This window comes from Accipiter gentilis, chromosome 10 (genome assembly GCF_929443795.1).
Source record: "Accipiter gentilis chromosome 10, bAccGen1.1, whole genome shotgun sequence".
Classification (NCBI taxonomy): Eukaryota; Metazoa; Chordata; class Aves; order Accipitriformes; family Accipitridae; genus Astur; species Astur gentilis.
Window position 1 is genome coordinate 33,078,850 of NC_064889.1, and position 265,773 is coordinate 33,344,622.

The following is a 265,773-nucleotide window of genomic DNA, read 5'->3' on the forward strand; positions in this document are numbered from 1 at the left end:
GGCAGAATGCAGCGCCGGCTTCTGTTACTGTGCTACTGAAAGCATTTCCCCAGCTTGTTTCACCAAATAATTTCTCATTAAATGGAGACTTTCTCATTTGCTAAATATTTATTTAGCACCTAGCTACTACTCTGGTTTGCACTCTGGAGAGAGAAGCCTTCACTAAGAGCCAAGTTGCAAATTCTCCCCTCTAACTCACTGGTCTCCTTATTCACAACTCCAGACTTATAGAATGGGCCTCTGCATTTTTATTGCTTAGCTCTTTGTCTTTGTTTATATTGATCAAATAGCCTAATGGGTGAAGTATTGCCCTTGCAGTGGTCTTAGGGCTAGGGACAATTTCATTCAGGATGTGTTAGACATGGTGCATCAACCCTCCATACTGGCTGAGTACTTGAATATTACTGTCTCTGTCCGATAGCTGCACATCAGTCTCACCCCTTTTCAGGCAAGATTGGTAAAGTAGTTTCCAACTACTGATCCATTTTGTCTTCCTTGATTTTTAGAAAGTGAGTCTTTGCTATTACTTCTCATCTACAGAGAAGGAAAATGTCACGTGGCAAAGTTAAATAATTTCCCTAAAGCTACATGCTGAGCTTGAGGTAAAAAATTGACAGCAATTCTCTCTACAACAGCACTGGTTTAGGCAGCATCTTATCCATCTTCCTGCAATGATTATCCCAGCACAACTGTTTGTATCCCCACGGAAGCATGTGTGCTGAATGTAATCATTTGATCAAAAAAAAACCCCCAAACAGAAAACCCAAAGGTTTGAAGGAGTAGCTTCGTCAAGGCAACTTGATGGTGACTCAGGTGTTGCTGTCATCGATCTAGATGTGCGCTGCATATATGGTCTGGCTGATTGGCAAGAAGTTGTTGTCATGTCTTGATGCCTGATTCCATAGAGATCAGTGCTACTGTGTGATCTGGTACTCCCCTGGGCTGGTATTAATGAACACGGAGCCATGGCCTGAGACTAAGCTCTGAGCAAACCCCCCATTTCCCAACTCCCAGACTCTGCTTTCTCTTATATGTGTGTGTGTATAAGGAATAGAGCAGAATGAACCCCCTTTCACAGCTGCTCAATAGTCATACATGGCTTCAGAGGAATACTTAGCTAAACAATCATCTAAACACTCTTGTTATCCACACTGGACTTCTAATTACTGGATTTCTAATTAATTAGCACAAAGTGGGCATTTATCTGAAACCGGATGACCACTTCTTCTCTCCCTGCAGGCCTCCTGCCCTTGAAATGACAGGTCCGAGCTGCCTGATCAGTCCTGGCTCATTCCAGTCTCACGCTGTTAATTTGAGGTTTTAGTTTTCAGCTTCTGCCCATCCCGGTTGCTCACAGCAAGCCAAAGGCCAGGGCAGCAGCCTTCTGTGGGTTTGTTTTTTTGCTGCTAAAGGTTAGAGGATCCCAGAGACAAAAGCACAACCAAAAATAACAACAAGGGGCCGAGCAGGTCTTGCCCTGTGACAGGGAAGCCGAGAGGCTGGCGGGCTCCACCACTGTCTGCGACTGATGAGCTGAGGTCAGGGATGCGGATGTGCACCCGGTGAAATGGGCAGATCCCGTCATCAGAGATAAGAAGCTGCTGGTAGCTCTCTGTTGGACAGAAACAGCCAGGAGCCCCCAGGGAGGCAAACCCTGCTGCAGGGTATAAGGTGTTAGTTACTGTGCTTCTCTTTTGCAAGAACAGGCATTAGCACAAGGAGGCAGCAGCTGTAACCTGAATTCCTCCTGAGTCTGAACAGGGGGAGGGAAAGTTTTGGCTCAGATCTGTAGCTCGTGCATAACTGCGCATAGGGCTCAAGATGAGGCAGAGCACGAGGATTGATGCAGGGGGGATGATGACCAAGAACAGATGTCTGCCCAACCCAAAATGAGCGCTCTGCCACCCTTTTCAGTGAGAACGATGGTGTTGAACTTGGAAATGGAAATTACACATCCAGGATGAAGCAAAACTAAAAATCCTGAGAGGTTCAAGTCAGGGAGACAAGATAAACTCCAGTCAGTGCCTGGAAAGAGCTGTCACATGAAATTGCAAATCCAAGTGTGAGGATTTATGACAGAGCTAATAAAAAAAATAAATTTTTAAAAAAACAGAAAGTGTTTTATAATGAGAGATGGCAATCCTGCTGCCTGATTCTGAGCAGGGGCAGCAGGGAGGAAAGCAGAAATACTTGAATTTTCAGCTGCGGTACATTGATTCTGCCCAAAGCCCAGTAAAGCGTTTGATAGAGCAACTCCCAGGAAATTCTTAGGTTGCAGAAGATGTGGAGAAGCACAAAATCTGTAAAATAAATAAGTAAATCACAAGTGAGACTGAACTCTTGTGTTGAGACCGGGGCTGTTAGCAGTGGTAACATGGAATGGGAAACCCTGCTGATGCAGATCTGCAGGCCCCAGGAAAAGTTCTGCTCACTTTGGCAGTCAGGTTGCTGGAGCAGTCAGATGTTTCTTTCCTCTCTGCTTCCTCCCTGCAAATAAGCCATATGTGCCCTGTGCCACCGCTGGGCACGGAGATGTCTGCTGGGGTTGGAGGCAGTGGCTGAGGGCACTGGAAGAGGTGGGAACCTTTTAAAGTGATAAAGAAAGACTAAAATGATGCTCACTTATGAAAATAATAATTGGTAAACCACTTAGCCCCTTGGGCTGTTAAATGCCAAAAGCAGAGACAGACGTTTCAGCAACAGCAATCAGCATTTGTTATCAGCTGGGAGTTCATTAGTCGGAAAGACGGGAGAGGAGCAAGATGTGGGTTTGGTGTGAGCTCCTTGTTTAACATGGCTCAAAAAAAGGCAAATGTGATTCTCAGAGGGACCAGGTGAGCTGTTTCCCTGGCAGGAGTTACTGTTATTGCGTAAGGTGGGGGTGAGGCTTCCTCTGAAAACCTGTGTGGATTTTTGGTCTTTCATGTCCAGGTCTACATAGAAAGTTGAGCTGCAGAAAGACAAAGCGGGTCAGGGAAGAGTTGGGGTGCAGGGAGGTGACTGGGGTGGTGCTGGGGATGGGCAGACCCAGTACCACATCCAGTTTTGCAGGTCAAGCTCACAGAACAAGATGTTTTCTGAGTTGGTGCTTGTTTTCAGACTCGATGCGGGTTTCAGGAGAAGGGTTAAACAAGCCAGAAGTTAGCCATTTTTCTGGTTGCCTTAAAATATTTGGAGAGAGTTCATCTGGATAAAAATCAGCCCCAAATGTTATTTTTGATTGACTCAGTTCCTGGAGGGTTTTGTGGCAGTACAGGATCCAGATACATCAGTGCGATGCTTTCTAAATGTCCCTGTTTGCCACTGGGCCTCTTTCTCTCCTCCCTCCCTGATTTTTCCTGCTGCGTGAGAGGGGCTGTTGGTCTAGAAGGCGATGGAGATATTTCTACTGCCTCCTGCCCTGGGTTATTCCTTTACGCAAAGGCCCCTTCCCACATCTTGAGCCACCGTAGCCCTGTGGTTCAGTGCAGTCAGATCCTCTTCCCGCTGGCACTGCACACAGTAGTCTTGCTCGAGCCTGCTTTTTTTTCCTTTATGCCTTATTTTCGAGTCTGGGGTGACAGTCAGTGCCTTTGTAAAGCAAACTGAAATGCACTGTGCTAAGTTTTGTGTGTACGTGTGTATGAATCTGGGCTGTTGAGGTTGCAGCTGGGGTTGTCAGCAGACCTAGAAAACCAGACCTATCTCTAGGTCCAGGTTTCTTTCCCATCAGAAAAACATAGTTAATTAAAGCCACCTCCTGAAAGGAATTTCTTAGCCACACTAGGGGGATAACAAAGCGAAAGCCGTGTCCTTAATCCTGCCCTTTCATCTCCTGGAAATTCCTTCCTCTCCTGTCTCTTTCTCTGTGTCCTGATTGTTAAAAGAAATGAGAAATAATTTCCACTTGGAAAAAGCCCAAGACAACAAAACTCCAGCCCAGCTGATGGTGGCAGAAGCCAAGGAGACGGGAGCTGAAAGGAGGGAGCTGTTAATGAAGCATCAGCAGCAAGCCAGAGGCAGGAGCTGGAGCCTGTCCAGATGGCACTGCTAATTCCCTGCGTTCACTTTACATGCGTGTCCTCTCAGGGAAGAGCCCAGCCGAGCGGCCGCCCTCCACAGCGCTGGTCAGTCACAGCCTCATCCGCAGCCCCGAGAGGGGATTTGGCTGGGTTACTCCAGGCGTCTAAATTGGCTCATCCAAATTCCCTCCATGGATAGGGAGTGACATCTTCCCTGCTGACCGTCAAGGGGGAATGGAGTCGCAGACTTTAGGTTTTGGCATTGCATTCCTGCAGTGATGCATCGCTGCTCCAGTTGCTGCTTTCCCTCCAGCCAGCCCTGCGACCGTGGCAGGGAAGGGCTGAGAGGAAGGAGCAAAGTGGGCAGAGAGGCAGGGAGCAACAGGAACGGGGAGCAGGGCTGGCAGTGCGGGGACAGGGGTGCGTTGCCGCGGCCCCGATGGCAGATCGTGCTGTGGCCGGGAGAGCAGCGCCCTGTCTGCAGCCCAAGCACCCACAGCTTCCTTTCATCCCCAGTCAACCCGGATATTCATGTTTCCTGGCCTGACAGATAAGGCGGCCTCGCCATTAATCAGGAGGCCTGGAGAATGGGATCAGCGTGAGGCAGGCGTGCTGCGGAGTTAATCTCCTTTACTCCCCGATGATGGATGGAGCTCATTGCAGGCATTAATCAAGTCTGTGTGCGTGCACCGGGCAAAATGGATTAGACGCTATACTGTTGGCAGAGGTGCTCTCCCAGTCCCTGGGCAATCCTGGAGGATGCCTGATGTAGTACTGGTGCCAGCCGGGGCTGCAGTGCAGTGGCATGGCATGGGTGACAGAGGGATTACAGCTGCTAGATCCTTGGGAGCGCTTCCCTGTGTCCCCGCTTCTGCTCTGCAGGTGCTGGCTGTGCCTTTCTCTGGGGACCAGGCTGGGAGGTGGATCCTGGCCATGGCTGGACTGAGCTCAGTCGTGAAATCACTTTCCCAAATAACCTGCAGAAGTTGCTGGGATGGTTCCAGGTCCATCTGAACATCTCCAGTTCTGCAGTCCCAAGGTCTGCTTGTTACCCAGAGGAGAACTGGCTGCCTGTGTGGTGAAAGCTTAGATGGGAATAGAGCTGGAGCACCAGGCAGCAGAAACCACCTGTGAGCCCCTAGACCCTCCGGGAAAGGGCTGTCCTGGATGAGCGGGAATAGGACCCGCTGTCAGATCCCAGCCCTGGTTGTGGCTTTGCAGAAGCCCATGTAAAAGGCTCTTTTCTTTTGGTGTGAGATCAGTGCAGGGCAGCTCCAAACTGTGCTGTGGGCTACTTTGGACATCGTAGACTTGAGGAGCAGTGTCTCAGAGTCAAAGCAAGACTGTCGCAGATACCATAATAAAAATGCTCTTCGTCTGCTTCGGACTGGCATTGGAGGTACTGGCCAGTGAAAACCCCAAGTCCTTGTGCTCCAAATGGAGAAGCTAAGGCCTGAGGAGGCAGAGGGAAATGCCCAATTCATGGACTGTGCTGTAGTGCAAGTGTCACACCAGAGGGAGCAGGGTATGGATTTCCATCTTAGCCATCTTGTAGCACCTGCTTCTCCCTTAGAAATGAGCAGCTCGGGGTATTCCCGGCAGGGAGCCCTGAGCCCTGATCTCTATTGAAGCGATGCCGGTGGCCCGCATGCTCCCTGCTGCACAGCAGCTGGAGGTTGCAATATTCACTGACAGCCAACGAGTTGTGGTTTTCCGATGATTAATGACACCTCCCTCCTCACGGGAGCCATTCAGCCTCCACACTCTTGGATGATAACAGAGTCAGGATGAAAACTGGGAGTTTCCAGAGAATAACACCCAGCACAGGGACTGCAGTGCTGGGGTTGCAGGTTGGTCTATTCCCCCCAGGTTGATCCTGGAAGGAGACCCAGTTTCTGCAGGTAAATGTGCATGACCTTCATTTCCAGGATGGGTGCAAGAGGATGAGCAGAACCCAAGAGGTTTGTTAACAGACATTTTCTCCACCCCCCCGCCTTAAGTGCAAAGCCCAACTGACATCAAAGCAACAGAAAGTCTAATCCTGTTTTGAATCAGTGGAAGCACACGCAGCGAATGTTAAACAGGGAATCCGGCGGCAAAAAAGGGAGGATTATCTTTAATTTCCTGAGTGAGGGACTAAGCAAGGGAGACGGAGAGGAAAAAAAAGGCACAGGACCAGAAAGAAGTGACTGTCAGCACAGGGAGGCTTGTGGAGGAGGAGGAAAGCGGGTGGACGGGGAGGATAGTGTGAGCAGCAGCACACGTGTGCCTGGAGAGGTGAGTCCGGCAGGAGCCGAACGCTAGCATGAGGGAAGGCTGCTCCTACTGGGAGCCCATGCCGGCACCTGCCCAAGTTCCCACACGGTTACAGGGGAAGGGATTGTGCATAGGGTTTGCAGTACCAGGGCAGTGGCAGGTGTTGGCTGTAACTCCCAGCTCCCGTTTGAGCCGAGTTGCTTTTTGAGGGAGCTCGGAGCTGGACTCCAGTGAAATGATGTAACTGAGGGCTGGTTACTTGAGGTTGCACGTGGGGGGCGGATTTCTTTGCTGTAAAAGACTGTAGCTGAGCAGAGATTCCTAAATCACCCCCAAAGCCCTGTTACCTGCTGGAGGCCTTACTCTAGTTGTGGTTTATGTTGCTGTCTGCCAGCATCAGGTACCACCAGCTCTGCTAAGGGCAGTCACTGCTGCTTTTCATACTATGACTGATGTTCGGCTTCGTGGGGCACGTGGGCATGGAGCTGTGTCGAGGTTCTGGCCTGGGGCTGGGCTGCGTCCTGGCGTTGAAGCCCTCCTGGTGGTGGTGGCCAGCCAGAGGCTGCAGGCAGTGGCTGTGCTGCACGTGTGTGGGGGCAGGAGGTGTCTGAGGCCAAACCAGCCCAAACATTTCTCTGCCAGAGCCTGGTCCCTGGGAGCACAGCATCCTCCTCCTCCTCGTGGGCAGTGCGTCTCCCTCTTGATCAAACACCCTAATTTTTCTCCTTGGACTTCTTCCAGTAGAAGGTATTGCCAGGAAACTTTAGAAAAGGTGATGGAGTGAACACATACATAAACACCTTGTGTGTCTGGATCCCCTGTCCTTCTCCAGCTTTGCCCTTGACACTGCAGCCAGCGAGGTAGAGTGCTGAGCCAGGTGGGAAATGCCTGTCCTGGACTTAACATGGAGGGGATAGATGCCTGCACAGGAAAGGGTCCCTGAGGATGGGGTGTGACTGCTGACCATGGGGAATGAGACTGAGACTTTCTGGGCTGCTTAAGGACAGGACCAAAGCCCAGCAGTGGGGCACACATTGCCTTTTGGTGCTAAGTAACCCAGGTGCTGTGGGAATGAATGTCAGGAGCTTTGAATGTGGGCGATAGCCTGCTTTCTGCTGTGACCTGATTCGGTGCAGGTGAGGCTCTTCCTCACCCTGGTTCATCCTCAGCCTGCACCTTCCTCCCTGCAGGACAGATACTGTGGTGCCAACATGGGGTGCCACAGCCTGTGCCGGGGTGGGGTTGCCTTTGTGGGTGTGCGGGTACCAGTCTCCAGCCCCACTCTGACCCCGAACTAGGACTGTCTGGGCCTCGGTGTCTGCACAGCCACCCAGGGAAAGGAACCCTGTCTGCCTATGGGAATCCTTCCCTGCCTGCACGGCTGCCTGCACGGCTGCCTTCACTCCCATGTTAGTCTGAACTTCCCCTGCCTGGGTGCAAGAGGCAGCCTTGGGGTTGCAGCAGCAAGTCTTTGTGTTGAGCTGGGCGTGTTTCCTGTGGTTTTAAACAGCAGCGAAAGGAGGAGCCTGAGCCACAGCTGAGAGAGGAGAAAAATACCTCTATCCAGCTGGTTCATAACATACTTAACATGTTTTGGATATCTGGTATGGGCCTTTGCAGACCTCCTACCCGCTTGGTGGGGATGAGACAGCCGTGACTTTCCAAGTTTGGCTTTCATGGGTGAGGCTTGGGAGTAGGAGTCTTGCACTCTCAAATCTTGAAGCCGTGTCTGTCACGGCCTCACCTGGAGCTAGTGCTGGCGGTGGAGCTGCTGTGGATGTTGCTGTGTTCATTGCTTCTGCCAGTGGGGATGCTTCCCTCCCTGGCAGCAAGTGCATCACTTCGAGGTTTTTACCCCGTCCTCAAAATAGTCTCAGAGTAGAGAGGAGGGGTTTGCACAGCTGCTGGGGCTGCGAAACGAGCTGGGATGAGCTGTGGCCATCAATCAGCCATCCAAGACATGGACTGGGGAGAGCTGGCAAAGCGTTGTGGAGTGACATTTTGAGCCAAAACTACGGCACACCTAGGAGCAACTAATCTGTTCCTCCCCCTCAGCCCCTAACCCAAAAAAGCCGCTTTGAAATGTTGCATTGAATTAAAAAACCCAAACTAACTCCTTCCCAATACTTTGCAAGGAGACGGTTGCGGTAGCAGGGGCCTCTAGGTGGCAACATCGCCCTGAAGAGCTGAAAGCAGGAGCAGGGGCCCCGCCAAACCCGAGCAGCCTGGCCTGGGTGGGAGCCCCCAGACCCCGCACCCAAAGTGAGGAACACGAATTGGTGCTTCCTTTCTATAGGGGCTGAGGACAGGGCCAGCCACCCAAGGGTGCCTGCACCCCGAAAACGCCCTAGTCTGCAAACATCTTGCCCTGGTGCAGAGAGGTAGCAAAATGTTAAAGGGGTCTCTGCAGTGGAAACTCAATTAATGCTCTCAACACCTGTTCTGTGGACACAGGGGAATAAATGTCATGGTGGTTCTGTCGGCTCTGCGAGGCGGACACGGCTGGAGCTGCTGGCAGGTCTTTGTGCTGGGATCACCCACCAGCCTTTCATCCTCTGAGAGTCTATGGAAAGCTGTGAGGTACGTGATAGGAAACGGGGGCCGCTGCCTGCTCATGTTCATCCCCGCTCTGCTACGTGCCTGCCGTACAGCGAAGGCATTGGGCTTCATTGTGGAGTTGGAAGCGCCAATACATACTTTAATGTTCGAAGGCTGTGCTAGAAATGGGGGATTTCTAGTAAATCGGGGTGAACCTTCTAGCGCTACCCTCCATTCAAAAGTCTTGCATGACACCAGAGACTAAAGCTTAAATTACCCAGCTTTAACCACACGAGTGTAACTGAAGCGGTATAACCTTTGGGTGGAAATATTGGTGCGGCATGTCCTTACTGCAGCGTAATGGTGTGCTGCTGGAGGTTGTGGGGGTGGAAATGTCCTACCCCTGCCTGAAACAGTACCCACATTTTGTTCAAAGCAGGGCCTGGGCTCCTCTTTTGCAAAGTGGGTTTAGCCTGTGCCCAGAGAGCTGCAAAGCTTAATTAAGATCCTTAAGAGGACAAAAGGTACTACATAAATTCAGGGGATTATTATAAATGTCACTGCGCTTTACAAGCTCTGGCAAAACTCACAGGAGGAATAACAAGACCTTTCACTTCACAGCCCTTCCTAGCAGGGCTACTTACAGCTTCATGCTTCAACATAGCAGCTGTAAAATGTTGACATTTATAATTAGATGTGCATAATAATCTCTTTATTCCTGAACCGAAAAGATAGGGTGTGTCTTGAAATGTCGGTTCCTCCTCTTCGCTGAGGATCCCCCTTATTGGGATTGCTCACGAAAGCGTTATTTGGTGATATGTCTCGGAGCCTGGTTTGAAGAGGTACTGATCTTTGCAGCTCCCCCAGGGAGCTGTGGGCTGGGCACTTGGTGAATAAAATCAAAGCCTCCGTGTGTTTTTAATCTGATTAGTTGATGATAATCCAGTAGTATCATGCAGCAAAAGCTGTCCAGCTTTATTAGGCAATCTCTTGTTTTAAGAGAACTGTACACAGGGGAGCATTCAGCTTTGGTGTTTCTGTTGAGGACTGGTACAATGGGGTGATTTTTGGTGGTTTTAGTGCTTTGTGAGATTAAGATTAATTTGGGGATTGGACAGCTGGGGAGTGGTGGATTTTGGTCCTGTGGGTGCCATCAGCAGCTTTGGGCAGCCCCCCCTCTGCCAGGGTGGTTGGTGGTGGAGGGGGCAAAGGGCTGACCAGGTCGGACCGGGGCTGAAGGTGGGGGATCGCCCCGCGGTCCCGGACCACGGGGTCGGTCCCGGGTCGAGGATGGGGGATCACACCACGCACACCACCACCCCCTCCCGCGGGGCTGGTCCCGGACCACCGGGTCAGTCCCGGGTCGAGAACTGGGTACTTCCCAGCGGGGCCGGTCCCGCACCACCGGCTCGGTCCCGTACCTTGCCGGTCCCGGACCGTGTGGGCTCTCAAAGCGAGCCTTTTGCCCGGGAGCCCCAGGGGCATTCCCCGGTCCGGTGCGGGGCGGGAGCGGTGCCGGTGCGGCGCGCTGCCGCGGCCCTGCCCCTGCCTAAATCTGCCGGCGCATCACGGTGAGTGACAGCAGCCCCGGCCCTGCCCAGCCCGCACAACCCGCCGGGCTTTTCCAATCAGGCCGGGCCGGGGAGGGATTTCCTGCCGGGACGGGGCCAGCCCGAGCGGGACTTTGCCGAGCGCCGCGCCGCCCTGCGAGCCGGGCAGCCGGGACCGCGCCGCTCGGTCCGGTCCCGGTCCCGCTCCGCACGGCTCGGCAAGTTGCGGCTCGGCAAGTTGCTGCTCGGCTTGGCTCTGTACTTCTCGTCGTGGCTTGGTCCGGAGCGGTACCGCACGGCGCGGTCCGGTTCGGTCCGGTGCGGCTCGGTTCGCCCCGGCTGGGAGCGCCGGTCAGGTGAGTGGGGCCGCCGGCTGCGGGGCTCGGGCCGCTCGTAGAAGCAGCGGAGCAACCCGTCTCGGTGGGGGTAAAAATTCTCCCGAGCCCTCCCCGAAGGAGGGAGCGGCCCAGTCCGGGTCCCGGGGGTCTCGGGACGGGGGCGGTGGGGGGGACGCGGAGGCGCGACGGGTGCGCCTATCGCTGCCTGCCCGGCCGGCCTCGCTGCGGCGGCGGGCAGCGCGGGGCTTCCCGGGGGCCTCCCGGGGGAGGTGAGCTTCCCCCGCCCGCCCCTTCGGGACCCAGTCTTGGTGCCTACTGCTCTTTCGCATCTTTCCTTCTCCACTTACGTAATTGGTTTGTTGTTGTTTTGTTTTGTTTTGTTTTGTTTTCTCCTCCTCTCCCTCCTTTTTCCCGGCGCCGCCGTTGGCTGCGGGAATGTTTGGGATACTTTGGTTCTCCAGGTGGATTCCTGGGCTGGAGGCTCGGCTCGGCTCCGGTGGGAGGGATGTTTGCTGTTGCTTTTCCAGCTTTGTGAGTTTCTCAACTTTTACCTTCACTGCTGCTCCTCTCTCTCGAGGCTGTGAAGAGGTGGAGGTCTGTATTTGGAGCTCTCAGTATCTCCGAGTTATTTGCTGAGCCTCGTGTGCTCCGGGAGAAGTAGAAGCAGTATGGGGCTGTTTTCTAAGTGAGGCCGTGCAGACTTTTTTAATACATGAGTAAATAGTTTCAGCGCCCTCACGCTCACTTTTTGTGCTTTTGAAGAGCAGCACAAAGTGGGATGCAGTGCATAGGGTTAAATGAAATAGTTTTGAAAACGGTGTAATGCAGGAGGTTTCGGGAGGAGATTTGTTTGTGGCAAGAGGTTAGTCTGAGTCAAGTGGCTGAAACTTTGTTGTTACGTAGATAAGCTGGTGTGGGTGCTCAGTGGATGGATGTGGGGAGGTGACAGCTGACCTCGGTGGGCACTGGCCTCAGTGCCTGGTACCAAGCCCTCAAGCAGCCCCCGTACTGAGGGGCTCATCAGCTAAATGAACTGTGGGCCCCAGGGGAACAACGATGGGGGCAGAACCCCTCAGCCTGGTGTGGGAATCTCAGCATCCCCTTGTCCCAGAAGCTAAGCTGGCACTGGAGCATCGCCTCTCCTGCTTCCCTGAATACCACTGCACCCTGGGGAGCCCATGGGGGGGTCTGTGCTTGTGGGCAGCTGCAGCTTCTAGCTTTACCGTGGGTGGGCTGAGCAACGCTGTGCCATGGGACGCCCCTTCTGTTTTTGCCCCAACCCAGGCAGGACCTCTCTTCCCCCTGTTGCCTTCTCTCCCCTGTGGCTTCCATCCTTAAAATGGTGACCTCAATTGCTTGGAGGAAGCGACACCCGCTATTATATAAACGGCTGAGGGTGAGCGCTCTGGGAAGGGAGACGGCATGCCTGAGCCATGGCGGGGGAACTGGAGCCAGTTCCGATGCAGCCCGGATCGGCACAGGGGGAGTTGCAGGGTGATCTGGTGACGGCCTTGCAGCTGGCACGGCGCGTGCTCCCTGCCCTCCTGCGCACACGCTCCTCCCCGGGCGTTGGAGCAGCCTGCCAGTTGCATGGCCCTGAACCAGGAGGGATTTTCTTGCCACCCAGTTTGGGCAGCCCAGGCGCAGCAGGGGAGAGCGTCGGCTGGGAGGTGTGAACTGCTGCCACGGAACCCCATGCCCTCTCTGGGGTATCCCAGCTGGCCAGGATGTGGGCTTGATTCTGTTCTCCTGAGCATGGTTGTGCTGCTGAATTACACCCAGTTCCTTACTTGGGCCAGAGAGAGCTTGTGTAGTGGTTAAAGACTGTCTTGGGTCCCAGGGCACTGAGCTTCATGGGTGATTTGGAGGGCGAGGGTGTACACCTGCATGCGAGGGGAATAGTGCTGGGCAGGCTGACTCACTCCTATGGGCTGCAGAGCACTTTGGCTAAACCTCTCCAGCTCCATCCCTTGGGTGCTGCCACCAGGAAAGGAGAGGGGGAGATGCTGTAGTGCCCCGAGCCCCGCGTGCTGCCTTTAGGGAGGGGAGAGTGTGTGCGGCCCCAGGGGGACGGGGAAGGAGCTGTACTTTTGTCCTGCTCCTTGGCTACCCCCCAACAGCACCCTCGGGAGGTTTCTTCCACAGGTTCTTCCTTCTCCGTTTAACACGAGGACGAGCCAAGTCCCGCCAGGACTAAATATAGTCAAAGTATTCGTTCTTCAGTGCGGATACAAAAGCTGTTGCGACGGAGCCGGGAGGTAAATGGCCTTCGAGGGCTGACTCTGCTTTTCCCCTCTGCAGGTCCTGGGCTGCCACGCCAGGGCTCGGCCGTGCACAGGGCTCCCCAGCGTGGCTGCAGCGCTGTCGCCAAGAGGAATGCTGAAACGAAGGGGCTAATGAGCACCAGAGAGGGAGGATCTATAACTTCCAGATGGCGACGAGCCCATAATCCCTTTGGGAAGAATTAGGGACTCATCAGCACAGCAGAGGCTGGCGAGGGGAGCAAAGCACGACACGTCTGGCTCCGGGAGCGCTGCGAGAGGCTGAGGGCATCCTGATGCCGACTGCACTGGCCATCCTGCCCCGAGCCACCTGGCTTGGTCTTGCGGAGCTCTGGTGCTGCCAGGAGCCTGTCCCTAGGTGCTGAACTATTTCTCGTTTTAATTGATCGCATGTTCTCCAACCAAACCCCACCCGGGTCCTGCTCCTCCCGATGCAGAAATGGACTTCTGCCCTTAACAGAAAGACTTTCTCCTTCTGGTTTTTATGTCCCATGGGATTGTAAAGCATCTTTCTTGCTGGATTTCATCATCTGTCAAAGTGTGTTTTGAGGAATTAGGGGCTTATTCTCATGGCTCTATAAACCTCCAGGATCCAAGGGTCTCTGCCGTCTGTGCTGCCACTGCTCCCACCTGTCTGCGATGGGGCGAGAGCAGGAGCTAATCCAGGCCGTGAAGAACGGGGACGTACCCAGTGTGCAGAAACTGGTGGCCAAGATCAAGGCATCCAAGAGCAGTGAGTACACTGGTGCAGAGCTGTGGGCTCCCTCTCCCCAGCCGGGCACTGCTGCCTGTCCCAGTGTGTGAGTCCTGGCAGCGGGCTCGGTGCCATCCAAGCCAGGGTGCAAGTGCTGGCTCTGAACCCCGGTGCATGAGTTATGCTGTGGCCGGAGGCAGGAGCGCAAGCGCAGCCCATGCGGATGAATGACCTGGCTGTAAGCGATCCTCCCTGCAGGGCTGGGGTTCCCCTTGGGCTCAGGGCCAGGAGCCCTGAAGCTTGGGCCACTGAGCAGGGGTGGGTGAAGGAAAACAGCGGCGGTGGAGGGAAGCGAAGCCACTTGAGGGGGGGACGCTGCTACAAAGGGTCTTTAGCGATTGCCACTCGCTCCTGGCTGTATTTATCTTGTGAAAAATTATCATCCCAGCCAGTCAACTGGAACCAATCGTCAAGCCTTGAATTTCAGTCTGGTAATGTTTAACCCTTCAGCAGGGCTGTTTTCTTGCACACGCTCTCAGAAAGGTCAGTGGCAAGCATGGCTCAGAGCGAACGTCGCGGTCTTGGGGGTCCCCAAGGGCACTGGGGTCCTGCAGGCACCGCATAGCATCTGGAGGAGATGGGAAGGGTAGCAAGGTGGTGGAGCAGATCATGGCCAGTGGCACGGTGCCCTTGTAGAGAGCTGAGCTCCTGGCTGCTTTTCATGACCTAATGAGAGAAGGAGACTGGGAAAAGTAAATAAAAGGGCTCTCAGTGTGGTCATGGTAGGGGGAAGGTGCACAGCACCTGCCTGGGCTGTGAGAGCTGCTCTGGGTTGGGGGGTGTGGGACCCCCTGCCAGGGCTGCATGTCATGGGGGGTCTCATGGGGTCTCCTAAGGTTTCTTAGGAGCAGCTCAGGGAGGGGAAGCTGGTGCTGAGAAACGTGAGTTAGGCTAGGGATTATAAATGCTAGAAGGGCATTAACTCCCCTGGGTCAGCTACTGGAAAGCTTTGACTGGGGCCAAAACTTTGCAAGTCTGGACTGCTGGGCATGCAGGAAGGCTGGAGGCCACCTCCATCCCGGAACAGGGGGTGCTTGGTGCCTGCTCTCTGGGTGAAGGGACTGGGTGCCATTGCCCATGCTTGCAGCTCAGGGACTGCGCCTGTATGGGGTCCCTGAGCTGGAATGAGAGAGGTTTGCCTGTGCAGGCGGGTTGAAGGACGCCTCCAAGGCAATAAATAACATCAGAATGTGAGCGTCCTGCTGGCTGATGCAGCCCCATTCCCCTGAGCTGGTCTCCCATGGCCAGGCAGTGTGGGCAGGCTGGGGTGCCCTTGGCTCTCTTCCTCCTGTGCACCTGGAGGGGTGAAGTTATACTTGTTTCCTCCAGTCCCTTCCAGTAACTCTCCTAGTGAAACCCCGTCTGTGTTTTCTCTCTGGCATCTTCCCCTCCCTCTAGCCGTGGGGCACCCACGTGAATGTGTGTGTTTAACTCCCCCGCTGCAGCGGCGTCAGCAGCTCCCTCTGCTTATTTTCATTTTATTCCTTTATAAGGAGGAGGGTGCAAAAAGCCCAGACCCCTGCAAGGCCACTGCTGCAAGCCCTCGATGGGGCTCCTGTGCTGGACCCACTGTGGAGGCTTGCCTGGTCCCAGGGGCTCATCCCTGGCATGGAGGGGATCGCTGCTCCTCGTCCCTTATGGTTCCCCATCTCTCCTCTCACCGATGCCATGTGAGCCAAGCATTTGCTGCTCATTAAAGCGCCTTTTCCATATGACAAGCTGAGATGCTGATTATATATATATTTTTTTCAAAATCCCTCTAAGAGCCCTTCTGCTGTCTCAGTGGATTGGGAGCTTGGTCGCTGTGATCAGCCCTCTGGGTCTTCCTGTGCCTAAAAAAGTCACTGCACGTAAGCAAAAATCAAAGTGCCGGTCCCAGCAGCGGGAACTTCAGGGACACGTTTAATATTCACCATGTGCAGCCCTCCTCCCCGCGCAAGCGCTGCTGTACAAGTGGGTCACAGCACCTATTATTATAAGGCGGTGGGGCGGGCAAGGAGAAAGTTTTGGGGGCAGGAGGGGAAGGGCAGGTGAGGGCAGACATCCTGCCTGCGGGAAGGGGATGTTGGGTCGATGCTGTGGTCACTTCTGCAGCCAGGGAGGGGGTCTCCTCCAGGAGAGCCAGGCTGCTCCTGCTGAGCCAGCCGTGCTTTGCTGAGGTTCCCTGGCGCAGCAATAGAAACGTCCCGCTTTTTAATTTCCTTCTCTCTCTCCCTCTCTCCTCCCCTCTGCGTCGGAGCGCTGCAGAGTTTAATTGAAATTGTTAAACGACCCGTCACGGCTTTGGCCTTTCTCCCCAGCGATCAATCATGTCCCCGGCTTGGCCGTGCTCACCAACAATGCGCCAGTTGGCCGGGCCGGGGTGGCCGCCGCGGCACCGATGGGCTGGGGCTCCCAGGGGAGGCGAGAGGCAGAGCCCCCCCGCCGGCTGGGGCTCTCGTCTCTGGGAAGGGGTGACGGCTCCTGGAGCTGGACGGTGCCTGGCAGGGTTTGGGTGTCCCCATCCCGGCTGTGCAGGGCTAAGGGGCAGGGGCTGGGAGGATGCTGGGGTGATGCTGGTGGGCGGGGGGGTGCGATTCCCCAGTGATGGCCGTGGGCTGGAGGGAACTATGGAAGGCAATGGGAGCTGGACTTACTGTTTGCCTTCCTTGAGGGAGTGGTGAAGGTTTGTGTTTAAACGTGTGCGAAGTGCAAAGAAAGGGCAGCAGCTGAGCAAACTGGTGTTAAACTCTCAAGGACAAGGGAGTAAAGCCCTGCCGGGGTTCAGCTGCTGCCTCAGGGAGGTTCGGCCGGCTTTGGCCAGCCACTTGCCCCGTTTCACTAGTGACTTACCTCATTTCACCAGCTATGTTGGGGTTTTCCAGACCTTGGATATATCAAGGACAGGGGTGGGCGCCTGGGACTCAGCTGTGTCTGGGCTGTGACCTACCTAGTAAGTTGTTAAATGGCAGCAAAGCTCGCAGTGGGCCTTGGCTTTATCCCCGTGCCTGGGTTGGTGCCCCTCATTGCTGCATGCCGGCAGCACAAAGCGCAGCAAGTTTTTCCCAAGAGCAGTGCTGGCCCTCGGATGCTGCTGTCACCCATCCAGCTGGGCAGGAGTGGGACAATGCTGCTCCACATGCTGTGAGACTGCAGCAGGCAGATGTGGGATAACTTGCTCCCTCCTCCCCCCTTAAATTTCCTACTAATCCCTAGTAGCTATTTCAGCTTAAGCCTCGAAGCGTGAGGTTTAATATCTCTCCTGTGATTTGTTAGCCTTTGCCACCAGCACTCTGTGTCCCCATCCTCTGCAGAAACACCCACCCTCCCTTCGTGTCCTGATGGGCTTTTTCCTTCTCTCAGCGGCAGCGGGTCCACAGCTGTTTGGGGAAGAAGTTGATCGTTTTTGCAGTTTGGGGGTTATTTTGCAATGATGTTGGATGTGCCTTTGTGGCAGTCGGCAAGCCTGGCATGCCGTCCCCCCTCACCGAGGAGGACCATCCTCTTCTTCACTGCTGCTCCTGAGGGAAGTTTGTCTCAAGCTCTGGCTGCTCTGTGTGGTCTGGCTGCGGAAAAGAGCCAGCACCAGCCTCGGGCAGGATCCTTATCATTTCAGGCTCTGTTACACCCGACGGCTTTCCCTGCTGGCGGTGGCACAGGGATGTCTGGGCACCCTGCCTGCTCCGGTCCTGCCCCAGGCCGTGCAGGCGGCTGGACCCAGCTCTGCCACCAAGCCCAAGTATGGCCCTGGCCACATCCCTTGAAGCCCAAGCTTCGAGGACAAGTTCCCAAGCGTCCTCGGCTGTGTCCTCCCCTCCTCTCCCTGCGCGCTGTAGGTCTGACGGGCTGGACCGGCTTCGCAGCCGCACGCCTGCTTGGAAAGGCCACGGGCACGCCTGCGGAGAGACGCCGAGAAACTCTGCCGAAACGGGCAAAACTCCCTCTTCCGCCGAGACTGAGCCAGGAGCAGGGCGAGGCGCTGTGCCCAGGGGAGCCCGGCTGGCGGCGGCCCCGTGCCGGGGACCCCACCGCCCCGCAGCCTGCCAAAACCTGCTTTTGAACCAGCCTGCAGTGGGTGGGTGGGAGGGGGAGAAAAGAGGCTTCAAAGGCTCCAGCGAGTGTGGCGGCTGTGGGGATGGATGGCGGCAGGGCTGCAGCTGCGCAGCACGGGGGGGTCCATCCTTCCTTCCTCCTCCCGCAGGATGGGGGTATTCTCCGGTAGCCTGGTGTTCGCTTGGTGGGTTTTCCCATCCGCATCCTGGTTGTCCCAGCTCATGGAGGGGTTTAGCCCCTTTTTTTTCACCTCTGTCCCCAGGAAGGAAAAGCCCCCATGCAGGCAGCAGCGGTGAAAGGAGTGAATGGGTAGTTGCTTTTCAAAGCTGGCCTCTAACGGGTGTTGTGTTTGGAAAGGGGCCCGGCTGCTGCCGGTGTGCCCAGAGCTGGAGAAAGCGTCACCGTGTCGAGCGTGGGAGATAAGGCACGAGCAAACAGTGTCACATAGGGAGATGGAGGAGGCTGTGCTAAGCATCGCACAGCTTCCTCAGGGCGCCCAGCCCTGCACCCCTCTGTGCCCAATCTCCCCATGTCCCAGGTCTGTATTTCTGTCCCCAGCCTTTGAAAACCCGTTGGCAGGGCAGCCTGTGGCTCCTTGCTGTCAGCCTAGGCCACCTGTAGCTGCCTTTTCCCTGCCTGGGTAAAAGAGTAGGGGAGAAAAAAGGGCTAATTCTGGGGAAGGGGATGAGCGTGGGGTTTGTTGGGGCTACTCCAGCCCATGCTACCTTCCCTTGGGGATGTCCCAGGGACTTGCCAGTCTTTCAGTGGGATGCAGAGGTCCCTCAGGGCCGTGGACAGAGCCAGGCTGGTGGCTGTCCCCAGTGTTGCAGGCAGGAGGCTGAGGTTTGGGGCAGAAGGGAGATTTCCATCCTTCGGGCACTTCCCAGTGACTTGGCCCAGACCGGGGTCTCGGCTCCCCCTTCCTGAGGGCTGCGGAGGCTGTTTTGGCTGCCTGACTCAGAAACACGGGACGTTTTGGATGATGGCAGCTTGAAGGCAGACAGGGAGGGCAGCCCCGAGCCGTGGGACGGCATGTGCCTGGCTGCCGGCGGCACACGGCCGCCGTAATGGGGACAGTGCTCCCCAGGGCTGCATCCAGGCAGGGAAGGAGGGAACACAGCAAGGACACTGCTGGCACAGGCATCCCGTCCTTCGTATGGGGTCGGGGACGTGCTGGGGGCATGGGGCTGGTTGCAGGCAGGAGGGAGCTGGTGGATAAAGACTTTCCAGGTGGCAGTAACCTATGCAAAAAGGCAGTCAGCCCCGCAGGTTTGAGGATGCTGTGTGCACGCTGCTGGCGCTCGCCAGCTTTCTACCATATGGGAGAGGAGTTGCTTTTAGGTGAAAACATCATCACACTCTTCCTCCTCCTCACTCCCCTACAGGGCTGCTGGGTCCAAAGATCTTGGCTGCGACCTAGAAAGGCGTTGCAACATTGTCCCCGTTTAGGACAAGTAGGTCCCTGTGGACCATGACGGCATCACCAGCATCACTCCTGCCACCTCTCTGTCAGGATCCCAGTGCTGCAAGAAGGTTTCCCTGGGAAGGCGGGAGTGAATTATCGGATCCCAGCAGCGATCAACAGCATCTCCCATGGAAGATGGTTTCCAGCCGGCCAGGAATGCGCGGTAGTGTGCTCCCAGCCGGCTGGAAACCATCTTCCATGCAGCATTGTCCCGGCAAGAGTTAAAAGAGGGGCTGGATGCCGTGCGTGTGTGTGTGCATGCACGCGCCCTGCTTTGTTTTTAAAAGCGCCTCGGCTGGCCTGGCCCCCCGCCAGACCCAGGGCCCGCCGCTGGCAAAAACTCCGGCAAAGGAGTATGAAAGGGGCAGAAACTAAATAACAATAAACCACCTTTTTCTGGCTGCTCTAGCAGGCGAGGGGGTGGGGAGGAGCTGTAACTGCTCCGGCTCCCTCAAATCCCATCCTGGCTTCCCCAAAAAATCATGCCTGGGATGGAGAGGGAGGGATCTGCTTGAACCTTGGGGCTGCAACATCTCCTGGGCCTTGCTGAGGTGTCCTGGTGAGTCACAGACCTGTCTGGAGATGCCCGAGCTGCTTGGAAATGGCTCTGCCGGGATGATCTTTACCCTCCCGGGGAAGGGCTGGACACCCTCACCCATCCCTCGCTCCTGCGGGATGCCTGGGGCTGCGGCAGCCTGTGCCTGGGGTAGGCGCGCAGGCACCCTGAGCCATTTGCAACCCCGGGGAGAAAGGCCGGAGCTGCAACCGAGCAACAGCTTCGATGGCAAGATAAGGGAGCAGGGAAAACCTGCGCGCGCTGCAGGTACGCGGCTCCCGCAGCATCCCAGGCCTGGTGCAACACGTCCGGCTGCGCTTCCGCCAAGCCCTGCCAGCGCCGGCGCCGCTCCCCCACCGGGCCCCAGCCAAGGCTGCGCAGAGAGCACGTGGCCCCCGGCGCTGCCGCTGTGCCCGGACCCCCACCTCGACCTCCCCTGGGTGCCATCCTGGGAGCCAGAGCCTGTATCGGCCGACCCCGGTGGGCGGCTGTACCGTGAGGGGTGAAAACTCCCCGGGTTTCGTAATACCGCCGGCGGCGGCCACGGGCACGGCTGGTTGCGTAAGGCGCCCTGTCTGCTCACGAAGGGAGTCGGCAAGCACGGCGCGGGCGTCGGGTGCCCGGCACGGGGGTGCCCCCGGCAGCGGGGCTGACTTGGGCTCTCCCACCCGCTTTGCAGGTGCCTTTTGCCCCCCCTTGGGGTGTTGGTCTCAGGGTCTGGCTGGCTCCCTGCCCTCGCTCCCCACCTTGAGCAGCCCATCTTGGAGCATCGTCTTGTTTCTTTGCTGGGACGGGCATGGCTAAGCCTGAAGGGGGTTTTCTAGCTGGAGCTGAATTGGATGCAAACAGCAAAAGGGAGACCGTGGATTGGGAGCCCCGTGGACCTTCCCCTCCTGTGGGTGTCCTCTCTCCCCGGGCAGGACACCCAACTCACAGCCTGCATGGGCCCTTGGGGACCTCCCCAGATGCGTCCCCGCCACGGCGAGGCCATGTGAGCAGCACTTGCCTCGTCAGCCTCCAAAAAGGGCCAGAGTCCTCCCTGGTGGCTAATCATTGCCAATGCGGGGGATGCAGGTACATGGTGGGCCCAGCTGCCAGCGTGGGGGCTGTCACAGCCATGGCAGCGGGGATTGCTCTGGTTGGTCGGTCTGAAGCAGCTCAGGTTTGGTTTTGTTGGGCTGATGCAGGTGGGAAGGGCTGCATGAACCCTCTTGCCTTCCCTGAATAAGCACCTGCTAATCCTGCTGGGTTTAAAAGAAGGGAAACGCTCCTCCTTGCAGGGGAAGAGGCTCCTGCACAGATAGAGGAGCTGCCTCTGACCCTGCTCTGTGTCTCCAAACCCTGAGGGCTGCTCAAACTTCAGGGGAGCCCTCAGCTTTCTCCTCAGTGGTGCTGTGGCACAGACAGCTCCCTGTCTCGGAGCATCTGTCCCACTGGTTATATTTAGCAGCATGTGCTGGGCTGCACATAGATGTCCTGGAGCTGCTTCTCCATTCCCTCCACCCCAAACCTGGTGTGGACATGGTGGGGTCCAGCTCTGAGCCCCCAAAGTCATGGCTCTCCTCTGTCCTGCTGCAGCCTGCTCCGAACACCTGCGGCTTTGCAGGGCTAAATTCACACTGGGTGTCGATGTCACCCGTCAGTATTGTCCTGGATAAACGTCTCCTCCCAGGAGCAGTGCAGGTGGGTGCCTCTGCTCATCCAGGGACAACTTGGGCACTCAGATGGGGATCGGCACGTGGCCATCAGTCCCCTGAGCCCCCACACGTGGCCGGCCACGTGCTTGCAAAGCCAGCGCCTCGTCGGCCGGGAAGGGACGTGCAGCTTCCAGGGCTGGTTTGCTCTCCCAGTGCTTTCCCAGCAGGGTTGGCATGGCTCAGAAAGCCGTTTGCTGGTGGGGCCTGGGGGTGAGGCAACCTGCCGTGATTCCCTGACCGGGGTGGGGGGCACAGGGTGCCACAGGAGGGGTGGCACGGTGCAAGAAGGGGTGCCATTTCCTATGAAAAGGAGCCAAGGGAGGTGGGGGGACACTTTTTTCTCCTGTCCACCCCCGTCTTTCTCCCTGTCACACTCCCCCCCCCCCGCAATGCTGCGAGGCAGCAGGCGGGGGTTTCTGTGCTCAGCTCCCATGTCCTGCCTCCTCCGCCAACTCGGGCTTGCCGGGGCCATTCCCGACACGCACCCGCCGTGCTGGAAAGGCGTAAACAGATCGGGTTGCCGGCAGGGGTCCAGGGAGCGGGCAGGCCTTGGCTTGCATCCCACCACTGCTGGGTCGTGCTGGGGTGTGGGGAGCGCCGAGGCAGGGGGACGGGATGGAGGGGGCCGACCTGGCGGTGGGGTCCCTGCGGGAAGCTGGGCACGACCTTGGTTTCATGAGGGGATGGGAATGCTCCCCCTGCCTCGGTTTACCTCTGGTGCTAAGGTAGGCCTGCTCTTTAGGGGTTTGGAGGTTTTGATGTGCTGCCCCGCAACCCCCTTCCCTGTCGCCGTGTGGGAAGCTGCTGACCAGAGCTCACCCTGGACTGGGGGTCCTTAGATCCAACCCCCACCTTATCCATCACAGTTGTATTCTGATGCCTTTGACCTTGCTGTAAATCAGCCCTTGTCCCTCCTGTAGTGCGTGGGGGGACGGGGCTGCTCCATGTCGCCCTTGTCCCCAGCTGGTCCCCGAGCAGCTGCCGGCCGGCTCCAGTGCCTGGGCTGGGCGATGGGAGGAACTTGCCACCCTCCCTGCCGGCCCTGGAGCAGCTGGGATGAGGGGAGGGGGGCAGGAACGCAGCACCCGGAATAACTCAGCAGCCGCCGAGGCCCCCATCGGGATGGCGAGACGGGCGTGGGGTCCTGGTGCAGGTTCCTGCTTCCACCACAAGGATGGGGAGATGCCTCTCCTGGGACATACAGCGTCACCGGCTGCTAAGTGCATTTATTGGCAATTGCTGCTTCCACCTGGGGACACGCAGGGTGGTGCAGGGTGTCGTAGCGACAGAGCTGTCGTGTCCCTCTCCTGTACCCTGCAGATGGGGTCCCGGGGGAATCCTTCACTGCTGCAGCTGGACAAAAACATTCCGTTCCAGCCAAGGCACAAGAAGAGCGCCACCGGCCAGGTGCTCAGCAGGATTTTGGCGATGGCTTCTCCCACTTTGTGGCATTGCCCGGCAAGCCAGAAACCTGGGCGGGCAGCCAGAGGGTCTGACCCGGCTGGCGAAGAGCCCTCACACTGGGCACAGGCAAAGCTACACTGCCCTCCCTGGCCTTGGCAGGGAAGGGAGAGAGCAGCGGTGGGTTCATCTCTCTCAAGCTGCTTGTCCCAGGCTGGAGGGAGCTTGGCTGGTGCCCACTGGGGACAGACCCGTCCCTGTCCCCTTCCTGCTGGCAGCAGCATGGAGCAGCCAGGCAGTTCCTGCTTGCTTTTGTAGGCAACCTTGCGCAGCAGATGGGAGCAGCAAGGAGAGACGGGTGCCCTCCGTACCCTTGCCACCACCGGAGAGAGGATTTGGAGAGGGATCCTTCCCATTCCTCATGGCTTGGGAGCACCGAGCAGCCACTGCTGGGCGAGATCCTCTTTCTCTTTCCCAATGCAGATGCCATGAATGGCTGCAGCACCATGGCATCTGCGGGAGAAGTTGCCCGTCCAGCATCCCTTGGGACCAGCAGGAGCTGGAGGCCACATTTTGGCTTTGTCCAGGAGGGAAGGAAATGGTTTGCTCAAGCTGCTCAGATCTGGGCTGCAATTCAGGTGGAGCCGGATAGCCTGTGCATCGTTTGCTGGAAGGCGGCTGTAGGAAGCAAAGAGCCTCTCATTTCGGTTTGGCAATAGAGGGTAGAGGCAGCAGCCCCCCAGGAGTGGAAATCCTTGGTTCACAAAGAGGAAAACCTGGTCCCCAGGCAGCATCTGCCCTGTCTCTGCAGAGATTGGGCTGTGTGCATCCCGGGGGATCCCGCTGGCACGTCCCTGAGCGGGGCTGGCGGCAGCACCGGCTCCTGGGGTCAGAGTTGAGGAAAGGCATCCGCAAGGTATTTTTAACTGTGTGTGACTCCAAACCCCGGCTGCGCAGCTGCCAGCAGCGGTCTGAGGTTAGTCCTTGGCTGCTGACAGTTGATTGCCCCTGGGGGGATGCGGGGGGTGGGGGGACTTTGGGGGAAATTCGGTTCCCGGTCACTGGGGTCTCGGGAAGGAGTGACAGCACTTGAACCATTGACCTTCTCAGTGACCTCGGACGAGCGGCTTCACCTCCCGATGCCTCCCCTCCCATCCTGTGTGTGCCTTGCCTAGATTAGAGCATCCAGGGTGGGGACAGCTGCTCTGTCCACCCCAGGAGCGCCTGCTCCGGGTGCACGGCAGTTTGCCGGGGGGCCAAAGGGGGAGAATGTTACAGGATTTCCAGCGGCCGCCTCGGCTGCATCATCGTGTGCTTCAAGTACCGGCTCCACTGGCCGGAGCGTCTCCCAGATGCCGGCTGCCACGTGTGGGTACCAGGCTGGCAGTGATGGGGACAGAGTGCTGTAGGGCCATGGCAGCCCTGTACCCCAGCCTCCGCCTTGGCCTGCCACCCCCAGGAGCTGCATGATTTGCTGCAGCCATCCAAGCTACAGCAGAAGGCTGGATCCTTGTTTCACTTCCTTGAGCTCGCGGGGTTTTGCTGGCCGCTCTTGGCTGCTCTAATTTTTATCTGGGGCTCATTGTTAGAACCATAAAATAAATAGCTACGTGCTCCTCTTGAGCGTCAAAACCCTCCAGGTGTAGGTGGGTTGCTGCGTCCCTGCCCGCCCTCCCTAATTAACTGTTGCTCAGCAAATCCAGACTTACTGACCTGCCAATAATCTTCCTGTGCAAGGCAAGCCCTTTGGCTGCTGGCTCCTGCTGCTTGCCTCTCATGTCCCCCCTAGCCTCTCATGTCCCCTGTGAGCCCATATCACGTTCACAGCCCTGGGCACGCGATGGAAAATGGTACCCTGGCAAGCAGCATCCTTTCATGCAGGGCTGCCAAGGTTGTTTTCCTCACTGGCAGCTCCCTCCGTGCCCGCGCTCACGCTGCTCTCATCGTCCCCCTGCATCCTGCTTCCCCTCTTTCTTCCTCCCATTGACCGTCTGCTGGTTGGATTATTTTTCCCCAGATGCTGCAGTCTGCAATTTTCCTGGGTTTGGGTTGAATCTGCCTGGGTTTGTTCTCCTAATCCTTCTAAGTCCTTTTTGCGTTATTTCTGCCCTCGTTGATCTGTCAAGCATCCTCCACAGATTATATTAATGCACTATTTGCATTAATCATGTTAATGAGAATGCTGAGGGTGTCTGTAGGTGCAGCCCCTTTGCCTGGGTACCTGGGGGGCACCAGGGCCCTGCAGCCCCTTTCCCAGCTCCCAGGGGAACCAGTTGGAACCAGTATGGAACCAGTTGAATGGGAGCCAAGGTGTGCTGCGAATGCTGGACCAGATGTTCTGCTGGTCCCCATGTCCTGCAGCCCATGGGTGGCTCTTGGCCCTGTGGTGCGCCTGGTGATGCACGGCGGGCGCAGGCAGAGCTTGGGCTTGGCCGCCAGCCCCCGCCGCTATCGCCCCATCTCTTCCCGCTCGGGAGGCGTCCTGTCCTTTCGGAAGGATGGGGGAAATGGAAAAGGCTCCACCTCTTCCCTGGGCAAATACAGCTCCTCTGAGTTCATATCCTGGAGAGCGGAATAGCCAGGTCCCAGCAGGGACGGTGACTTCACCTCCCGGTAACACGTTTCTCCGGCCAGCTGGGAAAGGAGCCCTTGTATCTCTGAAGGAGCCGCCCGGCTTCCCCCACCCAAAGCCTTTCCCAGCTGTTCCTTCCCATCCTGGCCAGGGCTGGGGGATGTGATTCCGATTGCATGGGGCAAATGTTACTGCTACGAGTGTTACTGCTCCCCCTTGCTGGGGGGGCCGGGCTGAGATGCATCGCTTTGGGGTAGGCAGCTGCTGCGAACCCCCATATTATTGCGAGGAAGGGGAGCAAGTGCTGTCCATCCCACCATGCAGCTGAGATCCTTCTGGGGGCCTGAAACTCAAACCAGGAGCACATGTTTGGCTTTTGCAAGGAGTGAATCTAGCCCCAAAAGACTCCTGTGATGCCATTTCCCCGCCTTGGTGTTTGCCCCCTCCATCCTCACTGTGGCCGACAAACCTTGGGGGTGAGAGGCAAGAGCTGCACCTTCTTCACAGCTGCATGGATGGGGACAGGGTTTCCGACTCCGCTTTTCCTTTCATTGTTCTGGGAGCCTTCGCTTTGAATAAGCTGCCTGTTTTTTCCTGCTTTGCTTGGGGGGGGGAAGCAGTGGGGGGAAATTGGGGGTCTGGCTGGTGGTCCCAGGGCAGCTGGGCTGGGGTGAGTGATTGATGTCTGTGCTGCGTGAGGATGCTGCCCCTGCTCCCTCCTGCTGCCAACCTCTTTAAAAAACTTAATTGTTGGGTTTTCCCTGGGAAAAAGGCTCCCAGCCTCTCCCAAAGAAGGAAAAAGGCTCCCAGTTGACTCCATGGTCCTGCTGCCGTGTCCCCAAACCCTCCCCTTCACCTGTCGTGGGTCCCCAGCCCCAGCCCAGGGAGGAAGGCAGATGCCTTGGACCTCTCAAACTCCTCTGCCTTTGCTATCACCTGCCTTCACCATCATCCACCATCATATCTGAACACGTTGCAGGAAGGGAGAGCTTAGCGAAGGAGAAAGCACAGATGAGGAGGGAGGCAGAGCTGCCAGAGGAGACTTAGACATGCCATTGGCAGAGACAACTTGGTGGCAGGGACAACTTGGGCTCTGTGTGGCTCTAAGCCCTAAGATTTGGGGTTCAAGCCAGGTGTAAATGGTGGAGGCTGTTGAGGTTAGAGACAAGCAGTCTGTGTTTTGGCATGGGGATGCTCACAGTGCAGGGATGCTGTGTCAGCCCTTGGGATGCTGTGAGGAGCCACCAGGAGTTCAGCTCCTGCCAGGTTGCTGCTGGGGTTATTCCAGCTGGACCTGGGCTGCCGAAACCAGGAGTGGGGCTTGGGTGCTCCAGCCATCGCACAGCCTGTGCAGTAGCAAAGCAGACAGGCCCCTGGCCAGGTCTGGTGTGTTTCGCACCTGGGTTTGGTATGTTTCTCAAGGGACAAAGACACCAATTATTCTCAATGAGTTGCCAGACGCTGGCGTAGGAAAAGATAAGGGGCTCCCTGCTGTCGCGCTCACCCATCGCTGCCAGTTTGCCCTCTGTTGATGGGAATCTGCCTCCCTGATTGCAGCTTCCCCATCCCTGCCAGTTAACCCCGTGGCTTTGACCCAATCAGACCCACCCCACAGTGCCTGGCTCGGTGGAGGACCTGTTTGTCGGCGTTGGTGGGGAGCCCATTCCCCCATCCGCAGGGATGCTGCGAAGCTTCAAACCCTGTTACAGGTGGCCATTTGTGGGCAGGAAAGCACCCATGGCATTTGGACACCCGTGGCATTTGGATGCAGGGATGGGTGCTTGGCCAGGTATCCCAGTTGGCAGCACCCTGGGAATCAAAGTCACCCACCATAACCATGGGGGAAATAGGGGGGCCCCTGCTTGCCCGGGTAGCTGGGCACAGTGCTGGACTCAGCATCTGTGGTGCAGGCTGGTGGCTATGGCAGGCAGCCGGGGTCAGGAGCCAACCTCCATCCCAAGCTTGCTGGGCAACTTCAGTTGAGTTTCTTAATGTCTCTGTGGCCAAGCTCCTTCCCTATCAAAGTGGGCGAATCTCTTCTGAACCTATTGGGAAACTGTACCTGAAGCAGCCAGTTTGCTGGGAGGCTTCACTGGGAGGAGCCAGGCGTGGGTGGCCACAGCGGACGTGCCTGTGGACAGAGGAGCGACAGGGAAGGGTGATTCCTGCAGAAGAGGGATGGACGTCACCTCTTTGGGTCTCGATTTTGGGTGAGACATCGAGTCTCTCGTGAGCCCCAGCATGAACCCACCGTATACCGAGGCAGGGCCACTCCAGGCTGCCTGTGCAGGTCGAGGCCAGGCAGGGCAGGTCGGGTGAAACTGCCGCCTCCAGCCCCAGGAGGCTGCCACCACCATCGGAGACGGCTGGGGCTCTACAGGATCACAGCTGATTAGCTCCTCCAGCTGGTTTATTGGCTTAGTGGTGACAGTTCCCAGGTGGATTTTATTTTCCCAAGAGGGTATGCACATGTATTTGGTGTATCCAGAGCACACGGTCCTTCTTCCACCACCCAGGGCAGCAGGATGCTGTTCCTGCAGTGCCCAGACAGAGTATCCCTGGGTGCAGGGTACTCATGGCTGGTGGTGCAGGGATGCTCATGGCTGGATGTTCAGGGATGCTTGTGGTGCAGGGACACTCAGGCTGGATATTAAGGGATGCTCGTGATACAGGGATGCTCAGACCCACAGTGCGGGGAGGCTCATGGCACAGGAATACTTGCAGCCAGTGGTGTGGGAATGTGATTTCCCAGGGCAAGGGGAAGGGATGGGGGTCTGTGACACAAGACCAGCAGAAAGGTGTATTTTTTCAAGAAGTCTCTGGTGAGGAGTTGGGTCTCCAGTTATAGATCTGTTCTGCACGGAGACAAAGGCTTGCAGTGGAGGACCTCTGCTGTGGCTGTGCTGGGTGGACAAAACTGGGGGGTTCACAACAAAAGCACTGCTTTCTGGAGCCTGACTCTCCATGTGAGAGCCAGGGCAGGAGTCTCCAAGGGGCGCTTTGTGGGGGGACACAGGATATTCAGGCATTACCTTCCCCAGCCAAACTCCGGCAAGCGTGTGTTTCTCCTTCCTGGTGAGCGGTTCAGCGCTTCGGAGGGATCGTGTCCATCTCTGAGACCTCGGGGAGAAGCCCAAGGGTGTCCCTGTGGGGACGAGGTCTCTGGTGAAGGGCACATGGTGATGCAGGGTGCCTGGCGTGTTGGCTTAGGGGATGCCGGCTGGGCTGGGCGAGGGCACGCCTGGCTCCACGCAGCCGGCACAGCCGGCGCCAGGCGAGCGCCCCGGGGGGTTAAATACGGGTTTGGGCCAGGCCGGCTGCCAATGGTGCGGGTGAGGCACCCGCCCTGGCCGGTTGCTTCCCGGGTGCCCCCTGCACCCCACAGGGAGCTCAGCCTGGCTTGGCATCCCCACCATGGGGGTGCAGCCCAGCCCCACGGGGAAACTGAGGCACCGGGTGCAGCATGACAGAGGGGGCTGCTTGGCCGGGGGGAGCTGGATGGAAATGCACCGAGCGGGGCTGTCCCATCCTGGTCCCCTCTGCCAGCAAGGATCTGAAAGGCCGAGGGCCGGCAATTTCCCTCGAGGGTCCCTGAGGGTCTCGGCCCCGTCTGGCGAGCGGGCGGCCGCACCGCCTTTGCCGCGTCCGGCGGAGCATTTGTAAGCAATTTGCCGGAGTGCTCCAGAGGTGCTTCCCGCCTGCCGCTTGGCAGCCAGACGCCGCACAGAAGCTCGCTGGCTCCCTCGAGGCCTCGCTCAGCCCTGGCCCCGCGCTGCTGAGCCTCGTCCTGCCCGGGCAGGCACCGGCAAACGTGCCGGAGAAGGGGGGCAGAGCGGGGTGGGGGCCCGGCAGGACCCCTTGGAGGGGTCATGCTGGGGAGCGGGGCTGAGCAGGGGGAACCCACGGGTGGAGTTAGCCCTCAGGGTGCACCAAGCCGGGTTTTCCCCTGGAAATATCTCCTTCAAGGCTTTTTTTGCATTTTGGCGCTGGATCCGTGTTTTTCTGGGTTGATCTTCCTGGGATGTGAGTGTGCTCTCAGCGGGGAGTGGGGGGGCTGCGGATCAGGCCCGTGAGCGTTCCCGCCCTGGTGCAAACCCAAAAGAGGTGACGATGTGGCTGGGAAGGGTCCAGCCACCCCATCCCAATGCAGTGCCTGGATCAGCCCCAGCTCTGCAGCCCTTTCCCTGCCTGGCTCTGCGGTCTTCCAGCTGGAGCCGCACCTCCGAACCAGCCGGTCTGGGAGGGCTGTGGGATTGGGAACAGCTTGGCCCGGCCTCTGCTGAGCCCCAAAACGTCTGGGCGGGAAAGGCCAGGGACCCTGGAACTGCCAGGGCACCGACAGGGAGAGAAGAGGCTGAAGAAATGGGGAGAAAAATTGGGGAAATGGTCAAAAGGAGCACATGGATGGAACAAGGAAGAGGGATGCAGGGAAGTGTCCCCTCGCTCGCCTTCCTGTCACCGAGTCCCCAGGAGCATGACGGGGGCTGGTGGCACCCCCTTGGCAGCCCTCGTGCTGCCCCGCTGCTTTACCCCATCCTGGTGCTGGCTGCCCGCTGGGGCAGGGCTGCCTTTGGGGTTGCTTTGCCAGCCCTGCGTGCTGTACAGTGCAGAGGTGTGCAGCAGGACGGTGCTAGCGAAGGGGTCCCGGCTGCCTGGCTGTGCTGTTTTCCCCTCCATCCCTCCGCTCTTGTTTGCTTGTGCCTTCGTGCCCATGGTGCCAGGGTGCTTGGCCCCTTTCCTACCTGTGCTTTACCTTCCAGCCTGGCTGCAAACCCTCCAGCTCTCTAAGCAGTGATTTACCCAGCTACAAACCGGGGACTAACTCTTTGCCTTCCTGCCCGAGGTGGATATAAGAGTTACTGAATTCACGTTTGGGAAGAGCTCCAAAGGGAATGCTGCTCCTGACTCCGCTTTTTGGGACCTGCTGCTTTCCCAGCCACCCACGCCATGTCCGCGTGGTCCTGCCCTGCATCCTGACCTTGCTGGGCTGCTGGAGCAGGGAACTAATTTGAGGAATGTTGCTCAGGGAGAGGAGCAGAGACACAGGCATCTTGCCGTGCAGATGCTGACAGCTGCCTCCTGGGGCCAGGGAGCGGGCAGGGACACCCGCTGTGTCCTGGGACACCCACTGCATCCCATCCCTGCTTACTGGACTGCACTGGCCAGCCCGGTCCCCTTGTAGGAGGGGGTCAGGGATGGGATTTTGGGATGAGCTTTCCCTCTTCAAATAGTGACCATTGCTCAACTCCAGGACCAGCCCCGGGGGCTGTGGGATGTTTCTGCCTCTTTTGGATGTGTTTGTGCTCAGTGAGCATCTCTAGCCAGCCCTAATCTTCCTGGTATTGCTTGCCCACTCTGCTCTGCTGCCTGGCTCGCACGGTTCAGGCTCTGCCATTCCTGCCATGGGTAAGGACCCTTCCTCTTCCTCCTCCCCACCCTTTCTCAGCAGCAAACCCTGTGGCAATTTTCAGCTGCAGCTGATGGGAGCAAACCTGCATTGGCCTTCAGTTTCCACCACACAGAGCATGCTTTAAAAATACCTATTTATAAATCCCAACTAAAAGGCAGGGGGCTGGGGGATCGCTCAAGGAGCAGGAGGTGATGGCTTCACGGGCATTGCCTACAGCTTAGTGGAACCCGTTGTTTATTTCTAATTTTATCTTGATTGCATCCTTTGGAAATCCCCCAGGAGCAAACTCTTCCCAGCCCTTCCTGCCCCCTGCTTGCAGGATCCGTCTCAAGACTTTTGGAGGGGCAGGATGAGGCCTTTGCCCACCACTGACGACCCCATTCCTGGCTCTGCCGTACACCCCAATCGTGATCCTGACTCCATGAAAGAGGCACCAGGGGCTTGGTGGTTATGGTCGCTCCGCAACTCCAATCAGAAGTGGCCAGTTTACAAGTGAAATGTTCTTTTTTTCCTGGCTGGTGGGGCTGAGGGAAGCAGCTTGTCCTTGACAGAGACCCCAGATCCTGGGCTCTTGGGCAATACAGGGCTGGGAGGGAAAAGTGGAAGCTCTGCGAAGTGATGGCTTTGGGAGCCCATTCCTTTGGGAAGGGCTTTCAGGTTGGCGGAGCTGCTTGCTGCCATTCTGAAGATGAACAGCCCCTAGAAGAGGTAATTAGGGTGATCCTGTCCTGATCCCCTCAGCTGTGGTGACAAGTCAGGAGTCCTTCACCAGCAGCCACTCCAAGCCCATTTTGCGTTAATTAGGCTGTTTACAAAACATTGTAAATTGCAGTAATGAACGCACCATTCCTTGGTTTCCTTTAATTATCCATTTGCATGATGAACAAGCCAGCCCCCTCTTCAGCTCTCCTTTCAGGCGGAGGGGCCAAGCAGCAGAGTGTGGCTTTGTATGGGATCTGCCATGCGAGGTGGGCAGAGACCTTGGGAGAGGAGAAAAAGAGAAGGGAATGGAGGAGGAGAGGGACCTGCAGCCCCTGAGATCTGCCCAGCTGTGAGGGAGGGGGCTCCTTCCCCAGGACCCCACCGTGTTTTAGTGGGGTTTGAGCAGCTGTTTCACCCCAGGCTCAGAGCCCGGCTCTCAGCCTTTGATTTTTCATAGGAAACGGCCCAGAAACCTTTCAAAGCATTTAATCCTCCCCAGCTCGGCGATGGGGCTGCCTGGAAAGGCAGAGGAGGAGCGGCGGCATTTCTTGCCCCCTGCATACCTTCCCCTTTCTTTCCCTTTTGACTTGGCGGATGAATTCCAGAGATGTTAATCCGCTCTCAACCCCTCGGTGGAGAATAAAACGTCCTCTCTGTGTGGGAGGAAGGAATTCATTCAAATTAATTGCGGGAAAGAGTGGGGAGCTGGGGGTGCGCGTGAGGCTGTGCTGAGGGTGGGGTGAGCATCCTCCACCGCTCAGTGGTCCCCGAAGGGGAGGGAGGGACAGATGGGGGGACGGGGATATCCGAGGTGGCACAATCCTCGCATTCACGGCCAGAGGCTTTAGCCTCTGCCCCAGCCGTAAAAATGCCAACCATGTGGTCTGTGGGCCGGGCCTTGGCGGCAGCGGCAGGCACAGGGAGCTGAGTGGGGGGCAAAATGGCCCTGCTCAGCAGTTTTGGGGTGTTGCTGCCTATAAAGGGGAGGAAAGTGCCATCTTACTGAGCCAGGGCGACAGGAGCTGCGCGGGGTCTGACCCGTCCCGGGGGCACGCAGAGATGGGGCAGGAGGGATGGGGGGAGGAAAGGGTCTGAGCTTGAGCTGGGTCAGCCTGTTGAGGGTTCGTGGAGGTGAACATGGAGTGAGAGGAGAGGAGAGGCCACCGGGATGGGCCAGGCGCTGTTCTGCGCGCTGGGAGGTCGGTGTGGCTGCAGGATGGGGTTCACAGGGGGTCCCGGGGGCCATGCGGGGCGATGTGGGCTCTGCCTCCTGCCCTGACCTTCGCCTCTTCTCTCTGCAGAGCTCCTGGGATCTGCCAAGCGCCTGAACGTGAACTACCAGGATGCAGACGGGTGAGTGCTCCCCTGGCAGGGTGCTGGGTGCTGCTGCCGCCAGTGTAGGTGGGCTTGCTTTCCCCAATATCCAGTCGGTTCTGCAGCTCTGCGTATCATAAAGCTTTCGAGGGTAGCTGCCGAGCCCTGCGGCATCCCAAACCAGGGCAAGCCCTGCGGAGGCAGACCCAATGCCTGCCCGGATCTGAGCTCAATCCATCCTGCAAAATCCCTTGTAAAGTTCTTCTACGTCCCCTTCTGTAGGGCTGGTGGTGAAAAGGGATTGCAGCATGTCCAGCCGGTGCCTGTGTCCCGAGTGCTGGTTGAAGCACAGAGGAGCACCCATCCGGCCCCGGTGCCTGCACGTGCTTGTGCCTGTGTCTAATATCCCAAGAGCAAAATCCCTTCATTTGGGGGGGGTTTAAAGAAAGAAAAGATGAGGTTGCCATGTGACCACAGCATATTTGTGTAGCTCATCACTTCCAAAATCCAAGCACTTAATAAGCTGAGTACTGAGAGTTAAAGAAACCACAAAGGCCCATAAAATAAATAAGCATGTTATTCTTATTGAATTAACTCTGACCTGTGAGTTATTAGCATTGTTTTATGTACTGTTGTTGTACCTAATTTCTACATGTTTTCTTTTTGAGGACTCTGTAGGAGGAGGTGTCTGTGATGAGTCCTAACAGGCCAGTGGGGGGTTGAAAATGTGCAGGATGGCTCTGCCTTAAAATAATACTGTGCAGATGGAGCTTAATAGAAAAAAAATGTAATAATAGAAGCCATGATCTGATTCTGATAAGGCACAGGGCTTGTGTTTGGGCAACTCCAGGAGGGCTGCTGATGGGAATGAGGGTAAAGGGTCCCTTCCCCATCAGAGGGCCACATGCAGCATGCAGGTTGTTAACAGTGCGGGTGGTGAGTTGGGTTTTACTGGGGTGCAGGAAGGAGATGGTGGGGATGCGAGACCCGTGCATGGGGATGGCAGAGTGCACCCTCCTGGGAGAGCCATGCCGCTGGCAGTGTCCTCGGCATCGCCTTGCTCGCAGCTTGGAGATGATGAGGTGGGCAACTGTGGGTTTGTGCAGCCGCCTCCAGGGCAGAGCTGGCCCTGCAGGATCCCCACAGGGTTGGCTCGGCGGGGATTTTGTGCCCCCCCACATTCTTGCTTCGAGGCAGAGGTTTTGACGTGGGCTCAGGGACATGGTGGCTACACTGAAGGAGGGAGCAGCCCTCTCTGCTGGGGTTAGTGTCCCTCCTGCAACGCCCAGAGACTCTGCACAGGGACTCTGCTCTGGGACTGCGGATCAGGAGGAGAGGCTTGCTGGCCGAGCTGCGTCCCTAGCACAGGGTTGGGATGCCGCCGAGCCCATTGGAGCCCTGGGCTGATGCCGTCTGGAGTCCCCCATGCCCCTTGGAGCGGCACATGGGCTAATCCCCGGCGGCACGGGGACCCCTCGCTCAGCCATGGTCCTTCACGTGACAGCACGGGGGGAGCGCTGGGCAGACAGGCCCCTTTCACAGCCCTGAGACACAGGGCTCTTTCATTACCAGCGGCCTCCCACGCTGTGCCGTGGGCTCCCGGCATCCCTGCTGGCATGGGGAGGGGGTGGCTGGTGGAGGGGCCAGGAGTAGCCGCTGGGCTGGTGTGTTTGCTGGATGCTGTGAGCAGTGCTGCTTCGGGCTGCCTGGCTGCACCGCGGAGAGGGGCGATGCATCGCTGTCCATCCTGCCTGCTTGCCCCCCTGCACAGGGCAGGCGGATGAGGGACCCCTCTCACTGGGGTTTTGGGGTGCACAGCGTCCCTGCATCCCTCGCTGAGCCCTGGGGCATGGACAGCATGGAGGGATTTAACTCTGCTTTGCTGTGGGGAAACTGAAGCATTGGGAGTGGGGAATCAGAAGGGACGTAGCCATGAGCAGCTGGTGACTGTCCCGGCCGTCACCCTGTGTCCTTGTGCAGGTGGGGGCTTTAGGGACAGCATGGCAGGGATCGGGGCTGGACTGAGCTCTGCCTTGTGTTGCAGGTTCTCAGCACTGCACCACGCAGCCCTGGGCGGCAGCCTGGACCTCATCTCGCTGCTGCTGGAGGCACAGGCCACCGTTGACATCAAGGACAGCAATGGTAAGGGTGACCCCCCCGGGAACGGCCCCGTGCCTCCGGCAGCCGCCTCAGCCCTCTGAGCGAGGTTGGAGGCCTCATCCAGCCCTGCTGAGCATCGTTCCCCCGCAGGGATGCGACCCCTGCACTACGCGGCCTGGCAGGGGCGCGTGGAGCCAGTGCGGGTGCTGCTGCGTGCCTCTGCCTCTGTCAACATGGCCTCACTGGACGGGCAGATCCCACTGCACCTCTCGGCGCAGTACGGCCACTACGAGGTGGTAAGTGAGAGCCCAGCACCACCCACACACCTGCTCCAGGTCTCTGGAGGTGCACGGGTGGGGGCAAACCCCATCGTGCCGGGTGGGAGGGAGGCAGGGGCAAGGGATGATGCTGAGCCCCTGTACCACGTTGCTCTCCCACAGTCAGAGATGCTGCTCCAGCACCAGTCCAACCCCTGCCTCATCAACAAGGCGAAGAAAACCCCCCTGGACCTGGCCTGCGAGTTTGGGCGGCTGAAGGTGAGTGCTGTGGGGCTCTACCCTGCACTGGGCACTTCTCCGGGGGCAGCTCTGGAGCTGGCTGGCTCCTCTGGGAGCAAAGCACTGGGTCCAGCTGTGACTGCTCTCCCTCTGCCACAAGCCTTGGAGCCTGGCAGGCAGCACCTGCCTTCTCCCATGGCTGGGCAAGGCCGGATCCTGAACCTGGGAGCTGCAGGTTTTGCTCCTGACCTTGTGGCAGGGCAGCGTCAGGCTGGGAGAGAAGCCAGGAGTCCTCGCTCCCGGTTTCCCGCAGCCTCCCTCTGCCCACCCCAGCTTTGCTCCTGTTTAAGCACAGATAGGCTGAGCTGGCTAATCCCCACAAGCCCTGAGCGCCCAGCCCCGCTCAGCTGCTCAGCGTCCCCGGCACGGCTCGTGGGGATGGGGCCGCCCTGTGCTCTGGGAGACCCTAGCCCAGCCAGCACCACACCACCGGGCTGGGCTGGAGCATGGCCAGGCAGACTGTCCCGTGCCCCACTGAGGAGAGGACCAAGGGGATATTTCCATTTTTGGAGTATCTATAATGTCTGCAGCTATAAACAGGGCAGTAAAAATAACTCCTCTGTGCCTCTGGGCTGCCCTGAGATGCTGAGAGTCGCTCTGGGCTTGGAAAGACTGGAGCTTTTTAGGGCTTGGTCTGAAAAGCCTGATTATGGGAAGACTATTTCTGGCTGTTGTGACCTTTTACGGCCCCTTGCGACAGCGTCGCCCTGCCAAGCACCGGCCAGCTCCCGTTGAGCCCTGGGGCTGCGAATGGAGAGAAGTTGCGGGATGGAGAGCAGAGTATCGGCCCCAAGGGCAAGCCCCTTGCTGGGAGGATGGAGGTGGGGGTACCTGCACCCCGCTGCTTACCCCTGTGCCCTATGCAGGTGGCCCAGCTGCTGCTGAACAGCCATCTGTGCGTTGCCCTGCTGGAGGGACAGTCCAAAGATGCCACCGACCCCAACTATACCACCCCGCTGCACCTGGCAGCTAAGAACGGACACAAGGAGATCATCAGGTAACCCCCTGCCAGCCCAGGGCACTGCCCTATCCCAGAAAAACCCATCATGGCTTCAGTCCTGCTTCGTCCCAAACCCACCTCCCTAGTGGGGGCTTCAGTCCCTTGTCCCCAAACCCTTAGCAATGCAAGGGCTTGTCCCCTTCCCATCGCAAAGCAGCCCATCGCCTGGCCCTGATGTCCGTGTCCTGCTGTTCATGCCTCTCCCTCCTTCCTACCAGGCAGCTGCTGAAGGCCGGGATTGAGATCAACAAGCAGACAAAGACAGGCACAGCCCTGCACGAGGCCGCGCTCTATGGCAAAACAGAGGTGGTGCGGTTGCTGCTGGAGGTGAGCGCGGTGGGAACAGGGCTGCACGGGGGAACAAGCGCCCGGGGGTCAGCCATCACCCCCTTCCCCTCGGTCCTCCGTCTCCCACGGGTCCAGTGGCAGGTGTGGGGTCTGGTCATGACCATGTCCCCTCCTGGGCAGGGTGGTGTCGATGTGAACATCAGGAACACCTACAACCAGACGGCGCTGGACATCGTGAACCAGTTCACCACCTCGCACGCCAGCAAGGACATCAAGCAGCTGCTGAGAGGTGAGGTGGGGCCAGTGCATGGCCAGGCGTTGCCTGGCACTGAGAGGGGCTTCTCCCACTGGGACCTGCCTGGGGCTTCTAGTGCTCCTCCTGAACAGCCTAAACCAGTCTGGCTTTGAGCATCAGCATCCCAGTCCCGTGTCCCTGCCCTCTGTGTGGGCAATGTCCAGGGATCAAGTCCTTACTGCAGTATTAATGTTTTCTTCTCCTTTCTCCTCGCTCTTGTTTTTCTCCCTCTGCCTTCCCTGAACCACTCTCTTTCCTTCCTGTACTCTGGCACCTTCTTTCTTCCCTCTGTCCCTTGTCTTCAGAGGCATCAGGAATCCTGAAGGTCCGAGCTTTGAAGGATTTTTGGAACCTCCATGACCCAACTGCTCTCAATGTCCGGGCAGGAGATGTTATCACGGTGAGGCTGCTCCCTACTCCCTGTTCCCCTGCCCTGCCATGGCCCCAAGTACCAACCTCATCCCTCTCATCCCCGCGGCAGGTCCTGGAGCAGCATCCGGACGGGCGATGGAAGGGGCACATCCACGATGCTCAGAAAGGCACTGATCGCGTCGGGTACTTCCCCCCCTCCATCGCTGAAGTCATCAGCAAGCGAACAGGTCAGTGGCCATCCTGGGCATGCTGGGGACGGTCCCCTGTGTGAAACCATCCCGGCCTTCCCAGCACCTCCTGTAGGACAGGTCCCCGCTAGCTAGCTAGGGGGAAGAGAAGGACTGGGGTGGGAACAGGGGGTCATGCCATCAGTGGGGTGGTAATCTGGGGGTTGAGGCTCAGATATCTCCCCACCCCGCGCTGCCTCCTGCACGAGCTCTGACCACGCGTGTTTTGTCTTTGAATGCAGGCATGGTTGTCCCCCGTGTGGCACCCACACACCAGCGCCAGGGTCCCCCCGGGGCCCTCCCAGCCCCCCCCGGCGGGCTGCAGCACCTCCCCGACGAGTGTCCTCACCAGGCAGCCCCGAGCATCCCAGCGCCCTATGGCCACCTCACCCTAACCCGGACGGCCCCGGGCCCTGACAGCTCAGGTCAGGGGTGCAGCTGGGGAGGGAGAGGGGCTGGGGACCTCCCCCTGTTCCCAGTCCTGCCTGTGCAGGGGGACACAGGGGGAGACTCTCCTTCCACCTCCCGGTGGGGAAACAGCCAGACGAGAGGGAGCAGGCGCAGGGAAAGGGAGTTTAGGGGAGCCCGTAGAGCAGCCCCTTCCCTCCGTGTGTCCTCGGCCAGGCTGCATCCTCATATCCCCTTCGTGCATCCCTTGCCAGCCCAGGTCACTCTTTCTGTCATGCATGCTGGGAGGTGGGAGGGACCAACACATTGTCTGTGGCCGGAGGGATCTTATGGGAGGCTGTTTTTTACCGGCATCACTGTGTTGGCACACGGGTCCCTGCCAGGGACCTCTGTGCCCTGTGTCAGCCCTGATCCTGGGGCGCTGCTGATGGCCTCCCCGCCTGCCCCAAGCAGCAGGAGACAGGAACAGCGTGGGCAGCGAGGGCAGCATCGGCAGCATCCGCAGTGCCGGCAGCGGCCAGAGCACCGAGGGCACCAACGGCCAGAGCACCAGCATCCTCATCGAGAACGCCAGGGTAGGCATCAGTCCCTGCTCACCCCATGCTGCTCCTCCAGGCTTGCCCCGGGTTGGCTTGGGCTGGAGATGGAGCCCCAGTACCATCCCTGTTGCCCCCTGCACCTCCTAGCAAAGGAGGGGCTGCAGGAACTGAGCATCCTCCACCAAACACTTATATGCTGCCAGGAGTCAGCAGGGAAATGCTCCTGGGGGGTCCCCAGTTGCCCCCCATAGCACAGGTGGCCCTTTCGACTGGAGCTGTAGGCTCTGGTTGGTACCACACAGCATCTCCACCATGTCCTGTGCTATGTGAGAGGACAAAAAATGCCCTGGGCCAAATCCTGCCCAGATCTCTCGCAAAGGGCCAGCCCTTCACTGGGTGAAGCTGTGCCCAGCAGCCCAGCGTGGGGACTGGGGGTCCCTCCTCCACTCACTCCTTCCCTCCCCCAGCCGCTGCCCTCCACCGGCGACGACCTCCAGCAACACCTTTTGGGATCAGAGCCACGCAATGGGCAGTTGACCTCCACGGCAGGTGAGGGATGTCACAACTCCATGGGGCCTTGGGGACAGCCCTCTCCCCAGCCATGGAGGCTGTTTGCTGCTCAAGCACCCCCGTGACGGTTCTCCTCTCTCGTTTCTGCCAGGGCCACAGAGCCACCAGACCCCAGGCAGCTGCCCCTCTGGAGACAGGGTCTTCTCCCATCAGTTCTTGCGGCCTGAGCAGCTCCTTGAGGGCAAGGTAACTGGGCCAACCGGGGACCTGGTGTGCTGGGTGAGAGGGCCACATTTGGGTCTTTCAGCCCAGCTCTTGCTGCACTGGGGACGCAGGGGACTGGGTCTTGAGGACACTGGGGACAGGTGGGTCTTGCCCAAAGAGATCCTGTCATCTTGCCTGGAGCAGCCAGGTCCTTCTAGCCCCTGCAGCCCCCATCACAGGCTGCTCTTTGCCCTGTCCTCTCCCCAGGATGCAGAAGCCATTTACAACTGGCTGAGTGAGTTCCAGCTGGAGTCGTACACTGCCAACTTTCTCAACGCTGGCTATGACGTCCCCACCATCAGCCGCATGACCCCAGAGGTAAGGCAGGTCCTTCACCACCCCAGCCAGCACCCCCGGAGCTGTCGGCAGTGTGTACCCACTGCCCTGTGCTCCCCATGCCACTGCTGACCACAGCCCCACTCTGCTCGCATTAGGATCTGACAGCCATTGGTGTGACCAAGCCGGGCCACAGGAAAAAGATCTCCACTGAGATCGGGCAGCTCAGCATCGCCGAGTGGTTGCCCAACTACATCCCGGTGAGTCCCTGGCACCATGGCTATGGCCCGGCACCCTCTTTTCCCCAGGTCTTTTCTCAGAGCTGTCTTACCCCAGGACAGGACAGGAGCGTGATCTGTAAGTAAATACTTGCTGCAATGGCCTGCATTAATGCAGTCGGAGGAACCCCAAAAAGCAGTCTCCTGGCCAGGGGCAGGGAGGGGATGGACGAAGGTGCTGCCAATGCCTTGATGCTCACGGCAGTGTCTCCGTGCTCTTTGCAGGCTGACCTGATGGACTGGCTCAGTGCCATTGGGTTGCCCCAGTACCACAAAAAGCTGGTGAACAACGGCTACGACTCCATCACCATCGTGACAGACCTGACGTGGGAGGATCTGCAAGAGATCGGGATCAACAAGCTGGGTGAGTCCCTGCCACTGTGCTGGGGTGGCCCAGGGCAGCCAGGTTTCCCACCCAGGTCCCCACACCCCATTCTCCCTCAGGCTGGAAGGTGCAGGCATGTCCTGAGCACCCAGAAAGGGCAGTTCATATCTGTCCCTGAGGACTCTCCTTGGCAGGCTGGAGCTGGGCTGAGCCAGGTGGACAACAGCTGTAGTTTGCCTCCTCCCATAGGCAGGGTTTGGATAACCCAGGGGCCTTTGCCCTGGTTAGTGATGCGACCATGACTCTTCCTGGCCAGGAAACAAAGGGCCAGAGCCAACCTAATGCCCCTTTTCTGTTTCCACCTTCCTGCAGGCCACCAGAAGAAGATCATGTTGGCTGTCAAGAAGCTCAGAGACCTCCGCAAAAGCCTCAACCAAGCAGAAGCAACTCTGGCAAGACGCAAAGTCCCTGGTGCCCTGGACATTGTCACCATCGAGTCACTGGAGAATGGGGAGTGCCAGTCCCCACACACGCCCAAAATGACAACCTTCCAGGACAGCGAGCTCAGCTACGAGCTCCAGACGGCCATGTCCAACAGCTGCCACGAGACGCTTGGCATCAAGAGCAGCCAGGGGATGTCACGGAGCCAGGAGAGCATCGGGGTGCGGTCCCGGGGTTCGGGGCACTCACAGGACAACGTGCTGTCCCGGCACCTCTCCAGCCCCTCGCAGGAGAGCCTGGGCAGCGGGGAGAGCAGCAGCAGCAGCGGGCAGTCCTGCGCACCACCCCGCAGCAAGGAGAGCCCGGCCAGCCTGCCGGGACGGCCCAGTCCCGAGCCCTACGGGAAGCTCGTCTCCCCCGAGGGGTTGAACGGCTATGCCAACAGCGGCGGGGGCAGCCCTCTCAAGGAGAGAAACCTGCCTGAAGGCACGGATCAGTATGCCCGGCCGGTGGCTCAGAAAGGTGCTGGGACACCAGCGGTCACCCCCTGTACTCCTCCCCAAACCCCCAGCAAGGCAACAGCCCCGTACGTCTTCATGTACCCACACATTTCCTTGAAATCACCGACGGTCCCTCCCCTCCTGGGAGCAGAGCAGCCCAAGACCCTGGCGCACCCGTACCCCTCCGTCTCCTCCGGACAGAAGAGCAGCCTGCAAACATCCGCCCAAAAAGCCTTCTCCTACCTGCACAGCCAGTGTGGCCCCACGGAGCCGCCTGCCATGCCTCCCACGGCTGGGGCGGCCCCGGGCACCTGGCAGGCCGGGGAGCAGCACAACGGTGGCGAAGGCTTCAAGTACAAGAAGCGTTCGCACAGCCTGAACCGCTACGCGCTGTCAGATGGGGAGCACGAGGAGGAGGAGGTGGCTCACACCAGCACCCTGGGCTCCTACGCCACCCTGACGCGGCGGCCGGGCCGCAGCCAGATGCCGCGGGCCTGTCTGCAGACGGATGCCAAGGTGACCCGCAGCCAGTCCTTCGCCATCCGGGCCAAGCGCAAGGGCCCTCCGCCGCCCCCTCCCAAGCGCCTCAGCTCCGTCTCCAGTGCCCTCGCTGCCGAGGCAGACGGCGAGCAGCCCCCCGACCCCGAGCGGCAGCCCGCAGCCCCCCAGGACATGGCCGATGCGGGTGCCAGCCCCGGTGAGGCTGGCCACGGCAGGACAGTGAAGAGCCTGGCGGCTGCGCTGGAGGGGATGCCGGGGGCGAGTCCGCCCAAGCCCCTCCTGGCCCCGAAACCGCTGCACGTGGCTGAGGACTGTCTTCCTGGGGCAGATGTGAATGATGAGTCCTACAAAGGCAGTGACAGCAGCAGCGCCACGCTTTCTGATACTGGCAGGGACCCCTTTGAGAGCAGCAAGCCACGGAGACGGACATTCAGTGAGCCCAGCGCTCCCATGACAGAGGTGGCTGCACAGGGTGGGCGGGAGGACGCCTGCTCGGACACAGAGGAGGAGGCCAAGCCGGGGGTCTCCTCTTCATCCTCCCAGAACAGCTCCAGCGAGTGCATCCCCTTTGCAGAAGAAGGCAACTTAACCATCAAACAGCGGCCAAAGCCCACCGGGCACCCCAAGGCTGACATGGCCACGCTGGACACGGAGCCTGGTTCCCAGCAAGCAGAGCCCTCCTGCTCTGCTGGGAAGGAGCCAGCGGTGCCCGCCGCCGTCAAGGAGCCGCCCGTGCTGGAGTTCAACCTCACCGAGTCGGATACGGTGAAGCGCCGGCCCCGCTGCAGGGAGCGGGAGCCGCTGCAGGCAGTGCTGAAGGCATTCAGCATGGCGGGGCAGGCTGAGGGGGGAGCCAGTCCTGCGCCCCAGTATGCCCAGGCCCAAGCAGTGAGCATCGCGGGCCCTGCCGTGCCGGCACCGGCGCCACGGGCTGGGCTAGCCGGGGATGCCTTTGACGATGACAGCGTGGAGTTCAGGATTGCCGAGATAGAGAAAAGCATCTTGTCACTGGAGAAGGGGATCAAGAAGGCACCGAGCCCCACCAAAGCCCCCAGCCCCGCGGAGCTGCTCGGCACAGCCGTGGTGAGGACGCCCGCTCCAGGTACGTGGGCTTGTGGGGGTGTCTCCGAGGTGGTGGTGGGGCCCGAGGCTCCCTCCTGGGTTGTTACGGGAGGTGAGGAGGACGTGTGCCACAAGTCCCCTTCCCTTGCAGATGTCGCCACCAAGCACACCTCCGTGGCGTCCACCAAGCTAGTCTTCTCCGGGCCCAAGACCATCTACCAGCAGGTCCTGCAGCCCTCCCGTCACACTGTTGCTCCCTGGGCGGCCGCCGAGGCGGTGCCAGATGTGATCGGGTCCCCGGCCGGTCCCGGCTCGCTGACGCTGGAGGCGGGCGGCAAGGTGTCGGCGAAGCCTTTGGCAGCTGCCCCGGGGTCCGCCCTGGCCCAGCAGCGGCTGGAGCAGACCAACTCCACCCTGGCCGCTGCGCTGCAGGCGGCCGAGAAGAAGATCACTGTGGAGGAGGCAGAGAGGTGAGGTGGCGCTGGGGGCGAAGGAAATGCTGGGGCTGAGCACCTCGAGGCGGAACTGGGAAGCCCTCGGCGAGGGCTGGTGAAGGGCTGTGCCCGGGCACGTGCCGGCGCCGTACCAGGTCACACGCGCTCGAGTCCGGCTGCGTGCTGAGCTCTGGCTGCCACTGGGAGGGTCGGGTCCAGCCTGGGCAACCCTACCCCGTCAGCACCTCAAGCCTTCGGGTGATGTTTCGATTCTCTCCCTTTTCTCCCCAGCCACCCCGGGGCCGTGCACTCAGCTAAGAACATCCTGGAAGACATCAGCAACATGTTCGACGACCTGGCTGACCAGCTGGATGCAATGCTGGACTGAGGCCTGCTCCCTCCTTCCCCTCCCAGCCTCCAGTCGCTCCACCAGTGCCCCTCGTGACGGGGGGAGAGCAGAATTGGCACCAAGCGGTGCCTCCAGGTCTCTCCAGCCACCTCCCTCCCCGCACTTTGCGCTGCGGCTGGGAACGCAGCTGCCCCTCCTTGCTCACCCCTGGCTCCGTATCAGTTGTGCCAGTGCGGCCGCGGGCTGGTTTCCGAGGGGGTCAGGCGTTTCCCACCAGACTGGCAGCAGGAGGAGAGCCCAGAGGGGCTGCACATGCGGTCCTGGAGGCCACGGAGAAGCCCTCGCTCCCTTGCACAGAGCTGAGGAGCCTCCACAAGGGACCTTTCTCTTTCCCCGCTGCATTGCTGAGTCCTGCCTCTTATTATTTATCCCCTGCCAACAATGTGTCAAAGGAGAGACCTCCCCGGGCAGCCGCCACCGAGCTGGCTATTTACTGAGCAGATCCCAGCCCTGGCAAGGCCTGACAGCAGCTAAAAGAAGACAGGGCTTGTTGCAATTTGGCAGCTTGTGGAGCGAGAAGGAAACTTTCTGCTTTATTTGTTGCTTTTCCAAACGCGTCAGCGTCAGGCAGCGTGTAATCCAAGCGGATCGAAATCCCTCCGGTGGGACCCACAAACCCCTCGAGATGGGGCTGGCACAGCTTGCGAAGCAGTGGATGCTCCGCCATGGCCCTGCCGGACGTGGAGGTCTACCTGCCCCTTCCCCAGAGTAAGGAGGATGGTGATGGCAGCGCCGAAGGCCTGTGCGTTTGTGCCAGTCTGGCTGGATCGTGCTGCTAAATGGAGGCTGCCCTCTGCCGACACCGTGCCTATGCAAACTGCCACCCCGGTGCTTCCAGGGTGAAGTAGCAGCGTGGTTAGTGCTTTTTTTTTTTTTTTTTTTTTTTCCTCCCCTATCCCTTTTTGGGGGAGAAAATGGTCCCTTTTCCCACTCCCCCTCCCTGTGGGGAGCTACTGGCACAAACTCCGCTTTGAGCGTTGTTAAATAGTAGCAGCGTTTGGGCCTCCGGGAGATGCTTCCTTGCAGCACTGAAACCCAGCGGGAGAGGTGACCCCGCGCGCACTGGGTGAATTCGGCTCGGCAACAGCTACTGTGCATACAGGCTGGATGTGGTCACAGCCCCGTGGCTGCAGCAGGGGAACAGCAGCGATAGCTCATTGCATCCAAGCGGTAGGAACGGCTGCATAGCTTGAAGACAGATTTCTCTAGCAGGATCTGTTTAGTAGTGCATGTCTAAATATGTCCAAGAGCCCTGAACTTGGCTTGCGCTCGGCATGCCAAGCAAATGAAAGCATCAGAGCACCAGAAGGGAACCTAAGATTGTACTAAAGTGCCATTTGCTACAAAAATTCCAAACAAAGGGACACCCCCCCCCCACGTATCCCCCTTTTAAAAAAATCACCAACGCAAAACCAAGTTGGAAAAGGAGAAGGTGGCTGACGAGGCAGTTGCTGCCCAATCTTTTGGGGAGTTTGTGACTGAACTGGACTGTTTGCAGCCCCTCATCCCCTTGCACGGAAAGGGGAGCAGCACCTGCGAGCAGAACCTACCTGGACATTCCCAAGGGTCTATGCTCGTGAGTGGCAGTTGTGCCATGGACCAGGCAGGCCGGAGGTGCCAGCCTGGTTTCTAGGCTGAGAAGCAAAGACAAAAAAGCTCTGAAAAAAAATAAAAAAAATCCCCGTATCGTTGGCTGGGACTTAAGGTCAGTTTGAGGCAGTTAAGACACTTCTCTCCTGGCTAGTTGGTTGCTCTGATTTATATATCACATTGTGTGTACTTAAATGACCATGTCTGACAGGCAAGTGCTACGTCATGGACCCGATTGTTTTTAAATAGCTACAACCAGTGGCACTTTATCAAAAGGTTTGCAGAAACCTTTTAAAACTGATTTTTACTCTCACGAGTCAACCTGGGACAAGCCCGGTTATTTTTTTTCCAATGTCGATAAACTGTAAATGTTTTTTTTAAAAGGTCAATGTATATATTTTAAATGTGATTTATTATATATATTTACTAACCAGAACTGCAAGTCTTGTACTCTAGGGTCAGGGATAAGAGGACACTGGGGTGGAGCTGTCGCTGTCTGAGCCACCTGAGGGCAGCACCACGCTGCTCTCATTGTCAATAAGGGAATTAAACATTTGATTTTGGAGAAGAATGCCTATTTTTTAAGCTCTAGATCTCTATTTTGAAGCTACTGTATGGTGTGTAAGTTATGTACACTGCAACTGGGACTAACTGACCCCAGCTGCACCTGCTCCGTGCAGCAAGACAGTGAGGGGAAAAAATAGCCCGTGTAATCACCAGACTGACAACAGATTTTAAACCATCTGCTCTGTTTGTGTTAATCATGTGTTTTGTTTTCCACTAACATCCATTAAGACTAAATTCTATTAAACAGTGGGGCATATTTTACCCTTTTGATAGTTTTGCCTAGTTGTGTCCTTCATGTCAAATCGCACAAGCTTGTCTCCTACTCTGAAGTTCATCCAGGATCAGCTTTATCCTGCCCCTTTAGTGCTTAAGATCTGGGTTTCCTCAGATAATCTCCCCTGGTAAGAGTCCTGCTGTCACTTCCAGCAAGGTTAATGTTCAGTTTGAGTCTTGCCACCATGGCAGCGACGTGTGGTGAGAGTGCTGGGGACCAATACTACCTTCCAGCACCCCACTGCCCAGATTTGGGCACATCTGAAGCCTCAGCTACCCCTGCCTGCCAGGCAAAGCACTCCTCCATCCTCCTTGGTGTGACGAGAGCGCGGCCACAGCGACACCGGCTCCTGCTTTGCTCAGAACCAGAAGCCCAGGCCTCCTTGTCTCGCCACGCTGCTTTTCTCCACTGCTCCCAGCGCCTGTTCCAGTTCGCCCCTGACCTCTCATGCTGAGGGCTTCAAACCGTGTCACCGGCCACAACCGAAGCAGTGCCTGGGAAGAACCATGTGTGCTGTGCTTGGGATCCAGGAGACCATGAGGTAAGCAGACTGTTACTCTGTAGGCAGAGGCATTCAGAGCTGGACAGATTTGCCCAAAGATGAGCAGAAAGTGGGGAAAAAGCGCCAGGATCACGGCCCAGGAGCATCAAGCTCTTGAGCTGTGTCTCTAGAACAGCTGAGCCAGGTAACTCAGACCCTATGACATGAGCAGCCACACACGTTTGTACCTCCTCGCTTTGCAGGATGCACATTCCCTCCCACTCTCTCTGTGTGTGTTATCCAAGACAATTATTTATTGCCGTTCATACACTGGATGCATGTGGGTCTGGGTTTGGGGTTTTTTTTATACAATTTACAAGTTTTAATACAAATCAAGTATTTTTACATACATCCCAAAAAATTTAATATAAAATATACACCATTTAAAAACATCTTGATGTAGGAAATTTCTTTCTGAAGCCGTGCACCCTGACCCTCAGATACCTCAATGGCCGAGGGAAGGATGGCATTGGCGAGACCATCCAAAAGGCTCCATTCATACGCCTCGGCTCCCTCCAAGTCTAGCAGGGGAAGGAGGGTGCAGGAAAATAAACATTTGTGATCACCCAGAGAAGGAAACCTTGGAAGTGCCTTCTCTAGAGGAAGGTGTGGCCAGCAGGAAGCCCCAGTATCTGCTGCCGTTTATCACCTAAAACAGTTAGTGGCATGGCAAGAGCTAAGGTCTGGTGGGGGGAAGGTTGCTGTGCAGGAATAGCAGTGAGCAGCTTGTTGCTGCCCCTGACTCCAGCTCAGCTTGGCCACAGAGGAGGCTGTATCCCACCTGCTAGCCAACCCTGGCATCAGAAAGCAAAGCTGATTTCTCAGGTGCCAGGGGTAACAGATCTGGAGCTGGTATTTGGTGAATTAAGTGAGACTGAGAAAGATGCAGCTTGTTCTCCCTGAACCAGGCAGCTCTGCAGGCCTGAGAGGAGTGAAGGCATAGTTCAGCCTAGCTGGCAAAGGTGAGCAGACCCACTCTGCAAGCAGAAGTGGCCTGGTACTGCCACGCTGCAGGAGAGCAGCCTTGCATTTCCCGGGTGAGCCGCTGGCTCCCTATCCCATGCAACCCTGCCAGCAGCATGGGATCTAAAGATCCGCTCTCCAGCTGTAGGAATGGGGTCCAGGCCTCTGAACACATCCAGCTGCCCCCTTCCAGCATCCTCTGTCTATCCCCAAAGCTCAGAGGCTGGCTGTACCCTGACTTTGCCCTCCTGCCGGAACCACAGCAGGGAGAAGGGTATTGCTTAGAGACACGCAGTAGCGTGCATGCTCTCTGGTCATGCTGAAATGTAAGGAAGACAAGGCGGAACCGCAGGGCAGAGCTTGGGGGTTCCCAGCCAGCTCCCTGCCTGCCAGGGAAGGACCAGCAGCCATTTGTTACTCTCAGGTACCAAAGGGGAAGTAACAGCTGTATATTGTAGTGTTAGTATTGGGAGCAAAACCAGTGCCAGGACTTACCAGCTTTAGTCAGTTTTTAGAACTAGGAAGGGAGTCAACATCTCCGTAAGCTGCACATATTCCAGTAGCCAAGCCTGTGTGCTCCTTGACTGCCAGCCCACAACAGCACCAGTGCTCCCAGTACAGCTGGGGTCTGTTCAGAGCCCAAGAGCATGTGTGCCACATTGGGGCAAATCATGGTTTGCAGCAGCCCTCAGGGGAAGGTTTCCCCCTGCCAAATGAAGAGACCTCCAGAAAAACAGGGAACAGGTGTGAGGGCAGCAGCATGGAGGGGAGAGACTTCCAAACACTATTACAGAAAGACATGATATAGGGGGTTTCCCTGTGCCTTGGAGAGCCAGTACTGGATGCAGCACAATCCCAGGAGTGGGAAAGGAGCTGTCCACCAGCTCCGTGTTAGTCACAACAGCAAGGTGCAGATATCCTGCCTGATGTCCCCTTCCCTCCACGGCAGGATAGGCAGGTCTCAGGTTTTATCTCTAGCTATGGCGCTCTCAAGCAGGCATTTTACTGAAGCAGAACGGCAATTCGTATCACAAAAATGAGGACAGTTATAAACCTCTCTGGGGACTGTTAAAGCAGGTAAGAGCTGCTTCAACAGGGCTGAAGAAAGCTGAGCCATGCTGACTCCCTGCAGGCAGGTAGAGCTGCCCTCCTGACTCCCTCTGCACCAGATCACTAGGGTCAAATGCAGACAGCTATTCTTAAAGTCCTGTCTTACCTCTCTTCTCTTAAAACACTCAACAGCCGGCATGTGGCTAGAGCAACAACGCTAGAGGGCAGGCCTGGCACAGCCTGGCCATTGCAGGGGCTTTCCCAGCACCCTGCCAGAGACCCTTCCCAGTGTCCCCTTGGGGATGTGAGCTCTAGTCCTCATCTAGCACCCAGCACTTGGGAGCTGCAAGAGAGATGGCTCCTTTGCCCCAGGACACAGGGACAGGGAGGTGGGTGAGGGCACGCACAGGCATGCACACACACATCATCCAGGACAGCACGCAGAGATGGAAAAACAAAACGGGTTTCAATAGCGATCTCTTGCTTCAGCAGCCCTATGTCTCCCCTGCTGGCCCCAGATTCTCCTGCCAGGTCCAGGAAACCCATCTGCTCACACAGAGGCAAGGAGTCACTTCATTTCAGCATCACCATGATACTAACAAAACCCTCTAGTAATAAATAAATAAAGGAAGAGCAGCCTGAACAGCCACCAGAGCTTGTAGGCTCCCTTGGGAGTACCCTAGCAGGCTGGCGAGGGGCTGCATACCTGCTAGGGAATCCTGATAGCAGTGGCCCCCTGGAAGGTGCTGATGTAGTTTTGCAAGGAGGCTGTCTGGTTTGCATGTGTGAGGGAAAACTCCCTGAGCCTTTGGTGCAGCCACTCTCCCAGGGCAGGATGTGGCTGTGTGGCCCTGGCTCCAGGGGACTCGATCTGGGAGTGTTTAAAATGGTGAATTCATCCCCAGCTTTGTTTCAAACTGTAACTTCTGCCTCTTTTGGTAACGGACCCGGACCCTAGAGAAAGCAGAAGAAAGAAGAGAGTCAGCATGTGGAGGGGTGAAAGGCAAGCAAGGCTGCCCCACTGCGATTCCTGAGCTGCAGCTGCACAGCCCCAAGAAACAGGGAAGCTCAAGGCCTGGGCCCTGTGGTACCGAGAGAAGAATGGAATCCAGAGAGCAACCCATGGTCTCAGTCCTACCCCTTCCAGCCAAATCTCATCTCCAGGGCCACAAGACACAGCAGAGAAAGGTCCAGAAATCCTTCCCAGAAACAGAGACAGCAGCTCTGTCCCCATCAGGGTTCCCCGTAATCCCCACTGCTTTTCCTCACCAACCCATTTCCTGAATCAATGCTCATTAGCGTTAACTCCCAGCTCCGGCTGCTCCCTGTGCTAGGAAGAACAGCCAGTCACTTTGCCTGCTACTAATTCTTGGCTTCAGCTACTTCCTGTGAAAATGAGTCCCGCAGTCCAGACACTGTGTGAAGACGTATTTCCTCTGCTGTGATTCAATGCTTCTCTGTCCTCATGGGACGAGATGGAGAGAACAGCCCTCTCCAATTCCATACTGGTATTTCATAGACCTTGGCTGTCTCCCTCTCATTGGTTTGAGATAAGGAAATTCTGGTCTCCCTTCCTGCTCCCAATCACTGCCACAGCCCTTCCCTGACCCTCTTTCCTCCCCTGCACTTCCTCCCTGAGAGGTGGAACATGAGCTTGCACACAATAGCCAGGTGATTTACACAATGCAATCATCTTTTCCTTTTTATTCCCCACCCTGTTCCCTGTGCATCATTTTTCTGCAGCTCAAGGCCAGGCTGGAGTGAGGCTCCAGTCCTTTCTCCTCATCTTCCCTACTACCCCCATACCTGATTTCATGCAGCTTGACAATCTCATTGATGATAACCACAAGGACCAAGGAAAGAAAACCCAGGAGCCATGAGACCGGGGAGATGGAAACGTGGTTAAAGTTCAATGAAGAATTGAGGTTTTCCCAGAGTTTCAGGTCCAGCACAGTCTGCGCCACTTGCCCCAGCAATCTAAGATTATAAACAGACACAGCAAATCTCAGCAGACCTAACAAGCTTTCCAGGATCTGCAGATCAGGGTTTAGGCCCAGATGTAACACTCCTGAGTTTACAACAGAGATCCTTCACCAATTAAGCAGTGGAGAACAACTGCCATGTACTATCATTTTCCTCCTCAGCACCAGCAAACTGGTGCTGGAGCAGGTCTAGAGCCCTCCTTCCTCCAGCATTCTAGGGTGCTTCATCAGGGCCTGGGGATACTCACACAACAGCCACAGTGAGCGTCCACCACCGGTTGGAGAGGGGGCTCTTCTTCCACAATGGCTTGGTGCGATGGACATGGGTGATGGATATGAACACTATGGAGAGATGGAAGAGGGGGTTATTTAGCACCACACACAGATACAATTTACAATATACACCAACAACTGTTACTCCAAAGGAATATGGGGTTTACATCACTGAAACCAACCTTTCATTCAAGGTCTTTGCAGACCAGACTCCCCACAGCAATTCCAAGTCCCCAGATTTGCAGGGAGGGGGGAGTGCAGTAGTAGTAGTGCACAGGATTACTCACTGTGAGGATGCCAAGGTTGGTTCACAGCCTGGCATGCTAAAACAGATCAGGCAAAGGACCAGAACTAGAGACCCGTGGCGGGGTCTTGTCTCTGGGTCACTGCAGGCCTGCACCAGTGGAAAGCTCCAGCCCAGAGAAAGATACTTAGCCAGAGACCCAGAGCTGTCTGTACAGGATGGAGCATTTGCTCAGCGTTTGCTTGGGCTCTTCAAAACAGCACTTCCCACCTGCCAGGCAGAGCATGCCTCAGTGGTCTGAAGGATGTAAAACAGTAATGCACACTACCTCCCTCTAAAGTAGGGCTGCCTCTCAAATCAGGAAGCATTTCTGTTGGCCTGGACACCCTGCACATCTCAACATGTAATACTCTATCTAACACCAAGGTGCAGCACCACATGACATGGTAGAAAGGGAGCAGAGACCCTTTAAGGTTGTCAGAGAGCAGCTGGACCTGCTTTGCTAGGCAATCATGTGCAGGTAATGAGGGTCAGCCAGGAGGTGGTACCCCACCCCTCCAGAGGGTTTACAAAGCCTTCCAGCTCCAGACTAGTCACAGCTGCACCAGTGCTGTTTGGGATAAGGAAACGGGGTGCTTCACAAAATAGCAGCAGTCATGTAAGGACTTCTGAGGCAGGGAATATTTTTGGGGAGCTGCAGGATGCTGCTAGCTAGCTGATTTGCAAGAAGGCAAAGAAGGATGCTGACCTTCTGGTGAGACTGGAAGGGAATCAGCACTTCACCAGCCTGGTAGGAAGCAGAATCAGCTCTGAAGGTGCTGTATTTAATCTGTTAGGGCAATGCTTAGTAAGACAAGGGGCTTTATGCCTGTGCTGAGAGGCCACTGAAGTGTTTGCTTCTACCAGGGAGTTTGTGCTTTGGCATAAGGGGAAAAGAAAAGAGGCAAAGGATGCAAGTTTTCCCTCAAAGTAGGGAATGGAGATCTGGGAACAGGGACTTACCTGTGTGTAAAACTATCAGGCCAGCTGTGAGCTTCTGGGCTACAAGAAGAGCATTGGAAAATGTCCCAAACCAGTCAGGAGCACCATCAGCATTGCTGGTAAATGAGAGGACACAGGAAAGAAGTCAACAGTGGAGACTTACTGACCTGTTCCCACCAGGGCCATGTCCTCCAATAGCTGAGAGAACTAAGTGTAAGCTTGGAGTCAGGCTGTCCTAGTACAAGGAGGCAACAGTGAGTAAAGATGCAATTGTCAAGGCTATAGGGAGAGCACCCAGCCCTCTGTATAGGCATTATAGCTGGATCATGCAAGAGTCTGAAGCTTGTTAGAGGAAAATCAGTTCTACCTGGGAAGAGCAAGAGCAACAGGTCCTGCGGAGTGAGGGGGGGGTGGTGGTGTGCCAGGCTCAGTTCCTCACCTGTGCAGCATGATGGAGGAGCAGGCTGTGAGGTTGAGGCTGGTAGTGTTCACTTCTTTGCAGGACTCGTGCAGTGTGAACCCAAAGCAGATGAGGCAGGAGCAGATGGTCAGGCTGAATTTCAGCAGGAAGCAGAACAGGAAGTAGTGCTGAGTCTGTGAATAAGGGAGACGCAGAGGATGACATGGGCATGTCACTGGTACAACCTCCCCCACGTGAACCATCAGGGAATTGGTGGCTGCAGAAGACAAGCTGTAGTACAGATGAGATGCTGCACTGTGGCTCTGCCCTGTGGGCATGCTGACACTAAGGGATTCCCTTCCTGTCCATGCCAGGCTTTTGGATAACATGGCTCATGCCATAGATCAATTTACCAAGCAAGCAGGGAAGGCACAGGGCCTCAGCTATGCATCAACACTGGGATAAAGTAGAAGAGAAAACCGTGTGAACAATTTTGATCTGATGGGCCACCTACCTTCTTGGGAATGGAAGTCAAGTTTTTTCCTGTTGCCATGGTCATGATGGAGCTGTGGGGAGGCTTGCCCAGGAGCGAGATGCTGGAGAAAGGTAAGTTAGTCTCTCAGTAACAAGTTCAGGTACCAGAACTATTGCTTTTTTGTCTGTGTTTAACATTTGAACCCAAAAAACCTCCTCGGACTGCTTGAAGCATTGGCACTTATCTGGCCACTGCCTTAAGTATATGCTGTAAAAGGTGTCATTCATGGCAGGTGCAGACAGGGAGAGAGGTGAACTCCAAATGTGTGAAGGGGAAAAACCCACCCATGGTACCTTGGCCTCTGCCTGACACCCTAGCCGCTCCATCACACTCCAGCTAGTGCAACAGTATCAGGATTAGAAGATGACTTTCAGCTGGAGGTTCAAGCCACAAGATAATAGCAGCTCTCAGACAGCAGGAAGGGCTAACACAGCAGTACACAAACACTCCTATCTGTGTTTCCAAGCACCTTGTCAAAGCAGGTGCTTGGAATAATCCTTGCAGCCTTCTTAGCATGCTGTGGGTGATGTCAGGCATTGGAACAGACTGCCCAGGGAAGTGGTTGAGTCACCATCCTTGGAGGTATTCAAAAAGCACATAGACAAGGCACTTCAGGACATGGTTTAGTGGGCATGGTTAACGGTTGGACTCAATGATCTTAAAGGTATTTTCCAACCTAAATGATTCTATGATTCTATGTCAGCTTGCTTTTAACATGGGCACAGTGAGGCTGGGGGACTGGTCTGTGCATCCTGTGGGTGGGAGGCAGGAGATTCTACCCTGTCTGATAGACTCACCTGAGCAGTGGGTAGCAGAAACAGGAGAGCCACACGATGTCTGTGGTACTGAGGATGGGGGGCAGCTGCACCAGGCAGGAGAGGAACTGGACAGGAACAATCCAGAGTGAAGAGCATGAGCAGTGCTAGTCTTGTTACCAAGATGCTACTGTCCTCCCCCAAAACACTGGGATGAGCTGGTAACTAGGCTGCCAGTGCACAGCCCCTCCACATGTTCCAGGCTGCTAGGGCAGGTGCTGTAGGGGATGCTTTTCTCCAGGGAAAAAGAGTTTGAAAAGAAACCCCTGTAGGAGGGTCATGGAGAAGGGGCAATGCAGGCTGAGGTCACATAATCTCTATCTGTAACTTCCCCAAACATGCTGTGTGAACCTGACTGAAGGCCACCTTCCTCTCTTGTAAGGCTGCCCAACTGCAGCCACCCATATCCATGCTAGCACTCCTGTCCTCTGAGCTAAATGCTGTCCCCAGCCAGGCCAGGACTCACCTGAATGACAACCAAGGTCAGCTGGCACTGCAGCAGGAAGAGGAAACACTTGCGGATCCCATATGTTGCATGCCTGGCCTGGAAGGAAGCACAAGCCCTCAGAGCCCTTGCTGTGATGGGAGCAGTTATCAGCCAAGAGCAATTATTGGCAGGCAGGGGCAGAACATGTGGCCTGCAGGGGAAGTGGGAGGGGAGAGGATCTGGACACACTGTAAGCAAAAGGCGAAGGTCTCTTGCCTAGATGTAGAAGTTGTGAAGCAAAGGCTGAATTTAGCCAAGGGTTAAGTTTGTTTAAGCCTCCTGGCTTTTCTGCGGTAACACTTTTCCCTAGCACTGCATTGTTGTCTGGCTAGGGATCTCTGCAAGTTTATACTTTATCCAGTTGAACAATATTCATGTTTTGTTGCCGCAAGGCACCATTCCCAACTCATCCCCTGCACCTTGGACCGGTAGGGCCAGGCAGGAAGAGTATCTCTGTTGTGCTTCCTGAACAAAGGACAGGAGACACGAGCAAAGCTAATGCTGGCAGCTTACTGTGGGCAACTCAACAAGAATGCTCACAGGAGCTCCTGGCTTTGCTCTTTGTAAGCTGCAGGCAGAGGGGTGAGTACTAGAGAGGGCATATGCCTGGCTTACCTGCTCTATAAGTCTGATGATGCTGGTACTCTCTTCTTGGCGGAAGGACATGGAGCAAGGTAGGCTGTTCAGTTGACCTGAGAGCTGCAGCGGGGTGAGCTCATCGGAGACATGAGTCATGGTGGTGCTGGTGGCATAGCCAAAAGTTTCCCACGAGCAGCGAGATGGGTAGAGAGGGTCCAGTGCTATACTGCAAGGACAACACAGGAGCATTAGTGAAAGTCCTCATCCCAGAGGAGAAACTATGTTTCACTCCAGTCCAGCTTGTAAAGTTGTGCTGTGCCATGCTACCTCTATATACCTTGCTGGTAGAGAAGTCCTGAGCTGTGGCACAAATTTAGGATCAATCTCCCTAGACTTTCAGTTATTCCCAGAGATATAATGAACATACTTAGGTTTGTGGCTCAAGGTCAACAAATTGACTGACCCAGAGGGGCATTTCCACTCTTTCACCCAATGAGAAGCATCTGTAATGCCAGCTAGTGCACAGCAGTTCAGCATGCAAGAGTAACATCTTCCTTTCAAAGATGGAAACATCTCTGTGTGTCAAGGGATCTAGCTAGTTGTCCCAATACCACCCAAATCTCCCTTATGGTGACAAACGCAGGTAATAATGGACAGAGTAATTGTGAGCATCCCCCTGCACAATCCACAGGTCTGGTGTGACCCATGGCTGGGCACTTGCTAAGCTCAAAGCAAAGGCAGCTGGAGGAGTCTGGATTCTGCCCCACCTGATATCACTTTGCAGGAAGAGGCAGCTGTTCCGCAGGTTAGCAGAGCTTCCCAGACAGCAAGTCACCTCCCCGTACTCCTGCATGATCTTGATCATCTCACACATGGCTGCAAAGGGACAGGAGGAGAAACACAGTGTGTTATCTCATTATGCACACAAAGATGCAGTGTTTCACACCCTTTCCAGTCTGGATAACAAGCTGATATTCATCAGTCATGTAGAGTGAGATCCAAAGTCAAAATACACAATTAGATAGCTAATCAAATGCAGTCTGAGTGCCCTGTATACCTGGCTCCTGCAGGAACTGAACTGCAATTCACAGAACTGTGACCCAGAGATTCGCATCTCTAGCACATCTCTTTCAGACCAGAGCTGTAAGTATAGCCTGGGTATATAATACAGATGGCTTCAGCATCAAATGGTCTTGTTAGAAAACAGCAGAAATGAAATTAACCTAAATAATTCAAACCTAAAATAAATACACAATTTTAAACTCTGCTCAGCAGCACATCGCTACTGTTTCAAGTCTAAAGGAACAGAGGGAATATAACAAACCACTCAGAAAGTAGTGCCACACTTAGCCATACTCAGAGCCAGCCCCTGTTCCTGCACTCCCACCACTACCTCTAGCTTTCATCAATTTTTTTTTTATCAACAGCCTCCTGAGGCCTCTAAATCAAAGTTGCTGTTTGATCTGATTTTCTTTCTGTAGCTCTGTGCACAGTGCTCTGTGTGTATATGAAATTTCTAGAATTTTCCAGGAAAAAAAACCAAACCCACCCTCTGCAGATTCCTGTAAACTTATCTAAATGACTGGTGCACCCAGATCTGCAGCACAGCAAGGGGTTAGATGAAGTGGGGAACTGTCACTCCTGTCAAAAAGAGAGAGGAAATCTACTGGACACTGACTGCTTAGGCAAACTGGGCTGTAACTGGTTTTCACTGGCACTCTGTAAACTGTGCCCAGAGGTACCTAAAATGCCAAGTCATAATGATGCTTAGCACTTTTACTGTAGGGAGGGCAGGTATTAGCCAGCTGAGAACTCAGCCCCTTTCTTAGATAAAATAGTATCTCTCAGAGATAAAGAAATTTTGTCCTTTCTGGTCTCTGCAGTCAAAAACTCTGCAAAGCAGCAGAAGGTGTTAACAGCAACTGCCAGAGGAAAATTCTTCTGGGAAGTGATTTCTGAGTTACATAAAGCAGCGAGGGTTGCGAGCAGAGATCAAAGTCTCCTAGCACACTGACAATGCTTATTTATTAAAAGGCAGTAGCATTTTGGATGTTTGCTTTTGTGTCTCTTATGAATGCAAATTGAAAGGAGTGGCTCTTAGCCCAATTCTGTAGCTAGGGAACAGCTGCATTAAAATGAAGTTAACACCTGGCTTTCCAGAGGCAGCAATAGAGGATTATTAATATCAAAATGCCCTTCTAGATTTCTGGACTGTATCCCCTTCCCTTCACCCATGTCCACATCCAGATGAGCCAGAGCAAATGGATAGGGAAGGTATTCATGGACAGCAGTAGGACAGACCCAGGCTCTGTGCTACTTACTCTCTGGGGTGCAGTCTGTGAAGAGGGGCACCAGCAAAGGCACATTGTCTATATTCTGCAGGTGAGGTCTCACCTGGTGGATCCCCCGTGGGAGTTTGGCCTGAAAAAGAGAAAGAAGAGACTAAGCAGGGGAGTGTGTATGTGAGGGAGAGGCATTTCAGAGGGAACTGCTGAAATGAGAATTATGATTCTCAGAATTATGCAACTTTAAGAGCAGATACAAACTGATGTCGCTGCAGACAAAAGCTAGCTTTCCCAAGCCACTGTAAAAAGCCTTCTCCTGAAGTTCTACACTGACATGCTAAGCTGTCTGTGCTTGCCCTCGGGGTTTGTAAGATCAGCATGATAAACCTGTGCTCAAGGATTTCTAAGGACTTTTTACCTGTGTGGAGAATCTAGTCAGAGACTGTGCTGTCTCCCAGCAACTAGATCTATTTCAATTGCAGCCACATTAACACACGGCAAGGGAAGGACTTTTGCTTTTTAAAACCAGGCCTAATAGATTTTTTTAATTATTTTTTTTTAAATCTGCATCTATCTCTGATATTCCTGTAACCTCTGCTAAGCACGTCTGTTCTTTAAGAGGCAGGAAGAGCTTGGCCTGCGCTCTGAATACTGGGCAGCACCAGCCATGGCTCACAGCTGGAGGAAAGACAAAGTTTCTTCTGTCTGCATGGAACGTGGGGATGTTCCCACTCCCTGCCCAGCACATGGGAAGGGGACCCAGATGGACTGAGATGCAACTCCCAAAGCTACACCATATATGGTCATCTCCATTCCTAAACTCTAAAGAAAAGACCTGTTCAGCAAAAGTGATTAACTGAGAGAATCCCAAACTTCCCAGGCTTTAGATACCAAGCTGGATGAGGTGGGAGAAATCAGGAGTCCCAATGCAAACCAGTCAATTTGCTTCGAAGAGGAATTCCTTCTGGGAGTAATGAGGTGATACAGCTGACCATGACAACAGCACAAGGTATATAGGGAAAGGGGGCCTCACCCTGTTACAGTCTTCCAGGAAGCTGGGGATATCACTGTCTGTTGGCTGAAAGCTGATGAGATCCGAGTGCCCTTCCTCTTCCATTAGCAGAAGCCCCTCCACGTCATCTCGAGAAACTGGAGCAGAGAGAAGTAGCATAAACAATAAGCACAAACCTGCCTCTTGCCACCCCTGTGCCACCCACATGTTATATTCACATGGCACTGCAGAAGCCAGGAAACGTGAGGCCTAATTTTCTAGGTTAGCAACACTTAGATCCCACTCAGTCATCTAAAATGCAGTATTTTTAGATGACTAATCTGCTTGGAGCTAGATATGTGAGCCTAGTCTCAGCTCTTTCGAGACACAAGAGTTTATCTGTTCTGCTCTTTCTTCTTCTAGGGGAAGAAGAGAGTAAAGAAATCCCACCTGAAATCCAGGGAACCTGTGGCATTCAAAGTGGCTTAGGTGCAGTTCTCTCACCTTGATGTAGGTCATCATGCAGAGAGCCAGCATGGCTAGGGCTAGAGGGAGGGATCTCTGAGCCAGGCACATCACCATTAGGGGTTAAAGATATGTGGCAATTCCAGCCAGTCTCAAGACCCATTTTTTCAGCAAACACCTGTAGGTGAGCAGAAAAAAGATTTCAGTGTAGCTGTTCAGGCCAGAGCATTGCAGACCAATGCCATATTGGAGTGTAGGTACCTTCTGGACCCATTAGCTAGTTGAATCAGATTAACCTTAGATTGCACTGGAGCTAAACTCTCCAGTCAGACAACCAGGGGACATGCAAGTTCAGGGAATTTAGCAAAGACAGCTTACCTTGCTTTTGAGCTCATCTTCCAGGGAGAAGTAGACAAAACGAATGCAGGCATTGACCAATCCATCAATGAGGCGGACAATGTCAAGACGGGCCTGATACTGAGATGAGACCATTCCCATGAAGATCTGTCCGCTCAGAGCCTGGATACAGTCTTCCTTCTCCATCACTTCCCCAATCCCTTCTTCAGTCATGCAAACAACACGCAATCACATTGAGACACAAGGGGCCATGTGCATCAGACAAAGTACACATGGTGGGAGAGGCCACCAAGATGACCCCCAAGCACACAGTACCCAGATATACAGAAACATGCAGATACACACACATGTATACAGGAGGAAAGATGAAGAGACATCCATTTGTCCCAGCATACCCAATCACAGAAGCAGTTTCAGGATATCCCCACACATGTGACCAAGAATACAAGCATGAAACAGTGAGCATGGAAAGGAAAAAGACAAAACATAAGACAGGGATCAGTCACAAGGAACTGGGGCAGAAAGGTAAAGGATGTATGCGGCATAATATTCACATGTGCATTTTAAACACATCATACTGTGCTTAAACAACATGGCAAGTCTAGCTGAGGCAGTGGTATCATAGTACAAGGGGCTGATGCAAAGGAACTGAATCATGTTCCCTCCAGTGATATTGCAGATGCTCCCAAAGAGCCTGCAAAGGCTCTTTGACAGGGTTCCTTCACCATCACCAGATCAGCCTGTGGTGAATGGGAGCTGGATGAAGCATGAGGAACAGAATAATAAAACACTTCACACAGTTGCAAAGCTTGCCACAGGTAGGACTGAAAAGTGTTTCGAAAACACTCAGTCACAACTGCACCCCAACTGTTGGAAACCTCATTATTCACATTTTACAGAATGGAAGACCAAGGTGGAAAGAGGTTAAGACTGGTTTTCCAAAAGAGCCTCCTGGAGTTATGTAATGGTATGTGCCTACTTCTCACTTTCCACTGCTATTCTGAAGGAGATGTACAATTCATCTAGTTGGAATCAGTTCCTTCAGCACAGCAACAAAATCCATCAAGGGAGAACAGTTGCATACCATCATACATTTAATTCCTTTGAAAAACCCAACATATGTGATTTCCATAAAATTAGACAAATAGCAAACCAAGTATCGAAATACCCAGAAGTCTTGATTCTTAGTTGCCTGCTTTAAGCAACAGACTGCATACAAGTAGAAGAATTTCTCTGCAAGCTTCAAATAACTTAACTAGAAACATACCTACCAGCTGCTACATCATTACTTCCTCTGGAAATGCATCTACTTCAGAAACTCTTAGTTCTCAATTTCCATCTGCTACTCTGAATAACAATGTTCTTACAGCGCTAGACTGATCAGAAAGCAAGCACCTGGCCCAGCAGCAGACCTTATAGACAGCACAGAAGACACATACCATCTGAGCTCCAGCTATTCCTCCTGCTGCTCTGTTTGATGGGGGTTGTCCCAGGGAGATCACAGCATGTGAAGATAGCACTCTGCCCAGGGACCTGCACCAGTTCTATGCACTTGCCATTGAGCTGGGAGGACAAGGCACAATGCATTGGCTTGTATGCAAAGGCAGAACAGTATCCTGAGAGGCAGGCTCGCTGGTAGAAATCTAACACCTTCTTCCTATGTGGAAGAGACAAAACCCAGACAAAGTTAGCAGAAATGCGATGCATTTCTGACAATGTACACCGTAGTTCAATGTAGAAATCACCAGTTGGGTATTTGGAAAAATTTATTCCATGAGGATTGGTCAGAGACTCTGAAAAAGCCTTTCCTTACTGTTTCTGCATTCTCGAAGCTGCAGGCACTACAGGGCAACAAAAACATATATTCCAACAGGGGAAGTGGTGAACGTTTCTGTTTGCTCATCAGACAGATTGATGAGTATGAACACAGTACTCTTTGAATACACTTATTAATATAATATGCTCTATATGGCTGCCAGATGACTCCAAGGAAGTTCACTGCATGACAGCAGAAGCTTAACCCATCAGACAGAATTTATCTGTAGGGAGAAAAACACCAAGGAAGGAACTGACAACTCTGACAATAGTATCTATGGCAGAGAGAGTTACAGTAACAGATTTTTCTCCTATCCCGTTTCAGAGTTTGGGTCCCAGGAGCTGTATGTGAAGTCTCCGTATTCAGTCACTGGAATAGTGTAAAGTTCCTTCTCTATGTTGAACTCATAAAGGTAACAAATTAGACTACACATGGGATTTTTCATTGGCTTCTAAGATTATAAATATCCTAAAAAGGACCAGTGGGAGTTTTCTTACACCTGAGGATAACCAGACTTAGAAGAACAATGTGCTGCTAGTCAATGAAACTAAACATTACTGGTCTGTGATGCATTGTGGTGGACTCGTTTGAAGCTGTCAACAGCAGGCAGAATTGATCACTTTGCATTTCATGTAAGACAAGCCATTTGTCTTGAACAACAAAAAAACCTCTCTGCCACCAGCATATGCCCTGAGTATAATTCACGGTCACATAGCACAGAGTCCACTTATAAGAGGCTAGTATGTTAACAGGTACAGTAAGAAATGGCTTAGTCTTACAGTCCAACAGATTGCTTGTTGCTATCTGATCTCTTACATTGCTATAATTATAACAATTAATTATAAGCAGAGACACCTCATGTTCATAACCTACTTGAAGCTTCTATTAAATAGCTTAACAAGCATCAGTAAAGGGTATTTTAACCAAGAGTGACCAGGTTCCCTCTGCAATTTATCTACAGGTCCTGAATGCACCAAATGACAAAGCTGCCCACCTGTCAGAGCCAGAGAGGGGGTAGATATCGGTACCATCCCAAAAGTCTGTGCAGGCCTCAAGGATGATGTCAGCTGTCCCATGAGAAAACATCTGCTCAGTGCCTGAAGTGTAGGAGAACAATGAGTCAGCATCACACAAACAGGCTCCCAGGAAAGGGATATCATACCAACCGCTCCCTTATTTATTAAAAGTGAGTGTTCCTGCAAACTGCCTTGACGCACTCCAGATATCCCCTTTCCTCTATTGAAAGTCTTCAGTCTCCGTCAAGAAATTATTCAAGACTGGATGATATATATTCAGCTGCTATTTGTCTAACTGTGAGTAGAAACAAGGCTGTGATAAAATGTGAGCCACGTAGTCAGCTCCTAGTCTCCCCTTACACTGTGTGACAATCCTACGAAAGGTGGGATAATATCTTGCTCCTGTATCCAACAGAGCAGAAGAAAAGATATTCCTGTGTTCCTCTTCTCAAGAGAGCACAAGCGACAGTGATGAGCCTGCAGGGATCAAAGTCTGCCTACACTGGAAAGTGCATTCAATTTTAGGCCAGGCATGCATCTAAAGGGTAAGAGCTATTCTTGAATACCTTCCATTCAAGCAGAAGATAATTTAACAGTGTGACCCATTAGATAACAGCCTGTCTCACAAAGGATCCTGAAAATGTGTTAAATCAGGATGGGTCAAAAGTTCAGGATAACAGACTCTAAAAAAGTAACTCATGTTGTGATCAGGGAAGGATTGAAAATCAATGGACACCAGAACTTGTCCTGTTTTTTTTCTTCCACTACTTTATTCTTTAATACAGACTTAAAATATTTTATTCCCTTTTGTAGACAGAGGTGTTAAAAACTGTTTCTCAAAGGTGTGTGATATCAGTTGTCTGATGCAGCTCCCAGGCACAGGACACAAGTTAAAAGATGCAAGGCTGCCTCCCCCTCCACACTTCCTGCTCCCTTTCATTTGCACTGATACATTAACATTGCATGCACGTAGACTTCTCTGTCTAGGTTCCCTCCTCCAGCTGCTCTGTGACTTTGCCCCCAACAGCTTCAAAGCTGATCTAATGAAAAAAACATCACTGCCAAGAAAAATGAGCCCAAAGGCTTCTTGCCGGCATTGTTGCTGACTGCAAATGCTCATACTAGCTGGTGAAATCAAGAGCCAAGAATATCCACTTGCACAAACCAGGCAGGGACCTTCAGGAACACCGGAGGATTTTCCAAAACATAGCAGCTCTCTGCTTTCTGCTATAAATAGTCATCACACGCCAAGTTTATCAGCATAACAAACCTCCAAGACGAATAGGAGCTCTGTGTGAAAGGAGCCTGTCTCAGGGACACAAAGGAGTACTTGTGCAGAGCTCTGGTTAATTTTATTGTATAAACACCCAATCCTTCCCACCTTGCTCCTACAGTCAGATAGTCCTTGCTAGGAAAAAGGGAACAAGAAATGTTTATTGATTCATGCAAAACCTATGCCCTGGACACAGAGCAAGAGCTTGCAGATGACCACACGCACAGACATACCTATGTTCATGCCTGACAGCAATAGCAATCCATTTCCCATTCAGTATCGTCAGCATTCCACACAACAGTCCTTCTAAGGGGTAAATGACAGTGACAGCACACACTATAAAGTGGAAGGAGTTCATTCAGCTGTCATTGCCAGTAAAGTAAGTTCAGCCTCTTCCCTTCCTAAATCATGAACTTGAAGGCCAGGATTTCTCTGGCACAAGGCAGAAAACTAATGAATAGGACAGGGAGTATGACTAGCCATTCATGACTGCTGGGACTTGTTAGGAAGAACCAAGCTGCTACAGCTGAGCCAGCGAGACAGAGCAAAAGGAATCGAAGAGTGTAGCTATAACAAAGGAAGACAGAGACAGTATCAAGCCATTTTATTCCACTGAAGATGCCAGTAAGCCCTTCGTTTCCATGTGGTTACTATGGATTTGGGATGAACACTGCCAGATAGCGAGACACATATTTCAATGGAATAGCAAGGGAATATACAGATAAACTACGTCCTATTTCTGCTACAGCTGTAGAATTACGTACCTCCCTTTGACTTCAGCATGTCATGGGAGTGGGTGGATTCAAAGATTTATTCACAAATAATGTATCAAGAGAGGTTAGTTATGATCATCTGATCTGACTCTGCTACATAACCAAGCCAATTTATCCCCATTAACCCCATATTACCTGCATAATCCATTATTTCTGGTTATACACATTTTAGAAAGTTTCAAGGGACAAGACTATCACGTGAGAGGTGTTCCAATGGTTAACTAACCCCACTGGCAAAATTCCTCTTAGAATTTACTCTAGACAGCATAATCCAGGTCACACACATATTCGTCTGAGCTCCAGCCTCTAAACTAAACCGTTTAAAAATGAGGATAAGGAGTTGAAATGAGGCAACATTAAAGGTTTTTCCCTACACTAAGAATCTCAGCATCAGAAAAATTCTTGCTCACAAAGGCAAGATAGCAGCAATCAGGACAAATGAAAAAGCTCCTCCCCAGATTAAGATACAAATCTAAGAAGAATTGGGCAAGAGAAGACCATTTACCTTGTAAATCTCTGGCCAGCATAATAATCATATTTCAGATTCAATATTGAACATATGTCAACTCCAGAGAGCCAAGTTCAGTCAATTTATTATGAAGAGACTAAGAGCTCTGTCAGGCAAGCTGTTAAATCTTGCTGAGGTGCTTTAAGACCTCATGATGCCCAGCTGTACGTCCTTTCCATCCTAGCCCACTCCTATTAGAATAAGAAGGAGTAGGAGTGGGAAATTCAGCATGGCTTCAGGTGTTGTATTCATGGTCACCATGAGTTTGCAGGGGATTTCTGTGATTTCTTATTAGTATGCAATATAGAAATAGCGTATGCAATATAGTACACTAGAAAACTCATGAAGATAATGATTTATAATTTGGGTTATCAGAAGGATTAACATCACTAGCTAAAACCCCGAGTAATAATCAACCCTGTGCACTATCAGTTTCAGTACCATAATGAAGTCTATTGAAAACCCACTAGAACTCCCACCTTGCTTTGCACTGCCATTTGGTCCCAGCAAACAGGTTTACTATGTGCTATCTAAGACAATTTTAAAAAATTGTCTATGATCCTGGAGTGAGCCAGAGCTGGGAAGAATTCCTCCCCTCAGTATGCCATAGCACTCATCACTAAGGTTTGTTGAGCTTCTCTGTACTGGTCATACGCAGAGCAAGGCTATCACCCCATAGGGACTCCAGATTGTCCCAGTCTCACATTTTCTAGGCTCTGCAGAAAAGGTCTTCCCATACCAAGTGGACGGCCAAAGAAAGGGGCGTACTTACTGGTAGTGGTATCCTTCACGAAAAGGTTAATCATGTGGCTCAGGGGTGGTCTCCTCTTGGTGATTGATGAAAGCTTCCCCAGGATTGTTTCTTTAACCATCTCATCACTTGGCAAGCGGTACAAGGCCAAATAGTTTTCCTGCTTGAAAAGATCTTTAGCACCTGGTGTGAAACCTGAAACATGAACACAAGGAGGAGAAAAATTAGACTCTAACCAAAGCAAAAGAAAGGTCCTCTCTCCTGTTTCTGTGCCTGCACTCATTCTGACATCTCCCCAGCAATAAGTAGGTGAACTGTGCATCTACACCAAGATGGCTCAAGATCTATAATGAAAAACATTCAGAAAGACTAGATGTTATTAGTAATTACAGCTTTCACGCTTCTGGTTCACTGAAGACAGCAACTGTGACACTGAAGATCAGGCACAGAAGTGAATTCAAGAGCTTCCAGATTTTAATCCTAGTGTTACCTCTAACCTCTTATCTCCCCTAGGCCTTGGTTTTCCCATCTATAAAATGAACTGAGGTACCTCACATAATTTATACCCAAACTCCTGGTAAAGCATTACCATAAAGACAGGGCAGTTATCTGTCCATTAGCAGGTATTCTTTGTCTCCTGATGAGACTGGCAGACTCAAACCAGAAGAATACCAAGCCAAGACAGGGCTGGCTGGAAATATCCTTGATGACATTTGTTCCTTTGATAGTGTCTACAATGTCAGAACTTGCCAAAAGTAATCTCTTTAATAGACTGTTTTGGCAACCAAACAATAACAGTCAGCTCTGTAATGTCACTTTCTCAGCAACCAGGACTGGGGAAATATTTTTCTTGTGCTCTCTAAGGATTAAGTGTCTATTGACAGCCCTGATTTCTCTGTGTCTGCTCATCCAATTTCTTCTTACCTATTAGCCTGGCAAGTTCACAGAGGCCCCAGGGCACATGGACAGGCAGCACAGCATTGTGAGTTTCCTGGAGGGCAATGTTGCAGAGGTGGTCAGAGAAGCGGCACAGACGCTCTGTCACACTTGCATTGCAGAGATTGAGCAGCACATTCAGGCCCAGAGGCTTGAGAGAATTCAAGTGCATATGCCAGTTGGAGTCATCAAACTGGATGCAGGAGGGGTTCTGCTGGTCTTGGGACAGGCTAAGCATCTCAAGGTGGTAGTCACACACAAAGTCTTCAGCCTCACAAGCCAACACCTCACTGTCACCAACAACCTGGTTCAACAGACAGGAAAATTCTAGTTGGTTAGAATGAATATAGCTTGAGCCTAGAATCCCGCAGGGAATTCCCAATTAAATTCCCCAAAGGGAAGACTCAATGAGTTTAAGTCTGTATTATAGCTCCACAAAAGACTACTTGTGTGCCCCTTCACTATGCCTTACCTGAGTATGTTCCTCCTCTCCACCCTCTGTGTCCTTGCTAAAACTCACATTGGACCCAGAGGGATGCTTGCTTCTGCTGTTTGGCTTTCGGTGGGCATGGGCATCGGGAGCCTTTGGAGGGTCACTAGACCAGTTGCTTCTCTCTTGCTCATTGGTCATGTGGATTGTGTCTGCCAGGGGGCCAGAGAGCAAAGCATCTCTTTCATGGGGCTGCAAGAGACCAACAAAATGAACAGTGGTGATTCAGTGGTTGAACACGAGCCACTACTGACTCACCTGCTGCTTTAGGATTCCTGTAGAAGAGGATTTCATCCTCGCTGCTTCTTCATCTTTTAAGCAAAGAATTATGGCACAGGACTTCTCTACAGGCAAAGGGCCCCCCTCTATAATACCATGTTGTGCATGTGAGTCAAACTATGATTAGAGCCAACATACTACATTATGGATTACATATCACTCACCTCATCTTCCATCTCAGGGTGGCAGAAGGACCGTGTAGAGAGCTCGTCAGTTAGATCTTCATGGCTATCATGAGGTGGTTCCACCTTCCCACTGAAGAACAGAACAGTCTCTGGGCTGGGGTTTGGCCAGGAAAGAATCCCCTGCTTGTCTACACAGCAGAGCACCTAGAACATCCCACAACACCCCCAAGAAAGCAAAATCTCAGTGAAAACATGTCTCAGTGTTCATGCGTAGTTGTAAATATCACAAGTTTAATAAACACATGGGAGGATAGACAAGTCTCTCCTTTGCTAACCTTCTGTCTTAAGAAACTGCATCTGATAACCCTCCAAGAAATTGGAGAATTCCTTGCTCTAGCAGGATTGCTGGGTTGTTTAACACCATTTTTATCTCAGGATATTGCAAAACTAGGCATGAAGACCATGGGAAGGAAGCAACTACTCAACCTGTTTCACCAGCTAGTACCTTATCAGGACCCAAACCAGCTGGCTCTTGAACAGGAGTCAAGAGGGTTATGGGACCAGAACCAGAACTGGAAAATACAGACATCCTGTTAGATGCCACAGAGTACATCTAACCATTGTTTTAGTTTGTAAATGTCCTGCTTGGACAAGACAAAAGAGTTATAAACTCTTCTACAAAGACAGGTGCCTGAAGGGTTTCTAATTCCAGCACAGTGAACTGATTGGCAACAGTCTATGCTCAGGGAAGGACCACATAATGCAAATGAAGCATCCACACAGGGCTCCTCCTTCTGACAACACAGCAGTACTCACAGTGACAGATCCCAGACTGTGCAGCAAGCTGGAAGTGAAGCTCAGAGTTGGGGATTTGCCTTTTAAAACACAGAGGAAGTGGCTCCAGATACAGCGTATCATTTCCTGCCGAGGGAAGCAGAGGACATCAGCCCATTAAAGACTCATTCAGTGAAAGATGAGGGGACAGAATGAAAAAAGGGGAGTATGACATTACCTGCTTTCAGGTTCAACACAGTGATACACTTTAAGATAAACAGCGGTCTCCGTGGGAACCTGTTAACTGATACAGTGCTGATTTTCTCAGTGGAAAGGCATTTCTTCCCCCTTCCAGAGGATGCTAACAGACAGTCTGATTGTTGAAATGAGAATTCATTGAAACTACCTTTGACTACCCAAAAACACAGGAAGGGTTTCTGAAGTTATTTCATTTGGGGTGAATCAGTTGTTACCTCTTAGTATTTTTTTCCTAAAGTAACTCTCATCCCCTTAGATTATAGAGTTTGAGACCTTAAACTTATGATCACTGTGCTGCGAATCAGGTAAATGGTGAGGTGATTTGCCCAAGGTTACTTACTGAGGCAGTGCCAATGTTGGAAATAAAGCCAAGGTGCCCTAACTACTCCATCATTACAAATGAATTGTAATCAACATGGTAATGAACTGAAAGAAGGGGATATTTTGCACAATTAAAATGTAAAGTTGGCATCCTTCACCTTGCACATGAAAACGTTTCAGAGTGAGTCTGGATGGCAGCAATCAATCCAAGCACCAGACCTGTATGTTTTTGTCTGTGCACTCCTAAAGCCAGCAAAACCAGGTTTGCATTACAGTGTTATTTTACTGCTTTTTAGCTGTCATTCCAGAATGCTGTCACTGCAGAGCTTCCCCCAAAGCTCCTTAAATCAAGTTTCTTAGATCCTAAGGGTTAGTACAGCCATAAACTCAAATGCAAAACAATCATGAGCTATCACCAGGAAGAAAAAAGCTCCTATTTAAACCAGTTTCTCATAAGCAAAAATGTTACATAGGTACAAAAGGAAAGAAGTAGATCTTTTCAGTGAGGACGGTCAGGTCAAATCACTCCCACACCTGAAAAACATTTCAGCTAAATGATGAACTGGCACAGAAAGGCAACAAAATATTCAGCAAAGGAAGCATGTGTGTGTGTCCATCCATGTGCATTCCTCTGTGTGGCTGGGAGCATGGAAATACGAATTGATTCTTATAATATCTAGGGATTTTTAATCACTCCTAGAGTTCATCTGCCTCCTTATGGAAAGGGGAATCTTAATGCCAGATTAGACAGAAAAGTGTCTTTCCTCTACCCACCCATTTAATCTGGATGATGCAATTTATAGAGTGGCCAGATGCAGTTCGCCCCCAGAAAAAGGTCTTCTGAATGTTTATTTGCCCCAGCTTTGGAAGCACTAGTAATGTGCTTAAGCTTGTTAAGGAGCCTATGAAACAGGATCAGACTTTTTAAAAGCCTGAACTTCCCATGGTCCCCTCTTTACATTTGGTCTTGGTGCTGACTGCTATCCCCTCTGTTCTGTAGTTTTGGCTTGAAGAAGGAGGTTTTTCTCGTACAAGCAAAATACTTCCCTTCTTTCTGACACACACCATAAAAATTTTATTTTACTCCTGGAACAAGGGAACTTGAAAGAGGTACTTTCTTCAGGACAGAAAAAGTTGATTTCAAACCATTTGCAATATTCAGAGAAGCACAACCTTACTCAGTATCAAGGTCACCTCAATCTCTGGTCAGCAGAGCAGGATTTACATGGAAAGGTGTGGGGGAAAGACGTGCAACCTGCATGCATAGCAAATTAAAGCAGCAAATGGGTGACAATGGACAACTGACACAAGTAAAAAGGGTCTAGGAACAAGCAGGAGATCAGAGAGGAAGGGAAAGAGTATCATGAAGTTCTACAGTGAAGATGGAAGAAAACAATGTATAATAATAGTACCTGAGAAGATACCATCTCTGTGTAGCTGCTGAGAGTGTCCTCTGAAAACTTAGCAAGCTGCAGCAAGAGAAGAGACCAGTTACTATAATCGTGTTCAGAAATGTGCCATGAGGAACATCCTTCCCTAAATACTGTGCCTTCAGAGAGAAGAAAGCGGGACTCCTGCTCTGTGGGAATCACTATACCAAGGCAGACCAATAATTCATCAAAGCAGTTAACTCTTTAATGGACTATGTCTTTATTTGCTTGTGAAGCACAGTCAAAGTGCTTGGTGCTGTACATCACAGAAGAACACACAGTCATTACCTAAATGTCTAGAGAAAATAATAGCGATTAGACCCAGAGGAGGCTCTTTCTGGATGGTTATTTTTAGACAGAAAGAACCAGGATTGACTGATCTGTTTTTAAGCTATATGGGTCAGTTAAAAGAAGGGAGCTAGAAGAGTGGTTGTAAAAGCAGGTGCCTGGAACACAATGGACGCAGAGGAATGAGGTGATATGAATGGGATGTGGATAGGAAATGAAAAGAAATTATAGCAGAGCACTACCATGGGGCTCTTGGAATTACACCGAGAAATTTACTAACTCAAAATTTGTGCATCCAGCACAAAGGAATTCCACAGTAGATGTGATTTTGAAAAACAGTTTAAGTATATTCATAAGCGTAAGTGAATACAGCAATTCCATTTGTATGCAAGTAAAATGACATCCCAAATAATAATGCATATATCTGGCACTTTAAAAAGGATCAGTTTAACAAAGCTGAAAAAAGTGAAGACAAATTTGTCAGAAGTAATTTAAAGTGAGAACTATAAAGGATAATGAGGAACTGTTTAACAATATTTTATTAAAATTTTAAACAGCAACAATCCCATAGTAAAAATTAAAAAGCCCAGTTTTGAGTGGAAGTGAAAATAGAAGTAAAAATTAACATAAAAATAATAAAAAGTATACCAGTAGGTAATTAAAATCAGTCCACTGCTTGTTTAAGACAGTGAAATTGCAAATGATATTGCAGGCAAGGCAGATGTGTTAAATAAATATTGCTATTCCTTATTCAGTGATATAATCATACCATATGATAACTATGAAATATTTTCCATTCTAACACTAGCTTCTGAAAGTAAATATGTTTAAATTAGCAAGTCTGGACAACTTTCTGACTGTTACTGCTGATTTTGCACAAAGCTTGAAGCATGGACTAAGTCCCAATGCAATGGAAGAAAGCTAATGTGGTGCCAATGCCTAAAAAGGGTAAGGAGAACAAACCAAGTTACCATAGGACCCCAGGCAGACTTTGATTTCAGGCAGAATAAGAGAGCAGCTAATATGAGACTCAATTAAAAGTAAAGAAATGGAATAATACAACCAGTGCCAAACACAAGTATATGAGTAATCAATCTCATCAAACTATTGTGACACCTTTTTTGAAAAAATTACAAATTTGACTGATAAAAGTAATGCTTTTGACTTAGACCACTTGGTACTTTGACTTGATACAAAAAGGTTTACTGGTTTTCTAACAAATACTAGAGTAATACCAGAGAAATAGGGCCCATATTAAATCTATTAGAAATAGACTATCTCCAAATGTAACAGAAACTGAGAAATTATTTACAATAGGATGTGTTACTAGCTTAAGCAAGGACAAATCTGGGTGTTTTGTTAATAGCCTGAAAGAAAACTAAAAAACACATTACTGATAGAGACTGTAAACTATACAAAGTTTGAAGCAGGGTCCAATAATGAAGATAACAGACCACTGTTACAGAACAATATGGATTGCTTGGTAAATAAGCAAAAACATGCATACCAACAGGCACAAAAGTAAGGTTGCATACCTAGGAGCAAAAATGAAGGTTGGACTTACAGGATGAGGACTCTGTCTTAGAAAGCAGTAACTCTGTAGATTATCAGCTGAACAAAGCCTGGCTATTTAGAGCAGTAGCTAAAAGATCTAAAATGATCCTTTGTTGCACTAACAAGGGAACATAGAGTAGAAAGTCCAAATTATTCTGAAATTTAGCACAAACACAAATGTTACTGGAATATTTTGTGGGTTTTAGAGATTCATAATTCTATAGTGATCCTGAAGCACTGGAGAAAGCTAAGAGGAAAGCCAAGAGAAAGATTACTGGGTTGGAAAATATACTTACAGTGACTCAAGGTGCTTAAACTGTTTAATTAACCAGAGAGACGATAAAAGGGAATGTGAGTAGCTACAACAGACCAGAAATTTCATTGGTGTGCTCTTAAATCTAGGAGACAGAAGATGTAAATGTTCCAAGGGCTGGAAATCAGATACTACAAAAAATCCCACTGACATAGAATGCCCATTTTTAACAGTGAAGGTAAATAATTACTGAAATGACCTTTCAAAGGCAGTAAAAATGTTTTCAAACCAACATCAAATTCCTTTCTAAAAGGAAAGCTGATGTAGTCTAACTGTACTAATGCAGCTTGATGCAGGGGTTTGGCGGGGGGGGCGGGGCACTGGTTTGTGTCCTGCAGTATGTCTGACTAACCAGTCACAAGGCTCACCTATGGCCTTGAAAAACTGGGAATCAAACAGCTTGAACACGATTGGAGGGGGCAGAAGGTGGAGAAGAGTGTCACACAGGCCAAGTGATTGGAGAGGAAAAGGGTCTTACCTGCTACACTTTTAACAGGGTAGAGGGAAGGAAGGAGTGAAATAGAGAGGCCAAGAGAAGATTGCCCTAGTCAAGGGGGAGAATGACCAAGGCACATCACAACGCTTGTTCTGCAGCAGCAAGTATGGAGGACCATGTCTGAGATGTCACAGAAAGAGCTGGCTGGACAGAGTGAGTTGCCTGGACAAGAAAAAGGAGAAGATGGGAAAGAACACAAGGAAGGTGCAAGTATGAGTGACAGGGCAAATGGGTATGTTGAGAATGATGAAGCAGGGAAGCCAAGAAGCTCTGGCTTTTCCCAGCCAAATAGCAAGGTGTAAAGGGAAAGAGGAAGGTTCCAAAGACAGAAACCAAGCAGTGCTGAGAATGGGTGGGAAAAGTAAAGTGAAAAAAACACTCAAAAGAGATCATAAAGGTGCAAACGCCACTGAGGGAGGTAGCATGTGTCCTCCCTCCCAGGACACAAGCAGCTTAGTTATGTACAACCTATAGGGAAAAGAACAGAGAACACAGACCCAGGGCCACAGAGGCCAAGGAAGGAGAGAGAAACTCTGTCCAAGTACAGGCATAACAGAAGTCAGCATAGAAGACAAACATAGCACAGTGCATCTCACCAACACTGCCACCAGGACAGAACAAAAGACACCCATCAGCGCATCTAGTTCAGGATCACACACCCATCAAACTACCAAACTCCACTCCCCAAACCAGCACAACCACCAGAAATTCCTCTTACTCCCTGACCTATTGCCAAGGCCGTGCCTGCAAGCAAAGCCCCAGAGCCTCAGGAAAGGGCTGTTCAGCCCACACATTAAAACAGGGGATTACAGAGGATCTCATGTACCCCATTCCTTCTCAGTGGCTAAACATTCCCTAGTTATAGCCACCACAGGGCATTTATCTCCACGTTGACCACTCTGACAGATTACATTTAGCTGATAGAAAGCACATGCCTTGAAGAGTTTTATGGAATCACTGGAGCTTCCTATCACCACAGGATATCTGTAGACAGGCTGAAAAAATTAAAACTGTTCAAAAAGAAGCCACACTGTGCCCCTGGGAGAGGGCGTAGCTGGGACAATCAAAGATCCAAAGCTTTTACAATTATGTGGACACATCTGCTGAATTCATTGTGCTCACTTCACAGAGCCCTTCTCATCTCCTGCCCTTTTCTCTGCAGTGGAGAGATACCTACCAGTGAGGTGGATGAGGCCTTGCTCATCTGGGCCAAGACTCTGGCTTCTCCAAAGGCTGTAGCAAGAATCCACAGGACAGGAAAGAGCAATGGAAGGATGGGTAGGACACCATTCACCTGAAAAAAAATTGCAATCACCAGCAAGCACAGAGACAACAAGAAGTCAGACCTCTCACATGACATCTTGTCCACCACAGTGAAAGGATGGGTAAAAGGCAATGGCAGGAAGGAAGGAGACTGCTTGCACTGGAAGCAGTGCAACACAAGGAGAAGCACAGGAGGGGAGACACATACCCCCTTAGGGGTTTGTAATGAAGGAGAACGTGAATAAATCACACCAACTCGCAGCTGGTTTTCCTGCTGAATTTGGCACAAACTCTTACAAGTTTAAAGGCAAAGGATACCATGTATCTCTCTCTATATATATACACACACATGGCAAGTGAGAGAGAGCAAACAATGTAAAGGGCAGTCTGGGAGGAATGGCAAGGGTAGAGCTGTTGTCTTGCTCCACTGAGAGCTCCTGGATCCAGCGTGCACAAGGGCCTGCATAGGATGCTGTAATAGGATGAAGCAAGCTGCTGAGGGAGGGAATCGGTCTCAGTGGTGCTCTGGGGAGGAGGTGTAGCAGAGCTCAAAGCTCTCCTTTACCTGTAGCTGAAGAAGAGTGTACTGCCAAGAAGTAATTCCAGGAGCTTTGAAAATGAAGCGCACAGCATTGGTGATCAGGAAGCCAGCCTGCAATTCAAAGAGAGTTGACACTGTCAGCTAACTACTAGTACTTGTAGGGAAAGAGTTTTCACTGCCTTGTAATATTCTCAGCCCTGGGAAAGTCTGGAAGATATACTTGGTCTGCTGCTGCAGTTCCTCCCTCCACTCTCATGGCTAGATGGCTCAGCATCTTTGCTTCTCTGAACTACCCAAGGTAGACACAGAGTCAGCTGCATGAGTTAGGGCCTGGCCACAATTTCCTGTTGATGGCTGCAAATTCTTCACGTTTATTGACAAAACATGGCTATATTCAACAACAAAGGCTTGAAATGAGACCTACCAGTACAATAGGGACAGCATATTTCAGCATCACTGACTGTACAGTGAATCTCTCGTTATCCAGGGCTGTCACAGGACGTGACAAAGCCATTTCCAGACACCACCTAAAAAATGGAAAACAGCTTGAGATTTCAGCAACCAAGACCCTAACCCTGCACTTTCTTCAGATATAAACCTCCTGGTAGACCTGACTGGAACAGTGTTCACCCTATGCTATGAGGGGTGACCTTCAAAAGAGAAGCCAAGTTCTATAATAGCAGCATTGCACTTGCCCTGGTAAATTTGCAGTGCTGTTGAGCAAATGCCCCAGGTCTCCTCACCAACTTAACAGGAAGGCTCCATTGCCCCAATGTGTACTGAAATTGCAACAAGGACATTCAGATATCTCTATCTCCAATTGACCAAAGGGTGTTATATGACTGGTTACATCAAATGCATGAAATCTGTGACCTCCCTGCATTGCTCAAATTTAGTTGAAAAGCAATGAGCTCAATAGTAATACTTAGCATTTATGTGGTTTTATATATTAGCCTAACTTACCAGTTAAGGAGGACAATAGAAGACAGACAGCAAGAGACTTATAGCATTCCCAGGTAATAGAGAAGACACAGCACAGCATATTTGAAAATTCCTGTCCTGGACTGGTAAGTCTTATTTTTTGCTGACACAAGGCAGCAACAAGGACATAGACAAGCTGTGCAGGCATTGTGGACTGTATTGAACCCACCTGACATTATCAATTATTGGGGTCTTCAAGACACGGAAGAGACGATACAGCTGAGGGTTCTGAGGTCCCTTCTTCACTTCTCCCCGTGGCGAGGGTGGAGGTGAGAAAGGTGGAAACAGATCTCCTGGCTCCAGAACTATGTGCTCATCATCCTAGAAAAGAAGTCAGAGAGCCCCAAGGCTGCACAGTTGGGGCCTCGGTGGAATCCTGCTGCAAGGGACTGGAGGTTTAATCCAGCACGACCCCTCCCACTACAAGTGACACAATACATGTTTGTCACAGTTCCCTCTCTCATGTCTCAAAAATTCATGAGCTAAACTACTGCTTCAAACTTGATGCAAAAATAAGTGTTTGTGTTCAAGCACATCTGGTTATTTCATGAAAATTGGCATTTGGAGTGAAAGTTACAATAAAAACCAACAAAGGTAAATTTCAAGCTTTAAACTTTTTCCAATCTTCTTCAAGCAGCAAAATCTTTGCCTAGATCTTGTAATTGATTTGTTAATTTACTTCTACCCCAGATATTTTATATTATCTTCTTTTATTGTAAATCACTAGTAAGGAGAAGGTCAAAGCAGACAAACTATTTCTCCACATAAAAACCAGGATAAAGTAGGGGTTTGTATGTCATATCATCCTACTGGACAGATTCACTCCACTTATATTTAGCAGCACGTTACAATTTCCCCTTGACCTGGAAGAGATGGAAATATGGTGCTTTGGGATCACATTAGTGTCTTCTGTCCATTGGGTTTGGGAGTTCATAGAGAAGATGCAGTCTGTCTGACAAAGTACTGCCCTTGACTGAACTGGAATTTCAAGCTATTTTCAAGGTCAGAAGAAATCAAACACTCCAATAATCTGTACACTGGGAATTAGAGTATTAGCAAGAAAATCCTGGGAAATATATTGTTACAGGCTAGAGAAATAAGACAAGCAAGTTACCTTAATCCCTCTCAGAGAAGCAAATGACTCCTGGCCTGGCCTCAAAGCAATGACATCTCCTTCTACTAACAGGCTCACAGGCAGGTTGACAAGATGACCATCCCTGTAGGCCCAATGAAGGGACCAGGATGGGGCATAAGGCATATGAAGGTCAGGGTACATGGAGTCTGGCCATTTCACCTCTTTGCCAAGTGTATCTGAAAGCACAAAGCATGAAAGAATTAAGTGATAACAATTCTGGAGGGGCCAATCATACATTGATTTACCTCCTGTAGTGGCTATTGCCAGTGCTAAACTCAGTCCATTCCCATGATCTTTTATCATCTCTCTCTTTCTGCTTGATGGCTTTTCCCCTCTCTCTCCACCCACTATTAACAACTAAACATAATAACTTTATAACCTTAAACACATATTTGCACAATGGAAAAACTAAAGGCTCTCCTTAAAACTGCCACACTGAAATGAACTGCCTCCTCAGGTTCAAAAGCCCCCATTGAGACGATGCTCACACACAGCAATTTATTTCCTTCTGTTCTGTGTTGTGGTACAACCCCACGTATTCTTCTCTCATCATCTGCTGCAAGGCAGATATTTTTGTAAGATACTGAGGATTCAAATTACTCCAAAGCACAGACATAACAGACGCCTACCTGATAACACACAGATTGGAAGCACATGGCCACATGACAGCTCAAAATAACTATTTTACAGGACAGGCATGAGTAGGACACAGTTCTCACAGCCTGTTTCTGTGTAACATAGGGGAAGGCTAGTAAGTTCAATTAGTAACGTATGTGATCAGGCTTGGAGAAAAATCCAATGGGAGGAAAACACAAATGGAAATGAGAAATAGATGAATGAGACCTCACCATTTATCTTATCAATGATTGTCTGAAGTCTCCTCTCCACCTCTCTGCACTTCAGCCTCTCTTGACGCCCGATCATGAAGAGATCCAAGAGGAGAAGGAGGAAGAGTGCCAGTGCATTAACTATCTCAGCACCTTGGCTTTGCACAGCAAAACAGAAGAAGGCAGAAAGCAGATGAGGTTTGAGTAAATGAGCAGAATACACTGCCAGCCACCCACAGAGATAAATTTATACATGCTCAGATGTTTATTCCTACACCCTACAGATTTATGGCTAAAAAAGAAAAGCAGGGGAGCTATGATCACACTTGTTTAGAATAATGCCACCAGAGAAGTCTTCAAGGACCCAGTCAAGGCATGCTATGGCGCATGTGACAGCACAGTAACTTCTATAAGCCACTAACTTCTCCAGTTTCAAAATCCTTCCTAACTATGATAATGCCTTAGGATTTTTCAAGATCTAGAAATGCTGTAGGAAAAAAAATCTCAGTTTCTCCATAGGACACTCGACAGGTCTATTAGAAGTAGAATTACATTGGCTGAATTTTTGTGAAAGGAAATGATAGGGACAGAATTACCAGTGTGACTATGCTAATGTCTAGATGTCTAGAAACACTGTTATGTCAGCCACACAAAGCATCAAAGACGATATAAAACTACCACCTTGCTTCAGTTAACCAGCATAGGATATTTTACTTACCTCCCCTGTGGCTGGCTCCCATAGCAGCACAGCAGCAACAGCACTGCCAGAAGCATCAGAGATGCACCAGGCCAGTGGAAACAGGAGCAACGGTTACCATGGTACAGAAAACTGCTCCTCCACACCTCCTACAAAAGGAGAGCAGCAGACAGTCAGCATTCATGAAATACAGAGCCAGACGTTTGAAAAAGCAGAGTGAGAAAGGGTGAAGGCAGCAGTTGACACTCAGGGTGAACACAACTTTGTAAAACCCCTGAACAGGACAGAGCATCCAGATCAGTTACGCGAATGCTACAGCACTAGCAGTTGCTCAGCTAGCAAGTCTGGGTGAACGCTCTCTGCTTTACTCTTGCCTGGAAGAATGAAAAGGCTTCTGTGCCAGGCTGCTCCATTGTCACTAACCAAGCGAGGAACACTTTTAAGTACTGTGCATAAACACTAGCACTTTGTATTCGACACACAGGCCAGACAAACATGGTGGACAAGGGCAGACGAGCTTCAGAGCTCTTTCTCTCCACCTGATATGGACCCCATAGGCACACTGCCATTAGTGGTTCTTGAAGCCCTTAGATCCTTCACAGGTGAAGCCAAGCTCCTGCAGAGCTCCAGCATCCAGCAAAGAAGTGCTGAGAGAAGCATACCCTTACGCAGTTTCCTTGCTTTGTTCCCAAGGACTTTAGCAGTTCTGCACCCAGACACTTTGCAGCAGCAGTCTGGGACAGAATTCAGCCAACTTTTGTTTAATCTTCAGCTTTACTTTGAGAAGGGGAGACCGTGTGCCCAACCTTGTGCTGTTTGGTGCCTCACCTTCCATGAAGTCACTTTTTTCCGTTCCTTCTGATGCCCCTCCAGCAGTGCTGACAACTGGTCTCTCAGGATTGTGAGGGCTTTCTTTGTGGTAAGGCCCAAACTTGAGGTCATCTCATCCTGAGGTGCCAGGAAAAAAACCTGTTTAGTGCTTTCCTATTTTCTTTTTAGGCTTTTTCTGGGTGGCTGACTGAGCACCCTACCGTGAATGCCCTGCACTCATCATCACGTGTCTGATTCTCCATTTTCCTGAAATCATCTTCCCTTCTGTGAACTTTAGACTGCTGGCTGGAATTAGAGCACCTAGATGATATCAGGTAAACAAACCAGTCCTGACTGTGCCAGATAAATACTTTATCAAAGCACAATACCAAGTCATTTCTGCGAAACAAGATTCTAATCAGCAAAGGCTGAGGACAGTACAAAGGGAGGCTGCTCAGCTCGGAGGTTTACACAGGCTTGAACTGGTATCAGCTTGTAGAGACAACAGAACACAGACAATTATGGCAGAATTTTAATGATACAGGATGGATTTTGCTAACAGTAATAACAACCAAGTAGTAGAATATCTGCAATTCTAAACTAGTGGTCCAATTTCCACAACTGCTTGTGGAATAACACAACCGTTACGAATTTTTCGTTATGAATCCTGCCTCTGTGACTACTTTGATGCAGAAGCCCCTAGATTTAAGTGTTAGGCCATGGATCAGTTCAGGAGGAGACATGACTCCAGCATCAACTCCTCCTTTTACAAGGGAAAGCACTAGAGACTTAAGTGCTGAACTGTACGGACATACAAGGGAGGCATTTGGACTTGAAGAAAGGACACAGAGTCAAGAGCAATGCTTCCTCACTGGGCAGCAAATAGGTAGCAGCCTGGAAGGATACAACCCAAGAGTGTGCCATCTGGAAAACACTGCTGTGAGATGCTGATAACAAGAAAGTGGAGTCAATGCTTGCATTTCTGGGGCAAGAACACAAGCACTTTCCTTTCTTTCAAATCACAGAGACTGCTGCGAGGTACTGTGGGTACCAGATCACTGAAAGTGAATCAACAAGGAAAAGCTGGCAGGTGTCCCATGAAAGGGCTACAGCAGGTATCAGGGAACTGCTTAACAGAAGTTCTCATTTGCATTTCATGTTTTAATACAAACACCTTGAGGGTGTAAAGCACATAGGATATCCTGCACGTTAGAAATGTTCAGGTGTATCATACTGTTTACAGAGTACAGAACTGCTGAACACAAAGAAGGCAGGAAGCTTCCCCCTCTGGTCCCCACCAGTGCAACACACAGCCCAGCAAATACAGCTCGGGCAGGAGCTGCAGCTCTTCCTGCTATTGCAATCACCAGCTCTTCCCAGCCCTGCCAAATCCACCCTGGTCTCAAACTGCAGCAGCTCTGCTCTTCAGGAGCTGCATGCATGCACCCAGCTCTGCAAGTGCAGCTCAGCTCTGATCGGCACTTTTCTTCCTGTTCCTTAACCGAGTGGTTTTGTGATGAACATTTACCGGAAACTAATCTCAGACTTCAGACTCATTTGCATTGATGGTCCAATCCAAAACTGTAATGTAAAGCATCAAGGAATAGCAGATAGATGCCTTTAAACTACCATCTACCGCACACACACTCCCCACCTATCAGGGACAATTTGAAATAGCAAATTCTGGCCAGGCAGTCCAGCAATGCTGCTTTAGCTGCACTTTTACAGAACTAAAAATAATCCTGCTGTAGTTTTCATTCTCTGTGTCAGTTTTAGGAATAGAGGAAGCAGTTCTGTGTTGTTCTTGGAAGCAGCCCAGGTAACATCAGCACAGGACTAAACATAGGAGTCTCTCAGAGACTCCCAGAGGAGAAGATGGCAGGCAGCGTAGCTGGCAACAGACCTGCTGCTGCACCACAGGAGTGCTGCAAACAGGAGTGCCTGAAAGCAACGTGGAGCAAGTGACAATAAGGTTTCTCTCTCTCCGTTGACTGCTGGCTGAAGCATAGCAAAGCACCCACTCATCCTCTCCAACACAGAGAAAGCAGACAGATAAATAAAAGACACAGAATGAAAGGCAGCAATAATAAGAGGGACTTTAACTGAAAAGCAAAGTCTGCTGAGATGCCGAGCTGGTTCCAATGGATACTTCAAGAGCTACATAAGAAATGAGAGGAAAGCTGCACTTAATGCCAACATCTAGTACAGTCATACACTGCCTGGAAAGAGAAACCGCCACATCACAGCAGGCAGTGAACAGAAAAAGGCAACAAATGCAGAGGTAATCAAAAAGGTTCCTGAAATACTTGCACACCTGCTCCAGTCTTTACACAGGAGTTACCATTTTGCCGTAGTATCAGTCAAGGTAAGGGCAGCCACAAAGGAAGGTGGCTGCAGCAGGTGAGAAAGGACAAGTGCAGAGTGTGGCAGGGCTGGGGAAGAAGAATGTCAGGATGGGCAGGGATTGTTAAACACCCATCCTGACACTTAAAACATGGAGTATTCGGCAAAGCAGGCAGAGCCAGCCTAGTAAACACTGTAACAATATGAGTGAGAGGCTGCCTGTGGTGACTCAGATAACCTACTGCCAGTGATCATCAAGAGAAAGTGCTTGGAACCAAAGGAATCAAAGGCACAGGCAAGAAGAGCCACCCTGAGCTCCTGGCAAGGGGCAGCTCTAGGTTTCTGCAACAAGAGCTGCCCTGCTAAGTCATCAACTGCTAATGAGGCATTTTTCAAATGCCCTAAAGTAAACCTTTGTATATGGCAAACCTAGGTGCTCTTAAGCTCTCCCAGAGGGATCTTCCCAGCCTTTCATCAGCTGCAAGTGCTCTTCCTGCCACAAAACAGGAGGTGAGCACCCCAGGGTTAAGAAGCCGTTCAGAGGAGGTGTCAGCTCATTAGTAAAAAACTCAGCATTCACATCTTTGCTTTGGACAGCTGCACTCAAAGAGTAATCTGCTCATTTTCAGGTCAAAACAGAAACAGTTGAGACACCTTCCCACCCAGCTGCCTTAGCATAGGGTTTCCTCTGAAGAACAAAAAAACCTCCCCAAAACAGACAGTAAATTCCAGGTTACAGTGAAAGCAAACCCCTGATGGGTATCAGGAGGTATTTTAAAAGGCTATACTTTCCTTTTGCCCCTGTCTAAAGTGAAAAAGTCCTGCGAGAAAATGAGCAGTTGCTTCCTCCTTTGCCCGAAGAGGCTGGAGAGCACACGAGCCTCTAAGTACATTTACAGCTCCCCTGGTGCTGACCCCTGCCCTGGCTATCACAGCTTTAGTCTGAGAGGCGTGACTGAAGCCAGGTAAACACAGGATGATTGCAACCCTCTGCCTTGCAGATGATACTGCAGCTCTGGAGTTCTAACCTACAGGATGGTTGTTAAGGAAAAACACATGGTGCAGGAGATTTTTTTTGTGCATGTGATTTTATTTTCTAGAGGGGATAAATGTGCTGAAGTGTGGACTGGACAGGAAGATGAAAAGATGAGTGAATTTCTCCAAATTCAGTAAATATCCTATGTGTTAAATTACTGCTTAGCTTGCCTGCAAACATTAGGGAAAGGGCACCTGAGCTAGATCTAGCGAATGGCCAGGTTTAGGAACTGGTTTGGCTCTTCAGGAAGGAGACAAGCAGCTCAGAGCTAGGAGATGGGGAGCCACAGAATCTGTAGACTTTTTTTTGCCATCTCCTCTCAGTTGGCCCTCCATAGTTTGACAGGGGGAAATTAGTTGGCAACACCCATGATCCAGGAGCTTGCTGAAATCTGTAACCTTGCCTGGCTCACAGCAAAAAGGTTTCCTTTGCCTTTCTCATGAGCTGCAGGAGCTTCTTCAGACTGATAGATAGGAAAAGAATGGTTATCTTCTGATTTTTCCTCCCACAATGTGAAGTTGTTCCCGAGCATCACCACCTACTTACGTCTGCTTCCCGCAGCCCACCTTCATCCTCACACAAAAATCACCACTGGTTCCTGATCTCTCCTCCAAAATTCCCATCTTGTTCTTTTACACACAGAACCATTCAAGAATATCTTAAAATTTTATCACTTATTCTCACACTCTGCTATCTGAGGGACAGAGGTCTTGCTCCTTCCTTCAAGGGGAACAAACAAGCAGAGGTCAGAATGTGAGAAATGGACACAAAATATTAGTGTAATTAAGTCCTCTTATATTTTCATACAGCCATTACACATCCACAGCAGCATATTTATTTGTTGTGCCAGTAAATGTTGATATAATATGTGGTGTTGTATCATATGTGCCAAACGTTTTTTAAAATAATACTGGAGCACAAATATATTCTTTGCTTTACAGATCAAAGTGGGTTGAATCATCCTCCATCCTCTGTGGATTCAGTCCTTTGCAGAATAAGGGCTTCTCACCAAGACTGCTGAACACTTGAATGTAACTGCCTTTACAAAGATTGTTTAAACAAATAAGGGAATAGAAAATAGAAGATTTGCTAGAAGCTTCAATTTTCAGAGACTGCAGATCCAGCCCTCTGATTCAGAGTGGTATGGAAAACCCCTCCGAAGCAGCTGTCAGACTGTTTCCCTCTTTCCAGGCTGCACACACTAGGCCCCCTTTTTAACACTGCTACTCAATTGTTTTTCAGATTTAAACATTTGGAGGCGGGAAACTGGACAGCAGAATGTTCTTCCTTTTTCTGAGAGCTATTTTGCATTCCTTAGCAGAAAAAGAAGGTAGCTTTTAATTTAACAATGACGTTTTGCAGGCTATTAATCTACTTCAGGGATTACACCTCCTGAAATGTAAGCATTATTCACAGTTTCAAAAACACATGAGAAGGAGTACCTCCACCAAATGTACTTGCATTTAGTATTGTAAGTCAGATTCTTGCTTAGGATAAGGCACGACATGACACATAGTGGGGTTTTTGGGGTATCATCAGAGAGGATGGCAGACACCATACAAACAACTGTGTGCAATTTCTTGGGGCAACATTTCTTACAGCAGGGTAGTGCTAGAGAGGGATTTATTCTTGTTCTAAGGCATATCGATAATATGTCAGGATACTACAGCTCTGTCCAACTGCAGTTGCTGAGCTAGTGCTCAGGCTGTCTGAAATGGCATATCCATGCTACAAAATGATACAGATGTAGCCAGCAAAGACAAATGTATAGGCCACTCTGGGCAAAAGTTTCCCCTTGCTACTTACATCCTTGGTCCCGATTATAGTCTTTCTTAGTGCTCACCTGGTTCCTTTTCAAAAGACGTCTGATCCCTGACTCCTAGCAAGAGTGCTTCTCTAGTGACCCAGGCTACATGAAGCCTCCACCCTGACACATTCCTATTCCACAGGATGATCTTTTGATTAAGACTCTGGACAAACTGTCAGGACAGCTGGATTCTGTTCTTTCTTCTGCCACAGATTTCTGCATTACAGTGTGAAAATCTGATGTTCCTCTGCACCTTAGTTTCTCATTTCTATAATGGGACTACCAACTCCCTACCAACCATAGTCACTGTGAAGACTGTAATATTCACCAACCCACCTGAACACTACTGGACAGCACGGAAAGAGAAATACATGTTGATACCTGCATGATGCAGCCAGCTCCGTCAAGCAGATTATGGCTCTGTGGGGACCACTGCCTTTAAAACTAGACGTGCCGGGAAAGGTATCAAAAGGCACAATGAACACAGCTATTAAACTTGGTTTAAATGCCGCCTGACATGAGCTTGGCAGCCACAGCTTAACTGTTGGTGATCTCAGATCAAATGAAACAAGCAAAGTCTTCAGCACAGCACTGCCCATATTAATGGACGGAGCAATAGTCAACAACTGTCTCCTTCCTCCATCTGCAGCAACAGTATGAAAGGCAGACCAGATCTCCCCCTGCCCCTGGACAAAAGAGCCCCCACAGTTTGGTAACTGGGTGCTGGCAGCGGCTACAGTGCGGACACTGGCTTTGAGGCTCCCCGCAGCTCATTGCTAACAGGGCCTGCAGACTTACGCTGCAAAGAGACACAGCTGCAGGAGCACAGATCTCTGAGAGATCTGGCCAAAGCAACACGACTCAGCCATGTGAATCACCACTGCGTTTTGGTGTGAGCAGGGTCCGTTTTAATCCAGACAATGACATTCACATTTTATGCCCTCCATAAAGCATAGAGTAAGGTGCCAACAGGCACGATCAACCTTTCTACATGGGTAATGCAAAGCCCAGCATTTTGCTTCTCCCTCAGCTAGCAGCAGCTCAACGGCAGAGAAAGAGGTGACTGCTCCCCAGGTAACAGCCCAGTTTTGAATTGTACATTCCTCAGTCTGTCTGGTCCTGTTTGCAGCAGCAAATCCCCAACCATAGTTACCTGCCCCACCAGGCTGCTGGCAGGATGAGACAGTGTTTATGCACTGCTCTGAAGCTCACCCGTACTACACAATTATCAAGGTTTAATTACTGTAATTTATCCAGTTACATTATTCCTCCAAGTTCAGAGAGCAGTTAGGGGTCTGTATTTATTCTGGCTTCAACACACAGCATACTGCTTTATGCCAATGCAGAGCTTACTCCAGAGGATGCTAATCCCCTCCCAAAGGCCAGCAACGCTCAGAAATCCACAGAACTTCAGTACATCTTTCATCCCCCCATTAGCTTCCTTCCCATCCCCACTTCTTTAGCTGAAGACTTTGGGGACTAAAACTATGATACAGCCTAGGAGGTGCACTGCGAGACATGTTTCAAAGGGTTCAACAGCTACAGATCAAAGCCCATAGAAGAAACAAACAAATTTAAATCATGAGGCAAAGAAGCAGCAAAGCAGGAGTCAGCAGCTAAAATAATGTTTGGCCCTCCTGTTGGTTCTAGGGTTAAATGTACAGTTTAAACCAGAGCTTCTTTCCCCATCACCTCCAACACCAAGCCATTCCCTAGCTAAAATCATCATTCACTGCTTCATGTCCAGTCATAAGCTCTTTCCCCAAAACCTCAAAGCTCTTCATGCACCATCACATCAGGCAGGATGCAGGTTGGGGAGGGAGACAGGGAAAGCCATTTTGAATTTAAATGTTAGGGGAAAGAAACTTACTCTGCGGCATTTGCCTTGGTGGGGGATCCAGAGATCGGCCTGCTTGAAGATCATCTGGGCTAAATCCCTGCACCAATTCCCCAGCAACTTGCACTGCTGCTGCCCTCCAAAAATGAGAGAGCAAAGAGGGAGAGAGAGAAAGACTGTGCAGAGCCCAGCGCTGCAGAGAATGAGACAGAAGCAGCAGAGTGAAGCACCAGTCTGCTGATTAATTCAGCCTGTTTCCAGTCACGCTGCAGATCCAGCAAGGAGGCGGTGGATGGGGGTGGGGGAAAGAAAGGGGGGGGGGGGAAAAGGCAGAGAGAGAAGAAAGTTTGCCCAGGATAGCACCAGATGTCTGTAAGAATGGTTCATTCATCAGATGGAGCCGACACAGCCAGAATCCCTGGGTTCCCTGCCTGTAGAGATGCATATGCATGCACAGTAATGGTTGATGCTGACAGACAGGGGTCTGTGGAAAAGCAGATGGCAAATTAGACAGGACAAAGTGCTATAAAATATACTACAGGGGAAGGAACACCTGAACAGGCAAGGAAAAAGACTAGATTGAGACAGAGATAACCAGGAATACTAACTCCCCTACATAAATCTAGGGTAGTCTTCCAGACAACTCCAAAGCTTTGGATTCAAGCTCAATTTAAAAATATAAGCATTTGCTATTTAAACAAGTTGAGATGGTTACAGGTCCAGTCTGAAGTGTTTCCTCCCTTTTCTCTTGTTGATAGAGAAAGCAGCAAAAGCCCCTCTCAGCATCCAATATTCATACATCCTGAGCCACAGAATCTAAACCAAAAGGTGCATGTAAATTCTTCATAGCCATGCACCATGCCTGGGGCTCCCCATTTACTGGCACCTGGGCAGTGGCACAGAGAAGGCAAAGGATTAGCATAGACCAAGAAGGGCTGGGTAGAACAACAGGTAATGGGATAAAAAGGCCTTTGGAGGTGAAGGAATGAGCCTTCTCTCTCATTCTCATCTTTTACAGGAATGCTTCCTTCTCATTGTTGGAGGGAAGCACCTTTATAAGCGGGTTTTTATATAGGTTCTACTTCAGTGCTGTCCTAATTCTGACTGGGGCTTCCCAGTTCTGCAGAGCAATCACTAAACCAACCACTTTCATTCCATATAGAAAGGGGTAAAGAACTGGCCCAGCCAAGAACCATACAAAAACTGCAGCATAGATGAGAGATGCCTGTGGAAAAAGGATCAGTTTGTGAAAAAGCCCTTGGAAGAAGAGCTGAGGTTTTAGAGAACAGCAGGGAATAAAAACAGAGATACAGTTATTGGCAAGATGAAAAGAGGCAAAGGACTTGGGCTACTTTTCAGTCCAAACATAAGACTGCAGCTCTTGTTAGGCATCCTGGAACAAGATAGCTCAGGACCAACAGTCCTGTAGCTGGAGCAATGTGGAGTACAGCATAGGCTCCCTGAATACATTTCCGGGCTCTGGCCAGGAGGCACGGTGCTGTATCCAGGCTGCAGCAATTACACTGGGATAATACAGCTCAGTTGTTATTGGTAACTGTGGAATGGATGATGTCAATAATTTTTAATAGTTGTGTTGCTGCAAATACAGCCTACATCTAAAGTTAACTCAAACTCATGAGGCTCACACTGTCCTGTGGCAATCAGTGCTGCTGTCTGTCTTGGTATATGCTGAGTGGGTCTGGGAGCAGAGATTATGACACCTTTCGCAAGTATTAAATTCACTTCAGAAATACACAGAAAATTAAAAAGTCAGGAGAAAGGGGAAAGAACAAAATATCAGCACATTTAATTTAAGCACTGCTCCTAAAATACTCTCTGCCTTTCTCTGCAGTGTCTGGCTTCTGGAAAAAATTGGAAGGCATCCTACATTACACCTGACAAACTCTGATCCTCAGCCATTTCTGACAACGGAACTGTATTAGCTGACTGGAGCCAGAGGACAAGTCTCTCATCTTCTGAGTGACAGATGTCTGTGCTGCAGTGATGCTCTGAGCACGTCCTCTGTTCCAGGAGTGCTAACTCTTCATCACACACATATATTAGAGCAAAGAGATTGCTTTCAGCTAGATTTGGGACTGATGTTTTCACTTGGGTTCATTTTATTTTTAGCATTTTAAAATAAACCTAGCATATCAAATTTACTACTGAGGTTACATAGCAGGTTAATTTGTTCTCTTATCAGCATATACGTGTCCAAGTGCTCCACTTTGGAAAAGAAGATGGATTCCACCTTAAAGGGCATGAAACAAGGATCTGCAGTATTGAAAAAAAAATAGGAGAAAACTCCTTAACACCAAATAATATACTATTAACAAGAATAAAACCATGGTCTTTGCTCAGAATCCAAACAAAGTAAGTTGCAAAATGCAGCTGTATATATTTTTTTTATTATTATTCCTATTGAAAAGAGCATGATGATCTGTTGCCTTCAATTTTAACCCCCATTCAGAAAGGAGGGAGAAAAAACTTCAATGTCAGGAGAGGAGACTAGGACTTCAGAACACCATGATTCCCCCTGTAATCTCCTTGTGCAGGACACTTTTCTAATAGGCCTTTTAAAGGTCTATTACAATACTGTCCACGCTGCTGCCTGTCCAGCGATTTGATACGCTCTTCCTGTGTTGTACAATGAAGAATATCATATGAGAAAGAGAGAGATGAACCAAAGATAGCAACCTACAGTGAAAGTGTCCCCGCTGTGCTCTGCCATGGCTGGAGAAATGCCAGTGTCGGTGCTCTCAGATGCTACACAGAATACACCCCTGTACAGAATGGTAATTGCATAATCTCTTAAAATGATCAATACCGGCCCATGATGTCATTAACAAGAGAATAAATAGATAATTATCCTCTTTGGAATGTTACCTCCATAGTAATACAGCAATTTGATATAAAACAACATAGTTCAAACACATCCTCCCAGCATACCAGCACCAAGAAGTTCAGGCATGAGTAAGCCCAGGCCTTCCTGGTCCAGCACACTACAGAACAGAAAACCCAACAAATAAGAAATCTAGTAGGCAAGTGCAAGAGTTGATGTGAAAAACTGAGTACTTTTTAAGTCACTTACACTGCTGTAGTAATCTTTTAGAGCAGATCCGAGTCTAGGTACTTTGCACTAAGAACAAAACCTCTTCTAGATGCTAGAAGCACTGTAAACAAAACAGGAAGAAAGGGAGGCATGCAGAATAACAGAGACAGCAAACATGATCTGGCAGATGAAGCTTACAGTGAGGTAAAGAGAGAGAGACACCAAAAAGTAAAGCCAAGAATGTTCTCTGACCAGAGCCAGCTGAGAGCTTGGTGTGTATAATGTTCTCCACTGGTCTCAAACTACCTGTCCCATTTCTGATTGGGATCCAGAGTAAGGACCAGTTCACTTTTTTGAGTGAGAAATAAATTTAATACTCAGCTGGCTCCTAAAACATAGGTGACCAGCAGACTACTCACTAAAGTGATCAAAATAATTTTACTTTTGGGAAGTAGTAACATGTGCCAAGTTTACAGTCTCCTGTCAGCCACAGCAGATATGTCTTTTTAGCTTCTACAGCGGATATTCATGAAGATCTCTCTTTCTTCTTTTTCCTTTGAAGCTCAAAGCATGGCGAGATAGTAAGAGACAGATTGCCCCTCCATACAATATCTAGACTTATCTGGCACTTTCTAAACCAGATCTAGAAATACTATCCTGCAGCACTCCCTAGACAGACATGCAATTGCCCAAGAAATACATACACTTATAATCAGAAAAACTGGACTCAGATGATTTCATTACCTTAGTTTATTTAAAAAATCTTCTCAGTGAATTCAGCCTCTCAAATAAAGCCAAGCTAAGCGTCCAGGGGACGGAAGCCCTACCTTAAAACCTCAAGAAGGAAACAGCATATCTGACAGCATATACTTCACTTATGTTGTTCCACCGTGATGCCTCAGTCCCAGCCTGCAAAGGACTTACCTACTCATACAAGCACGTACATCCCTAGGAATGTGAAGGTGACAGAACTCTCAACTTTGATACTAACCATGGATTATACCATCACATAATAACACCAAATAGTGAGTCTTGACCCAAAATAATGAAACACAATTAAAAGGATTCAACATTTAAACTGGGCATGACACTTATCAGGAAACCCACCTGACACTTCTCCTTGAGGTCCATGGCTATGCGGTTCTGTAAGCATGTCCAGCAAAAGGGGATTGCTCCTCAGGGGAGAATGTCTCCTAGGTAGAGATGAGCTTGGCTACACTTATCACATCACAATCTGTGGAAACAGAAGGGGAAGCAGTCAATCTCCCCATATCACTCCCTTTAGGACAAGAAAGTGATGAAATTCACAAAACTCAAGTTACAGGATTGGTCTTTAGAAGAAGGACAACTGGGGAGCTGAAAGTGCTTCTACTAGTACATCAACCCTCCCCTTACTCAGAACTGATCTCATTAGCTTAAGTCCCCCAAAATCTGGCAGCAATAGATTAATTAAGTCCCCTGCAGCTCAGAGTAAGAGTATTATTGCAGCCCTGACACACTTTTGGGCAAGCCTCCAGAAAAAGCTGACAAAGCGCTGAATTCCACCAGGTGTTGGAGCATGCTGTCACCCATGGCTATTTGTCTTGCTATTCTTATCTACCAGGAGCTTTGTCCAGCTAATCTCTAATGGAGCCTGCCGTAATGATTCTTCCATTTGCTGAACAACACCTCCTATCTTTGACAAGGCTATGCTGCTGGGCTGAGCATGTATCTGACCACCATTAAGTAGGCCAGAAGTCATAAAAACAATTCCAGATTATCAGGGAACTAGGCCTTTTTTTTTTCCTTTTTAGCAAAACTGGGACTGTAACAGAATTGAGGTAGGAAGCAGCTCTGGAACTCACATCCTTGTAGCCTATCTTCCCCTTGATCTCCCATGGCATAAACTTGTTCTTCTTCTACATATGCAAAATGTCTTTTCTGGTCAAAACAAAGGATTTGTGTACATAGCTCCAGAGGATTCTCTTACATATAAACACAATGAGGTATTATAAGATCATGCTATGATTGGTCTTGGGAAAGTCTTTTTGTTGATTAGTAACTCTTGGTTCTATTTTTTAATATCACACACAAACTCAGGGCTTGGACATATACTTCTCATAAATCCAAACAAACAAGGAAGCAACTAGATCTCCAAATCAATCCAAACACCCACACATTTCCTAGATACAACAAGACTGGCTTTTGCCAGCTGGGATTTACTACCCTGCTCTATACCATACTGCCTTCTTCAGAGAAAGATTCTAAAGGTCCTATCCTTGTGGCAGTCACCCATGGCACTACTCTCCATGATGCTACATCATTTCAAGGAAAATGAGGCATCCAAAGCTTACTGAGAAAGCCACTACTGCCCCATGCTGAAGAGTTAGATGTCAGTATTTCCTCTTATGCAGGCAAGTCCTGCACCTGCATTCTGGGAAGCAGCAAGCATTCAGTATTCAGACTGCTGGTTATCAAAGAACTGCTTGCAGTTCAGCAACCAGCACCTGCAAGTACCATTTTTTTGGCTGCCAGCTGGCTGGCATGAGCCACAAGTCTGGACTCTGCCCTGCTTTTCTGTTCTGTGACCCTTGTCAATGTGCACACACCAAGGGAATGAAGCTATTTTCAGTCACTTCGTATCCCTGCCAGGCCAATTAGCAATTGCAAAGAGGATCAGACAGTTACTGGAGCAAAGCTGACAAACAGGGCTGGGAGTGGGAAGGGGGAAAACATACTTTTGTATGCTTGCACACAGCAGCTTAGAGCCTCAATATCTTGCCTTTAACTTGAGAGTGACTTCAATATAAGGGAAGGCAAGAGAAGATGATTTTAAGGAGAAAATGGTCACTAACAATAAAAGGGCTAGGAAATAAATCCATGATTCTTTTTTTTCTTGACTCCCCTCCGACAGAAGATTTATTAGTAGATCTACTGAAGGATTTATGCACCGTGCTCTCACTCATTCAAACAAAAGTTAAGCGCCTGAATTTCTCTCTGGATCTGGACTTCAAAAGCATAATTATCCGTGACACAACTGGCTAACTGGGAAGCCAAAGTCACAAAAGCAGAACAAGAAAAAACATCCTGGACTGTTTGTGCTAATCCCATGGAGCCCATATCATTAGCAGTGGTGGGTGGCTCTGGCTGGAGGGCAGGGGGCCATGCAGGGAGGCAGCTGGGCAGGAGGCAGGATTTGCTGCACTGCCCTGAGTGACATTTTGTTTTAGGCAGCAAACTGAAATGTGATCCTGAATGCAAAACATGCCATTCCTTAAAGTTCAAGGCACACCATCCACATGCTTAGGAACACCACCCTGAAGTCCTTCCATGCTAGGAAGCAGGATACACAACAAGGGTGTTAAAAAGATGAAAGACTGGTTGGAAAGAGTGAATATTCCCTACCCAGAGAAATTCAAAAGCTGTTATAATGAACAATATAACAAGAGCTTGTAAAAGTAATCAGTGGGGCATGCAGCGCTGCTTCATCATAGTACATGTTCAGGGCTTCTCCAAAATTTCAACAAACTGACCTGAAATCCAGAAGCAGTTCAGTTTCTCTCACATCCCCAATTTAAGATGCCAACGATGGTTAGATAGTAGACATTTCACAGAGAGAAAGCAAGAAGCCAAGTCTTTCCTGTGCCAATCTGGATATACAAAACAAGCAGAATGTTTCATTTTTCAAAGTTTAAAAAGGGTTTTCATTTAGAACCAAGAATTCCAAACACAGCTAATCCTAGATAGGTTAGGACAGGATAACTGAAGCCAAAAGCAAAGACAGGCTACAATGATAAACCATCCTTCCCCAATTTCTGCACCACGACTGGCACTGGAGCCATGTAAAATGTGATTTGTGTGCTTTCTTTCAAAGGCATAGTTTATCAAAATAAAAAGTCTGCAAGAATATTGCAAGAATTATGTCATACCAACTAAAAACCTCTTATGCATTACGTCTTGCAAACACTCAGAAAACGGCTTCACACAATGAAGCTGAAGCAGTTCATTAATTCTATAGGCAACATGCAGATCTGCAGAGCTGTGCATCCATCCATGCCATCCCCCCACAAGGTCCTTGTGTGTTCCCCTCCCAGACTCTTCTGTTTCAGGGATTCCTGTAATTCCCACCACCAGACGTGTCTCTCCATCACCCCTATCCCACAGCAGGGACTCGCCACACTCTGGACCCATCCTAGGAGTTTTGTGCACTACTATTTCTTCCACACTAGAGTATCTGCCTTCCTCTGTCCTCCTTGTTCTTATCTCTCTTCTCTCTGCCCAGGCAATTAGTCACTCATGCTGTCAACATGTTAAATTCTGCCAGACAGCAGGACAGAAATGAGGTGGGACTGCTTTGCTGGAACATGTTAGTAGGTGTCAAAGTATTCGGCTACAGACAATCAGAGATGCCCGAAGCTGTGGTTGCTCTGCTCAGACACCAGAGGCTCAAAGTGCAGCCAGTTTACCCCTTTCACTTTCCCAGCACACTCTATCCTCCTCAGCATTCTGATGCCTAGAGCAGTCCATGAAACTTGGAAATGGCTGGATGTGGCATTCAAGTGTCATCATGCTGCATCCAGCCTGAGAAATACTTCCAAATCATTAGGTATAGTAAAACCCAACATAGGGTCCACCAAATAACTCAATCCCATGCATATATCACTAACAGCAAGCTAACTTTCTGGAAATCCTATATGCTGAACTCAGTCAATAGTCAGCCCATAGCTATGTGGACCAGTCTGCAATACACATTAGAATATCTTTATTTTATATTTATAAGAATGAATGAGTTCAGTGCTTGGGTTGCCATATGTATCTGATACCCAGTCCTTTTCAAATCTGAAAAATACATTCCCATCACACCAAACTTATTTCTGTTTTGAAGTGCCCTGAGCAAAGAGTAAGTCTTGTAGCTTGATCTGAGCATCAACAAGTGTCTGAAACATCCTTCTGAACAGCAGAAGCAGAGCTTTACAAGGGTCTATTCAAACTTTGGTTTACTTGATTATCTTTGGAATAAAAGTCATGCAGCCAGCATACAGGTAATAAACACTGTGCTTTCAGATCCTCCTTTGAAATCCAAGGATTTCAAATCATGACAACTTAACCAAACCTCACAACACCATTATGAGATATCAGTGTTGAAATTTAATAAGAAACTATACAGCATGATACATTATGTAGAGAACTTATAAAACAACTAGCAAACAGAAAGATCAGGTAACTATACAACCTATAGACTTGGAAAGAAAAATGTGTTTCAGAAGCTGCAAGTCTTTAGGGAGAAAAATAAATCAACCTAATGATACTGGTCTCCCTAAAGTGTTCAATCACTGATGCTTTCATGTTATTTACTGAAAATTCCCAACATAGATTAGTCTATAAAAATTGATGGGGAGTCTGAACATTTCTTGCTGCCAAAAGTGAATTCCTCAAGAACAGAAGCCTGATCTGTCACCAAGAATAGAAACACGGGGGAACAGATAACAACCAAAAAAAGCAGCTGCCCTGGAGAAAATGGCTTAGATTAGAGCTGATTGTTTTGATATCAGCAGAACCATACGGTCTTCCTACTCGTGAGTAGCTGATGCCTGCCTGATAATTTGCAACATGGGCACATTTACTGATATATGGGCTTCCAAAGGTGCATCAAGTGATACTGTCAATTGCTTTGAGACCCACTGAGAGCACAGAATAATTACAGCAAGGGAGCTGGCAGCCACACTTCTTAGCTTCAGTATCCACTTGTGAAAAAAACTTGTCAAAATTTGGGCCAGCTAAACATTCTCTACCTCAATAACCCCAGATTTTAGATAGGGATATGCATATCTGCTTCAGAGAGAGACCAGGAAGTAAATATATTAGTATCTGTAAAGTAAGTGAGATCTTCCGAATTAGTGTTGTATATGTGCTAAGTATTATCAACTCAGTAGTGGTCAAATATCTCATTTGTGCATGGCTGTGAAGAATCCAGAGTTGATTTCACACAGGCTCCTCTTCCCTTGCTAAATGACAGGAATTAGGGAGAGATCTATTCTACCTTGAATCAGGAATAGGATTAAATTTAATTTAAAGTTTGTCTTCCACGTGACAAGTGTGCCTTTTGGAGGTGAAATTACTTTTTGTTTAAACCTTACTTGCAGAGAGTTTTCCAATAAAAAATATGTCTGACTCCTTCCTTCTTTCTTCAGCATAGTACTTGCACATTAGACTTCTTTCAAAGGACAGTGGTGTCTTAAAATGAAAGCTAGGCAACAAGGAGGGAGAAAGGGAGTAGGAAATAGCTGTGGCACACTTGTAAGAGTCAGACCATCAGTTTACTTGCAAGATTAAGATTGGTAAAACAAGATGCTACACAATCGAAAGAACGCATTTATTTTCATCTTAATTTTGTTCTGGTGAGTTGAGAAGTAATTGATGGATATGATCAAAAGAATGATCAAACTAGTTTAGTCTACTGTTTCCACAGGGGCTGATACTGTTTCAAATTAAGTTATAGTAAATCTGAAAGATCTTTGTTGTGTTAATTTTTCTTTACTTGGTTAAAAACAAAAACCAAATGTTTGGGAATTAAAGGACTGCTTTATCTTCTCTGCTTCAGGTACTCTAAGCCTGCCACAGAAAGACAAAGCATATGTACAGTCTAGATCAAAGTTAAAAATGCAGCAAAAGGCACAATTCTGAAAGTTGTAAGGGCCCCTCCAGCTTCTGCAGAGCAATGAGACATCATCTTTGTGGCACAATGCCTTGAGTGACAACTAAAACATTTTACACAAAATTTATGGAAGAATTCACTGCAAAAGTGACAGCTGTCATTCATCATCATGATATTGGTTATTATGGCAACCAGGATTGTATAACCACCTCTATTTTAAAAAAACACCCTGAAATGCTAGAAAACCACAAAAAGGCAGCAGCTCAAAATAAATCAAAAAGCCTATGCTGTATTTATAGGACCTTCTAACAAATCAATTTTTGCTGACGTACACTGACTCACAGATAAAAGTGCAGCTTTTTCTCTTAATTCCAGTTTATAAATAAGGGTGTTCTATGCATAGTTTATAGTAAAGCCAGGCAAAAAAACCTCTTACATTAGTGTTTGCCATTTGGAGATATTTAAGGGTGTCTTCTGGGAGTTCCCCAAAGCAGGCCCAGCACCTGAAGGCCATTAACAGGATCAAGCTCATACATTCATTCAAAACAAACCACAGCCCTTATGTAGAAAAGACACTGATCAGTTCAGTAGATTGTATATTTTGCTATTCTTACAAACAGCTCCATGAAAGTTTTATGATGAACATTTGTATGATGAACTGTGTCTAGAAATAGGGCAGTGAGCTGGCTCACTCTACTGTGAAAGGAAAACAGAGGAGCTCTCTGCAGCTGCTTAAGAACTTCTCTCCACTATTCACTCAAGAGTTTTCCAGACAGAGATCCAAAGTGCCCTACTTAGTGTACAAATGGTCCCATACATCACAGATGTTAACCCAACCAACCAAAAGCAAATCCTGCTCCCTGGAGGCCTGGGCACAGGACAATACTGCCCAAGCCCTGGCAGGACTTTTTTTGGCCAACCCTACAGAAGGATTTGTCTTGCGGCCAATCCCCCATGGCCCCGGCCCTGCTCCTGGCCAGTCCCACCCAGCCACAGGTGTATATAAACCCTCACACCCAGCCCTTTTTTGGGGTTGTTTTTCCTGTTTGGAGTATGGAGTGCTTGCTGTGGCTTCTAGCAGTCAGTTTGGGTAGGACTCGGAACAGAAGCAAGGGTGGCCTCAAAGATAGAGATTTATAACAGTTAGAGCTCTAATATGAAGATTAGAGAAAGAAGGTTTGTTTTCTTGGTTCTACTTACAGTAGCAATATTGATTTGTTTTGTGACCCAGGCTAAAAGCACTAATAGCTTAATCTTCTTGTCAGATAAAAAATATTGGCAATGTGTTTATTTAAAAGGTCATGGTTAAGAAGAATATTATGTAAAGTGTTTTGATATGCTTGAATAAAAGACAACAAAGAAATATAAAGTACTCTTCTAAAGAACAAAAGATATCTTGCATAAAACCAGCATAGTGTAGCTATTTATATGCATGCCTGTATTAAGCAGGCTTCTTAGAAAGTAAATTGAGCTTGCTTGCTAGGTTATTCAAATTTTGCTATATTTGAGCAAGCCCTGTAGTTTAATGCAGTACAGCAGCTGTTAAGTAACAGTTTGTTTATATAGAAACTTGCATTTCTATGGAACCTAAAGTGTTTCAGAGATTGTGCATTACTATACCATTGTATCTCATCGTGTATGAGCTGTCTGTTCAACTAGGAACTTTATTCTACAATTGCTGGGGGAAATAACATGGTTTTAGACAAGCATGCCATAGCAGCTTCCTTTTCTCAGAAAATGTGAAAATAGGTACTACTTGGTAGCTGCCTCAGGAAGACAGATGGGTGCTTATGCTCACCTGTTGCTATCTTGGTAACTTTTAAGACTGGTAAGTCTAACTCAAAATCTTCTGTGGCACAAGGTGTCCTGTGAAAACTCAGCGACTCTTAAATGTGTAGCTGTAAGACTATGTGCTCCTGTCTGGGTTTTCCCTTCTTCTTTAGCTATCTTTTGAGTAGATAGTATCATCTAAGACAAAATTCTTGTGCTTTACATAATGGGATTTTCAACTGGGATTTTTAGGCCTTTTCTATAATCAGTAATGGCCTGTGTTATCCTGACAGGAGAAAGCTCCCGAACAATGGACAAACAGTGGTAACATAATCCAAGAACTACGTGGATCACAGCTTTTGGAAATAAAACAAGTGGACGTCTGAGGCGAAATGAAGTATGCTGTGAACTTCTGCTGATCAAAAGACCGCGATGAGGTTGGAGCAGGAGTGAAGCACAAGGGAACAACTGGCTGAGTCGAGGCTGCTATCCAAGCTCATAAGGGATCTAGGCAAACTTGTGAAGGCCTTTTAGTCAGAATTTGGGACTATCCCTAAAAACCTTACTCAACGTACAAACCTGGAGCCGCACCAAGCGCACCCACGGCTGTGGGAGCACCCTGCTTTGGTCTGCGCTGCCGGGGGGGCTCGGTCTGGGGACACCCTAACCCCCCCGCCTCGCTTGGGGCTGAGGGAACCGCGGAGGCCGGTGCCCGGCGGGGGATGCTCCGCGGCGCTGCGAGGCGGAGTCTGTCCCTCAGCTGCGGGAGAAGCCCCGCTGGGTGCGCTGAGCCGCTAACACGTGTGGGAGCGCCTTTTGGGGGTGTCTTTTTATCTCCTCTCCCTCATAAACCGCTAGGTAACACTCCGGCGAGGTGCCACGGGAGGCTGTGTGAGGGGAGTGGTGCTGCGCGGGAGCCCCGGCCCGAGGGATGGAGGGCAGCGCGGCGGGACCGCCGCCGGCTCTGCCTCGGGCCTCCCCCGCCATGGCGGGCCGCCTCCAGCCGAGGTGGGGACCCCCGCCGAGGGAGCGGCAGGCCCTTCCCGGCCCCGCTTCCCGACGGGACGGAGCCCGGCCGCGCCCCGCCGCCGCTCGGCCCGTACTCACCAGCCGCGCCGGGCAGTCTCGGCGGGGGAGCCGCTCGCCCGCCGGGCCTCCCCCCGCGCCGCCGGGGCCGCCATCAGGGTCACTGGCAAGCGGGACGCCACGGCGCTGGGGACCCGCGGTGGCGCTTCGGGGCGGCCTCAAGAAGCCGGTGTCTGGTTGGTGAGATCCCGCGCGGCCGCCCGTACGCCGCGCGCTGATTGGCTTGGCCGGGGTGGCGCGCGAAGCCGAGCATCCGCCCTGGCGGCAGGTCGGGGCTAGCCCTGAGGGGAGCCGGAGCGGGCTGCGCGCCCTGACGAGCGGCTGCTCTGCCCCGACGGCAGCGCTGAGGGGGACGGCCAGCAGAACGGCGATCCCCCTGGCCCCGCGGCTGCCGGGATGCCGTCCGAGAGACGGTGCTGAGGGGCAGTGAAGCGACTCGGGGGCGAAGGGAACGTGCGAGGGAACGGAGGGAGCCCAGGAGAGCCCTGTGGCCTAAGGCTCCAGCGCCTTGGCAAAGGCAGGCCGCGGTGGGTGCCCCAGTCAAGGGGGGATGAGGGAGAAGGGATGTCCCTTTGCCAGGGCTGTGCCTCTGCAAGGGGAGGGTGACACCTGCAGATCTCCCTCTGAAAAACCGCTTTTGCCGTAGAGTAACCAACTGCCTGGAAGTCTCAGAGGAGCTGTGAGGTGGATGCACACGCTGGGTGCCAGATGCACATGGTGGGAACGAGCGCACAAACGTACCAAGGTGGTAACATAACGAGAAATCTAAGCCACTGCAGAATCTGAAAAGGAAATCAGAGGTGGGAGGCAGAGATGGCTGCTTTTGTGCCTCTGTGTACAGAGATTTGGGGTTTGTCTTCTGAATTCATAGTGGATTGGCTAAATTGAAAAGATGCGTGTCCCTTAGTTTGAATTCCTTTCCTGTTCCTGTAATTCATTGCAGAGCTTGTATTATCCCAGGTTGTGATGCAACAGTTCCCATGTGAGACTTTTCTTTACAAAACTGATGTTCATTAGTGTGCTAAACTACAGATGCCAAAGCTTGGTGCAGTTGTTTGCAATTTTATGGCAATAAATTGTACAAAGAACTTAAGCTCTGCACTGTTTTCCCTGCAGATGCAGTTTTGGATGAGAATGTAGTAGTTTGGGAGTGTACTTGATAAAGTCTACTTTCACAGTGTCTAAATACATAGAGAGTGCAGGAGTTCTACAAATGTGCTTTCAGCTGTGTCCTGGTTTCAGCTGGCATAGAGTTAATTTTCTTCCTAGTAGCTGTTACAGTGCTGTGTTTTGGATTTAGTGTGAGAACAGTGTTGATAACACACTGATGTTTTAGTTGTTTCTAAGTAGCACTTATCCTAAGTTAGGGATTTTCCAGCTTCCCATCCTCTGCCAGCAAGCAGGTGCACAAGAAGCTGGGAGGAAGCATGGCTAGGACAGCGGACCCGAACTAGCCATAGAATGTCATGCCCAGTGTATCAAGGGGGGGGGGTGGGGGGGTGGGGAGTTGGCCGGGAGGGGCCAATCACTGCTCGGGCATTGCTCAGCAGGTGGTGAGCAATTGCATTGTGCATCACATGTCTTTTCTTGTGTTGTATTTGGTTTTTTATTTTATTTTTTTAATACTTTTCATTACTATTATTATTACACTTTATTATTGTTGTTGTTAGTATTACATTTTGGTTTACTTTAGTTATTAAATCATTCTTATCTCAGCCCCTGAGTTTTACTTTTTTTTCCCTGATTCTCTTCCCCATCCCACTGGTAGGGGGAAGGAGTGATTGAGAGGCTGCATGATGCCTAGTTGCTGGCTGGGGTTAAACCATGACAAGCTCTTTTAAATGCAATCTAAATTTTAGTGAGGTGAGTGAAGGCCACAAAACTCCTGGTTTTCCTCTGCTGCTTGTTACCCAGAACAATTGCTTGTAATCAGTTTAAAAAACCTCCCACAACTGTAATACACTTGTGTGACAGTGTAAGTGTTTTTGGTGTCTTAGAAGGAAATAAAATGGCAGGTCTGGGGAATTTTATGGTGTAACTTAGAGACAGAACAGGAAGGGGAAGAGGATAAATGTGTTACTGGAATTGTAATAACATAAGATCATGAGTTGTGCTTAGTGCTGCACGAGCATCTTGTTAGTTCCTCTTTAGATTGTTCTACCCCCAAAAAAATCTATTTAATTAGTAGAAGGCTTTAAATAAAAGGTCAGAGTAAAGATACATCTTGAACAGAGATCTGGAGTCTGGATTATTTTGCCTTTGACACTGATTCCCTGTGGGTCTTGAACAAGCCACTAACAAAACCTGTTTTCACTCACAAGTATGCTGTATATAGAATTTCTGTCAATGAGACGTGCAGTTATAGGGGCTGATAGACTGGATCTTTAACCTATTTGTGCCTTTATTTCCTCCTTGGTAAATCTGATCTAGTTGTTCACCTCGGAGTGATTCAGGGACCTAGTGCTTGTAGAGTGTGTTGAGATTAAGTGAAAAACATTATTAAAATGCAGTATTACAAGGATGGTTGGAAGAGTAGAAACACCCTTGAATTGGACAGTGTTGCTATAGATTCAGAAATAGGACAGGTATCCAAAAAGCACTTTTCCCATATATTCTGGTACTAGATGACAAAGGGAAAACTCAAAAGGCAAATGCTGTGAAGTATTCAAGAGGCACTAAACTGGTATGATTTTTGGATCTGAGAACTTTGGTGTAAAGACCTGTTCTACAAGAAAGTGCTCTGTCTTACGTTAAGTCATCATCCTCTCTATTTTTTAATATTACGGAATTGTGAACGAATGGTCTAAAGGTAAACAAGATAATGTTACTTCTGGATGTTTATAGTAACGTAATATTCTGGTATAGAAAGCTCAGATCAGTTAATTTTGCCTGCAAACTAAGATCACTTCGCATACTTGCTTCAAAATAGCTATTAAAGCTATTCCTTGGGTGCTTTTTTCCCCACATCCTTGTACTACTTGGAATTGTTGAACTGTAAAGGCCTCCTATATAATTTTGGTAGGAAGTGAGTTTATAGAAATGAAACAGCTACTGCAAACCTATGTGTATAGCCTAAAAAAGCTTAATTTCATGCTCACCATGTCTTCAGCGCAGGGATATACTGTCTCCTCTTGGGACCACAACATATGGGCAGAGACATGGCTCAGTTTGCAGTAAGCTTCCGCCTCTGAATGGCTTGCAGTGCCTGACAGATCCAGGGGAACTATTTGACCTCCCTGCATGTGCCTTTCAGTCAGTCCTCATCAGTGTGCTGCTGCGGGTAGAGCAGACATGAAAATTTGAGTAGGACCACTTTAAAGCAGGTATTGTATGCAAAAAAATCTTTCTTTGCCTTTTTTTTTTTAGTTAAGCTCTCTGGCCAGATGTTGAAGTTGCATTTTAATCAGTATTTGATGAATAGCATTTCTGAACAGTAGTGCAAAATAATTAAAAAAATTAATTGGTGAGAAAATTTTGTATTGTTTAGAAAAGGCAATTGCTGTATGTCTGATTCTCCCACCCTTTTGTACATTTCATGACAGATTCTAGGAATTGACCATATTTCTAATATGTATGTAGTGATAAGAGGAATTAAAAGGGGAAGATTGATACAAAAGCTGTCTGAGTTAAAAATTAAAAGCAATAGTTGAGTTGACCAACACCTCCCAAAGCTGAAGGGAAGATAGTATTTCATTTTAGCTGAATGGTATTACTTCCCAGCTCCTGTGTATTGTTTAATAAATAAGGGAGATGCACATAGTTCAATGTCTAATTATAAAAAATGAGACGATATATTCCTCAAAAGAGAGAGATTCTGCCTTTTAGTAATAAACAGCATCTGCTTTGTTTTTCTCCAAACTGAAAGGTAATTGAACTGACAATTCCAAGCTGTCTTGAAAATGACAGATGACTGAATTGGGAGTAGGAAGAAAGCAGAAGCCCTTTTGTACTGAAGAAAGGGAGATGGCACACTATAGTTGGATCTGGTTCCCTTTTACAGATTTCCTTCAGAGCTTAAGCTGCTCTGGGTGACCCCAGCCAACTCATTTTATTGTTTAATTTCTTAATGTCAGCAATGCCTATTACAGGTCCCAGGTAGAGCAATATTTCCTACATAGTCATTTTTATAACAATCTTGTCCTTTCTTCTCTGTGACCATAGAAACACATGTGGTACAGAAGAGAATCTGCTTTTATTACATTCTTCCTAGCTCTCTTAGCTTTACTGTAAGACTCACGGGTGGTTTTGTTTTGGACCCTTTTTCTGCTAGTTTTGAGGCTAAGCTAACTTCTTGTCTCCTGGTCTATAAAAGTCTTAATCACCATGTGTTTGTCTCACATGGTGATTAAGCTGCTTCACAAGTGCTCTTGAGATCTGTAATGAGTAGAATTGTGAAGCTGTTTTGGCAGATCAGCTGTTCTGTCTGGGTCACAAGCACCAACACTTACTTACTGCACTTGGACAGATTCACGGAAACAGACAGTTGTGATAACATTTCAATATGTGTGTGAGAAAGCCAGAGCAGAGCATTAGGAGGGTTTCTGAACAGGGAGAGCTGGATGATGGTTACAGGAAGGCTCAGAAGTCAAGAACTATGAATACTGTTCCTACTGCCGTTGAACATTGTGGTGTTAGTTTATTGTATGGCTTTGGGCAAGCCGTCTATGCCTCTGTTCCCCTGTTTGCAGAATATGGATATTTATATTATGTATATGTGTATACATCTATTATCCCTTTGATATTGTTGCCTTTATCACTAACAAAGCTGCAAACTAAAATGAAACTAGGTAGTCAATATACAGCAGTTACCCAATCCATTCACTATCCTGCTCTCTAAAGAACAGACACAGAAAACACGCTTGGACAGGTTTTTTTCCTTAGCTTTGCTGTCTGATTCTCTAATGAGTACTGTCGCACAATGTTCCAGATACAGGCATGTGGGGAAATCCTGTATCTAGACTGGAAACCTAGATCTTGACTTAAGGTTTCAGAGAAACTCTAATAATACCAGTTAAGTCTTGTAGACTCCATCAGTGGCCAAGCTTGTTTGGTGACCATTTTAATAATTATGAATGAAGGGGATTTGTTGCCTTTTCTATCTGTAAGTAGTATCTGCAGGTCTGTTGCATGTGGCCTGACTAAGACTAGCACCTAGATGCTAGGTTTTGTCAAGGTATTTAGTATCTTCCTAGAGCAGGTCATTGCTCTTTTGTTCCATCAGGCATGTTTGGTGAAGAAATTTCCACTCCGACAGACTCAAATACCTAGTAAATAGAACAGTTTTGGATTTTATGCCTTATGTCCCTGGCTTGATTACTACACCGAGGCCAACATGGGTTTATGTGAGAAGAAAGAGACAATAAAGTAATGTTCACGCAACAAATATCAACAGCCCCATTCCCAGCATTCCCTCCTTGCTGTGCCTACATTCTTGGCATTCCCCTATTTGCCGCACCCGCTTTATTCCTGTGCATCTCAGACAGAGGTATATAGCAAGTCAGCTCCCCTACAGCTGTCAGAACAGTCTTATGGCATTAAATTTTCAGCTTCCAAGAAAATTGATCAGGGCTATCTTGAGTTATCTACATCTATTCTACATTCCCCATAGCAGACTGTCTGAATTGTTTTCTATGGGAGGAAGCTTTCTGTCTTGCTTGGTACATCAGGCTGCTTATATACAACTCAGATAACACATATAATGTTATGCTATGTGAACTGCAGCAATATAATCTAGAGTCACAATGTGAAATTTTGAGCACCTTCAGATATGTTGAGCCAGCCAGTGGTTTGCTTAAAAAAAAACAAAAACAAAAAAACAACAAACAACAAAAAAACCCTAGATCACAACAGTTCTTTGAAATGAGGAAGTGTGTCAGAGGAAGAAAGGTGCCTATTAGCAATGTATTTTATTACAATTATTGTGCCAGATGCCATTAAAAAAAAAATTGCAACATATACAAAATTCTTAAATTGGCAGTTGTGTATTGTAGTTCATGATGATCACAGATTCTCATGCCTGAGGAGAATGGGTTTAGGAACAAATATGAAAACTACAGAAAGGATGCAGTGAGACGTTTTGGAGCGCTCTAGCAGGAAAGCTTCCTCAGCCTGTGGTTCAGCAGACACAGAGGCTGAAGCACGTGGAATGTAGCGTTAAGCCACATCGTTGTAAAGAAATTGCTTACATTTCAGAAGTTTGTCAAGAAGGTGATCTGCCTGTGAAACACCAGTACTGATGAAACAAGGGCTTACTCAAGGCCAGAGGTTCCTTCTGTTAGAGCTGGGATGTGACATCAGATTCCAGCAACCACCAAGCAGTTCCTACTTATGCTCAAGGGAATTACACCCACCCTGTTTTATCTTTGATACTGAGAGTATCTAAAGTACTCAGATGTTAGATTTTTTCCTCTTGATTGATTAAAGCCTTAAAGAATTTGGTCTCAAAACTTTGCATCATGTTAACATCTACAAATTAACAATCACTTTTGTTCTCCACTCAGGCTTGGATTTTTCTTGTTGCAGCCTCTGCTCCACCTGAGATGTCATCGCTTTCTGGGCTCTTTCTGTGTCTTGCATTATCACCAGAAAGATTTTACTGTAGTTAAATTTGCTCACAATGCACGCAGAACATACGAGACCACACTAGCTCATTCTTTCATTACTGTGTCAGTTCACAAGCTTTTAACTCATGTTTGCCAATAGAGAGAACAGATATGAATCAAAGCTAGAGCAAATATTTTCTGACTATGAACCCTCTCGAAGTTCAATAGCTCTCCCAATAGTTCCTAGTTGCTCTTTTGTTTGAGGCAGAGGCCCCTGGGCTCCAATTTAAGCTCTGACGCTTAGTTTTCAAAACCACCTTTGAAGCTGTGTGTGTTGATGCTCTCAGCAAGTGGGAGTGAGAGGTCACTTCTTTATTCCTTTGAATGAAAAGAAACAGTCGAGAATATCTTGCTGGTTAGCATTTAGTTTCTTGCATCAGCCCTACAAGGAAGTACATTTACTGCATACAGTAGCACTAAGATGGTGACCAAAAAATTAGGAACATGTACATAGTATCTCTTAATACATGCCAGAGTTGCTTGACTGGAGAAGCAGTATGTTATAACAACATACGCCAAGTTCATGCATTTGCTGTGAAAGTGACTCTTTAGATGATATACAGTGGGAATTCTGAGTCCTAATAATGTAAAAGTTTCCACAATAATTAGATTCCATTGCAAGGACACAGATGTTAATGGAGAATAGTTTAAAGACAGTGTCAAGATAAGGCATGTATTATCACTATGGTTTGTCTTCAGTAACGTTTACACTAATGTAACTGCTGTTACTAATGTTAAACTTTGTCATCGGTAACTGTTGTCTTTAGTCAGTAACACAGAATCAATATGAATATTTCAAGCAGCAATTTTAAACCTTGAGAGGCTGCTCACACAGCACTAACACTTTTTAACAGATATGCTTCTGATCTATTCATAGCAAAACCCATGAATTTATTTCCCCAGACTGCTCTGAGAAGTTTAAAAAGGTATCCAAAAGAAATGTCAGACATCAAGATTTTTCTTCCCTTAGTACTTCTTAAAATACTTAGAGCTAATCTTAGATTATATTTTATCACCACAAACTGTCATAGAAAATTCAAGCTATTCCTAGACTACAAAAAACATTTGAAATTGATCCTCTAGCAAAACAATGTCTCTGCCTTTTTCACCCTTGCTTACAGCTATGCCAGGATTTCAGTTTTTGCTGTAGTGAAGCTGCGCTGTATTTGCACGGTAAGTTATGTATTTTTCTAAAGCATTAACTTGTTTGCAAGCTGGGGGAACATTCTACATTAATTGATTTGCAAGTAACTATATCTCAGCAACTTCTTTATCAGGAATATCTTTCTATAACGCTTTGATCTCTGCTATTTCTAAAATTTGTTGCTTGTTTGATTTTCTAGGACTGCCCTTTTAAAGTCAGGCAGCTGCAGCCTCTTAATGTAGCTATCATTCAACTAGCAGCTGTTAGCCATATCTGGCTTTTCAAGTCCAGCTAAAAGTAGCTGCTATAACTTTTCTGAGAAGATGTTATTTAACTTATAGAAGGCTTACTAAGAACTTCTAAATCTTCAATTTGAGGTCATACATGAAACCAGAGATTCTGTAAGCCTGTTCTGGCAACAAGTACTGGGGACTTGAGGGATCTTGGAATCTAGCTCTGATTTCATCAATCTTTGTGTCATCCTAGATGAATCACTTCTGCGTCCTCAGAAAGAACATCTGCAACATTTGTAACATCCTCAACTCCTATAGCTCTTTTTCTCCACCCTTTCCAATTTTTGAATGAAGTATTGGGAGAATTCATACCTTCCCCCAACACCCAAATCTGGGAATATTTTAAAAGCCCTGACGTACAATGCTATTAGGAGGAGAAAATGATCTTGCTAAGGGTTTAAGCCACAAATTTCATCCAAAAATAACCTCTTGGGAATCTTTATCAAGCTGCTTAAACATTTAGAATGAGAATGTCAGCAGGCAATGTTTGCTGAACGTGGTTTGTAAGCCAAATTGTATGAGGTGGCAGTATATATTCTGATGTTATTCTAATCTTGGTATGGATGAAACCATGACACCCCCCTGCAGAGTACAGCTGGGGAGATCAACCAGTGTGGTGGTTTACTTAAAAAAAGAAAGTGGGCTTAATTGGAGGCTAAAAATATGCATCTCATAAAACAAAATATCGGTTATCTATGCCTAAATTAGATGTGGTCTTGAACCCCGACCTTGGTCCAGAATAATCCTACACTTACATAAGCCCAGATGTGAACTCTGCATCCTATGTCTTGATACTGTGGTACATGCTGTGCTCAGACCCCACATTCCCAATCTCAGCATCTTTTTGGGGGTGGGAGAGTGGGGAGCAACCTATCAAAAAAAAAAGTAACCCCTATAGTTGGCTCATCCTTTCTGGGGAGTGGAGTATGTTGTAGAAATCCTCTAGTTCAGAAACTATCTTTCCTCTCCAGAGCCAGTGGAAAACTTTTTTATTCGGTAGCTTTATCGAGGAATTGTTTACCTAAGCAACTGTTTTACTGTATGTTGTAATTAAGTCTTTTCAAGCTAAAAGAATGTTAGGAGGGTCATGTAGTTACACCCTGGAATTAGTCGCCTGTGCAATCTGAATTCTGCCCTCTGTGCATACTTTAATTGCAATGTGTGATCACACCGTTGTGTTTTTTCTCCTGCAGCATGGGTTCTTTAATCAGTGCTCGGAAGGGATGTAAGTTGTCAAGTAATGGCTCCACCAGCTGTATTCTTTGCTCTTGGAGGTTGGTGATCGGTTCCACACCCCTCAGTGCCCGCTGAAGCGCTGCATGGATGCTGGTGTGGAGTTTTCAGCTTTAATGCTGGCGTGGAGTTTTCCCTGGTAGCTACAGGTAGCTGCTGAATTCATTTCTCCTTGCTAGCCCCATGATGTGGTAGGCTGCCCTGTCTTACAGACAAGCGGAGCCACGGATAAATTAGGCAAATACTTTGCACAAACCCTGAGTGGTTTCACCTCCGGATACCTGTACTCATGGCCTCCTCCCCCGGGGGATTAATAGTCTCAATGTTGCACGGCCCGGTACTGCTGCGACGCTCGGCAGGGCTCGGTACCTCCGCTGCTGCCTCTCCCCTCTCCTCCCCGCTCGCTTCTACGCAAACCCCGCGGCGAGGCCGGCCTCGGGGCGGACCGGCCTCGGGGCAGCCGCCCGGCGACTGCGGACCCGGTAGCGCCGGCCCGAGCGTCCCGCCTTCCCCGCGGCTGCCGCTGCGCATGCGCAGGGAGTGCCCGCCCTCCGCCCGGGGAAGCGAGCGCGCAGGCGCTTCTCCCGCGGTGGGCGGGGCGCGGTGGCGAAGGGCGGCTGACAGGGCCGCTCTCGCGAGAGTTGCTGCGGGAACGGCGGCGGCCGCGGAGCAGGCGGCGGCGCGGCGGGCGGGGGGGGGGGCCGCGGGACGGGGCCGTAGCGGCAGCCGAGGCGGCGCTGGAGGGGCGGCCGGGCCGCGTGAGGCCGGGCAGGCGGCGAGGACCCTCGGGCGGGGCGGCGCCCCCCAGCGCTGCGCGGTGAGTCAAGGGGAGGTGTGTATGGAGGGCGGGCGGCGGGCCGCCGATCTCCCCCGTCCCCTCACCAGCCCGCGCCCCGGTGCGGCGCGGGGAAGGCCCTTCCCGGCGGGGCCCCCGGCTCCCCTGGCCACCGGGACGCGCCGAAGCCCTGGCGGCGGGCGTCCCCCGGTGCCGCGGCCTGGGCCCCAGGGGTGTTGCGCGTCTCCCCGCCGTCCTCCGCGGGAGTCTCTCCTCAGCGCTGTCCCGGGGCTGCGGGCCTGCGTCCCGGCGGGCCCCGGCCTTCCTGGGGCGCTGGGCGCTTCTCGGGGGTGCGGGCTGTGCGGAGCGGGGCTGGCCGCGGGGCGGGTGGGGGTTGGAATAAGGTGCTGGGCTGTAGAGGCGTTATCTGCCAGGCGAGGTTCCCTAGCTCTCCGTGCAGCTGCCCGCACTCGGCTCCCCCGGACCGGTTTTGGTCTTGGGTCACGTTCCCCTTTGCCGTACGTCTGTGGAGTGTTGGCCTGGTGGTAGTTCTTGGGGCTGATTTTTAATATTCCCCGAGGAGTTCTGTAACTTCAGGCCGCTTCTAAAGGTTAAAAGGTTGCGAATACCCTGTAGGCAGGTTAACGTCCATACTTTTTTTTCTCCAAAGACCTTTTGGGTCGCGCTTCAAACGTGAATTTCTGTGATAGCGAAAGACATTTTTCTCTTAGCCTCTTCTTTCTCTTCTGAGCTTCCTGCTTGACATTCAGTGTTGGTTTTGTGGCGTAAGGTTTAACTTGCTAATGTAGTTTCAAATAATCTGTAGAAGACAAGGATGCAGTCTTGTTAACTCCCACAACATCTGACTCAGGCATCTCTTTTATAACCTAAAGAGAAAAGTATTCTGTAGCACAGTTAATAACTGGGAGAGCAATTCATAGATAAATATAGTGTTCGGGGAAGTTCATTCCTTGTTTTAAAAATTACTAAATGCCTGTGGTCAAGGGCCAACATTTGAAGGGTCACAGATTGTTAATCTTCTTCAAACACACTGATGGTGTTTGTAATCCATTTCTGTGCAAACTTTGGATATTGAGAATTTGTGCCAAAAAAAGATCTTTCAATTATTACCATCTCTTACGATAATTAAGTCATGTACTGTTTTAAGTATTTCATAATGCCAGGTAAGCTTGTAAAATTTAAAGCTGCTTTGTACAGTTTAAAATAAGAAAAAAAAAAGTGGCAATAAATAAATTTTGGCAGAGGTGAAGTTTTCTATTACCTGATAAAATGATTTTACTTGATAAATATTATCTGTGCTTTGTGCTATAACTTAGTTTTGTAAGTGATATCTTGAGTTGTTCTCTGACAAGACGTGCTTAAGGAAGTTGAAATGTATTAAGCTAGTAGGTAATGAGTATCATTTATGACCCTGAATGTTCTGGTTTTTATATGTTGATAATTTAATTTATACTTTACCTCATTCGTTTATTATGTTATACTTCCTTATTTGGCTAATTTGAATTAGTGCTCTGCCCTCATGATTTTTTTCTTTCTATTCTTTTGTCTAGAGCCTGACAATTAACATTTCAGCATGTCTCCCAGATGATGTATGCACACATTTTTCTTTCCACCACCCTCAGTAATGTTTTGTCCTATAACAGCTGATGAAGCTTAGGATACGATTCTTTGCAAAATCTTCCACTGAATGTATCTTCTTTCTTCCCTCGCTTTGGCTTTTCTAAAGTGTCTGTTCTTCTATTCCTGCCCATATCACTTTGCAGAAGAACAGTAAAAGAGTGGAAAGTGAACAATGAGAAAGCTCTCACTTGCTAGAAAAAAATGCTGTTTGTAAGAGCAGTATAAAAACCCTACCTTTGCCTGTGTGTTTTTTGAAATATGTATTGAAAAGAATGTGAGAATTGTTTCCTGTTGGCTATGACAGGGAGGTTTGTATTTATAATTATTTACTTATATTCCATTCTGAGCTGCAGCATTGTATTGCTAATAAGAATTTACTGTTAGCTGCATCTGCTGCCTTTTCTTCCTCTCGCCCCTCCCAGATTTAAGAGCAAGAGAAGTATCTTGCCCCAAATCACAGTAAGGTGAAAAACATATTGATATTCTGAGAAATCTTAGTCATTTCTCTGGTAAGATCATCTGATAATTCTTGTAATGTGTATTCATTGTGTCCATGTTTTGACTGTTATTCATTTGTACCTATCTTATTCCATTTGAAGTCTGTGGAGCTGGGGTGCGTTATAGTATTTGCAGCATGTCCTGTTTTGGTGGTGTCTGCCTAAAGCAAATACCTACAGATGTGCTCTCAGTGGGCAGAGACCTAGCACAAGCTACTTCCCCAGTAACCTTATTTTCTCCCTTGTGCAGTTGGTTTGTCTGTATTTTAGTAATTATGTGGCTGACTGTCTATAAGAACTTATTTAATAAGATTAGTGAACAGCAAATGCTTTCTAAGTGACTTTAAGGGAATTGATGTTCCAAGTTTACCTTTTCTGACATTTGCTGTGTAAGTATCTGGGTTTAATGCTTTTCAAAGCTTTTCCCTAACTTAAGTGTAACTTCCATGCCTAAACTTCAGCTATACTTTTGCCTAGGGTCATGATGGTTAAACTTTTGTTCTACGCTGCAGCTGTTGTTAGTATCATTAGCTAGAAACATTGCTCCTTTATATGCTGACAGTATATACGATGGTGGTAGTAATACGAATGCATGTTTAAAGAAAATTGCGTGATGAATCTCTTTCATCTTGAACTGTGCTGGAAAATTTCCCAATGTTGTACTATTGCTAAGCTCAGGGAAATGCCAGTATAGTTCTTGGAAATGCTGCATGAGTTTCTCTAAGAAAGTTGTGTATTAACTCCTTTAGTTAAAAAAACCCCATTCTTAGATGCTAATGTAGTACTAGGTAGTAATACTCGTGTATGCTGAAGAAAGGAACATTTATCAATTGGCAGTAATTTCTTTCTTTAAATGTGTCTTTAGCTGCTAACATATTCTTTAAGTTGTGCAACTTGCGGTTAGGTTCTTAGGTTTGGAACTTAGGGTTTTCAAGCAGTGTTGCCTTAGTCGATGGTGTTTGCATGCCCATATAGTGAATGATATGCATCTTCAAACGTAGCATTGTGCTACCAAAATGTTGCTGCCAGTAATATTTATCCTTTAAGAAGGAATAGAAACCGATGATATTTACCATGAAAGGTACAGGACATGTAGACAGTATGCTTGAACAAATATTTGCATTTTCCATTGCTTCATATGCAATCATTCGTGTTGCTCCTTAATATTGCTATAATAGCAGAAAATTATAAATACCATCCGTTTAAAAAAAAAAAAAACACAACCAAAGAGACCAGGTTAGAAAGACGAGGAGATGGTGAACCAAACACAATAGAGGCAGGCAAAGGGAAAATGTTCCCAGCAAAGGGAAGTTACTGTTGCTGTTTGTATGAGTATACTAGTATGGTGTGGAAGACTGATATCAGAAAGACAGATGCTTTTTCATCAGCATTGAAACTAAAATTACGTATTTTAGAATCATCAAAATGTAGCTAAGATGATACACTTTTGGTTTTAATTATGTGTGTTGGTCAAAGCTCGGATCCAGTATATTTATTTCCAATAGCTGCAGTAGCACAGGCAGGTTTTTCAGTTGCGATCTTCATGGCTGTTGACAGCTTTGTCAGTCTTACTGACGTTTCGGTAGTGCTGTGTAGGAGTACCAAAGAAAACTGCGAGCCCTGTCCACGTGGGGACTTCACTAAGCTGGTCTTTTTTGATCAAGATAAATCCTCTAAATACCTCTTCTCATTCTACCAGTTTCCCTGTGATAGAAATCTCAGTTTGGGTGTTTGCCTGGAGCTTCGTTATTCTTTATGGGGAGCTGAAGGTTGGGCAAACATGGGACTCATGGAATATAAGCACGTTAATTGCTGGAACTGCATTTATGTAACGTAGGTTTTCTCCGAAATGGGAAAATACTATTGCCATCTGCTGCCTTTGCATATAGCTGGGCTCTTTCTGGGCCATAACCACAGAGACTGAATTAGCAGGTGCGTGGGTTCACTGGTGTTTGTCAGATCTCTTCTGTCTTGAATTGTCATTGACAAGTACCAGCTCTCTGCTGGTTCTTCAGAAGGGTATTCGTGATGGTTTTTAATTTACCTTACTTGACTTTTTTTCTGATCCCTTACCTTCTCTGCTGTCAAATGTGGTTGGAGTTAGATTAAATCCTTCCTATTCTAACCTGAGATCAAGATCTAACGCTTTTCAACGGTTTCAGTGTGTCTCTACGTGCCTTGCCAGGTCTGATGTGACTTCTTCTCTGGGCCCATAAGAGATACACAAACTTGCTGATTTTCATGCTGTGCTTAAGAAGATTTTTTTAATGTGTTCTGCTGCTCAAGATGCTGGAATTTCAGGATGGTTGCTTTTATGTTAGAGTGAGCCCAAACTTTGGCTCTATGCAGTATTATTTTAGGACGCTTTTTGGTGGGCATTTCAATTCCCAAGGAAGTCCTCTTACAGAGGATGCACAGAAGTATTCTCTGCTTTGTCTGACTTACTATATTTAAATTGACAGGAGCTATATGCCTGGAAAAAAACCCCAAATTACTGGTGGAAGCGGCGTCTTTCCCAGTGCAGCCTGTGGGGGAGAGGAGTGCGTCGCCCTTTTCACGGCCGCCTGTCCCCACCGTGGGCTGGCGCTGACGGGCTTTAGTTTCGTGTCCCCTCAGCCGAGAGCTCCGGCCCTGGCGGTGCTGATCAGGGCGGGCAGCGCCCTGCCGCTCGGCCCGGCCCCGCTCCGCTCCTCTCCGCCGGCGCCCGTCGGTAGGGCTAACCTCGCCGTGTCCTCCCGCCCCTGACGTCTCGCCGTAATTAAAAACGCGAGGAGCGGGTGGCTTCCCGTGAGAGGCGGTCCCGCTGCCAGGCGGGAGAGGGGAGGACCTGCCCTCCCGGGGCTAGGCAGCCTGCGCGGGGCGGTGAAGCGGAGCCGGCGGCGGCGGGGCCCTGCCTGCCCGGCTCCGCCGCGGGCGGCCGGGCGCTGCTGCCGCCGCCGCCCCGGGGCGAGGACCGGCGGCTGCCGCGGGGCGGGCAGCTCCTCCCGGCGGGCAGCTCCTCCCGGCGGGCCGGTGCCGGCCGCGGTGCCGCCTCCCGCCCCCGGGGGCCGGCGGGGCGGCCATTGGCCGCGGGACGTGTCACTCGGGCGAGCCGGGCCTGGGCGAGCGGCGGCGGGAGGAAGCGGCGGCCGCGCCGCGCCGGGCGGAGGGAGCGGCTCTGGGCGCGGCCCCGGCCATCGATCCGTGCCACTTCCCCTAATGGCCCGTCTCTTCCTCCTCCTCCCCCTCCCCTAGGGCGGATCGTCCCCCGGCCTCCCTGTATGTGAGAGACGGGGCCGGCGTCTCGGACGGAGCCGGGCCGCGGGAGGGCTGAGCCGGCAGCCGCCGCGGGAGGAGCGGAGGCTTCGGGGAGCGCTTCCTTCCCACCGCCCGCACCGCCGTGCGCGGCAGCCCCAGCATGGAAGCCATCGCCAAGTACGACTTCAAAGCCACCGCGGATGACGAGCTGAGCTTCAAACGGGGCGATATCCTTAAGGTAAGCGGCGGGTAAGGGCCCGGGAGTGTTCCCCCTCTGGCCCTGGGCTTTTCAGCTTCTCTCCGGAGCCTCTTCCTGTCCGTCAGACCTGACCCTCTCTCGCGTCCCCAGAGAACGCCATCTCCTTTTAACAGGGTACCCCAAGATTTCCTCAATCCCAGTCTGACCTCTTTAAGAGCAGGAGAGGCTGTTTCGTTTCTGTGTTAAGCATGCATCCCCCAGTCTCTCATTTCTTTCTTCTGAGACTGGAATATTTGAAAACTTAAGTCGCAAATGTGGTGGCAAATAAGCAGAAGTATGAGATAATCTCTGCGCTGAATTCCCCTCTAGGAGAGGAAACCCCTTAAAGTAATCAAGATCAATTTGATATTCCTTTCCTTTGCCTCCTGCCAAGGATTCCAGTATCAAAGAACAGTGATTAGATTATTTCTCATAGATAACCTGTTAGCATCAGGCTGTCAAATATTGGTGCTGAGTTTTATCTTCAGTCCTGATGAACTCGGGTGATAAGCTTGTGGCTGAATATTTAATGGATCTGTGCAGATGTAAGCAGATGGTGGAGTGCATTAGAGGAATCTGGTCTATGGTTCTTTCAATATATCAAAGGCTGTTTAGACTTCATCTTGGCTATGTTAAAGGAATTTGAGAAATATTTGAATTTCTAAAACTTTATTTAAAAAAACCAAATAACTGGGCACACAGAACAAGCCCAAAATTTTATTTTGGGAGAAGTAAAATATAAAAAGCCATAGTGATTTGGCCTCAGTGAAGCACATCTCTGAGCATTGTTGCTTCCAAGTAAAAAGAGCTGTATTGTGGAAAGTTTTAATGGAGTTTCATTCAGAGTCAGTATTTCTCCATGATCGTACAAGATGGGTTTTACTTTCCTAGCGTGATGTGTTTACTATTAAAGCATTTTAAGCTGCTGCTTTCTAAAATATTTTGAGTAGAAACTGTTTTGAGAGGTACCTATCCTGCAGATGTAAGGCTGTAACTTTGTGTATGCTGACAAATCAAGTCCTGCAGACCTCAGTGGGATTACTCATCTGCTTAAAATTTTTGCCAGGGAAGGGCTTGATTTCAACTACTGTGCTAAGATAAGTTGGAAGAAACAACTTCTACATGTAAACTTAATATGCATCTTTCATAGCTGATATTTCAATAACATAACTGTGGCTTTGTTAAAACTGCCTTAATATTGTGTGGCCATCAACAGATAAACGTTGCAAAAATGTATCCTGCTTTGAGATTAAGTTTTAAAATAAGTGCATCTGTATATATTCTACACATCCCTGGCCTACAGTTGGCCTGTTAGACCTGTATACTTCAATTCCAGTGTTTATGTAAATTGCCAGAATATTTCCTTTTGCTGTTTTAAACATTTGAGACTGTCAGAATTGTAGAAGTTTTCTGTGATAACCTTGTTTATTTTTCTTAACCTGAGCTTCTGTTTTGGGTTACTACTAGCTACCCTCAGCTTTTATGGTGTATTTGAAGTAGAGTACAGCTGAAGTCAGCTTGTAGAAAATGACGAACAGGAAGGAAAAATTAAGTATAGTGAAATATAGTTAGTTTTAAAGTGTATTCTTAATTTCATCTAGTTTGGTATAGAAGTTCGCTGAAGTCATGAAAAAAAGTCTTGTAAAATTTGCATTCATGTAAAAATACGTTCTCTAAGAATTAAAGGAAAAATAACTTTTTAGACTTTTGGAAGTTTAGTCTGTGCTAAAACTCTTACAACTGTGCACAGTGGCTGATAGTAAGATCTTCTTGAGTTGTAGCCACTTGGTGTCATCCCATAGATACAAATTTTGTTACAATAATAGAAACGTGGTGGTATGTATGCTGTTACACTACGTTAATCATTGTATTTTTCCTAGAATACAGAGAGGGATTTTCCTACTCTTCATAAAACCTAGGCTGAACACTTCCTCAAAGTGTTGATGAACAGTTCTACAAACTGTATTTCCTTTCAGCTCATATTCTGAAAATGCTTACAAATGTTACGTATTTACTTCATAGATGAGTAAACTAAGTCATAGAAATAGTAAATTGCTCAAGATTATCACTAAAGTTAGTGAGAACTCCAAGGGTTTCGGGAATCCTTCTTCAGCACATAGTTGAGATGAGCTCTGTGTAGCATGGTAAGGTTCGCTGTCTAAAGCTGGCAAATTTCAGACAAATAAGCCAAAACCAATTAGAATTGTTACAATTCACTTTACTCAAACTGACAAACTTCTGTAGTGCTTTGTCACTTTGAAAGTCAGGTTCACTTCAAATGTGTTTCAGGTTGTGGAAATTAATTTCCATCAGACATGCCTGATCTGTTTTGTTAGTACTTCGCTCATGACTGAGGAATCTCAGGGTATCCCATTCATGTGCCTCGTGTGATCTGTCTTATTAATCAGGTCAATCCTGCTGCCCTTGAACGAATCGGAAAGAGAAATAAACTTGTAACATGTTGAATGCACCTGCATGCTTCGCTCTTTAGATAATCCTTGCTGAGGCGCACATGTAATCTGACATGTAGTGAAGACTTCTTTAAATCTAGCTATTAGACACCTGTCTTGATGCACCTCCAGAGGGTTGAGTTAGTTTGATGGCATACAAGATGATGGCAAAGCATTGCTTCGTAGCAAGATGTTGTGCCTTGACCACACTAAGGAAAGAACAAAATCTCTTAACGCTTTAATTCCCACTCCTTGGAAGTTCACGTTTCTCTTTGTGGGGAGAGAAGGCAAAGATGCACACTGTCTGACTCCCTCTGATTTCAGCAGATAACTTGCCTATGATGTCATGGTGCCATTACTGCTGCATACCCACATATTTGGGACTTGATTGAATAGCATTTGAACTGTAGCCATTAAGCTGGTTGTTAGTAATCTTGTGGCTGGTTTCCAAAAGTGAGTGAAGATAGTTGACCTTTGGCTTGCAATTGTAAAACAGCTGAGTGAAGAGGAAGAGTGCTTGGCCTCTTCTTTTGTGGGCGCTATATGGTAAAAGCTGCTTCTATGATTTTTGTAACCCTGGCAGTAGACCGGATCCCCTTACCCTTTTGTCTAGTGGTTCTATAACAGTGTGTGGTATTGCCATTCAAGAGATGCAAACGAACAGCTTTCTTTAAACTTCTTAAATATGCTAAATGCTACTTACCGAGCATTTTCCAAAGAAAGGAAAGGTTGCTGCCTCCTTCTGTGTCTTCTGACTACAGTACAGTGCTGTAGCTCTCAAGATAGCCATTCTTTTCATGTACAGGTGGTTGCTTCACAAAAGCTCATTGGTGACTGGCATTCTATCGGGGCGGGGTTGGTGAAGAAAGCCTGTCCTGTTATTTAAAAAAGTAAAAAAAGGAAACTGAGGGAATCCTATTTATTTACTGTTTTTCACTTTGAATAGTTGATGGTTGCTATGATGCTTTTTCAGTCTTTTCCCCTTTCACTTGCTGTATTTATTGAACTTGGGACTAGTTAACTTCAGTCTCTGTCTATATTTGTTATTCAGGTTTTATGTCCCCAAAAACTATTGTATTTCTAGCAGCTTCTGGTTTTGTTGGCCTTTGTGCTAACTGGCAAGTATCCAGACCTAAAGTGTGCTGATACTTGCTGGTGGTTTGGCAGGAGTGCCGGGGGAGCAGGGGGCAGGGAGAGAAGAAAAATCATAATTCTTTCACTCATCTCCTCATAATTTCTTTTCTTTATTCCTCCTACACCTAATCTGAAGTGTGCAGTTAATACCATTGTGCTCTGATAATCATTTCTGCATGGTTAATACAGAAGCACTAAACATATTCATAAATATCTTGAATATTAGATTTGTGGGGTTTTTTTAAAAAACTATAGACCACTGCTCCATTTCCTCTTTCTCCTTCTTCTGTTGTAGTGTTGGGGCATAGCTAGGAAGTGATATTCTGAAGAACTGATTAAGTTCCTGTTCCCAGTAGTTATCAGCATAATTAATTCAGGGGCACTTACAGATTGGTTTTATGAGTAAAATTACTCAGGTGGGGTTCTAAGTAGAGGGCTATCTTCTTTAATTTTGGGGTTTTCACTTTTGTTTGCCACACAAACCAGCTTCCCTATAAGCTAAAAGGAGGAATTCCTTGATAGGATTTTGATCACTTGACAATTTTGTTCAGGAAAGTCAAGATTTTTTTTCTTTTCCTACTCTGATCATACACTTGACAGTCACTGCAGGTTCTGTTCACATGATTCTTTGCCACCAAACTTATTTTCTGTCAGTCTTTAAGAGGATTGAGCGCTTGCAAACAGTTGATGCTGAGATGGCATTTTCAGTTCCTGCATGAAAACCATTTTTCTGTGCCTGGATCCAGTGAAACAGTTTTGAATAGAGGGAGGAGTATGATAAACAAGGGGAGCATGGTCTCCCTGTTCTTCTTCCACATCCCTTGTCTTTGACCTCACCTGCATTGGCTGTTATGTCATGGTGTCTGTGCTAGAGAACAGAAATTCATTGCTTGCTGAAGAGTAGTGCAAAGACTTTTTCTCTGTTTTGGGTGAAACTGTCTTCGCTCTCATCCTTCCTTCTCCCTTCCTTATATACCCCCTTCATCTTTCCCCATTTTTTTATGAGGGGGTAGACTTAGTGTGGTCTTGATGATTTTAATATGTAAGAAACAGTTTTCTGAATTAATGATTCAGGCAAATTGCAAGCACTGTGTGCTTTATAGTGAAATAGGTCAAATATTAGAACAGGTTGCCCAGAGAAGTTGTGGAATCCCCATGCTTGGAGGTACCCAGACAAGTCCCTGAGCACTCTGATCTAATTAGACTTGTTCTGAGCAGGAGGGTGGATTGGGTGACTTCCAGAGGCCCTTCCAACCTATGTTATTCTGTGACTTAGCTGTGAGTGGCAACTCTGTTATATGCGATGGTTGATTTGTAAAGGTACGCTTAGGTCATGTTTCTTGGCTGGCAGCCTTGAATGAAGATATTTGTCATCAATATGTGATCAATATAGCAGTCTAAGAAGACAAAACAGAAAATTACAGAGACTCATAAAGACAAGTATGATTATCTTAAATGTAGTTGATTTGGCATCCTGGCAATTGGAGATATGTGTTATAAAGAGATGCCACTATAAGAGGTTGCATTCTTCCAGTCTACCCAGCTATTCAATGCCTATGTTTTTAGTACAAACTTCTCAAATATTGTTCCTCTTATGTATGATAGTAATCTGAGGGTGGGATGTGTTTTATTAGCCAACTTCCCTAGGCATCGGGGGGAAGGGTTGTGGGAAGGAGCTACCTAACCTCCACAAGGCGCATGCGCCCAAAAGAGAGCACACTCATGTTCTGTATTTGTAAAAGAGCTTGGGCCTGCTTAGAGCAAGATTGCCTTGCTGAAGGTGTGTCCGTGCAGAGGACATAAATACGGAGTAGTCCAGACTGAAGGTATAAAGCGGTCTTTGCAAGCAAGGGGTAAACACATTCCTCCTTTAAAATGACATCTTTGTTTTTGTTTAGTAGCTATTTGTGATGATTATTTAAACTTGCCACTGAAAGTGGAGAAAAATTAGCTCTTGTGAGCTTTGTGCTACCTGAAGCCCACTGGAGTTTTGAATGTCAAACAAGACACTGATTAAAGCTAGTGGTCAGCTCAGCTAATTTTATTATATTGACTTAACACATATTGCATTCTGTTATAACCAGGGGAAATGATGTTAATTTGAAGTTCAGCTGCCTTTTGCCAATTTAATGGAAGTGCTATTGTTATAGCTTCTCTGTGAGGTCCAGCTTTTGATATGACTGGTGTGACAGACTTCTGGAAAGCGTTAGCATAGACGCATCAGCAAATCAAATTTTAGCTTGCTATATTATTTATCTGCTTTGTTCAACATGCATGTCAAACTGCAACCAATGTGATTCTCTTTCAGTTTTATTTACTGGCAACACAAAGTCATCTCTCCTCTTTGGTTCAGTGATATTTCTCTCATGATAACTATATGATGAGGGAATGTCTGAGAATTTCAGATCAATAAAATCTGTTATTCTGAGGGACATCCCAGGTGTTAATGGACTAACTTTGATTTAGGTTTTTTTAATGAAAATGGTAAAAGCTTAGTCACAGCTGGGGGAAGAAAAGAGTGATTATGACTTCTAGTGGCATGTATAAAGGATTGAGAGTGTCATACTTTTCCAGTTTCTGTGAAGAGCCCTGCTAATTGGGGCTACTACTGTTTGTAGTGAAATTCAGACTTTTCTGATTTCTCACTACAATCAATAAGGATCCAACTAAGTGAGGGGAGATAAGGAATCCAATTTGTCTGTGTACAGCTCAGCCTAACATAAGCAGTGAGCTGTATGGCCCCTTGATAAAATCCCTTGTGCTTTACAGTTGCCAGTGGCTATATACCAGAAATCAATAACTAAAGCTTAAACCTCAGGAAAAAAATGTGCTGGGCAAAACTAATTCTATTTCCTTGAAAATGAAAGAAAATTAAGCATTGGTGCCCTAATAACACTGGAGCCAAAAGTCTTATAATCTCACATTGAGCAAAAAGAGAATGTAATTTACCAAACCTGATTAATTTTACAAGAGAAATCTAAACCAGAAGAACTGCTAAAGATAACATTAGGGTATTTTCATGATTGCTGTGAGACTGAACTCTTGTATTAATTTAAGGTTATTAAACCAATGATACCAGATTTCCATACTTGTTGGTTACCTCTGAATTAAAACCTTTGCCAAACTGTTAATAATTTTATTTATGTTGGTCTTGAAAGGTTTGAAAAATCAAAGCTAGTTCTAGAACCATAACAATAAACAACTTTAAAAAAATCCAAAGACACCCCCCCCACTCCACCCCCCCCCAAAAAAAGGCACATTTAAAGCCATTCATGTAATGAGCATTAGCAAAGAATTTGGCAACATAGATGAACTAGTTGAGATGTTTTTGAGTTTTTCCTGTGTAACTGTGTAGCGTCATGTTTCTTCTGGTCTGTAGTGTTGAACTGCAGAATGTCCTTTCTAGGTTTGACAGCAGTGTGTTGTTAAAGCAATAGGGAGAACTGAGAGTAGTCTGTCGCACCCCTCTGCACAGAGGTTTAGGGGTATGTCTGCATTGTGTAGTCATGAGATGGGACTGTATCTTCTGTAGCTATATCCAAGCTAACTTTCAGGAAGCTGGAGTAATGATAACCACGTTATAGGATTCAACATGATTTACAAAACTTATGCAGGACTCTGGATGAATACTTAGCCTGTGCTTAGTTCTTTGTGTTACAGGGTGTGTGATGCCTTAAAGTCTGAGCTAGCTACTCTGGAGGTCTTAATTAGCAAGTTGTGTAGCAAAGGATAAGCCTATTTCCTTTCTTCCCCCTCCACTTCTTTCAGTGCTGGGGGGATAGGGGCTAGCCAGAGAGATGAAGCAGTGAATATAATGTTTAGGTAGAAAAGTGACCAAGGAAATGCATTTGTTCTTCCTCTGATGCCTAACTGTGAGGACATAGAAATGGAGCTTTTGTGTAATCATCCATTTCACTGGGGCACTAGTGAAAAGAGGCACTAGGTCTCAGTGTTTTGTCATTTTTCTACTTGCTTTAACATTTTGTTAGGAAAGCTGCCTTTGATCTCTGTAATTTCCAGTTTTCTCTGAAAATTCTGTTAAATTCAAAATGCAAATGCGTAGATGACTTGTATGTATTCTGCGTTTCTACGCAGATTAGTGAATTGATACTGCAGTAGTCTGATACTCAAGTTCTTATCTGCAGCTTTATCCCACAGCAGTTCTTGCTCTTTCATTTTCTTCACTGACCCTGCAGTGGCAGTTAATATTATCTTCCAAGTTGGGCAAACATCAGTGACTAGAAGATACACAAGGAAGTAAAAATGTGTTTTTTAGATGCTTTGGGAGAGAAAATAGGATAGGAGAATACTTCCTATTATTTTTTTAGGGGCTTTTTTTTCATTATCTACAGCTTGGGGAATGCTGTATAAAGTTGTTCCTTTCCCTCAAATAGCCATATCTTTTTAGATGGAACAGCAGCATCTTTGATCTCAATCTGTCAAGCTTCAAGCTGCACTTCATCACGTTCTAGGCTTATGCCCTGTTGCTGAGTATTTAAAGCACTGCTCATGAGTGGCACATGCCTTCAACTTTGAAGTCATCTTGTAACACCTCATAAGAGTAGGTGTTCAAATGGAATAGAAAAACGGTTGTGAAGCAGACTGTCTGCGGTGGAGCCTGAACTTGTTCCCATGTCTTATACGCATGATTGGTGCCACCATCTGACAACTCAAGTGAGAATTGGTTTAACAAACTTAAGAATGTGTTTTTTTCATGGTGACATGCGCTAAACACATGGGGTTGTACAGCTGAGCTCTAATACAGCAAAAAGTGAACTGACAATCTCCAAAACTGCTCCTGATAATTATTTTTAGGATATTTATTATATTCCTGAAACCCAGATGCTACTCTACAATACTTCCTGGGTTGTGTTCATAATTTTCCTCAGCCTGTATTTCCCTCTTTACTAAAAGAATAATGTTTTTCTATAGATACTAAATAAAAGCCCATTTTAAAAATGTCTTAAGTGTCTTGAAGAGTCTAAGGAATGATTGCTTACTTGAGTTTCCATACCTGATCTTGGACCCTTTTGTCTCTGGTTATTTGAGGTTGTGAAAACAAATAGACAGTCCTGTTACTGAAGATTCATCAAATCGGTCAGTTTTTTGATCCCATGGGGTCAGGTCAGGATGGTGACTGGAATAATGCAGAAGTTAGGACAGCTATTTTTGTCTAGGAAATAGATTGTCAGCCTCTGTAGAGTAATTAATTTATAATTGTGATGTTCAAACTTTACTGACCTTTATAAATAAAATATAGAAAGAGAATATGTAACAGAATAGCTTTATTCTGTTTGTACCTGCTGAATTTAGCTTCTTTGCATGCGTTTGTGTCAGCACGCATGCTTTGTTGTGAACTGCATGTTGGCTTTACTGCAGCTGGACCTCATGCAGGGAGCAGAAAGCATTTTTTTTTTCAGTTCAGCTGAACTGTAATTATACTGTTAGTCTCTAAAACCTCTTATTTAAATAATTTGTCTCTGGAGTTCATGCTTTCTGCATTGAGCCAACCTACTTCTTGCTCTAACTTGTACTAAAACTCTACAGGTTTACATGTGGAGGAAAAAAAAAAAAAAAGTGCTGCTGTTATGCAAAATTGTTTCCCTTGGGAGGAAAGGGGGGAATTCTTCATGAGTTATGTATGAGCCAGCAGGTTCCACTGATCATGGCAGCTCTGCTAGCGGAGAAGACTTGTGGTCTAGGCTAGTCAGTCCTCTGGTTTGTGAGAAATTGGCACAAAATTTTAAACTCTTGCAACTTTTGCTGAGCTTGAGTAGGTTTTTCTATTATAAATCCTTATGTGCAGTCAAATTTTTGAGTATTCTTTTGTTACCTACACTTCTTTAGCATAAATATGAAAATTATATTTTAACCATTTGATCTGGCTTTTACTTTCTGCTGTTAACAGTAGATTATGGTCTGCTTGGAAAGAGCTATGCTTAGATTCCAGGTTTAAGTGCATTTATTTCAGAATACTAGGAAGAATTTTAAGCTGCAGAAAGTGTGCCTCTTGCTAGTTCCTCTAGAAAATCTGCTGCTTTTACTTAAGAGGTATATCCCTGAGCTCCTGTGTGGTTCAGGTCTTGTGCTCTGATCTTTACTACTACCGGGGGAATAACTAATTGGGGGGGGAAACTCCCAAATTCTTCGGGATAGAGGGGGAGGGAAGGCAAGGCAAACAAGTGCTCAAAGTGTGTCCTACAGTTGCAGAGGAAGGGAAGAAGCAAATGCAAGGAGGAAAATGAGGAAGTGGCAGCTGTAATGGAGACAAATACAATGAAAACTTAGAGGTGAAATTTGGCATTTAAAATGTTGTGGTTCCCAACCTTGCCTTCAGACAGCACTTGAATATTGGCGAGATGAACATCAGCTTGACAAATGTGTCTTGTTGAGGCAGTATCAGGAATACCTGTTGTGCATATATTCCACAGCTGAATTTTATGTTTCTGTAATGTTTTGCATGTCCTTGAAGAATACTTTGTCAAGATGTATCCTTAGCCCTGGAAGTGATAAAGCATGGGCTGGCAATTCAGGCTTTCTTCTGACCTCTGGAATGGAGGAAGCAGAAGTTGCTTCTGCTTCCTCCTTGCCTTCACTTCTGTCCTTATTTCTTAAAATATATTTTGCACCAATGCTTCTGCCCTACCTCTAATGAAGCTATAGTTTGTCAAAAACTAGCGTGTGGATTGTCTGCTTTGACTGCTTGTACCAGGGTGCTTAAACTTTCTTCCAGCATCAAGCTGTCTTGACACTTCCTTACTCCTTAGCAGGAAGTGATACATTCCTCAGTTTTTTCTTGAAAATTGCCTTTTAGGTTAAGAGTGTAACTTGCTCTCTGCCAGGATGGATAGATGAAGACTGTTGTGACTTTACCTAGGAGGACCCAGTTTGAAACTAGCAACTCTGTTTACAAGATCACAAAAAATAGAGATAACCAAAGTGATTATGGTTGACACAGTTTTCCTGGCTTCCACCCCTTCCTTCACAGCTTGTTACGTCTTGAACTCTTGCAAGCTGTTACTTTCACTCAGTTTATTTAGGTAATGTGAAAAGGAAGAACATAGGTAAAAAGAGGCTTCCAATGTTTCTATAAACTTTCTTGAGCTTTCTTTTCCTTCAAAAGCTTGTGTCTCATTCCACCTGTCTCTGTTTGGATTACAAACATGTGCATGATGCTGCAGTAAGATTAGAGAAGCTGTTCATGCTATTTACATTATGAGTAATATGTTCCTGTGAAACTTATTTGTTGAGAAGAAATAATTAACTTTCAAAAAAGCTGAAGGTATTAAACATAAGGTAATATGTTGGTAAAAGAGCTGTTCTACAGTCTGGTCAGCTACTGAAATCTACCCATGGGTGACTTACGTGAGTTGCAGATTAGCATTCTGTGGAAATGTTTGAGCTACCTCACAAGAGTATAGTTCTAGACCCTTTGGGGCTTCCTAGTTTAAAGTCCTCACAAACCAAATACAGTTATACCATTTTCTTAGTTTGCCTTGAATCAAACTGGATTTAGCTGGTTTTGTTCAGGATTGCAGTCCAAAATGAGAAGTCTGGCCATACCTAATCCAACTCTTGTAAAACCACCTGTTTTCCCTCAGTCATGATCCCCAACCCCCCTAATTTACTAATTGGGGTGTGGGGGGGAGGGGGCATCATCCAAATGAGTGGAGCTAGCTTTTGTGTCCTAATGCAGGGAACAAGTAACACTGCTGGGCTGTGCTTGGGTTTGGCAAGGTTTTTCAGCACTAACATAGACAGATTTGAGCTGACCTTTTACATGGCCTTTGTACCTTGTTGCCAACTACCTGTATTAGTCAGCTTTCTCATACTTACTCTTTGTTGCCACAAATAATATTAGCTTTATTATACCTTTATAATGGATTATGCTTTAGACTTTCTCCTATGGAAGTAAATTCTACCCTTTCTAATGTTAAAATACTGCCCCGTATCATTCTGGGAGTGGTTCCCGTCTGAAGTGAATTATATGCAATTTTCATGATTAAAAGTAATGGAAAACTCTTTACATGTATAATGCTCGTCTGCTCTTCTCTGAATATCCGTACTATTTGCCATTGGAGACTGGTCTAAATGGACCCCTTGAGTGCTGGCTGTATTGGGTGAGACATTTAGCACTGGACATAATCTTCCTCCTTGTATAAGGTCTTGGATTCCTATAGCCAAGCTTTAGTGACTTTCTCAGCTGGAGGCTGTATCTGGACTACTGTGTTTTAGCAGCCACTGATGGCCACACCTTGGATGTATCTTTCTAAACCCATTTTGAGTCCATCTGTACATTATACCATTAAAATTTAAAAAATGCATACATGTACTGTGTGGAAAAAAGTTATTTGCTTTGTTGGTTTGAAACATGCTACCTGGAAATTTTATTGACTTTTTTTTTCCTCTTCTGTCCCCCTCCCCTTGCAAGAGGTAGTAGGAAAACCTCTCACCATACTTCTCATGGGGAGAATAGATTTGCAAATGTCCTCTTGTCTTTGTTGCTTTTTTTTCTCCAAAGGAAGTCGGGGGAGTCTTATCTCCTATAGTGCAAAAACCATTCCATACTTAAGTTTATCCTTCCTTTCTCAACTTTTTTAGTTCAGTTTAGTATTTTTTGAGATGGGCTGAGTATAGGTACTCAAGAGTATTCAGGGGCTGACACAACACATTTACAGTGTCAAAATATTTGTCAACTTTTCAGTTCTTTCTTAACAGAGTATTAGGTAATTTTTCTAATTTATTTTAAGATTACTACCCCCATGATTCCAGGACATTTGCTGAGGAGTAATAGTTTGTTTAAAACCTATACCTTCATTTAGTTACAGTTCTTGAGGTTTTTGGTTGTGTTTTTCCTCATCAGTGTTGTTTTGCATATTATATTTAATCTGACATTACCTGTGCCACTTACCAATTTTAAGGTTTGAGTACACTTAACTGTCTTGGCGACCTTTGCCACTTCACCCCTCTGTCACCTTCTCAGATCACTTGTGAAGCTGTTGAACAGTGCAGCCCTTCCTGGGATCCCTGTGGTACAGCCTCCCTCCAATGTGGACACTGACCCTTTGGTTTCGCTGTTAACCTTATATTCAGCCCCTGAGGCTGGGGGGCAGGGGCGGTTCCTGCGTTGTTAATGAGTACGTTTGTAGAGATGAGTAGCTGAAAACATGAGGTTTTTTTAAAATGAAGCAACCCACATAAAACCTAGAAAAGCCTGAGTCTTGGCCTTGCAACTATTCTAGTTTGTCTCAATTAGTGATTCATCTGTCTTCTATATGGAGTTATATTTTTGTTCTCTCTTGCTATTGATTAAATGGAGGTCTGAGGTGAAGACTGCTTTTTGCTTTTATAGCTTTGCCAGAAGAGCCCAGCTTCCGAACAGCTGCTTGAGAAAGTCAACTTAATTGGATAGCTGTATTTCCAGGGAGGTTTTATGGCTGCATACTAGCAATATTGCTGCAAACCAGCTGGGACCAACTGGCATCTGTCATGGTGCGAGATATGTATTTAATATCTTGAGATAAGTCCTGATCCTGGTTTTCTGAGTACATTAGTGAGATGGCTTCCATATATTGAGGTCTTCCCAGAACTCCACTTTTGGGAAAGTTTTTTAATGCATCCACACTAACGCATGGTCTAAAAATCCCATTTTGTTGTGTAGGAACGATTGACCCCTTGTCAGGACCCCGGGGGGAGTCTTTTGTGGTCCAGGCATTGATCTCCTGATTGGAATCTCCCAGTAAGGGAGAGTTTTAGTGCCTTAGCTTTTACTGAGACTTACAATGGAGATATTGTGCTACTATAATGTACTTGGGAGCTTAAATTAGTCTGTGGTCAAATAATATACCCTAGGGTGTCAGTGACCTGCATTATGATATCCCTTCCAGGTTATTGCAATGGAGCCATAACGAGTTCTATTCTTGTTTTAATTTGTTCTTGACCTGGAACAGTTCTTCTAATTTGAGACACTAATTAGAGATGGTTTTAGTTATCTCTGATCTTTTCTGTAAAGAATTTGGTGCCTCAGCTGTCTTGACTTTAGGATTCTGGAGCAAGTTACTGCTTTTGGCATTTAGTATCTGCATTTCTGCATTATTCATGTGAGGAGACTCTGATTTTCTTTTTTGCCCATAAGCCAAGAAAGCAGCAATAGACTTTTGTAGAGATTGCTGGTGTTTCTAATAGTATGTTACATTAATTTAAAAAAAATTAAATGTATCAATACTTATTTGTCAGTTTTGTATTTCTCTGTTCCTCTGAGATATTATACATAGTGCAACTTTTTAAATTAAAAAATTTATTCCTGAATTAGTATACTCTTTTTCTTCCTAACCCTGAGTAACTTTGGACGAGTGGGGTTTTTTCCTAATCCATGTGATAGTGACCTGCAATGGCTATTGTAGGCTCAGCATCTTAAATATACAAAGTTCTCCTATTCTAACTTGGTGTGAGCAAATTCCATGTAAATGTTTTATTTTCCTTTTATTGAGAGAATTGGACATAAACTAATGCAATTTTATTAGCTCTGAAGTGAAAGAGGAACTTTATAACATAAGGGGAATTTTTTTAAAACATTGCTTTGAACTGCAGATGTTGCCTCCCCCCCTTTTTTTTTTAATGCTCTTCATTTTCCCCTCTCCCCTCCCCAGCAGTGCATAATTCAGAAGTTTACTTTCAGTAAGCCTCCACAACTGTGGTTTTGGACTTTTTCTGAGGTAGAATGCAAATTAAACTTGCTTTGGAGTTCTTGGGCCTTGCACTTTCCCAGTTTTAAGTCAGAATAGGAATGCTGTTTTGACACTGGAAGGAGTATATGTTACAGACCATCAGGCAGCTCTCTGGCATGCGTGTAGTCCTTACTGTATGGTGGTTGTCTTTCCTCCTTTGAAAAAGAGGACATTATTGGTATCTTTCCAGTTTTTGCCGTTCATAATGACTTCTGGCATTCCGTATGGGCTTCTTTTGGGGGTTAGATGTAGGCCATTTAGTTCTGATAGCTTTCCTTGTTTTAAGGGAATGATCCTTATTCTTCAACATCTAATTCCTTGTTTATGGTTCAGATGTCCTTGTCTCCAACTCCTCAGTCTTATCATTAGTTATCAAAGCATGTTTTTTTTCAGTCTACTGAGGAGTGCGTATTTTTACAGGCTCTGTTAGGGTGTGTGTTTTTCTTCTCTTTTTGAAAGGGTAATTTTTCCTGTTTTGCCAGAAATTGTTGTGCTTTTTATGGTTAAATTGAGGCCATTATAATTCTGAATTTTGTTATTCGAATTTTGTGAGTACATAATTGTGGGTGTTTCATTCTGTATACTATTCTTTCTCGAGAAATCGAACCATAATCTAATGATGAGTTTGGAGAAGAAAGAAAAGTGGATTAGTGTTGGAGTAAATCAACACTTTTTAACTAAGGCCTTGTTGTGACCCAAAAATAGGCTAAACTTAAATGTCACTGAAAGATTTCTGATACATAATAATTCATTATTCCATAGTAGACTGAAAACAATCATACATTTCTTCTTAAAGTTATCACGAATTAAAGATCAACATGAGACATTAGTACACCAACTCTATTCTGTGTTTTTGTAGAATTTGGTGAGTTTGCCCTATTGAGGTTTACATGTGCTAAAGGCATGAATGGCTATGAAAGCACTGAAGAAGCTTTGTGCAGAAAAGGCTGGCATTTTTGGCAGTTGTGTAAAAAGCTGGGGTGATTGTGGGTAAGTGTATCTCACAAGTCTTCCTAATAAAATGACTGAGGATATGATGTCAAGAATATTGACATATAAGTTGTATCCCTCATGATCAAAAAGCTAAGGAGACCTGGGAAAGAAATGAAAGGTTCTATCTGAAACAAGTTGGTTTGGGCACTATGTAGATTTAGAAAGAAAACTGAGCATAACCAGTTTGTGTGATCTGTTTTTACTGGCTTTTAAAATTGTTAGAAACGTTTCTCAAAACAACCTGTGAAGCAGAGTTGTGATTAAATGTATTTTCACAAAGGTTATTTAGTTGCAAAATCCACTGAAATCCTTTTTTTCTCTTTTTTTTCCCCTGGGTATTTTTTTCATCTAATGTCTTTGCCTTGTTGACTGTTGTTTTGAAACTTAAGTTTGCTTCCTGCATGCTGGGAAGTTTGAATTTGGAGTGTACCTGATGCCTTTGGTTTACAAGGGTCTTTCAGTATATCTGTTATTTGAAATCTTTTTCTTGTAGAAGAACAAGAAATTACCAAAGTTGCTGGGTGAAAGCTCCGTTGTATCTCATAACAACATCCAGTGGTGGCTTGAGCAATCTGTACGCATGGACTGTTTGAACTGTCTTTGAACTTCAGGTTATTAAGGCAACACCAGCATAATCCTGGTTGTTTTTTTTAAACCGATCAGGTTGGTTGTTTTTTGTTTGGTATGTTTTTGTTTTTTAAGGTGTGGCTGATGATCTGCTGGGAGGTGCACTTGTCCATTGAAACATGGATGCAAGAAAATGGTGATGTGCCATCTCAGGCTTTTAAAAGGAAGTCCCCTAAAAAATCATTTTCCATTGAAGGGCCTCTTTATTATCCTTTCTTTCTTCCTCATTCAGTGTTACATGGGCAGGAAAATCATTGGTGCTAATGTAACGTTGTACAGTAAAGCTGCATCTCATTTCTTGTTTGTCTCTGTTTTTTGAGATTGGAGACATTCTGTGAAATGTTTTTAAGTGTATATAATGTTCTAGAGCCAATGGTGCAAACTGCCTTGAGTTTGCTTAGTTTGATACGTCTACTTATGCTCTCGTAAAGGTTTGCAAGATCTCTTGGTGTGCTTTGCATTATGCAAATGTGACAGGAATGAGTCAGACGATATTCTGTGTTCTGATTAGAAACCATTTGCAAGTGTCTTCCTCCTGTGTGCGTGTCCCACTAGAGAGGAAGTCTGAGCAGTTTTGCAGTTACTGGAAAACAAAGAGTTCCCGTCTCTCTTAAATATTCTCACTCTCTGAAGATCAGCCAGACCAAGTACCCAAGAATCTATACATTTTCTCTCCAATTTGAGATGTTGCTAGACAAAAGTCAGTAAAAACAGATTAAATAAACTATATCAATCAAAAATATGCTAATTAAAACCATCACTCTGTAGCTGACAAATCTCTTCTCTGATGAATATAGTTGCAGTTCCTTAGTGGTAAATTAGTATTTTGGGTGCCTTAAATGGTGGGGTTTTATACTGTGGAAAACTGAGCTCTTGCATCATGCGAAGCCAAAATGTTAATTGCATGCACTGAAATTGCCTTGATTTGTACAGGGAAAGATAAGCTTCATTAATTTCTCTTTATTTTAGTCAATGCTGATTTATAACTGAATTTATAATCTAGTTATGAAGGTGTCTTGTTTAAAGCAAGGGTTTGTTTACATGCAATTGGATTAAGATTCTGATAGGGAGCAAAAAAATCTTTCCTGCCAGGAGGCTCAAGTTACACAAAGGTTGGTTTTGCTGTTCTTTTCATGTGAATGGGATTGTCTGACCAGCCCTGTGGAACTGATGTGATCAGATCTCCTCTTCTAGCTTTTCTCAGTGAACCATCCCAAAATGAAATGGGTGATGTGCTTTTTGCAGATCTGCATGTCTTCCCCACAAAGGAGAGTTAAATTTAACATGTTAAATGCACAGATAAGAGGTGAGGCAGCAAGTTATGCATACGTACAAACAGGGTTGAGGCAGTAGAACGAGCTTTGTGTGGATACCAAATTATTAATTGTGGCTATGTCTATATAATACGTCACAAAATCACGAGGGCTGTGAGAGCATCAACAGGCTTTTTGTGGGCTGAATTAAGACATGTTGTAAAATTATTGGCTAAGAGCAGATGCATGCAAACTGCTAATGTGCTCTAAGAGTTGTGAGAGTAATTAGTCTGAACTGACAGGTGAACCTGCTTGGTAGGAGATTGGATCTTGTAGTGCCTTTTTTTTGCCTTTCTCATGTCTTTGCATAACTAGCTTACAATACTGCTAAACTTCACATCAAACCTCAAAGGTCTCATGTTGCAGGCTTTGATTTAGAGAGTCTGAGGCTTTTGCTGACCTACAGGGTAGGGCTTTTTTTCTGGAAAAAGTTAGGAGCTGTTAGCTGCTTGAAAAATAATTTTCCATTTATCTAATAGCCAATGGTCTGTTTTTAATTCCTTGGATGATTTCTTGCTTACCTCTGTTTCCCTTAACAGTGTTATTTAATCTCAAGGCATCTTCCTGATCCTATTTAGTGCTAAAATATAGCATGCTTTTCTTTCTTTTCTCTAAGTTTCCCTATTGCTGATTCTTGGCCAGGTTCTGCTGAGGTAGCTGGATAGTGGCCTCCATAATCACTCTCAGCTATATTGTATATCTGAGGCTATTTCATGCTTCCCCTCTGCCCCCTGCCAATATTCATATCCTGCAGAATAGAAGAGTTAAGGGGTCATTCCATGCTGCATCTCTTTAATATGCTGTCTTAAACCAAGATTAAAACTGTCCCTTCCTGTGACTGCTTTGTGTCACACTGGTTGCAGAATGCAAATTGCTATCTTAACAGTGTTTATCCACCTTGTAGTAAAAATCAATAAGCAGTCTTTAGACACGTGGAGTTTTGAGATCTTTGTTTTTCAAATGATTGGCTCTTTACTCTCTTTCCAGTTAAAGCATCTGGGAACAGTATTGGCTAGAGTCTCAGTAAATTAGTCTCTTAGTCTTTAATATTCTGCAACATATTAAAATTACATTTATATATTACTTATTGCTTATGTAGTCTGGATTTGGAGATGCCTCATTCTCCCTTCCAAGATGTTATATTAGAATTGGTTAAATAGGTACGAATCTAGCAAAATATTGACTTACAGCTATGGTGAACCTTGAAAAGCTGCCTATTCTAGGAAATTGGCCTCCTGTTATCTCTGATTTCATGCTTTTTCCATCTGTCTCAAAATGAAGAGATTAGGGCTGATCCTAGCTATGTGTGTGAGGCAGATTATGGTAATCTTATTATTCTGATCTCATTACACTTAGTCTCTAGATTTGAAAATGTCCTGGGTTTAACCCTTTCTTCAACAGCTACAAAAAATTTAGTGAAAAGGTAGTTGAGGCATGTTCTGCAAACTTCAGATTAAATGGTTATATCATCCTGATATATCAAGCTCTCAAAGACTTTCCTACTTAGAGTAGTACACTTAGTTGTTGTTTCGGGGTTTATTTTGTCTAAACAGACTGTCTAAAATGATGAGTAAATCAACTCATTTGAGTTGCAAAGGATTAAATTCCCCCTATATATATATGATAAAAAAATTAGTAATGGTTATTAAGAATTCCATTTTCAGTTTAATACTTCAGGGAATCTAAAATAGGAGCACCTCTGGAGATCCTTAGTTCATGATAGGTCAGAATTATTTTTTTCTAGTTTTCTGAAAAGAAATGGGATTTTCCAGAGTTTTGTCCCAGCATTTGACACACAAAAATATAAAAATGGAGTGTCTCCTGATCTCATTACAAGTACACAGAATTTAATGCAAGATGCTGGAAAATATGTAGCTGTGTATTTTAAATGAAGAAGGGACTACTGAATTGGAGCATGGAATTCCCTAGCTTTTCAGTATCTACAGCACAACTTTGCTATTGTTACTGGGAGGTCAAATTTAATTGATTGCAAAGGGTTAACTTTCTAGTCTGTGGAGAAAGGGACTCTTTTCTGCACTAGGCTAATACCTTTGCCTGAGAACACTAATGCAAACATTGTCAGGTGAACTTTGAGGATTACAAGAGGTCTTTGTGTTCAACTTGTGGAGGAAGCTCTGTCCTTTCTGCACATTTTCAGGCACCAATTATGAAACAACTGTTATTGCTTCTTCAGGCCTGTAAATGAAAACAAAGCAAAATGACATCTGCTGATTGTGGGAGTTAAAAAGCAAATCTGATTCTCTGTCTTATTTGTATTATATTGTAACTCCTGTTTGAACAGATTCATAGGATACTTGAGATTTTATTGTATTACACTGATGGACTTCTAGATTAGATACTGCAGGGAACTCTTTTTAAAGCATTTAAATATTGCTCTGACTGTTCTACTGGTCATCTTTGAACATCAAGCGTATTTGCCAGTTCCCATCCCAAAATTGCATTTAGAGGACAGGGAGGAATATTGGAAATGAAGGGGAAAAGATGTGTTAGTATGTCAAAGCTGGGATAGAAGGAAGCAAGTTCCTTCTACTTCTGTTATTTGTTCTGTCATTTTTATAGGTCATCTAAATTGGACCTTTTTGTAGAATGATATATGTTGTTACACCTGGTTTTGCTTAGAAAGAAGCATGCAATGCAAGAATATCACTTAAATTGCTGCCCCAACTGCCTAGAGTACATTGAGTGTATCACTCTCAATTAAGCTTCATTGTTTTGTAGTACAGGGACCACTTGAGCATTTCCTCTAGTTGCCAATTCCTGTGCTCTGTTGACATGAAATTCACTTAAGAAGTGACCAAGCTCCATTGGGACTGAGCAAGTTGGCAAAAATGGAGCTCTTGCAAATAATGTGGGGTTTTTTTATTTCACTCTGGTCAGTCTTCACTAACTTCTCAAACACTTGGGCCAGCGCAGGGTGGGGATGAGGAGTGCAGAAGTCGGAATCAATGGCTGGAGGGAAGAAAGTATTGGGAGAACCTTAACTTAGCTCTGTCACAAACTTCACTTGTGGAATCGCTGCCTTGGGGACATGTCTTTGCTTTATGAACAGGATATTCTGTTCTGTGTGTCACTCTTGTGGTAATGCAGACATTTGTAGAGTTGCACTGTGAACTGTTCAGGGAAGAAAGCCAGCAGTGGAGAGGGGTTCGTTTTTTTTGTTTTGTGTTGGGTTTTTAGTTGTTGTTTTTGGTTTGGTTTTGTGTTGTTTTTTTGTTTTTGTTTTTAGCTAAGATTGTCTTTGATTTTGTTTAAAGTAGTTGTGCTGGCTGCACTAGGGAGAGACCAGCTTTGGCATTGGAGTTGGATCAGCATACCCTGAGCTAGCATTTCTGCTGAAGACTTTTGCGGCTGTCAAACTGCAGTCTTCATTCCTGCCCTCGGGCTATACATTTGGCTGAGTCTCATGATGGCAGAGCAACGTTCTCTTGGCGATTATAGAGCAGCCCTTTCTTTTTGTAACTTGAGTTATTTTTTGTGCTGTTCTCAAGAACTCCTTAAAAATTTGCCTTACCAAAAATGCTGCTTCTATTGTGTATTCACACTGGGTGGTGATGGTTGTTTTGCTTTGAGTGCTGAGTTGCTGGCAATGTTTTAATATATTTTTAGATAACAGTGAAGTATTTGTTTTTCAAGTGAGAGGTAGGAAATTGCAAAGAATAAAGAATTGCATGAGCTGGCTTAGTGATAGCATGCCTGTTTCATTTAGGGTAGTGGAGGAGGAATGGGGGAGTAGCTGGTGATGTAAGGGCTGTTGCTGTGACACTCCCCAGTAATAATTTCTGTGAGGAGCTGTAAAGGGTTGAAGGAAAAAAAAAAAGTTGAGTATTCGTTGACTTTGATGCTTGATATGAGTCATAGCTTCTCTCTTGTAAGAGGAGAGTAATTCAAATGAGCACAGTGAACCCTTACTGTAGCAAATGCAAAACTTCTCTTTTTCCTCCCCTGAATTTCATTCTTGACAAAGCAGGGGATAGATTGCAGTCAGTCAGAGTAAAGGGTTGTCTCTATAAAAAAGAACCATGAGACTCCAGCATAAAATTCTAGCAGAGTTGTGGAAGCTCTGCATTGATGAGGCAAGTCTTTTATTTGTGGTACCTGTTGGTTTAAAGCAACTGGAGTGAACCTTTCAGATGTAAGGCTTACATAGCCTTGAGGTTGGAGGCTGATTTTTCATAACATAGTAGAAAAGTGGAGGGGCTTCCTGTAGTATTTTAAGTTCAATTTTCTGGTCTAGTTATCACTAGTTGGTGTTTTCCATTTTGGTGGTGTGTGAAGTCTGCTTAATAAAGATCTGTGTCTTCTGTGCCACAAGCATTTATATCTTTTTGTTCTCTATCAGTATGCCTGGTAAATTTTATGGCCAAAGCTAAATTATGCTTTCCTAAAGGTGCAGATGCAACTGCTGTTGCTGGTCCTGACAACAATAGGAAATACTGCTTCTTTGCATGGACTGACAGTTGTATGTGGAGGGATTCTTAGATCCTGTCCAGAGCACTGATGTTGCTTTGCAGCGATGGCTCATAAAATCCTGTGTGGAACTTTAAATAGTAATTTTCATTTTTCATCTGAAATTGAGATTTCAACACCATTTACTTAACTTTTTTCAGTAGGAGAGGGATTGAAATGCATGGGGGGGGAGTTACAGATGCATTTTCAAGTTGGGGAAAATGCAGTTCAAATAGGTGGTGGTAATACTATTCTTAGATCACTAAGGCTGTAAACCCTTTTTGGTGCTAACAGGAAATGGCAGACTTCAGCTTCATTGGCCAAAGGGATCAGCCTTTGCAGCTGGGGTCTGAACTGAATAGTGATGACATTTGGGGCAGCTGTCTCAAGGTAGTGGAATGTGGACTTTTCCTTCTTATGTACTTTCAAATGCAAATTGCAGAGTATGCTTTAGGGACTGGCAGGAAAGTACATGTGTGTCTTAGGTATGCAAGAAATTAGCAAATATTTATTGTTCATAGTAAATACTGATTGTTCAATTGCTGCAGAAAGGATATTGCAGTTAACACTCACTTGACATCCTATGTTGGATGAGTTTTGTGCACTGCACTGGTACTAACATGTAATTTTTAAACATCTTGTCATAAAGCCCTGCTCTTTTTCATGTGTGCGTGTTTGCAATGCATAGTTGGATGGAAGAGATTACTTTTGCTATGCATGTCAGTGATGTAACCTGTAAAGAATTAAACTTGTCAGAAGGACCAACAGCTGTCATTGTTGAAGGTATGGAGCAGAAAAAGAGACTTGCTCGGCCCACCAGTATTTGTCGTAGGTGTCCCTGAACCTGATAGCAGTTTCATGCATCAAGTCTGGTGGTTTTTTCTGTCTATGCTGCAGAAATCTTCAGATGTCTCTTGCCAGGATCAGTGTGAGGCTTGGCTTAACATGGCTGGCTGACCTGAAGTTAACTTTTCTTTCCATCTTATCCATTAAAGGTCCCAGCTTCAATTTGTATACAGCCTGAAAAAAAGCTGTCTTAACACTTGCCCAAATAAGCCTGTTGTCAGAAGACACAAATACCTCTGTAAGCCTCAGCTGAGCCCCTCACTCCTGCTTCCCCATTTCCCTTCCTCCCACTCCCAGTCAGTTGAGTCTTGGGTTTTTGCTGCCCCTTTGCCGGACTACCCATGTGCTGCTACTAGAACTCTTGTCCATCTCTTCCCATAGTCTGTTCTGTTTAACTCTGCCTACATAAAACTTTAAGCCAGTGGAACTATTAATTCTTGCATATGTAAGTTTTGGGGTTGTTTATTGCAACAATTGTAGAGCAGGTCTTTTTTTTTTTTTTTTTTTTTTTTTTTTGTCTTTTGAAACTGGAACGAAGGGTGTTTCCTTCATGGCAGTGCCTGCTCAAGCAGTCCTGCCCTATTCCTTTCCTTCCCGTCTCCTCAGTCACTTGCTTCAGTTCCAGAGTTGTACCCTGTACTTGCTGGTATAGCTATCTGTGTAGCCAACCAGTCAACTGAGACAGGTGAAAAATACACCACCTCCCTAAACTGTTTTGCAGATCAGTTCCCCAATCTGTTGAACTACATAAGTGTCTGTTACCACTGCACGGAGTGCATGTGGGAGGGTGCAGCCACATGGCAGTGACTGCATAAACCAACTCAAACAGTACTGCTGCCAAACATCTAGCCACTACAAACTGATAGTGTAGCCTCTGAGTTTGTAGCGGGATAGGAATTCATGCTCAGAAGTATGAATTAACTAGTAAGATTATTCATTCTGAGGTCAAGATGCGTACAATATCAGTATTAATTAACAATTTTGTTGCTGAGTGTTTTGAGAGATGCCTGCAAACATCCTCAGTCCTGGATGGAGGCTTAAGTCATCTGGATTTTGGCTTATAGCTCTGTGTTTAGTTGAATAAATATTCCACCTTTCAAGGCGTAACTTAACAACTGTGTTTTTTGAGGACCATCAATAAGAGACTTGAAATGTACAAAAGTTCAGTAATATCAGAATAACTGAAGTGTTGCATAGCTTTTCAAATACATATTTTTTTTAATATGGTGTATCAGGTGTAGTTAACCTAGGGAACTTTGTTCTATAGGTAATTAGTTGTCAAACTCTATTCCTGATATCTTCATGGCAAAGAGCTGAGTAAGACTGTTTCACATTCTGTAAAATTTACAAAGCTATGAAATATTAAGCAATCAGTATTAAATGCAAGAATCGATGCTAGTAGAATCCTAAAGCCTTTAAATTTTAAAACCAGATGAAGCAAAGTTAAGGTCTTTATTGCTCTGTTAACTTGTCTGCACTGTAAAATGAATGAATAATAAATACTGTAATAAAACAGTTCAAACAAAACCATGCATTTAAAGAAAAAAAGAATTTGAAGGTTATCTATCTTGTAAATATATGCCAATTGCACTGAAAGCCTTCCCCCCCCCCATCAAGTTGCTCATAGTCAGCAGGAATCTGTCTCTTGTCTTGATCTTTGGAAGCATGTTGGACCTTTTGCTCGTGGTGTTGTGATAGCTTTTTTTTTTTTTTTACTGGAAAAAAACAGATAAAGCAACTGCAGATCAAGTTAATTTACTTCCTTTAAAAGCAAAAAATGAAAGTCTGTGTTTTGAATGCTTTTGAAATTTTTCTTTAAGGCCTTTATGGGTTGTGTCTTTCTTAGTGTGCTTTAAAATGTAACAGATAATGTTTGTAATTGTATTTCCCACTGAAATGTAGTTGGGTTTTGGTAGTGGTTTCGGACAACCTCAGCATTTTTTTCCTTCTGGCTTGTTTTGCGTCAGGCAGTTAACATTGGTATCTGTTTTGCTTCTCACCAAATAGTCTGGTTGCCAGTGCAAGGCATGTACATATTTTTTTAAACTTTTTCCAGGTTTTCAAAGTACATTGAGACCGCAGTTTTCATAATGTCTTTAGACATGTTGTGAGTCACTTAAACTTGGCAGTGCATTGTGGGTTATCAAGCCTAGTAGTCCACTGACATTGGCAGCCTGTTTTATAAGCAAATGGAGAGACACCATTTAGGTGAAGCCTATGATAGGAAAGACTGTGAAGATATTTAGAAAACAACAATCAAGCTTGGGTAGCAGTTGTTCACTGTTGCACTTGAAGGCTTTGAGTGTCTTTCCACAATACTATCTTGGGTATGATAATATTGCATTGATGACCTGGGTGATGAAACAGAGCATGCTTACAATGTTTGTGGTGGTGATTAGTTGAGTTGGGCTTATGCATGCTGAAGATACTATTTAAAACTATCTTAATGGTTTGAAGAAATGTATTGTAAAAACAGGAAGGTATTCAACAAGGATTAATGTGCTGTCATACATGAAGGCAGAAATAATCAACTGCACCAATACAGGATGGGGAATAACTAGCTAGGTATCAGTTCCTCTGAAAATACCCCAAACACAGTGGAAAACTGGTTGAAATCACGGTGGTGTCACGCTCTTAAGACAAGTAAAACTCATGGTAAGATGTATAGACAGGGCTGTAATATCTATACAACATGCAAAGAAATTCTTCCACTCAGTGCATGTACAGCCTTGGCTGTGGAGCACTGTAGTTTGAAGTCCATGAGACTATTATAAAACTGCCTTCTAGTCACATACCCTAAATTTCTGATCAAAGATTAAGTCCAGGTTATTCCACTAGTAATCATCTTTCCTCCTGCCCAGCTTTTCCAGCACTGGGGTAGAGTTGCATTACGTGGTGTGATATTTTTGCAGGATGCCAAGTAAACTAAGCAATATTCAGCTTCAGTGGCTACAGTCACCTTCTTTGAAGGTTTGTGTTGTGCAGCTGTTGGTAAGCAGTTTGTCTTCCTTAATGCACCCTTTTAGACTTTAACTGTGCTGTTACTTAGTGCATTGTAGCAACTCTGTTGTGTACAAGCATTAGAATGGTTGTAATAGAGAACGTCTTACATGGAGCAGTTGTTTGATATCACTCCACAAATAACTGTTCCTATTTGGTTAAAAGTGATAGGTAAATTGTTTGAGTTTGTGTGCTAGGAAAAGCAGTAATTAAGAATGAAAGTAAAGGAGTGGAGTGTTGGACTTGGTGGTTTCTTGGGCAATGAAGTATAGCAGAGATAATGGTACACATCTTCCATTTGGAATAGAAAGCATGACTGTCTTCATTTTGGCATTTCTTACTTTTCTTTCTTGATAGAGGAGTTTTGGGGATTTTATATCTGTAGATGTTTGGGGTACCAAGCATGAGATTATTAAGGGTTGGTTGTTACTGTTGCAATATCCTGTACTTCAGTGAAATGCAAGCCTTTCTTGTCCTCTGCTGAAAATTTTAGTCATGTTGACTGCTGGGGTGTCTTTAAAGGCAATCTGTGGGACAACTAGCAAGGAGTTCTGCCTTCTGATCCTAGAGGGATCACAGAGGAGTTGTCCCTGTCTCCGAGAAACAGGTGTATCTCCTTCCTCAGAGATGGGTTGACCCTGGCTGAACACCAGGTGCCCACTAATGCTGTTCTATCACTCCCCCATCCTCAGCTGGACAGGGGAGAGAAAAATATAACAAAAAGCTTGTGGGTCGAGATAAGGACAGGAGAGATCACTCACTAATGACTGTCACGGGCAAAACAGACTCAATTTGGGAAAATTAACTCAATTTATTACAAATCAACCAGAGCAAGGTAATGAGAAATAAAACGAAATCTCAGAACACCTTCCCACCACCCCTCACTTCTTCCCGGGCACAACTTCACTCCCGGATTTCACCACCAAGCCCCCCCAGCAGCACAGGGGGACAGGGATGGGGTTTACGGTCATCACACGTTATTTTCTGCCGCTTCACCTCCTCAGGGCGAGGGCTGATCACACTCTTCCCCTGCTGCAGCGTGGGGTCCCACCCACGGGAGACAGTCCTCCACGAACTCTTCCAATGTGGGCCATTTCCACGGGCTGCAGTTCTTCACAAACTGCTCCAGCATGGGTCCATTCCACGGTGTGCAGTCCTTCAGGAGCACACTGCTCCAGCGTGGGTCCCCCATGGGGTCACAAGTCCTGCCAGAAAACCTGCTCCGTGGGCTCCTCTCTCCACAGATCCGCAGGTCCTGCCAGGAGCCTGCTCCAGTGCAGGGTTCCCACGGGGTCACAGCCTCCTTTGGGAACCCACCTGCTCTGGTGTTGGGTCCTCCACAGGCTGCAGGTGGAGATCTGCTCCACCGTGGACCTCCCTGGACTGCAGGGGGACAGCCTGCCTCACCATGGTCTTCCTCACGGGCTGCAGGGGAATCTTCGCTCCGGCGCCTGGAGCATCTCCTCCCCCTCCTTCTTCACTGACCTTGGTGTCCGCAGGCTTGTTTCTCTTACATGTTCTCACTCTGGCGGCTGTTTCTCCCTGTCCCAACTTTTTTTTTTTCTTAAAAATGTTATCACAGAGGCATTACCACTATCACTGATTGGCTCGGCCTTGGCCGGTGGCGGGTCCGTCTTGGAGCTGGCTGGTGTGGGCTTGCTCTCTCTCGAACACAGGGGAAGTTTCCAGCAGCTTCTTACAGAAGCCACCCCTGTAACACCCCCCACCTCCCCCACCCCCCCCAACCCCCCCCGCTACCAAAACCTTGCCACACAAAACCAATACAGCGAGAAATACATTCTCTGGCAGTGCATTTTAGTAAGAGAGGTTAGGACAAAATAGGACACATGCAGAAAGAAATAGGAACTATATGGTATTCAGGTAAAATTGTTATGCAAAGCAGATTAAGAATGGATTTCACAAGCTATGAATCTAGGCTGATTTATGGACTGTCATGCATGTGTATTTCCTCAGGGTATTTTTCACTTTTACTGTATGTGACCAGCTTAATTTGTATTGTAAAGTTGTAAAAGGGCAACAACCACAGCTGGAATGACAAGCACATGTTATGATTGCTTGTTCTTCATTACCTTTTTCAGTTTTTCTGTTTGATACACACCATCAAGTAATGGTTTACAACAGAGCCGACATGATGAGAGAAGTTGCATGAGTGAGAAATGTATGATTTTTATATGCTTGCAAACTGCCACAATACCACTGCTGATGTTTCTGCAGTGTTTCCCTGTTAAGCTTGAAAGCAACTCTGAAACACTCTTATTGGAGTGCTTAATAGCTTTTTTTTTATTATTATTATTATTTTCTGGTAGAGCGACTTTCAACCTTCATCCCTCAGAGCTTGTGCCAAGAGCTCTTACAAAAGCCTTAAGACCTGAAAAGTTGTAGTTGGTTGTACTTGGGTAAACAGTCTAGAGCATATGATAACAGATGTGTTTTATGCTTGGTATCCATGCTGCTAAACTTGAAGGGATAGCTAGAACAGCCCCTCTTTTAAGAGGGCCTGGAATTTATAGCATTTGCGTTAGCAGCAGATACAGGAATAGAAACCAGGAGATGTTACTCTGACCACTAGGTAAAAGTAGTTCTTTCAGAATTTTTCTTCTCAAAATTGAGGGTTTATTTAGATGCTTATGGCAGTGTATGCTCTGTTCTTTATGTACAGATGTGCATATATGCATTTGGGTTATTTTGGGGTGTGGTTTTGGATTTTGAACCTTTCCCAAATAGAGCAGGTTTTTACTGGGAATTCAAGGTTGTTTTCTTTCCTTGGTAAAAAAGAGGGGGAGGATGGCATAGAGTTTTCTAGGGTTCAGAGCTTGACCTGTTCCTCAGTTTTTGTACTTCACTGATGGTTTTCTTTTGGGACTCTGCTTAACCCTAAATTAAACAGTGCTAATCTGTTTACTTTTTAAATAAAAACTCAATGAGGAAAGGCACTCATTTGCAAGCAAATGGCCATCTCCACTAGTACCCGAGTAAACTAATCCACACTGCACAACAGAAAACCTGCAAAATGCTGTGCTCTTCAATGCTTCCAAATTCAATGTGGATTGGGTTTGAGATTAAGGAAGGATGTTTTGTCTTCTGTTTCCGTGATAACATCCTGAGCACTACAGCTAGTTATAAAAGGCTGCTGGTCCTGGTCTTCAGTCACTGTAAACTAACCCTTGGTCTGTTCGGGGAAAAACAACACTCCCCTTCCTCTTTTTAAGAAACTGTTCTTGTGAATCCCATAGCATTCTGCTCTCTATGTGTGCAAGCCAAGCTGTGGAGCTTAGGCTGTGATAACAATCGTTTTCCTTTTTTGCACTCCATTTTGATCAAGCACTGAAATGAGACAGTGCATTGACTGCAACATCCAAATGTGGAACATTCATCCTTATGTTATGAAGTTTGTCAGAATTAAGTGTTCACTTAAGCACCATAAAAGTTGCTGAACATAAAACGAATCTCACTTCTGAGAGTCCCTGCTGCTTCTGAAACACTTGGGGGTCTTTTAGATGAGGGAAGCCTAATTAGAACACTAGCTGTAGCTGCTTGTAGCTCTATAAAGCTATTTTTGTTTGGGTTGTAAAATCACCAATACTAATTTTTACTGCAGACTACCATTCTCTCTATGATGGAGATTTTGCATTAACCTTCTTGAAAATACACAATTTGTAGTATCTATAGCTTAACCTTTATACAAGTGGTAATAGTGGGAGGACTAATTGGAAGAGAATTCTGTTATTGCTGAGGCTGACATTTCTCTATCTATCCTTCACAAGCAACGTAGGCAGAATTGGTGAATTTGTAATCATTGTACCTTTGTGTTTTTGCTAGTGGAAACTCCTTACACAGAAAGAAACTTCACTGAAGGCGAGACTTGTGGCAAAGTTCCTTGAGCTTTATTGACTCTTTCCAGGATCTCCATTAGACATTTTGGAGGTCACTACAATATAATTTATAATACTGGGGTTTTTTCTCCTATCTCTTTGTGCCACATAAATGTAAAAAAGGTGAGCCATAAGGAAGAGAGTTGTCTAGATTGTTCTTTTTTTTACTTCTCTCTCTCTTTCTCCTATTATCTTAAATAAGCCTTCATAATTGAAGGCTTTGCCAGAGGGGAAGAAGTAGTACAAGACTTGCAAGGCCTGAGAGGCAAGGTAAGTTAGTCTCTGCTGAGTTCTGTCCTTGTGGCTAGACTTGATTGTGCCTCAGCTAACTTAAAGTTGCCTCAAGTATTCTTGTTACACACAAAAAAAATCAAAGTGGTTTTGAAGTGAAAGCTTGAATGCTCATTCATTCCTAGCTATATTCCTCTCTTTGAACTTTGCTTTGTTACGACATTCTTGCCAGCCAGTGCTACTATGGATTTCTTGACCACTATCTCTTGCTCTCCATCTGGAGTTCTGCATGGTGAAATATTGCATGAAATTGTAATTGTAACTTGCCTTTATCTCATGTAGGTAAAAGTAATAACCTTTCCTGTAATATTACCCAGCTACATCTCCCCATCAGCCCATTCTGAAGGTTAGGTGAATACTGGATTTACCTATAAATGTATACATGAAACAAGCCTCCAGTGATGAGTAGATTTGTGCAATAGACTTGGAGGACAATATTACTTACAGTTTGGAAAGAGAAGCTTAGATCCTAGAGTGGCTGTGTACTGTGACTTTCATTTTCATTTTTGGTTTGCTGTCTTTCAGCTATGTCTTGTATTTTACTTTGGACTAGATTGCCAGGTTCCTTCAAGATGAATAGAAATAACTTAGTTTCTTTAAAAATAAAATATGTCTAAAGACAGCATTACGTTAACCCAGACACTAGCCTTTTGATTTGAACGGGTTCAAAATTTGCTGTCCTTGATTCCTGCTTTCAACTGTTTGGCCTGCTGAAAAGTGCTGTCAACGTGAAAAGTCAGTGTGTGTGCTGTGTTGAAGTAACAGTTGTCACTTCAGATAAGGCTTCGGACAAAAGTGCTGCTTGAGAAGTGGGGAAGAAGGGCCCTTGTACTTCCTGGTTGTTGTGGTGGGCAGACCTTCTGAAATATTTTTTTTGAGTTTGTATGTTGTGCTTTTTTTTGTGCCTTTAAAAAGATAAGGGTGGAAGAAGTGTTTCTATAGTGATGATGAGAATTGGGATGAGGGTGAGAATGAAAACCTGTATTCATAACACATTATTGCATTATATTACAATCTACGTGCATTATTTAGGTATTTATAATGTAATACTTGGTAGTTGAGTGCAGTTTAAGAAACAATCTTTCTCTGGCTGTTTCCAGTAACACTTGCTCAGTGGTTGTTACGCGTTTTCACAGCTTTTTATATCTGCCTAGAGACCAAGTATTCACAATCTGAAAGCACCATGTTTAGACATGCTTTAGGTTTTGATCTGAAAAATGTGGATATTTTGCATTTCCTACATGTGATTATGATAAATTGAATTTAAGGAAAAGCCTAAAACATTTTAGCAGTTGTGTGCTCTTGAGCTAGTCAACTTAATTGTCTAATGTATCTTTTTGCATTGAATGTTTGAAGTTAAAATTAACTGTACTGTGTGTCATGATGAGTAAACCAAGAAAAGAAAAATTCTGATTTGGCTTGACCTGAATTACAATGCCATTTTGACGTGCAGATTACCCTAGATTTCCTTAAGATGCCATTTCCTCTGTGCAGCTGCCTTGTTGACGGTGTTAGGCAGCCAGAGTGAGGATACATTTGTTCAGGGGTTTTTGTGCAACCTGAGGATGAGGCAGGGAGCTGCAGGTTACCAGGCCATGTCTTGGGTTGTCTTCTGCAAAACCCTGAAGAGATTAATTTGAATATCCTGTGGTGCCATTTGCATTAAGTTTGGGGGGAACAAAAATGCTGTATAATGGACTGTGTTGATCTTGCTCTGTTGAATCCAGGTGTAGCTTCCCTTGAAGCAGTGGGTGCTTGCTGGTTTTGTAGCTAGGTCGTAATTCTTTTCTTGCAGCAGAAAAGGAGCCATTTTTCTCTGAAATGAAAAGCTGTGTTAAAGCACCTCTATGGAGAGTGAGTGAGAGCTGTTCTCCCAATTGCCATTCCACCCGGGGACAAGTAATTTCTGGGCTTAAAAATTCAGTTGTAGAATTGCTGCCTTTGAATCATTTGTTCACTCCTTTGATTTTAATTCCTGCCCTCGTTTGAGTGTCATGAGCGCTTTCCTTGGATTCCGGAGACTTTGAGAGTGTTTTTAATGTACTGCATTGTTTTCTTTGTGGCAGTGTCAGTGCAACTTTTGTTGAGGAGAAAAAACAAATTGGCAGCTAACAGGTTGTACTTGAGCAGTTGTGTTACCTTCTGTTTCAGTTAGCCCAGCAAGAACCCCAGAACCTTACAGTTCAGGGAAGAGAGAAGGCTCAGCAAAACCTCAGAGCCCTCTCTGAACAAGGTTTTTGGGTTTTGTCTCTCCAAAACCCAAGCATTCTGATGAATTTGGCTAAATTCGCTAGCACATAAGTACGTTTGAGGCCTTATGTGTAGTTTCACATTTGCATATGGGAGTCAGCTTGAGAGGTGACATGCCAGATCTGCTTGTTATGATCCAGTTTAGTGCCTGCGTGTTCCTAAAAGTTGTTTGGATTTGAGAAGATCGAGACTGTTGTGTAACAGTTCACAAGGGTGGAAAAGCTGTGCTTAGAAATATTCACTAGCTATGGAATTGAAAATGGCTGGGGATGCTTGCTGTGTGTGAACTGTTCTAGCTATAACTTAGGAACTGCCTTGTGTGGCTCTTCAGCAGTGCTTCTCCATTTCCATGGGAACAGATGAGTTTTTGTTGATAAGAGATCTATTATCAAACTAGGAAACTGACGGGCAGCAGTTGAGCCTCTATTACTGTAAAACAGGACTGACTACAGACTGAGGACATCACATGGCAGTATGTGTTCAAACGTAGTGGCTAAAAATATCTTTCCTTCTTCCTCCTCCCAGGCACAGATGCCCCAGTGTGGAAGGAAGAGTCACTCTGGCATAGACTTGATTAGATCTATAGCAGACAAGGGGATTGGATGCAAAGGAATGCTTTATGTTTTGACCTATACGAAGAGCAGCAGTTTTTAACAGTTGTGGAGATAAGCATTTGTGCCTTTTAGATTTTTTTGCAGACTCTGAAGGCTGTCTCAGTTTTGAGCAGTGAATCTTGAAGTTTCATTTTGTTGCTTAATTTATCTGTATTTATTTGTACTTGGGAAATTTTCAAAGCAAAATCCAGTGATACCTGCAGTACTTAGACTAAATTTTTTAGCTTTGATAAGTCTGGGAAAATCTTACCATAGTTCAGTTAAGAATCTTTATTTTTCTTAGAGATTTAGCACTGGTTTTTAAGTATCCAGATGATAAATTTTAATCTTAATTATTATCTGGAAATCACTTGGAGGCCAGTTAGAGGTATAGGACAGATGGTTTTACTGGATTCCTTTTCTTAAAATGTTTTGCAGCAAAATGGTTAAGTAATTAAAGCCAGTTCTTTCATTTCAGTTAGTTTACAATTTAAAAGAAGAGAGCAATGTCAGATGTAAACATCTAAGCTGCATAGACCAGTGCAGAGAGTTCTTACGTGTGTCCTCAACTTACTTTTTAGTTGTATTTCACTAATGGATGTTAGTGGCGTAAGTTTTTTTGAAAGCTGAAATTTTACATGGCTATTCTGCTGTTGTCATAATAATAGCTACACAACTTCATAGCAGCCACCAGAATTCCAGTCTTGTCCATATGACTGCAAAGTTGTCTGGAATTTAAGGTACTTCAGTACAAGTCAGTTTTGCTTGACGAAGCACTGAGAGCAGCTCCAGTGGTGTCTGTCTGAGATGCTGTCAGAAAAATGATTTTGTAGATACCTGTGTTGTGGAGGTGACTCCTCCTGAAATGATACGTGAACATGGAGCTTTGTAAAGAAAACAGTATGTTCTATTGCCTCTGGAAGACTGCACACTGAGACACCTGGAGAGGGGAAAACAGTGTTTACAGGGTGACTGTGTATGTATAAGCTCTCTGGTATATAATATAGGACATGGAGAGTTTGGCTGCCTGCCAAGGTGTGAATGGAGCTGTGACAACTAGTTAATATGATCCTAGAAAGGACAACCAGCTATGAAGATATGTCATTCTGGCTGTGAAGCAGGAATAAGTCCTTGGAGCAAATAAAGCCGCTGTGGAGCTTTGGAGGATTCATTATTACAGCAGAAGTCCCCGGAACAGGTTGTAGATGCATATGTGTAGGCAGTTAACCTTACTATGCTTTTTATCCAGCTTTTTTTTTTTTTTTTATTCTGGTCACAAAGCTTAATGCATGCCTCAGCAATGCTCCCTCACTGGTATTTGGCTTCAGGCCAAGCATTAATGAGTACCCCAAGCCCTATGTGATTTGGCTTCTCCAAATCTATTAGCATATCTTCAGAGCAAGATAAAACTCATTAAAATAATTTACATTTGGGCATTAGAATTTCTGGGAATTTTTAATACCTACTGCCAAAAGCATAAATATGTGGTGATGTCCTTCATATGAAGGTACAATTTACCTAATTTTTTTTATTGTTGGAGAAAGAACAGACTGCCATATCACTTACCTGCTCTCTGATGTTAATGAAATGAGTTTGTAGTACACAATCTTATCAAAGGTTTGATCAGTGCTATCTTTGATAAAGGAATGTACACTATTGCATAAGATTTGGCTTATTAGAAATCACATCAAAATGTGTCATGTTTGTGTTCTATTGTATTGTAATGATGGTGGCTGAGGTATATAACAACCAAACTTCCTGGTCATTCAAGCTATATGCCAAAATCTTTGCATGACTGAGTTGTAGATCTGGGCTTCAACCCCTGCACTCTGTCTCCCTAGTCTTATACAATTCACTTTTTTACATGGCTGTTTTTAATCTCCATCTTCCCTGCTCAGTATCCTAGAGCTGCCTGCTGGTGTCATCTACCTGTATTTCCTATTCTGGAGTTGAATCAGGTTCTGCACAGAATGCTGTCTTGCAGTCAGTACAGTGGTTGTGAGAGAAGTGCACCGTTTTCTTGCTCAAAGGCAATTCAGTAGACATCAGCTGATCTGCATCAACCCTTCATGTGCAAGATTTTACCTCAGAGCCTGTAACAGAGCCACCCTTGAACTGCTCATGACCCGTGGTCAGATTATCCTTGCTAAATGACTGAACTGTAAAGCATGCTAAAACAATGCTTGTAAATAAAGAAATGGAAGCCCACAGTAGTAACTGCACAAAAGATAGCTTGAATATTTTTATCCATGTAAAAGTACTTAGGATCTTTTAAGTATTAAAGTCTGTTCAGCTGAAAATATCCTGAAATGGGATGTAAAGGTGCATATCTTTGCTCACCTGAAGTTCTGTAGATGTGGCCCTGCTGCTGTGCTAGTACCCCAGTGGAAGTGCTGGCTTCTGGGGGATGTACATCCTACCATCAGCCTCTTTGGTTGGGAGTTAAGGAACAGCTAGTTAACTATTACCCACTATAATTCCCTGAGGAGATTCAGATTCTGTTCTTTTTTTGCTTTATGGGATTTCATTTCAGTAGGTGTTGAATTTTTTCTTTTTATATGTAACAGTCAGCAATGAGACGCATTAGGGTGTTGACATGTCATGTATTTTTGAAAGGCAGCAAGCATTGACCTTCAGGGTTCAATTTTCTGAAGCATCTCCACTAGCTGTAAGAATTTTAAGGCCTGCACTTGCAAATTCTTGTCTGCTTTTCCTTTTTTTTTTAATTTCTTTTCATCACCCTTCCAAAAAAAGAAACATAGTGAGATATATATATATATAAAAAAAAAAAGTCAGAAATGGCAATAATTGCTTATGAAGACTTTTGGTTTTTTGGTGGATATCTTCACCATAACTCCATGCATATGTAGTATGTGATCTCTGGTCTGCGTTCATGTTGTCTTTCTCTTTGCATTTCCTCATCTTCCTGCATTCAGGCAGTGCTAATCATGTGATACTTTTGTGACTTGAGGCTTTATGTGTATCTTTTTTTTTTTTAAACTCACATCCAGATTTTGTTGGCCATTGACATAAAGTTTAAAAAGAACCTCAGAAAGCTGAGAAGGAATGAAAGTGCTCAGGGAAAAGTGTTGTGGTGGTGCTTGATTTTAAAGGGTGGGCAGGTTCTGTGTGATGTTTACTTCCAACACCAAATAAAATATTTTTGAGGAGAGGTAGTTTCAAACTCACTGTACCAGTTGACAGAAATTGAATGAAAAATAAAGCCCCATAATTTTTAGAGCAAGTATGCTTTGAAGTGTGAATTTGTGCTTTTTAAAGCTACCTATTCACGTGGCTCCTCTTGTGACTCCTGATCTTTCATTCATTTTAGAATAAAGTTACAATAAGAAAAGTATCACTTCAAAAAAAAAAAAAAAAGAAGAAACCTTGTTCATCTACATTTGCTGTTTGTATATGCTTAACTTGCTTTATTAACATAAAAAATATTCAACAGGCAAGTCACTGTTTCTGCCATCCAATTTAAGCTGGCTTTAACTTGTATCAGTAAAACCAGCTGAAGCTGCCAGTTGTATCCACAGCTGGGCCAGTGCTAATGTTGTCACAAGGGAGTATTTTTTTGTAAAATTCTCTAATATAGATGTTGTCTAGAATCTTTAATGTATCCAGTGTGCAACCAGTGCAAATGCAGAAAAGCTGGATGAAATCGTGTTTATGCTGAAAGCATCAGGTTTGTCAGCTGAATTCAGGAAAAAGTGATCATTAGAAGTGATAAAGAATCAGAATTTCTTGGCTTGCAGATTTTGGACAGAATTTTTTGGTGATGACAGCCAACTTAATCTTTGGCACAAATCTCAGTCTAGTTATGTTGTTCAAAGTACCTGTGGACTTACAGTGACTTTCTTACTAAAGCATGGGGTTTTGGCACTAAAATCCTTTGGCTATTTTAAATTACTCATCTAGCTTTTTGTTCACCACAGTTCTGAATGCTCATGAGATGCAGTGGAGCAGGATGACTAGCAACATTTTTTATAGGTTCATCTTACAAAAGCAGTCTTTGAAACAAGAATGAGAAGAATAAGCTAGTACCTTCACCAGTTTTGCTCTATCTTGAAGTGTGGTAGGCTTATTTTTTTGTTTGCTTCCTTCAGGTTTTGAACGAAGAATGCGATCAGAATTGGTACAAGGCAGAACTCAATGGAAAAGATGGCTTCATTCCCAAGAACTACATAGAAATGAAACCACATCCGTAAGTAGAGCTTTGGTGATAGGCTCTCTTGATCTTAGTTTTGCGCATCCTCTCAGACAGGAAGAAGGTTTTCTGCTGAATACGCTGCAAAGTGTACCTTACCAGGTCTACCAAAATGTATCGTTAGATAAAGGACAGCTACTGAGTTGTATTTCTGGCTGTAGTGTTTACTGTAATTCATTTCACAGCTAGCTATATAGCAGGGTATTTTTGGAAGCTTTTCTAGTGGTTGCTCTGGTGTTTTGCTGTAGGGTCAGACTGACTGATCTTGGGGGTCAGGCATGAATCAGCAGAAAACTCTGTAGTAGAGAGTTGTCACCACCACTGCCCCAGGAAAAAGCCTGACTCTTGTTCTTGTGATGATTTAACACAGCAGATAAGAGTAAAAATTGTGGCATTCACAGGCCACCAGAAAAATGTTTAAGGATATTTGAAGCTGAACTCTTAGTATGTTTATGTCACATCCTGAGTATAGAATCACAGAATTGTTTCGGTTGGACAGGACCTCTAACAGTCATCTGGTCCAACGCCTTCCTCGCAAAACAGGCCAACCTCAAAGAGTGTATACTGTTATGCAAGTATAGTTGCATTGATTTGCAGCTCCAGAGAACTGTATTTGAGCAACTACTTTCAACATTTCCTCTTAGATATAAAGAATCTAGCATATGAAAATAGTAGCATTTCGTGACTGGCTATTTTCTTTGTGTTGGTTCATGTATTTCTGCTGTCTTCTGCTAAACTCTGGCAACATTTGAGACCCTTCAACATATGAACAAGAAAACAGCAAGCTCTGGGTAACAGATTCAAAGTGGAGAAAAGGTTTAGGAAGGAGCAGCAAAATCTGTAATCAGGGTTTTTACAAGGAGCTGTATTGTTTCAGTTGCCCAGAAAAAATGATGATAGATTTGTTAATTGTTGAGTGTAATTATATGATGAAGGTACTGCAGTTAAATCCAATCAAGAATTATTTTTCTAAGGGCTCTTCTGAAATAGCAGAAGAAAGCTTCTGGGGAACTGTGCCCCAAGAAGGAGAGGAGGTATACTGCTTCAGTGCAGCCAACTGGGAAGCGAAGCAAGGATGCACAAGAACATACTGAAATTGTTTAAAGCCTTGTCTGCTGCAGTAACAGGTCCAGTTTACCCTCATCGTGCTAGTCCACTGGGAATCACAAATGTACATTGCAATTTCTATCTCTCATTGATTTGAATCATCATACATCTTCTCATAACAGTTTTGCAGGCATTTGAGTTATACTGTGGTAATGTCTTCTGTGATGATGATGATGATCAGTTTGTTCTGTAATCATCCCTGGTGTTTTGTTTTAGAGGGTTAGAGCTGTCAGGTTTTCACTTTTTTTATAATAAAAGGGAATGAACAATATCTGAGCCTGCAAGTGGGTGAATTTGGTAGTAGTTTTTAAGCATAGTTAATCTGAACTTTTCTGAAGATGTTTAAACTGCTGATGGCAGCTGAATGGAGTTAGCTTCATGTGTCAGCAATGCTGGGAGTCTTAACTAGAGCATTAACAACCCTGGGAAATTATGCAAAAGTTTTTATAGCATAATGTTTGCTTAGCTGTAATGCAGAGCTCTCTTAAGTAGTCATACAGGTCATACAAAAAGCAAATTGCAGGCAGCTGACCAGGAGTGAGAAAGAGAATGGTTTTTTTTTGCCAGACTAATATCAAATCATGTTGTAGGAAGGTGCACCAGAGTTTTGCAAGAGAATTTGGAAAGCAAGCAACTGAAAACTGCTTTAAATCCTGTCCCAGGATCTGAGGCTTAAATCCTCCAGCCCCACAGCTAGTCTTAAAAGCAGCATTTCTTCTTGCTTGTATTTTGCAAATCTCACAGTTTGCTTTGTAACTACTCGCAAATGAAGCTGTGAGGAAAATGTGGTGCCTCTCCGTCACCAGCTGAGTCACCTGGGTTCTGAAGGGTTAATCTGAATTGCCACATCAATTAACAAAGCAAAGATGTAAGTAGACATAGGCATGATACTCAGAGAAGAGCTGCAGGAAACTCTGGGCAGGGAGGCTTCCTGTGAAGGCACAGCAGTGCAATTCAGTGGCAGGATTACCCTTCTGTCTTTAAGGGGGCAGGGGAAAATTTGCTGTTTATGAAATGGCCTGGATCAGACTCATGGTGTGTGCATCTCAAGTGTTTGTGTTTGTAATCAGCTTTTCTTTAAGATATTGCTGAAGTCTTACTTCGCAATATTGTAACATGTGGAGGAAATTGGCCAAGCTAAATGCTTGTGCTAAGTAAAGCCAAAAGAATTGCCAAACTGCCGATTGAAATGAGTCTGAAAGCAATGTGAACTTTGTGTTGTACAGATCAGTGCATCTCCCTCTAGCTGTGCAGCATCAGCAGTAATGCCTGGATTTGGTTTTGCAGTGCTGACTGGATGAGTTTCACCTACATTACGAAGCTAGTTGGAGACAAGTGTTATCAAGCCTAGCCCTTCAGCAGGGAAGCTATGGGAATGTTGTGGTCAGTTCCTTTGGCCTAATTCTCCATGTGTGCTTTTTGACATGCAGTGATTTTTGTTAATTTTTTCAGTCATCCTGTAGCGAAGATTCATATGTGCACAATACTTCTGATGCTTTACAAGTGTGTTCTTAAGTAGACAGTAGTCCTTCAAAATTGTTTCTTTCATCTATGGAGTTTTCTTTTCATCTTTTTTATATTTAGAATTCAAGCTCCTTTTACCCTGAATGGCTAAAGTGGTTAGAAACAGCTGGCAGAAAACTTTTAAGAATTTGATATTGTTACTTGGGAAGTGTTACTTCCTTTAATCGAATTGTACACTTCTACTTTTTAGTGATTCAGTAAAATTTAGGGGAAAAATGGGGTATACCTCTGAGGCTTCAGGAAGGATTATAGATGTTCTTTTGAGCTCTTTCAGGCTTTCCTTCCATTTTACAGACATGGGTGAGGTGGTTTGGTTTGGTGTTTTTTTAAGATGAGGCTTTCATTTTCAAGTCACATGCGAGTAACTGAGAATTATTTGAGAACTAAACAGGATTAAAACACCTTGTAAACAAGAACTATGGCAAGGTATCTAAAATCATAATATAAAGTTTGCTTTATGTAACATTTGGCAGAGGCAAAATTCAGGACTTCCTTATCTTTCTGACAAGTGTGCCAAAAGCCCAGGAAACAAAACACCACCTTTGAATTTTGAAGGCGTTTCACATCATGATTTCTCTTGGTCGATTTTTGAAAGTAGCAGAGTGCAGCAAGAGACAGGTAGATGGTCCCTCTGCTGTCACTGCCACCACCTCGGGTACCAAGAAGCAGCACAGATACTATACCACCAGGAAAGTACTAAATGCCATGAAGTTCTTTATCACTGGAAATTGGATGGTTGTAGGAGAAACTTTTTCTCCCCTGGAAGCTAAAGGAAAAGCTAACACAAGAAGACCTGCAAGCAAGTAAAAATTGTCTAGGTGATCATGGAAACCAAGTTTGTAAACAAGATGTGTCATTTTCAGTGCCAAAATGATTTTCATAATAGACCTGGAGAGCTAAATGGAATGAATACTCCTTTTACAAGAGGGATGTCCTAGAGTTGTTTTATTTACTATGGTGCATATAGTAGAAATATATCTGTGGACTCATCAACCTTGATATAATATAGGGATGTGTTTTTGTGTAGCCTGCTATGATGAGCAGATACTGAAGACAGCCAGTGAGAGGAGTGAGGACTGCCAGTAGCTGGAGAGCCTGGTAATCAAATGATCGATCCTCCTTCACCTCTAGAGATAGCTTCCTCTTGGAGAGGAAGATTTGGTGACTTTGTGACTTGGTGAAAGCTTCAACTTCTTTTAAGAATGACTGGTTCTGGGAGGATTCTGCAACTTCTGTCTTTTTACTGCACCAAAACATTAAATGTAGAAAGTAAACTTTGTGAGTGGAGCTCTTGTTATTAAATGCTCTCCTCTAAGGTCAGTCATCTGCATGGTTATAGGCTGTGGTAAGTGCTTCTATCCTGTGTGATCTCTTACTCAAAACTGAAAGCTGTACTTTTTGGTTGTGGAGATGGTTCTGCTTTTCCCATGTCATGTGACCTACCACTCAGCTGTTGTTTGCCTTTAATCTTGGATTAGTCTGGAAATTAAAATGTAAATATGGGTAAGAATCCTGTGACCAGGTGCTGTTGGTCAGTGCTGATGATCTGGTTGCCTGAGGTAGGTTCACCTGTGGTGTCACAGAGGTGGTCAGCCTGTGGCTTTGACTTCTACACAGCTTTGAAGAATTTCAGATGTGGCTTCCATGGTGCAACTATTTCATGTGACTGCTTATGTGAAAGCTGCTAGATTGTCCTGACTGTAGGAGAAAGCCAAAAAATAGGCTACTGAAACAAGTGTTATCAGCATCTTTCCTAGAATCAAATGGCATGCCCAGCTCAGCACTCCTCTGCAATGAAGCAGAGAGACCTTGAGGGAACTTTTCTCACTTGGTCTGCATGTAACTCCACTCCTGGCACCTGCCTTAGCTTTCTGACATATGATACCTGTCTTTGACCACAGTGCTCTGATGGGGGTCAGAAAGATTGGACTCTAGGCTGCAGGAACAACCAGCTGCTGAATGAAGCTACTCATTCTCTCTGCTGAAGTAGCTGGGTCTTGCCACCTGATCTAAAAGAGACTAGAAATTGGTTTTGATACAAAATGCACTTTCCATTTGTGCAGGATGGGTCAATCCATAGACAGGATCTTGTTTCTACAGCTGTCTATAGCTGTGATGTTTCTGAAGAGAAACCTGTGAGTGAACTTCCAGTGTTTCCCTTGCATTTTGCAAATACTGATATTTATTATTTTTTTTTAAGATTTCTACCCACTAAAATAGTGATGTTTCTGTGCTTAATCCTTAATACCTTCAATTTTCTACATTGTCTGCTCTACAAATCATGGCTAAGGCATGGGTGGCTTCTCCTTAGGGGGCATAAGTAATAAAGGAGACTGTGTAGTTATTTCCCACTAATTATCTTTGGGTACTAATAGTGAAATAAATGCTGCTACATCATAGTGAAGTTCAGTAGTGACCAGCCACCAGTGCAGGACTTCTTCGCTGTCTCTGTGAGTTGATGGCATCATACAGTTTGGATAATTAAAACTTTGATGTAGAGGCATAAGACTTTATTCCTTAGAGGAAGGAACTTGAGTTTCTTGCTTGAGCTAGGCATTTAATCTGTTTGACTCTAGGTTACAAGGCATGCTTACTAAGATATCAGTGCAGACCACAGCAGATGTTTTAATTTTGTCCAAGGTTGTAGCCAGTTCCCAGGATAGTTGTTGTAGTCTCACAAAGCAGGACTTTGCTGTGAAGCAATTGTGTACATTAGGTTCTCATTGTGATGTTTTATATGCTAAACTGCAGATACAATAGGGTGCAAAACAATGTGAACAATGCATTAAACTTTGAGCAGGTTTTTTTCCACCTCTGAAAATAAATCGTGTAATTTGAGGATTTCACTCTTACCCATCTCTGCTTTGCTAAATTGGCTGAAATAGGGCTGTTTCAAGCACCTGCTTATCAAGTCATGGTTGCTTTATTGCCAGGATGAAACATTGTGGAAAGCTGCATGGTTCAGTAGCCTGTACTGGAGTGGCAGTGCGGTGCAGTGTAGTTTTTTCTGTTATGAATCATTTCATCTCTGTTCAAATATCTATGTCTAGCTCTTCCATGAAAGGATTAAAATTCTTAACTTTCCCTATTGTTTTCTTTTCCTCACTACACAGGTGGTTTTTTGGAAAGATTCCCCGAGCGAAGGCTGAAGAGATGTTGGGCAAACAGAGACATGATGGTGCCTTCCTTATCAGGGAGAGTGAGAGTGCTCCTGGGGACTTCTCTCTCTCAGTCAAGTAAGTAATCCCTAGAAGCAATCATGTGTGGTAATTAGGCCATCTACTGCTCATTTGGACTTATGAGTAAAGGGCAGGTGATTGTCAATGCTGAGGAGCCAGGAATAATCTTCCAGATACCCTGTAGCATTCCTGTTCTTCCAGTGATATTTATTTAGATGTTCTCTAATAGAACAATATATATATTTTTTTTTCTCTGGTTTGTAATGAGCCTACAGGGCTGACCTGGTGGCATGTTGCTGTCTGGCTTATGTAGTCCCAGGCACTATCTGTTGGTTTGTATGTGGATCCCATTTCTCCTCCTTACAGCCACAAAGTGCCCAGTGTGTACCTGTTTTCTCCCATCCTCCTTTATTCCTCTTCTGCAGTAGAAGTTATCACTCTATCTTCTCCCTGTGTAGTACACTTCAAAATATGTCTTTCATGTCTGCTTGGCACATGCTTTGGGGATATTCGTGTTGTCTAGCACTGGGACACGGAGCTGTGAAAATAGAGGCCTTTTGGATCTCTCAAGTGCATTCCATGTTGGTAGAGAAACTCAGTCTAATAACAGTGAAGTGAGGAGGAACAGTTCTCATCCTTGAACAAACACACTAGTAGTACTGGCTGTTAACCAGCAGGAGTTCATGCTAGTTAGCCATGGCCCTCATAATACTGTGCTATCTATCTTGCCCATCTGAAGTCACTGTAAAATAGAGGTGTTAGAAACTTGAAAGGGTATGTGATGTAATTTAACATGGGTTGGGATTCTGTCCCAGCAGTTGATTTTGCCTTTTTTTTTTCTTTTTCTTTTCTGTAATCTTCCCCTTTCCTACCAGAAATGAGCAAGGTTTTCTTTAGGATCCTAACAATACTGGTTTTGATTATTCATGCAAGATTCCTAGTTTGCTCTATTTTCTGTGACTATCAGTGATCTGTCTCGACAGTATTTTTTGGTTTTTTTTCTGGTCATCTTTGGTTTGTAACCAAATTTTTGTCCTACTGTACAGCAGCACTGAGTCATGCCAACAAACTGGATTAAAGCCACTGATTTTAGAGATGTTTATATTTCTGTCTTGGATACAATCATCTGAGCTGGAATACTAGATATGAATGGCAGCTTCATTCCAAAAAGTGCATTCTTTTAGGAAACGTAAAAGTTACAATAGCATAGCTCTGCCTGCCTGTTAGCTTAGTGTTGCCATCTGGTGGCAATTTCTCAGTTGGGGTCTTTTTTTCCTGTTTGTTTTAATACAGAAAAGTATTTTTCCAAAACAGTGATCTGCAGGATTTGAAATGGTGAGAAGCTCTCGGCTTGAGGAAGGAAGAGCAGAGGCAGTACTCATGAGTTGTTTTGTGTTAGCTTTTGTAGTCAAGATAGTGTCTACTTTTTCAGCCACTGTATAGAAGCTGTGCATGCCAAGTAAGGAACAGTTGTCTTCTGTTTTCAGTGTTTTAATTGAAGTAAAAATACCGATGTACCATTCATCTGGAAAATCCCAATGGACCTCTTCAGAGTTCCTCTTTATTCAGAATAAAATTGTTGGAAAAGTAGCTTCAACTGAATGCCATCATTTGTCAGGAAGAATTGTTAACACAGAATTGAAGTTGCTGCGTTACAGTGCAGCATCACCTTTCAAACATTTTGGGGTTTTGCAGGGGGTTTTTGTTGTTTTTAAGGACCAGAGAGATCCTTTTGTTTTGCAAGACAGTCTTTTGCATAAGTCCAAACTGGCTGCCAAAAGAGACAATCCTACCCTCCCTGTGGCAGTGTTTTCCCAGCAGTTTACCTGTAATGGGACTGGTGCTTACACATTGCATTATCACTCACACCCACTGGTGCTGTGTGAGGGAGGGATTGAGACTCTGAGAAGTACAGGACCACAACAAGAGTAGCACAAAGTAGCACAAACCTAAAGTGGCTTGAACCAGTTGTGAAATTGCTGTGTGTGAAGAGCTAAACCGAAGCACTTGTACTGTTTGACTTCAAAATCTTGTATTTGGGAATGCGAAGTGGAAGGCACCATGGTGCAGCTTCTTTAATGTGACCTTGCATTTGTACTGTAAAGTCCATGGCGTGTATCCTAGGTATTCTGTGCACTGTCTTCAGTGACTCAGATGACTGTATAGGTGCATCAAGAAGTGCTTGTACTGGATGCCAGCTATGTGGCAATGCAGTGTAAAATAAAAAGCTGAAATATTGTGTGTCATCCAAGATAAAGTATTGTGACACATCCTTTACAAAAAGACCTCAAACTTGTGCAAATTCAGAGTGGTTTGAAAAGCTCATTTTAAACTGAAGTCCTATTATAAGGAAAGCACATGTGAAGCTTACAGGATTTTTTCAAAAATTCAGTATTGGGATTCTCTCTGATCACTGATTTCTGTAAAATACAATTGATAAGTGGCTTTCAGAAATCTTTTTTTACAGCAACCAATTGGTATCTGTATTATCAGTGTCATTGACAGTTTCCACTGTGCCCTGAAGGACCTGTTTGTTCCAAACTCTGTGCTGACAATCCCAAAAGAGGAGTACTCAGTGATTAATAATGAGCTTTTTTTGTGTGTGTCCTTCATTCTTTCCGCACAGGTTTGGAAATGATGTGCAGCACTTCAAGGTGCTTCGAGATGGGGCTGGCAAGTATTTCCTCTGGGTGGTGAAGTTCAATTCTTTGAACGAGCTGGTAGATTATCACAGATCCACATCTGTCTCCAGGAACCAGCAAATATTTCTCCGGGACATTGAACAGGTGCCACAGGTAAGAGAAGCGTCCTTGTAGAGTGCACTATTTAGACTATTGCAACAACAGTCAGAAGTGGGATTGCACCTTAGAGTAAATGAATAGCAGTGGAAGGAAGCTGACTGACATTTTTGTTGTCTGTGGAAGTGTATCTTTAGATCCTGCAGCCAGAATCATACTGGTAAATAAGCTGGATGTTTGTGCAAAGCCTACCTGCTAACTCCCTAGTCTCCCCTTCAGTTCTGGCAAAGCGTTACTGTTGCTGCTTGAACACTTGACTTGTCTTAGTGTTTATGGATACTGTTGCAGGAAGGTCATCTGATTCCTGTGAATCAACAATGGGTTTACTCCCGTTTTAGGACACACTAAGAAAGGGTAGTTCTACTTATACTGGTTCATAGCCAGAACTGTACCCCTCAGTAGCCAGTGAAGCTTTGGTACTGGCCTTTCCTGAAAAGGTGGTTACAGGTAATAGCATATGGAACATCTCTAGCTTTCTGGTTTGGATCTAGCCAGTGTTAAGAGAAACCAAAAACTACTGCTAAGTGCCAGCAGAGCAGTGTGTGTGTACCTAGCTCTTTGTTTTGTTCCATTTCCCAGGGCAATGAGAATGTTAGGTTGCATGTAGCTGCATCTTTTGTCAATTTTGGATAAATCCTTTTGCTTCCACGTGCAGCATTCTAGTTCTAGCTTGAAGACAAGGGGTGTGGAATTCATACTGCTGTCCAGGTGCCACAGGCACCCTTTCCCACAGTTTGTCTGAATTAACATCTGGCTCTGAACTGCTGGGTCAGTGATAAACCAGAGGATGAGCAAACAGCTGGCTGAAAATGACGAGCATCAAGATGTGTTCCTAGCCTCATGATTTTAAGAATGCAAACACATTTTAAATGAACCATTAGCTTTTCCATAAGAGTGGAAGTATTTGCTGACCAGGCAAAATGCTCTGTGATAGAATTTCTTTATATTGGAGGGTTTTAAAGAAAGTGTGGAAAATGCCAACATCCAGTTTTTAGGGGGGACTTTGTGTATCACAGTGTTAGGTAGATTAGTAATATTCATGCTGTCAGTTGGTGAAAACAGGATGAATAAGCAAAAAGACTATTGTATTGCAATAGAGTACAGATTTACAGTAGGTCATGAAGACTGGAAAATACTAGGAAAAGATCTGAGTCATCTGCTATCTTTATTTTGGCTCTTTCACAGAAACTTGACTTTTTTTTCTAAGGTCGTCTATAGACTAAGCTTTCCTATTTTAGCATCTTGTTACAGATGTTGGAAGCTGGCTTGCAGGGAAATGAAACAGCCTGAATGTTTATTGTTAAACTCCAGTGTAAGTTAAGCTACTGCCTGAGGGAACAGATGTCTCGAGTGCTGTGGATGATTCTCACTGTGTATCTTTTTCTTTCCCCTTACAGCAACCTACATACGTTCAGGCCCTGTTTGATTTTGATCCCCAGGAGGAAGGAGAGCTGGGCTTCCGTCGTGGAGACTTTATCCAAGTTCTTGACAATTCTGACCCCAACTGGTGGAAGGGAGCCTGCCACGGACAGACGGGCATGTTTCCACGCAACTATGTGACCCCAGTGAACCGGAACATCTAGAGATAAATATTAGAGATTATTTAAAGAAACCAGAGAAACAGTAAATACACATACAGAGCCTAACTGCAGCCAGTGACCTAAAATCACACGGCGATAAAACCTGAGTCACCTTTCACCGTGAGGTGATGCTCCTTCACTCAGTACGGAACTTCAGGGGTGGGGGGGGTGGGGAAGAGTTCAACTTACACACCAAAACTTATCTTTAGGGAAAAAAAAAAAAAAAGAGAGAAAAAATGAAAATAACAAATTTCTTCAGCTGCTCCTGGGTTACCCCCTTTTATTCACTCTTCTTGTTTCCCCCTCCTCCTCTGTCCATCAGTGCATGAAGTTTTAATGCCATATAAAGTCCTAGCCATGCAGTGAAAGGAAAAGGGAGAAACTCTGCTGGTATTTTCTCTCTCTGCAAACGGTCTTCATTTGACATGAAGGGACATGAGAGAAGAACCAAATCCACAGTCCTGCCTTTAAAAAAAAGCAAAAATCATCAGTCTCTGCTTTTGCCTTCAACATTCAGCTCTTCTTGCCTGGGAAAGATGAGGTGTTAATCTAATTTTTATTCTCTTCTCCTTTGGCACTTTCTTCTGAAGCTCAGCAGCTTCTAAGCAGGGGAAGGGAGAAGAGTTGTGTGGCTTTTCATTCTGGTTTTTTGTTTGTTTGTTTGTTTTTTCTTTTGAGTCACAGAGCTGCTTTGAGAAACTCCAACGTACAACTGAAGTCTGTTAATGCTGTGCTGACAGCTTTTTTGTTTTTTCTTAAAGGTGTACGGTTGAGCACATTCTGTAATTTTTTTCCATAGTGCCTTTCCCTTATTTTCTTTATTATTTTTTAAGTTAAAAGGACAGTCCAGAGCTTTTCAGAGGGTTTTTTTCTGCCTATATGTAAATAAATACTTTTGGGGAAAGGGTGTAAAGGTGGGTGGTTTTGTCAATGGACATTTGAGAAAAATCTACAAACAGAGATGGAGCTTTAATCTTAAGATTTGTCTTACTGTTCCAACTTCCCTTATTCCAAGGAAAATAAAATCAAGGCATTCAAGTGGCAGCTTAGGCTGCTCAGAGGTGGGGAGCTGCACCAGGAGCCTCAAAAGAAGTAAGAAAAAGAGGAAAGTTATGACAGGGAAAATGTGGAAGAATATTTTGGGGAGGGAGGGTGGGCTAAGGGGGGAATTTGAGAAATAATAGCCCTGAGATGTCCTATAAAATGTACATTCCTTTGATGGAAAACTTTACAACGCAGAGAAACCTCAAGAAATAGTGCTTGAAAAAAGTTTATGCTATTAGTGAATGTTTCTACGTGATGCATGTAATCAGCCTGTCTCTTTGGCCTGGATAGGGAATATTTGCAGTCATGTTGTTCTCGAAAAGTGGGGTTGGCATCACTGTTCTCCAGTTTCTCCTCCCTCCTCAGGTCAGTGTTACTGTTGAAGTAGATTTCCCCCACCCCACTCCCCATTCACAGCAGGCTGTGTGATGACTGTAATCCCCACCCCGCACCATAATGGCATTTATTGTGGCCATTTGCTCCTCCACCAGAGCAGTGTGACATTAAATTGGATGGAAAAGAAAGCAATCAAACTGCACCGCTCTCTGTGCCAATCTTCAGTTGTGTTATTTTTCCTTTTGATGGCCATTTGGCTGGATCCCTTCACCCCACCAACGAATCCAAAAACTGCAGCGGAGATCTCCTCCCGCCCTGCCTAAGCACAGGCAATCTTTTGTTGGAGGGTGCCTTTTTTTTGTACTAAGTGTTACAAATGTTTTATTCCTGAGATGGACTCTGCCTTACACTTTAATTTTCCAGCAGGTGAAAGAGAGAGCTATCCTGTAGAGTATTACTTTCTCCCCCTATCCTTGCTAGCTGTCACTCACTTTCTTCCTTCTTTGTAAAGTGATTGGAAAAGGAATCTATGGCATTCTACACCTGGACCATTTGATTGTTTCCTTATTTTGGAATTGGTGTATATCATGCAGCCTTGCAGACATATGTCTTGTGTGTGTATATATATTAAAAAAAAAAAATCAGTGTTTAAATAAAAAAGGCCTATGTACTTAATCCTTTAACTCTGCAGCAGCATTTGGTAGATAGTAATTAACTGTGAATAATAAATATACATTGAATTCTTCACTTGAGCATCTGTCTGTTATTTCAGTTAACTGACCAAGGTAATTTACAGGACATTAAATTGCTGTGGGAGGAAAAAGATGTAAGGTGTGCTCTGGCCTGAAGTGCTCAGATGCCTTAGCATCGTGGTTCAATCTCAGCATGCTTGGCTGAATTCATTACTCTTTCAAGCTAAGTCAGTGGCGAGCCCTGTCACTTGGTACGTGTGGCATTGCGAATAGCAAGGAGGGGGGAAAGGGATGATTGCATCGCTTCCCAGGGTTTTGAAGACCATGTATCTATCAACTGAATAGGTGGGTGGCACTTCTGTATTTCTTCCCTTGCTTTTTTCTAAGCTCTTTACCAAACTGCTCAAGTGCCCTCACGGTACGGACCGTAATGTCGTAAGGAGCCAGTAATGAAGAGCAAGACACCAGTTATTTCTGGAGCGTCTTGCTGAAGGACAGAGGGGAAGATGGGCGCATGACTTGTGTAAGCACAGCAGCCGTGGCTCAGGCTGTCGCGGGAGCTTTTGCTGTGCTTGATCAGTGCCTTGCAGGTGGTTTTTGCTTTTGCTGCCTGAAGGAAGAGAACTGCTTGGTTGTGCTAACGAGGTGTGTGGGCAGCTCTGCAGGTTACCTGTTTGTTGGCTCTGCAGCTTCTCCCCAGCCTTTGCTTATGTTCAGGAAGTGCCTGTGACTTTTGTAGTCGATTTTAATATACAATACAAAAAGGCCCACGTGAGGGTTTGGGCTGTTCTTTAACAGTTGTTCTTAGTTACCATGCTCAAGTGCAGATGTAGTCAAGGAGTTTGTAGTTGCTCAGGAATGCCTGAATGTTCCCATAATTAGTTCTTTATTTTTCATTTCTGCCAGCGAAGTCAGTATAGAAAGGATTTGCAGTGTGGTCCAGAGCTCTTGGCTTTTTTGTAACGCTGTAGCAGAACACGTTGCTCAAAACTGCGTGCTACTCGTACCGTGGGTACCTACTGAAAAGTTTAGAAAAACCTTTCTTTCCTTGTGCTTTACAGAGGGAAGAAGAGTGTTTGTTGCTACTGTGATCGTATGGTGTCAAGGCTAAGGCCGTGGTGGAAGAACTGCTGAGCGTGAGCCCGTTCTTTGTGCGTGTTTTCCTTTCCCGCTTGCCAGCTTTGGCACCTGGGTCGGCCGGGCTGGGGGCGGACTGCAGGAAAAAGCCTACATCCCCGCTTATTTTACTGTCAGCCTCCTGATCCAGCAGCACGGGAGCTGCGGGAGTGCGGGCTCCCCTGCGCCGGCGTTGTTTTGAGAAGCACGAAAGGCTCGGGGCCGAGCCCTCCATTTCGGACACGGCGCTCCCCGGGGCGGGGTGGCGGGACTACATTTCCCAGCGCTCCCCCGCGGCGCGCAGGCGCAGTGCGGCGCGGAGGAGCCGGCGGGAGGGTGAGGCGACCGTGGCCGCGCACCGCCGCCCTGGGCCGCGGAGCGCCGCCGGCTCCGCCCGGGGTTTGGCTCTTTATCCCCCCCACCGGTGCCTGCCGCGGGGCGGAGGGGCCCGTGGGGAGAGGGGAGGCTGCCGTGGGGTGGGGTTGTGGTGCGTGTGGCGGGGTGTCTGTGTGGCCCTCGGGATGAGGAAGGGGTTTGGGATGAGGGGCGGCTGTGGGCCTTTGGGGTGAGGGGAACTTTGGGGGGCTGGGGGGGGTGGTCTGTGAGGAGAGGGCGGTGAGGCCGTAGTCTCTTGGTGTGGGAAGGAGCCTTTCGGCTGGGGGAGGGCTCACTGGGGCCCGTGTCCCCCTCCCAGGCTGCGGGGACGCCAGGCAGGCATGGTCGGCTATGACCCGGAGGCCAAGTGCGTCTCCTCCGTGGAAGCGGCCGTAGCAGGATCAGCATCTGGCTTGGTCAGTCGGGTCCTTGTCAGTCCCTTGGACGTCATCAAGATCCGCTTCCAGGTACCTTCCTCGTGGCATGCTTGGGGACGGGGGGGGGTGAAAGAGCCTGTTACAGAGCAGAGCTGATCTTGTCCTGGATGAATAGGTCACCTGTGCAACCCGAGAGCAGTAAATCTGCTCATCAGCCCTCACCTACCGTTGTGTACAGGTTATGCAAGGTAGTAGGGCTATCTTGTGTCCACCGCTTCTGTTTACGTAACTTAACTTGTGTGTTTGAATGGGATCTTGTGTTTTTCATCGTTTGTTCTCTTTCTCTGTTTTTCTGAATGCTTTCCACCAACTGAATTTCACCATCATCCCTACTGATTACCTTTGTGTTGCATGCATGGTTTTATTCTTTTAGAGCCCTACGTAAATAGCATCTCTGTCAGTTCTAGATGTGATTCAGTGGGAAGACAGAAGGAAACCTCTTGGCATTCATTGGCTGACAGGGTCGTGAATTCCTGAATTAGACACTCGAACCTTGTTGAAATGTGATCTGGAATTGAAAATATTTTCTCTATTTTCCTCCAGCTTCAGATTGAGCAGCTCTCCTCCAGAAACCCAGGGGCTAAGTATCATGGCATCTTGCAAGCTGTACAGCGCATCTCCCAGGAAGAGGGGTTGCTAGCCTTCTGGAAGGGGCATGTTCCCGCTCAGCTCCTTTCGGTTGGCTACGGAGCTGTTCAGGTAAGGTGACCAGACATCATCTGGGCCCGGTGTACATGCATAGGACTCTGCTTTGCTTCTCGTCAGACTGGCTGCGTGGGCAGATGCAGGAAGGTCCAGGTTTAAACTGTACTGGTACAAGCCAGCTCCAGTCTCAAAGATGTGTAGTTGTATAATGCTGATGTATAATGCCGAAGTTAATGTTCCTGAGCTTGCTGAACGGCCTTCCTGGCCAGCCTGGAGCACAGCTAGAGCAAACTGAGTTCTCTCTGTATCTGGTGTCATAGACAAGCCCTGTTTGTTCCTCGCACTTGGCTTAGCTGTTCATGTTCCAAGCCTGTGTAGTTTTTTGCTTTGGTTCACGTTGTCACCCTGACAGCTTGTTAGTAAAAAAAAAAAAAATCAATGAAGTTGATGATGATGTTTTACACAGTATTATTATGCTTAATTTGTAAATATTAACAACATGTTTTATGAGCAGTGGTTGAAAGAGTAATGGACAGCATATCCGTAATACGGTAGATAGTCTTCAGGATACATGGGGCATTAAAATGAGTTTTTCATAATTCTAAATGCAAGATTTAGCAGAAGTGTCAAGAGATCAGAATATCTCAAGCATTCCCTGGGCTGCTCAGTAATTTTTACAAGGTATTCTTTGAGCACATGCTCCCACAGGTTGCAAGTTGGGGAGGACTTTTGAAGGACAGAGACAGAAGGTGGTTACAAGCGGTGGGTGGAGCTCGTGGTGAAATGAAAGAGGAGTGGGAGATCCGTGTCAGTGATAAGGATTGACTCCTTGACCTGTGTATGTTTGTTTCTGTAAGTTCATGGCATTTGAAAGCTTGACAAAACTGGTGCACAATGTCACTGCATACAATGCCCGCGATTCCTTTGTGCACTTCGTCTGCGGTGGACTAGCTGCTTGCACCGCCACTGTTGCAGTTCAGCCTGTTGACACACTACGCACCCGCTTTGCTGCTCAGGGTGAGCCTAAGGTATGGTTGAGGATTCGATATTTGGAAATGTCATCCATAGCAGTAGCAATATTTCATGTGTATGAATACAGGAGGTTTGAAAAGTACATAAGAGTCTGTGGGTTGGAATAAAGGAGCAGGTGCTGTTATTGGACAATGTTTGCACTGTTGCCAAGTTGTCCTCTGTGCTGTTGACACAGCTTTCTTAATTATGTTTTGCTGCTTCTGATCATGTTTGACTCCTGGCAGGTGATCCAGAAATGAGAAACTGTCCTTAACAGGATAACTCAACTTTCATTTCAGCTGTTGGCCATTTATAGAATGCCTTCCACAGTCTGTTGAACATTGCATGTTTTAAACTTTCCACTTGCATAGAGTCATGTTTAGATAATGATGGAGGTGATACTTGAAACCAGTCACCTTTCACCTGTGTTTCATGTTCTTTTTTATGCAAGAATTGGTCTCTATGCTAATTAGGTCTGTAATAACTAGACTTATAAGAGTTTGTATCAGAGCCATTTCTGGTTTTTTACTTACCTTGCAGTAGAATCACAATATATATTATATGAATTCTGTGGCAGGAGCAAGCAGAGCTGTTAAGAGAAAAATAAATATCTATGATGCAAGTGGTCTCAGGCCGCAGCTCTCAGTTCTGTGCCTTGTTTCGTCCCCTCAGAAGCACAGCTTGGATGTGGGATACAATGTCAGCCCAGGCCTTTCAGTGCAGAGAAAACGATCGTTTGTTCAGTTAGTCTCTTGTGGCTCAGAGGCAGGTTTAGGTTGTCAAGTTGCTTATGAGAGTCACAAGGCATTAGCTGAGAATACTGTGTGAAGATGTGCAAAACCACATTGTTCATCACTTTGTGCTGAAAATCAGCCAATTGTATTTTGGGCAGTGGGAAATGCCTGTCCTCATACTGGGAAATAACCTGTCCTTTGGTTTGCTGTTTGTAAGCCTTTTTCACTAGAGAGTCAGCCTCTTTTTTATTGTCCAGATCTATCCTAACCTTCGCCATGCAGTGGTGACGATGTACCAGACAGAAGGGCCTCGGACTTTCTATAGAGGTTTGACCCCCACAATCATTGCTATCTTTCCGTATGCTGGTCTCCAGTTCTCCTCCTACAACATCCTGCAACGGTTTTCTGAATGGGTGATTCCAGCTGAAGAAAAGAAAGGAGGTAGGCACTTGGGACAGTGATGTCTGTGATCTGGAGAGAAAGAGAGGATGAATGCTAGTTTGGGAGACTGACATAAGCTAAGTTTTCTGTGCTACCACTCTTTTCAATGCAACATCTGAAAAGTCTCTCAATTTCCCATCTCTCATTGTTACTCCTGCACACATATTGTGAAAGTAAGTACAGTCAAGTTTACAAGCAACTCATGTTATGGAATAACCGTGATGGAAATGTGGATGGACGGGAAAGTGAAGTGTCACAGGCCAGGGTACTCTTCCTTGAGCTGTGTCACATTACTCATACTGTGGGAAGACAGTGCTGGTGTAATCTTTCTCTCAGTTTCATTAGTGCTGTGGGGACAGGACTCTTGCATTTCCTCAGGAAATCTGCCTGCAGATTCCAGCACAGCTGTTACAGAAGAGGATTCATTTGGCCTAATTTAAAACTGCCAAGCTCTTTATTTGATATTTTTATGTTGATTTCTAGCTCCGTTATAAAAGAATCTCCTCCTGATGGGACCTGTCACCTTGACAGTTCTAGATACCAGTGCCTCCCTGAGAGATAGGATATGTAGCATCATTGTGGTTTTGTTCTTCAATGGAATTTCAATCAAGGAAGTAGACTGTTCAGTATCATGTCTGCATATTTATTTTTAGATGGCAGAGGCTGGTGGTGGTTTTGTGCTGGGAACTCATGTTTGTCAGGAAAAAATCTAATATCACAAAACTCATTTCCCACAAGCCTCTGAAATCATCAGGCAGCGTCGGCTTGTGACTTATCAGGAGTGCAAGATCTCCAGTGACTGGGCTTTTACTGGGGGACATGAAAACTTTTCCACCCACTAGTGGCAGGTTCTCTGGTGACTAGGGTTTTTTGTACAATGCCACTTGCCAGAGCAAAAACATAAATCAGTGTAATGAACCAAGATGAGCCATTACACTTGGCTCCAATGGACATTGTAGGCTTCATGTAGAAAATGCAGATTGAGGTTCTGTGGCCCGAGCTATGCAGAAGAGGTGATGTAACTTTAAAGGGCCTCTTTGGCCTTACTTCTTATGAAAAGTGATTTTTCACTTACCTCTCATGATCTTTAATCAGAACTCTTTTTTCCCTCCCTGCTATCCTCTCCCCTTCCTGCTTCTCAGGCAATGTTAAAAACCTTGTTTGTGGCAGCTGCGCTGGAATCATCAGCAAAACCCTCACTTACCCTTTTGACCTGTTCAAAAAACGACTGCAAGTGGGTGGCTTTGAGCGTGCCCGGGCAGCCTTTGGGCAGGTGAGAAATGTTGGAATTGACTGATTTTCACGAGCATGGATTTGCATCAAGATAATTCAAAGCCAGTCCTTTGCACTAGAATGCAGTGATGATTCACCAGGGGTACCTGTTGTGTTCGTATTTGGGTTGGGAGGTCCCAGGGAACTTCTGGGAGCTGAGCATTGGTCTTGCTTAATAATGGGAATAGCTGCATGAATATACTGGGTTAATTTTATGACACTGTCCAACATGCCTGTGCTCTGCCTTCTCGTCCATCTCCATCAGGTTGGCTGTCTTGGAGCTGGGGATGCGTTAGGCAGGCAAAGGGATTTTGAATTACTTTTCTAGTTGTGGCTTGGTATTTCTGATTCAGGACCAAATTACTGGTAGAGGATAACACTAGCTTAATGATGGGATTGCCTGGCTGTCAGGATCCTTTTCTGCAATTAATAGTTTGATACAAGAAATGACCACCAAGTGTTCAGCATGTGTCTTACATACCAGAACATCCTGAAATTCAAAGCAACTACTTCTGGTGTTCTCTAGCACCATCCTTACCACCTCAAAATACACTGTAAGACAAATACAGATCTTTCAAGGAACTATCTCTTTTTTCTGTGAAATGTGGAAATTGTCTTTTTTCCTTCAAATTCCTTGGATCTGAGAAGCAAATCAGTCTGTACCTCAAGAAACTCCGGGATAGGAATTTGTAGTCTTAACCCATTGCATTGGATGCTCCTCCTCTTCCAGTGAAGTACAGAATTTGTTCTTAGCATTGAAGTGTCACAAGATGTTAAACCTCCACAGCGTGACACGATGACATGCAGATAGCTGATTTAGAGACATCTAAGTGCTGTAGCTGTGTTTTCTTTTTGTCAGAAAACTGAGAAGTTGTCCCTCCTTAGAGAGTGAAGGGGATGGAAAACAGCAGCAGCACAATCTGAAATAATTACTTCACAAACTTGTACCATAAATAATACATGCTGTTGTAGCATAAAGATTTTACGGCCATTCAATTAGAATGATCTGCATAAGTCATTACTGATGTAAGATATGTACTTTTCCTCTACCCCACTCTCTACAAACTGGCTCTCCGAAACTTTCACTTAGTTATAGTAACAGGCAGAAAGGCAAATCCAGGCTGCATGTCTATAGATTATGTTTCTGTGGTATAGTTTAGGGATCTCTGTGTTCTTTTCCACGTAAGTTGTCCTGGAGTTTTCTTGTTTAATCTTTTTGCCATTTCTCTCCCAGGTGCGGATGTACAGGGGTCTCCTGGACTGCATAAGGCAGATCATGCGAGAGGAGGGCCCAGGTGGATTCTTCAAGGGCCTTTCACCCAGCTTGCTGAAAGCTGCTGTCTCTACTGGCCTTGTCTTCTTTTGGTATGAGCTGTTCTGCAGCCTGCTGTGTGCCCTGAAGAACACCGATAGCACTATGAGGACAGAAGGCTGAAAGGGGCGTGTACGTGGCTACCTGGTGTTCTCCTGGAGGAAGGGAGACTGATGGCTTTGCTCTGCCGTGAGCATGTTGGAAATGTCAGAGCTCCCAGAGCTCCACCAGCCTGCAGGAAATCGCCTCGTGGGACCAAGCAGAAGGAAAAGGCGACTGCAGTTCTTCTGAAGACACTGAACTGCTTTGCTGGAAGCTGTTCAACTGAGCACATTTTTTCCTCTGTCTCCTCTCATATCAGCACACATTTAGTGGGGAGCAGGGTAACCAAGCAGAAAACTACCTAGCAGAGACTGTGCTCTGAAAAGGCACCCAATAAAGTGGGTGAATTCCTGTGCTTGCCCTGGATCACAGAGAAGGATCCTGGCCTAGCTAGTGATGCATAACCAACGTAACGTCACTTTCTATCGCTGCATCTGCACAGCTTTATTTCCTTGCTTTATTGCCTGCTGTTTGCACCGTATTCTTTTCTTGGTGTTGCACAGGTAGCTCTGTCCTGCTGTTGTGAAGTCAGTTGAAACCTCTTTAGTGTGCACAGAACCTCCCTTTTCCTTTTCTTTGCTGCCAGCTGCTGCTTCTTGATTACCACTTGCTGGCTGTGCATTCTCGGCCACCTTAAACACAGAATCTTCTAGTGGATCATGCTGACCCAACCTCTCTCTTTCTTTAACTCTGGTGAGCTTGGTTGTATCCTAAGTGCCCATTTCTCTTCCTGCGTGTCTTGCCATACATCTCTTAGGGTTTTGCTTTGCCTCAGTCATGCTTTTTACAAGTAGACCTGCAGATTAAGAACCCCGCTGTGAGGGGGATTCAACACACACAAGCCCAATTCTTACTTCAGCGTTCTTTGCTTCGATGCAGTGAGTAAACAAATGCTGTATAGAGTTTTAGAAATACTTAGTCTAAGTTGGAATAATGAAGGAAAAGTCCTGTGGAAACTAGTAAATGTTGGGTTGTTGGTTTTTTTTAAATACCACTTTTGAATGTTTCTAGCAAGTATTTCTGTAGTGGACTCAAAACATTTCTGAACCTCAGTCCTACAGTGGTGCTAACAAATGAAAATGTTTTGACAAGATTAGCTGAAGTGAGAGGACTGAACATCAAATCAGAATCGGTTGGCTTGCCCTGGTGTTTGACAAGAAAAGGATGATTGAATTAGAGCTGGAGAAGTGTTTTTCTGGAATTTGAAAGGTTTTGTGACTGGTAATAAAAAACCGCAACCTACTCTGATTTACGTAACAGGAAAAAAGAGGAAAATTACTTTCTTCCTCCTCTTTTATTCTGTTTTTTCAAGCTGAGCAGGGTGTGGCTGGACCAGTGTGTGGAAGGTAGACTTCAGAGGAAGAGCCACTGTTATGCAAAAGCATGTTAGTCATCTGGGGAGTAGTGGATAGGGCAGAGCACTGCAGTTATTTAAAGGATGGTTTGATGGTTCTTCTCTTCATGTAGAACTTTTCATGGCTTCTTTGCAATGTTCAGGGTGTTAATCCCAAGTGGTCTGGCCAAATTCCAGTGTGACTAATTCCATTCTGTTGACGTAACTTCTCCTGGTGATTTTGAGCATATCAGCATTGCTCACTTATCCTGAACTATTGTGAGAGGCTGTTTTTAAAGAGCAGCTGTCTCACTGGTGGCTGAGATATCTAGAGAGATTCCTTGCAAGCCTAGGCCAAATAACTGTGTCTGCTGTGGTTTGAGATCTTGGAGTGCAAAGTGGCTGTTTCACTGCAGGTGATTTTGAGAGCTACGTAAAATTAAATTCACTGAGCAGTGTCAGTGTCAGGCAGGAGGCTAATACATGAGCCTTGAAGAGGGAGTTAGCTGCGTGTACTCTAATAATGGGAAGTTTTGTTTAGAGGAGAAAATGCAAAGAATGTGAAGTTTCTCAAAGTGCCTCAGTCCTATTGACATTTTCCTGGGTTATTTAGGCTCTTCTGAGATGCCCCGAAAATCTTCTTAACAATATTTTGCCTTTGTTTATTGTTCATCTGTTGTTCTTGGAAAGACATCATAACAAGTAACGAACTTAGCCTCATGACATCCTTCTGAGGGAGAGACATATCTTGTTTCAAAACAGACACAAACAGGTTGGGTTTGTTACTGTCTTTTGGCTGCTGGTAGAGAGGAATGCTGTCGTGGTTAGCAGGGACAGGACTGAAAATTTTCTGTCCAGACCCAGGCTTTCATACCATATCGGGACCCATCTATCCTGTCTAAACATTACAGGATTCTTGTTTTCCACTTTATGTCAAAGAGCTGCTGTTAAACTGCACAAAATAGAGAGGAACTGGCTAGGAACTTGGTAGTGGGAATTGCTACCTCTGGAACAGAGTGTGAGTTGCTTCGGTTGTCACAGGGGTAAAGAATAAAAAACAAAAAACTGTGTGCTTTGCTAAGATGATGTTCCTCAAGTGTGCTGTGCAGCTTGCCGCTGATGCAGGCATACAGCTTTAGGGACATGCAACTCGGCTCCTCTGCAGAGAGCGCAGCAGTGGAGAGTATAGGGCAGCTTTTCCTCTCTGGGATAGTTTTTTCCTCCACTCTAAATTAAATGAGCTTGTCTCCATCCAATAGATGGCAAAGTCAGAGTTTGAGTTATGCCAGTCTGGCCCAGGCTGTGGAGGAGATACTCCCTGGTTGGAGGGCTTTGGCACGCAGCCTGGTTTATATATCCCTTTGGGCTGTTAGTCATAAATGTTACAGGCCCATAAAGGCACCTAGTCTTCTAATGAGTGAAGGAGAAAGGTGTGACAACCTCAATTATACAATATTAGAAGTTGCATCTAACAGTTGCTTCATCCCTCGCCTCTGGTCAGCAGCATCCATCATAAATTCCTAACGTGCAGTTTGCTAACTAGGAGTCGCTGCTGGGGAAGGGACTGTGACAGCAATGTTGTTTTCACTTTGGGAATGAGACCGGTCTAGTGTGAAGCAGTAGGACAGGTCTTATTTCTGATGCTGCTCTGGCAAAATACAGGCCATTTGAAGCTAAATTTCCTAGACTAGAGGAGCGGGAGATGGAAGAGATCTCTAGTCACCTTGTTGTCCCATATGCTGGAACAGATTTGCTCTCAGAAACTACACGCCAGTTCAGTTTCAAGTGACTCAACGTGGTGAATAACTTGCTGTGAGACTGCACTGGATTTTCCCCGTTGGGATGGCTGGGATTTCGCCATGATGTAATCCTATCAGCAGGGATTTGCGTTGCCTGAAATTCACCTCACAAGCTGCTCAGCAATAGCGTTTGTTTTCTTCTAGTGCCTTTTACCATCAGAATGTCCAAAAGCACTTTAGCAGGCAAAGTGTTCCAGATGAGTTGCACTGTAGTTGTTAGGGGATCCACCATTGCTCTTTGCTGGCCTCGGACAGGAGAACCTTGACGCACAAGTTCTGTGATGAACACGCTGTTTCCTGCAGCGCCAAGTTCCTAGGACAGTCCTGTTTTCAGGAAGCTGCATAGCATTCTTTTTGAAAAGAAATGAATGTTTTGCAGTCGGGTTTGGAATAGATTATATTTAATTTGGGTTTAAGTTTCTCTTGTGATGTAGAACTGTAATTCTCTGCGGCATTTTGCTGTGTTGCCTGAGTGGATCTTTTGCAGCTGCCATTGTCTGAAAGCATCTGAGCACAATGCGCACAACACCTGCCTACCTTTGAGAAAAGGTACATTAAATATTTTGTTATGCTCATGTCTGCCTGCAGTTTGTTTATTGCTTTCCTCCTCCTGCGTACTCTCAGCTGGACCCCGCAGGACCACCTTGGCCCTCCTGCTGCCCAAAAGGGGGGATAATCAGGGCCCAGAATGTGGGGCAGCAGGAGCCGTCTGGTTTTCCCTGGATGCTCGTCACCAGCAGGCAGAGCCGTCCCATCCCCTCTGCGGTGTGGGGCGACGCTTTGGATATCGCTGTTGAGAACTGTACCAAGGGGGATCGGCCGAGATCAACCGCTGTGCCCGAGAGGGACTGTCAGAGCCACGGCAGCTGCTCCTGAGCCACGCACCCGTGGTGGATGGGTTCAGGCTTTGTTTGTATCTACCCGGGCCACACAGCGCTGCAGAAAATGTTCCCAAACTGCTCGTTCTGCATTTCCTGAGCTGTTCTCTGGTTTCAGCAGCCCTGCTGCTCCGCTGTTGTCTAAATGCTGCAAAGCCTTCACCCCCTGAGGGGTCTTCCCCTGTGAAACGGGTGGGACTTTAGAGAAAAAGCGTCTAGTACATTATACCACCCTCGGCTCTTGTGGCAGTGAGTTGGTTTAGTGCCTCTCCCCTTTCCCGATTTTTTTCTTTTTTTTTTTTTTTTTTTTTTTTTTTTTTTTTTATGCCACTCCGCTGCAGCCTGCCCTGGCCTGGAGCGGGGCCGGGGGGGGGGGGGGGGGGGGCGGATTAAACGCGTGTTTCGCCCGGAGAGCAGCAGAGCTCTCGCCGGGAGAGCCCGGCCGCTGCTCGGCGGAGGAGCCCCGAGGGGGACCGGGCCGGAGGGGTCCGTGCCCCCTTCAGCCCGCTAGCGGGGGTGGGGGGGAAGCCGGGGAGCAGCCGGCCGTGCCTGCGAGCGCCCGGGGCGCAGGTGAGGGTGCCCGGGGGTGTGTGGGGGGGGGAGCCGGGAGACAGCCGCCCGTACCTGGGGGGGGTCTTCCCGGGGAGGAGGCGGGGGAGCCGGGGATCGGCCCCGCGGCCCGCCGTGGCCCGGTGCTCGCAGGCGGTGGCGCTGCGGCGGCTGCCGCTGCTCTCCCGCCCCGGCCCGGCCCGGCCCTCCCCCGGCTCGGGCGAGGAAATGACCTAAGAGGAAACCTGGGCCGCGCCGGGAGGGAACGGGGCCGGGGCGGCGGAGCCCCCGGGACGCTCCGGCGATGCCCCGGCGACCAGAGGATCCAGCGGGGGCGGCCGGCAGGTCGGTGGCGTCCGGCTTCCCCCCCTCCCCCCCCCCCCCCCCCGCCTTGTCCTCTTCTGTCCGGGAGCACCGGGGAGGGCCGGGGGCTGCTTTCCCCGGGACCCGCCGCTGCCTCCGTGCCGGGGGCTCTTCGGCTTGTGCCGCCCGCGGGGCGGGGGCGAGGCGAGGCAGCAGCCGGGGGGGGTTGGGGTTCCCGGGGGGCTCCGGTGGCCCAGGTGCCCCGGGCAGAAGGCGTCTGGGGCGGGGGGGGGGGGTCCCTGCGGCTCGGCGGGGATGGGACGGGGGTCCCGGGCGGCTGGTAGTGCCCCTGGGACGGGCACGGGGGGATGCTCAGGGGCGGCAGAGGAGACCCGCCGCTCTTCTCCCTGCCCTTGCGATGGAGGGGGCACGTCTGGCCAGTCCCGCCATGTGTGACCCCCGCAGGGTAGGACCCTGGCACACGGGCCGGCTGGTCACCGGCAGATCAAGGACACTAACCCCAACCATGTCAGTTCCCCGGGACCGGTTCGTCTAGTGGGGACCACTTGCAGAGGAGAAAGTGGTACCCACGGGTGACGCTGTGCCCACTGTCACCCACCGCCACCAGCCCTTCAGGCAAGGTGGTCCTGGCAGCAGGATCTCTACTGCAGGTGGGGCCTGGCTGGTTTTATGCTCACACGCTGTGGTTTGCGCTGGGCAGGGTTATTTGGCAGAGCAGTTCAAAGCAGCCGTGCCCGTCCCCGAGGAGCCGTGGGGAAGGATGCTCCGGGAGAGGCGCTGGGCGCTGGCGGCAGAGACGCTGCCAGACAGGCTTGGGCGCTGCCTGCTTCGCTGCGAGCAGCGCTGAGCTCTCACCAGGTTCCCTCCGCGCAGCAGCGATGCTGGTGGGACGTGGGGCTGTTGGCGAGCTCGGAGAGCTCTGCTGGCAGTGCAGAACGGCGTGAGTGTGGATACAGAAGGAGAGAGACGGTGCGGAAGGAGGAGAGGTCGGATGGGAAGGCGTTTGCCAACCATACGCGGCACGGAGGGCACCCAGCTGCTTTTGTGAATCCATCTGGGAAAGAAACCTCTGTGCAGGTCCCAGGGCAGGCAGGTGAGAGCTTCAGCAGCGTGAGCAGGTTGTCACCCCCGTGGGGCAACGTGTGCCCTGGGCCTTGTGGGGAGGGCAGAGACGGGCCTTTACCCACCGGCGAGCTTCGCTCTCTGCTCTGAGTTATTACGCTTTGTGCCACGGCTTCGTGGCAAGTGGCACGTCCGAGGGGTCAGACTGCCTGGGATACGTGTCCCATGCCTCTAATGGGCGACGGGCTCTTCCGCTTTAAGCCGGGTAGGGACCTGTTTGTAGAGAGGGGTGAGTAACGGCCCAGGAATTTTGACGAGCTGGCAAAACTCAGTTGGCGGATTGCCTTCTCCTGTTTGTGCTGTGGGTCTGGCCAGCCCAGCGTTTTGCATCCAGCAGATCATGCGTGCGCGCCAAAGCAAGCCCTTCCTCTCTGTGCCGCGTGTACCCTCTTGCTGCCTTCATTGTATCAAAAAGCAGAAGAAAATTAATCTAGAGACCGCTGGTACTGCAGAGAGCTGTGCTTGACTGCAGGGGGATGAGACGGGAGCTGTTGCTGTTGGGGATTTGGCTGCAGAGCTTGCTGTGTCTCGCTGGGAGCTGAGGGACCCTGGCTCCACCACAGGAGAGGTGCTCTGCTCGTTGTGGCGAGCATGCGTTGGATGCTTAGGTGCCGTTTTTGATTCTTCCCAGGCTTTTGTGTGAAACCAGCTGAGTTGGTGTTTCAAAGACGAAAAGGAGCAGCTGCATGGGGTGCTCCTGCGTGTGCTTCCCTGTGATATACCCACAGGGAAGCTGTCTGAGGGAAGATCAGTATATTTTGAGGTTGCTGTCCGCTTTGAACCTGCAGATCAACAGACTGAAACGCATTTTTCATATCAGAAAAATGTAAAGGCTCTGAAGATGAAGCCCTATCATAGGCTGGTAGGAAGCAAGTCTTAAAAAGATGTGGGAGTGAGGCTTTGCTCAGATCTAGGGCCAGAGTTGGGTACCCTAATAACAGAGGAGTTTCCTTGGGGTGGGGGGCTGTCAGGACAACAGCCTGTGCTCCAGCACTAGATGGGATTTGCCAAATGGCTGGGTGAAGGTCTGCCTCTCTGCCCAACTAAGCTCTGTGTGCTCTTTCCCCAGGGACTGTCACTAGCCCATCCGTTGGCCTGACTCTTGCCCTTGGAGGAAGCCAGTCATGGGGGAAACTGGTAAAGAAGAGTATAAAATACAGTCGTTCGACACTGAGACTCAGAAGCTGCTGAAAACAGCCCTCAAAGGTCAGCAGGCTTTTTACTGGCTCCTCTGCCACATGCAGCTTGGCTGGCAGATGAGACTGGATGCTTGGACCCATTTAAGGAACACCAACTGCTAAGTGTAGAAAAGCTCTTTCATAAACGCTGTTCATGCCTGACTGGGTCCCATTGGTGAATCTTCTTCTGGAAGGTCTTTGCTCCCTGCCTCTTCTTGCCCTCTCTCACCTTCTCCCCAATGTTTAATGGTGCAGCTGTTCGAACTCGGCTCCTGGTTCTCATCACTGGGGTTTTCTCTGATTTCGGGGTACCGTCCTCTCCTGCTCTAACCCAGCATCTCTCCCCAGATGTGGTCTCTCGCCCCTCTCCAGTGCCTAGCTCCTGCTCTCTGCCCCTCCTGACTGTGAGGCTGTCTCGTCCTCCTGGCCCCCGGGGTCTCCTGCTCACCGGTCATGTCTCTATTCAAAGCCCAGCGGGAGTTTGCACATCTGGCTTCCACTAACCCAACTTTGAAGCAGTGCTGGGATTTCAGATTCAGATCAACTTCTTGCTTCCCGTATTATCTGCTTTCCTCCATCGTTTTCCCATCGTGATGGCTGTGTCTCCAGCCTGGGAGGACTATGCACCGTTGGAGATGGTATCTCGAAAGTAGCTAGTGTACGAGAGGGGCTGTGACTCTTGATGTGAGAGTGGACATGAGGTTTTGTACCAGATAACATGGTTGTAGCAGGCCCTGCACCGACCTTGGTTGCTTTCCAGGTACCCCAAAGCAAGCAGGACACAAAGGGTGCTGGGTCCTGACCATGTTTCTCCTCTCTGCAGATCCCAGCAACGTGGACCTGGAAAAAGTGGCCAATATTATAGTGGACCAGTCCCTCAAAGACTGTGTGTTCAGCAAGGAGGCAGGGCGCATCTGCTACACCATCATCCAGGTGAGATCTCCTCGTGGTCCAGACAGCGAAACACTTAAGCTTGTCCCTAGGCTGGGCCAGGAGAGGCTTCGTCCCAGCCCTGCGCTCTGGCCCTTCAGCCAACTTTCCTCTTCTGCCGTTTGCCCTGTGCAGTGGCAGCATCCAAACGAGCAGCCGGCGAGCACAGGCAGTTAGTTGCACCTTTCCTGCCTCTCTGGGCAATCACAGGAGGGTTATCTACATGGTCCTGCATCACCGAAGTAGCGGCATCCCCCTGCCCCTCTCACACCCCCGTTTCATCCCTCCATCCTGCTTTTGTGGGCTCGTAGGCAGAGAGCAAACAAGTCGGCCAGAGCATCTTCCGGAGGAGCCTGCTCAACCGGCTGCAGCAGGAGTACAAGGACAGGGAGGAGCTGCGCACCCGCTCGCTCCAGGCGTGGATCTGCTACGTCACCTTCATCTGCAACATCTTTGACTACCTGAGGGTAAGGACCCGAAGCAGGAGCACCCGGCCGCTGCTGCCTAGGGGTGCCAGAAGGGCCTGGGCATCCGAAGATGCCAGGGAAAGGGTGTTGGATGGGTGTTTTACTGACCCTCAGGGCCATGGCTCGGCAGTGGGGCCCGGAGTTGGTTCTCAGCACGAGAATGCTGCTGGGGCTGGTGCTACCGACAGGCAAACTAACCGGCTTGGAGAGGCAGAGCCCTCTCTGGGAACAGTCACAAAGTCTGAGCTTCCTCGTTTCGTACCTGGTGTTTGAAATCCCCCGATTTGCCTGCTCCCAAATGTCCCAGATTGAACTGGTTTAGCTGCTATGAGGTCCCGGGGGGGACCCGTGGGTGCTCACATAATTTCTAGCCCACGTACTGACAGAGTTTGTCTGCAAGCCTTTGCTGCAGTGTGTATACTTGGATGCCTGCTTGGGATAGATGTAAAAACGATGCAAGCAGAGCTGCAGGCAGGAAAAATGTTGTTGCAACCAGTGTATTTCCCATGACTACCTGCTTACATTTAAAAATAGATGTTTTTTACATCATTTGTTCAGCTTCTCTGGCTCCTGGAGACTCGAATATCTGGTCTCCTACGTAAATCCTACCAATAGGGCATTTGGCAGCACAACTAAATTCTGCTCCCTTCTCCTTTGAAGAGCAGCAAGGGAACAACTATTTAAAATATCTGCAGACTGCTACCTTTCTGGCCCCAAACGGGCAATGGCTCCTGCCTCCTTACAGGTGAACAACATGCCCATGATGGCTCTGGTGAACCCCGTTTATGACTGTCTGTTCCGGCTGGCACAGCCCGACAGCTTGCGAAAGGAGGAAGAGGTGAGTGCAGGGAAGAGGGCTGGTAATGCCCTTCTTGTTCTACCAAGGACCAGCAAAAATCACAGCCTGGGGGGATGCAGAGGGTGCTGGGTGCTGGTGCAGAGGAGGGAGAGCTGCCTCCCCAGTGCAAATCGCTGGACTTTCTAAGAGCTTTAGCGCATGTTCCCACCACTTCCCTCTGTTCTTGGAGGGACTTCCTTGCTCTGGCCTTGGCTTCAGCCTTGCCATCATCTCTTGGACATCCTGCAGGAAATTAACATTTTTTCCACCTGTGCGGGTGCATTTCTCTGGCAATTTTGTCTGAGAGACAGGGGAGTTCAGGATGTGCTTTTCCAGTGCTTTTGCCGGAAGAGACATTCAGCCTCTCCTGCCTCCTGTCACAGTGACTTGGGGGAAGCAGAACTGTCACCTGTTGGTAATCCAGAACAGAGGCAACAGGATGAGCTGGTCCATTAGTGACTGATGGAGACCTCCACAGGCATGAGCCAAAGCTCCCCATTCCTTTGTACTCAGCCATCTTCTTTTCTTCCTTCTGAAGGTGGACTGTTTGGTCCTACAGCTCCATCGCATCGGTGAGCAGCTGGAGAAGATGAACTCCCAGCGGATGGATGAGCTCTTCTCCCTCCTCCGAGACGGCTTCCTTCTGCAGGAGGGGCTCAGCTCCCTGTCCCAGCTCCTACTGCTGGAGATCATTGAGTTTCGGGCTGCCGACTGGAAGATGACAGATGCTGCCCAGAAATACTATTACAGCGAAGTGATGGATTAACCTCTCTACAGCAGAGGTGGAGAGATGTCCCCAGCACTTTCACCAGCAAGCTTCTTACCAAGTTTGAATTTCTTTTCACGTTAATGTTTTTCTAGCACTTCCTGTAAATAGGATTTATACTGGCTAGAGCCTCTGAGCACATTAACTGTCAGGCTGCAACTGGTGCTAGCCTGACTGTGGAGGTTTGGAGAGTTGGGAAGGGCATATTTAACTCAGCAAGTTGTCCCACTGATTTTGTCTAATATTGGGCTGCTGCCAGCAAAGGGCAAGGAAGGCTTCCAGCTCAAACCAGCATTTTATGTGGGTGTTAAGGAAAGCACAGTTTAGGCCGAGAACATTCTGGTTCACCTGAGAGCCAGCGGAGCTGCGGGAGACAGAGGGGAAATCTTTCACAGCTCAGGTTGTAACTGGTTCTCTGGGACAAGTCACAGAAAACACTGTGGCCTCACAAACAGCTCAACGAAGTGCTCTTTTTTGCAGACTCCTTCTAGCACGCTGGCTGCACCTGCATGCACACAGCCTCCCCTACGGGTCACGAGCCACCAATACCTGCCACAGAGCAGCCTGCAGCAGGACAGGTCCCTGAGCACATGTAGCTAGGAACAGGTTTTATAAGTTTTATACAATAACTGTCATGTTTTTTCACAATTTAGTGGGTTTCAACTATGGTATGTTTCTTATAAGAATGGGAGAGGAAGAAAGGAAACAAAATAGTTTATTGAAGGATTTTTTCTAATAAAAGCTTTCCACTAACATGTGCCCTGCTTTCTCTCTACACAGCTACTGAGCTATGAACAATACTTCAAGGTTGCTCCTGACTGAAGCCTTAAGGCTGCAATAGTCATTTTCTCCTCCGGTGTCGGGTGTCAGCGTGGCTTTATACAACCAGGGTAGTAGGAAAGAGCAGTGTGAGATTCGAGCAACAGAGACAAAGGTTTGGAATCGAGAAACGTTCTCCATAAAACTGGCTTTATTTTTTCTGTTAACATTCCCACCAGATCTGTGCAGACAATGTTGCTGATGACCAGAACCAAAAATCAAAAAGGGCCTTTTATTGCATTTTGTACCAATCACCCTAAGGCTGGTTACGATATGGAAAAAAATCCAGCTCTGCTCTTAGTTGTGCAGTGAAAAAGGGAAAAACATGGCTGATTACAGGAGCAGAGAGACTTAAAAGTCCCCGGGAACAGGTAAGTGGAAGATTATTTTGTACAGCATTGCTCTAAGAAAAACATCTAAGGCTTCTCTTCACAGGAAAGTGATTATGAAATAACTAGAGTATCGGTGCAGGGGTCAGTAACTCTTTCAGATTCCCCCTTCCGCCACCCAAACAGGCACAAGGGAAATTAACTTTGTGGGGATCGGATGAGCTTTCCCTGGCTTAGTTCAGAAGCTGTCTGGAAGGGATCTTCCACCTTTCCCTCTTCTCCCCAGCTTCTGCCAGGCAGGTGGCCCTGGGGCTCTGCTCTCCAGGCCGTGGGGCTGGTGGCATCGTGTCCCGTGCACAGAGTCCCTTACCACCAGCGGAAGTGGGCGTAAGCCCGGTTGGCCTCTGCCATCTTGTGCAGCACGTGCTTCTTCTTGATGATGGGTCCTTCGTTGTTGAAGGCCTGGAGCAGCTCCTGGGAGAGCTTCTCGGGCATCAGCATCCGACGGTTCTTGTTCTCCCTGCACTCGGTGATTAACCACTTCATGGCCAGGAAGCGCTTCCGATTGTCCTTCAGAGGGACCGGGACCTGGGAAAGGTTTAAACCGTAACAGTTATCACACTGTGAGGGTGCAGTAACCTGCTGCTCTTCTCCAGCAGTCATACAGGTCCAGCTGGACACGTGCAGATTTACACCGTGCTGCAACTCCAGTGGCAGCATGCTGCTCTCTGCAGTAAGACCAGCTCCCAACAGCTGATCTGTGCCAATTCACTTCCTGTGTCCATAGAAATTGGCCATTGCTACCAAAACGGAAATTCTGATCAGCCTTGGGTACTGCTGGCAGACACTGGCCTTTGTAAGGACTTCTGGCCTATTTGGGAACTGGATCCAGGCTGGTTTGTGCTAGCAGAGATGGTCACCACTCCCCTGCACTGAATGACAGTGAAATGCCTCTACTCTTTATTTCTCCATCAGGTCTCGAGTGCTGCAGAGCCCATACTTAGAGCCAGGTTCTGCTTTTGTTTTAAATATCATACGGAATCTAGCTGACCTTTTCTGCTATGCTGACCCACCCCAGGGCTTTGGGACCTCTACCCAAGCAACATGATGCAGCAGAGAGGATGGGACTGGTAGTCCTGGGACTGCCAACTCTTTTGCTGCCCGTCACTGATCTCTGTCTCCTTGAACAACATTTGCTGCGTACTCCTTATCTAACTCAGAGAAGTAGAAACTGCTGCTGATTGATAGGAGAATTACCATGCTCACAGGCTGAGGTCCTGATCTTGGACAGGGTTTCTAGGTGTGTTTTTAATCCAGATTGCAAAGTGGCTCTCCTTCCAAGGAGAGGAAAACTTGAGCTGAAGGGGTGAAAACCAGTTCATCTGCTTCCCCAGCTAATTCTCTCCTGACCAGATGTGCTCCCAGGCCCCCCCTTTCACCTGGTAGGTTTTGCCTCCTTTTGTGATGCTGCTGAGCCCAATGATGGGCTGGCAGTTTTTCAGAGCCTGGTGGAAAATGACATAAGGGTTGCATTCAATTTTCTCCTTCTCAACTTCTGGAGCTTTGTGGTACTTCTCCAGCTGCTTCCTCTTAATGGCCTCTAGAGTCTTGGGACAAAGACAAGAAAGGAGATGTGCAGAGCAGATGGATTATCCCACTCCATGAAGTTACATCACTTTTACAAGCACCCCATTTTCACTTGAGCAGCTGGTTTTCTAGCCCTATAGGCAACAGGCTAGTCAGGGATTCTCTAACTCAAGTTTTACTTCACTCTTTTCCAGCTCTTCAGTCTCTTTATCAGACATTGCATTTGGGGTGAGGAGGCAGAGTAGCACAAACCTCGGCCAGAAGGCAGGGAAGGGCAGGGACAAAGTGGAGACAGTAATACAGGTCTGTGTGCAGTAAGCATCCTCCCCTCTAAAGCTTGGACTCAAGAGCCCAGAGCCTGTGTGTTTTTCTGTCACAAGCAATCAGCAGTTACTTCGGGAACATTTGGGCAACCTGCGTCCCCGTTTCAAGGGCAGAACACACCAGATGGGACCACCAGCTAATACCAGTTACTATAGGTCAGAGCAGGGGTCAAAGCTGTGTCATGTAGGTGACACATTTGTGGGACTTCATAGGGAAGTTATACAGAAGATAAGGCATGAAACAGAGCTGGAAGGAACATCTTTTGAGGAAAGAGTATTCTCTGAGTTTATGTGGTACATAAGGTCCAAGAGAGACTGAAGAGTGGAAAGAGAATGTTCTCTATTAAGCTATCACCCCCTGGTCTGTGAGCTCAATGAGGTTGGGGCTTGTACAGAATGCACGTCTTATCAGATAAATAACGGTGAGAGTAATGTGTGTGGTGAGGGACGTTTTAGGACCACAGAGATGACCTGAGCTCTAGTAATTCCTAATTCCAGTGGGCTTGACGTCCCAGCCTTCCATTTTGTATTGTTTTAATGTAATAGTGAGAAGAAACATGAGTTCTCACCTGAGCCATGAGGCTTCTGGCCAGCACTTTATTTCCATCCTTCATCATCATATTGGTGAATTTACTGTAAACACAAAGCCAAATGCGATCTGATGTAAATTCTGATTTTATCACCCACAGAAATAAGCCCCCCTTTGTGTTGTTCCCATGGTTAAATCTGGGTGCTGCTAGATCTGCTGTAATTATCTCTAATCACTGTCAATCAATGGACTGGCTTTGTGGGAGAAGATTAACCCAGAATAAAGGGATTGTGCTGTAACAGAAGGCAACGTGCAGCGCAGCAAGTAAAGTCTGAGGAGGACAGCACAGCTCCCAAGCGTTTTGGCTCCATGGGACCTAGCTGTAACAGAGAAGGAGATGATGCTTTCTCTGACCTGATCAGAGGGTCACTGAACACAGAGGTGGAGACACTGGAAGGAGCAGCTTTTATGGGTTGAACAGCCTTAAGCTCCAGTTTTTCCTTTTCCTCCTCAGTCAGCTCCTCCCAAGGTTTCCGATACAATTCCTTGTTCACTTCTGGCTCCACAAAACTGGGGTTGTAGCGACTCCATCTCACCTGTGTCAGCCTGCAAAGAGCAAGAGGAGACGGGAGGGCTGTAAGCTGATGCACGCGATATGTCGCGACAGGGATACGGACAGATGTGAACACACCTCAGAAGGACGTGTTGGACATGAGAGGCATCTCCACCTTCCTCTCCTTCAATGCTTCTCTACTGCAGCGGTGCCAGAGGCACAAATCTACAACAAGGCCCACGGTTTTGCTGCAGAACCGTCAGGCGACCCCCACGCCGAAGGGGACGGGTCGGAACGGGCGTCCCGGCCCCCTCGCCAGACCCACCGACCAGCCTCCCCAGGGCCGAAGGGCCCACAGGGCTGACACCCTGAGGTCCCAGGCTGTGGGTGGCTTGAATAAAAACTGTTCTGTGCTCGTGGGAGTGGGCCGAGTACCTTAAACTGGGATTTTATTCATTTTTCGCTGCGGTTTGGTGGGTTTTGGAGAGGAGCGGGGGGGGGGGGGGGGGGGGGCGGGTACCGAGACCCCTGAGCCCCTCCGGCACAGCGGGTCAGCACACGCACCCGTGCCGGACCCCACCCGCCGGGGCCGGGCTCCCCGAGCCCCGCAGACGGCCCACGGCGTTTGTCGCACGGACGCCCACGCGAGACCACGGCGTCGCCACGCGCGAGCCCAGAAAACAGCTAAACCGTGTCCGGTCCGGCCCGGGGAACGCCCCACCGTTTACATCCGTGGGTTTCCGGGTGAAGGGCACACCGCTCCGGCCCGCCCAGCTCCCCCGGCCCCGCTTACCGGGGCAGCCAGGCCCGCAGCCGCCGGCTCAGCCCCGCCGCGCTGGGCGCCGCCATCTTCCCGCCGCGCGCGGGGCGGGGCCAGGCACGATGAGGGGGGCGGTCCTGGGCCCGGACCCGCCCCCCCCTCCCCGCTCGTTCGGCTCTCGCGCGGCCGGGGCGGGGCCTCGGGCCGCGCCGGCAACATGGCGGAGGCGGAAGGGGAGAGCCTGGAGTCGTGGCTCAGTGAGTACCCCGCGGTCCCCGTCCCCACCCCCGGCCCTCAGCACCGCTCTCCTCAGCACCGGGGGCCCCTCAGCCTTCCCGGCCGGGGCCCCTCAGCCCCGCTCCCTTCGGCCTGGTGCACCCCCACACACACACACTCCCCCCCACCCCCGCCGCCTCAGGCCCCCTCAGCCCCGGGCCCTTCCCATCGCCTCACCGCAGCTCTCCTCCCGCCCTTCCCCGCCGCCCCCCTCAGCGAGGCGGGGGACACTGAGCTGGCCGGGGCCGTGAGGGGAGGCTGGTGAGGGGGGTGTGAGCACCCTGGGGACGGTCCCCCGGGGCAGAGACCTCCGCCTGCGCGGGGATGCGGCCTCCCGGGGGAGGGGAAGGGCTGAGGCCCCCCCCCCCCCCCCCCCCATCTTGCCGGTGCTCACGGCCACCGACTCGCCCGCTCTGGTGTCCAGCGTCCTCGGCGCGACAGCATCGGCGAAGGAGAGATGCAGAACTGTGGCTGTAGGGGCACAGCAGCGGTTTGGGTCCGGTCATCGATTTGCTTGTTGGGAGGCGTGAGGAGTGGGCAGGTTTGTTGCTCACCTTGCTCGGCACCTGCAAGGCTGTTGCTTTTCTTTTGACCTAAAGGTTCATGGTACGTGTCTGTCCCTGCTGCCTCGTCTTCTCTCACCTGGATTTTGGTCAGCTAAGTCTACAGCCTGTTTGTGAGGTTGAGAACTGTAGGGATTTCCCAAATAAATTGTATTCATGTGTTATACAACCGTGATTTTCAAGCAGACAAATTCTGCTTTATGCCTAGCTGCAGTTTCAGGGTAGGAGTTATGGATGCCCATTTCATACAGACTGGAATATTTAAAAATCCTTTGTCAAGATAAGGTATTTTGTATCACAGAATCTTAAACATTAGAGACAGGGGCAGGGGGGAACCAAAAAAACATGGCTTGTTCACCCACAGCACTTGGTGAGTATCTCCTCATTATCTGTCTGTCAGTGCTGCCCGTGAGTTGGCTGGCTTTTTGGCTGTTGGCTGTACAGAACCTAGCACTGCAGGATCCCGACCCAGCACCAGCGGATCAGGAGGTGATTCTTGAATGAATCAGTCATAACAGTAATTGTTTTTCAGATATTCCACACACAGGGATTCCTGCTGCTGTCCATGGGAGGTTATCCTGCATGTCACTAGCTTGTTGTCTAGATTTTCTTCTTTTTTTAATAGTTATTTGTTTGATTACAGCAGTGAGTGAAGTTCCCAACTAGTCGGGCACTAGGCAAACAGCAGAAGATAAATACCTTAAAGTATAAAACCTGTACACTTTTGGAGTTATCCTTCCATAAACAAGATTAAATAATTCTTGTTCTTTCTTGGTATTTTTATATAAAATTCAAACACATACATGGTATCGTCACCTGTTATAGGAGTTACTGGCTAAATGATGTTTTCAGCTCTTCTCATTCTAGATCAATCCGTTCTGTCCCCTTACCATTTTTGCTCCTCCTCTGAACTCCCACAGTTTGTCAATATCTTTTATTGTAGCCAGTGAGACACATGAAGAAACACCCACATCCCTTCCTTTTAATCTTTCTCTGAGGAGAACTGACTCACCAAGTTCAGTTTGTGTGTGAAAATATCTCTAGTAGGAAGAATATTTTAGGTTGTATAGCCTGGAGAGCTTCCTGACTGTTTGTTTCATGGGGTTATTTTTTAATTGTGGAAGTTAAGAGAGAAGTTATCTCTCCTTGGCCAAGCATTCGGATATTCAGCACCAGAGAACATATGCTAAAGGGTAGTGTTGCAAAGGCCTTACTCACTCTAAGAAATATTGCAGTGAGCCTGATTGCAGAGGTATACACATTTTTCAAGGCTTGAGTGTTGCTCTCATTTAAGAGGGTGCATTTATGCCAGGTCACTGCTACAGTGATTTGTGCTGGTGTGATTATATCGCTCCTCCCATTGTAGGGGAGCGCGGAGCATTTAGTGTACGTAAATTACTGGAGGAGTCATGCAAACCAGGAAGGCAGAGTGCAAAGGCTGGTGCATCTGAGTGCTTTCACCAGGCCTCCTGAGGTTTTTTTTCTTGTAACCATCACAAATCTGTTCTGTGTCTAATGCTAACCTTGAGGGTGTGCACCTGCTGTGCCCTTACTAAAGGGAAGGGCCAGAATTGCTCAGCAGCACAACCAACTTCCCAGTCACAGGAAGATGGAAAATTTCTTATTGCCAATGATTTTTATTTTTTTTCTGTACTGGTGGTATGCAGCCTTCCACGCTGCCTTGTCTCTGTCATCAGGTGGAGTCATAGACCCATGAAGTAACATCATCCTCGTGTCCTAATGCTGCAGCAAGATCTGCACTTCAGCCAGTGATGATGTAGCATCTTCATGTCTCCTGCCTCATTTCAGGCAGCTGGGATGAGAAAAGGTGATCCTTTCTGTTCTCTCCCTGCTGGCCAGCTCTTCTTCTGCACTTGGCTGAAATAGAAGAGGAGGTTAGAAATAATGTCAGTTGTACAAACACAGCTGGATCCTTTGACTTTAGCGCTGCCTTTTCTGCTGCATCCAAAAGGAAGTTTATTGTATCCCATTCATGTCAGGCTTAGGCAACGTCCAGGTATGTAATAGATGCAGACAGATAAAAAATTATGATTGTCTTTGTTTTTTCCTTGTATTGTCATGGGTCAGCATTCTGCTTCTCCTTCCAGGGATACAAACAGTATCCAACTGTTAAGACTTGACATGCCTGGGTTGGAGATTAACAATTCATATGCTAAGCCTGATCTGGGGAAACCCTTTGTTGGGATGGCTTTTGTCTCACTTCAATAGAGAAGTAAACCCAAGAAAATATGAGCATTCATTACCAGTCAGTTAATGTTCTGTGGTTCTCTGCATTCCAACATTGTTTCTCTACAGAGAAAATAAGCACCTTTGTTTCATATCTAATGATGCATCTGAATGTTGACTCATTAGTGTTTCAGGGCAACTGAGGGCGGAATGGCTCTGATGCTTAGGTCGAGCATGAAGCAACTTTATATGTCCTAAGTACAGCGGTGTCTGAAAGCTAAGGCAGAGATGGTGGCAGGTCTGGGGTAGTGCTGAGACTTTTGTTCCCAGGTTGCCAATCACATTCACTTGGTTGCCAACGTGAAATGGGATTTTCAGGATGGGACCTGATGGACAAGCGTCTCTGAAACAAACTTTATAACGGGTACCAAATGGGCCTTTGTTGGCAGTTTCAACAGAGAAACCAAGGATTTGATATTCCAGAGCACCAAACTCTTCTTCCTGGAACAAATCCTTTCATGTAAGGGTTGAAGCATATTTATAAGGCAGTGCAGAGGAGCTTCCTGCCCACATTTTAAGCATTCTGCATAAAAATAGAGGATTTTAAGTTATGCCTTGATAGGCATGATGCAGCTTCACGTAGGGATGTCCTGAAAAGATTAGGCAAGGTAATTTAGCTTGTCTGGGATGCTGTGTTCATGTGGCTGTACTGAGATTGGTAATAAGTATTCATACACACCGTTGACTTGTGTCATGCAGACACATCAATCTCCAGAGCCAGGGCCGGACTTCTGATCAAGTTTATTAACTTTTATGAACTAGGATTTCACATGAAGATTTTATGAATGTTAGAAATAGGGAGTTTCTTCGTGTGGAACATAGCTTCCCTTCAGTAATCTCCCTCTCCTTCTGAGACTTTACTATCTTTATGTGAGAGCTTTTGGTGCAAAAAAATTAGATGAATCTGAATCCAGTCTGAGAGTGTGACATAATCCAGTGTCATTCCAAGAAATCTTTGGAGATATTTGGAACAGCTTTAAAAATAAAATTTGGCAAGGAAATGTTGGTTACGTTTTCCTGTTTGTACCAGATCTCTTTCCTAATTTCAGGATGTGCAACCAACAAGTAGTTCATTTAGTTGAGTGAATTTACTTGTTTGTACTCTTACTGTATTTATTAAATAAATTCCATTAACTCCAGCCAAGAACTGTATTTCTTTCATCTAGGCCTGCAGAGCAGCAGAGGTGCTTTGGAGCACCGAACCATGCACAATGTCATTTGACTTGCATGAAAAGACTTTAGATTGTTATAAGTCCACGGTTTCATGATGCTTCCAGGGTATTCAGCAGTTGTGAGTGGTAATAAGGTTTAAGTACCACATATGTTTTGAACAGTTGCTTGGCTCTGCAGCAGCTGCATTTTAAACTAAGCCTCCCTTGAAGCTCTTGAGTTCAAAAAAATAGCTTGGTAGCTTAGCTTGTACAACAAGATGTGATCCTACACTTGGTCCTCCCTGGCTGCTGCCTTTTGCTTATCTGGGGTCCCATGAAAGTCAGCAGTGGGCACAGAGATTCACCTCTGCAGATGCAATCCATGGAACAATTTACAAAATTGCTTTACAACTATCCTTCTGTGAGGAGGAAAATATGAGCAAACCTTGTAGGACTGCCACAGTAGGAGGACTATAGTGCCCTGTGACAGTGAGGTTTCAGAGTATATGTTTGACAGCTGTTTTTATCTGCCTCTGGAAAGGTAAAAGGATATGTTTTAATGATGACAAAAAAATGACACTTTGTAAATTAGCATGTGTTTATTTCGTTATGCCTCCCTCTATGATGAAAATACAGGGATGTGTGCTGGGTTTTTTCCTGTCCTTCATCCCCTGCTCTATACTATCTGGCTAAGCAATATTTTCTTTTCTGTATCTCTTTTCATTGTATTAAAATTTTGAGGAAGGCTTCTTAAATGCCAGCCCGAAGATATATAGCTACAGTGCATTATTTCTTCCCTTACAAGAAAGAAAAATCATCATGTCTGGTCATCTTGGCTGGAAAATTAGGTTAAAGCAGGAATCTTGTCTACTGTAAATTCAGTGCTCCATCAGAGTTAAGCAGAATACATGGAGAAGATGCATTGATAACAAAAAAAGATGCTGATAGCCTCACTATTCTGCAATCAGTACAATGAATGAAGCCCTGGTACCTGAGGGAGGATCCTTCAGGAGCCTAAAATAGCCCAGTCAGTAGAGCATCAGTCTCAGTTTGATCATATAGGATTTGAATTCCTGATTAGGTACAGGCCATGGTGTTTATTACTTGCAAGAACAACTCAATGTATAATGATAAAATTCAGTTCATAATTTCCAGGAGAAATGCTAAGGCATCTAACAAATCAGCTGGTACTCCAAAAACAAGTGTTAATGCTAAATGACATATTAAACATCTGATGTTCCAGCTCTTACTTATACAAAACTCCCAGGGAATACAAAAATAATCTCCTATGTAGAAAGTGTGAGGGTTTAGCCTTTAAGATGTTTAATGTTATAGCCAAATAGAAAAATATAGCATTTCAGGCAGAGGGAAACTGTGTGAACTCAAATATTTTATCTTGTACTCTCATTTAGAGTGTGGAAATAGCATGTTTCTAAGTTCTTGAGATTTGGCACCTGTTTTTTTGGAAAGCAGTGATTCTTGCTGGATATTTGGATGTCTCAACTTGGACACACCCTCTTCCCTGAGCAGACGTACCGTGTGTGAACTTCTTTCTCCTTTTTTTTATAGTTGGTAACAGATGTCAGACGCTTTTCTCTAGGAAATGCGTGACCTTTTATACTGTTTCTTTTGCTTGATTGGTAATATGTTCTCTTTCCCTTACCAAAGATAAAGCCACTAACCCATCTAACAGGCAAGAAGACTGGGAATACATCATCGGATTCTGTGACCAGATCAACAAAGAACTTGAAGGGTGAGTGTCCCAAACCGCTCTAGACTTAAAAAATTAACATTCACATTTTAAAATACATCATTTGATCATCAAACTCTCGTGTTTTCTGATACTGCAAGGACAACCTGTCTACAAAAGAAACAAGATGCTGCAAAGTGTGGTTTCTCTTTTGTGAAAGGCAGCATGGCTTATATACAGACTGAGCACTAGGAAAAAGGGAATTCTGAATCTGCCTCTAATGTCAGCTTCTGCAGATGCAGGGTTCTCATCTAGCCAAACTCAGTCTGTTCGTCAGTCTGTAAAATGGGGTTATAACTCTTAGTGCCTGACGGGGCTTCGTGTCTTTAAAATCTTCACAAGGCTTCACTGAGGAAACCTCCTGGGTCACAGCATTCCTGTGAGCTAGGGAAGAAGTGTTTTCTTCTGGAAAAAGGAAACTAATGCAAGAGAAATGAAGTGATTTCCTGGGCTGGGGACTGTACTGGGAGTTGTTTGGCCGCTCCCAAGCAGGAATCTGGAATTGCTGGCTCAGACTACCAGCCCTCACTTCCTTTTGTATGTGCAAACACCCAGGCTTATGAAGATGCACTGAGCTTTTCTTGTTAGCCTTTGTACACTGATGGAAAAATGAAAAGTACTAAATGGCATTCCCTTATAATTATGTGAAAGGAGTCTTGTTTAAACAGTAGAATTTGTGAAAGTCTGAAAATCCTTCAGCATGTTTGCCTGCTTTGTTTGTAATGGGGATCTGCTTTGTTTCAGGCCACAGATAGCCGTGAGACTTCTGGCTCATAAAATCCAGTCACCACAGGAATGGGAGGCAGTCCAGGCATTGACAGTAGGTAGTCCTTACCTCTCCTCTTACATCCAGTTATATATCACTTTATGTCATCTCCGTGGAGTCTAAGGGGGCACAGTGTGTGTCAGTGGGGTTACCTGGGGCTAGTTCTGGGGCTGAATGCCCTGATTCCCTTCTGCTAGGAGAGAGTGGGCAGTGAGAGGGAGCACAGTTACGTAACTGAAATGTCCAGATTGCTCATTAGCAATAGAGCAGTTGGAAAAAAACTCTGGTTTAGTTTTAGCTGCTTTCATTTGTTATTTTCAGGCAAGATTTGTGTTCATTGTTATGAGATCTGATGGTGAGGTAACTTAGACCCATACATACATGGCTGAGGGTGGGAGACTAGCCTGCTGTGATATGTCACCCCTAAAGATGGGAGATTCGTGCCTGTATTGCAGAGCAGGAATACGTGTCCCACTGATATGGGTCCTTCCATTCCCCTATAAGCAGAACACAGCTATGCTGTTATTGCAGAGTTTTGGTGTTGATTTCAGCCCCTGTTTTTATTACTTGGATGCAGGTGCTGGAAGCTTGTATGAAGAATTGTGGGAGAAGATTTCATAATGAAGTAGGGAAGTTTCGCTTTTTAAACGAGTTAATAAAAGTTGTGTCTCCAAAGGTTAGTCCCTGAGCCTTATGGCTGTATTTACTTTTTGTTTGGCCTCAATAAGCTGCAGGCAACATCCAAAATGTTTGCAGTGCTCTGTCTGGCTCATCGCATTTATTAGCCTATATTCAAGAGCACTTGTTAGCTAAGTTTTTGTTTGTTTGTTTGTTATGCTCTGCTTACTATTTTTCTCAGTAAGTTGTACTTATTTGCCATCAGTATATAGTCTCTGCACTGTTCCGATCCTTCGTGTAACTCAAGGGCTTCTAAAGCTTGGGCTGTGTTTTTTTTAAAAACAAACAAAACTCCAGCATTAGTGGAAGAGAAGTGTGATGCAGAAGTTGAAACAAGAGACTTGGCAACACACCTTAGAGTTCTAGTCCTCACTCTGCTGCCGACTTGCTGCGTAAAGAGTGCCTGGCTACGTCCCTCAATATTCATGATCAGTTTGATGTGGTGAAAAATAGACAGAGGTACCCCATGGCATGATTGATGCAGCAAAATATTCCCATATTCTTTCCCATAAGACAGGGGCGGTTATCTGTATTACTGTAATTTTTAACTAGCAAAATCCTGAAACCAACAGTATAGCTGCTTTTCCTTTTGCTGAAAATAATCACAAAGCTTCTCTTCACTGTTATTTCAAATATATTAGAGGAGCATTTTTTCCTCTTAATAAGATGTATCTTGGATCATCTTGGAACTTGGATTATACACCTTTTAATGCATATCACTGAACTTCCATTCTCTGGGTTTGGACTTCGTTTTTAAAAAGAAATTAAGAATGTGGAGAATTTACATCTTTTTTTCCTCTCATAGTACCTGGGAGACCGAGTCTCAGAGAAGGTGAAGACCAAAGTCATTGAATTGCTGTATAGCTGGACAGTGGCATTGCCAGAAGAGTCCAAAATCAAGGATGCCTACTACATGCTGAAGCGACAAGGTAGGAAGTCAGCTGCTCATTCATCCATTCTCTCCAGCCTGTGCTTTAAGCAGGAGTGTCACAAAATATACACCTTCTAGTTATATGGGCTCAAGGGAAGCTCTGAGGGGAGATAGAACAAGGGAGGAGATACCCTGAAAAGCTTCTCATTATATTTAAATGCCTTGGGCTGGGCTGGGTTGGCTTTTTTAACTAGAGTAGTTAAACACCTTGCAAATACTTTTGGTTTGGTTTGCAGGGCCTTTTTTGAGTTTTTCTAGAAGTAGCTATTAAATGATTTGAACAAGTCTAATTTAAAGTTAAATAAGAGCCTCCATGTAGTCTTTTGTGCTCTTTTCACTAGATCGCTTCACACTTGTGTCTTTAGTTCAGCTGATAAAATTTCTTGTGTAGGCACAGTGAAAAAAGCTCAGCTGAGAAGCATGCGGCTTCAACACAAGAAAAATTGGTTCCAGGAAAGCTCTTTAGTTGGAGCACAAATCTAAGGATTTGACAGTGGAACAAGCAGGGAGCTTAGCTCTTTCCCCACTCGTGGTTAGGAGTCTGCTCATCACCCTGTTTTGCACTGCTGTCTGCTTTCCTGCTCAGCTCATTTATACAAACGTCATGCCCTTGAATTTGCACAAAGCTGGGTTGTCTGCGACTGCACTTAGTGGTTTAACAGGTAAAGTGAAAGGGGGAAAGACAAATAGTGGAGAGCTATTGATTATACTAAGCTATTAGAGGAGAAATATGGACATGGCAATACATTTGCTGGGGTTTTGGCCTTTATCAAAGAAAACTTTGTTTTTACAGCTAGCATGCTCAGTGATTTCGATCCTGTATTGTTCATTGGAACAGTGTGCTAGTATCAATGGGCAGACTGACTGCCTGTTCGCTTTGATAGCAGCCTGTGAATAACTGGGTGCACTGCCTGGTGTGACTGCATGTGCAAACCCATGTGGGTTCCCTTTCTGCTTTCAGGGATCGTTATGTTTGATCCTGTGATTCCTGCAGACAGAACCCTGATTCCTTCTCCACCACCTCGTCCCAAAAACCCTGTGTTTGATGATGAGGAGAAATCCAAGGTACAGTGAAGATGCGTATCATCATCACTAATGAAAAGTGATTACTCAATGCACATTTAGAATAAGGAAGTAAAGTATACTAATTCAGCTTTTAATTTTTGGGGTGGTGGTGTGTATTTTCACATAACTCATTGCTTTGTCCACCTACCTAACTTGAAGTTCCAGTTAAGGCCTTGTCTGTGTTACCATTATGAGGTTGTTCCTCGTTAAAGTGCCATCCTGCAGTAGTACTAGAAGGCAGAGAACATTTCACGCACACGACCAGAAATGATGTATGCGAGGAATGCTTATCTAGTGTCAGATAGATCTGTCTCCGAGATTTCACACTATATGTCCTGTGTAGAAGCAAGAATGCAGCAACTCGCATAAAATAATAAACCATAAATGACTCCTGCTGAAGTCACTGTAACTATGAAAGCACTGTAAGCTTTTTAATAGTGGGCTGTATCTCTTTTCCCATGAATTCTTCACTTAGATTCCTTTCACTGCTTCCCTTTGCCAAGGGTCTTTATTTGTTTCCTGAATATCCTCTTCCCATCTTACAGCTTCTAGCCAAACTGCTGAAAAGCAAAAACCCAGATGATTTACAAGAGGCCAACAAGCTTATAAAATCCATGGTAAAAGAGGTAAGAAATTCCTGTGGGTTTGGTCCCAGTCAGCAGTCTGCTTTCAAGTTTTTAAGCAATTTGACTTCAAAATGGTGGAGAGCTTTAGGATCAGGTCAGTGCCAGAATCTGGGGTTTTCAGGCTCTGGGAGCATTGTATTAGTACATTCCTTAGTTAAGTTGTGGGGACTGAATGAGACTGACCATCAGTGACATCCAGCCTTTTACTATTTTTTTAAAACTGCTAACAGTGCTAATTTGCATCTAGTCCCTGTGGTTGCTGCCATAAAGGGGATGCCATCTGATGACTTAGAAGGGCTCTGTGTGATATGAACGTGGTGTAATTTTGACTCCAGCTTGCAACTGGGAGATGTTTGTATCACAAAAATGTCTACAGTTGGTGTCTCTGGTGGAGGACAGGGCACGAAGGGGTAAGGATTGAATGACCCTTGTTGTAATTAACTATGTTCCCATCACTCAAGATGGTATTTCATGTCAGGGTTTAGTGGGAGCATTGCAGTACCACCCTTGGATACTGAGGACTGAGTCACTGGACTGGGTCTTCTCACAAGCAGGCTTCATGGAAACACCTTCCTGTTTGTAGAGCTGTAATGCACCCACCCATGGCAGTCATTAGAAACTCTGGAGTCCAGGAAATGACTCACTGTGATTCTGGTAAAAAAAAAAAAAAAAAAAAAAGGATAGCTTCTAGACTGAAAAGGATATATAGGTTACTGAAATGTTTCCATTCAAGCTCCTCTTGTCCTCAGGGCAGACTCTCCTACATCTTTAGTTGGAATCTCAAGTCAGAGTTGGGTGGACATTTTCTACCAGAGAGTGCTTGTTGTTCCTAGTAAATGTTTTGCTTCAAACACATCTGTTTCATAAAATGGCATCAAGTGACACTGACACACACAAAAAAAATCTTCTGAAAAGGTCAGAAGGGAACTGTGGGGAACTTCTCTATTTTTAGTGGTATAATTATACATTAAAGTCTATTTAATGAGATTTTTTTGAAATATGGGGGTTTCTGTCATTTCAGAATGGTGGTGAAAAGATAATAAAACTTCACATGAATGGAGAGGCTTTTTGGTTGGGTTTTTTTTTCCTAGCTTAAGCTTAAAGAGACATCATTTGACATGATTTACAGATAATACCTGCTGTTGTGATACTGTTGACCTTTACAGGCAAACTCACTTTTTATGTCTGTTTTAAACCCTGAAGGATGAGGCTCGGATTCAAAAAGTGACAAAACGCATGCACACGCTGGAGGAAGTGAATAACAATGTGAAGCTGCTGAATGAGATGTTGGTTCATTACAGCAAAGAGGACTCATCAGAGGCAGATAGGGAGCTCATGAAGGTGGGTCTGAGCTGCTCCTCCTTGCTAGAAATCCTGGAGTCAGTCCTTTCTTCTTACAGACTGAGTTTTGCAGAGAATTACAAACAGTGCAGTAAAATGGAGAGCAATGGCAAGAAACAAGAGCAGTTGTGGGAAACAGCAGGAAAGAAAATAACCATGTTTTTAACGCCTTTCACCAAAGGATTCCGTGGGCAATAGCTCAGTTTTGCACATGCTTGAAGTGAGGTACAGCTGTTCTCCAAAGCTGCAGCGTGGCAGAATCGAGAAGCTGCAGTTTGTAATTCTTGCTCCTATTAGGACATATTGATTGTAGATTATAACTGTCCCTTACAGCACTGTGGATGGATAAACTAAAGGCTGAATGGGGCAGAAAATAGGTCCTCCCCTTCAAAGGAAGAATTTTAGCTGGTGTTATAAGGTTGGGAGAACATCAAGAACATAAAAATCAAAACAGCCACCAGGGATGGTTGGGTAGGCCCAGGGCCTTGAAGACTTGCACTTTATCTAATTAAAAAAAGTTAAATCTACTCATTTTTAACAACAAGTTCCTGAAACAATAGTAAGAAGCTTAAGAAACTGGTTTGTTTCTTTGAAACGTTTCTTTCTTGCCACCTTTCTTCCATGTAGTTGCAGGCTCTCTTATGTAGTGGTTGTAGCACAATTGAAGCATAATTGTTGAAGCACAATTCTGCTCTTCCTTGGGCTTTTAGGGACTACTGTAATACAAAGAACTTTTGGACTAGATATCTTTTGGACTAGAGCTGGCCATAAGTGCTGATGTGAGGGAGGACTGAGAGATGTTGTGTTGAAAATGCAGGTTGTGTTTAGACTCCCAGGCTAATGTAATGCTTCACAGCCCTGTAAATAGGGCAGGGACAGGGGATCTTGGTTGTCCAGCCACACTGGCACATTCAACACAGGGAGACTGGTTTCTCTGTTCTGGACTTTCCAGTGCATGGCTGGAGAGTCACTCTATGCTGACTGGGATTGCTGACAGTGGCTCCTGGCTGATGAAACCCTTTGTCCTAATCTGTCTTCCTAGGAGCTCTATGAAAGGTGTGAAACCAAAAGACGGACATTATTCAAGCTGGCCAGTGAGACAGAGGATAATGACAGCAGTTTGGGTAAACTAAGCTACACTTCTTTTTTAATTGCTTTTGCAACCTGTGACTGTGCAAGAGTTCAGCAAGGGAACGACTGCTGTAAAGATGCCTCTTCACTGTGGATGCACTTTGCTTTGTGCAAGCAGATAAAAGACAAGAGCCTTGCCTCTTCATGCTTATAATTTAAATTCAGGCAAGGACTTGACAGTAGAGTTGGTGGTTAGGGAGGCTAGGGGCAATAATGGGGGACAGCTGCTGCTTTGGAAGGGGAGGGGAGTTGCTGTGGGGAGCAAAGCCTTGGACTCATTTTTCCATTGTTACTGTAATGTGCATGGACCTAGAAAAGTCAGGGTATTGCTTAGAGAAGAATGGCAAAGACAGAGTAATGGAGCTTATAGCCAAATAATGATGTTTTTTCTTGCTGATTATTTAGTTGATAATTGAGTAATCTCAGCATTAGCGGGAGCAACATGACTAAAGTCTTGGAGGTCATTTTTGTCTCTCTTGCATGTAGGGGATATTCTGCAGGCCAGTGACAATTTATCCCGTGTGATAAATTCCTATAAAAAAATAATAGAGGGGCAAGTGATCAATGGTGAAGTGGATCTCCCTGTGATGTCTGTAGTGGAAGGTGAGTTCCTGGGAAGCCAACTGGGTATTTTTTGAATCCTGCAATTCTAAGTCTTTTGGACAGGGTTTCCTATTAATTGTGGTAAACTAGGCTATTGATGCTTCTTGTGGCCAACAGTTTGTGAATCAGAGGGGGACAGGACAGCTCCTTAGCAGTGGATAAACAATCTTGGACATGAGCAACAGTGCTGCAGCTTTGCATTTACTATTGGTCGTTCCATATTATTGAAACCTTCGATAACATCAGTAGCAAACCTGCACCTGAACAGTTTGGGTGACTGGAAGTTCTCATACATTTTCCTCTCCACATTTGTCCTGTTTCTTAATGGTGACACGTAAGAAGATGATTTTATCAAAAGGACAAGAGCAGAAGACTGGGAGGCAGGCCAGGGGTCCTGTTCCTGGCCTTGCCAGCAATTCCATTTGTGAATTTAGGCCAGTTGCCCACTTCACACTTCAGCTTCACCATTGAAAGCTCTGGACATGTGTGTGACAGAATTACCATTTGGGAGTCACTTAAACATTTTTCGAGAACAGTAGAGGAATGAATAATACTGCCTGAGAGCAACTTATTGGGACAAGACTATTCTAAATACGAAGGTCCAGACAGTATGAATTTTCCTCAGCTCTCTAGCTCTCTGGTAGCCTTTGTTTATTGTAATTCTGTAGCATTTCCCAAAGCCTCATCTGAGCTCAAAAGATTTTGAAAAGATTATGAATTGTGCTACAGGATGCACTGGGGAAGGAGCAGTGGTTGGAGCGGGTGTTGCTTTTCATATAGAAATTTCCTAAGTATCTGGGTTGATTTAAGTAGCTTGTGGACAACAAATGGTTAGGTGGAAAGCATGTGGGCTTTCTCTGTTATAAAGAGCCATAAGCCATGAGTAAATGAGGATCTGTGTTATCTAAACCATCTCTCTGATAATTTCTTCTGTACATTGGGTTTGCTCTGAGCCTTTTGCCTTCTTTCCTAGTAGTGCTCTTCTCCTGTCCGCTGCAGGGGGTAACTCCACAAGTAATCTCAACACCCTCATTGACCTTGCTGGATTGGATGTCACTCCGCCACCTCCAATGCCACCTACCACCCTGACGCCAGCCCCCACGGTAGCCCCAGCCCCAGCAGAAATCCCCATTCTCCCGCCGCCTCCCCAGACGTCTGCACAGTTGCGGAGCAGTTCCTCTAGCCAAGTGGAAGCCACACCCGCTCAGCAGAGCAGCACAGCTAACTCCCTCTCCTTGCTGGATGAGGAGCTTCTGTGCTTAGGTAAGACACTGAGGGGCCCAGAAAAGGGCTACTCAGTCCATGCCTAACAAAGATTGCTTTCTTCCTTCAGCGTGAGTGTGAGGGCTGGCTGTGTATGTGGCATGCCTAAAAGGAGCATGAGATGCCTTTGGTTTCTAGAGAAGTCCAGGGGACACTCCCTTACATCACCCTGAGTGTAAGACCTGGTCAGTGAGTCAGTATTAAAAACTCTGATCTTCCCAGAGTAGGCTGCAAGTGAAATAACTGTTGAGTGTAATTGCAGTCTGATCTCTGTACATGTTTGGATATGCTGGACATGCTGGCTGCAGTTTGGTACAAGTTTCACCCCTGACTTTGCAGCTGTGCTAAAGAGCAAGGTGCCTTAGAGGGGTTGCATATAGGAGCCTGCAGAGTGCCTGCCTGTGGAGCCCAGATGTGAACAGCAGAAGACACTGCAAATCAGGAAGGGTTAGAAGAGCTGTGTGCAAGGGGTGACTGTCAGCTACTGGTGCTGTCTGTCTCTTTTCCTCATCATAGACTTGCAGCCCATTTCAGTCTTCCATCAGGTTCTTGGGCTCTGGCAGAGCTGAATCAAATGGTTTGATGGTACTGAAACAATTGCCAAGGGGTGACACCTAACTCATTTTCTCCTCCAGTCACCTTCTTGTTATTTTTCCTTTCAGGCCTGAATGACCCAGCTCCTGCAGCAGTGAAGGAGACCTCAGAAAACAACCAATGGAGCATGTTTGAGGTACAAAGGAGGGTCTCGGGGGAAGGGGAGAGAGAGGTTGTCATTGTGGGAGGTCTCAGGACACACTCTGTCACCTTGGAGAAACAAGTGATCACACATACAGGCAGAAGGGCAGCTGTTCTGAGGGGAAGTCTGGCTTAGCCCTATACTCTGGAATAGCTGTGTCTAAACAGAGTAGATATCCCTGAACCTGGCTTTCTCAGTTTCCCATCTGTCCCCCATGATGTTAGCGCTTCCTTTGCTTAAATTACAGATCAGATGTAGTCCTGACATAGGCCACAGACTTTGCTGCTTGCCACCCAGCACCTGTTTTTGCGGTAAATCTATCTCCCTCTGTAACAGTGCCATATCTACAACAGGGGGTAGCAGTGAGTTAGAGCATCTACTTGTCCTCTCTTTCAGAATGACCAGTTGGACCTGGATTTCTTTAATCCGAAGATGGTGACTGTTGCTTGCAACCCTGCAGGGAATCCTCTCCTCCATCACACATCACAGACCACGTGTGGAACATCAGTGACGCTGCCCTCTGCTTTCACAGCCTCTCAGACTGCTCCCAGCATCCCAGCACCAAACTCAGCACCATTTGTATTCTCTGCTGGACCGGCTGCCCCTTCGGGGCCTCCTAAGACTATTGCAGCTGCTCCTGGGTACTTCAGCTCATCTGTGGGGAGCAATATGTCACATAAGATGGATGCATTGGGACAACTCCTTGAAGAAGCCAAAGGGTAAGTAAAAGTCCTGGACTTTGCTTTGTCTCTGCAGTTAGAAAGCCAAGGTTGCTGCATTGTCAGGTTCAGAGGCAGGCTTTCAGCTCTCTGGTTTGGTAGGAATGTGTGATTGGGATTTCTCTTCTCAGAGGGTTTAAGCTTACAAACTAATACAAGGGTCCCACCTCTGGGAGGGAAAGGCAGGCACTGCTATGTAGAGCACAACAGCTGTACTCTTGCCCGATACCAATGCACGGTGTAAAGTTGAACGGGCTGCTAAGGTACAGAGACCTTTGCCCATCTTAGCCTTGCCCATCTTTGCCAAAGTGGGACTCTGCTTTCTTCTTGACTTAGAGAAGTAATGCCTAAGCCTACCACCACCACTTTCCTCGTAGCTCCGAGCCACTGCTTTGTCCTTGTGATCTGCTGTTATCTTGGGTTTGCAGTGAAATGCCTGCTCCACTTTCAGCTGAGTTTCCCATTTTTTTTTCTGTTTCTCTTCCAGGACTGCCACCCAAGGCATGGCGACACCCTCTGTGTTCCCTGGGGTTACTATGCCAACCACTGTCACCTCTGCCCCATTAATAGCACCTGCAGGGCTGCCAGCCACTGCCCCTGGAGCCCCTCCGATTTCTTTCCCAAGCAGCTGCGCTGCTGGCTCAGGAAGTCCTCTCTTCCAGCCGGCATCATTCCAGCAGCAAGGCAGTCCCATGAAAGCACCTGAAATTTCTTTGGCCAATGTCCACGTTCCCTTGGAATCCATTAAACCCAGTGAGTATCTCAGGTTTTTCACCTTTCTCTGAACATTTTTTAAAAGCAAAGCTTATGAAGTAGAGAGAAAGGATGAGATGTCCCAGCAGAACAGTCAGATTGCCTAATGCTGCTGCAGATCGTCTTCTGCAGCATAAACCTGCATTCCTCTCCCCTTTTCTCTCTGCGGTAGGCAGTGCCCTCCCGGTGACAGCCTATGACAAGAATGGCTTCCGAATCCTCTTGCACTTTGCCAGGGAGTGCCCGCCAGGAAGGTCAGATGTGCTAGTTGTGGTAGTCTCGATGCTGAACACGGCACCGCTTCCTGTGAAGAACATTGTGCTGCAGGCTGCTGTGCCAAAGGTAGGGATGCGTGGCTCAGACCCACAGTGACGTGAAACCATGCATTCGGGAAGGCCTGGGTGTGAACTCGGGGACTTGGACAGCCTGGTTCTACCTTTCTATAGGCTGTGCCGTGCCTGTTTCAAAAATGTAAAGGTGGTTGTCAGAGGCAGAAAACACTATATAGGATAAGTCAAGAACTACAGATAGAGTTTTTCTTGCTAAGATCAGTCAGCTGTGTCTATTCCTGAAGGTGGTCAGATAGCACAATGACAGGACTGTTACATGGATAGAGCCACCCTTGAGGTCTTTAGAATCAGAATTTCTAACAGACATCCTAAATCTGACAATATGTTCCATTCTAGTCTTACTGCACCTAGATCATTTTGGATGGCCAGGTTTGTGTTTTGAAAACTGGCCCAATCTCAGCTACAATCTGCCTACCGTCACAAAGATGTTCACATTAAAACCTCTGACACAAGAGCACATGGATAGGAAGGTGCTGTTCGTGTTCACCTGACCAGTGCTTTTACTCTGGGCTGACTTGCTGTCAGTCTACCTGTTCCAATCATGTTGTGCAAGCTGGGCTGGCCCTTGTTTCCTCATCCTCGCATGTGGATGGATTCTCTTCAGTTTGGATGTGTGCTGTTATCTCCCCAGCCTGTGCACGCATCTTTCATTGTCCCCAAGGTAGGAGATAATCCCTGAGGTTCCGCTTTCTTTTTCATTTGCAGTCCATGAAAGTGAAGTTACAGCCACCCTCTGGCACAGAGCTGTCTCCATTCAATCCCATCCAGCCACCTGCTGCCATCACCCAAGTCATGCTTCTGGCAAATCCTACGAAGGTGAGAGGGGCAGTGGGATTTATCCTGTCCTTGTCAGACAAATTTGATGTAAGCTGAATTGTACAGGGGGGTTGGACCAAACATTTGAGCAGATACAGCTATTTTTTCCTAACTTGCCCTCTAGAGGTGGTCGCTGCATAATGTTGGTGTTTCAGTTCAGGGCTAGAGGGAGGCTCTTCCCCATCAGACTTTGTCAGCAAGTTATGAGAAGGACCTGTACATTTCTCCCAGCAGAAGGGCAATGGTTGTATGAGGCTCAGCTATACAGTGTAGCAATCAGAGCTGTATCAGGAGCTTGTCTGACTCCCTTGTGCACTGGAAGTGCCTGGCTTTGGTGATAATTAGATTGATGTCAAATTAGCTGGTGCTGTAGAAATACTTCTTCTGTGTTGAGGCTATAGCCTGACAGACCTGAATGAACAGACGAATGTCAGATTGTGTCTGTTCCATTACTCTTTGAGGATGTACCTGTGACCAGTGAAACAACATGGTTAACACTTTCTTTACTGCTGATTGTGCTGTGAGCATCTGAGTAGCTGTTTCTCCTTGCTGTAGTTACTCATTTAAGTAGCCTGCTCCATAAAGCTCAAAGCTGTATGCTGAAGTAGTTTCTAATTATTTGAAAAATCTAGATGTTACTACTTGAGAATTACAGCAAAAGGGTCCTTAAAGTATCAGCGGAAAACTTTGAGATCCAAAAGGATAAATGTCAAAGCGGTTTAGTGGATTGTTGAAAAACTTTGGAGGTACATGGAGGGGCCCACATTGAAGGAGTGGTTCCATCTCCTGCTTACTGTTTTACTAGGAATTTTGTAGAGTAGGAACTGTTATATCTTCTTTCACATGATGAGGAATTTAATTTTGAAAATGTTGAACTATTCCAGCAGCATTCTTCAGGCTCACTGGAGAGCAGCTGAGCAATGGGTGCTGGCCACGTATGTGCAAACTAATATCACAGGTCATTCATGCTTTTCTCCTGCTGATCCATGCTAAGCAATAAAGCTTCTGTGGTATAAAAACTGTAAGGTAAATAACTCAGGTTTGCTAAACAGCTAAACTACTCCATGAAGTTAACCTTGGCCCTCTTCCCCCTGCTATGTGCAACAGAAAGTCTTCCACTCTCTGTAGAGCTCTAACAGTGAAATGTTTTGTTTGGGAGCAACTGGGGCTGTTCTCATGTTGCTCTTGGGTTTTGTCTTCCCTGCAGGAGAAAGTGAGGCTGAGGTACAGACTGACCTTCACACTGGGAGACCAGCCCAGCACAGAGGTTGGCGAAGTGGATCAGTTTCCCCCGGTAGAGCAGTGGGGGAATCTATGACCTTAGGACACTGCCAGAGACTCTGTGACAGGACCAGGAAAGGATCCCACAGGACTGGAATGAATGTGACGTGGGGAGGGACACACATGCTATCCACTGGTGATGTTCAGCTTTGTTTACATGTCCTGACCACTCTGCTTCTAGCTTTAGTCCAGAATGTTTTTGCCCCACATTGAAGGGGTCCTGGAACATTTACGCCAAGCATGAACTGAGTGGCAGCCAGTAACAGGCAGTGTTGGCTGCTTTTATCTTGACCTCTGGGTGAATCTGGTTCTATCTTCCACTCTATTAAACTTGAAGTTATTGTATTTTGAGGGGAGACCTGTCAGCAGAAGGGGATTTGGTTGGCTTGTTCCTGTCCTGCTGTCCAGAGATACCTACAGGCTGGTGGGGTAATGATGCCACCATGAGCTTCCTCAGTGCAGAGCCCTTACACATGCCCTCCCTCGGACTTTTCCCTCCTCAGTGCCAGACTGGAACCGCTAAGCATGTTGAGCAATAATGCTGGCTCCATGAGGGAATGCTTATTTTTTACACTGAAATGGCACTTAGCTCCCTTCCTCCCCCTCCGCTGCTTCATTCCCAATGGCCAACGTAAGGAGACCCTCACCCTGTGTTGTGTGACGCTGCTGTACCTTTAGTTATATTTATTTTATATTGCTAGCTGCCTCCCTGTTGTATCCATTTTGAGCAGCTGGGACTGAGTTTTATACGCAAATGGTTACACTGGTTATTTTTCTGCCTTCATTGCATTCCATAGTGTGGGGAAAAGAGGAAATGCGTAGCGAGGAGGTGAACCGGGCTGGAAAGGAGTGGTCAGTATTGGTGGAGGACAGCACCTGGAGCGCAGAAATGTCTTTACAATCACTAATCAGGTGCCGTGACTGAATCCAGGGATAAGGAGAGATGCCTCTCACGTCCCCTCATGCAGGCAGTATTATTATTGTAGTTGAATACTGTGTTTTACTGAGATGAGTACAATGACATACAAGATGTAAATAATAGAGCTATAGGATATCTAAATAGAAACAAGCAGACAGTGAAAGGAAAGAAGTCTCCACTGGGCTGTGATGATGCATGTGCTGGGTTTAATGCCATGTTTTATTTGTTCCCTGTATTAAGTGGCTAAGTGCAATTGTCCTCACAAGGGGGAAGGCAGTTTTGCTGGACATCAGTGTTCTGTGCTAACAGGGGGCAGAAAAGCTGATCCCTCTAGCTACAGTCTCACAGAAACTAGGTTTAAATCACCAAAACTGGATTCCAGCAGTCCCTTCCTTCTCCCTCTCGATTTCCAATCTCAAGCAGTGCCTCAGCTAGCTTTGAGACAGACTGTTTTAAATTAAGGGTTTTTTTAAACATCCATTGACAAAAGCACAGATAGGGCAGGTCATTGGACACTAAGCTCAACATTTCTAGCAGTGCTGTTGAGCAACAGCTGTTATCAAACCAAGAGTGGGAGCAGTCAGCAAAAGCACCGAGAAAATCAGTACACAGGAGACCCCTGCCTGTTGTAGGAAAACTCCAGAGGAGAACGTGCTGCTGGAATTAATGGCGGCTGTAAAACCCATTACTGCAAATGCAGCTTGGAGTTATTTGTAGTTGAATTTTCTTTACTGTGTTGCAAAGTAAAAATCACTAGAGGTTAAAAAACTCAGTGGATTCAAAGGCCTGAGGTCCTAATCAGAGGCACCGGGCAGTTGTAGAAGCCCCTGAAGGTGGCATCAAAGCTCGGCTGAGGAACTTGCTGTAAACTTCTGGTCTGAAGCTCATGAAGACCCCAGCCTTGTCAGCTCCCTAATGTAGAAGGCAGGTGAAAGGGATGGGTACGTTGTTTGGATCCTTGAACAATGCGGTTTTAAATCGATGGACTAGGATAAGGGACAAGGAGATAATTTTTTCTGCCTCAGACATGTTCTTGCCAGCACTTTAGAGCCAGTAGGCATGGGGGTAGTGCTTAGGTCACGGTAGTGTGTCCCGAGGAAGCAGGTTTCACTGCTTTAGATGCCTACACGTGAATCTCACTGTGACTTTGAGGAAGTCAGAAGAGCACAAGTGCTTTCTGCAGAATGGCTTTGTTCTCAGTGTTAACGGCAGCGTACTGCCTGCGCTGTACAGCCAAATGGAAAGATGCCATAGTCTTGCTGTGTGGAAATCCGTTGTTAAAAGCTTTGGAAATTAAACTATGAATGTTCCTTGTCTGTAGGGTGAGGTTCCTGCTTCATACCGAACAGCCGTAACTGTATATACATCTCAAATGCATTTGTTCTGCTGCATGTTAAATAAATCGTTTTCCCTACTTTGCTCTGTGGATAGCCCTTACTAACGACTGCTTGTGGAGTACGGTGCTGTTTCTGGAAATCCTAAAACTCCACCCGTCATCTCAAAACCATCTAAACTAAGCGAAAATGCAGAAGCTGCTGTTTTCTAAAAGTACAGTCGTTTACAAGATGGGCTTAATTTCAGTTCTGGTTATTAGAGGCAAAGTGACTGAAAAAGCCAAGGTAATGCCGCCATTGGTAATGAGGTTTACTTTACCAGGGGAGGGTTGCCAAGCCAAGTTAGAACAAGTGACCTTAACGTTTTGATGCAGCTCCTTCTTAAAAGTTACATTTACATTTTTTTGAAGTTACCTTTACGGAAGACAAGAACAAACAGCCACGCAATATGCAAAACAAGACATTTATTCTTAGAAAAGCAGTCAGGTTTATGTACAGTTAGCCACAGATGAAGAGAAAAATCACATTCTGCCATCTTCAAGATCCTTCCAACGTGCCTTCTTTGACAATGACTCGTGCGAGATTTCGTGCAAGAGCAAGTCTCAGCATTTCCACTTTCATAGTCTCGACGTCATCATCCTAAAAGCAAACACCATTTGGGTTAGGCTACTACACCCAGTAATGTACTGGTGATAGGTTCTCTTTCTGGGTTTTGGAAAGGAAGGATGCAGGTCATTAAGAGGGAGAGTATGTGTGTATTTACCTGTTACAGGTACATCCTAAGAAGAGCAAAAGCTACATTTCCTACTTTTTAGATCAACACAAGACAGCATTGCCAAGCCTTTTCGTTTTCTGGCAGCTGTAGAGGTTTGCATGTGCAGCAAATGGCTCCCTGTTCTGCGCCTGGAACGTTTCATAGCTTAAGCTGTTAGATGGCAGCATCTCAGCTTTTCATTGCCCATGTAATTTGCAATTATTTATCTTGGAAGAGCATCACAGTCCAATCCAAATCAGCAGAACAGTGAGGACTGGAAATACTCCTGTACTGGTTTTGCGTATATTTAAATATTTTTTAATGATGCCTCATTTGGCTGGCCTTTAAACCTAACAACACATACCAGCCTCAGTAGCTCAGGCTCTCCCTCTTTTCTGCCCTCACATAGAAATATAATTCAGAGCTTGCTTTCCCTGACTTTCCCCACAGCCCCACTGATTCATTATCCAGTTGTCCTCAAAATAGGAGCTACCTGGAATTTCTGCTTATCCGACTTCCCTGCTGTCAGGTCTTCCAGGCATCGCATCAACTCGTAAGTCTGCTCTGCTGAAAATATGACCTGTGGAAATGGAAGTATTCACTGAAAATGATCAAGTTTAAGGACATTGCACAGTCTGAGAAGATAATGCTTTCGCACTCCCACAGATCCGTTCTGACCCTTTAAATCACAGGATCAGAGGATAATACAGGCTGGAAGTGACTTTGGGAGGTCTCTAGTGCCACCTCCTGTGCAAAGCAGGGCCAGCTATGAGGTCAGAGCGGGTGCTCTAGGCTTTATCCAGTCATGGGTCTGTAATTGCTAAACTGTCATTTTCTGGATGGATCTTAAAGCAAAAACTGGGCTTAGAAGAAGGAAGCACAGTAGAAAAATCTTCAAGCCAAGTACCAGAAGGAACTGGATGCAGCGTGTACTTAAATTATCAGTATGTACGTATTCTGCTGCTGTTTTCTTAAGAGTTGATTATCCTATTCTGGGTCCCGTGTGCTCCCACCAATAGGACATTTGGATTGCTGTGCAATTCTGGAACTGCCACAGTTTTTTTGCACTGGAAGCGCAAGTCCTAACCTGGGGGCAGAAAGGGGGTCACCACTTCCACGTACCTTGTCAGGAAGAAAAGAAATGGGGTGGGGGGCTTTGTCACCCGTGACCAGCGTGCTCACCTCTTTCTGCTCCAGCAGGGGAAGGGCATCTGTCAGCAGGGTCATCCAGAAGGAGCAAGGAGCAATGTGAGCCGTCATCAACATCAAAAGCAACTTGGCAGCTTCAGAGAACCGCTTCTCCCCATACAGCCGGTGGAATTCTCGGTACTTGCCTACGCATGGGTGTTGGTGAAGGGTAAAAGGCATCAGTGTCTGTCAGACCTGCTCAGGCCTGGGCTAGTGGATGTTAGTTGGTCCGTGTGCTCCTATGAAGCCTGTGGTAGAATTACCCCCACCTGAAATGAGTCTCTAAAGCAGCTGAGTCTGGGGGAACGGGAATCTTGTGCATGAAGAAAGGTTAAAATAGAGGCTGGCTGAAAAGGCAGCCAAAAACCTGTTACTGTTCTTGGTGAGGTTAACTGTTTGAACCAGCCTGTTTGCTAACTGATACTGTCTGGTGCTGAGTGTTTTCAGGGTGAGCAACAGCACCAGTGGCTTGGATAGACTGGTGGCGTCTGCAAAAACCAGGAACGGGAGGGGAGAGGCCAGGGAGTGAATGTTCTTTTTGATATCGCACAGTATCAGGAGGTCTGAAAGGCTTCATTGTGTTTCTGATTGTTTAAATGGAAACTGAGATCTTTGTTGATGTGGAAAGTTCTGCTTTTGCTAAGAATTAGTTACCTCACTATCCAGCACGTGAGAACTGGCTGAGGATGAAAGTGAGTTTTATTCTGCAGCTTTGTTTGTATCCACTAAACTGTCAAAATACTGGAAGTAATGATTCCCATTCAGATTCACCTTTCACTAATGCTTGAGCTCAAGACACAGACATGTGAAAGTTGTCCAGCAAAAATACACCTGATGTTTCTAAAACCTCCAAAGGAAAAACAAGCAGAAATATTTTCAGGCCTTTCAGGACTCTTTATAAAAAGCAGAAAGGGTAGTAATTTCTCTATAAACATAGCTTATAAACACAGTTACACAACTAAACTACAAGTCTTTGGGGCTGATGCAAGGGTCACTGGGTGACACTGGGCATGCAGAGATATGAGGGATTACCGATTTGGTAAGTCACAGTTACCTTATAAGCTTAATTTAGGATAAGGTTTAAATGAAGGAAATACAGTTCCAGTTTTGCAAGCTTGGACCAAACGGGAACAGATCAAATTCAGGATCACCTTCACTGTAATGCTGCTGTCAGCCAGAAGGGAGTCAGTCCAATTGCCAACAGCTATTCCCAATTCCTATTAGATTTTGGCTCCAGTAATTGGGCTTGCTAACTAACTGCCACAGCTCCAGAGAAAGGTGCACTTTAGCTCTATTTCCTGTCTTGGTCCATTAATCAAAGGCCACAGAGCAGCTGCAGCCAGATGGGCAGGTTACCACAGCCCACACCTCTGCCAGCCAGGAGAAGGAAGCTGTGGTATGTGAAGGAAACTTGCTGGAGGCCCTCCGCTGTTATTTGGCACAATTGCTATAGTGAAAGGGAAGGAGAGATCTTTTGTTTGAGTGAGCCTGAAATTGGCATACTGAACCAACAAAAGTTGTTCAGATTTTGGAGACCTTTATGTAGTTAGTAAAACTATCACATTGTCAAAGTAACTTAAACCAGTGGTTTAGTCTTCCAAGGAAGCCTCCGAAGGTCTTCCAGATTGCGTTTGTTAATATTTCAAAGTCTCTCTAGGTAGTCATAAAGTCTGGAAAAAGACTAAGAAAGGGAAGCATGCAAATGTCAGAACTCGAGACTATCCTGCTCAGAGCACTGCAGAACAGAAGCCTACTGTAAGTGCAGTGGTAAAGGCAGTCTCCTGGTAGCAAGCAGGCTTCATCCCTAATCACCTTCAGTCATTTGCTTTCCCCTCATCACTAAAACAGAATGTAGCCAGATGGAGGAAGAGACAAATCCAAATAATTCTGTGGAGTTAACTATGTTCTAAATAACAGACCAGAAGGAAAACTGTAGACACTTCTCACCAAGAAATGTTAGCCGGTCACTAAGCAGCATGGATGGTCCCAAATTATCAATGAGGTCTAAGTCAGAGAAGCAACCCCTTTCACAGTAGTCCTTAAGGAATCTAGGGAGAAAGTAAAACAAGAAAAGCTTAGAGGGAAGAACATCATCCACATTCATTTTGTATCTCCTAATCCCTTCCCAGAAAACTTACTACACAACTGAGTTTCATCTTAATCAACGTCCTGTGAGGGTTTCAGAAGACATCAAAACATTTCCTGGGAGTGCCAAATGAACTGATGTAATGTGCGTTTAACAGACACTATTTATTCTTCTAGATTTTGTGGTAGTTGAGATCTATTCTTGAAAAGGAGTAAGTGAAGGAAGGAGCACAGGAAGCTGAGGCTGGTGGATGCATAAAGAACACTCCCAGGTCATAACAAAAGCTCTATTTTTCTGCTGTGTAAAAAAGTTGATAAGCAGTAGGAACAAAAACAATTCTAAAAACTTTTCATCTGTTTTGTCACAGCCTTCATTATGCTGCTGTTTTCAGAGCTGCTTCCTGTGATGGTTTTCTTTCACCTTCTGTTGAAAGAAATATAATGATTCCCACTCCCTCAAAGAATAAATGAAAAAAACCCCAGCAATCTCTTAATACTCCCTTTTTTTACTGCTGAAGATCGAGTATTGCCTGGCCATCTAACCAGAGTGTAATTTCAAAATTATACTCTATCCATGCAAAGAGATTGGTACCTGCCTATTTCCAATTAGCAAAAAAATACATGACATGGATTGCTAGATTAAAAAGCATAACAAGAGTTGCCATATCTTTTGTCTAGACCTAAGCTAAGTGTTAGCACCCTCTTCAATTTTGTAACAACCTTCCCACCCATGCAAGGTCAGATACTGTGACAAGCTTATGCAAAACCAGGGACACAATAAAACTTTACTCTTTTTTATATATAATTGTGGCTTGAGATTTTTTTGCAGAAATGGTGGCTTAAGTGGCTCCCACTGACTTGTGTGGAGACTGGTTAAAAATAATCTGAATAAAGCACAGAAGGGAATTATCCTCCATCCAAATCAGTTCCCTGGTTCGCTGTACAGCCCATCATAGAGCCATACTGGAGCAAGTGAAAGGGCAGTGCATGAGAGAGATATTGCCAAAATAAATGTTTATCAAAGCAAGGTCTAAGAGGATTGGACTGTTAGATAAAGCCAGTCTGTTTCATCTCTATCTAGTTTTCATGAAGTAAAACAATGTAGAAAAGAAACAGCTAGGGTATTGCATATGAGAGCACCCAAGGATGTAATTTTCTAGTCCAGAAGCAGGTACTTGGACTGAGGGAAAGACAATCCCAATCTGCCTGCTGCAAGGACCTTTTCTGGTCCATTGCAGAGTGGCTGCCTTTTCCCCTTCCTACCACCCCACTATAGCAGCAGTCATCTGAGAGCTTCCGACTCAGACTCACCGATCGGATATTAGTGTAGCAAAAGCCGCATCTTTAGCTCTGATGCTCCATGACAGGGCAGAGCCCAAGCGATTGTTCCGCAGAGCCTTCATGGCCATGATTTTACAGATGCTACGAACTTAGGAGAAAACAGGAGAAGAGGGAAAGAATTAGTTTCAGTAGTTTCACTTGTATTGCTACAAAACAATGAGATTTAAAAATCAATCACCTTGTTCATGCATCTGTCTCTGCTCGCAGATCCTCAGCACTTTGAGGGCCTTCTGTTCTGTGTTAAGAGGTATCCGCTCAATATGAAGCTCCAAATATACCCTGCCGTATTCTGGACAGTGGTCAAAATAATCTACCCCCAGCTGCCACAGGCTGAGAGGGGGAAAAAAAATCATCAAGCATTCCAATCATAAATAAGCACAACAGTAAAGCCACAAGGAGAATCTGAGTATGCATTAATAACAGTTAGCTCTGATTAACTTAGTATTCAGACCAAAAATGGCTTTTACTTTCTACCAAATACCAGCTGCCTATTATACAACTTTGGAATACCTGCATCTCACAAGTGCTTTGGTACAAGTTGCTCTGTACCAAAAAGCCACAGTGGAAGGAGTAATTCTACTCTGGTCAAAACACTTGATGGGTTCTAACAGACAGCTTTTATGTTTCTTTCAGGAAAGGAAGCATGCTAGTGTTGTACAATCCCTTAGGGACACCTTTGCTGAAATCCTAACAGTGGCTTCTGTAAGTTTTGCCTTTTTACTTCATTAACATGTAGTTCTTTGTTTTGGCTGCCTTGATGTTAGTCTATCCTCTAAGTAAAAAAAAGTTGCTACCTGTGATGGGAGAAGAGTCCTGAAGCATACTCTAGCAGAAGGAATTCACGCATATTTGAACCAAAACTGGGGGGAAGAGAGAAAAGAAACAGGCATTACTATTGGTACCTCACTGGAAAAAACTGCTGGCTTTATTTCACAAGTATTTTTAATGTATGCAGCATGTTTTCTCATGGGCTATCTTAATAAGCTTTGTACCTCAGGCCTAAGCATGCAGGCCAGCTTTCTCCTGGGGGAGACCTGCCAAATATTTACAGCACTTAGCAAATATAGCTGCAAGAAAGTGAAACTTCAAGAGAATTCAGATAGCAAAATTCAATTGCTCAAACTTATTCAGAATGTAAGTACAGAAACTCTTTTTAGATGGGTTTCTCACCATTCCCAATAATCACAAACACTTGGACCCTTGATTATATTTCAGATAAAATTACATTTTTTAAAAAATCCTGACACTGTACTGAGGCACTGTTGAAGAGCATGTCAAATTCATCCAGTCAGCAAATGCTTCTGCTTCTCAGAGCACCTGGACTGCCTGTAACTTCAGAGGCACATGCAGCACCTTTATCCTCCACCTTCTGTATATGCCCAAGATGCTCCTTTTCAACCAAAATCCACATGCCATTTCAGTCATCCTTGCTGATGTCTGAATAATCAATGCAAATAAATACTTACTAGAGATTGTGAGATTGCAGGAGTTTACAGTGATCCAGCAGGTCAGTCAGATGAGCCACAAACCACCAGTTGCTCAGGGCAATGCTGTATTTGAAGCAAGCAGAAGAAAAAAACCTAAGCCTACTACTGCCAAGGAATGTGTCAGGTTTTCCACAGACATTTCTTACTAATACAGAAGCTGTATTACAGTATAACTTCTGGCTGCAATATTCCAGACTTAATGGAATACTTTTAATTGCTGCCTGCTTCGCGTATTTTTGCAAAATTCTTTGAAACGATGATCAGGTGGGCTGTACCCATATCCTTTAAGTCAAATACTACTGGAGTAAATGCACACAGAAGCCATACTGTAGAACTAGGGAATCAAAAACCTTAAAACTCAACCTGCATTCCTTGATCACTTGATGCATCTCAAATTCAAAGGCTGCCATTAAAATCGTGTCTAGAGGCTCAGGGCTGCTTTCTCCACCCAGGAATAGGTCCATACTAGACTGTGGAATGAGATTAAAAGACAGGATAAATGCAGAAGTTGTGAGATGGTGAAAGGAAGACATTTGTTTGGATGTAGCAGCCTCGTTTAGGTTATTTTATGGGAAATAATACGCCATAGCAATTGAACACATGAACAAAAAAGGGTTTTCCTTATTTTAGCATAAGGAAACAGAGAAAACAGTTCGCAGGAACAAGACTGGTAACATTAGACACTGAAGAGACTGGGTCTTCAACAATTATTTGTCCACTGTGTCAGCCTCCCCATCCACTTACAAATTCTAGGAAACATCTTGCAGGTATGTAGTTGCTGTAAGATGTCAACCCCCACAAAGTTCTTCGTTAAATACAGTAACCCTTGTGCGCAAGAAACAGTGGAGAATATAAAAATAATTCTACTTCATGCCTGTGCATAAAACCGCAGTTCCATTGGCTTCACAGTTGGATGGGAATACAGGAGTCGGGTAACCAGAAAGTGGTACCAAGTAGTCATGAGTTCCTTTTTCTCCAGTATGGCATCCTCATCTCCCAGCAGGATCTAACAGGAGAAAAGCATAGGAGTAATTCTGCAAATTCAGCAATGTACACAGCTGCATTGTAACTCTTCAGAGGCATTAGTCCCATTTTGCCAAGTTGAGAATTGAATCAAAATTAAATAACAAAGAACAAAGATCCTTCTCAGAGCCCAGTTTCCTCATTTTCCCCTTATGGCCTTGGACACAAAAAGAAAATGATCTGCCCAGGCTTGCAAAGACTGCTGCAAAACAAAGAACGCTGTACAAAAGACTGGCTTGAAATCTCCTGATTTAATGAACAGATCATCCAGCATATTAAAGTTACTTATGGCTACACAGGGCTCCTGAAATACACAAGGATGGATCCAATACTTGTCCACAGTTTCCTTCCTTCCTAGCAAAAACACACCTTGCAGATGGATTCCATGTGGGAATTGGACGCAAAAGTTCCATCCTGTAGATACCGCTGACATTCTTCATGCCAGTGCTGCCATTTCAGCTCCATCTCGGTCAGTGTCTGAGTGTTGCCAAGCTGAACAGAGGTAAGATACATAAAGAAAACACCAAGTCAAATCACAACAGGCACTTGGGCTGAACTCATAGTCATTCGTGCTAAAAAGCTAAACACAGGGCTACCATCAAATTTTTCCTTGCCCTATAATTGCATTTGAAGTGTCTTTACCCAGCTAAATAAGGCAAAGGATCTTAAGAGCGTCCCATGAAAGATTACCATGATGCAGCTGCAATTTTTCCTCCACAAGGAGATCACTGCAGCAGAGGGAAACTTTGCTGGCAAAGTCTTCAGCAAATATTCTGTACAAGAGAATAGTTCTCAACAGGAACTGTTTCAGACAACTAGATAACATATCCTGCTGCAAAAATTATCTTTCTGTGTTGGTTTGTCACCTAACAGGTTTTTGCCTGTATGGTTGGGTCTTTTGGGCAATTCAAGAACAGAAATATTATTATTGTAAAGGATTAAACTGAGATATTTTAATGGTCAACAAATTGTGATGTTACAGAAGCCACAGCAGAGATGAAATAGACTGGACTAATACTGTCATCCCTCTTATCTCTTTTCCCAATGGAACTGCATGAAAAAAATCCACTTTGTACATACACTGGGCATGGGCATCTTCTTCATCAAGTCATCCAAGATTTTGTACATGTTCACCGACGCGGGATTGGCACTGGCTTCCTTGGAGAGCAAGTGCCGTGCTTCATCCATTCGGCCTTGCAGCACAAAGACATCCACCTGCAAAATCCACCCGTCTGTGAGCACCACACCGTGCAAGGCTACAAAATACCCAGGAAAGTATCAGAGGGTAATTTTAACTTGTGATTTAGGCAAGTTAAGTGGAGTTAAAATGCTTAAACTGTAGGCCCTGCTAATTCAAACACACAGTGTAAGTCTTGACCTCTATGGAGCATGAAAGTGAAAGGATCAGGATGGGAATGAGGGGTAGGATGATCTTCAGAATGGCTTCATCTTAAAACCTGTAGAGGCAGACAGCAGCAGTGTCCTAGGTATCAGTTCCTAAGATGTAGTCTAGTGTCAAGTGGGGAGGAGGAAGGCAAAACACATAGGTGTGAATTCTCTTTGTTTAAGAATCTTATAGGTGACTATACTCACCACGTTCCAGAAGAGCTCATGTTTCGATGGATTTTCACTGCTCAGAACTTCACGGACCATGTTGTCCACATCACAGACATGAAGTCGAACCCAGTCAAGGAGGCGAAGCAGAAGGGGACCAGCTTTGTGCAGAGAAGATTTCATTCTGTTAGTTCCCAACTGTTTGTTCTCAAACTGCTATTTTACATGCTTCTAACCTTAATGGTTTGACAATCATTAGATGAGGTTTACTGATGGGATTTCTATCTGCCACACTCAAATTCCGAAGGAATGGAGTTCCTTAAGTAGCCGGGCTGTGGGAGCACCAGGCTGCTGACAGATTTGTGTGGCAAATTTTAGACGGAACAGCAGCAAAGTCCAGCAGAAAACCCTAATGAGTTACTTGAAGAAATAAAAGGTGAGTGACTCAGATCATAAATCTCACAATGCCAAAAGACACATAGAATGTTTCTGTTTAATTTAGCATCAACTCGTTATTATTAACTGAATATGAGGAGGAAATCTGGTACTAGGTGATTTTCTTCAGATTAAGTAATCTACAATTTGTGAATCTCTCTTCTGAATTCTGGGACTGTGCAAGTAGCAGATTTGTTTGCATAATTCCATTTCCTTAAAAAATTATTTACTACTTTAAAATGCTGGTGTAAACAAACTGACTTCAAAAATTGCATCCTAAAGTTAAAGGAGTTGTGTCAGAGAATGCATAAATGTTAGTTGGCATCAACGTATTTGACGTTTAAAGATGTGTTGTTTATGCTTAAAAGTCAAATAAATTGATAAATTGGCAACAACTTTTGATGTCCCTCTTCTTCACTACCTTTCTGTTAAAAAGACAATTTAAATTGTAGTGAACTACACATGAGGGGAAAAAGAAGGCAAATCTAATAGCTTGACATAATTCAACATGAAGAAGGCAATCTACTGAGGCAGAAGAGGTATTAAAAGGCTTGTTGACACTTGTTATATCTCTAAAACATATTAAAATATAACACAATGGATGCTATACGCATTTTAAACAAATAAATATGAAAAAAAAAAAAAAAGCCCTTCAGTCTTAACATCAGGATAGTTTACTGCTCACCTGCAGCTGCTTCAACAAACAGAATCTCACACAGGTTCCAGATCAGCTCCATTGCAGAGAGAATAGAAACCTGAAAAAAGCAAGGCCATGCTTCAGATTTAGTAATTATTCCAGTTAGGGTTTTTTTAACCGCACAAGGGCATCTGCTGTCCACGGCAATCTGTTAAGCTCAGTTCTTGCAGGCAAGAGAAATGTCATACTGACACTTCAGAGATACCAAATAAAAGAAACAGGCCGCAACTTCTCTACACACATTCAGCTTAGAAAATATTGAAGCTGTTTGTGTATTGAAATGCAACAATAATCTGTCATCAGTGGACAATACTAAATAGTACAGAAAGTGTTATTTTCAGCCTTTTTGCTCTCCTAAGATTTAACAATACAAACAGCAAAGAAAGAAAGGCCAATAAAGCAACATCAGTGCAGCTAATAGGACAAAACTACTGTGAGCAATGTGCTCTTCCCATAACACACTTCTAGTGTCCAACAGTTCACAGTGAACACCTAGAGCTTGCTACAAGGCTCAGATGCAGTTGATTGGAACTTGAGTGTTTGAGAGGTAAAGTTTCAGACAGGCGAGTACTGGCCCACAGATGACTTTAAGATGACAAGAAAACATCACACCTAATAACACTGAAAATATGTTTAAGAAATGGCAGTGAATCCAGATGTTGGTCATCTTTTTATTGTTTTAGAAGTACAGGAGCCAACTATTTATTCCCATTTATTCTTGGTCACGAAACGCATCCAATGCACTAAACCAGAGTTAAATCTAAACTGCCTTACTGCCACAGTGTTGGTCTTGATGAATTTACTAGCCAGTGATTCATGTGCAGTTGTGACTACATGACAGGACTGCAGATTACCTGAGTGCTATACTGGCTGTGCAGGGCAGGGTCCCGGGTTGAAACTAAAGAAAGAATAAGGAAAGACAAAGAGCAACATATTTACCTTTCACAGCCCTTTCTGGGCTCATAAATAAAGACAACAATGCCTGCTCACTCATGAAGCAGAGACCTAAGCAAGTACACACATGGCAAAGCAAACTTTTATATAAAACTTTCTAACTTTTTTTTGTAAATCCTGTGCAAATCTGGGTATGGCTACAGGGCACAGATGGAAGGGAAGAGTAAAATCTCCCACTTTTTGGCGGGAGCAAGCTGTTAATTTGGACTCAGTTTCCAATAAAACTGCAAACTGAGATATTAAAAGGCTGCAAGTCCCCAGAAAATCAGTTATAACGTGGTGAGAGAAAAAAAAATAATTCTGACCAGATTTACAAACCAGCTTGGAAATCTCCCGGATGGAAATGGAGTCTTAATAATTACTGAAATCTATGCATGCTATTTTACAGAAGTTGCAATAACAGAAAATTGAAGTACTACTTTTATAATCACAAACGGCATTTCCTTTTATTGCAGTAAGAGAACAACAAACTTACTAGCTGCCTGGTGCATGTCCTCCATACAGGCTCTTATCACCGATCGGTAGTTTTTACTCACTTGAACCAATCTGCCAAACACAAAAAGGCTTCGGTTAGAGAGAGCTGCCCGAGTTTTAGTCTCATGCCTATTGTCCACTAAAGCCTTGCAGGTGTCTCCGCAGCAGTAGGCAGCCCCGGTACCCGGGTGAAGCCAGTGGGGATCAGCGGGGCTGTGCGCCGTGGTTGTACGCACGCCGGCTATATTGCGGGCAAGGGCGCTGGTCAGCACCGTCACTGGAAGGATCAGGGCCTTGTTTTGTAAAATCACCCCAAAGCGGTCATTTTTTTCCCTGCACTGCTGCTGCTTACCGCAGCTCTAAGCAGCCTGGTCAACGGCATTTGCCTCGCTGGGGGCACTTATAGGTGAGAGGCGTTTGCCCAGCTGGAGAAGGAGCAGCGACGGCGGCGGCGGTTTCCCGCGCCCCATCCACTCACTGCGCTTTCCTCGACTTCCCCGCCAGCTCCTCCTCGCTCCGCTGGAGGCCGACGAAGATCCCGTGCGACTCGTTGAAGAGTTTCCGCAAGGTCTGGATGTAGATGTCCTGATCCCTGCGGACCACGAAGACGCGGGAGGAGCTCGGCCCTCCCTCCCCGCTACCTGCAACACAGCCCGTCAGCGTCCCGGCCAAGAAAGCGCCCGGCCCGGCCCGCCCTCTCCCCGGGCCGGAGACCCACCTCTGCGGCCGAAGAGGGTCTCGCACACCAGCACCTCCGCGGGGCCCCAGGCGAAGCACAGCTGCCTGGCGGACGGGTCCGCGCCCGGCACCACCTGTGAGGGGACGGCGGTCCGTCAGAGGCGCCCGCGGCCCCCGCACCCACCCACCCGCCCGGCCCGGCCCGGCCCTGCCCGGCCCTCCCCGGCCCCGCACCATCAGCGGTGGCTCCGCGTCCAGTTCCTCCATGGCGGCGGCGGCCGCGCTCCCCTCACCGCCTCCCGCCTGCCGGCGCGCCGGGAGGCCCCGCCGCGGCTGCCCGCGTCGCTGCCTGCGCTGTCCGCGCCGCCGCCCGCCTCGTCCCGCAGCCCCGCCGCCCTCCGGCCCTTCCCCGCGCCGCTGCTCGGCCGGAGCTGAGACCCCGGCCGGGGTAAAGGAAGGGCGAGCGGCGGGTCTCCGCCGATTCGGGGCAGGCGCCCGCCGCTCGCCCCGGAAGCGCCGCCGCGCTCCAAAGGCCCCGCCGGGGCGGGAGCTGGGGGGACGAGGCCGGCCGCTCGGGCGGGGACGGGGACGGGGACGGGGACGGGGTAGGCCGGGCTCCGCTCCGCTCCCGCCCGTAGCTGGCTCGGTCGGCTTCCCTGAGGCCGACCGCGGGTGAGCCGCCGGAGCCCCGTGGCTGCCCCGGGAGGGTTGGTGCTGCCCGGGGGGGTCTGTGAGCGCCGGCTCTCGGGCAGGGCCCAGCGCCGCGGCCGAGAGGCCCCGGGGCTGCCCCTCCGGACCCCGTACCCGGCTGGCAGGGTCGGCGGGGGGAGGAGGGGAGGGAGGCAGGCCGCCCCGTCTCCATCTACTTCGTTTTCTTGTCTCGAGGGTGTAAGTGCGGCGGGCATGAGGCCCTGGCTGCGGGCGCACCGCGATCTAGTTGCTCGGTCAACGTAGTCTTTGTGTTCGCTTCATTGACTTGGTTGCCTTCTAATAACCAGTTTCTCCTTTATTTCTTTACGCGCTTCAAACACTTGAAGATAGATGAGCCTCCAGGTTGTTGAAGGTGACATTCTCTGGAGTAGAGTTGCTGGAGCTCTCGGGCGAGCTCATTGATAAAGCTGACTAATCAAATTACATGCTTCATGACTTCAGTGGGTTGCCTGCAGGTTGGAGAAGGACTCGTAATGAAGCATTAGATTAATCACAGCAGGTCAGGGAGACATGCTGGCAGGTATCAGGAAGAACTCTGCTCTGCCTTACTCACTTACTCGGGGTCATGAGATTTTTTTCCCTTCTCTGCCTGGCAGGGGTCAGGGTGGGAGTTAAGACCCCCTAGAGACTGGGCAGAATTTGCCTGCTGAGGCTGCTGGAGACTGCCCAGCCAACTTTCTGATAACTCTGGGAGCTCTGGTACCAATGGAATTGAACTTGAGTAGCCATTAATAACTTAGTGTGATAAAACACAAACCACACACTGCTCCTTTCTTTCCATTCTGCTCTCCTTTCCATCTCTGCATACTCCTCACTTTTTGCCTATTCCTCTCAATAACAAACTTGTTTGGTGATACACTTTTTAAGAAAAATATTAGCAATGCTGTCTTGCTGAACGCACAGCTAGAAGCAGCCAGTCCCTCTCAGACTGGGGCTTTTCAGAGAAGCTCACTAAGAATTAATTTTTCAAGACAGCTCGAGTCATTCACTGCTCTCACATGACGAATGCTGCAACAGTCCACTGCTAAATTGCCTTTTTTTTTACTTTATTGGCTACTGCATCCATCATTTCCAATAAAAATAAAGCTAGCAGTTATCTTGGGTAAGAACACATTATGACACCAATTGTGCTGAGAAAAGGGAGTAGTGTCTATTCAGGTCAGTCAGGAGGAATGGCTTGTTGCAGGGTAGAAGAACTTAACGTAAATCTTCAGAAACCTGCTTGAGAAACTAAGACTCACCAGTTTTAAGAAAGCCCATCCTTTATTGTGGGTAAGAGTGCTTTATCTGGGGGGAATTTGGGGATGTGCATGTATTTGACTCTCTGTTGTACAAAGTCAAATGCATCTACTGTCGTACAAAATGGTGCTGCTCTATGCTGCACACTTCTGAGGATGTTAGTGATGATATCTAGATCCAAAATATCCTTCCACACGTTACTAAAATGGCTCCAGATATAAAGCAAAACTGGATGTCTGAAAACCCAGCACTAAGAGGTCTTCTGCCACCATTCTTCAAGGGTAAGGTGCTGCTTCTATAACTGTATCTGTTTCTTGTGACTGGTAGAAGGAGACTTCTGATGGCTTAAGCTATCCGACAGAAAAATACAGAGCCTGCTGCTTGTATGGGTATCATAATTGAAAGCTACTAATGAACCAAAAATGCATAATTACTATAGAGCTGGCTAACTCTTAATGGAAATCTGAGACTTGCCTACCAAGTGAGATCCTTGTTGGAAGGATGGGAGTTGCTATTTGGTTTCCATGTAGTGAAGCTAAGGAGCTCTCTCCACGTGAGCTCATTTGAGTATCAACTGTGATAGCAGAACCTGCCACCTGAGGCTTTCCTAGGAACACTTGAGTGCCTGGAGCATCCCCGTGTTCTTTTACTCTGCCGCATGTGTTTCTCTTGCTTTCCTTTTATCCTTTTCCACACATAACACTTGTCTCTGTGGACCACTCTGTAGGGACCGCAGCCCTACCCACAGGAAGAGACAGCCAAAAGGCAGGTGATCAGCCTTTACCAACTATATTGCAAGGCCTGACAACCCTGGAGAGTGCCCATCGGTTTCACTGGTCTTATTTTCTCTTTATCAGCATGGAGAGAGAAATGTTGATTACTGAGGTGGTGGATCTAGGAGTGGGACAGCATCCTCTTCTGCTCCAGCATCCATCCTGTGTAAAGAGACACACTAAAAGCTGGTCCAGGAACTCTTTGATCCTCTCCTGCTGTCTCTTGGCACATACAGTCTACTTTGTTCACTCACTAGAGGTGTAAGTGGTTTTTCGTGTCTGCAGCGTCTGATGCTTTTGAAGTGATAAGGGAGGTGGGTGGTTCCTGGGGAAGTCATCTTGGGAAAGGTGAGTTTTAGCTGAAATCTTGAAATTTTTTAGTCCTCCATTGAACATTGCCTGGAGGTCTGCACATATTGGGAAGGGAGACCTTCCTGCACGCTTTGCAAGAAGGCTTCCGTGCCTGTCCAGTCCATGTAATTAAGCAGAACTGGGAATCACCATGTTAGCATGGAACTTCAAATTGCTCAAAAAGGTTTTGGAGTACAGGCTCTGAGTCCAGGGAGGAAGGCAAAGGCAAAGATAAACTGTGTTACTGTTTTCCAGTCAGGGGAGAAGAAAAGAAAAAGGCAAAAAAATCAAGGTCTGATGAGGAGGGGAGTTACTAAATTGTGAAATAGGAAGTTTGGAAGTTATTTCATGACTTGAGAAACAGAGGGAACCATCAGTATCGTGAGCATGGAAGGCACAGAACAGGCAGTGCCCCAGGCAAAAAGTATTTTCTATTCCTGGTGCTAAACTAGTATTAATGAAGAGCAAAGCCTGAAAAAACCACTCAGACCTTCAGGGTCCAGACGGAGAAGGCAGCTTTAGCCCTACTCGCCTGCTTACACCTTCAAATAACTGTTTGCTTTCTATTCTTGCATTGAACTAATTGCAAAGTAATACACAGTTTTGAAGGGGCTGGAGTTGTTTTTGTACACTTATACTTGCTAATGTGCAGTAGGACACACCTGCTTGTAGCTGTCTTGATTTCTTAAAAATCTTAAATGTTTTAAAATCTCAGTGTGAAAGGGAATGTATGCTGAACACCCACATTCCCTGCCCTCTTCAGAAGAGAGTGGAGACTTAAGCTAAAGAGCTCTGCAAGATCTAGATATGTCATATTCCTTCCTTATAAAACTCCTGTACAAGAATGAAACAAGGCTTGGAAATATTTTAGGAAACAATACGTGGAATTTTTTTCCCAGAGATGGAATTTCTTTGGAATTCTCACTGTGACGCTTCCCCATTCACTTCCCTTCAGCTCCATGCATTGAAGAGGAGGAGCTCGGAGAGACAAAAAGCTTCGCCTTTTTCCCCCTCTGCTGCAGCCCGGACCCTGCAGGACTGGGTCCTTTGTAGTTCCCAGTGTGGCTTCTGCCCTGCCACTCACTCTGAGTGCTGCTGTCTAGCCTGTTATCTTTGCATGTTTTAGCACTCTGTTTATTGTTAGCTCCACTGAATCTCCTGTATAATGTGAGTTTCCTCTGTTGATATATAAGAAGAAAAGCTATATAAATATGAGGTTTGTAGAAACCTGCTCTGTGGTTGGGGATCTGTGTAATTGGTGGCGAGACCAATGGTGGTACAGCTGAAACGGTTTTCAGCTTTTCTGAGCACGTATAACTTCTGCAGTGGTAGCAAAATCCCATATGTTCTCATAAAATCTAGTGTATTTTCCTGTGTACTTAATGTGTATTTAAGCACATTTGTTCTGTTTGTGATGCTGGCCTTAATGTATGTCTCACTGCCATTCCTGCATTCAGTTCTTGCTGATCTCAGGCCTTCACCAGTTTCATTCCACCTCCCAGAAATCTTCCTCCTGGACGTGCAGCAGAGAGATTGTCAAAGAGGGAGGGGGAAGAAGTGGCAAGAGCAAAATAAAACAGGACCATCGAGCACCATCAGTCTTGTGACACCCTTCCTCACAGCGGTAGCTTCTCTGAGATGTTGCATCATTTCTAAAAATAGAATTTAACATCCTTGGGGGAAATGGCACTTGTCTTTTTTTCAGTAAAGTACCCGGTGTGTTTTGAGTCTTGCTTAAAAAAGCCCCGGAAAGTAGAAAATAGAGTGGGGTCTGAGATGCTTTATTTCCTTGTTCTTACACATGGTCCTGCTTCTTAGTGGTGACAGTGGACTTCAGAAGGTCCAGATGGCATTGCCCATTGCTCTTCAGAGCTAAAATAAAAGGTGAAGGGAGATCGTAGGAGACTGATACACCATCAGACTGTGCAAGGGGGATTTGTACAGAAGCATGTTGTTTTCTCTAGCGACAGGTGCTTCTTGCCTCCTGGTAGCTTAAAGAGAAAAATAATACTGTAAGTAATTAAGTGCAGGGAAAACAGACAGGATAGACTGATTGGAACAGTCTTTTGATGATAAGTCAAGGAAAATGACACAGGTAGGAGTGGAAAATACAGCTCAAAAGAGTGTCAGTTTGAGTCGCAGGTACAATTTAAAGCAGCATCTCAGATGCCTTCCTGGGTCAGGCTGAGCTCTTCCAGTGCCTCTGATTTTTCCAGAACTGACTCAGAAAGACTCTTCAGAAGGAATAAAATACTAAAATGAAAAGGTTCTATGAAATTTTAGATGAGATTTGATCTTTCAGCTTACTGAAGCAGAGGGAAATTTTTGCAATATATGGGAGCCTAGTCTACAAGGAGATGGTAAAAGACTTCACCACTCATGTGCATTGGGTTTGCATGGCAAGGTTTTGGTAGTGGGGGGGGCTGCAGGAGTGGCTTCTGTGAGAAGCTGCTAGAAGCTTCCCCTATGTCCAACAGAGCCAATGCCAGCCGGCTCCAAGATGGACCCGCCACTGGCCAAGGCCAAGCCCTTCAGCGACGGTGGTAGCACCTCTGGGATAACAGAAGGGGGGGGGGAAAGCTGCACAACAGCAACTGCAGCCGGAGAGAAGAGTGAGAATATGTGGGAAAAACAACCCTGTAGACACCAAGGTCAGTGAAGAAAGAGGAAGAGGAGGTACTCCAGGCACCAGAGGGACCCCAGGCTGGAGCAGGGGAAGAGCGTGAAGAGTCCTGCCTCTGAAGAGGGTGGAGCGGTAGAGACAACATGTGATGAACTGACTGCAACCCCCATTCCCCATCCCCCTGCGCTGATTGAGGGGGAGGAGGTAGAGAAAATCGGGAGCAAAGTTACCCCTGGGAAGAAGGGAGGGGTGGGGGGAAGGTGTTTTAAGATTTAGTTTTTATTTCTCATTATCCTACTCTGATTTGATTGGTAATAAATTAATTTTTCCCCAAGTTGAGTCTGTTTTGCCCGTGATGGTAATTGCTGAGTGATCTCTCCCTGTCCTTACCTCAACCCACAAGTTTTTAGTTATATTTTCTCTCCCCCGTCCCGTTGAGGAGGGGAGTGACAGAGTGGCTTTGGTGGGCTGGTTTCCAGCTAGGGTCAAGCCACCACACTATGTTTTGTAGAAGCTCAGCTGGCTGCGTGGGCCACCTTCACCGCCTCAGGTAGGGTTGTGGGTGTGTTATTTTCTCAACTGTGGACTTGGGTAAAGGTTCAGCATCAGCTTCCTGTCTTCTTCAACTTTCACACAATTGCAATAAAACAAAAACGTCCCCATGAGTCTGCACTCACAAGGGAGGTCCTGGAATGTGAACTAATGTGACAAAAGGCAGAGGAGAGGGATCAGAATCCACAGAGAGAAGCGGTCTGTATTTGTTTGTAAGTTAAGTTTCTTTTCAGTTGATATTTCACTACTTGAATAGTTTATTGTGGACAAATCCCATCTTGAAACATCTCTGAAACGGTGCGGGAGGTGTGTTATACACAGGCCTGGGTTTTGTCACGCCAGGAACAGAGGGTGTGCGTGACCATATGGCCACGTCTGCATCGTGATCCAGGGCATATTCGCCATGTGGAGCCTGGTGAACATTCACTAATGCCCACCTGGTAAATCCACCCCTGAAGGGTCATTTTTGTGGTGTTTCTTTTCCACCTCTGTGCTGTAGAGAAACAGTTGTCAAATCATGGCGGTGGGTGTAACGGTGATGAAAAAAAGGCTCAGAAATGGTTTAGTGGGAACCTGTGAAACCCCTGGAGTTACTGAGAATTTCCTCCTCCTCTCCGCTGGAATGAACTTGAAGAAGAGATCACATCGTTAGTAGTACATCCTCTTATTTAGGTATTATACTTTTTGAGGTGCTGCATCATGTGCTCAGCTTGTTGGAGAGTTTCAGCAAACCTTGACTGCCAACTGTTTTAATTATATTCAAGATGCATTTTTCAGACGCAGCGGAGAGGCGCAGCAGCAACTACACGTATTTCAGGGCAAACTCACGCCTCGCCCTCCTCAGGGGCAAGGCCGGGGATTTTGGAAGCGCAGAGGATGGCTGTCAAGCCTTGCAGCCTGTATCACCGTCATCCGTAAAACACCGAGGGCCACGAGGGGGGGGGGGGGGAACGCGTCCGGTGTGAGGAGGCCCACGAGGCGGACGAGACGGAGGGGTCACGCGTCAGGGAAAGGCGCCTGTGGGGATGGTGCAGCAGGCCCGAGAGCGAGGGCGGCCAGCAGGGCTCATGGGCGAGGTGCTGAAGGGACGGCGGCGCCGAGGAGGCCCCGAGGAAGCCGGGCCGGGCGCCGCGAAGCTGGCGGGCCCGGGGCGGGCGGCGGAGGACCCTTCCCGGGCGGTGGGGAGGGGCGCGGGGCGCCGCGGCCCGGCGGCCATTTTGAGGAGGACAATACCCGCCGCACGGCAGGGCCCGCTGCGCCCGGCGGGCGGGCGGGGCGGGGCGCGCGCACGCAGGGCGGGCAGCGGCCGGGGCGCGCGCACGCTCCGCCTCCCGCCGCGTTATGTAACGGCCGGGGCGCGCGCGCGCTCCCTCCCCCCCAGCCCGTCCCCGCCCCCCACCGCCCGTCGGGGCCCAATGAGCGGCGGGGCCGCGCCGGGGGGGGGGGGCGGGGGAGAGCCCGGCGGACGGGGCGGGCGCGCGCACGCACGGGGGCAAGGCGCGGCCCCGCGGCAGTGCGTGCGCGCTCCCTTCCCCCCCCCGCCTTCCCCTCTCTCTCTCTCTCCCTCCCTCTCTCTCTCCTCTCTTCTCCGCCGCGCTCGGTCGTTTCTTCCCCCCCTTTGTGAGGCGCTCGGAGTGGCCCGGACATCGCTGACTCGCCATGGCCGACGAGAAGCCCAAGGTGAGGCAGGCGCCCTCCCGCCCCCCCCCCCCCCCTCCGCCTCCCTCCCTCCCTCGCCCCCGCCGCCTCACTTCGCCCCTCAGGCGGCGGCGGCGGCGGGAGGCCAGGGCCCGGCCGCGGGCCCGGCCCCGTCCAGCCAACGGCCTCTGCTCCGCCGCGCCGGCTTTGCGCGCCATTTTCCTGCGCAGCCAGGCCGCGGCCGCCTTCCCGCCCCGCCGGGGGAGGGAGGCCGGGGCCGCAGCCTCCCGGGGCGGGCGGAGGATCCCCGGGGAGGGCGGCGGGGAAAGGGGGGGGCCGAGGGGGGCGAATCCGGGCTCCCTTCCCGCCCTCCTCGGGGAGAGAGGCAGGTCCGGAGGCGGTTGCTGCCGCTGCCTTCCTCCTCCTCCTCCTCCTCCTCCTCCTCCTCCTCCTCGCGGGGCCGGATCCGGCCTCCCCTGCGCGGCTGGCGGTGGCTGGGGCTGGCTCGGGCGCAGCATCCCCGCTCGTATCCAGCCCTTCGCTGGGGCACTTGCCAGCCCCTTCCCATACGGTGCTGGCAGGAGCGCGCCGGGGCCTTTCCGCCGCGGGAGGGGCGGGCGGGCGGGCGGGCATCGCTCCCTGCCCCTTTTGTGCTGCCTCTCGCCCCAGCTCCCCTGCCCGCGGGAGGGGCTGCCCCGGGGTGGGGTGGGGGGGGGGCTCCTGCGGGCGGAGGGGAGCTTCGCTTTACAGCAGCAGGAATTGAAAAAAAAAACCAAAACCGAACAAAAAACAACCACAGCGAGAAAACCCACAACCAGCCAACGCCGCCGCCGTTTTTTTTGTTTTTGGGGGTCGGGCCGTCCCCCCCCGTCCTCCCCCCTGTATTTTTAAACTGAGTTTGAAGGCGTCAGAAAATAATAAAAGGCGGCGGGCCGGTGCGTCGGGGCCGTGGCCTGGAGCGCGGCGTGCGGGGATCTGTCACATGGCGGGGACCCGCAGCCCAGCCGGGGCCATCCGACACCCTCGTTGCTTCTCTGGCCTCGGGTTGCTTCTCCTAAAGAAAACAAAGATGAAAATGCTGCTGGGCACCTCCGGAGCGGGTGCTGCCTGGGAGCTGGGTAGCGTTGAATCTTCTCGTTGCCTCTGCTGTTAACGCTCTGGATCAGAACACGAGCAGTGGAGTTGAAAGTTGGTTCTCTGCAATTTCTTCGCGTGGCTTCTAATGGAAGTGAGAGGATCGGACTGCTTATTTAGGAGGGTTTTTACTTAAACGCTTTCTGAAGGAGAAAGCTTGGTTCCTTTCAGATGATGTCACCTTTTCAAATACAGTCCTTTAAAGTATCTTGGAAGTTTTCTTAAGAAGTACCTCGACTGATCTGGAAAAGTTTGAGATATAGCAAGAAAGAGACTTGCTAGTGGCTGAGATCATAGTTATAACATAAACAACTTTATTTCTTTGATTGGGAACTGTAATGTTGCATATTATTATGCCCTTGATAGAAATAACTTTTTTTTTTAAATTGTTGTGAAGCAACTGGCCTAGTAAGTCTTCACTGCTGCTTTGCATCTTAACCAATCTCAAGAATGACAACTAATATTAGTAGGCTTTGGGTTTTTTTGTGTGTGGCCTTTTTTTTTTCTAAATAAAAAGTACTGACCTTTATTTCCTAATTCACAGTGTTGAGTTGGTAAACAGCTATATTATCTTTATTTCTTCCTTTTTAATGACCTGTTGCACTTTGGTAAAATGTTAACTTCTTATTTCATACCTTTTCAAAAAGTGTTGTTTTTTTTCCTCAACAGGAAGGAGTGAAGACTGAAAACAATGACCACATTAATCTGAAGGTGGCAGGGCAAGATGGGTCTGTGGTGCAGTTTAAGATTAAGAGGCATACACCACTTAGTAAACTAATGAAAGCCTATTGTGAACGACAGGTATGGTTCTTGTATGATCATCAGGAGAACTTGTGTCTGGGGGAGAGGTGATCTCCATAGAGATAGATGAAGACAGTAAAGTCTTTAAACTATGTAAATATGCAAAATGATAAAGACTTAACAGAAACTAATTGTGTTGTGGAAAGTGCATTGTTCTTAGGATCTGTTATAGAGTGGACTGACAGGGTTGTGACAGGAAGTGAGTAAAATAAAGATCTGTTGTTATCTTTCTGAAAGCTGCATTACAGGTGTAGGCTCTTGGGAGGCAACTGTTACTCTACTGCTCAAAAATACCAGTATGGAAAAGGGTGGGTTAGGAACTGGCAGTATGAACTTAGGATAGAGAGTTGAGTGATAATCAGAGGTATTTTTATAACTCTGAGTAAGTTCTTGGTCTGGTCATAGACTTCTCATTTATTAGCTTAGTATTATTGTATTGAGATGAGAGACTATCAATGAGTATTTCAGGGTTTAGAGCTGTTTAATGTCTAGCTTGAGAAGGAACTTGTACATTTAATGGTGAGCTTTTTTTCTCTTGTGGCCTAGTTGTCAAATTAATCTTCCGAGGGACAAAAAAAATGTACTTTGCTAGTGTAATGGCAACTGCAGCCAACCTAGTAGGTCGTGGGTGGCTATTGCAAGTTTTAAAAATGCCTGTATAACAGTAGTGCTATTTAACACTTTATTCTGAAGCTTTTGATTAGGAAAATTTTGTCTGTGCTGTCCATGATTTTTTAATGAATGTCTGCCTTTAAAAGATTCCATATCTACAAAAGTGTTTGGAATTGGGGAAGGGTCTTTTTTTAAACACAAATATTCAGTGATACAATAGCATGCAAAAATCAGTATAAAATACTGAGGTAACTATTTCACCACCACGAAAAACAAACTCTAATTCACATACAGAGTGGTAAAACCTCTTCGGTTTACCCTTTGCTGCAATAGGATAGTGATATGAATAAAGACAGGGAAAATCAGCTCTTATTCAACATGTGAATACGTTCTTGTATGGGTATTCTGGGGATACATTAGTGAATGCTTGAGGCTGTGGGCTCATTTTTCCTACCTCTGTTGTACAAACTCATGTTATACTATGTAAATCACTGTGTGTTGCTTTTTCCAAACATAAAGTGCAGTTATATCTGTCTTTTTGGGAGTTTGAGGATTGGTTAATTGTTTGTAAAGTCCTGGAAAGGATGATTTTAGAAGTACCATGCATACTTCGGTTACCTGGACACAAACAAAAGTAAGGATCTAAACCTTTTTGCCTAAATTTATAATCTGCCTTAAAAAAAAAAACCCAAACCAACAGAAAAACGCAGGTGTCAGTTGGAGAGAAAAAAAATACATCTTTTGAATGGGAGATTTTCTTCTGATTTTGTTTTTAAGCTAGTAGGTATCGAAAGGATATTTCTGTGGAGATGGATTTGTCTTTAATTTTATTTCTTGGGTGGTTACTTCTCAAACTTTTTTTTAAAAGCATTTGTTCTGCATATCTCTAAAAATTAGATTTTGTTTGTGTTCTGAACTAGGCATACTCAATCTTAAAATCCTTAAGCTGTGGACTTCAGGTTTAATTTTGGAGAGGTGGAAGCTGCGTATAATAGAGAATTTAGCAGCTTTAAAGAATGAAAATCATGTATTGCATGTAGTAGACCTAAAATGGAAGTAACTAATCCTTGAATGATACATTTAGAAGATGAAGGCTATTCAGCTAGCATTTATTCAGCTCATAAAGTTGTCAGGAACCTGCAAAAAACCAACACTTTTGGAATAGGAAATACGTATTTTAAGAAACACAATGTCAGAGAAAATGGCTCAAACCAAATGTTGCTGTGCAAAAATGTGTTGCTGCCATGACACTTAGCCACATGGTTTTCTTAAGATGATGTTCTGAGTGAACACTGCAGAATCTTAGTCACGCTAGAGAAGGCGTTTTGCTGTGAACTATAAAGTCTTACCAAAAAGTTTACTCGTATTCTTTATTAAAATATTTTTCCTGACAAATCAACTTCTCAAAAATAATTACTACATTAAGTTTTCTTTTGTGTGTTACATCTGCTCTTGCATGGCTAAATGAAGGTTGCTTTTCCAATTCAGAGATGCCAAAGCAGCACCATGCAATACATTGGATTTACTTCAAAACCAACTAGACTTCTTGTATTTTTAGATACTCGAGAGAGAGAGTAGATAGAACTGGGAAAGAAGTAGACACCAATGTTCTTGGTTCTGGTTGTAGCCTCAAACTTCATTCATCTTCCTCTGCAGAATGTAGTGTGCTGTAGAATACCTTCGGAAACTAACTTGTGAATTTGAAGCTTATGTTATTAGTCAAAGGGATTGTTGCTCTTTAGTTATCTTTTTTAATCCATTGGTTCAAGCAAGAATGAGAAGTAGTCTTCTGGGGATGGAAGAGGTCAGCAAAGTGACTATTGTGTGGTAGAAATGCTAGTTGGAAATACTATTCAGTAGATTCTGGAAGTAGAAGATTCCTCTTTTTTTTTTTTTTTTTTTTTTTTTGAAAGTTCCAGCTGTGCATGGAAAAACTTTGTTCCATTGATTTCTTGTTAATGGGAATTCAAGGTCAAAAAGTTACCATTGCCTACTCTTTTCTGATGCAGACTAATAGATGGTAATTGCATTTCTGGAAAAAATACTTTAGAATACCTTTGCTTTGGGGCAAGATCAAAAAGGAGTATGGAATATTACTGTTTGACATTTGTTAACCCAAGTGTTGCATTTAATTTTTAAGTGAATTATTATTAAAAAGCACTATAAAAATCCTGGCTTTTGGGGTGAGGCTTGTGTACTAGAAATTGCTTTAACTTACAGTGGGGGCACTGTTGCTTCTATTAGTTATTGGACACAGTGCAATTTTTAATACAAAACAGGTTGCAAGGACTTGTAGTGAAATGCCTTAAAGACAGTGCATGAAGGGAGTATGAAAACTGTATCTTGCATTATGAATGGTGGCTTTTAATGATCGTGCTGCAATTCCAGTGATAAGTTCAAGAGAAAACTTGTGAGTACTTTTACATCAGGCTTACTTCCCTTTGTGTCACTTCTCTTTGTCCAGGGGTTGTCAATGAGGCAAATCAGATTCCGGTTCGATGGGCAGCCAATTAATGAAACAGACACACCTGCACAGGTAAACAACAGAAGCAAGACCAAAGAACTGTATTTGAAATTTGCTGCAGGAGTAGATGCTTCTGTTTCATATAAAATACTTGTGTAATTGCATATATTGGTGATAGAACTTGAGCCTTTTTACCATTATTTGGGTATAACTAGTTTAGAATTACTGGAAATGGAATCTAAGACTTCTTGAGTGTTTTGAATAGTAAGTCAGTATCACTAATAAAATAAAAAAAATTAAGTACAGTGTACAGATGGTGAGTCTTGTAAAACTCACTTTATTGAGTCACAACTCTGAGATAAGAATCGGTAAGTTAAGAATTGAGTTTTTCCTGAAGCAGTGGCTTTATTTTTTTTATAAAAGCTTGCCAGGATGTTATCAAAGATCCTGTTTGCAAACTTGCATTTGTAATACAAAAGTCATCTTCTGTTATTTGTAAACTGAAGCTCTGTTTCAGCAGCATAAAATTAATGAATACTGTGAAGTTTGGGTTGTCTGTAATTAGTTAAAATGAAAGCCGTTCCAATAACAGAATGGTTCACTGTGACTCTTGAGTATTTTTTTGTACTGCTCCACATAGCTGTGTTTAATCAGCCTTTCCAAGTGATACAGCTTTATATGCTTTTCAGAACCACTTGTTATGAAATAAGGGACTCTTGGTTTTAGAAGGCTTATGGTAGATCTGTATTTTCTTAGCAGTTGCTCCAAAGAATATGCCTCTCTATGCAACTTTGTAACTTGGAATACTGATAATTGAGGCAACAGGGTGCTTTTCTCCCCATCCGTGTTATGCTGAAGCTAAGGATCAGTCTATTTATAGCTGCGGTAAATGCCATAGACCAGGTTGTTTTCCTGGAGCAGAAATTGAGACTGTTTAGAAATATAACTTAACGTTAGTTATAGCAGCTCCTTCAGTCTTGGTACAGATTTTGTCAGTAGGTAACATTAACATCCCAGGAATATCAACTGTAAAAATTACGGTGAAAAGAGAGTTGTATCAATCAAGTATTGCTGTTCCTCATTGGCAGTTTGTTATGCGGTTGACTAGGTAAAGTGTTTTTAATTTTTTTCTGCTTGCTGATACTTGGTTTTACTGCCTGATTGGGCTAGGGCCCTTAATTATAGTCTGCTTTCTTTAGTGCTGTAGCTGAAGCCATTTGCACATTTCAACAACAACAACAAAGTGGAATTGTGGCAATGTCCTAAGGTAAACTGAGGAAGTAAATAGGAGAAAGAAGATGCAATAGCAAAGTAGGCAACAGAATTAAAATATTATGAATGCTGATTTTTCCATAGGAGTCATACAGTGCACCCTGAAGTTACGCACTAAAATTCATTCTAGGACAACAGCTGTTGACTGGCACTTTTTTTTCCATGTAATTTCTTTGCTTTTGGGTTATGGTGAAGTAAGTTAAATGTAAAAAGTCATGATGATGGAGGGGAGCAGGGCTGGGCTGGTTAAGTTGCGTAAAAAGTAAACATGGAGATAGGAAATGTAAGAACAACCCAGCCAATAGTAGATATCTGAGAAGAGTTGAAAGCCTTTTTTCTCTTTTCTGCTATAGTTGGAAATGGAGGATGAAGATACAATTGATGTGTTCCAGCAGCAAACAGGAGGAGTTTACTAAAACAAACAAACAAACACACAAAAAAAGAACCTGCTACTTTCCTCTCCAGAACTGTGCTCCCACAGGCGACACATTCACAATTAGAAAAATGAGACTTGGTTCAGCCACATCCTGACTACTGCAGTATAGTTTTCTCTCTTCTCTCTTTGATTTTTTTTTTCCTATTCCTTCTATTGTACATAAAGTAACTGGTGTATGTGCACAGACATAATGCATATTTTTTTTAACTAAATGGCCAATGGTATGTTTTGATCAACATTTAATGGAGATGGGGTGGGAAAACAAACTGGTTCTGTGAAAATGCCCCTTTCTCCGTTAGTGGCATGCTCCTTCTACTTTTATCTTTATATTCCAGTAAGTTATTTTGCTCTCACTGTTTAAAAACGAAAACCTTGCATACCTTGTTTGATTGGATAATTTCAATGTTTTTCTTTTATCATTGTAAAACCAAGGACAATTTTATAACTTTTTTGTACGTAGCTGTTACATGTAGAGCAATCTCTGTCTAAGTAGGGGTAAATTACTCTAAAAAAAAAAAAAAAAATAAAAAAAAATCCTAGATAGTTTTCCCTTCAAGTAAAGCGTCTTGTTGTTTAAATAAACTTCTTGTTTAAAATAACCAGTTTTCTTTATTTTTCTGTGGAGTAATAGTACTCAGCACTTATTCCTTTCTCTGCAGCTTTTTATGCTTCTCGGTTCTCAGCTTTCTGTGCGGTAAGTAAGCATAATCCCCCTTTTACAGTCAGAAGACTGTTGGAAAATGAAAGGCTTCCTTGAGACTTCTCAGTCAGTCCGTAGTTGAACTGGAAATAAGTCGGTTTTCTCTTCTTTTGGTGTTTTTTTGTGTGTGTGTATGTTCTGCTAAGCCAAAAACCGTTTGATTAGGCAAACTGCAAAATACTGGACTACTTACTAATGCCCTTGGGTTGAGATCTTTTTGTCAGTTTTTAGTAGAAGCATCAATATTGTTGTTACAGTAGCTTATTTAAAACTCTGTATTTGAATGCTTTTTGATGTAAACATTAAGTTACAAAGAGCAAATAATTTTGTTAATCATTCAGTTTACCGTGGTATCAAATGGGAGATGCTTGGAAATGTAAAGCAAAAATAAAAACCTGAGTTCTGGTTTTGGGTGTATAGCTATGGTCGTGTAGATTCCAAGCTCTGCTTTACCATTGTGGTGTTCCTGCTTGAAAGGGGAAGAGGTTTGGAGTACCAAAGGGAGCTAGTGACAATGATGTTTTTCATGAGTCTTTTCCACAAGGCTGTTGTTCCTGAGTTTTCTGGGGAGGTTTACAGGTTGCAGTGAAATTCATGGACATTCATGAAAGGTTACATGCCTGTCTACTCAGCAGCCCCAAAGCATTCTCTGATGTCCTAGGAATGTTCTAATATTTTGTAGTGTTTGCAGTAAGTTAATGCTCTTTTAAGTACTAACTTGTTAGCTGAGCTTACTTTTTGGTGGTAGTTTTTGTAATAGCTAATTCGAGAAGTGATTATTGCACACTAGGCCTGTGCCTGCTGGATCTGGAAATTCTTTTAACTTTGTGGCAAAATGATGGGTCTGTGCATTTAGCTGGTGGACAATGATCTATTTGACTGTCACAATTTTAACACATTTGATACTACGTTAATTGCACCTAATGTAGCTATAAGAAAAATAGCTGGTTTTACAGTTGCTTTTGACTATGTAGCTGAAAGATGTAATCTACTGTATGCCATTGTTTTAGTTCTAGGAAATTTACTGCTAAGCAGGCTACTTCTTATTCTGGTATGTATCTTGTAGACTTACGTGGTATATTGCAAGGTTGGAATTCTCTCTCGTGAACAAATGTTTTCATATCCAAACTCATGAAGGCCTGGAAGAAACTTCTTCAAAATAAAAGGTGAAGGGAATATATTTCAACACCTTTCATAGGTCAGACGTGGAATACTTTCCTCTTTGGCTTTAGAATCTCTGGCTTTCAACCTGGCTAGACTTCTGATAACAGTATATAAAATTCTTTCAACTTGATGTCATGCCAAAACTTTTCCCCGGAGAAAGCTGTCTTTATCTTGTTTGGCCAAAAAAGATGTTTGGACTTGCTCTAGTTTCTGAAGAAAGGGTGAGGTCTCCTTAAATACAGGGTTTTTTTGAGCCCAACTTAAGACATTGAAGCACAAAATTCACTGCTGTGTCTTGCCTACTATTTTTTCTTTCCTGAGGCAATACAAGTCAAGTGGCAGGTACTGAATGGCATGCTTTCAAAAACAATGTCTTAATTTCCTGAATTAGTAGAGTGGTACTTCATCTGCCATGAACTTATGTGCAGGATTCTTGTAACATAATGTTCCATTAATAGAATGAGACTATTTAACGTGAATTTTGATTAGCATACCAAAATTCCCCTGTGCAAAAATGAAAAACATGGGCTTTTGTACCTTTGAATTGATGTGGCAGCTTTGGAAATACACTTTAATTAAGCATAAATTGAAATTTCCTCTAGTATTTAGCAACAGGCTATTAAAAAAATGGAGAGGCATTGATTACCTAAATTTCTCCACTTCTAACATCTTTCTGCTATTCACTTGAGCTTGCTTCTCATATTTCTGAAATAATTCCTCTAACAGTGCTGAATGGTGTTTATGTAAGATGGTGACTGCAATCAAAAACTGATAAAATGGTCTTTTCTGAGAGCTGCTTCCTTGATCAGATAAAAATCAAGAAACTCAAAGATTTTAAGTAACTTAGTTCCTTAAGAGTCTCAAATGTTTTATTTCCATTAGTGTAGTGAACTGTTAAGTGGACTGGCACATTCTGATGCATAATGTATTTGTGTACACAGCAGTCCAGAAATACTAACCTGTTTTTTAAAAAACTTTTTTTAGAACTCTTCTTGCATGGTCTTGCAAATACTCTCCTTATGACAGAACTTGTTGCTTGTTGGTACTTCTCCTCTGCTGCTAGAGAATTTACCTGTTGATTCCTGTGTGCTGGGACCTAAGTGGTTTTGCTGTGAATTCATCATCACTAAGAAAGCTACTACTAGGGGTGATGATTCAGGAGTGGTATGAAGTACAGGGCTGTAAACAATTTGGATCAAATTATTTAGAGTTCAGTTTGCTGTTTGGCCTGGCTTGATTTGTAATGATTCTTGGGTTTACACTGGTAGCCTAATGGACTACTAGAAGTCCATGTGTTGGAGGATAAAGGAAAACTGGGCAAAGAGATTTTGTCACAATAGTTGGGAGGTAAGTTTTTTGTGTTTGTTAAACAGCTGGGATCTTTCAAGAGCCTGGGCAAGTTGTATTATTACCCACAATTTTCAAGTAATGTATTCTGAAGTGATTGCCATGCAATTTAGTTAATAGTCCTCTCATGGTTTTTTAAAAGAAAAAGAATGGAGTAAATTGTAATTGGATACAATACTCTAGCAAGTTCTTTTGGCTGGTAAGACCTTGCCTTCAGTGTATGCTGGCTATTTAGTCCCTCAGACAGTTTCTGTTTCAGTTGGTGGAATGGACGCAACCTTAAGCATTATTTGGCTTTCCAATTATTTAAAAAGACCTAACCAAAACTGTTCATTTCAGGTAAGGCATTTTTATTAATGTATGGCGGAGATACTGACAGATTGAAAGCACAGCTGGTTTTGGTGGGACCCTGAGTTAACACCTGAAAATCAGTGCCTTAGTTTATCTGAACAATGGGGATAATGCCCACTTAATACAGATCCTCACAAGAGCCCTTTTAAGTGGCCTGAGATGCTGGTTCAAAAGGGGTTCTGGGAGTGCAACGCTGTTCTGAAATGGAATACGCTAAACTGCCCAAACCGTAAGGAAATACTTGAAGGGGTAATGTGAGAGGGATTCTTGTACTGGCATATGGAGGTGTTCTCAACAAAAGAAAAATCCCTAAAGTAGTACTAAGATAATTGCTGCTTCAAGATAACTACAATATCAAACCAGATATAGCCTCTCTGCAAAGGTTATGGTCAAAACGAGGTTATTCTCTTCCAAGAATATTACTTTCTAGTACCTTCACTTCATTACTTCTGAGTCAGGCGATGTAATTTAAGTGCTGTCGTTTTGTCTGTTGGATACTGGTTCTATTGTGACCATTACTGCAACATTAATGAAAAGGTATAATGTGACTGGCACAAAAAAAGAATACTTTCTATGCTTCAGCCAGTTGGAAGGAATTGAATTTCTAAGGAATAACAATTTGTTTTCAAAGCTAAAAATGAAAAACTAGATGCTTCCTTGATCATCTTCTATTAAATCGAAAGTGAACAATAAATTGAAGGATTTTTATTAGAATTTTAGATTGTGGCCACTTCTCAGTATGCTTGCATCAGCTGGTGTGACGGACTGTTGTGGAGTAATAAAAGACAATGTAAAAGCATTTAAATAACTTGAATTATTCTTAATTATATTACCACTGTAATCTAATACATTTCACTCTCTGGATTGTTGAGGTTTGTTCATTCTGGCTCTTAACCGGTTGCGAAACTGAATGTGTTCTGATAGTGAATAATTTAATCCTCTAATTTATCTTGCTTTTTTGTACTTGGTGTCAGAATGCATTGGTAGTACAGTGCTTCTCCCTGGTGGTTAGGAGTATGAGGATAAATAGAAGATGGAAGACTGGATTTTGATCCCTGTTTGCTGTTTTTGGTTGGCCTTCAAGATGCTGAATTACAGAGATTTCCTGGTTTCTTCACTAGTAGCATGGGACTAATGGTCTTATTCTGACATGGAGATGCTGGGAGGCCCAGCTGGTGCTTATGAAATGGTTTGAGCCCCTCTGAGGGGAAGAGTTTTCCTCTTCTGAAGAATTTCAGCTTGTGCGGGAGGGATCAAGTAGGGCTAGTGATGCTATGAAAGCAGTGGCTCGCTGTCAGCACTGATCCCCGAAGTAAGGTCAGAGCGGTGCTGTGCAAAGACAACAGAAGTGTATGAGTTGGTGAGGAGGTGCAGTAAGAATGGGGACTATGGGAAGAGCTGTAGGTTTTGACAGTTGTGATACGAGGATGACTTTGGAGCACTGGGGGAAGACTAAGGTGGGGGAAGCCCAAATAAATAGTAAATAGGTGTTGCTCCTTAGGAAAGGAATAGTCTCTGGAGGGACGTGGACGCAAAGGACAGCCTTTGTGAAGAATTTTGTGCTGGTTTGGGTGGTTTAGATATCCCCACTTTCAGCATCCAATCCACAGATCTCATTAAAGCACATCTGATGCCCTGCAAGGGCTCTTGAAGGATCACTTGATTAAGAAAACTTCACAGTTCAAGCAAATTCGGACAAAAGTGGAATGAAAGGAGAACTTTGAGGACACTGACTTCGCCTTCTAGTGATGCTTGTCTTTTTTTCCACTAAGGAACAATGCTGTGGAGTATACTTCAGACTTGGTAATGCTAGATGCGCAGACAAGAACAGCACCACGAATTGGACACTCTGCTTTTTATGTTGTTCAAAACTACATCTCTGCAGCTTTGAGAGGAGTCTGTACATTGTGATTCAAGCCTCCTTCCCAAATAGTAACTTAGTGTTACATACTTTTCCTGAAAATGTAAAGAGGCACCAAAGCAACTTTCACAACTCTTGCAAGCTACAGCACCTGCTTGGTAGGACAAACTGTGGAGTCTGTAGGGCACCAGTCTTCCACTGAACTTCCACCATGCATTGCTTCAGATGCAAAAGTCTTTGACAGCTGCAAATCTAACTAACAAGAATTATTTATTAGCTGATGCTTAGTCTTTACCTTCAGCTGTGGATGAATTAGGGGAAGAAGAGAAGACAAGACTTGAGTCAAAACCTCTTTTTTTGTACAATGTGCTTGAAATAAAGAAAGAATGCTCTTTGTGACTGCTGTAAGTAGCAGAGACTGGGGTGAAGAAGAAACCCTTGGTCACGGGAGGATGACCAAGCTGAGGCTGTTCTCAAACCAGTGGTATCTCTCCCTGCCTAACCCTTGCATTTCCTGCAGTCTTGTTCAGACTTCCAGATGCTTTTTGCATTCATCGCTGCTTGAATTTCAACAACAGGTGGAATTGTTTGGTGTCTGAGTGTTTCAAACAGCTGCTGAGAATTGTTCTTGTCAAATGTCATCATCCTGGGAAGGATGGTGAGCCCAGTTTCTGTAGCCATCTTCATAAACCCCTTCATCTTGTTATGGGTAAATAATCAGCAAAGCAGCTTTTATTTAAAGACTATGATGCAGTCAGGTCTGAGAGATCAGTGGGGTCCCTTGGAAGTACTGAAGGTTTAGAATGTTAAAGCTGCATGTTAAAACTAGCTTTGTCAGAGGGAACGGGTTTTTCTTCATACTGAATTTTAAAAATGGCTCTGTATGTCTCAGGGGTACAAATTTAAGAGTCAAATTCTGTGGGTTTGAATAAAAAGCATTTAGATGACAAAATACTTTGAAAGTTCCCAAGAGAGCAGCTGTTTACCTGTATGCAAGTAGGTATCATTTGACTAGTAATGCCCAAGCCTAAGGGATAATAGAATTAAAACAACTGTGTCATGTTACTTAAAGTTTCCCTTTAATCTACCTCTAGAAAGATGTGACAGGGAATTCCCTGGGGTTGTAAATAGTGGTTGGGCCTTTTTTTTTTTTAAACAAGAATTTTTTTTATAGATCCTAGATTAGAAAAAATAAAATACTGTGGTCCTGTTTGTGTAGGTTTAGCAGTTCAGCTTCCTCCCGAATTGTGTTACTATTAAAGGCCGGTGATAATTCAGACACATGACATAGATACTCATACATAGACTGAAGGAGCACAAATAAAAGCTTGTATTTTCCAGACCAAAAAGAAGTATTTTCTAGAGAAAAGTGTTTTGGGGATATTAAGGGCTTTTACTAGTGCAAACTGGGAGGAATGGATAGAACACATAGGGGTTTTCCTTTGCCCTTCTTGTTCCTTTACGCAAGTACTAATTAAAATAACATTTGCAGTGGGAGGTCCTGACACATTACTTTTGGAGTAAAAGTTGTGGTGATCAAGGAAGCATCTGTGTGTCTGAAAGCTGCAGGGAGTTCAGGAAGCTCCCAGTCACCAAATCAAAGGTGGATTTGACAGATAGGTCAACAGCCAACATCTGGTAATTTTAAATTATGTGCTGTATGAGTTTTGTGCCGGCACTTGGTGGAAGATACACAGCACAGAAGCATGCAGCCTTGTGTTTTTAAGACACAAGTGAAGTGAGCAGTGTTGCTGGGCCAAATTTGTACTCCACTTACTGTAAATGTTCTGGGACTCGCCTAATTTTCATGGAATAAGCCACTGCTCAAAAATCCTCTGGTATTGCAAATTATTTTATTCTACCGTGACTTTTGAGATGACAGCATTTCACACCAGCCTTGCGTGTCTCTTCAGGCCATTGGCTTTGTCTATCCTCCTTGAAGCCAACTTCTGATGCCACAGCAGCCTTGTGCGAACACCTTCCACGCCTTGATGGCCTCTATGTTGTTCATCCGTGTACTTTGGAGTTGCGCCATGACATGCTCTGAGGCAACCTCAAGGCTGGCGTGAGCCGGGCCACCTCCCAGCATGGTGATAAGCGTGAGGGAGCGGGGTGTCAGTGGGGATGGCCAAGTGGAGTGCCGGGTACGGGTGTTGGTGGCCCGATGGTAGTTGAGGTGATGTCCTTAGAGGTGGCTTTGAGGGCAGGAGGGGCACGAAGGGCTGTTTGTCGAGGAAGGGCCACGGGTGGGGTGGTGGGGCCTCCCCCCTCGCCTGGACTCTCCTCACGGCGCGGTCTCCCCTCACAAGGGAAACGCCGCCGAGACTTTTGTCTCACCTCGTGTGGCTAAGCCAATCACAGCTCACCTGGTATGAACGACAGGCCTCCCGCCAATCATCAACAAAGGGCGCCACCGCCCAGGCACAGCCAATCACCGCAGAGCAGACGTATTGTTTCACCAATGAGCTTTTACGGATGAGGCAAGGCGCCTCGGAATAGACGGTGAGGCGGGCCAAGGGGCAGAGTGGCAGGGCGCGGTCGAATAGGCGCTCGGGATTGGGTTTGAATCGCCCAATGAGGAGGCTGCTGGAGGGTGGGCCTTAAGGTGAGTATAAAAGGCGCCGCCGGTGCGGGCGGCGGCTGCAGTTGTCACCGGCAGCAGCAGGGCAAGGCAGGGACGGGGAGGGTGCTCCGTCCCCGGGACCGTCACCGCCCGCTGGCCTCTCAACGGAGCCTTTTCCCCTTCGTCCATCTTCTCCGTCCCTGCCGCCATGACCACCACGACCACCTTTTCGGGCATGGACCCCAGTGGCAGGAACAGCTCCAGGTCCGGCGGCGGGGGGGGGGGACGGACTCGGGAGCCGTTGGGACCGTTACGGCGGTGGGGGCTGAGGGCGTTCGCGGCGGGGCCGTCACTCCCCCTCGCCTCAGGGCCTGGGGGCCCGGCCGGCCACGGAGGGGGCTGCCCGGAGCGGCTCTGAAGGGGGGTGGCGAGACGCGAGGCTCGGTGCTTGGGCAGGTGGGGGGGAGAGGCGGTCGCCGGCGGGGTCCAGGCTCGACGTGTGCGGTTCCTCTTCGCCGTTTACCGGGCGGGTCGGCGGGAGGCGGCGGCCGCACCCACCCGGTGGCAACGGGGCTGCCTGTCGTCTCGGCGAGTCAGCTGCGCTGCCCGGGGGGGGGTGGCGGTGGGTGGGTGGGGGGGGACGGGGACAGGCAGGCAGGCCGGCCGTGGCCGTTCCCTGCCGCAGCTGCCCGGAGGAGGGGGGTGTGGGAGCTGCAGGGGTGGGAGCTGGCGAGACCCACCCCGGGCTGCTGGGGTGTGCGTGTGCGTCCCTGCCTCTTCCTAACAAAGAAGGGAGGCGACTCCCTGCCTCGCTGCGCGGCCACGCAGCCCCACTGCGGGGCGGAGGGGCGGGTGGGTGGGGAGGGGGGCACTGCACCCCCGGCTCCCTCTCTTCTCCCTGCCGCCCTTCCTACCCCGCGGCTGCTAAGACCGTCCTTAGCCCCTCGGCCTGGCAGAGCAGCCCCGGAGGCTGCCGCGGTTCTGGGTGGGGCCGAGCGGGCTCCATTGTCTGCTCTCCCCGGCCTCCCCACCTGCCCGCTTCGGCCGGGAGCCCGCCGCTCGGCCGCTGTCCCGCTCCGCTCGCAGCTCGGTTCCCCGCACGCCGCTGCGTTTGACGGCCGGACGGCCGGCACCTCGCCCTGGCCGGGGTGGCCGTTTTGTTGAGGAGCTGCTGCTGCTTCTCGCTTGATCGTCGGCTCGCAGGGAGCATGCTCGGGGGCGGGCATGGGGGGGGGTGCCCCTTCTCCCGGCTCCCACCCTGCGGCGGGGCCTCGGCCGGGCTCCCGGGGGGCAGACGGGGGCTGGGAAGCGGAGGGGGTGGGGAGGGAGCCGTGGCCTGCCTCGAAACAAAGAAAACTTGGCAGGTACGTCTGGAAGAGACGCGCGGCACTCTGTCGGGCACCCACGTTTCTGCAGGAGTAGCAGCTGGCTTGGAGAGGATCGTGTCGGTTTTTCAAGCTATCGTGTCTTTTTTTTTTTTTTTTTTTTTTTTCCTGTAAGGTTTTGGTCTGACAAAGCAGATGCTTCCTGTTTGCTTCTGGCTCTTTGGGGTGCATCTTAAAGCGAAAAAAACCCCGAGCCCTTTACAAAAGTGCTTCCTGGATGGAGCCTGTGGATGAATTTTCAGTATACATCGCTAGGTATCAGGTGCAATTTTAAGAGCGGTTCATTGCTTGAAGTGTTAAATGTGGCTTTGATGAAGCATGTTACAACATCTTGAGGCTGTGAGAGGCTTCTAATAAAATCTGTCAACGTTTAGCCAAGGTTGGCAAGAGGGATTATTCCTTTTTAACGGTTTGAGTGATGGCTTTTTTCCTTCAATTGCCTCTAATGTTAATTTCATTAAGACTGTCAGTGGAAAGTGTTAGTGCCGTTAAGAGAGTACTGGTTTCACTGCTCTGGTAAAATAAAGGTGATCTGAGGTCTGGGAGCAAGCCCTTCTTTGAACAGACTGTTCTTCAGATTACTAAGTGTAACAGATGTAACTAAGAAAATAAACCTTGTACATGGTGACATTTCCTCTGGAAAAAGATAAGGGAGGGATTCAAGATCATTACACTGTATCTCTTAATTCAGAAGGAAGACAAAGCAAGTCATAAAACATACTATATAGTCTCCTGGGATCCTCCCATTAGCAGCTGAGCATTAGTAATTAGAACTTTGGAGAAGAATTTTGTAAGGAAAAGTAGTTTGCTAGTTAAGTAACACTAAATATCTATGCCACACACCTTTGTGAATTTTTCTTGCTGTTGTGTTTTTTGAGCTCTGTAGGCTGGAGAAGTGTTCTTGTGTTGCAGCTGGAGTGTCAGAGGCACAAAGTCTCTAAAGATCTGAATGCTTTTACTGATGGTGATATTGTAAAATCAGACATGTTCTTTGTGTTGAATTCCTAGGTTTGGTGCATTAACAAGCTGTGTGCTGTTTTCTGTTGCAAAGTTTTAACTTAATTAAATTATTTGTAAGGAAGAGGAAGTGTGCACCGTGCCTAGCTTGTTCTGGTCTTTATTTCAGAGCACTGGATATCTTGAAAGCCCAGTTCTGTTGGTGTACTCGCATCTCTCTGAGGGTTGTGACAGTTCTCATATGGCCTTACACATTTCTATTCTCCTGGCTTTTGTCTGGCTTCTCCAGCTAATACATCAGCCTTGAAAAGACCTTGTGCTTAAGAAAATAAGATCTGAAGGAATTTACAGTTAAAGATTTATTTTGCTGCTGTTGCTAATTTTGGTTGATTTCTGCAAGTTGGAAAGCAGACCACAATATTGCTCATGAAGTACTGAGCAGGCTTCTTTTGCGTCTGTCTAATAGAAGATTGTTAGATTTAGGTTATATATCTGGAGCTTTGTACACGTGTCTCTCCTAATAATAGTCTAACTTAAAACTGTTTAATTGCACTTTGGAAGTCTAGTCGCATGATACAGACTTGAGGTTTTTTCCAACAAAACAAATCTAGATAACTGCAGCCCCAGTCATCATTGATGCAACCAGCACTTTGGCTCATATGCCAAACTTTAGTCTTTGCTATGCTGCCAGTTTGAAAATTAATGTTAGCTTCCACCAGGTTCTCTTAAAAAAGCTGGAATTTGACATGCCCACATGCGCTTTTTTTTTTAATTGGCTCAGACTGAAGACTGGTAGACCAGCTTTTGTTGACACCAAATGAAGCAAGGGCACAAGTACAGTGCAGGAGTATTTTATTTTTGTAGGTGTTGCTAAAGAGAAGAGTAGTGGAGATACAGTGCCTGAATTGAATGCTGGCAGGCAGCTTACCTTCATAGTTCAAATTATGCACTGAAGACATGATGGTCTGTGTCATTTGTTAAAAGCCAATGTATAATACAGTCATCTTGCATAGTTTCAGTTTGGACAGAATTTAGATTGTATGACTGTCCCATTACAAGAGCCAACAATGATATCTTTGTTTATTGGTCTCATTTTATATGTTGGAGTGCAGCTTAGTAGTGGTAACGGTACACACAAGGTTATAAAGCTGACTCTCTCTCCAGAGTGCTGCGTCCTCCTGGTGGCGGGTCCAACTTTTCCTTGGGTTTTGACGAACCGAAAGAACAACCTGTGCGAAGGAACAAAATGGCATCCAGCATCTTTGGAACTCCTGAAGAAAACCCACCTTCCTGGGCTAAATCATCGGGTAAGAACGTAGTGCTTTGTTTCCAGATCTGTTGGCATGCAGTAATTCATTTTTTGTATCAGCCTGAAGCTGCTGGTAGCTCAGTGTAGAAACCAGGGTTTTCTCCCTACTTGGTAGTTTAGGGCTATAAATGATGTCTACTTGCATGGGGGTTTTTATTTCTCATTTTGAAGTGCTTCCAGAGAGGTTTTTTTATGCAAGTCTTGGGCATAGGTGTTGCAAGCAGAGAATTGTATTTTGGATGCAATTTCTCCAAGTTAATCAAGTCACAGTAAGGTGAACTTGTGTCTTGGTATTTGGAGTAGCACTGATTGGTCTTGATTATTGAGAGGAAGTTTAGCTTTGTGTTGTACTTGCAGCTGGGATTAAGCTTCCATTTCTGCAGAGCACTGCCAGTATGGATGGCCTTGGGACCCTAGCTTCCATCTGTTTAAATGACACCCTCAACTGCTGTTGTAAGACAGTAATTGTGAGTTATTATCTAAAGGACCAGGACTTCTTAGAATGGTAAAACTTTAGGGTTTGGGTTTTTGGGTTTTTTTTTTTTTTTTTTTTTTTTTTTAAATGAAACACCCAACTCCCCCTGTAAATGTCAGACTATTTATGCTCTGCTTTCCCAGGAAGTTTATCTTGCAACCTAATTAGAATCAATCTTGGCTCCTAGGGACTAAGCCAGGTGAAATCAGAGATGACTGTGAATCATCTGGACCACAAAGAAGAAACTCGACTGATGCAAACTGTGGAGACTTTGTAGATCCCAAGGTCAGTACATTAACTATGAAGAGCCTGATAATGGGACAATTCACACTCTGTATGCGATTGCTTTATCACCGATGTTCACAAAGTTGGAAGCATTGTAGGATTTGAAGCCTTATTCTTAAATCTGTTCTTTTCCTGAAGGTTCTCTTTTCCATGTGATAGATTTACAGTATGTTAATGAAGGGCTGGATTTTTCTAAAAGGACCACTTTCTAGAGCTCTTAACTCTTCTTGTTGATGAGACAGTAATGAAGTGGTGTGAAATCCAGCTTCAGCCATGTGTGTAATTGTGTGTTTTAACAGATTTTACAAACAGTAGTTACCTACAACAAACTCTGTCTGGATCTGACAAAGGACTTGGTTTCATATCCCAACAAGTACTTACCTCAATAGCATGAATGCTTGTTTTCTTTCTGTTACTGTTTTTAATAATACCATCAGGTGTGTTAATTTCTATATATACTGTCTACTTGGTAGCAATATGGAGCTCTATTTGTAGTGTTAATGTGGGATTTCCTAGATGTATGATTACACTTAATGGGAAAAACAGGATGGAGGTATAGTAATTCCTCTGAACTTAGAAAAAACAGGAACCTAGGGTAGGCTGTACTTGTATAAACAAATTCTAGAAGGGAAAAACCTTGTTCTTTAAAGCTCTCCAGCTTTAGGTTTTCTGAAAAGAGCTGGATAGGTAAATCGTTGATCTCAAATGTTGTGGTAGATGCCTTTTGCCTCATGGATTATAAAGAGCAAGTTTTATTTTGATAATGGGCATTCACCATCACAACCTATTTTTGTTATTAGTAGGCACTTTGAGCCATGAAACTGTTCTTTGTTGCAGAAAATGTCTTGTTACAATTTAGCAAATGTGAGATTAAATTTATAGCTGCTACCACAGAAGACAAATAAACTCTTTAGTCTAATTCTATTTTCTACTTAATTGTATTAAATACTGTGGTTCTCAGCTTTGCAAACAGATTCTTCCAATGCAGAATACTTTAATTTTATGCATTAGTTACAGCTACAAACAGCAGAAGCTGGAGGTAGTGTACTGTAGCCCAGTTTGAGATTTAAGACAATGTATTTGTGTGAGTTTCTGTGTGTTTATATCCTGATGACTGCAGTTACACTATGTAATTAACAATGTTTAATCTATGGAAGTTGATAAAACTTCATGCCATTGAGGAACCTTGACTGCTGCTGGAAGACTTTCTGTATCTTTGTGTCAAGTTGTAGCCTGTGAACAGCTTCAGTATGAAAAGAATGTTTAGCTGTTTATGTGGTCAAGGAAACTTTATCAGTAACATTGCAAAAAGCTGATCTCTGTTTCACAAATGAAGTTAAATATCCTGCATAGAACAAATGCTCTTGGCCTTGTTAACAGCTAAATGTTTGTTGTTGGAAAGAGTCACTTGGTAGAAAGGAGGGGACACTGAATTATTGCTAATTGCTTACAGTATAACATTCTTATGTATAACATTCTTACAGTATAACATAACTACTGCTCAGCACTTACAATGTTCTGGTTACTGTCAGTGCTGCCTAATTTAGGGTGCTGTATATAATAAAGTGTTCTTGCTGACCCATGTCCTTCACAGTGTGGGAATAACAAGTATGCTATGTTACAGGTTGTCAGGATTACTGCAGTAGTATCTGTCTATTTACCTAACATACTTCTAGAAGTTAAACAGCTGATGAAATTATATTAGTCACTCCATAAGAATTGGTGCTTAGAAACCCATAATATTAATCTGCAGAAATATGTATGTAGAACCCACTGTGCCACTCTGATATCTGTCCCTAAGAGCCCATTGCTGGTCTAAAAGTGCTTCATTGGGTCTGTCACTCAAAGTGTCACTAGATAGAGCGGTGTTCCCCACCACCGTGGTCGTAATGTGGAGTATTGAGTATCCTGTCGATGGAAGGGGAAAATACATTGTGAAGTGTGAGATATAATGTGTTTCTCTCTCTTCTAGGGAGGAGATGGTGGTGGTGAAACTTCTGGTGAGTAACTCCTTTGGACTCTTCTGGTAAAAGCCTTTTGCAGTTAGGCACTTTTGAAATAGAAGAGGATGTAGGATATGTAAATGGTCCTGTATTAGGAGAGAGGGAGCTTGGGGTTGTCCACTGAATCCGTCAAATCAATAAAGTGACCTGACTACTTCAGTGGAAGTGTGGTTATGGAATGAAATGGTGGAGTGCCTGTTAGTCATCAGCTTAAAAATGAGAACGGTCCTGTTCATTTATTTTGCCAGCAGCAGTTGGTGTTGAGATTTGTTTAAATACTAGAAGGTAAGGTGGATACCATACTGCTGTTACAGTACTAGAAGGCAAGGTGGATATTATATGGCTGTTTTATTTATATATCTATCTATCTTATAATTAAATAGTACCATCAACTTAATTGATTTTAGTTTAGCAATTTACTTCTTTCCTATTGTCTTCTCATACAGCAAACGCTACATTCACAGAAATGATCAAAACCAGCTACTGCATCTGAAAGTGTCTGCATTAACTAGCTTTTAAGTTCCTGTTGCTTTTTAAATGCTGATTCTTGCCAAGGAAGTTCATATGCATACTGCAAATTTCATGTAAACAGAGACATTTCCCCAAGCAGCATGCATGTTAACCTTGAAGTGTTTTTTCTAGCTCTGAGGCTGGAAATCTCTCCTTTGTAAGGTTCACCTTAAGAATAGCTTACTTCCTGATGAGAGGAATGTGTATGTTGACTGCGTACTTTCTAAGTGCTACTTTCAACACCTAAGAGTTGTGGGAGATCACTAAAGCCATTAGCAGTTCCATGTCCTGAAAAGACTTCTGCTGGGAGGCTGAGAGTTTTTCCAGAATGTTTTTAACTACCTCTGAGCGGTATCTGTGCCCAAATTAAGTCTTGCTTCTTTAGCAGGCTGCTTCTAATCAAACTATACAGGCTTCTTTAGTACTTCTTTCCCATGCCTGTCTGATCCTAATTAGCACTATAGGCATTTAGAGTTTATGTCTTGAGTAGGAGGATGTGGTTTGATAATAGAAGTAAACTGATCTAAGGGCTCTGCTGCTTCTCCTGGTACTTGCTTAAACCAGCTCACCATGGGGCCAGATGAGAGCCTGTAGGCGGTGGTGAGGTGAGAAGAGATGGGATGGGAGGAAACAGAAATAGGGCTGTCTGGGTTAGCAACAGCTGACAAACTTCTGAGTACAAAGTGATATTCCTGACTCTTAGAAAAAGTTCATGTTTTCACAGGTTTCATATTTATTGGCTTTTGGGTTGTTTCTGGTAGGTGACAGTGAAGGAAGTTCTTATCAAGTAACAAGTAAATGTTTGCTGGGAGGTGTTGGGGTTTTTTGTGTTTTTTTTTTTTGGGGGGGGGGTTGGTGGTTTGTTTGTTTGTTTGTTTGGGTTTTTTGTTGTTGTTTTTCTAAAGGCATTACTGGGATTGTTTACTGTTGTGGCCATGACTGATAATTACATTTTTGAAGATGGTCAAGATGAAATAAAAATGACAGGCAAAAGTTTGAATGCTAAACTTTCACTGATGGTACTTAGGAAGGAGTAGAAAGTTAATGCTTCCTGGAAATGGTGTCTATGGCAGATACCCGTGAACCTTGATGGATTGTTAAATTAATTTCTACCAGTGATAGCTTTAGGCATCATAGCTTAATGGAGCACAGAGTCTTGTTGAGCTAGCTGTGTCACTCCACCACTCAATACTCTGCTGTGTGAGATAGCAGACATGAGCTGGTGAGCATCCCGCCTGTCACACGTGTGACTTTGTACTCAGTGTTGTAGACCTGTCTCTGGGTTTGAAAGGGGCTGAGTGAATACACCTTCAAGTAAAAACTGTCTGCTTACAAGCTCACAGCGTAACTAGATTCTTAATAGGTTTCCATCATTAAAAAAATGTTTATTCTCTTGAATTTGGAAATTATTTTCTGTATGTGACTGATTATAAAACCCCAAGTAGGTTTCAGGTGGGGTATACATATTTATTAATCATGCCTGTCCAGGGGAAGAAAACTTGTTCATTTTGCAGTAGTGTTCTTGCTTCCTATTTGGAAGCTGTAGTTCCTTTCTATGTGTCAGTTTCCAGTGGTTTGCGGTATACTCAGTAGAAAGCTGTTTAAGAGACGATGCCCTTTCTGATAAGGGAAGAACTTGAACATTTGATCTGACTCTGTTGCATTTACCACTTTAGTTATTGGGTTGTTCAACTTATCTATACCTTGATTATGTGGAAAGTACCAATGTGTATATCAGCTGGCTACGTGAGCCTCTAAATACTGCAGAAACTTCCTCCAAAGTCTCCTGTGATAGTAATTCTTGTTTCTTTTGTGATTCAGTTAGCACTGTGTACTTAATGAATGTGACTAGCTAAGGAGAACTGGACAGCACTCGACTGACTGTCACCAATGACTGACTTTACATGATACACAGGAAGGTGGAGTCTGGCCTTTGGTGGACAGATCATCATCATGAGTACTGCTGAAGGCACAGACAATGGAGCATTCAGCGCTGTATGAACAGTGGGCATGGCCACAGTTGTTCTCCACTTGCTGACTAAGCAGGCAGTGTAGCCTGAGCTACAGAAGCTTCAAGCTTAAAACTTCCTATTAACCATTTTGTTCAGATGTGCCTCTGAGTTAATGAATACAGCAGAGAACTTATATTGTAGATTATTTCTGATTGCATGGAGACTATACTAAGCAGCTGGAGTTCTTTGAGATTATTGTAAGCATGGATACAGGGGGTTCAGTGGACACAAGTGGGGTTTCAGTGTTTCTGATAAAATTCTGCATCAAAGATTATTTAAAAAAAAATAAACGGAGTTGCCACAGGATTGGAAGAAAGCTGCTCCTGTGCATAGGAAAGTAGCTAAATAGGAGGCAAAGGGTAAGGGCTTAGTGATTGCTTTTCATGTTGGAAAAATGAGCTATGGGAAGTGATACTGGGGCTAGTTTTATTCGGTGCTTTCATCTGTGACCTGGAAAAGGTAATGAACAGTGAAGTCTTCAATTTTGTTGGTGGTATTAGCTCTTTCAAGTAGTCAAATTGTGCTGATGGTGAGAAAATCTGTCACAAGGACTCAACTAAATAAGATAGGCAGGTAAAAAGGTGGCAGGATAATCTTTGTATAAGTAAGTATAAAGTAATGCATCGGGGGGGGGGGGGGGGGGGGGGGGCGGGACCCCAACACCTAAACTGTGCCAGTCTTGTGTTCAGCTCTGTGCAGCAGTTAACTCTCAGGATCTGCCTTGAGACTTATTACTGAAAGTTCTCTGAAATGCTTGGAGGTGCCAGCAAAATATTGAATGTCATCAGAATTTTGCCTCTGTAAACAGTGATATGCCCACATTTTGAATTGTGTATACAGTCCTTGAAATGTAAAGACCAGAAGGTTGTAGTGAAGGTAAACAAGGGGCAGAGGAAGGTGATGGGAAGGTAAGGGGGTGAAGTAGCTGCCTTAAGAGGAGAGACTAAAATGACTGTACCTCTTCAGTTTGAAGAGAAGGCTGGGGAAGAGGGAATACGATCAAGATTTAATAAAATCATGAAGGTGGTGGTTAATGTGAATGTGCAGCTGGTCCTTGAATCCTCCAAACCAAGAACTAGTGATCATTAGATGAAACTAAGGGGTCTGTCAAAAACAGATGAAGTACATCTTCACAGAGCTGGTGGTGAAGCTCCAGTCCCCTCACCCCCCACCCCCCCTCCACGTATCGGGGGCTACTTGGTGCTGATATTTGGGCCTTTGGCTCATAACTGATTGTGTTACTCTATAAAAATGTGAGATGCTAATGTACTTGCTGTGCTCATTAATTAATTTTCAATGAAGCAGATACATTAGTTATTTGCTACCGTATCTAAAGTGCTTCCTGTGAAGAATTCCTTCTGTGTCCTGTCTTCACTTTTGTTCAGAAGTATTTAAAATAGATGAAACTATCGTGCTTTCAAGAGAATGTACTATTGGAGCCTACCCATGCATGGCTGTTCCCTAGTCTGTTCTCTGTGAAGCCTCAGAAGTGTCTGTCAGATCCTCTTCCCTCTAGTTATGAAATTGGGAATGTAGTTCAAATCTGAGCTCTTGCTCACAAGTACTGGTGCTTCTGTGACTCTGTTTCCAGCACCTGCTCAGACTTTGAGCTACAATTGTCATAGTCATACACTGACTAATAAGATGTATGAGACTTAAACTGCTTGTCATTTAAAAAAAAAAAAAAATTAAAAAAATTTGCTGGGGTCCCCTAATAGCTGAGTGAATGTGGCTCTTGAATGTTTGGAACTGAACTGTAAGGCATCAGCGTGCATCTGAAAAACACTTCATGAGGCTGAAGTCTGCCCTGCCAGCAGGTTACAGCAGCACTCTGAGTGTGTCTGTAAGCCTGGAGAAAACTTACAGGAGTTGATCTTCTGTCTAAGCCAGCAAAACATCTGGCTTTCATCATCTGCATCAAACACTTTAAAAGCTTCTTTTCTTCTAGAAAACACTGAGGCTGATGTAGAAGCTGCCCCAGGTCAGAATGAAGAAAAATCCCTGCCTGCTGCACCTGTTCCTAGCCCAGTAGCACCAGCACCTGCACCGTCCAGGAGAAATCCACCTGGTGGCAAGTCCAGCCTAGTCCTCGGTTAAACCTTTCCCTTCCTGACTGTTTTGAACTCGTGTCTGTTTCTTTCCCCCATGCTTGTGAACTGCACAACTTGAGCCTGACTGTACATCTCGAATTTCTTTCATTAAAAAGAAGCACTTTATGTACTCCATCTTTTTTTGAGATCAAGGTTTTTTTTCCACTTCTGTCCTGTGTTTCCCCCAGATCTGCTGGAAGTGACATGAGTGTTTTCTAGTGATAGACTTGAGGGAAAGCTTTATGAAGTATAGTAATGTAATTCAAAGGAGAGTAGTTTGGTTCTAAGTGTGCTTAGAGGGTTTTGGTACTGAGGTTGTTTTTTTTTTTTTTTTTTTTAGAATCCCTTAGCTTTACAAGGGTCTAGAATCCTGGTTAAACAGGCCAGCAAACAATCAGCAAGAGCAGTCCCTTCCTCCACATGTGGGATTTGGGGATCTAAAAGGCTTCATTGACTGCATGTGGTAAATGCCTTGTGCCCTGCTGTGCCATATAAATCATAAAGTGGTTAGTGTACACCATGCTGCCTTTAAAAAAAAATAATTAAAAAATTCTTGATACTGGACTACTATGAAGCAGGGTATGTGCCAAATAGAGGGCTGATGACCAGAGCCGCCTGGCCTAATGCTAGGAGGGGATTTATTCAGACTTTATTCATTAAAGGTGGAGTGGATCGTATAAATAAATGAAAATTACAGGGCATTTTTTTTACAACTGACTCAATGCTGTGCATGATCATGCTGGTGCTTGACCATGAGGTGAAAATCTCATCCTTTAAAGTGTGTGTTGTAATTTCACAAAGCTGGACTGTTGCTTAAAAGTAAATAATATAGAAATTTTGAAGCAGTGTTTCCTGTGTGGGTTTTATTTCATGGGTTTGCTTTTGCTTTGTTCTCAGTTGTTCTTGTCTCAGCCAACCTGCCCTACTCTATTAATAGAGGTGGAACGCAGCAGAGGAGGGGAACTCTTACACCTGGCTTGAGGTCACCATCATGTGCCATCTTCCTCTGAAGAAAGTGTCTGACTTCCCTCCTCATTTTTATCTTCTAGATCAGAGAAGTGTGGAATATGGCTCGATATATATAATCCGTTTTATCCAAAATACTTTTTTCTCTCAAGAAAATAAGAGGAAATGAAAGTTTCTTCTCATTAAAAAAAAATAAAAATAAAAAATTAGGCCCTAATAAGGGAGGGGGTGGGAGGGAGACCAAACTGTGAAGCTCTCTACTGTCCTCAAGGGTATCTGCTGCACAATAAACCAAAGCAGCGGATTTGTACAGAACTGGTGTGTCTGCTGGAGAGAGTGCGCCTTTTCCACCCTCCTCCTGGACGAACCAGTGCCTAAAAATAGACTGGGTTTCCACATCAGTTTTGGAGAAGCCCTGGCCTTAGGTGCTTAACCTATAAAACTGGATTTGCTCCGTGTGCTCCACCTCTCCCTACATCTGGGGGTGGCATTCCTTAGAGCTGATAGGACATGTGGTATGGCTACGAGCTGCATGTAAATCATGCTTACCTGTTTTCTGGCCTAGGATGAGGAAAATCAAATTATATTTCCTTTGCAAGCCCCACAACCAGTGGAACTTGTTAATACTCCTTTACGGTTGCCGAGACTTTGGCCGAGCAAAGCTGCCTTTCATTCCGCCCTTCTCTTTGTCTTGGTTGGAGCGCGGCAGCCCCAGCCACCCTTCGCTGCAAAGGTGCCAAGAAGTTGCTCGCTCTCCTTTTCACCCTTAGCAAGTAAGCCCAGTTACCGACAGAGCCCACCCGTGTCCCCACTCGGGTGTGGGGCGAGGGGATCCCCACGGAGGAGCGCCTTCCCCGCCCAGACTCATGCATATTGGTGCCGTGAAGGTCCGCCCCGCTCTCGCGTGTATTGGAGAGCCCGGGGGCGGTCACCGGGCACAGGCAAGCAGCATGGGCAGCGTGGCGGGCCCGCTGCGGGTGCTGGTGGACATGGACGGTGTCCTGGCCGACTTCGAGGGAGCCGTGTTGAGGGGCTTCTGCTCCCGCTTCCCCGGGGAGCCGCGGGTGGAACTGGCGGCGCGGAAGGGCTTCTCGGTGCGGGAGCAGTACCGCTGTCTGCGGGAAGACTTGGGGGTAAGCGTGGCGGGCAGGGGCCGGTTGCGGAGGAGGGTTTGGGGGGCGTGGGGAGCGCTGCGGAGCGGCTGGAAAATGGGGGGGTTGCGCCTTGTTTAAAAAGCTCTTCCTGCCCTCCCTGCCTTGCCTTGCCTTGTACCCTGCTGTGAGCAAAGGAAATGGCCTCTTCCTACCACCGTGGATATGCAAAGCAGAAGGGAGGGTTGGGTGGTGGTATTTTTTTTTTTTTAAAGAGGGTGCTACAAAGGGTTTTTTCATGATAGCAGCCTTAATTTGTATAGTAATAATTAGTGACTTCTTCTAGGAGGATTGCCAGCCCTTTACAAAGAGATGTGTGTGCGGGAGTTGGCAATGAGTGACTCTGTCATAAAACTAACTGGGTGAAACTGTTTGCTGAACCGTCTTCAGCTTGTTCTTTATCTACTCGTAAACTGTTCTTGCTATGCAGCAATAGTGATAACTTACCTAAAGCTCTCTGAGCACTCTGCAGGTGTTAATGTAGCTCCGTAGCAGGACAAGTAATATAAATATTACATATGAGTTTTGTACAGCTAATAAAATCCCACATCTATATAATTCTCTCTGCATGCTCTAACAAAGTGCACAGTAGGTAGGCGATCTGGAACAGTATGTAAAAAGTTGGTGGTACACCCTACATCCGTGCAAATTGTTGCTATTTTTAATGTTTGCTAATGACTGAATGAACATCAGACACATTTGCAAGGCAAAATTAAAAATGTGAATCCAGACTTCACACTTCCTTCTGATTACCACAGGGTAGTCGGGGACTCTGTAAATAAACAGAATGAATGCTGATCCAGGCCTGTGCCATACACCTTCCCCAGGAAGTTCATTGCTAGTTTTAAGATCCTGTACTGATCCTGTAGGCGTTTTTACCGCTAAGAAATGACAACTGACATTAATTTCCCTCCTGTTCCATAGCGAGGTACAGGGTCCTGCACCAGTCTGATGGATGCGAGTGCTGTGTCCAGGCAGCATGTCCACAGGCTCCAAACTGACTGATCTCTAATTGATGACTATTGATGCTCAAAACTTCCTGGAACTAGGAACTTGTAAATATAGGGAGTAGGCGTGATTTATTTATACTTTTATATAAACAAACATGTTTTATTGCTGAAGTGAGTATTCCTTAAGTGATCCTATTTAGGTATACTGGGACAAAACAACTGCAGGTAATTTAAGGGGTCATGGCTTCTTGTTTGTTCTTATTTGGAAGGTCTACAATCTGATCTGTCCTGAAAGTTGTGTTCTGTTCTATTTCTGGCATCCCCATTCCCTAATTTGGTTCATGCTCATCCTGTTCCTTCCCAGACCATAGGTGTGTCAATGGAATAACCAGATAACTGGTTTGAATCCCACACAGATCAGCAGTGGCAGAAAGCTCTTATCTTACTGTTCGTTATTAGCCTGGCTTCCTAAGGAAATTAGGTTTATGTAGTTGCATGTCTGTCTCCCTGTTTAGTAAGCTCTGGATCTCTGGGCTGGTTTAGGTACATTTGGCAGAACAATAAAGCTTTAAAGATTTGAAGCTCCTACAGGTTTTATGCAAATACCACAGCTGGTTAAAAATAGGGACCTTGTTCTGCCACGGTGGTACAGGGCGTCTGGGATGCAGGAGAATCCCTGCAGGAGACGGTCTCTCCTTGTCCCCAGCTGCAGGAAAAGCTTCAGCAGGAACCGGTAGCCCAGACACGGAGAGCGGCTTGTCCGTCCTGTGCCAGCGGTGCACGGGGATCTGCAGGGCCGCCTGTCTGTGCAGAGAAACCCAACCTGCAGTTTGTCAGCGGTTGAAAGGAGGGGGATCAGCCTGACGCTCTTTGTGGCAGGTATCCGCTGTGTCTATCCATGAACAGCCAGTGTGTTAAGATACTGTCGTGACAGGGGGTGTGGGAAGTACTGCGATAACGATTTCTGCATTGCCCTCTTACTAAGCGTCGATGCTTTGTTAGTGCTCAGCAGCTGCCTCTTGAAACTTGAACCATTACTTTGCTTTTTCTTTCTTTTTTGATCGTAAGTTGATCATTAATTTCACATTGTAAATCCATTTCATTTACAAAGTCTTTTGCTCAAGACTTTCTTTGCTGTACCTGTCTATCTGCCCTCCTGTGTGTGTAGCAATTTTGTTGATGGGGATTTCTTTCCCAGGTGTTTAGGATGTGTTACCTGGCCCCAGACAGTTTCAAAAAAGGATTCAACATCTCCAGCAGTAGCAAAAATTTCCAGAATTATTTTTAAGTATTGCAAATGGGAAAGCTTAGGGATAGGTGTAATTCCTCCAGTTTTGTATCCAAATTGTTATCTTGCTAATAAAGATAAAAGGAAATGTTCAGCAATGATGGCATGAGAATGAGGAAAGAAAATTGTTTTACTTTCCTTTTCTAGCAGCATTTTTGGGGGACGAGAAACGGCTTTTGGTTTTAAGAGTCATCAAATCAAATTTCTTTTTCCAGCAAAGCCAGACTTTTTTGTGACGTGGTGGAAACTTGCTGGTTTCTGGTGTTTTGCTGTAGGAATAAAAGAGCTTTCAGACACAAGTGCTGATTCTGTAATTGAATCTTCTTGGGAAGAGCTCCAGGGAACTGTTGCTGAGATCAGTGAGGCTTTGCATGGAAACAGAAATCTGGGTAGACCTGATTGCCACATCTTCACCTAGACTCCTTAACCTCTTCTGATTTGCCTGTGAAATCAGGCAGTGCTTCCAGATTCCTGGCTGTTGATTTATGAGTATTTCTAAATTATGATAGCTGAGTGAGCACCATGATCTGGGAGACTTGTTCAGTGCTGGCTCCTCATTGCTGCTTAATTGAAATGGTTTTTATGTTGACGTTCCACTGGTGATATATAGAGCAAGGAAGCCATCAGCTGGACTATAAAAGCAATCTTGTACAATTTCTAAGCAAAGGCTGCCAGCCTGCCTTTGAAGAATGCTTACAGAGTACTAAGTTTTCCAAATTGTTTGGTGGCATGGGAACATATGACTTTAATGGTCATGGAAAAATCCTAGCTCAGCATCTCTGAATTTCACTGTATGACCCCAGGGAAGGTAAGATTCACGTGTCTTAGGATAGAAGAGATATTGGAAGCTTAACCTCTCTGTTTGAGAATGGAACTTAGGCCTGGAAGTGGACTCAGCCCTTACCGCTGCTGGGACACTGCTGCGGGCATTTTGTCATAATGGATTGTGTGATAAGGGGAGTCGTCTGCTGTGAAATGCTCTGATTTAACACAGGCCACTGAACAGTCACCAGGTAGCAATTTTTAAAATTAACTAACCAGAGATGGATTCAAACCAGTGAACTTCCTAGCAATAAAAGGTGCAAGAATGTCTTACCAGTAAGGAAGGACAGTCCTACCCAGAGGCACAGGAATTGCCCTGGAAATACTACTTTTCCTTTTAGAGATTAAAGATGCCACCCGTTATCACCACCAAACCCAGCCGAGCTGGGCCTTGGCGGGGTGCACAGGTCAGTTCACGAAGCCAAAGGTTCTTGGGGCAGCAGAGGGATCCACCTTTACGTTTCCTGCTGCGGTCTCACACTCTTTTGACTAGACTTTGCACCAACACGTTACCACCGAGGAGCAGATGTCTGTGCTGAAGTCGAGATCTTCTCCTTTAAAAACTGTTATTTTAGTGTGTGATTGAAAATCACAGAAAGCAGCAAAGAAATGTAGCTCTCCTGTCCTCTTCCTTCCCTCTTGCTGAGTTGTTCCGGTCTAAAAGGATTAATCCCAAGTGTGCAGGTGTGCTGACCTGGCCCCTCCACTGAGGATGGTAATTAGCATGGTCACTTACTGGCCTTTTTCTGAAGGAAAAGAGGGCTACTAGATAATACATGTGTTTGCCCACTCATCCATGGTAAACTCCTAAGCCATAAGCAAATTTCAGTCAAACGTGAAAGAGGAGCAGCATTGTCAAGCTTGTTCCTTTGATTTTCACAAAAGTTAATAGAGAGAGACCTGCTGGGAAGTTGCAAGGCGTGAGCTTTCCCTGTCAGACATCAGCTAGTCGAGCTGTAGATCAGTACTGTGTTTTTGGTGCTACTCATGAAGCTGCTTGGAGAAACAAAGCCAGGTCAGGATCAGCTCTGCCTCCTCACTCCAAACAAGCCACCAGAGAGCAACTCCTCATTCTTGTATGCCTGAGCTGGATTTTTCCTGGAACCTTAAAGGTGAGAAACTTTATAATCCACTCTGGGTGTAAAGCATCACCTCACTCTCTGAAGCACTGGCCCTTTGACAGCTGTTACACACGGGGTGACTGGGCAACTGTTTTGCACAGAGCTCAGATAAAAGCACGGGCATTGCTAACAGTCCTCCTGTCTCTTGCAGGCTAAGGTAGCCAGCATCTATGAATCGCCTGGCTTCTTTCTAGGGTTGGATCCAATTCCAGGAGCCCTTGAAGCTATGCAGGAGATGATCCACATGCAGGAGTAAGGATGCTTTGCACTCTACAGCCGTTTTCCATTATCTTTATGCACTTTCCCCTGACTGCTAATGAAGGCTGTTTCTTTTCAGCACTGAAGTCTTTATTTGCACAAGTCCCCTCCGGAAATACGAGCACTGCATTGTGGAAAAGGTGGGAGAGAATTTATTTTACTGGTTTTAATGCTTGCTATTTCATACCACCCAAGTCAGAGTCATTCATCTATAAAGACAGTCGCTGGGGCAGGCTGCCAGGCTTCCCTGCAATCCCTCTGTCTGAGAGGCAGCTGCCCAGATACACAGCAATAGCACAGGACAGGGAATTTCGGAGTGCCTTGTGATTGATGCCAGCCTTGCTGTGGGGCACGTAAGCCCTGGTGCTTGTGGAGCTGGCGTGTCACACTGCTGCTCTAGCTGTGTCAGCAGGTGATAGCAAAGGAACTGTTGTAGCGTGGCCCACAGGGATGGGATATTCCCAAGGGATCCCACAACGGAGAATCCTCAACTGACAAAACCTTATTCTGTCTAATCCGCAGCCTGAGATACCCAGCTATCCTGAAAGAGGCCAATGCTGACCTAAGAGGAGGCTATAGCATTGGAACCGGTCCTGTTTGCCACTGGCACAAGAATGGGGGGTGGGGGGGTGGGGGGTGGGCCTTAATCACTGGAATGACTTAGATGGGCACAATGTTTTTGCTCTGGGCAAGCAGCCAGTGCCGCTTGCAAACTCCACAATGATTAGGCACGGAAAACGCAGTGCTGACTGAAGGCCATTAAACATACAGGTTAAATCAGTGTCCTGGGCCACAGCCAGTCTCTGTGGCAGGGATTTATAGACACAGACATAGGTTTACGAGGGGAAAAATTGCTGTACTAGGGCTGATCTGACTTAAGCAATGTGCAAACTGAAAGTATGGCAGATTTTTTTCCTATCTTATTTCTTGCCTCCACAGTATAAGTGGGTAGAAAAACATCTGGGACCCACGTTTGTGGAGCGGATTATTCTAACCCGAGATAAGACCGTCGTATCTGCTGACTTGCTGTTTGATGACAATGATACCATTAGAGGTTTGAAAAGCATTTGCATTGCTTGCTGCTAGCTGGGGAGGAAACCCCCCCCAGATGACTCCAGCTTTCCTCCCTTGCCCTCCTCAGGCGCAGAGCTGAACCCGAGCTGGGAGCACGTCCTGTTTACTTGCTGCCACAACAGGCACGTCCAGCTGCAGGCACCACGCAGGAGGCTGCTGTCCTGGGCGGATGACTGGAAGGCCATCTTGGAAAGCAAGCGCAGGCAGTAAAGCAAAAAGGGGATGCTGTGCGCTTCCCACTGCCAGGGGAACAACCAGCTCATCCACTGACGGGAAAACCCATTCCCAGGAGGCAGCGAGCACTGTCACCCAGACAGGGGCACTACGGGGGAGTCAGTTATAGTAAGAAATGAGCTGCTGTTAGACATGCTGCAGAGCTGACTCCTCTCCAGGTTTCTGGAAGATTGCTTTGCATTCAGTTAGTTAATCACTGTAGAGTTTTGGATGTTTGCTGTTGGTGAAGTGAAACTATAAAATACAAGCAGTCGTGGGTTGGTTATTGTTTTTTTTTTTCTTGTGTGCATGTGCTTTAAACCTCACTCCTGTTTGTTTTGGGCTGACTGGGGGTGGAGGAAAAAAAAAAAAACAAAAGAAGAGGAAGTAAAGCTCTGAAACTTGAGCAGACACTGTGTGGGTGTTTGTCAGGGAGCACTGTGCTCAACAGCCAACCCCATTTAAATTTTATGTGTTTAGCCACCTTGGCTTTTGGGTTGCCTTTTGCATCATTGGCTGATAATGAAAGGAGACCCAGCTGGCTTCAATTTCTGGCCCATGCATGTGAGTAAGAGTGGGCAAAGGCTGGCCGGCAAGTGCTGTAGAGAAATATTTATAAGCTTATACAAAACTGTTTACACAGCGTTTAAGTTAATGTTTTATTAAGAGAAGGTTTACAAGACAGCTGTTCTCATGAGCCAGACTGCCATGAGCCCTTTTTTTAATCTTCACCTTTCTCACTGGTGGTAATGAAAGAAAAATAACTTTCCACTACCTGATTTAGAGTATAGCTACAACCTGCCCTGTGTAGTGATTTACTAGCCAGGTGCCTATGCTGTGATGATAGGATGGCATATTTAGTACTAAAGGGATGCAGTAAGATTGCAAACTGCCAAGGCAGGGAAACACCTTTCTTCTGCAGGAGGAATTAAGTTTATGTGACGTTTCAAAGTCATTTGAGTTGACACTGAAGAGAGCTGCAGCAAAACCAGTCAGGAACTGGATGGGATATAAGCTGCCCAATAACCCAAGCAGAAAACCCCCTAATTGCTGGGAAGGTTATTTGTCCAAGCTGGGTGCTGGGCTGCACTTAGCAACCTGCTCTCCAACTGCCATGACTTGTTTTATTTTAAATATTTGCTTGCAGTTTTAGCTGTGTGCTTGGCCTGACTGACATCGTAGTGCTGCACCGCGCTCTTTATTAACTAAAATCCAGTGCTGGTATGACCAGTTTCCCTCTTTAATGTTGTTCTTGACATACTCTCCACCTGCTGAGCAGAAAGTAGAGGCCTGAGAAAACAGAGGGAGGTGTCCCTCTCAACAGCTCCACACTGTTCTGACAGCTTCAGTCCTTGGGGAGAGGAATCCCCACTGCTGTGTGTTTGCTTAGATTCCTGGCCTCTTCCACTTGCAGAGGTGTGCAGTAATCCTCCAGAAAGACGGTTGCCAAATTGCTTAGCCTTCTGCTGGCTGAGAGAGAGAAGCGAAGCATGCACTCCACCACTGGGAGAGCCGTGGTCTGCTGGCGCGACTGTGGCGTTGTCAGGTACATCAGCGTGGTGACTGCCGACATGACCGTCTCCTCATTGGAGCTGGAGAGACAGTTGATTATGGCCTCTACCCCATTTGCCTCCAAGATGTAGTCTTTGTTAGTTTTATCCAGGCACAGGTTGCAAAGACCGCCTGAAACAGCAAAAGAAAATGTCCGACACATGCAAGACAAACTCTTCACACCCTCATCTTTTTCATGCTAAGATTCAAATTCATTGCTGATCCCTTTTTCTAATACAGAAATAAGCATCCAGATTATCTGTGAGATTTGGATGGAAAATTCTTAACAGCTTCCCAGGCAACATTTTCTTGATTCTTTCCAGAGATTTTCCATCAGAACATTCCTCCTCCTGTATGTCATTAGAGGGCACTGTTACCACTGGATATAACCTTTCGGAAAATGAAGAATTCCAGTACCACTTAACCCTATCAGAGGCTACAAGCCAGCAGTTTATTGCAGGTGTTTTAGAAAAAACAGAGAACAGAGCTAACAGTACTAGCCAAGAGACAGAGAATGTTTGAGCTTGGAACTTTTAAGATGCAGCCACATCCTGGTATAGCTCAGCCACCTTAAAAATCACATAATTTATTATCATCTCGTGGAGTCACTCACAATTAGATCTGTCCCCTTAGCTTATGTTCAGACCATGATGAATCACCATAAGGCAGTTCCTCAGAGGACTTAAAAAAAATTCAAGTAAGTATTCTAGAAGACTGGTTGTCAACAGCAGGATGATAACATTGGACCTGTACATATATACATGGCAAAATTTAACCATTAATGACTGCCTCTCTATAGGAGAGATTTCATTAAATAGTCATTCAGCTAATGTTTACTTACAGTCTAGGGTAAAAAAAAGTCCTTTCTAGAAAGCATCTTTAAGCACAGCAGCTCTATTAGGGTGAAGGGGAGATGCCTGCCTCCTACCTCTCTCCCCATTCCGCTCGTTCTCCACCAAACGAGGCCTTATCAGCACAGCGTGGGTCTGTTCTTGCAGCACAACTACCTCCCTCTTGGGGGGGGGGTGGGGTGGGGATTAACCACCCAACCCTGGCCTGTCGGCCCCTTACGAGGGTGTTCGGGTGAGGTCCTTACCAATCGCAAACTCCACGAGGGTCTCGTTGTCTTCAGTGAGCATATCGAGGAACAGATCCAGGACCTGCAGTTGCCGGAGGTACTCGTAGTTTTTGGGGTCGTAGGCAAAGTTGGCCAGGTTCGCCAGTACCTGCTCCTTGGCCTCTGCAACAGAGAAGCGTCAGGTGTGTGAGGAAACACACTCAACGTGAAGAGCATCAGCGAGCAGCGGTGCCCGGGGTTTACCTGGGCTGTCTGTCACCTGGAACTCGGTGACGAGGGCCTGCAGGTACTCCAGCCGCCCCAGCTCCATCCCGCGCCCGCCAGCGGTGTGTCGCCCCGAGCTCAGCGGCTAAACCCCCGGCGCCCGGCTCGGCTCTTCCCCTCCCACGCCAGCCCGGGGCGCGGGCAGCGCTTCCTCACGGCGAGGCTGCCCCACGGCCGCGTCCCGCGGGGCGGAGACGAGCCAGGGGCGGCAGCAACAGGGACCTGGCGGGCGCCATCTTGTGGGCGTGGCGCGGCCGACCGTTGCTCTCCTCAGGCGGGGGCGGCGGCTGCTGCTGCTGCTCCTCCTCCTCCGCTGCCTCTTCTTCTTCTTCTTCTTCCTCCACCTTCTCCTCCTTCTTCTTCTTCCTCCTCCTTCTCCTCTTCCTCTTCTTCTTCCTCCTCCTCCTCCTCCGCGGCCGGCGGCTCCCGGTGTGGGGGTGGTTGCCGGGGTGTTTCCTTCCCCGTGGATGGTGTTAACCTGTTACCGAGGTGTTCGACTCTTATTTCGGTGTACGGCAAAACTTTGGTATTTAAACGCTTTGCTCTGGAAAGGAGCTGACCTTTCCTTGCTCACCAGTTTGTTTACTAAACAACTTTTTACGTGTAGGTATTTTTTTTCCCTGCTCAATTTCAATACTGCCGTCCTTCCAGGTTCTCCGGACTTAATTGCGGTGTTTCTTGCTCAACGTGGATAGACGCCAAGCTGTTGCCCAGGTCGTGGCTCTGCTGACCAGCTTGCTGGCCAAGGGATAGGATCATAGAACCATTTAGGTCAGAAAAGACCTTTAAGGTCATCGAGTCCAACTGTTAACCCAACACCACTATGCTCACTAAACCATGTCTGAAGTTCCATGTCTATGTGTTTTTTTAACACTTCCAGGGATGGTGACTCCACGACTTCCCGGGGCAGCCTGTTCCAGCTCTGGATGGAGCTGCTTGCCTGGGTCTCAGCATCCCTCTGGGTGGTGGGTGTTCGGTAGGGAGAGATGCCGAAGGAATGAAGGTTCAGTTAGTTTCAGTTTTAGTATGGGGGTTGCAACTCAGGTTAAAGAACGACAATGGAAAGAGATTCTTTCCCTTTGTAAAAAGGCAGAAGGATTCAAAGCTGAGGGAACAGGTAAAAAGAGGGCACAAAACATGCATGGTAAGATAAATTACCTGGGGAAAAAAAAAATGAAGCCAAGAAGGAGCGAATTAAAACAGCAGCAGGTAATTCTACCCTGGTAGTACAATGCCCTGGTCTAAGCACAAAGCAGAGCAATTACATGATTCTGAACTAGCACAGTTCCAGCGAAACCACTATGATTATAAGTGCTGCAAGTGAATTCAATTATGGTTTGTGTCATGTAAATATGTAAGGTAAAGGTACATAAGCATCATAAACTGGGGAGATGGATTCTGCAGAAATATGTGTTGCTTTTATTGAAGCAATTAAATGCATGGAGGTTCTTCTGTAGATAAGGTAGGAAACAGGCTATGAGCAGATCTTATCTTTTTATTGTCTCAAATGCAGTCAATTTTCATATGAAGCAAATTGAACATGGACTGATTCACCAAATACGTGGCATCAGTAACAAGCACGTTGGGCTGATAATCTCTCCTACCACACAGCTGGGTGTAGTAAAATGTCTGCCCATGACCACTTTAAATAAGATGAGCAAAGAAGCTACACTAAATGCAGCAATGCTAAATCTTTTAACATTGCAATGGTGTGGGAAGACAGAGAATGTGAAAGAAGATATTTGTTTCTACCTGGTATAAAAGTTTAAGCCACACCTGTGCTAGCAACTTCAACTCAATTTTCAGATGAAGTCGGTGTATATATATATCTGTATATGTGTGTATATATACGAAAATGATCAGCAAAGGTGCTACAGACTACTAGATTAGAATATTTGCTAGTGTATTAACAAATCTCTTTTAATGTATGCCTCTAAGTGGTAAGTGTTGACAT

The 265,773-nt window shown here is 46.5% G+C and overlaps 12 protein-coding genes across 30 annotated transcripts; 8 read left to right on the top strand and 4 right to left on the bottom strand.

Annotated features, from left to right (window-relative positions):
• The first annotated feature begins 10,500 nt into the window (after positions 1-10,500).
• CASKIN2 (CASK interacting protein 2) lies at positions 10,501-46,125 on the top strand. Of its 5 annotated transcripts, none has more exons than XM_049813511.1 (21): positions 10,502-10,701; positions 12,985-13,698; positions 32,856-32,907; positions 34,913-35,010; positions 35,119-35,264; positions 35,409-35,504; positions 36,392-36,522; positions 36,744-36,852; positions 36,994-37,102; positions 37,414-37,508; positions 37,590-37,707; positions 37,950-38,132; positions 38,569-38,690; positions 39,122-39,203; positions 39,316-39,410; positions 39,636-39,746; positions 39,863-39,964; positions 40,208-40,346; positions 40,680-42,851; positions 42,963-43,281; positions 43,537-46,124. In XM_049813511.1, the coding sequence occupies exons 2-21, from the start codon at positions 13,605-13,607 to the stop codon at positions 43,631-43,633; spliced, it is 4,470 nt and encodes a 1,489-aa protein (XP_049669468.1). In that variant the 5' UTR covers positions 10,502-10,701; positions 12,985-13,604; the 3' UTR covers positions 43,634-46,124. The 5 variants fall into 5 exon arrangements, with proteins under 5 accessions (XP_049669467.1, XP_049669468.1, XP_049669469.1 ...); XM_049813512.1 differs by having other exon boundaries at positions 37,423-37,508; XM_049813510.1 differs by having other exon boundaries at positions 10,501-10,701; positions 40,680-43,281; positions 43,537-46,125.
• A 733-nt stretch (positions 46,126-46,858) lies between these two features.
• TMEM94 (transmembrane protein 94) lies at positions 46,859-98,378 on the bottom strand. Of its 6 annotated transcripts, XM_049813516.1 has the most exons (33): positions 98,275-98,378; positions 92,276-92,392; positions 89,871-89,997; positions 78,707-78,826; positions 77,900-78,027; positions 77,203-77,339; positions 76,334-76,530; positions 75,389-75,540; positions 74,663-74,765; positions 74,263-74,349; positions 73,612-73,728; positions 69,766-69,822; positions 67,817-67,921; positions 67,040-67,204; positions 66,579-66,788; positions 66,095-66,410; positions 65,192-65,365; positions 61,844-61,946; positions 60,473-60,690; positions 59,055-59,236; positions 58,716-58,854; positions 58,254-58,369; positions 57,257-57,356; positions 55,703-55,811; positions 54,972-55,161; positions 54,336-54,413; positions 53,852-53,937; positions 53,034-53,115; positions 52,559-52,713; positions 52,141-52,235; positions 50,870-50,963; positions 50,446-50,616; positions 46,859-49,593 (listed from the first exon to the last, which is right to left on the bottom strand). In XM_049813516.1, exons 3-33 carry the CDS (start codon positions 89,892-89,894, stop codon positions 49,521-49,523), a joined length of 4,083 nt encoding a protein of 1,360 aa, XP_049669473.1. In that variant the 5' UTR covers positions 89,895-89,997; positions 92,276-92,392; positions 98,275-98,378; the 3' UTR covers positions 46,859-49,520. The 6 variants fall into 6 exon arrangements, with proteins under 6 accessions (XP_049669473.1, XP_049669474.1, XP_049669476.1 ...); XM_049813517.1 differs by lacking the exon at positions 92,276-92,392; XM_049813519.1 differs by lacking the exons at positions 92,276-92,392; positions 98,275-98,378 and adding an exon at positions 90,608-90,626.
• Positions 98,379-98,560: 182 nt separating this feature from the next.
• GRB2 (growth factor receptor bound protein 2) lies at positions 98,561-163,022 on the top strand. 3 transcript variants are annotated; one of them, XM_049813524.1, is made up of 7 exons: positions 98,561-98,780; positions 98,900-98,998; positions 113,673-113,913; positions 150,607-150,704; positions 156,452-156,574; positions 159,144-159,312; positions 160,713-163,022. In XM_049813524.1, exons 3-7 carry the CDS (start codon positions 113,836-113,838, stop codon positions 160,896-160,898), a joined length of 654 nt encoding a protein of 217 aa, XP_049669481.1. In that variant the 5' UTR covers positions 98,561-98,780; positions 98,900-98,998; positions 113,673-113,835; the 3' UTR covers positions 160,899-163,022. The 3 variants fall into 3 exon arrangements, with proteins under 3 accessions (XP_049669481.1, XP_049669480.1, XP_049669479.1); XM_049813523.1 differs by lacking the exons at positions 98,561-98,780; positions 98,900-98,998 and adding an exon at positions 108,216-108,342; XM_049813522.1 differs by lacking the exons at positions 98,561-98,780; positions 98,900-98,998 and having other exon boundaries at positions 113,531-113,913.
• Positions 163,023-164,400: 1,378 nt separating this feature from the next.
• On the top strand, positions 164,401-174,110 carry SLC25A19 (solute carrier family 25 member 19). Of its 3 annotated transcripts, none has more exons than XM_049812638.1 (7): positions 164,401-164,507; positions 164,778-164,925; positions 165,439-165,594; positions 166,398-166,568; positions 167,543-167,726; positions 168,869-168,999; positions 170,233-174,110. In XM_049812638.1, exons 2-7 carry the CDS (start codon positions 164,800-164,802, stop codon positions 170,431-170,433), a joined length of 969 nt encoding a protein of 322 aa, XP_049668595.1. In that variant the 5' UTR covers positions 164,401-164,507; positions 164,778-164,799; the 3' UTR covers positions 170,434-174,110. The 3 variants fall into 3 exon arrangements, with proteins under 3 accessions (XP_049668595.1, XP_049668597.1, XP_049668596.1); XM_049812640.1 differs by having other exon boundaries at positions 164,408-164,419; XM_049812639.1 differs by having other exon boundaries at positions 164,414-164,482.
• Positions 174,111-175,190: 1,080 nt separating this feature from the next.
• MIF4GD (MIF4G domain containing) lies at positions 175,191-181,349 on the top strand. The gene is made up of 6 exons (XM_049812672.1): positions 175,191-175,316; positions 177,487-177,623; positions 178,419-178,528; positions 178,837-178,992; positions 179,738-179,830; positions 180,369-181,349. Exons 2-6 carry the CDS (start codon positions 177,542-177,544, stop codon positions 180,594-180,596), a joined length of 669 nt encoding a protein of 222 aa, XP_049668629.1. The 5' UTR covers positions 175,191-175,316; positions 177,487-177,541; the 3' UTR covers positions 180,597-181,349.
• Positions 181,295-185,614, bottom strand: MRPS7 (mitochondrial ribosomal protein S7). Its single transcript, XM_049812671.1, has 5 exons — positions 185,530-185,614; positions 184,598-184,789; positions 184,224-184,287; positions 183,184-183,351; positions 181,295-182,332 (listed from the first exon to the last, which is right to left on the bottom strand). The coding sequence occupies exons 1-5, from the start codon at positions 185,583-185,585 to the stop codon at positions 182,111-182,113; spliced, it is 702 nt and encodes a 233-aa protein (XP_049668628.1). The 5' UTR covers positions 185,586-185,614; the 3' UTR covers positions 181,295-182,110.
• An 80-nt stretch (positions 185,615-185,694) lies between these two features.
• Positions 185,695-207,161, top strand: GGA3 (golgi associated, gamma adaptin ear containing, ARF binding protein 3). 5 transcript variants are annotated; one of them, XM_049811754.1, is made up of 18 exons: positions 185,706-185,753; positions 186,197-186,313; positions 191,402-191,486; positions 192,228-192,303; positions 192,827-192,925; positions 193,733-193,856; positions 194,820-194,923; positions 195,469-195,549; positions 196,753-196,890; positions 197,933-198,014; positions 198,508-198,624; positions 199,624-199,887; positions 200,550-200,617; positions 201,020-201,342; positions 201,830-202,095; positions 202,268-202,437; positions 203,151-203,261; positions 204,469-207,161. In XM_049811754.1, exons 5-18 carry the CDS (start codon positions 192,842-192,844, stop codon positions 204,577-204,579), a joined length of 2,043 nt encoding a protein of 680 aa, XP_049667711.1. In that variant the 5' UTR covers positions 185,706-185,753; positions 186,197-186,313; positions 191,402-191,486; positions 192,228-192,303; positions 192,827-192,841; the 3' UTR covers positions 204,580-207,161. The 5 variants fall into 5 exon arrangements, with proteins under 5 accessions (XP_049667708.1, XP_049667711.1, XP_049667710.1 ...); XM_049811751.1 differs by lacking the exon at positions 186,197-186,313 and having other exon boundaries at positions 185,695-185,753; XM_049811753.1 differs by lacking the exon at positions 185,706-185,753 and having other exon boundaries at positions 185,786-186,313.
• Positions 207,162-207,244: 83 nt separating this feature from the next.
• Positions 207,245-219,807, bottom strand: NUP85 (nucleoporin 85). 2 transcript variants are annotated; one of them, XM_049811756.1, is made up of 19 exons: positions 219,700-219,807; positions 219,506-219,599; positions 219,266-219,428; positions 218,789-218,859; positions 218,214-218,257; positions 217,348-217,417; positions 216,267-216,388; positions 215,754-215,888; positions 215,043-215,165; positions 214,525-214,656; positions 214,014-214,120; positions 213,630-213,713; positions 212,958-213,023; positions 212,342-212,493; positions 212,134-212,251; positions 210,685-210,785; positions 208,732-208,883; positions 208,043-208,129; positions 207,245-207,434 (listed from the first exon to the last, which is right to left on the bottom strand). In XM_049811756.1, the coding sequence occupies exons 1-19, from the start codon at positions 219,730-219,732 to the stop codon at positions 207,333-207,335; spliced, it is 1,956 nt and encodes a 651-aa protein (XP_049667713.1). In that variant the 5' UTR covers positions 219,733-219,807; the 3' UTR covers positions 207,245-207,332. The 2 variants fall into 2 exon arrangements, with proteins under 2 accessions (XP_049667713.1, XP_049667714.1); XM_049811757.1 differs by lacking the exons at positions 219,266-219,428; positions 219,506-219,599; positions 219,700-219,807 and adding an exon at positions 219,140-219,241.
• Positions 219,808-227,137: 7,330 nt separating this feature from the next.
• SUMO2 (small ubiquitin like modifier 2) lies at positions 227,138-234,670 on the top strand. Its single transcript, XM_049812590.1, has 4 exons — positions 227,138-227,394; positions 229,156-229,287; positions 232,364-232,435; positions 233,989-234,670. Exons 1-4 carry the CDS (start codon positions 227,374-227,376, stop codon positions 234,049-234,051), a joined length of 288 nt encoding a protein of 95 aa, XP_049668547.1. The 5' UTR covers positions 227,138-227,373; the 3' UTR covers positions 234,052-234,670.
• A 7,465-nt stretch (positions 234,671-242,135) lies between these two features.
• Positions 242,136-253,925, top strand: JPT1 (Jupiter microtubule associated homolog 1). The gene is made up of 5 exons (XM_049812267.1): positions 242,136-242,321; positions 245,564-245,706; positions 246,371-246,468; positions 248,441-248,468; positions 252,942-253,925. The coding sequence occupies exons 1-5, from the start codon at positions 242,266-242,268 to the stop codon at positions 253,088-253,090; spliced, it is 474 nt and encodes a 157-aa protein (XP_049668224.1). The 5' UTR covers positions 242,136-242,265; the 3' UTR covers positions 253,091-253,925.
• A 96-nt stretch (positions 253,926-254,021) lies between these two features.
• Positions 254,022-261,199, top strand: NT5C (5', 3'-nucleotidase, cytosolic). Its single transcript, XM_049812265.1, has 5 exons — positions 254,022-255,182; positions 259,533-259,633; positions 259,719-259,779; positions 260,579-260,693; positions 260,781-261,199. Exons 1-5 carry the CDS (start codon positions 254,916-254,918, stop codon positions 260,921-260,923), a joined length of 687 nt encoding a protein of 228 aa, XP_049668222.1. The 5' UTR covers positions 254,022-254,915; the 3' UTR covers positions 260,924-261,199.
• A 184-nt stretch (positions 261,200-261,383) lies between these two features.
• On the bottom strand, positions 261,384-264,062 carry ARMC7 (armadillo repeat containing 7). The gene is made up of 3 exons (XM_049813378.1): positions 263,799-264,062; positions 263,574-263,717; positions 261,384-262,609 (listed from the first exon to the last, which is right to left on the bottom strand). The coding sequence occupies exons 1-3, from the start codon at positions 263,863-263,865 to the stop codon at positions 262,272-262,274; spliced, it is 549 nt and encodes a 182-aa protein (XP_049669335.1). The 5' UTR covers positions 263,866-264,062; the 3' UTR covers positions 261,384-262,271.
• Between the last annotated feature and the right edge of the window lie 1,711 nt (positions 264,063-265,773).

What these genes read in the sequence shown, in the direction of transcription:
- GRB2 (XM_049813524.1), top strand. Translation starts at nt 113,836, where the DNA reads ATGGAAGCCATCGCCAAGTACGACTTCAAAGCCACCGCGGATGACGAG. An exon ending in AACGGGGCGATATCCTTAAG is followed by an intron (nt 113,914 to 150,606) that starts GTAAGCGGCGGG and finishes TGCTTCCTTCAG; the next exon opens with GTTTTGAACGAAGAATGCGA. An exon ending in ACATTGAACAGGTGCCACAG is followed by an intron (nt 159,313 to 160,712) that starts GTAAGAGAAGCG and finishes TTCCCCTTACAG; the next exon opens with CAACCTACATACGTTCAGGC.
- ARMC7 (XM_049813378.1), bottom strand. Translation starts at nt 263,865, where the DNA reads ATGGAGCTGGGGCGGCTGGAGTACCTGCAGGCCCTCGTCACCGAGTTC. An exon ending in CCAGGTGACAGACAGCCCAG is followed by an intron (nt 263,718 to 263,798) that starts GTAAACCCCGGG and finishes TCTCTGTTGCAG; the next exon opens with AGGCCAAGGAGCAGGTACTG. An exon ending in CCTCGTGGAGTTTGCGATTG is followed by an intron (nt 262,610 to 263,573) that starts GTAAGGACCTCA and finishes TTGCTGTTTCAG; the next exon opens with GCGGTCTTTGCAACCTGTGC.
- TMEM94 (XM_049813515.1), bottom strand. Translation starts at nt 85,798, where the DNA reads ATGATCTTCAAGCAGGCCGATCTCTGGATCCCCCACCAAGGCAAATGC. An exon ending in ATGCTGTCCCTATTGTACTG is followed by an intron (nt 74,350 to 74,662) that starts GTAGGTCTCATT and finishes TTTGAATTGCAG; the next exon opens with GCTGGCTTCCTGATCACCAA. An exon ending in TCCTGGAAGACTGTAACAGG is followed by an intron (nt 57,357 to 58,253) that starts GTGAGGCCCCCT and finishes TCTCTTTTTCAG; the next exon opens with GCCAAACTCCCACGGGGGAT.
- NUP85 (XM_049811756.1), bottom strand. Translation starts at nt 219,732, where the DNA reads ATGGAGGAACTGGACGCGGAGCCACCGCTGATG. An exon ending in GGACATGCACCAGGCAGCTA is followed by an intron (nt 218,258 to 218,788) that starts GTAAGTTTGTTG and finishes TTCTTTCTTTAG; the next exon opens with TTTCAACCCGGGACCCTGCC. An exon ending in ATGAGCTCTTCTGGAACGTG is followed by an intron (nt 215,889 to 216,266) that starts GTGAGTATAGTC and finishes TGGATTTTGCAG; the next exon opens with GTGGATGTCTTTGTGCTGCA.
- SLC25A19 (XM_049812638.1), top strand. Translation starts at nt 164,800, where the DNA reads ATGGTCGGCTATGACCCGGAGGCCAAGTGCGTCTCCTCCGTGGAAGCG. An exon ending in TCATCAAGATCCGCTTCCAG is followed by an intron (nt 164,926 to 165,438) that starts GTACCTTCCTCG and finishes ATTTTCCTCCAG; the next exon opens with CTTCAGATTGAGCAGCTCTC. An exon ending in AGCTGAAGAAAAGAAAGGAG is followed by an intron (nt 167,727 to 168,868) that starts GTAGGCACTTGG and finishes CCTGCTTCTCAG; the next exon opens with GCAATGTTAAAAACCTTGTT.
- SUMO2 (XM_049812590.1), top strand. Translation starts at nt 227,374, where the DNA reads ATGGCCGACGAGAAGCCCAAG. An exon ending in AAGCCTATTGTGAACGACAG is followed by an intron (nt 229,288 to 232,363) that starts GTATGGTTCTTG and finishes CTCTTTGTCCAG; the next exon opens with GGGTTGTCAATGAGGCAAAT. An exon ending in AAACAGACACACCTGCACAG is followed by an intron (nt 232,436 to 233,988) that starts GTAAACAACAGA and finishes TTTCTGCTATAG; the next exon opens with TTGGAAATGGAGGATGAAGA.
- NT5C (XM_049812265.1), top strand. Translation starts at nt 254,916, where the DNA reads ATGCATATTGGTGCCGTGAAGGTCCGCCCCGCTCTCGCGTGTATTGGA. An exon ending in AGCACTGCATTGTGGAAAAG is followed by an intron (nt 259,780 to 260,578) that starts GTGGGAGAGAAT and finishes TTGCCTCCACAG; the next exon opens with TATAAGTGGGTAGAAAAACA. An exon ending in TGACAATGATACCATTAGAG is followed by an intron (nt 260,694 to 260,780) that starts GTTTGAAAAGCA and finishes TGCCCTCCTCAG; the next exon opens with GCGCAGAGCTGAACCCGAGC.
- GGA3 (XM_049811751.1), top strand. Translation starts at nt 185,714, where the DNA reads ATGGCGGAGGCGGAAGGGGAGAGCCTGGAGTCGTGGCTCA. An exon ending in TGTGATGTCTGTAGTGGAAG is followed by an intron (nt 198,625 to 199,623) that starts GTGAGTTCCTGG and finishes TGTCCGCTGCAG; the next exon opens with GGGGTAACTCCACAAGTAAT. An exon ending in ACCAATGGAGCATGTTTGAG is followed by an intron (nt 200,618 to 201,019) that starts GTACAAAGGAGG and finishes CCTCTCTTTCAG; the next exon opens with AATGACCAGTTGGACCTGGA.
- JPT1 (XM_049812267.1), top strand. Translation starts at nt 242,266, where the DNA reads ATGACCACCACGACCACCTTTTCGGGCATGGACCCCAGTGGCAGGAAC. An exon ending in AGTGGCAGGAACAGCTCCAG is followed by an intron (nt 242,322 to 245,563) that starts GTCCGGCGGCGG and finishes CTCTCTCTCCAG; the next exon opens with AGTGCTGCGTCCTCCTGGTG. An exon ending in TTCCTGGGCTAAATCATCGG is followed by an intron (nt 245,707 to 246,370) that starts GTAAGAACGTAG and finishes CTTGGCTCCTAG; the next exon opens with GGACTAAGCCAGGTGAAATC.
- CASKIN2 (XM_049813510.1), top strand. Translation starts at nt 13,605, where the DNA reads ATGGGGCGAGAGCAGGAGCTAATCCAGGCCGTGAAGAACGGGGACGTA. An exon ending in TGGTGCGGTTGCTGCTGGAG is followed by an intron (nt 36,853 to 36,993) that starts GTGAGCGCGGTG and finishes CCTCCTGGGCAG; the next exon opens with GGTGGTGTCGATGTGAACAT. An exon ending in AGTCATCAGCAAGCGAACAG is followed by an intron (nt 37,708 to 37,949) that starts GTCAGTGGCCAT and finishes CTTTGAATGCAG; the next exon opens with GCATGGTTGTCCCCCGTGTG.
- MRPS7 (XM_049812671.1), bottom strand. Translation starts at nt 185,585, where the DNA reads ATGGCGGCGCCCAGCGCGGCGGGGCTGAGCCGGCGGCTGCGGGCCTGG. An exon ending in CCAGAAGCCTCATGGCTCAG is followed by an intron (nt 183,352 to 184,223) that starts GTGAGAACTCAT and finishes CTTTGTCCCAAG; the next exon opens with ACTCTAGAGGCCATTAAGAG. An exon ending in AAGGAGGCAAAACCTACCAG is followed by an intron (nt 182,333 to 183,183) that starts GTGAAAGGGGGG and finishes AACCTTTCCCAG; the next exon opens with GTCCCGGTCCCTCTGAAGGA.
- MIF4GD (XM_049812672.1), top strand. Translation starts at nt 177,542, where the DNA reads ATGGGGGAAACTGGTAAAGAAGAGTATAAAATACAGTCGTTCGACACT. An exon ending in GCTGAAAACAGCCCTCAAAG is followed by an intron (nt 177,624 to 178,418) that starts GTCAGCAGGCTT and finishes TCCTCTCTGCAG; the next exon opens with ATCCCAGCAACGTGGACCTG. An exon ending in GCTTGCGAAAGGAGGAAGAG is followed by an intron (nt 179,831 to 180,368) that starts GTGAGTGCAGGG and finishes TTCCTTCTGAAG; the next exon opens with GTGGACTGTTTGGTCCTACA.